This window comes from Patiria miniata, unplaced genomic scaffold (genome assembly GCF_015706575.1).
Source record: "Patiria miniata isolate m_02_andy unplaced genomic scaffold, ASM1570657v1 HiC_scaffold_3, whole genome shotgun sequence".
NCBI classification, from domain to species: Eukaryota; Metazoa; Echinodermata; class Asteroidea; order Valvatida; family Asterinidae; genus Patiria; species Patiria miniata.
In genome coordinates, this window is record NW_024037069.1 from 42,981,357 (window position 1) to 43,250,754 (window position 269,398).

The 269,398-nt window shown below is 39.3% G+C and overlaps 10 protein-coding genes across 23 annotated transcripts; 5 read left to right on the top strand and 5 right to left on the bottom strand.

The window, feature by feature from the left end:
- The first annotated feature begins 3,673 nt into the window (after positions 1 to 3,673).
- LOC119736839 lies at positions 3,674 to 8,637 on the top strand. The gene is made up of 7 exons (XM_038210848.1): positions 3,674 to 3,831; positions 4,372 to 4,449; positions 5,613 to 5,789; positions 5,905 to 5,929; positions 6,372 to 6,565; positions 6,754 to 6,918; positions 7,183 to 8,637. The coding sequence occupies exons 2-7, from the start codon at positions 4,383 to 4,385 to the stop codon at positions 8,208 to 8,210; spliced, it is 1,656 nt and encodes a 551-aa protein (XP_038066776.1). The 5' UTR covers positions 3,674 to 3,831; positions 4,372 to 4,382; the 3' UTR covers positions 8,211 to 8,637.
- A 1,126-nt stretch (positions 8,638 to 9,763) lies between these two features.
- Positions 9,764 to 37,971, top strand: LOC119737746 (N-alpha-acetyltransferase 60-like). Of its 2 annotated transcripts, none has more exons than XM_038212308.1 (6): positions 9,764 to 10,016; positions 12,684 to 12,954; positions 14,559 to 14,688; positions 20,951 to 21,047; positions 35,851 to 36,085; positions 36,746 to 37,971. In XM_038212308.1, exons 2-6 carry the CDS (start codon positions 12,791 to 12,793, stop codon positions 37,287 to 37,289), a joined length of 1,170 nt encoding a protein of 389 aa, XP_038068236.1. In that variant the 5' UTR covers positions 9,764 to 10,016; positions 12,684 to 12,790; the 3' UTR covers positions 37,290 to 37,971. The 2 variants fall into 2 exon arrangements, with proteins under 2 accessions (XP_038068236.1, XP_038068237.1); XM_038212309.1 differs by having other exon boundaries at positions 12,738 to 12,954.
- A 5,740-nt stretch (positions 37,972 to 43,711) lies between these two features.
- LOC119738338 (uncharacterized exonuclease C637.09-like) lies at positions 43,712 to 63,520 on the bottom strand. Its single transcript, XM_038213188.1, has 21 exons — positions 63,341 to 63,520; positions 62,266 to 62,343; positions 62,019 to 62,117; positions 61,648 to 61,743; positions 60,741 to 60,833; positions 60,029 to 60,109; positions 58,982 to 59,077; positions 58,645 to 58,743; positions 57,491 to 57,597; positions 56,595 to 56,793; positions 55,918 to 56,060; positions 55,020 to 55,146; positions 54,210 to 54,354; positions 53,053 to 53,270; positions 51,634 to 51,749; positions 49,738 to 49,876; positions 49,430 to 49,518; positions 48,752 to 48,910; positions 46,859 to 46,976; positions 46,154 to 46,264; positions 43,712 to 45,393 (listed from the first exon to the last, which is right to left on the bottom strand). The coding sequence occupies exons 1-21, from the start codon at positions 63,401 to 63,403 to the stop codon at positions 45,217 to 45,219; spliced, it is 2,553 nt and encodes an 850-aa protein (XP_038069116.1). The 5' UTR covers positions 63,404 to 63,520; the 3' UTR covers positions 43,712 to 45,216.
- A 128-nt stretch (positions 63,521 to 63,648) lies between these two features.
- LOC119738337 (ERI1 exoribonuclease 2-like) lies at positions 63,649 to 71,825 on the top strand. The gene is made up of 9 exons (XM_038213187.1): positions 63,649 to 63,906; positions 65,038 to 65,114; positions 65,290 to 65,370; positions 66,359 to 66,486; positions 67,051 to 67,192; positions 67,705 to 67,805; positions 68,150 to 68,231; positions 69,338 to 69,426; positions 70,366 to 71,825. The coding sequence occupies exons 1-9, from the start codon at positions 63,881 to 63,883 to the stop codon at positions 71,704 to 71,706; spliced, it is 2,067 nt and encodes a 688-aa protein (XP_038069115.1). The 5' UTR covers positions 63,649 to 63,880; the 3' UTR covers positions 71,707 to 71,825.
- Positions 71,826 to 73,003: 1,178 nt separating this feature from the next.
- LOC119738339 (kinetochore protein Nuf2-like) lies at positions 73,004 to 85,803 on the bottom strand. Its single transcript, XM_038213189.1, has 12 exons — positions 85,751 to 85,803; positions 84,785 to 84,941; positions 84,135 to 84,292; positions 83,117 to 83,178; positions 81,918 to 82,015; positions 80,751 to 80,861; positions 80,133 to 80,252; positions 78,586 to 78,848; positions 77,589 to 77,780; positions 76,010 to 76,097; positions 75,107 to 75,181; positions 73,004 to 74,514 (listed from the first exon to the last, which is right to left on the bottom strand). Exons 2-12 carry the CDS (start codon positions 84,899 to 84,901, stop codon positions 74,440 to 74,442), a joined length of 1,359 nt encoding a protein of 452 aa, XP_038069117.1. The 5' UTR covers positions 84,902 to 84,941; positions 85,751 to 85,803; the 3' UTR covers positions 73,004 to 74,439.
- Positions 85,804 to 90,242: 4,439 nt separating this feature from the next.
- Positions 90,243 to 97,667, bottom strand: LOC119736840 (muscarinic acetylcholine receptor M2-like). The gene is made up of 2 exons (XM_038210850.1): positions 96,158 to 97,667; positions 90,243 to 90,383 (listed from the first exon to the last, which is right to left on the bottom strand). Exons 1-2 carry the CDS (start codon positions 97,550 to 97,552, stop codon positions 90,243 to 90,245), a joined length of 1,536 nt encoding a protein of 511 aa, XP_038066778.1. The 5' UTR covers positions 97,553 to 97,667.
- A 5,423-nt stretch (positions 97,668 to 103,090) lies between these two features.
- On the bottom strand, positions 103,091 to 186,293 carry LOC119738270 (LLGL scribble cell polarity complex component 2-like). 9 transcript variants are annotated; one of them, XM_038213100.1, is made up of 27 exons: positions 186,036 to 186,293; positions 182,679 to 182,814; positions 179,897 to 179,994; positions 154,136 to 154,217; positions 151,372 to 151,481; positions 150,373 to 150,516; positions 136,623 to 136,722; positions 135,819 to 136,029; positions 134,697 to 134,738; positions 133,163 to 133,214; positions 130,812 to 130,969; positions 130,311 to 130,383; positions 129,406 to 129,553; positions 128,998 to 129,219; positions 128,218 to 128,370; positions 127,524 to 127,985; positions 126,647 to 126,791; positions 125,986 to 126,102; positions 124,430 to 124,593; positions 123,341 to 123,446; positions 122,453 to 122,645; positions 121,657 to 121,982; positions 121,019 to 121,180; positions 119,465 to 119,579; positions 118,952 to 118,965; positions 113,562 to 113,617; positions 103,091 to 105,900 (listed from the first exon to the last, which is right to left on the bottom strand). In XM_038213100.1, the coding sequence occupies exons 2-27, from the start codon at positions 182,772 to 182,774 to the stop codon at positions 105,847 to 105,849; spliced, it is 3,603 nt and encodes a 1,200-aa protein (XP_038069028.1). In that variant the 5' UTR covers positions 182,775 to 182,814; positions 186,036 to 186,293; the 3' UTR covers positions 103,091 to 105,846. The 9 variants fall into 9 exon arrangements, with proteins under 9 accessions (XP_038069028.1, XP_038069031.1, XP_038069030.1 ...); XM_038213103.1 differs by lacking the exon at positions 186,036 to 186,293 and adding an exon at positions 183,630 to 183,793 and having other exon boundaries at positions 136,623 to 136,695; XM_038213102.1 differs by lacking the exon at positions 186,036 to 186,293 and adding an exon at positions 183,630 to 183,793 and having other exon boundaries at positions 113,583 to 113,617.
- Positions 186,294 to 189,466: 3,173 nt separating this feature from the next.
- On the bottom strand, positions 189,467 to 240,669 carry LOC119737276 (rab11 family-interacting protein 4B-like). 5 transcript variants are annotated; one of them, XM_038211486.1, is made up of 17 exons: positions 240,237 to 240,669; positions 235,811 to 235,919; positions 233,210 to 233,298; positions 218,745 to 218,926; positions 217,857 to 218,042; positions 214,504 to 214,584; positions 209,309 to 209,338; positions 205,643 to 205,678; positions 203,174 to 203,285; positions 201,634 to 201,737; positions 198,964 to 199,054; positions 197,802 to 197,851; positions 197,207 to 197,288; positions 196,823 to 196,960; positions 195,887 to 196,039; positions 195,231 to 195,377; positions 189,467 to 193,813 (listed from the first exon to the last, which is right to left on the bottom strand). In XM_038211486.1, the coding sequence occupies exons 1-17, from the start codon at positions 240,354 to 240,356 to the stop codon at positions 193,649 to 193,651; spliced, it is 1,875 nt and encodes a 624-aa protein (XP_038067414.1). In that variant the 5' UTR covers positions 240,357 to 240,669; the 3' UTR covers positions 189,467 to 193,648. The 5 variants fall into 5 exon arrangements, with proteins under 5 accessions (XP_038067414.1, XP_038067415.1, XP_038067416.1 ...); XM_038211487.1 differs by lacking the exon at positions 209,309 to 209,338 and having other exon boundaries at positions 240,237 to 240,662; XM_038211488.1 differs by lacking the exons at positions 209,309 to 209,338; positions 214,504 to 214,584 and having other exon boundaries at positions 240,237 to 240,658.
- A 1,033-nt stretch (positions 240,670 to 241,702) lies between these two features.
- LOC119738288 (CDP-diacylglycerol--glycerol-3-phosphate 3-phosphatidyltransferase, mitochondrial-like) lies at positions 241,703 to 250,274 on the top strand. Its single transcript, XM_038213128.1, is given in 11 exon segments — positions 241,703 to 241,799; positions 242,656 to 242,911; positions 243,990 to 244,067; positions 244,646 to 244,694; positions 244,697 to 244,934; positions 245,619 to 245,800; positions 246,242 to 246,888; positions 247,923 to 248,082; positions 248,660 to 248,725; positions 249,123 to 249,205; positions 249,507 to 250,274. Coding segments are annotated over 11 exon segments (1,938 nt in total). The 5' UTR covers positions 241,703 to 241,740; the 3' UTR covers positions 249,627 to 250,274.
- Positions 250,275 to 259,958: 9,684 nt separating this feature from the next.
- LOC119736841 (histone H3, embryonic-like) lies at positions 259,959 to 266,705 on the top strand. The gene is made up of 2 exons (XM_038210851.1): positions 259,959 to 260,296; positions 265,920 to 266,705. Exons 1-2 carry the CDS (start codon positions 259,987 to 259,989, stop codon positions 266,423 to 266,425), a joined length of 816 nt encoding a protein of 271 aa, XP_038066779.1. The 5' UTR covers positions 259,959 to 259,986; the 3' UTR covers positions 266,426 to 266,705.
- Positions 266,706 to 269,398: the final 2,693 nt, after the last annotated feature.

A 269,398-nucleotide genomic window follows, 5' to 3' on the forward strand; every position in this document is an offset into this window, starting at 1 on the left:
GAAGAAAATACACGTTTGTTGTAATTGGCTGTACCTTAAGGCCCTAATTTAAATCTTTGGGTTTTTTGCTCAAAGGTGATTCAAATCTCCATATTTAGTGCAGGTTTGATGTCATCGAGGGAATGGCTACTTTTCGCATCAAAGCTTAGAACACCTTTACAATTTGTAATGGCACTTATATTAATAACCACTTTCAAATTGTTGTGACTTATTTGGCAAGATATCTGAAAATCTTGATTCCGATGGGTTTACTGTGGTAACGATATCAAAGACGTACTTTTATTTCACGCCACTTCCAAAAAAATATCGTAACATCGCAATGTTTTTTCACCACACAGCAAACGTTTTCACTGACATGAAATTCACGACATGTGTTGTGATCTTTCCACCTCACAGGGTCTTAAGATGACCTTGCACGTATACTGGATACATATGTTACAGCACTGACGAATCATATTTCATGTACAAAACGAATGGGCTATCACGCGGAAGTAAAATCCAACCGTCTGGCTGTTCGGGCTGGACAGCATGCAGTTGACGTCTAATTATGCCTAACTAAAGTCGCCGAACTACAGGAAATGCGAGCGACTGATACTACGGCAGATAGGTGATGGGAGTGTGCCTTTGATGATACCAGCATATGGCATTTGGCACAATTAGAGTATGTCATGAAAGAGATATTTGGCTAAAGGGCAATTGAAGATTTACCCTTTGAAAAAAAATATATAGAATATGTCAAGCAATATGGCACCATTTTGAGAATTTTGAAAATTGCTTGTAATTTTATATATTTTTTTCAAAGGACAAATCTACGATGCCCTATAGCCGTCACGGTGTGCCAAATGCCATGCTTGGATCATGGTGAAGCCGCGCGTTCCCCCAAATAATTCCCCCGTACCGTCTGCCCCATATGAAGGGTCGGAGTGATTTACTCACACGATCCGTCAGTTGTACACGAGGGGAAATAAAGGTATGCTTTGAAACAATATATTGAGTACGTGCAAGGTCATTTAAAGACACTCTAAAGTCTAAGGTGGTGGGAAAATATTCGCGACCAAAAACAAAATCAGAGAACAAAATTAATGTAAATTTTATGTCGCGAAAAGCATTTTTGCAATGTCTTGAACTAATTTGTGATATCGAAGAAAAAAATGCTTTTCCGTGAAATAAATTATTTACGTGCTTGAAGTCTCTTCAGTTACACCATAGTTTACCCCCATCATTTCCCTGCCACAATTCATGTCAATATCTTGGCATCATAGTTATCAAGTTGCATCTGCAACGACTTGGATTACATAAAAATCATCTTCGTAGAATAACATGAGAACAGGGCCGGTTAATGGATGAAACGACATAGATGGACGAAAGGAAAACAGGCTGGATGCATGATGATGACATAATGATCTGAGAATACACTGACTTCAATGGCGTATGGCATACAGTGAATAGGAGCTCGAATTAAACCCACGTCACAACAATGCGGAAATTAGTCTGCCATGATATAGTGAACGTCGCGACGTGATTGCGCAGCGTATGTTTAGCTAGTGTTCAGTGCTCATCATAAGCACTGAAATATGAGAATTTCAATTTGGTAGGTCATGTGGTTTAGCGATAAGGGTTGCATATAGCATATAACGTTTATTTAATCCAACAATCCAAAAATTACAGATTGTAAAAAAATGTTTCTTTTTTTTTAATATATTTCTTTTTTTTTAATATAGTGACTTGTAATCTACGTAATGGGCTAAGTAATCTGGGATTAACGTATATAGTCTGTTTGCAATGGCGGATCCAGAACACAATTTTGGGGGCCCCAAAAAAAACTTGGTCCCCCAAAAAGTGGGTCCACAAAATTACGGCGTCGGGTTCGTGGGCCCGCTAGGCCACAGGGCTCCGAAGTTTTATTCTAAATGCTTTGTGGAAATTGTGGTGCGATCTGAGGCAATTTCTGACCACTTTGACAATTTTTTTCCTGAAGGAAAAGATGGTGGTGTACGCAGTGCCTGCCTTTATAAACCTATCATGCTTCCACCATTTTAGTCATGTTCCCGGTACCCAATAACAGTACTGAATAATAATGTTTTTGTGCAAAAAGGAACCAGACTAATTTTCCTTCAAGCCTCGCTTAGGTTAAATTGCAACCTCGTCCCCAGGGAGTCGAGCAGTACGCGCCCACCACTACCTGCTCTCTCACCCTGGTATTGGATCATTTGCATGTGCAAGATTTTTGCACACGTATGCAAATGAGGAACAGTCTGGTGCCTGGATATGCGTTACACATTAGCGTTTGTTTTTGTATGCGGTGTCTGGGGTAAAAACAGAGTCAATTATTCGTAGCAGCGCGAGCACGGCGTGAGTTACGAAAACACGATTTTTGAAATCAAACTGTTACGATCTTATCGAGACAACATGCAGTATCATATTTCATATTAATATGAGCAAATTGGAAATGAAATTAGTATTTTCGAGAAGGCGTGGACGAATGATCGCGAAAACACGTACTGCACGTTGTGAATATATAGCACCAAGTACACGATAAAAATCCATTACTAGCCAATCGCGGTATCCGGTTGGAAATAAAGTAAGCACTGGGGACGAGGTTGGTTAAATTGATTTTAATGGGGAAAAATCAAATGGCTGCAACATGATAATGGTCCGTCTATAGCGACGTCATTAAAAGAAAATTGGGTTCGTGGTGGGTTTTTTGTGGGGGGGGGGGGGGGATGGCCCCCGTTGCCCCCTCCTCCGATCCGCCCTTGTCTGTTTGTAGCCTCAAAATGGTGTTAATAGAGCGCCCTCATTTGGTCGAAAATGTTGTCGGGGGAGAGGAGATAATGCCGATTTTGACAGGAGTACGTTATTGCACAGGACACCTGTGGTAAATGGATCATGGAGGATGGGCTCAACTGAGATGGCGATGTACAAAACCCCTGTCATAGTTGGTGTGAGGAAAGACAAATGACACTAGTGTTATTGTTATGGCTACAATCATATAATTATTTCAAACAAAAACAATCAGTCCACCGTCTAAATATTTTGATAGATAGCTGTCTAGGCTTGCAACATTGCAAAAGTTATTTTAGTTGGCTTGTGTTTTATTTATTTGTTATTCAAAATAATCATGACTAGCATAGACTAGACCCTAAATAAATAAACTTCAACCTTAATCTTCTGCCGTTGTAATCTTCACTTGTTCTAGGCTTATTATTTCGCCGTACCAAGAATTGGACACATTTTTATGGTGCTACCACATTTTGCGGGTCATGATTTTGTTGCAGCTTCAAGGGCGGATCCAGAACACAATTGTTTTTTTTTGGGGGGGGGCAAAAAAAAAAATTGTGTCCCCCCAAAATTTTTTGGATTCTCGATGCTCTGTGGTGCGATCTGAGGCAATTTCTGACCACTTTAGCCAATGTTTTTTTGAGGAAAAGATAGTGGTGAACTCATTGCCTGCCTTTATTGCGACGTCACATAAAAAAAACATCAATTGGTTTCGTTTGGGGGGCATGGCCCCCTTTGGCCCCCCCCCCCGGATCCGCCCTTGTGCAGCTTCAGCACGTGACGGGGTGTGCGTGCGCGCGTGTGTTATGCGCGCGCCAAATTTAACGCTACAAAAGTAGCCTGTGTTAATTTGCCATAAAAGACTGCATGTTTATTCCATACGCGTGCGTGAGATCGCGGAAATCGTTAATTTCGACCGCTCCCCATCCCGATAAGTATGTATATGCGGGATTAATTTGCACAGCTGTGGATTTCTTGTTTTTAACCAGTTTTGTCAAGTTAATTGTCAAGTATTGGCGTCGGCAGTTCCTTCCATCACTGAAGATACAGGTAAAACTAAAAGGCTTAGGCCCAAAACTGCTTTTTCTTTACAAAAAGTTTATTCCCTGCAATAATTGTTTTATCTTACTCTTTGAATTCCAAAGAGTGAAAATTCACTCCATTCGAGTGAAGATTCACTCCCACAGTCGGAAACTAGCGGCTAGACGTTTTAGAGTGCAATTCCTTCAATCGTAAAGCGTATTTTTACTCGAGCTTCGACTGAAGTGGTTCTTTTTTTTCCAGACTTTTTCAGTCTAAAATGAAGGTGATTTTCACTCTAAAACGTCTCGTCCCTCATTTCACTCTTTGGAATTTAGAGAGTATGCATGAGTGATTTGCTATCTTTCAGAAGTCAATGAAACGAAACAGTCAAAAGGCCAAAGCTAAACGGCAGTCATTAGATGCTTAGGTTTAACTTTCGTATAGTCCTAGTAGTATTTGCCATTTATAAGAAAAGTATAACGAAAGTGAAAACTTCAACTATAGGTCTTGGCCCTTAGTACGCCCGTTCATATTTTAACATGTTATTTTTTTTCCCCCATTTTCAAGGCTCAGGTTTCATGTTGGATGAGGCTATGGCGGTACAGATTGTTGACTTGTTCGCCCCTGGCTGGATTTCTACCAAAGGTATCAATTTAAAATACTTTCAGGGACAGAACAAAATGGGTTTTTTATTGTCTATAATCGATCGACGTAACCAGAAGTTTGGTATAATCATAATCGGCCCTTACGGAGGTCATCATACACATGCGGTTTTCAGAACTACGATAGATTTACGTGTAGTACCCGGTTCCTAATCTACGGGGAGGGGGGCCTAACACCCCCTCCCCCTTGCACCGCCATGATCATGAAGAAAACACCGCGAGTAAATACCTAATATACCCCCCCCCCCTTGGCAGTATAAGCCAAGAGGGGGGGGGGGGGGTATCCTCTTGATCCTAGCCTGAATCCGCGTCGGCCCGTAATTCAGGTTGAACTATTTTCTAAGTTTAGTTATTGGCTTCCCGGAGGAGACTCTTTAAGGGGAATCATCGGCCCCAGCGTGGTTCACAAAATATTTTGTTTGCCGAAGTATGGATTTGAATTGTCGTCGGTCCGGACGTTAGTTCTGAATGCCCATAGGCGAAGCCAGCGGGGGCCGGGGGTAATTTACGCCCCCCCCCAATATTTTGTAAAGACTGTCCTTTTCCATTCAAATGCCTTTTGTTCAACAGCGCTTATCTCCCCCCCCCCCCCCCCAATCCAATATTTTGTAAAGAGTGCGCTTTTTGGTAACAAGTGCCATGATCATGATGTGGCCTTTTTCTGAACATGTGCCCCCCCCCACCCCCCCCCCCCCCCCCCCCCACACACACACACACACTATTTGATGTTACGTAGGCCAAGTGTCCGGAGAAAAAAAAACGTGTCTAGTAGATACATTTCAGCATGGATGTGCTTTTTCAAAACAAAACAAAACCATAAAAATGACCTTTGGTACGCCACTGAAGCCAATAGCACGAACAAATTTCTGCCATAGACAGACCCTGTTCGCAAAATACAAAATGTTGGTAAAAATAGTGAAATTGTCTTTCAAAAATACAGTTTTGTACGATTATGTTGTGACTGCAGAGGAAACTTGGGTTGTTTTTTCTGAAGGCATATAATATAGATAATATTCCTTTAAATGATATAGTTTAACCGAGTCTAAGTTTGATTAGAAGTAATAATTTTCCAAAATTTCTCAGCTCTTTAGCCTAGAGTTGACCCTGATTTCGCAATGAACTTACTGAGAGTTTTGTTAATCTTAGAAGCAACGTCTACCCCGATGTCCTCATCCTCATACGCCGGTCGCCTCGTTGGGAGGCCAGAAGGAAGCACCAACAACAACGCTCAGACGGCCCAAGACAGAGACGAGAAACTACTCAAGAGAACCTCGCTCAAGTACGCGCGAAACGCCACCAAAAAGACTCGACCGTACTGCAGAGGTATTAACAGGACAAATTTTGTTTGAAAATTCCTCACATTCGTCTGTTATCGGCGATAACTAAAGGAAATGAATACATCATAAATGACAACAAGTTTTTATTTTGCGTCGGGAAGATGTACAACTCGGTATTGGGTTTAGGTAGGAGGTCGTGGGTTCGGGTCCTACCCGAGTACGAGTATTAAAGCTGTGGGTTTTTGCAAGCCCCCGGACAACACTGAGTATAAACAGCGTGTATGAAAGAAGGGCAAAACCCTATACTTGAACCTCTTAATCGCTTATGGCAAAGAGCAGTGGCGTAGAGGGGGGGGGGGGGGGGGGCCGTGGGGGCGACAGCCCCCACATGAAACCTTGTCGCCCCCAGTCGCCCCCCCCCACCCCCACTGAGATTTTGAGTTTCTACAAAAATTATCATTGATCTACATGACGCCCCCCCCCCATGAAATGTTCCAGCCCCCCAGCGCCCCCCCCCCCCCCATGAAATGTTCCAGCCCCCCCCCCCCCCAGCCCCCCCCCCCCCCCCCCCCCCTAAAAAATTCCTGGCTACGCCACTGGCAAAGAGTGCAACTGCATTTCAACTAAGATGCTTATTTTTGCGGCAACATTATCCGACAGACCCCGCCGAGAGAGGACCACGTGATACCGACGTCGATGTCATGAGTTTCTATGACGACCACGGCGAGTTTTCTATCCGATTTGAGGGTGAGCCCCCTGGTGATGAGTCTCAGCCATCGTGGATAAGACAAGAGGACCTGCTGATGAAAAATACTGGAAAAGGTTGGTTTCTATTTTCTATTGTAGATATCTTTTGAAAACCCTGGCTGGTATCATTCGTCTGGAGTTACAAATCTGACTAAAGTTTAACTCTGTTCTCAAGTACAAGACGATTATAAGTTTGTGTAAATCCTGAGAACGACATTGGCTGACTACACGCGAACAGATGGGTGTTTTTTTGCATCGAACAGAGGTTGAAAGTGACAAGACGCCAGTGTCTGTGGGAAGGAACAAGACGAAGTCCAAAGCAGTGAAGACTTGGAGGAGGCAAGTAAAGGGCCTCCAAGATAAAGATGATGACTCGGCAGCACAGAAGTTTGCACCGATATGGATGAAGAAGAAAGCGTTGCATTCATGTAAGCTCTTTCTGCTCAAATTTTAACTACACGTGCGAAACACGTAGCAGTGGTATATTTTTCATTCTTCCCTGGTGTCTTCCATTCTTGCCTAGTATTATTTCTGACAGGCTGACACTCCGAGAAAGACTTTTAACATGACATCTTTGACAAAGAATTATTTTGTTAGGAAGGAGCGAAACGCCCAGCCTTTATTCTTGGCTTTATGTGATTAAAAAAGAAAGAGTTAAATTCGTCAATTGTCACTTTCTGTGTCCAAAATAGCTTCTGGTGAGAATGTCGACGAACTGCAGACGTCTGTCCCTGTGCCACAGTCCCTGCTTGATACTGATGCATGTCATGTCGCCAGGACTCCAGAAAGATCTGAATCTTCCAACGTGACAGCAAACCCTTTGGTCGCCATTCCGCCTGACGAAGAACCCGAGCAGGCACGGTCGAAGTCCAAAGACAGATTCGAAGAGACGGGACGGCCCAATACGGAGGCACACAAGTCTAGCAGTACCAAAAGTCTCGAGGTGGGGAACATAAATGTCTCGGACAACGATTCAAGAGAAGCTGGCTGCATGCAGGACAAGGGCAGCTCTTCTAACAAGATCGAAAGTCAAGACAGCTATGGACGGTCAGATTTTACAAGTTCGTCCTCAGATTTTGGTTCGTGTGATTCGCAGCCAAAGTCCCCAGTCCTCACCAATGGGCCGGAGTGCGTAAATGTTCCTCCTGAGGGGCAGGTAAACGGGCTCATCTTCCGTGTTTTGCTAACTGCTGTCGTCACACTGTTGGTGGAAGATGTCATCGAGGACAGCATCAGAGAAATTGAGGATGAAATTCTAGAGGAATTAGAAACTTTGGATCTGTTGGACCTTTCAAACCTTTCAACTGACGAGAGCTGCTTTCAGAGCGATGGTTTGAATTATCAGGACCAGACTTGGTCGGACTTTGAGGTGTACGAGTCACCAAGTGGCTCCAAGCGACCCGTGGAAGCGCTGATGACTGATGAGACGCCGCCCTGGGACTCAGAGAATGCCTTTCTTGGGGAGGAGTCATTCATTAACGCTTGCCTTGAGGAGGACGCCCAGGAGAATGGCTACGCAGCCTCTGTTGCCGTCATGGACGGCGGGGAGGCAGAGGGGTTCATGACTGATGTCGTATTGCTGTGGACTTTGGAAGGGGATAGCTTCAATACCTCCGGGGACAGTAGTGTGCCATCTCCAGGGTTTGATGAGGATGTGAGTGATTTTGGCGATCGTGGTGAGAGGTCTTGCATTGATAAAGTTCGAGCTTGTCGCGCCTAGACCTTTGATGTGTCTTGTGGGGTGGCTGAGTGATGTGGCTGGGATGGGACATGGGAATCAAACAGGAGATATATTCACGGAGTGGCGAATCAAATGAAACAGGTTACCATGAGCCTAGAATGCCAATTATGCTGCCATTATGTACCACACATTGCTCGTCACTGGCGCTCAGCCAATTTTGCAGCGGCAGGTATGGCCTAGTCGAGCCGGGATAGGAACGTCTGCGGCCGCTCTCGCACGGGAAACTGATATTTAGATAATGCACTTCTTTTCTTCCGAAAATGTTTAACTGTACGGTAAGGTTGAAATTTTACTAGCTTTCGTAAATTCGTTGTGGGAGATTTTGTTTGTCTTAATTTAGTACTAATTGTATCTTCTTGTCATAAACTGTATGTTGAAAATAAACTTTGAAATTGTGAATTATGAACAGGCTTTGTCAGTTTCTCTTACTGTAAGAAAAGGTGTTAATTTTCAATTTTGCCAAACTTTAAACTTATTGTGGTCTAAAAATAGTGCTTTATCGAGAACAGTGGCGTAAGAGTCCAAATAGTACAGGGGTACTTGGGGGCGGCTCCGTTTCTGAAGGGGCACTCAACTTGTCTTTTATATTTTTTCATAAATGGTCAGTTTTGCCTTCCCCAAATTCTGAGCAGGGGTGGGGGAATTACAAAGAGTTGGGCACGCAGGCCTTGTGGGGGGGGGGGGGCGTACCCACAACCCCAGGGGACTCACTGCACCTTGAACCGGGGGGGGGGGGGGTCATATCGACAAACCATGGTTCAGTATAACCAGCACATAAAATGCAAAACGAGTTGTGGGACTCCTCATATTCCGCCCTCCTCCCGCGGTCAGTCCGCTACGCGCCGTGCCAACTGAACATTCCCATTTACGTCGTGTACACAGAGCACAATTACCATTCGTACATATGAATAATTAATTAATCATAATGCCAACACCCTTTGACCTATAGTCGTGAAACGTCTTGGGTCTGTTCATGATGAGTTGCTCTATGCATGTAGGCCTACCGAGTTTCAAAATCTTTCGTCACTCGATGGCCGAATTCTTGGGGGGGGGGGGGGGCGGAATCCGCCCCGCCTCCCCCCCCCCCCCCCCCCCCCTTCCCCGGGCTGAGAGATGGTCAAAACCACCCGGGTTAAACAAGGGTGTGGGAAGATATCTCGGATTAATCAGGCACGGCAATCCGCGTTTTCGAACTACAATCGTTAATCTATCTTGTACATTCGTATCAAAACATTAAAAAACTCGTCGAGTGAGCCACCAAAATAATCAGTCAATACAGATAATCATCCCTGGACCTACGTACTGATCAGTGATAGAGCTTTCATAATGTACCATTTAAACAAACTGTGCTTTCGCTTAAAAAAAGAAGATTTGATTTGATTTGATTTTGATTTGATTTTGACCTTATGGACCGCCGCGCCCGGCCGCAATCTCTTCGATAAAAGCACTGGCTCTAATAAAACAAACAAATTTAGTAGAGGGCGCCATCACGTTGAATCGTACGACGATTGTTTATCTTTCGCATTTGCAGTCTAGTTCCTGCATTCTGCTGACCTTTAGCTGTATGATAAACGCGGCAGGGCATTGAGGGTATCCGACCTTCCACCCCAAATATGCCAAAATTCACAAAAGCAACCTCGTCGAGCTGAAGTCCGTCTCATTCTGCTTATCGGGAAGTAATTGCTGAAAACGGTGGTGTTTTCAATGAAAACATGATGCACTGATGTGCTTGGCTGTTCCAGAGCTTTGACGAAAGATTGTGCATGGGGAGATTAATTCTAAATGGTAAGTATGGTACACGTTTCGTGCATGGTGTTATTTATTCTCGTTGTTTGCATTGTTACTTTTTTTTCGGCCCGAGTTCTTTTTCGGTCTGTGAGTGTGATGTGAAGTCCACAATTGTGGACTTCACACTCACAGTGCAAAATCTCCACTACCAACATGCAAGCCAGATGTTGGGAAAATGTCCATACTCAATCGCCACTTACCTGCCGCCAAACGAATCAATTTTCAGTTCACCTTGTGATTTCAACCAAGAGGAATCCAGGAAGCTGTGTAAATACGAAAAAAAATTAAGCAAAATGTGTTTTTAGAGCACATTTTGGACCCACACGTCGTGCAGAACTAAGTTGAAGCAGCCGGTCAAAACTGCGGTACGTTATACGCATGACATCGACAACCATGACGTCACATGAGCCGGCCAATGATAGTGCAATACGTCATTATGAATATTTATTTTCTCATGAATATTTAGTTTATTTCAATGGCTACTTCAAATACGTCCAAAGATTGATTATTGCAACAGCGATCGTGCGCGGCCTAGCGGTTAAGAGTCTCGTGTTACAAGCAAGAGTCTGAGGTTCGAATCTCGATGAAGTAAGTGACTGATTAATAAATAGGAATAAAGGAAAGGAGAGGGTGAGAGTAGAGGAGGGAAAGTGGAGGGAATAACCATAAAGGATGCAACTTTTGGCGCTTGAAAATTAATTGAAAAAAAGTGGTGATCGAGTATGGAATTTTTTCCCCATGCCAACATTATCGTTGTAACTTCGTATTCACAAGATGGGAATCAGTCATTTTACAATTTCGGACTTTATTTCCCTTTAAAAAAAATCCTCCAGAGCAACAAATCTGAAAAAGAAAATGTAATACTCTGCAATAAAATGTTTTAGACCCCCACTTTTAATACTGGTAAACAGATGGGATAGGGGAGAATTCGACCGGATAAGGAAAACCAGCACTGTCTAGTGTAGTCCGAAAATTTGGGACTCTCAATACTGTGTATGAGAGTCCCAAAACGTAAGGTATTGAAAACATGCAAAACAAGAAAATAGACTGGCACCTAAAACAACCAGTCCAACACAGCTTCAGTACTGCATCAATCAACCATGCCAAAAGAATTTAAGAAACATGTGGCATGAAGCGGGAACTAGTCTCAATTTACTACACATTTCTCCATAGTCAAGCCACCAGACTATTGACACTGAATGAAGAGGTCAGTCTTTTTAAATAGTTGGACCATGGTTGGACATGTACAAGTCTAGTATTTAGCCCCATTTTGAAATCACTTGACTTCCCTCTCATGTGCAAAATATTGGAGAAAAGTCTCCTTTAAAAATTGAATTGAGTATGCAAACTTGGTTGGTGAAATACTGAAGACATTTTCTTTGCCCCAGTGGCATTTTTGGAGAAATTTGCTGGCTAAACTGTGAGTAAAGTGGGCCTGATTTAGTTTTGCACGTTTCAGAGCACTCCAGAGCCCTGTCTGTGTCTAGTGTAACTGAGCATACTGAGAGAGTGAGATCTTAACTGTTACTACATGTACTTATAACATGACCATGTACTTACTTTGTTTGCAGCATATTATAATCAACCCTAGTCAGACCCATGGTTTGTGATAGCAAGTGGTCGAATTCTCCCCCTGGTCGAAAATACACCCTCTTATTCGGGAATCAGCGATAAACTTCGTGTGTGAAATTCAGGGTATTCACTTCAATCGGCCATTTTGTAGATGTGTGTGATATCAACATCGATGTTGTGATGAAAATACAGTACAGTGGGAAAGAGATTGTGTATCTAGCTGAATGTCAGTTTTGAATATCCGAATATTCGGTCACACGCAGTTTCGAGTAATTGAATACTAAATTATTTGAAACTGGACAGCCCTATAAAAGTATAAACATGGTTTGTAATCTGTTTTGGTTGCAAAGCGCAAAACGACAATGATGTCTTGTACTGTACAAGACAACAATGTCTTGTACTGTAGTAAATGTACTTGTTTTGATGTTTGGACATAAACTTAGTAAAATTTGCATTAAAATTTTGCAGTGAGGTCAGTGCAGCTTAAAGGGAATATACAACATTTGCAAACATCGAAAAATAAAACTACCAAGTTTTTGCGAAATACCTTAATAGGATGTTGGTAAATGACAGTCTAAAGCATCTTGTAAAATTATGGCACCTGGTAGGGCCTATACTGTCATTTTCAAGAAAAGTGGTATTTTTGTATCAATTTCCAACGCTGATCGGCCGATCAGCGTTGGAAACAACTGGCTTTTTTTTCAAAAACTGGCCCCAATTGACCATCGCACTTGTTTGCAATCGATTACAAACCTATGAACGGGTACGAGCCAGCTAGACTGGTTCCCTGACTTTACGATTCCCCAATGTATGTAAACTGCTCTGTTTCTTCTAATATGGAGTCAGGGAACCAGACTACAGGAAAATGATCGTTTTTCTTGGTTTTTATAGCATTTTCGAACCCAAAACCTCAAAAAAGTCAGTGTAGCTATATTTGCTATATATTTCCAACCCCCCAATTCCATCCATTTCTGAAAATTACAGCAAAAGCAAATGATGTATATTCCCTTTAAATAATGCCTTATTTTGATATCAATGTGTCTGAATTTTGCTTATTAGTCTGTATTTTTCCTTGGCTTTTTGTTTTGTCAGGTTGACCTTTCTTTAGCTTACCCAAATCCTCTACATGTTCATGTAATTCTTCAGAAGACGAGGGCATGCGAAGGGCATACCTGTAGCAACCGCCTCCCACCGCATGCATGACTACAAGTGCTGGTAAAGACCACGCCCCCAGCGGGGTCAAGGAAGGGGAGGGGCAGGGTCATGGAGGAGGAGGAAAGAACCAACTGCTCAAGTTGAGGTTTCTGTGTCCAGACGATGTGTCGGAGGTCAAGAGATTGTGCGGGGAATGGTTTCCAGTAGAGTGAGTATAGGTTCCGATCCTTTAAGTTTTGATCGTATAACGTCAGATTACCATGTGACCATTCGGTTTTTCCCGTGATCAGCCATCATTGCAGTAGGCAAACGTTTGTTTAGCAAGCACATCGTGCGTTGTAAACTAGACAGTAGGGCTAATTTTCATGTAAAATAACTGTGAATTCTTTATCAGGCCATCCTAAAAAAAAAGGTGTTTCCTGTCCAGCGGGCGGGGGAAAAAAATCCAGTCGGGAAGGAAAATTTTTAATTTGTTTTCCCCCCTGCAGTCTCAGTGGTAAGCTCTGAACTTCAGCCTTTGCTTGTTATTTATGAGGTTATGTTTAAGTCAAATACTGTTTTCTATTCTCGTATGTAACAGAAGGTACAAATAATAAACAAAGATAGAAAAATTACAGGTTATAAAAAAAATCCGGTACCCGGATGCGGGTCAATAGACTTGGTGATGCTTACTTGTTTTGTTCAAATACTGTTTATGATACCTGCACTATATGGTACCGGTAGCTTATCTTTTAGTTTCACACCAGAATTGTTTTACCAAAGGCTTCCTGTATTTCTACTACAGCAGAGTTCAATTTCATTGAGCTGGTAAGGACACAATAATGCTAAGCACGGGAAATACGGTTGTGCAATGCATCTTACATGCGACTGGTTCTCATCTAAATTCTGCTCACATGCAAAGCAGTGTTTTCTGCTTGGGATCTCTGTGCAATTTAGACCCTGGATGACCAGGTCCAAAATTTAAAGACACTCCTAAGTGGATAATATTGCGTATCAAAGTTTTGTGCTGTTATTAAAATAAGCAGAGAACTTGTCCCAAGCAACATGCATTCCATTTGGGTGGCTCCAGAAATTTACAATCAATTAAGTGAAAGGGTGTAAATTGGCCCATAAACATGATAAAGTTATTGATACATCATATACAGCAGTGTTGTATTTTAGTACATTTCTATGAGTACATGTATGAGTACTTTGCCGTTAGTACAAGGTAATTTTTTTTCTGTGAGTGCAATCTGTGTATGTTTCCACGATACGAGTACTTTCCAAGACAATTAGCTCGTTTCTGTGGTAAGCATGTTCTCAAGGGCTTTTTGCTGTCAAACCTAGGCATGAGACGAATGTGAAAGCCTCCCAAACAGTAGAAAACTGGTTCTTTTCATGCTTGTACATGTACATATGTAGCTCAGTAGCTCTTAATTTTTTTTTAAATTCCAACAGGAAAACATTTGCATGAGTACGAGTACAGGTATTATTTTCTTGTGAGTACGAGTACATTTTCATGAGTACTAATACAAATGTACTTGAGTATGAGTACTAACACTGATCCATAGATCATAAACATACATTGTAAACCTTCTAATATCAAGAAATATACATTGTACATGTAGAAAAATGGTGTTTGCACTGTTGGAGACCCAGTGTGCAAGTGTTGTAAACAACTACATGTATGCCTTGATACATTGTACTGTCACCGGTTACTATTTTCCAAAGCAAATTGTTCCGGTTTAGTCAAAATTCCCTGCAGATTCCATACATTATGTTTATGATGAGTTAACCATATGTCTTAACGCTGTACCTTTCATTACCAAACAGGTATCCGGATTCGTGGTATCGTGACATTACAAGCGACCAGAAGTTCTACTCGCTAGCTGCCGAGTCGGCCGGCAAGATTGTGGGTCTGATTGTTGCTGAGGTCAAGACCAGGTCACGATGTCACAGAGAGGTACGTTGGTATCCAATTTTTTTTGGGGGGGGGGGGTTACTCCTAGAGATTTCTTAGAATTGAGAATCATATTATGAGTGTTTTGGTCAAGTTTTGAATTGAAGTCTGGTGTAGTGTGATATTTGGCTCTATGAAATATGGACCTCTTGGTTGTGTTGTGCATGCCTAAGTGAAGATACTTGTAATTAAGACAGTGACAGGTGATGTAAGAGGGTTAGAGACCAGATTTTATAGTAGTCCAAATTTCATATGATACCGGACCTCAGATACTGTTGTTGCAAAATTTGGAGATTTAAAGTTTGAAATGTTTTTCAGTCCCAGATTCATGTCTTTTCAGTACATTTTTGGCAATGACTGACCTTTCGTGATTTATTATTTTTTATATCAGGCTTCCGGCGGTAAAAAAATATCAGCATATTGTATGCTTTCGCAAAAAGTACCCGGATGACAGCAAAATCATGCAGTAAAAGTACAATATTACTTTTGATACTGCCCTCATCTGGGCATTTTCACTGGTTCCCACACAATCAAGTGCGTAGGAACTCACAGTTGTAAACAGAACGTAGCGCGCAGTACCGTCGCATGCGGACGCGCGCGCAGCACGCAGCAGGGTATATGCGTACTGTTGTCAATAACCACAACGGCAGCTTCAGGTGACGCGAAAGTGGTTTCGGTAAGTGAAGAATAGTTCGACGAAATAGGAGAAATGGAGACGGTGTCCGGAAACATATTTCTTGTGAATCAAGTCAGCCTGATATAAATAATGATAATATTGGATGGCTTTTTTCGGGGATACAAGAACATATTGCACTCGCTATGGTATATCTCATGCGATATATTCTTGTATCTCCCTCAAAGCCATCCAATCTTATAAATGTATGATGAAAAAAACTGGCATCAGGATGCAATATTCTTCCCCGTTTTGAAAAATACTGTACAGACATAAACATCATTGAGAAAAAGTGCAGTCACTAATAAATAACTGAAAAAGTACCAGTACCCCACTAGATTTCACATCCACTAGTCTACAACCGAGTCATTGTTGAGTTCACACTCTATTAGTCACGATTCAACGTTGTGTATTGTACCCACTATTTAATTTACTCTCAACTTGAATAGAGACTAATTTAATTTGAGAGTCCACACTTGTACTGTGCATTATACTTGGAAATAATAAAACTTATTAGTTTTGGTAATACTGGAAAAGGTCAGGAAAGGGTACAATAAAAAAATGGTCCCGTCCCAGACCCTAGTATTTTGTGGAAATCGTCCTGCATTTTTAAAAAGATTTTATTCTATGTTGGTGGGTCTTGCTGCACCGTACAACGAAGCGTATACACAGCGCAGCGAACACAGAATGAACAGTTGATTCACATGCTGAAGTAATGGAACATCATCCGAGCATATTTTTTCTGGTTATATAAATTTAGAGCTAAAAAAAAATTGTACCTACCCACGGGCCCCATTGTAATGGGAAACACAATATTTTTCTTGGCCTAATTTATGCAAATGAGCGTATTCATTCTTGACAAAACATCTGCCACGTTTCCATTAATGAATGCAGGGTTTTTTTGTTTTCCTAATGGGCTTGGTTTCCGTTTAACGGTTGAGCAAAATCTCATTGATAATTCGGTACTTGGCGTAATGGTTTCTGAAATGATGCAAAGTCATAGTACTCACGTCTCATTGCATAATAAGCAGAGTGCACGTGTGATGAAATAATCTTAACTCTTAGCGGACAGTAAGCCAATTTATTAACTCAAAATGGTGCCCACATTTGATGGAAAACTGGCATTAGCTTTAACATCCTTGTGCATAGTTTTAGTCTGTCTCAAATAATTCTGTACTCAAAATGTTACATTAGTACCAGTAGTTGTGTCCGTGATGTACCGTAACTTCCATCATATTCAAAACATGTTTGAGACAACCTCAAACGTGATGGATTTTCTTATCTGATGATAGTAATTTCACCCTCCCTGCCTGCAATTTCACAAAGACACCTCAGCAGTCGTAATCAATTGACTGTTTTTAACAGTGGAATGCTCCCTGCCTACAGTACATAAAGCAGGATTGACTGGCTATAATGGCCAAATTATACACATGAACACGACTTTGATGCATCACTTTTTCGTACGTTCTTATAAATACGCAAAAATAAATAAGTGACAAAATGCATTGCTTTGTCATGTAAAGTATAAACGTGTTCATTGATCTGTGCTTAACTTTAAAAGATGGGCAGCATTGTTGTGCGACAATGTCGCGTACATATATACATGTACATGTATATTTGTACAATGTGAATGGGCATTCACTGTTGTAACTTGATACAGCTTTGTAGTAAATTGATAAGCCAGCTAAATTGATAAGCCACCTAGCGATAACCTACCAGTTACGTGCTGTTTGTTGATTGAATTTAATAGTCACAATGTTTTAATACTAGAAATAATTATCTGACTAGTGGTGACAAGCCTGTCTATTAAGGCATGGCAGGGGAAGAGGATTGATTTTTTTGACTGTTCGCGACTGTTTATACAGCAGAAGGGTTTTAACCAATTAACCCTTACTCTCTGAGGGTAGTTTACTGCATGTCAGTTGGTTATGCCAATGCCCTCCAGCTGCAGTTTATTGGAGGATACTTTGATGTAGCAGTGAAGGCTCCAATTGGCAGGAGTTGGAGGCCCTGGAGGGTGCCTGATACTGACCAGCTGGGGGCACTTGATTGTTATCAGAGGACTCTCATTGTTCTCTGTGGCATGTATTGGAGTGCCTGTCCAGTTACCCTTGAAATGACATGGCAGATATTGGAGGGCCATGCAAAAAACATAGGAGATTTTCTTGAGGCACATATTGGCATGCGTTGGAGGGTCTAGTAGGGTAAGGGTTAATTATCCTGAATCTGTGAATATCTAACAACTGATTTTGTAGTATTTGGAAGAACTTTGTTTAAATTTACTTTGGTGCACATATAACCATTCCTGGCCAGTGCAGATGGCGCCCATGGTAAATTGCAATTTTTTTTTACTTATTGTTTAGAAAAATTATAGGCCCCTACATACTTTTTCATCCCGTAGATTTTCATACATGGTATCAATGCGCTGTTACTCTTTGCTGCTAATGCATCAATTTCTTTGGGTAGAAATTTGTCTACCTTTTTAACTCTATTTTTATTTTTTTAATAATCTGATTAGTTGTTTGACCTTTTTACTGACGTATTTTTAAGAATACAAAGTTCATTTAGATCTCAAATTGATAAAACAATGCGCTGTTACTATTTGCTGCTAATGCATCCATTTCCTAGGGTAGAAACCTTGTTATCCTTTTTAGCTCTTTTTATTTTTTAATAATCTGATTGACCTTTTGACTGATATATTTATAAGAATACAAAGTTTATTTAGATTTCAAATTGATAAAACTTTATGCTAGATAGTTGCGTTAATCCTTGACTCTTAAACAAATTAACAGACGGTCAGTGAGATATTTAAAACCCTGCACTTTAACCTTACCCTACTTGACCCTCCAACGCATGCCAATATGTGCCTCAAGAAAATCTCCTATGTTTTTTGCATGGCCCTCCAATATCTGCCATGTCATTTCAAGGGTAACTGGACAGGCACTCCAATACATGCCACAGAGAACAATGAGAGTCCTCTGATAACAAAGTGAGTGCCCCCAGCTGGTCAGTATCAGGCACCCTCCAGGGCCTCCAACTCCTGCCAATTGGAGCCTTCACTGTCAAGATAGTTTATCTGCCAATATACTGCAGCTGGAGGGCATTGGCATAACCAACTGACATGCAGTAAACTACCCTCAGAGAGTAAGGGTTAATGACAACGTCAGATGACAGTGTGAACATAACTATTTTCACAATGCCAAAAAAAGTATGGCCTGACAGGAGTAATGTTGCTTCTAAAATGTGGGGGAAAAAAATGCTAAATATACAGAGGGAAAAAACCTTCAATTTTGTCAGTCGACCAAACAACAAACATTGGTTTCATTGTGAGGGTACCAGCTTAATATTTTGTTGATGCCATCAATCAGATCAGAAGATATTTTCTTGTTTTGTAACAATTTTGATGGAAAAGCTAGTTCATTTCATTTGAACTTTTATATGTCCTGTAAGACACCAGTACCGGTAGGACAGGTCATGACGAGGAGGAAATGAATGGAAGCATTTTTGGAACATGGTCATTTCTTTCAGTGTCCAAACTGCACAGATATTCAGTTCCGTTTCCTAGCATTCTGTACTGATTTTACAAAAATAAAGTGACTGCACAGTGCACATTAGTCCAAAAAAAGAAGGAATATACATTGTATACATTTCCAGTAACCCGACCGACCCCAAATGGGTGTGCATAGGGTCGGCAATTTAATTTATTTTTTTGTCTTTTTTATAATTTTGTTAAATTTTATTCATGCATGCAAATGTTCTTGGAATTGATAAAATGCCCCACAATTCTGAAATACTTGTAGACCGAAGTAAAGTAGATTCTTTCAAGTATGTTTACTTGTCCAGTTGTCCTCCTATATACATTGTGCATGTTGATGTATACTGTGTACGGACGTAGGCCCAATACATTGTAAATGTAAAACGATGTGAACAAATTTATACTTACCCTTTTTTTTGGGGGGGGGGGGGGGAGATAATGTTAGTTTTGACAATGAAGTTATCATGGGGATGATGCTAATTAAAAAAAAAATGGTTTTAGCCCTTGTACAATGTATCAGATTCAAACAGGCCAACTGATTTGATTAAACCAAATACTACAACTGTAAGGCCAACAAAACAAAAAATTCGGTCTCTGGTCAGACCAAAGTTCCGGAATTGACGCGGCGACGCGGCTTTTTTTTTTGGGGGGGGGGCGCTTTTTTTTTCTTCAAGCTTGGATTGTACAGACAAGGTGGGGTACTATTTTGCTTTTTTGGTGTCCTCATGTACATTGGTGTCCTCCATAAGTTGCCTTGGTGCCCTCGATCATTTGCCTTGGTGCAATTTCCCATTCCCTGGTGCTCCTTGGTACAAACATTTGAGGAGGTGCGGCAATAGAGATTTCTGTTGGAGCTACCGCAGAAAATTTCGGGAAAAAAAAGGATTGACGCGCATGATTAGAATCGACGCGCGCGCTGACCAGAGACCGACTATTTTTTTTTTTGGTCTAATGTTTAAATTCACATACTCAGCATCATTTTATAGGCCATGATCATGATGATTACAGAATGTCTGTGGTTGTGTACAGCAAGGTTTAACCTGTGAGCTTGTTTCACTTGTATTTCTCAGGCTCAACTGACAAGTGTCAGGGTTTATGCTGTATACCATTATTCAACTTTCTCATTTGTAGCACATGCATTGTACAACATGTGCATGTAAACTGTCTACTTTAAATACACCAGGAACTAATGTGTATTAGAAGTACATATTGCATTACATGTACATGTGTTTCCTTAAGAAATATGCCCCTTCCTGGAAAGAAAAGCCCCACCTTTTAAAAAAGTTACATCATTGAAATTGTCGGAATTCTTTCAAAGGCATGTACATGTACATATGTACAAAAATGTATTATGAAATCAACTTGCATTTAGATGCCTCAAGAAAATAAATATACATGTAGCAGTATTCACAGGATAACTGTTATCTTAAAAACGGGTGCATACCTACCGGTACATTTTCCCTAACCCTAACCCTAAGGATTTTGAAAAACATAGGTATTTGGGAACATAAATGTACATTGTAGATATTGGGGAACATCTGGTAGACCTCCATAAAAACATACTCTACACAGAGTTTATGTCATCTGAAATTTCATCTAAATTTTCAAACGGCTTTTTTTTGCTACCAGGTAGAGCTACCGTACCTGTTTGCCTTTTTGGGGCTGTTGCTGGTGCTGACATGGAAACTCAGAACTTTAGGTGTTACAAGTATACTTGTCAAACATGAAAGCTAGGTGCATGTGTTTTTATTTCTTACCAAGAATAAACTATTAAACCTCTCCTTCTGTGTACCGTTTGGGCAGGGTTTGAAATTACATGTACATGTACATGTAGGTCTCTCACGAAAACTTCAAAAATACTTTGATTGGGAAGATGAGTTAACCCTTGCCCTCCCAGACTTTGAACATATCTCTCAGGAGTTGTTGTTGCAGGAGGAAAGAACATCCCAGCTCAAATTCAAAGTGTGTGCTTTTTAGTTCCTCTCTGCACAGTAGAAGATTGTGGAGAAGTCGGGGTTAATGACGAAATGAATTTCTGTTTTCTTTTAATTTCGTAGGACTTCAACATCTTGTCGGCTACATTCCCAAACTCAACCCAAGTGGCCTACATCCTCAGTCTGGGGGTGGTGAAGGAGTACAGGAGAAGAGGCATCGGTAAGTCAGGGTTTCATACTTGTATTACAAGTCATACGGGTCTGTGGGTGTTTCCCAAATGTAGGCTCTCTGTCTCTAGATTTGGCTTCAGACTGGAGCAGCCGATTTCACAAAACTTTACATAATGTCCAACTCCACTTGCACCACAGTTTATTGCGTATGTACCCTGAGTTGTTCAACATTTTAGACTGCCGAACATTAAAGTTATGACAATTTCATTTCAGAAAGTTGTTCAAAACTAATTTTCAAAATGGCTGGGCGGAGGTGATTCAACGACTGTTCCACGAATGAACAAAACCGTGTACACAAACATCTGTCGTAAACGCTTATTATCCTTGTCCAAGATGTTTGGATTATTTAAAATGTTGCACATCTACATGTACACCAAGTTTCATGAAAGCGATCTTGAGTATATATTGCGCAGCTGCGCACTAGATTTGTTGCGCAAGTCCTATGAATGACGTAAGTTATGCACTGTTTCGTAAAATTGAATGCTGCTGCATGATTTCAGGTCCCTACCAGTACATGTAACTTTGGGGGCTGTGGATCAATGAAGTCCCCCTTAACCTTCTACCAAAGGCAAGTTGTACAATTGTCTACTTTGATGTAGTCCCTGGTGTTTCGTGCAAATGGTATCCCTAGGCCAAGCAATTGGGTTGATTTTGGATAATTTAGGGATTTAGATCACAAGTTTTGAAATGAATTTGTAGCCAGTGAGGAAGCTGAATGCAGACAAATACTGAGCTGCGATAACTCATCAAAACAGGACTTGATATGAACCCCAAATGGTCTTTCTCAGAAATTGCACTCTTCACTGGAGTGCAATAATTGTTCTACACTGTATGAAGCGTAGCGCCCATGAACACTCGGAAACCATTTGCTCAATGCATAATTCAGGACTTTGAAGGTTTCCCCCGTTGATAGTGTTATTTTATTTTTCCGGTTGAATCCTCTTGGACACATCAGACTCAGACACTATTGAATTTAGCTTTTTGACATTGAGAGGAGTTTAGTCAATACCGGTACCTGTGGTTTCTGCGGTGAAAATGAGTGACTACAGTAGATTGACACAGTACATGTTGTCAATACATGTTAGAACATCTGTTGAAATAGGATAATTTCTGACTTGTGCTCTGGTTTTTACCATTGGTGTTGGACAGTGAATGATTATGGCAGTAAACAGTAATGACTGGTTGAGAAATGCACCTAAATTCACGGTTCTGCTAACCACCGAATTCCGTGCTTATGATCACCATTCTGTGCTAACCACACTAGCAAAACAATTAATCCCTACCGGTAGTTGTGGGATATACATGCACGCCTGCACATGTATACAAGTGTAAGCCAAAAGTCCGTCCTAAATCTTTGCTAACCTTACATGTAAGCACGGAATTTTCTATAACACTTTTAGCGGGGATTTTTCGTTAACGGTAAGCAGCGCCATGAAATTTGGTAAAATTCTTGAGAAACGTAAATTATCACAACAACCGCAGTATATAATGTATGGAGTATGCCAGCATATGTATTGAACCTGGAGGTACATGTACATGTATGTATTTAAAATTCTAATGGCACTGGTATTTAAATTTCTGGCAAAAATGATTGAATTACAGAGTGCGTTTGCAAACTTCAATTTCTATTCGGTACACATAGTTTCTTTACACAATTTTCTTATTCATGAATTTGTTGCATTTCTGTAGGTTTATTGTAAAGTTCCTCACATTGAAACAAGTCTGCATCCTTTGAAGATTTCCCTGTAGAGACGGCGGCCAAAAAAAATAAAAAAATAAAAAACGCCTTCTAAAATTGCTTTCTCATTTTCCGGTGGACTGATTAAATTTCCAGCAAGCAATAGCTGCATCGTGCCTTCCTCAGAAAAATCCAATAATATTTTGGGAAAAACATCAGGCAATATGAATATCAAAAAATACTGTCATTTTGTAGAGTGCATGCTGATTTTTTTCTTGCAAGCTATTGTTCCATCACAGACAGAAAGATTGGTTCATATTTTTCTTTAAAAAAAAAGTGAGGCGTTCTGGCAAAATGAGACAGAACTGGACACAGGCCGTAGTGGAGAAAAATGGAATGGGTGTGATTTTTCCCTCCGATTTTCAGATTTACTCAATACTGGTATTTTTAATCTTTGATACCAGTATGTCTACTTAAGTTTTGAAAAAAATACCGGTACAATGAAGTGGAATAAAAGTGTTTTTAAGGAAAAACAATTGGCTAAATGGCATTTTCACGACAACAAAACTCAAAACTTTAAAGGCCTTTCTCACAGTACGTTGCTTTTTTTATTTGACATGTCAATAAATTTATGCAAACTGTTGTACCCTAATAGGCCTATATTATTACATAACACAGTGTTGCGTGATTCATGCTTTTAAAACATGCAACGAGTGCAAATATGCCCTTTCTACTGGTCACAACAGAACTTTAAACAGCCATAACTTATCCGATTGAAGTGCAACAAACAGTATTCTAAGGAGAGTGTTACTGTCTCATTGCTGGAACGCCTCACAAATAAGAAATTTGATCAATATGATCTTGAAAAGAATGCAGCAATTGAAGTGAGATAGCCCCTTCTGGGAGCATTAAATACTCCTCTTTCCCCGAAAACCATGACAAAACGTGCCTTTTGAGTTCCCGATGCCTTCACGATCGCGTGGGAGGATGGATGTCTTGCATCACCTGCCTAAGTCAAGAGATACATTTCGGGGTATTCTTCGTTTCCCCCTCCCCCTTGGGACACGGCGTGAGAACGCACTTGAAAATGAGAACTCCTTGTGATTTGTCCTGCTGTTTCCTGCTAATTCCTGTTGCGCGGTGCATTCAAGGTATCTCGTGTCAGGTTGAGTCTTTTAGCTCCGGTTGTTTATGCAGACGTTGCCTGTAGAGTATCAATTTCTGAGCCCTTTCAGAATTTTTTTGATTTTTTTTCCCCTTCTGAAACTAAAGTCGATATTTAAAAAAATTTTTTAGATCCTGCACGTTAGGATAATGGGTCTTTGCATTGCAAAGTTTTAAATAAATTTGGGGTTTTTTTTTAGAGTTGATGTATGCTTGCTCTATGATACATGTATCCGAACCTGTAGCTCATCCTAATAGTTTGCGCATAAATTGTGATTGAGCAAATTTATGGTATGAGATACATTTTATTAAGCAAACCGTTCATCCGTGGGCAAAGCTGAACGAAATGTCAATTAGTGAATTCTTTACCAGTTTACATGTACATGGATTCCATTTTATGCATAAATTTTGAGCAAACAAATGTATGTAACTTATTCAGCTTAACAGGTAGATGCATGCCTTACAAATTCATGTACCGGATGTACCTGTGTCAATTGTACAAAACTAAAGAAAGTCTGAATCAAAAGTCATGACCATTTTGTAAATTAACTTCAAATATAATTTATGGACAGACCACGTACCCGGTAGGTCTACATAATAGAAATTCCATAATAAATTTTTATCTGTTTTCCTTATTTTCCTACATGCCCATGTACCATAAGGTCTAGCAAGTACCGGTAGGTAATAATAATTTAGCGCTACTGTAGATAGGCTTGATGTAAACTTAAGAATTGTGTAGACGTGAAAACAACAAAACACAGACATGAGGAAAATTCCTCTATAGATTGATTTTATTGGCGTTTTTATAATTTGTAAAACTATCTGCGAGTCAGGTATTTCAACAGAATTAAAGCAGTTAATTTGTTGTTTTTTCGCCCAGGGGTGTTCCATGAACATACATTTGTACGTTGACATAATTTACACCCTACGTGTATGTACCAGTACATGTTCTTTATTAAATATGAAATAAAAAAAAAATCAATTTTATCGAGGAACTGTACGGTACGTGTTTGCTGCAGAAAATATCTGGTGATTTGCCCTATAATTGTCAACAAACAATATGTCAGGTTTATACAGGTACATTGTAGACCGTACACACTGGGGTCCTGCATCACTGCATCCACACACTCAAATTTCTAAAAGGTCAAATGGGCAATTCTTTGGTAACGGAATTACGGAATTTTGTCACTTTGTCAAGGATTATTCTTTCCCAAGAAAATATGTTCAATGCTAGGCAACTAATCTAAACATGGAAAGGGAGCCAAGACCCAGTAGAATTGATTGACCGCTAAAACAAAAAAAATCCCACAAGATTACCCTTTCAGGGGCGGAGCTTAATATCGGTAACGGAATTACGGACGGAGGACAAGCATATTTGAGTTCTCGCATAAATTAATAAAACTCTCTGAAGTTTTGAAATTTTAAAATTGGACACTACCTGTTATTTGTAGAGTTCAGGGGTGTTGTTAACTACAATGCAGAACAAAGTTGAAAAAATAATCACTCTTTTCATAATTAGCATTTTAATCACGGTAACGGAATTACGCCTGGGCGGTAACGGAATTACGCCATAGGTTTACATGTAATAGGTAAATGCAATACATTAACATTGAATTCAACATAAACTCATCACAATACAAATTTTAGAAGTATGTAAAATGCCACAAGGGGATAGCTCAGTGAAAATAAGCAGATCAAAATGTAAATGTAGGCCTAAACATGTCTGGGCTTCATTTTTTAGGTCAAAGGTCAAGGTCAAATGAAAGCAGTCTGGTGATGGCTGCATTGCCTGTTAGCAATGTATATTTATTTTTTAACGAAAATCAAATTTTACTATGAACAATTGTATTATCGTATTTCACTAGTTGATCGTGGAAAATACAATAAAACTGTACTGGTTGGCATCTCTGAGCAAGGGAAGATGTTAAGTTATGCCAAGTAGAAGTACAAGTACAGTCTGGTACTCAACTTTCATATACTTGTTGTGGAATATATTTTCTCTGGGTACCAGACAACGGCTTTGGCAACATATTTAAAGGGAATGTACATCATTGGCTTTTGCTAAATTTTCAGAAATGAACTATTTGAGGGGTTAGTATACATGTAATAGATCAGATATTGTTACACTGACATGTTTGAAGTTTTGCGTTCGAAAATGCTGGAAAACCAAGAAAAACAAAACTGTTCAAGTAGTCTGGTTCCTTGACTCCACTAAAGGTAAAATGGATCAATTTATAGATGCTGGAAAAGCGGAAGGTAAGGGAACCAGACTAGCTGGCCTGCACCCGTTCATGAACATGTAACAAATGGGTGTAGCAAACAAAATTTGGACTGGAAAGAGTGTAAAGTTGGAGCAGTAGTTGAAAAATAGGTTTTTCCAACGGTGGTCGGCCGACCACCGTTGGAAATGTATACAAAAATATCATTTTTTTGAAAATTACTTCACACCAGGTACCATAATTTTACAGGATGCTTTAGACTGTCATTTACCAACATCCTAGTAAGGTATTTCGTAAAAACTTGGTAGTTTTATTTTCTGATGTTTGCAAATGTTGTATATTCCCTTTAAGCATCCAAACAATTAGCATTTTTTAAATAGTAAAAAAGAAATAGTAAAAGTAAAAAATATCAATGGAACACCTGATTATTTTTAATTGTATAATAGCAATTAAAGAGGGAAATGATTTAACAAGTAATTTAGTATTTAAAGTTATTGTCCAAGGTTTACATGCAAATCTCCTATTTAATATGTCATGTACATGTACATAATCTGGGGGAAGTGTGCATACTTTGTGCATGCGTAATTCCGTTACCGTAATTCCGTTACCGTTTCGTAATTCCGTTACCACTTGGAAAAATGCCAAGAAATTACTATTTTAAAGTTTTTATTTTTCATTTATGTTTATAGTAGGGTCTTTTCTCAACATAAATGATTTGTAGAAAAAAAACAAGAAAATTTGTGAAATAAGTAACTTTTGCCATTTTTTCGGTAACGGAATTACGTGCTAATTTTGACATTTTTAAATGAAGGCCTACACTATATATATATATATATTTAGCTTTTAGATTTTTTTTTAATGACCCCGAGTAATGTTAGTAACTTGTAACATCATAAAATAAATCAAATCTTTTCCCTATAATTCAGAAAGTAATACATACACAAAATTTTATTTTTTTACCAAATCTGAACGTTTTTAATCATAAAATGCAAAAATCACTGTTTTTACCAAAAATATGTATTTTTTTTTAATTTCGTTTTTTGAACTGAATTCCCCATTTAATTGAGGTCTGAAAAAAGTACAAAAAAGGTTTAATATGTAAATATTTATTTTTGACATTTTTTGCTCTCCCATGGAGAATTGCCCAAATCTTTAGAATTATGTGGCATTCCTCAGAATTGAATGGCAAATCATTTTATTTCCAGTGACTGGAGTTAAAATACTTGTATTTGCTTAAATGGCGTCAGCTGAAAAGGGTATTGAACAATGGACATGTGTAGGCCTACAGTATGCACACGTGTGTGTATTTTATACTTATATGGGTGTACAGTACATAGTTATGTATGGCTTCTACAGTGTACAATGTACAATATACATGTACATGTACATGGTTTTTGGCTGACACGAATGTACTTTGAGTTTGTGATATTTGCATGTTTGTTTGTTTGTTTGTTTTTTGGGGGGTTTCATTCATTGATAAACACAAAAGCCTTGTTATAAAATTCGATTAGAAGTATGTTTATCGGATATTTGGCATAAAATAAAATGACTAAAAAAGCTGTCATAATTTTCTTTCTTTCAATTTTCATATAAAATTTCCCTAGTATTCATGAATGTATAATTCTGATTCTTATGGTGTTTGAATCTTTGTTTACAAGCTAGCTCAGGTTCAATTCACGTTATGAATGTGATAGTGCGAACCATCTGTTCGTCCAGTGGTACATGAACAGTGCCATTGTGATGCCTCGTTATTCAGGAGTTAATCACCCCAGGTAATTAACAACAGAGGAGAATTCATAGCGAAGGGATTTGTCCTTCATGGACGTAATTTTATGAGCTCTTCATCGTAAAAGCCGTTTGTGAGCCAGTGAGAACAATCGTCTCAGATTATTGCTGAAAGTTAATGAAACTTACCAAAACAGTGCATAATAATAATAATATCGGAGTCTTACCCGGTATATAGCGCACGTATCTACCAACAATTAGGTAGAAGGCACTGGTAGTTACCGGTATGTCTATTTTTAAAGACAGGTACATGTAAATGAAGTTTATGAGAAATATGAAAGGGGTAATATTTCCTGAATAAATAAAACCTTGGCCAATGTTTTTCAAAATTCTGAACTATATCTGAAAATGAGGCAATGTAAATATATTTCCTTGCACAAATAACAAGAAATACCAATGTGTGCCTTCATTAATTCTATCCTTCAAATGTTTAATCTCAGGGAAGAACTAGACACTAGGCCCATAATTTAAAAAAAAAAGGCAATTCATCGCAAAAGTGAATGTGGCTGGAAAGTGGAAAATCTATGAAATTTCCAGAACTACAAGCATCACAACCTTAAATGTGGTATCAAATAAAAGACGACAACAAGACCTTTTAATCTGAGTGGTGTACCAGTGAGATGGAATATGATGGTCAAATGCAGTATTCCCCCCCCCCAAAAAAAAAAACTTTGGGGGCTAAAATTATGGATTTTCAGTAGTCATTTTGGCATCTTGTTTTCACAAGGAAAATTGAAGTGTTATTGTAAGTTTTTGTTTTTAAGACAGAGACTAAGGTTCATAATCCATGCCAAAAGTTTTTTTGTTAATGTTTTAACCTACATTTTGTGCTTTGACTTCATAGAATAACAGCACAGAGATTTCTTTATAAAAAAAATATAAAAATCCAGGTTTTCCAAAAAATCAAGTCCCCAAAAATGAAAATAGTACAAAAATATTGCAGCCTCTCAAATATTTAGACACCAGAACTCCATGTAATACAAATACATTGTTGTCAAAATCGGAATATTGGTTAGTTGAATATTAATAATGTGAGTATCCCTGAAGTCCCTTGATGCTACTGTTTTGGCTGCACAGATGTTTGTGATTATTTTGGTTCCGCAATTCTGACTGGTGTTGTCCTACATTGAAGCAGAACCTGTTATCGTGTGCAAACATTGTTTTGTTTAATATCTATGCTAATGAAGCAACCAGTTGATTACATTACAACAGTGGTTATGTAACGACTCTTCAAACAGTTCAGAACATGTAATTAAAAGGCCTTGTATTAACTTCTTTAATTTCTTTTGTAAACATTTTACACATATTGTAAATATGCACACTAGATAATAATGCAGCACTAAAGGCCAAAACAAAATGTGTTGATGGTAACGCCCTAAAAATTACCCAGGTACATGTAAACTTGTACATGTACATTTACATGTAGGTTGGGAAATGATTTTATGTTTGTAATTTATTTTGAAGCTGGCACTTTGGCCGCAATCCAGGTAGGCTGCTTTAAAGAGACTTTTTTTCCTTGGCCTAACATACATGTACATGTACAGTGCTGTCAGTATTTTTAGGCCTAAAAAGGTTCCAGTTTTTGGCTTATAATGTACCGGTTGGTTAGCTTTGGATATTACATACCGGTACGTGTATGTATGAATTTATGTAAAATATTTTTTAAATCCAGTACTTCTTTTTCCACAAGCAAAGAAGTCTGTCCATGCGCAGAATACAGAACAGAGGATTGGGGAGGCCCGTTAAATGGTCAAGCATTCAAACCCATCTTGAAAAATTCCAAAATTATTTAAGCCATTATTAGACATTGTTTCATAGTGCAAACAAGCAAAACACAACGAAGAAAAACAGAAATAAAAGTGGTGTAAAGCGTCAGAATATTGGGTACAGAGACATTTGGGGGAAATTTTGCATTTTAGTAAAAAAAATTGTTTCTAAATCACTTATCCGCGGAACTTTACAATAGGCCTACAGTTTTACTGTAACACCAAAGTGAAGCTACAGGTCTGATGCCGTACAATGCTTACAACCATGTACATGTACATGTTGCAGTGCATGTACACGTACATGTACGTGCACGCCAACGTAATTTTCAAAGAGCTACAGAAATTTCTAATCATTTTCCTAATTGTTTAATGGATCGTTCTGACACGTTTGGCTGAAGACTCTTCATACTTTTTAAATTTTACATTATTTTTTTTTTTGGGGGGGGGGGTGGGAGGGGGAAATTATCAGTAACTGTCGGGTTTCAATGTTCATATATTATTTTTCCGTCAGAAAATATGCTCACTAGATTCCCAGATACTCTTGCTATCGTAATGGATGATTGTTTGGTGAAAGTCCAAGGGCTTTATCTATACATCATTACATGGGTGGTTTGTAAAAAAAATGGAGACTAGTTGTTTACATATGTGTATTTGATGTCACTTTTGATATCAACCCTCGCCTGTGAGTTTGTGGTTACACTTTTCTATTTTTAGAGTTTTATGTTTGCTTTTTCATTAAGCACGTTACACACCACACGGCTCTGGAAGCATGTTTGGTTTGAGTATTTATAGCTCCATGGTTGCAAATTAATCTTTCATTCTCAAATAAATGTAATGTGTTACTTGCCGCTCATTTCCCTTTTTGCGAATTGAGCTGAAATTCATTCTTGAAAATAAACATTTGGTACCGGTACATACCGGTATGTATATAGTCACCGAGGCCGTTTGTCACATGGTAATTGGATATGTACGGTACCATGCTAATAATAATTTGCATAAAGGTAGGGCCAAAAAAAAAATAGTTCTGCTTCCGTTTACATGGCATTCGAAAATAAGGTAGGTAGGTATGGAATTTTTTTTTTTTTTTTGGCCAATTTTTGTGTGTGTATATATACATGATCATATGGAGCCATCTGCGTGAAGTCAAGGGTAAAAGGTAGAAATTGATGTTTTTTTGTGCTTTTTTCTCATTTTTTCACGTAAAAAAATTAGGGTAGGGGCTGTCAGAAGAGAGTAGGTAGGGAAACTGGAAGCAGAACTAATTTTTTTTTGGCCTAATGGATACCATTTGCAAAAATTCAAAAAAGATACTGTTAAAAATGTTAAATCATGAAATATCCTACTTGATTGTAACATTGAACAATATGATCATGCATCCTGTGAAATCGTTGCGCCTAGAATGCTGTCATTTGCGAGAAAAGAGGAATAACCGTCATTTCCTCTCGATGGTTAGGACCAAACCATCTCGCTTTCACTGGAAACTCTATGCTTTGCATCCAGAAAAATGAAGATCTATGCATTTTCACGGTTTTCTCAAACAGTGTGAGAACGTTCAACAGGTTATTTCATTAAAACCCTAACCCACCTCACTCCCCCAAAATCCTCCTGGCGGTTTTGGAGGATTCTAGAGGATTGAGGATGAATGGTGATTGAATCAAATAAGTATTCTGGAGGATTGAGGATGAATGGTGATTGAAGCACATGAGGATTCTGGAGGATTGAGGCTGAATGGTGATTGAAGCACAAGAGGATTTTGGAGGATTTTGGAGGATTGAGGATGAATGCATTTTGAGGCAGGACTGTCTGATGATTTTGAAGGATTTGGCGTTGGTTATCCTTCATTTAAACACGAGTGCAAAATTTTGGGTTGAGGAGGATTTTGGAGGATTGACGATGAATGCATTTTGAGGCAGGACTGTCTGACAATTTTGAAAAATTTAGGCGGAGTTAAAAAATTTTGGAGGATTTTGGAGGACTGAGGATGGTTCTTAGCAAAAAGGGCCTAGGGGGTTAGGGTTTTAATGACCTGCAGTGATTGCTGCAGGATTTTGCAGTATTGCGGCAGTGGTGATCACCCCTCCAAGGACCACATTCAAGAAAAACAGAGGATTTTGCAGGATTGAGGCTGCATGCAATTTTTACATGGAGGCAGCTGTGAGGATTTTGCAGGATTAAAGTTGCATCCTAGAAAAAAAATGCCTCCAGAGGGAGTTGGGGTTAACATGCCTAGGCCCTTAAACTTGGAATGTCTTTAACCTCCCCCACGCTGTTTGCAGCACATATTGAAGAAATAAATTTTAATTTATGGAAGTGAACCAGTCCATCAGATATAACGCACGGCCAGTCCAGCATGTAAGCTGGCCTGCGCTTGTTAAACCAGGAACTTCTGATTTCATTAAGATGATAAGATGCCAGCAATCTTGTAAACTGATGAGACCTCAACCGATACAATATTTGCTTTACTGTCCAGTCAAGGTCAGATTATTCCGCTGCAAGAGGTAACCGCTGTGGCGTGACCTGCAGACTTAAGTCCTAGAAATGAAGGTGAAACCAAGCGATGAGACAGAGTCACAAAGCCCTCACATGTACATGTTGTTTACCATTAGCGTCCGTCCAATTTTTAAAATATGCAAACTGAATTCATGTCAGACGTTTAAGCACATCTTGATTGTTAACACATGTTTGTGACAATATGGTCTGAGCGGTCCATCTCTTTCCAACACTACATGTATGCTTGACAGGGACAGTTGGGCCCAACTTATCAAGTCATCACGAAAGTGAATGAATATTACAATATGCCAGGTACATCTGTGGGATTGAACACACAGTTGAGAATTTCTATTCGCCCGAGGACAATGATTTGTGTTTCCCTTTGTCCCTTTAATACTCTTCCCATAGACTATGGAGGAATAAAAACACAAACACATAACCGTACGATCGAGGACCGTTAGAAAAAAAACCTGTTCAACTCTGCCGAATCTTAGCAAATATTTCCCGACGTCAAATCCACTTCGAGTTTGCATTCGTGTGCAGTATGAACCGGCGAAAACTTAATGTAAACGGACACAGTCTACAAAACCTACGAGAGAAATTGTTATCATACATGTATGCCCTTGTGACCAGAAACCATTAGGTTTCATCTTTGCATGATATTTTAAGCCTTCAGTTTTTTCCCCGTCATACTCAATTACATGGTCACTGGATGTGTTGCTCAGATAACACCTTGGTTGCCATGACAATGGGGCTGTATCCCTGGGTGCACTCTGTAGTGTAACTTTATACTGGGGGGGGGGGGGAGATGAGGGGGGGGGCATTTGTATCATCCGGTGAAACGCAGTGTAGGACGAAAGTGGCGACGAAGAACACTGAACAATTTTCTGCCCTATGAGGATTGAATATTCTTTCTCCCGCTGGCTGTGAAATAAATCTTCGATCTGGGAGCCAATAGTGTCGGCTAAGTACTTTAGACTACCGGTAGCACACAGCTTTTGGGAAAGTGTTCATGTTGTGCTGTGAATTGCTATGAAATCGTTGAAATAGTCAAAATCGATCGCCTTTTGGAAATTTTCTGTGATCGGTTTTTACCATGCCCACTCAATAGGTTTCCAGTGGTGTTCGGGTTTACCCTCACAATCATGACAATACCCATTTTACTAATGTACATCATGCATGTACATGTATTGTATGTACAGTACGTAGTTGGACATTTACATAGATCAGAGTTAACTGCAGTTTTCAAGGATAGCCATGCTCACACATGTACAAGATTTTTTATAAACTTGAAGCACAGGCATGCCAACATGCACTGGGATTACCTGGTGCAAAAATAACAACTTCCGTGTAACCTGCAAAAGGAAACATCACCCTTGATTTGCAGGACATTCATTCATGTAACTCTTCCTGAATCTTCCAAAACGCATGAGGGTCGTATTCCATAAATTTGGGTGTTTGGTTTTTTCTTGTCCCTGTGATATCTGAAACGTATATATGTACCGGTATAAGATTTTGTAAATTCAGTACACGTTCAGGAGTGATTATGTAACAAAAAAAGGATCTGCCAAACAAATACAAAATAGTTCGAAATTAATTTTAATGGTACTTGCATGGCACATTATGGGTCAAAATGTCACACTGTGGACCCCACACTTATAATGGAATGACCCATGTGCTAACATGGACAGGCACAGGTCGTATACAAATCTAGCTAAAAGTTTATAGCATCCATGGAGATATTTTATGTTGCCAGGGATACATGTATTTTCGGCCTAACTTCTCCCAGGAAACTTATTGTTAAGTAGGCGTCTAGCCCATTATCGTTTATCGCCTTTGGCCATTGGCAAATTGTAATAGATGGTACCCATTAAAATGCATGTGGGATTCAGTGCACTTGCCTGCCCCATTGTAGCATAGGGATTACTTATAGCTTAAAGGGAACATACATCATTTGCTTTTGCTGTAATTTTCAGAAATGGATGGAATTGGGGGGTTGGAAATATATAGCAAATATAGTTACACTGACTTTTTTGAGGTTTTGGGTTCGAAAATGCTATAAAAACCAAGAAAAACAATCATTTTCCTGTAGTCTGGTTCCCTGACTCCATATAAGAAGAAACAGAGCAGTTTACATACATTGGGGAATTGTAAGGTCAGGGAACCAGTCTACATGTAGCTGGCATGTACCCGTTCATAGGTGTGTAATCGATTGCAAACAAGTGCTATGGTCAATTGGGGCCAGTATTTGAAAAAAAGCCAGTTGATACAAAAATACCGCTTTTCTTGAAAATGACCAAGTATACCAGGTGCCATGATATTACATGATGCTTCACACTGTCATTCACTAACAGTCCAGCAAGGTATTTCAAAATGATTTGGTAGTTTTATTTTTTGATGTTTGCAAATTTTGTATTTTCCCTTAAAGACATATCAGTCAAGATTGATGCACACCCAGTGTTTTCCTTTCTCTATAGTGTGAGCCCAAAATGACCACATTTTGAAGAAAATTACAAAGATAAAATTGTACGGGTCATTCTGTAAATTTTACTTTTCCCAAATACATTTGTACACGTATATCTGACATCTATGATTTTATAATTCTGATGCACTTCTTAATGCAGTCATCCTCCAAGCGTGATTATGAATAGCAAACTACCTACCCAGCAAAAACGAAATTGATTGAAGTCATTCTGAATGTTACTTGAAGGATTAATTACAAAGTACCGAGGTACCGGTACATGACATGTACATGTATGTAACAGGGACAGAAAAAATGTCACAATTTGAATGACACCATTAATTTGAATGACCCATATCTATTTGACATGCTTTTCAAAAACTATTATACTGTAGTCATGATTTAATCCAAATTTTTAAGTCTTGTTTTTATTTCATTTTGAAGGTTTTATACTGTTGATTACATACATGTACATGTGCATACAGTGTACCGTACTTAAACCATGTACCTGAAAAGAATGTTTGTGGAAGACTGATTCAAATTGTTTTTGTGTTTGTCTTGTTCAGTTGCAGTGTGTGTGCTACATGTACTTGTTTTTTCAAAGCCTGTTTTCTCCATTAAGGCTTTTCTAGTTTACTGAACACTGGATGGAATGACGTACCGGTACATAATGTGCATGTACCATACAAAATGCACAACAAGGAGATCCTTAACAAAATTATATCTCATGCTCTTTGGAACTGTCCTTGACCCAGGTTCAAATCCCACGCAGGGTTGGGTTTTTCAGTCCCTAATTCCATAAATTTTCCCTGGAATGTCATTCTGGGAACGTGTGTTTTTCCTTCCACCCCTATTCCCTTTCTCACCTTCTACCGGTACAAGGGATCCCACTAAAAATATTGTTGGAAAAGTTTCAGTGGTTATATCACGATCAAATGCCAAAGAGGTTGTGTCACACAAAATACTCTACTTTACAGACAACTTGTTCCAGGCTATGCCGGTGAAGACTGTGAGAAGCAGATTTTGTAAACTCGTGTGTCAGTTTCCGAGATATTTCCATAAACCGTCGCAAAACTGTACTTTGTCTTTCCGAGGGTTTCTTTACTTTCTAGTGCATTTGGTTGCCTCCAGGTTGCCTGTGAAAAGATTGTCTTGTGTGATTTTGCCATAAATTCAAAAGACAATAATCCAATCTTTTTTCTTTTTTTCCCCTTTTCTTTAATCTACAGCAACTGCTCTCCTGGATCGTCTCATCTCCTACCTGACCACCAATGAACGTTCCAACTGCAAAGCTGCCTACCTCCACGTACTAGCCACTAACACCACTGCCATCAAATTCTACGAGAAGCATAACTTCAGGAAGCATGAGTACCTGCCGTATTACTACGCCATCCGAGGCCAGCCCAAAGACGGGCTGTCCTACGTCTTGTACATCAACGGCGGACAACCACCATGGACGCTCATATATCCTTTGCTTAAACGAATTCTAACTCTAAAACTTGACCTCTAGGGCTGTGCATCAGAACTGGGTATCCGAGTACCCGACCACTGATGTCAGGAACTGGTTCCAGATTATGGGATCTGGTACCCGTAACTTTACAAATTACTTAGTAACTTCTCAGACAATGAACAATAAAGGTTTCAAATGTCATAAATGGAGAAATTTCAAAATGAAAACCAGGCTACATGGAAGAACAAGACCGATTTCACGTTCATGGGCGCGCGAAAGTTGCAGGTTTCACCATAAAGCTCACTGTACATACTTGAATCTTGCCATATTGATGCACCGATGTGGTAGTATTATTGTGCGGACTTTATGAACAATCTCAACAGCAACTTCCGAGATTTGAAATTTTGGGTTGGGTTTCCATAACGGGTACCCGGGTACACTTGGTGTTTTTTTGTATCGGTTACCGGGTTACCGTACTACCTATAGATACACAACCCTGTTGGCCTCTGACCCTTAAATTTGACCTTAACTTCTAATTTTAACCTCATCAAACATTTTTGGACATTTCTATACTGTATTTCATTTCTTGTAACTGGTATTTTAAACTTGCTGAACTTCATTTTTTGACACTGCTCACCTATTCTGATTGTTGTCCTTAATGGTTTTGTGATTACGGACTATATGAAGCAGTTTGGCTTGTACCTATCCAAGATCCAACCATGCAAGCTACCCAGCGCCATGGCTAGCCACACCAGGAGCTGGTTTGCTGGTCGTCGCAACTGGCTCCCTAGCGTCAACATGAACATTGTGTCGCGCATCCGAGGTCAGATGTCCAGCGATCCAGAGTCAGGGTCTGGGTCTGGGACAGAGAGCGGGGAGGAATCAGGGGAAGAGACGGGCGGCGTCCCGACGCAGCCCGCACTGCCAGGAGCATCGGGCGACGCGGCAGGGGCAGCAGCAGCAGCAGCAAGCGCGATGAACGTCGAGACGGCATCCATGGCGGAATCCATCACGGATCTGGGCTGCGTGGGTCGCGGACGCGGTTGGCTACCGGGCATGCCCAGGCTACCCAGCGTGCCCAAAATGCCCAACGTACCCAAGATGCCCAATGTCAACATGCCGAACTTGTTCTCCCGGTTCCGGGGCCAGTGCGCGGAAGGTACGGCCAACGACCCCGAGAAAGACGAACGCCCGAACAAGAGGGATCACGTCCTATAAGCCACAACTCATCCAAGTGTGTAAAAAATATGCAATATACTTCAAGGATAAAACCAAACGCTAGTCACTGAACACAATGTCTTCAGTTCAATGAGGGTTGTACACAATCATGAATCCACCCAGAGCTAAAGTGAGAGAAAATGCGACTTATTTTCAACATTGTACTATTTCACGTACACTCTTGTTTGTGAACAAGACAACTTGAGGAATACATGCAACTTATTCCTTGCAGTGTGGAGACCATGTAAGTCTGTAACACTGCACAGCTGCCAATGAGCAGACTGATGGTCTGGTACCCGAACCTCTTGGACAAGCACGCTGCAATATGGAGTGGAACGTTGGAGCAAGGCGGTTTTAGTCAGGTCCCAATGAGTCGTCAACCTTATGCAGTAAGTCTGTAGAGTGTGTTTGGTACCCAGACTCGATTTTTTTTAACGTTCATGGAGCCATCTTCGACCGATTGTGTAAAGGCACTTGACAAGGTCTATCGGATATTTGGCCAGTTTGTATAAATCAAAATTGGTGACTTTGGTCACTAAATTGTGTGATAGTGTGAATACAATGGGAAAAGACGCAAATAAATCTTCACTTTTCATCAGCATTAGTGCAGTAAAATAGTATGCGATAACTTGCTTATGTTCAACAAGCAAATAAAATGAAGTCTAAAACCGAAGGAAAAAAACCAACAGTAATTGAAAAATGACTTCACTTGATTTGTCCTGTACATACTTAACCCATCCAAAAACAATGTGTGCTAAATGTTCACGTTTAACAACTAACAAGACACAATACGCACATTCAATGCGCCCCTAATTTTCCAATTTTATTTAATCAGATTGTTTAGATGGTTATGTTTTTATCGTGTTAAGGCGTATGTACATGTATTTGGTAGGTGTACATGTGTATACATGTACATTTGTGTTGTAATTAATCCTTAATTTGGTACCATAGGTTCATGTGTATTCTTTGTCTCAGTTAGACTGTACATAAATACTAAATAGCTTACAAATCTCTTGGAAAGCTCTCAAAAATTTGGGCAAAAATGTGTCATAATCTTCCGTTTGCTTTACTTCCATTTGTTTGACTTTATTTTGAGAATGTGAATCGAATGATCATGTTTTTTGTGAGAAGCTTTGTTGCATTTGTTTTCTTCCGGGGCAAGTAAATTCTTGCAGAGATCTTTATTATTTTTTTGAGTGGCATTTACTTTTTATCCTGGGTTCATTAACAGTATGTGTAGTTATTTGTATGCATTGTCAGTTTTTTTATTGAAATGCTTGGGTACTTGTCCCTGTTGTATTGTTGGTTTGGGCATTTCTGAAACATTAACCCTCCTGCTGTCTGAACAGTCACAGACAGTCAAAAAATCAATCCTCTTCCCCTGCCACGCCTTTTACACAGGCTAGTCACCAACAGTCAGATCATATTTCAAGCAAGCACCGTGACTAGTCAAATTCAGTCAACCGACAAAAGCAGGCAAGTGGTAGGCACAGCTGGCTTATCAATCACATACAGTCAAAGCATAGCTGTATCAAGTTGCACAAACCGTCACAGCCAGTCAATCCTGCTTTATGTACAATGTAGGCTGGGAGCTCTTAACTGTTAAAAACAGTCACTTGACTGATTTTGACTGAAAGGACAACTTTGCACAGAGTGTATGGTTGCATGGGAGGGTTAAAAATGAAATAATGTAAAGAAATCTGCAATGATCGAAAGGCGGTGTGTACTGCACATGTGTTGCATGACATATTTGAGTTAGCATTGGTTGCAGTTTTTGGGAAAAGGGCATGAGCCATACATGTACATTGTACCTGTATGTGACCTTGGTAATAGGCATCACAGAAATAAATGTTGGTTGTTCCTGTTCTGTTGATTGTTGTAAGTATAGTTCAAGCTTCCTCTGATGTGTTAAAAGCGGTAGTCTAGTGATAAAAAGGTTTGGCAGGTTAAAAAGGGCAATCAGGAAGTTATATAATGGTATTTGCTTTTTGGAAATTTTGTAAATTGAAAGAAGTAAAAACAAAATAGTTTGGTCTGGACTGATCGAAATTTGTCAGGATTCTAAGAAAAGAAGACATTGCTTAAACAGGCTATCAGATTTCCCCCGATATTGTGTAAATCTAACCCTACAAAATCCTACAAAAATCCATCAACTGGTGTTGAAAGATTTTGAAGGATTTAAGGAATCAGACACCGTTACATACACGTAGCACAAGGAAATTGATGGCCAATTCCTCCCAGATCACTCAAAAACCATGCCAGGAGGTTTTGCGGGAATTTAATGGATTGAAAAATATGACCTAAACCACTTTATAATTTAATATAACAGCATTTTCCATGATGGAAGTATCATTACAAAAAAAATGTGCCGTTGGATTTTGGAGGATCTAGGAACCTTTTTTGCAAAAATGTCTCAGTAGTTAGGTCAAACCCAAAGGGCTATGTTTGCTTAATACATGTACCTATCAAGTTTCAACAATCAAATGTTTTTAACACCTGTTTCTAAATCCTGTTTGAATACAATGTACATGTACATGGGAAGTTTGTTTGTGTAATTTATGATGTAACAATCTGAAGCAAGGACGATAGAACCAGTCACCTGATGTATCAGCCAGCATAAAGCCACTTTTACAAGGCTTTGAAGAAAACAGCCATGCACTTTAATCTTTAGCAATATCTTCCAGCTCAAATTTGGTTTTTGCTTTTTAAAATATGATGTAGTTGATTTTATTTTTTACGGTTTAAAAGAAAGTTAGATCTTTACTTAAATTAACACTAAATAGAAGGGAAAGGGAGGTTAAGTTGAAATTTTCTGTACTTTGGAAGTAAAAGTTTGGAAGTAAAAGTTAAGGTTGTGGGGAAAAAAACATATCAAAACCTAGTTTGCAAGAAAATATACAAAAAATCCCCCACAAGATTTGTTGTAAGGATTTTTAGCAAACCTTTTTTTTTCTTCAAAACTTGTTTTACGAAAACATGACTGCTTTTGTGGCATTTAAGCACAGCTGTTGTTTTGTGGTCACTCCCAAGTTGTTTTTTTTTAATCCATTGAAAGAAAGCTTGGCCAAAGTGCAGCTCGGGTCCAGACTGTACAATGTGTTACACAATAGAATGGCCGGTCGTGTGGTGATGAGGTCAAACGAACAAAGATAGCTTAGATAATAAGCTAGCTGGAAAACCTTGGCGATACAATATCAGCATTTTAATACGTGAAGCTCCATAATGCCCATCAGACATGGCTCATCTTTGTGTTGTACGAAGTGCAGATTTTTTTTATCAGTAGAAAAAGTCAAATATTTGACTGTGCAGCACCTTAGAAAACCTTATAAAGGTGCTACATCATGGGTCTCATATTTCTCATAAACTTCATGTACCTTTCTTTAAAAATAGACATCATTACCAGCGCCTTGAGTACCTAAATGTTGGTAGATAGGTGCGCTGTATAAGACTCGGGCATTATTATTATTGCATCATCTACAGAATTGTTGATTTTTGTAGTGTTCACTTAAATTTAAAAGTTGGGGGGCTTTTTCTTGAAGGAAATCACACATGCCTCGGCTTGCTTGTGCATGGAGATTTATATCGCTGTGTTGCTATTTATAACTCAATCTAGATTCTTGTAAGCTCTTTATAATGCTTAGGATTTATTGGCAGAAAAGACCACGATAATGTATTTTAAAATATTACACATGGACATCCATCATTTATTAATGGTCTAGGAGATTACAGGCTAGGAGTTTGGGATCATTTCTCTGAATCAATAATTAGATACCGTGGTAAATTGGCTCTGTCAAGACATTACACTTCCTTTCATAACGCTGGATTGCCCATGTGCCCTGGATTAAATTACCTATCAGATGCATTTACAATAACATATCTTTGGAGATTTCCAAAAATAACTGTTGTGCCTACACTTTTTTATGGTTTTCGTTATGAAACTGCTCATGGTCTAAAAATGGACACACTCAATCAGCAGAGAGTTAATAGCGAAAGCTTTCAAAAATTGATGATGTTGTGCTTGAGCCAGGGCAAAAAAAAACCCCAAAGGAAACGACGCAGCAACATATGCAGGCATTGTTTGTTCTAGAGTGCCCATACAGTTATATCAACATTTGTTTAGGTATAAATAGAGGGAAATTATTTGATTGACTTATTTGGTAACTTTTCATTGTGTGTTGCCTGACTCTAGGTCGGAGTCCGACGTCGCTAGAGCTACTTTTGAATTACAGGTTCGTAAAGGCGTAAAGGATCATTTAAATGATTTTGAGTGGTGGTGTTAAGAAAAGAACAAAATGCATGAAAAAACAAATGATCCTATATGTCTTTAAACAAATCTCTCTCAACGTAAGTCGGAAGGAAATGTCAACATTTTCATCCACCTAACATGCAAATTGATCAGAATCCCAAATTCTATAACATATCGAAGTGAAAAAGCTGAGTATTTTTTATCTTGTAGTGAAATGAATCTGTGAAATAAGTCTGTACATATAGACATGTATGTAATTTCATACAGTTGGTCCATACATTACATTAAACTGATCTAAAAAAAAATCTCAATCTCTAGAAATTTTGCACAATTTGTAGATTGTTTGGTTAAAGTACAAGGTGCATGAGCATAATTGAGATCCAGTGACCTGAAAAATATTTCTGATTCCAATTTTCTGCCTTGTATTGCCAACACCTGGGTAGTAGTTTATCACTGGACGAGTTATTGCGATGAGCAAAGTCCAGGGCTTTTTCCGTACAACTGGATCGATGGACTTCATATGTTGGGGGTGATTGTAATTATGGGTTGTCCTTGATCAAATCCCGCAAGATGGATTAATTCCGTGGGCTCAAAATGAGGGGAAAAAGAAGGGATAGGCTTGGGTTGATTTTATACATGTTAATGTAGACCACACGTGTGCATGTTACTGATAGTTTGCTATAGTTTGCTAAATTATGATTGTACAGTAAAAAACAATGATGTAAATGTACAGAAACGGTGAATTTTAACCCAAACCCTTTCAGATCATTCAAAATCTCGGAGGTTTTTGTAGGATTGAGGAAGATTCAGCCCAGACACTCTTACATGTACTTAGCATAGGGCTTGATGCTTTTTAAAAGAAGTACCGTACATGTACAAGGAATGTGGTTTTGGTTATTTTTTTGGTTTCTGCATAATGGAAGATTTCTGTAGATTGTAAAGAAAAGATGAAGTTCAACCCTAACCCTCCCAAACCCTTGAAAATGCTCCCGGTGGATTGCGAAGGGTTTTGAAAGATCCTGTAGGATTGAGGAAGGTTCAGCCCAGACACTATTACTTTACGCGGGGATTGATGTTGATGCTCTTTGTATGAAGTATTAAAGAATGTGATGCTGCATAGAGGTTTTTGTTGGGTTCTGATGGATTTTGGTGGATTCAGGAAAGTTCCCCACACAAAACAAACTGCACTTTTTGAGAATGCTTCCTCCAGAACTGACAAATAGAGATTAACGTTTAAGGAGCAAAACGTTGTATTATATGTAAACAATCAACTCAAAGACAAATTATTCAGATACAAAAAAAAGTACTTTTATACCTAAATGTAAAGTGTTACTAGTACATAACTTGAAGAGCGTTTGTTGGAGGAAAAAGCATTGGAATGTTGTTGACTGTATCTTGCGTAAAATACAGATTAGCTAGTTAATTAGGAGTAGTTAAACCTAGAAGCAATATTTGGGTACGTGGATAATTTTTGGAAAAAGCTTATAGTTATTCGTCAAGACTTTGACTTTTGGGATGTTAACGTAGGCAGTTCGATTTGAAAAAAGGTCTTTGTTAAAGTGTTGTACAAAAGAATCTTTATTGTTTTAACACCTCCCCCCTGCCCGCCCACTCCGCCAATTTCTACTTTTGCAATGCATCACAATTTTTTAAACTTCCTGTACAAACATGGAACCAATACAGTTGACTCTCAGTACATGTTATACAAGTTTGGTTACGACGGAATTCTGGTTGCATTGAATGTACAGTCGACTCTCGTTAGTACAAACTCTGTTAATACAAAATTCTGGTTATAACAAACATAAAGGCTTGGTCCCGAATGTGCATTTATGTGCACAATGAATGGGACTGATGTTCCTCTTAATACAAAATTCTGATATACACGTAACAAACAATTTGGCTAGGTCCGAACGAGTTTGTTATAACGAGACTCGACTGTAATTCCTTGGCTCAGCTCCACTTCTTTGCAAAATTACGACATGGGTATACATTTTTAGATCAAGCTGCATTTGTTTAAACATGAGTCAACTGCCTATAACCTGTTCAGACTGTTGCTGTTTGATAATTGTTCACATGTTAAGTTACTCTAGTGATACACTTGACTGTGAAACATGAAAGGGGAAATACAATGTGGGATAGAAAAACGTCCATGATAAAGCTTGAAATTTTAAACAGATTTGAAGATAGCAATATTGTTTTTTAATTATTCACAGAGAAATAGCTGGTTATTGTATGATTTTTAAAGTTCAATATTTGCACCTTAAAATGTTTTTTCTTTTGTTCATCATCTCTTGGTGATGTATAGTCAAGTTTTCAAACAAGGCAATTTTCTTTCACAAATTTGAAGAAAAAGTCTCACAGATACATCTTGATGGCAATTAGGCTGGCGCCCGAGCCATGGTGATCACTGCTTGTGGATTTTTGCTACTAACCATGGGAATCGAACAAAGATGGCAGCTCATCAGCAACAAAATGTCATGCCTGTAGATTTCAGAGAAAAGTCAAACAAACTACAAGAAAGAAATTTTAGCACCCTTCATCACAAAATTAACAATTATTGAAGCTGACATCTGCTCAATCCATGTTGTCAGAAAAGAACAACACCTGTAATGATTTTCTGTGGAAATATCTTTAAAAATGTAAAAGCAAGTCCAACAAATGAAAACCGACTTAAACATTCCTCTTGAAAAAAAAAAAGGATTTTGAACTCTGGATGAGAAACCTTCTTAATTTTTCCAACTGTATAGCTTCCCTTCATCATGGAAATTCACAATAATTTGTGCTAGTCTTTTTAGTTTAAGCAATAATTAATAGCACCACTCAAATTTACACAGAAATAAAATCGTTCTTGTTTTGTCTCAAATTCTCCCAAAGTAGATTGTACAGTATGTAACTTTTCAACTCACAGCTTTTCGTATGTAATGTGGTAATCAATTTTGTACATGCATAAGTATGGAGAATTTAGAGTACATTCAGAAGTGGTGATATTCTAAGGAGGGTGTACTGTTTTTATTACTAATAAAGAATTAAAAACGTGATAAAATGGATAAAAAGATGTTGTTTTCCTTTGTTTGCAACTTAAAAGAAAGGATCCCCAAGTCCTGTTAATGGAATTGACTCACTTTTTATTTTTTTTTCTCTCTTGGAAATGTGATCATGGTAAGATTTGAAACATTTTTGGGTGTCCCCCCCCCCCCCCCAGTTTCGCCGCCTCTGTGTGCATGTATAACAATGTATACCGGGAAGGTAGGACAAAGATGTTTTGTGATGATGTTCAAACATGATGAGAGATGTTCGCACTACAATAGTGCAAAGGGGCACATAACGTTGCAAAACAGGTCAACAAGTATTAAGCAATGGTCCCTGATCCTACTTGCTCAAACTTAGAAGCTGGTCTGAATTCTGACTTGATCTTGAATATAAAGTCAGAGATCGTCCATAATTTAAAACCAGCTTTTTGCTCTTATGAACTTTCAATATTAGCACTCACACACAAAGGTACAGGTTGCTGCACTTGTGTGTTTTTGTAGGGTAGGCGAACCAGTCTACAGTGAAGGAAGAATCAACGCAGCGTACACCAACCAATGAAATCTCTGAAGCTGAGAGGCTGATACCTGTCCTCAGAACAGGTCTCCAGTCTTCCGCAGAACTTCGGCCATTTTTAATTCCAAGTCTGAATCCTCAATATTTGACCTTTAACCCCGTGAAGAACCTTCCATGGGCCAGCAATTCCTTGACGACACTCCCTTTTTTGCTGGAATTGTTTTGATCCGTTGCCATGATGACAAGGAAGAAACTATTTAAGGGCAGCGTCTTGTAGATCTTCTTGATTCTTTGGTCCAGTTGTTTGAGTGTTTCCTAGAAAGAAAAAAACACAGAAGAGGAGAAATTGCTCCCGAGTAAAATCGATGCGACTTGAAACAAAAATCAAACTTGAAAAGTTGAGCAAGTTGATCTTATTAAGTCTTACTCTACAAAACTGCTTCCCTTTTGAAACAAAATCACTTCTTGGGGGTTAATACATCTCACAGACAAGATAGCCTAATTAGGAAAATGAAGTAAATGTTAGCACCTCTCATTATTAACTGGTTCACGCCGGGATTATTTTAACTCGATGCCAGACGGTTCAGGCCGTCAGCTGCGAGTGGGCCGCTGACAGATATTTCCGGCCTCTATCAATGCGTGTTTATTATCCGTCATTCGTTCCGAATACCGCAAAACCTTTGCGTGTATACACGTCATCTGATGTGAACTGGCTAAATTTCGCATTTGTGAGGAGAAGTACTCATATGGGGCATTCTATTAATTTTGGGTCCATTGTGATATATTTATGTGTCCCTGTTATACCCGACCTGTTTAATTTGTCATGCAAGTATCATTAAAACTGACTTCAAACTATTTTTTAAGTGTTTGGCAGGTATTTTGCTTTACATAATCACTCTTGGAAATACAATGCATTAAAGAATGTGTCCTGAATTTACAAAATCTTTTATCAGATGTAAAACGGAACACGAAAAAAAAAAAAATTGGAACCCAAGTTTATGGAATGAGCTACTTGCTTGCCAGTCAGAAATTATAACACACACACACAATATCTCTTATTCTGGTTGTTGATTACCTTGACGACATCTCCCTCCAGTGAAATCCCTTGCATCAGTTTGGAGAAGTTGTAAAACTGAACACAGACGAAGTCCGAATACGGAACTGACTGGACTGTTTTCTTTAACGCCTACGTAAATATGAAACAAAGGAATGATGCACTTTCAATGCTTTTGCAACACTGATAAATTCCATGTATCAAATCTCAGCTCAATTTGATCAATATTTTTTTTTCAGCTTTAGGGTAAACTTTATTGGACCAAATCCGTTTTAGGAACCCCTGTACACTGTCCAGTGAAGAAATTTATACAGCGTGTGGAATTTTTTTCAATTCAAATTCATGAATAATGAGGAATAAACACTATTATTACAAGAAGACCTGATACCAAAGATCGAGTTTTGACCAAGCAATGCACATTTTGCAATATGAACAATGCAAACTTTGAGTTCCCAACTTGCCATGTTATTCAAATTTGTAGCATTGCTCTCTGGGAAAACATCTAAAAAGCAAAAGAGCAAGTGAGGCCGTGTCCGAAATGGGCTTCCAGAGCTACGGCTACGTCTATTGTCAGCGCGTCCCCGCGTATTTTCAATGGGCCCAGACCTAGACCTAGCTCTAGACAGTTGATTCGGATGCAGCCTAATTCATGTAGATACAGACGGACATTCTTCAAGGTTCCTTTTTCTTTGTTGGATTGAGAATTACATGAAGGGAATGTCATACCTCTGAATCATTCTGACATGGTATGGCGCCCACTGGATCCTTCATGAACTGTTTGGCCACAGACAGGCTGTCTATTAACATGCTGACTCTACCTAAGGACTGGGCGCACCTGAACATGCTGCAATCACAAGGAACAATCAGCGGTGGAAAATATAAACAATGACATTAATGATAATAATAATAATAGTGGGTATTTATAAGGCGCACGTATCCACCAGGACTGGTGCTCACAACGCTACATCATTATTGCCCCTGCTCATTGGGCACATGAAACATTCCAAATACCATCTCAGCTCCCTGGGAGTATACAGCTCGATGCAGCCTGTTAAATGCAAGGAAGCTAAATCAACCACAATAACCATCTCTGCCCTCACAGGTACCCATTTACTCCTGGGTGGAGAGAGGCAATGAGTGACAAAGCGCCTTGCCCAAGGGCACACGCACCATGACCCCAGGCTTTTAGGCGTACGATGGTGTGGGGGTGTGATCGCACGCCTCAAATCAGAAGGACTGATAGTGGAAATTTATAAAGCGCACGTATCCACCAGGACTGGTGCTCAAGGCACTACATCATTATTACCCCTGCTCATTGGGCACATGAAACATTCCAAATACCATCTCAGCTCCCTGGGAGTATACAGCTCGATGCAGCCTGTTAGGTGCAAGGAAGCTAAATCAACCACAATAACCATCTCTGCCCTCACAGGTACCCATTTACTCCTGGGTGGAGAGTAGCAATGACTGACAAAGTGCCTTGCCCAAGGGCACACGCACCATGACCCCAGGCTGGACTCGAACCCACAACCTGCAGCTTTACCCGCAGACCACAAATCCAATGCCAATAACCACGAGTCCACAGCACTCCACATTCGATGAAGTCTTTGTTTGTTGTGATCATCAAAAGTCAAATCACAGCTGTGGAGCACAACTCAAATCACAACTACCAAGGGCGTGCCTTTGTCCCATTTGAAAAGCTTGCGACTTGAACTGAGACCGGAAGACATGTGATTGAATTGTAACTGAATTGTGATTGACTTTTTTTTTGGACTTGTGACGACTTCCGTTTGATTTGTATTGACTTGTGGCAGTTGTGAGGACTTGACTAAAACACTGGCAGGGCCCTCTAAATCTCATCTAGTAGCAACAAAAATATTATACATTAGTGAGATATGGGAAAATGAACATGCACAAAATGACAGCAGAGACTTTTGGGGCGTCTGAGGGCCCAGATCAATGTAGCGTCTATGACATACAGTATGTTTGCATTCTAACGGTAAAACATCATGAATTCCAGATTCAAAAGGGATACTTTGAAAATTGTGAAATCAGGAAAAATCCTGACAAATATCACCCCTGATTGTAAATGTTGGGACACAATTGCAAAATACCCTGCCACTCCATCTATGCACCTCGTAGCCGGCTACGGAGTCACGGTTGATTGCCCTCAACAAACCCTCTCAGTGCAACCTGTACGTACTAGGCCTACACATGTCATGCTCCACTGCACGTCCCACTCCGTATCCGCATAGCCGGCAACAGGGTAGTTGGTTTGGACTTAGAATTTTTTCAGCAACTCCCATTCCTTTTGTGTTGCTTCGTTCTCAAGCATTATCAAGGGGACTCCCACTTCGTAGCCGCGTAGCCGGCAACATGATAGTTTGTTTAAACTTAACATTTTTTTCAGCAACCCCCATTCCTTTTGCGTTGCTTCGTTCTCATCAAGGGGACCCCCACTAAGTATCCGCGTAGCTGGCAATGGACTTGAATTGTTTATTTCCAGTGATTCCATCCGCGTAGCCAGATGATTTTAGGGGTGTATTTCCGAGTGGCGGGGTACTCTGCAATTTCTCCAAATGTTGTTATGTTCATTTCTGCTACAGTTCAAACATTTACCTTTCTGTAGGGATAATCTCTGTGCCTTGCTTTTTGCTTCCATTGCTTGTGTACTTCTCTAAGCTACTCCATTTCTCCATCTTCAGTTGCAGGAGTTTCAGTGCCACTATGGCGTCTTCTACCGAGTCATGGCCAGTTTCTTGCTCCTGGATTGTTACGCTGAAACAAGACGGAAAATATTTGCATACTGAGCACAAAAACCATCAGTGAAGCAGCATTGAAGTTGAGTCCACTACAAGGCTTCACAAGTCCATCTCAAGTCAGTCACAAGTCCTCCAGTCCCAATTCACCTTTGACAAAGGCATTCCTTTGTTATTGATCATCAATCATCCCCTGTTACGTGCGACCGGACTTGTGAATGGACTTGAGATTTACTTGATAATGGACTGATGACCAGACTCATGATAGACTGAACTACAACACTGGAATATTCGTGTTGGAGAGGCAAAGCTTTGCAGGGAGAGGCCAAGCATTTGATGCCAACTAAAGGCGGCTTAGTGGATACTGAAAGATTTGCTTCTCCATTATTTTTTTCAGTTTATACCTTGGTATCTTTGAAAAGGAAACTTAGTGGAATGCATTTGACAGCAAAGCTTACCAATAAATGATTAAACGGTCCGTTTTAAGTTAATAATAAATTGAAAGAAATAGAAAGAAAATTGTATTTGTTTGTCTTACCCTAGGTATTTCCATGCCAGTTTGCGTAGTGCTACTCTGTAGCTGCCTGTGAACAGGTTACTAGTGTCTATAACGTGAGGATGATACAACTGGAAAACAAAATACACAAACATGTCAGATAAGTCTTGATTTGTTTTCATTATCTCCTACATGTCAAAACAAAGCCACATTCTTGAAACCTTCAGTAACGCAAATTGCTGTCTTTAGGGCATAAAAGATCTCAGCCATCACATCAGCAATTCTTGCTACATCCTTTATTAAATATTACAATTTATAAAAACGAAACTATATCTGGCCTCGTTTCTTACCTTTAATGCCCTGAGGTCATTTTCCAGAGACTGTCCTACCAAGATGGCATCTGATGGAAGAAGGGCTATGATATCTCTCTGTACGTCTTCAAGTCTGACTGTGACTGGATCTAGTAGTTGCTTGGTGATGCCACTATACCTGTAGGCATCAACATGACACAGAGATGAAACTGGCATATGGCCAAAAAATATGCCGAAGAAAAATACGTGTCCGAAATCTGGGCCGCGCTGCATTACACACAATCGTACATGCATGTACAATACACTACATGCCCAATTTCCGGACACCTACTCCTGCTTTATTTTCGATTCAAACACAATTTTACGATGAAAAAAATGGTCAGTGTTTTCATTGCATAAAATGCCCGAATTACGATTAGAGTAATGGAGTCATCAATAAAGAAGTTCACTTCTTACTTGAGAAAGTCTAGGGAAAAGTCCAAAAGACAAGGCACCGTTCATGGTGCTTCAATCATGTCCATTCAACCACACAACTCCACTTGCATTCATACATGTCATACGTGGGGAAAAATCAGGCATTATCGTCTTTCTCTTCTAACAAATGCCAGTGAAATGTTTCGCTAATGCTCTCTTCGCTATCCTCGAGATAATCATCACGATTTTTAAGGCATTGTATTTTGTTTAACTAAATTTGAAACCTCCGAAAATCGCACAACATAATGATTTTATCCACTGGATCGTTCACAAGGCTACCCGTTCCCGACTGGCCATGTGCTAGCAGACGGTACGGTGCGGTACGTACGCTGGTATCATTGCGTACAGTACATGCACGCATGTGCGACACAGAGTGATTTTTCCTTGTCGCCTGTCAATGTTTAACCTTTTGTCCAGCCGGAGAAGGCTCCGATCAGTGTTATGCCCTGTGTTTCTACCGTTGAAACACTCCAATAACGACTGGTGAAAAAGATTAAAACTACGTTCGCGATGATTTTAACGTGCCATTTCCATCGACTTTTCTTCGAAATTATGATTGAAATAAAATGACATTTTGTGAGAAAAATCCTTACTAAATCAAATTTTGTGGGACATACTGTAAAAAAATTGGAAATTTCGTTGGAAAATTCAAAAAGTCGGTTTTCCGATTAAAATCGGAAAAGTTTCATCTCTGATGACAAAGAGAGAGAAGAAACTATGCAGAAACAAAAGCTGGGCTTTTTTTAAAGTGGGGCAGTACAATACTGGCACCAGTGTGGTAGTCGAATCACTCACAATCCATCAAAATCTATCATATGTCCATCACAAGTCCTCCTGTCCCAAATCAAAGACATGCATAAATCCTGTGTAACTTGTGATGGACTTGTGATGAAGGTGAATTCAAATACAGAACCGCTAAAAAAGGCCTCTAAATTTGTGAAATTCCACTGCACAAGCAATTGTTCATTGTCCATATCTGTGAAAGTTTGCTCACACAAAACGGTATTCTGATTGATTTCCAACCTTGTACAAAAACAAAATCTGACAGAGGTACAAATATTTCAGAAAGCAAAATTACCTGTTTTAAGTCTCTTTTCTTGAGGGTGGGGGTTAAAAAATTAAGAAAAGGCCAAAAAATTTTTTTTAGTAGGTCTCTGGTAGGCTCGCGTGTCGATTTTGATCATCAATGGTTTTTTTCATTGCCGCACTGCCTCAAATTTTCGTACCGAGCACCAATGAATGCAGAAGGGCACCAAGGCAAATGATGGAGGACACCAAGGTTAATGAGGACACAAAAAAGCAAAATAGTACCCACCTTGTCTGTACAACCCAAGCTTGAATAAAAAAAAAACGCATCACCACATCAATTCCAAAACTTTGATCTGACCAGACACCAACTTTTTTTTGGCCTAAATAAAAAGGTTGCTAGCTTGTACCAATGGCCTGCCATGTTGGACCTACCTTGTGACATAGTCAATGATTGGGTTGTGTGGCTTGACCAGGCTATTGTACAATACATGGTGTTTCTCATCCACCAACGATACTCGAGTTAGCTCACTGCCTTTCTTCGTCACACACTGCAGGAAAAACACAAGTTAGCAGAAAAATATTAAACCAGAAGTGGGATTGTATTTGAAAATGTGATTCGGCTGCTTTTCATTTTGTGCAAACTGACAAACAGTGCATCTACCTATGCTCCTGTTATGTTCAAAGGACAAATGTGATTGAAAAGCATTTTCAGGTTTTGTGGCATCATTGTTTTTCAAAGTTTCTAACAGCATTTTTTATTCAAGTAAAATTGGATATTATTCTCCACAGCTTTTCAAATAAAACAGAGCCCGATTGTCTGAATTTGTTATTTATTTTTTTCATTAATTTATTAGTTTGTGAGTGGAGATTCCAGACAGGGTCAGCGGTAATATAAAGGTTTTATTTTTCTTGGGTCGGGAACCTATAATAGAGTCGGTCGGAAATGAAAACCAAAGAATAAAACAGGGACACCCATAAATCAATATTAGGTTTTGCCCTTCACTGACGTATAAACACTGCATTCTCAGAGTGTTACCTCCCGAGTGAAAATTGGAAAAAATCACTCGGATGGGACTCGACCCCACGGCCCCCTGCTTTCTAGAGCAGTTGTCTTACCACTCGACCACCGAGCTTGCAGGATCAGTTGGCTGGTTCAAATCTGATGTACATTTAGCAGCGGGAATCACAATGAAAGTATTCATAACTTGCATCGGGGTGATGTAAATCACATTATGTTTGCCCTTCACCGACGTATAAACACTGTATACTCGGTGTGTTACCTCCCGAGTGAAAGTTGGAAAAAAATCACTCGGGTGGGACTCGAACCCACGACCTCCTGCTTTCTACCATCCACCGAGCATGCGGGATCGGTTGGCTGGTTCAAATCTGATGTACATTTAGCAGCGGGTACCGCAATGAAAGTATTCATAAGATGGGATGTCCGTATTGATATTCAGGCCATTTTGCATAAAAAAAATCCAGATTTTGAGATGTGATACAAAAACAGAAACCAGAATGATTTGACTGATGTTACTGAATAAATGATTCAATCGATTCTGTTCATTAAAACAGTGTTCAACAAACTTGAAAGTGAATCTCGTCACGTGAGTGCAACAAGGTCGTAACTCCATTCTGCAACAAAGTCGTATCTCGCGCAAATAACCTCCTTGCAACAAGGTCGCATCTCGGCGTCCTTTGACTTTGTGTGTACATCCACGTTATTTTAAGTGAGATACGACCTTTTGACATTTTGAAACTCGCGTTTTGCGTTTATGTCATTTTAAGATATACGACCTTGCTGCACTGATGCGACGATCTGTCAAAATGAACATGACGTGTTTCATATCTTACCATTTCGCAATCCACACTGATGATGGGGCTCTTATCACCCACTGTATCACTGTGTTTGGTGTGGGTATACCCTGGGTCATCTGCCTGGGGGTACCTCCACATATCCTTCTCATCATCACTTAGTAGGTAGTGGGTGCGGCGGGGTGTGGCAGAGGGTGGGGTCCTAGCTCGTAAGGGCGCGGTCCTGGCTGGTAAAGGCGTGGTCTTGGGTGGGCCACCTGCAAATGTGGAAAACATTAATATTCGAACTGAATCCATGACAAGTTTTGCCTATCCCCATAAATCACGGCTGTGATTGGTCAGAACACCATGGGTCGGGGCATAATGGATTGCTTTATTTGCTGGCCAGTTCCAATGCAACACAGCAGCATGCAGAGTTGTAATGACTCGAGTCAATGACTCGACTCAAGTCCGACTTGAGTCACAAGTTTTAGTGACTCGACTCGAGTCCCTAATGGTAAATGACTTGACTTGACTCAAGTCACTGCGAGCAAATGACTCGACTCGACTCGAGTCCCTCATCAAAAGACTCGACTCGAGCGAAGGCTAATAAGACTTGAGTCCCAAAAATAAAAGCAAAACTTAGTGAAAAATATTTGCAATGACTTAAGTCAATGCCGGATTGTGTTCACGTCACGTTAGAATGTTCGCAAATAATGTACAAATTATACATACGTAGTTTGATTAGTGTCCCCATTAGTTGAATGGCGATCAGCTGGCACCCCCTTTTTATTTTCATTGAGTCAAATGTGGTGTCACCACATGTAGTAGCCCGAATGTAAAATTTTAAAAAGCCAAAAAATGACTTTCTCTCTTCAAATTTCTTCAAATATTTGTGACCCGAATTGACTCGAGTTAAATTCTGGACTCGACTCGACTCGACTACACACTGTGACTCGACTCGACTCGACCTTCTTGACCTAATGACTGGACTCGACTCGAGTCACTTCTTTAAAATGACTCGACTCGACTCAAGTCAATTCTTTAAAATGACTCGAATTGACTCAAGTCACAAAAAGCAGTGACTCGTTACAACTCTGGCAGCATGTGCTTCAATAATGAGCTTTACAAGTCATCAAAGTCATTGATTGCAATGACCAGCCAGAGATTTAAAGGCAGCCAGAGACAAATATCCAAATAATAAAAAGTTAAATAACCTGTGCTTGACTGCCCAGACGGAACGCCTTGAATTCTAGCAAAGTAGGCTCTTTTCTTCAGCTGCTTTTTACTGATTTCGATGTTGAGAATTTGATTAAGAAATGACTCCTGCTGCTGGGATGGGAGGCGGAGAATCTGTCCAGTCTGAAGTAGAGAAAAAATACAAAAACAAACAAATTAGTAACAGAGCAAATTATACGGCAGTCAGGATCAATTCCAAAAGAGCATCTATTAAAGAAGTTGTTGAATGCCGAACAAAAATTTATGAAATATTTTTAAAATGTCAAGTAGATCAATACGTAACCCAATGACATGGTTCCATTTTTGGGTTTGGTAATGCATGCCTAAATATTTCAATATACAATTTCATTTTGTAATTTATTAAAACAACAGTTATCGGTTCTTTCAGGCTAACTTTGGAAAAATCAAAAGATTTAATGCCAGAAATATTTGACATTTTAATTTTAACATGCCTTAAAATAATGAAACAGATGTCTTCAAACAATCAACAATCTTTTTTTAAATGATTGAAAAATAGTGCCATTTTCATGATGCCTAACATTGCAGAAATTGGTACAAATTTCCCACTAAGCACACATCAGCTGGAAACCAGTTAACAACATGCAGCATATTACATTTTAACTGGTAACCTGTTTTTGCTTAGTTAAAACCTTTAGCAAAGCAAGATAAATAATGAGCGACTCCAAAAAAATGGGCAAAGAACTAAAGATGGTATTTTTGGGAAAGTGATGGAGTCTGATCAGAACATGAATGAAAAATAAGAAAATGTGACATATCGGTTTTCTTACCACGTCGTAGTTTTCATTGAGATGGGAGAAGCATTCTCTGTTCTTCTGGAAGTGTTCATCTGTGACTCCATTCAAGAAAATGACAGCTACTTTGGATATTAGTACTGGTCTCACCAACTTGCAGAACCTACAAAAAAAAAATCAAAAATGAGATTTGAAGTCTGTTGTCCCAATTCAAAGAAACATACCTTGATAACAAATCACAGCGATGTCAAAATCCTTTTAGAAAGCAAATTCTAGGACTTGTGATATCTGCTGAATGTGACAGTGAATAGACAAGATAAAAATTGTTCTTATTTTAGGGAAGCGTGTCCTAAAGTATTTATTTTTCATACATCCCTTATGCTGAATCTTACATTGTTTTCAGTGTTAAAAATTAAAATTCCTTGCGCATATTTACTATGTTAGTTTTGTTCTCTATTCTTTGTGTTTATACCTACATGTATGTAAACAAAACTGTAAATAAAACTCACGAATGATATGTCTTAAACGTCAGGGTCATTTCATATGTGATTGTTCTCCAAAGAGGAAATTTTGTTGGCTATTAAACAAAACCCTAACCCGCTATGGTGTTTAGACTAGAAACCCAACAAACACAGCTACATGCAACATCTGCCAAAATGACAAGCCTGCTCAGTGTAGCAAGATCCATCAGGTCAAACGCCTCAAGGCCAAACTGCCTCAGAGTCTGCGGTCACCAAATGCAGAAGGATACAACTATGACATTGTTCAATGGGACTAGCTCTCATTATTTCAGAATCGGTCATTTATACACTGGTGTTGATGGCTCAATGCAGTAAGGTCCCAAGGATTTCTACACCTGATGCACTGTGTTGCGTCTGGCAGGCTTAGGTTAAATCGGTTTATCTGGCTTCATTTCTTTCTGGTATCTACTAACCTGACTTTGTTGGTGTTGGCAGCATTGCCCATCACTGAATACTGAATCAGATCTTGTAGGTCTTGTACTTCAACTGGTTTGAACGTCATCTTTGGGTCTTCATCATTGGTGAAGTTGTCGATGAGAAACATCTTGGGCTGTTGCTGGATAGGAAAAAACACAACACCACTTGTGTTTAAGAGAGAGATACTGCAAGAATGTAAACATAATGCCCCCTTACTAGTATGTGTTGCGTAATTCATGGAAGTTATCAGGGAATAGTTTTGGAAGTATTATCTCAGAAATCTCTCGGGAGCGGCATTCACTTTTTGTTAATGTGAGGCGTCTCCAAGCTCCTGCCCCTGCAAATCTTGCTTTGGATATTGCCGTCCAGTTTCATCATGGTCATCGGCCCGATAACAGGAAAAGACCTCGTGGTTGTCCCCCGGCTGACCAGGCTAAAGCAGGTAGCTGATACTGTCAAGTTGTCCTCAAGTGATTGTTGGTCCCTCGTTCTGATCAGGGAGGTTGGAGGTCATTATGACCCTCTGATGGTCTTGTGCAGCAGTAGTTATTTCAGATCAGTCCAGTCACTACTTGTATTTATAAAATGTGTCTTTTTAAGGATTTTCATGTCAGGGAGAAGTACTGGTAAACTTTAATCTTGCTGTCTATAAATGTTCTCAGATCTTCCTTACCATTCTGAGTTTCTTCAGCGATGTCTTGTCCTGCCAGTCTTGTTTCAGCGTCTGTCTGGTTTCATCATCGACTTCTACCTTTGCCTCCTTGCCATCTTTGCTCCTCTCTTCAGGCATATCGATAGCATCTTCATCTCCAGACAACTTCTCCACTGTCACATTTTCATTTTTCTCATCTAATGGGCTGTCATCCTGCATCGAAAATTGTTTTAAAAGATACAGTGAAATCTCTATAAGTCAAACTCTGATAACTCAAAACAACTGTTAATTTGCCATTGCCTTCAGCAGTATAACAATGATATACAACCCTGCTTAACTCAAAACTCTGCTGAAGTCAAATGTTGAACCTAATCCCTTAAGGTATGACTTACCAAGATTTCACTGTAGTTATATTTGGAGGAAGTATTTCGTTGAGCAACAATTATTTAGGTTTTGGGTTAGATGGGTTGACAAAATTCAGTAACTTTTTTGGAATTTTTATGAATATTCTTAAAATTGTTATTGCTTGGAAAAACTGAGTGAGAGGGGCTGAAGCACTTTCCACCTCCTTTGAGAAAACTTGGGTCAAATTTGAAAGGCTAATATGAAATATGCAATGACAAAAAAACACTCAAATTAGGAAGTTGAAAGAGAGACTAGACTAACAAGATTGGTAAAAAAAAAATTACAATATCAAAATTCAATCGATGAAATAAGTTGTAATTTGTACCAATTTTAAACCTTTTCAGTCAGAATTCAGTTTTAAATGGATTTAAAGTGTTTAACTTTTACTGCATCAAAAACGAAAATTTCTTAATACACAAAATGTGGAGTGCTGTGAAAGTAACATAACTCAGGTTTTCTGATAAAAAGGAGCACATAATGTACAAAAAAATAGTGAAAACAAAAGAGAAAAAAAAAATCTCGCCTTATTGTGTTTCCTCTTCTTTTTCTTTTTTGGAACCGCCACCTTTTCTTCATGTTGAAGTTGGTCTGCATCTTCGTTAGCAGTCGTTTCCTCAGTCTAAATAAATACAATATCACTAAACAGATCAACTAAAAAAAAAATGGACATCAGGAGGCTTTGTAATTTGCAAAATATTGGTAAATTTGGGAGATGGATGTAGTATGGAGTTTAAGTAGAGGGAAAAATGAAGTCCTGTGATTATAATTGCTTGACCCAAAGCGCCTCTATATTTCAGTGAAACAAACACACTTGTTATACCGTGTCTTTGATGCTGTAATTTCATTGGTCTAGAACGGCCACGTGACCAGTCTGTAAAAGCAACCATTTACTTCATATTCACTGCGTTGCATATACATTACCTCATAACTGCGCTGCATGTCAATTACCTTGCATAACTACCCCTGTGTTGCGCACACATGACGGCCAGCCCGCAACCCTCTCGCAACTGAGAAATGCAACTGCTCAGTGTCATGTTCTGCAGGAAGGCTTGCAGTTATCAAAGGTTACACTTCAGCGATTGAGTTTACTTATTGCACAACAAATTACAACCATTTATCTTTTTGACTTATTGGCATGATATAACAAAACAATTGTTGACTGCTGTGATATAGGATATGTTCTTTTTAACCCCTTCACCTCACACTCTCTGGGTTTAAAAACGCCATATCCCACATCACAGCAATCAACAGTTGTTAACATCGCAATAATTTCCCAAATGCACAAAAACTAAAGTTCCTACCTTATCATGTTTCCTCTTCTTTTTCTTCTTAGGGACGACCGCTGTGTCTTCAAACTCAACTTTATCTATGTTGTCATCGGAAGCCACTTTTTCAGTCTACATAAAAAAATCAGTTCAATAGAAAAACTTATACAACTTTAGTAATCCTTGTGGGGAGATTAAAATGGTCTTGATGACAGAGACAAACGAGTAAATTGTGACGTCAATAAAATGTTAATTAGTAACCTCTGACTGTCAAACGCTTTGTGTATGCGAGTGAAGGACATCGCATACAGTGCTCGCAACATATGTCATAAGTAAAGTATCTATTTATATGAAATCACAATAATTACTCGCAATTCGCAAAAAAAACACTAAATTCTAACCTTATCATGTTTCCTCTTTTTCTTTTTCTTCTTTGGAATGACTATTGTTTCTCCAAGCTGAACTTCCTCTATGTCTTCACTGAGTGTGATTTCCTCAATCTAATTAAAACAAGACCACTTAACACGTCAAATACAATTTTCACATCACTAGGCTTTGCAATGTAAAATCTGTTGGATATAGTATGAGGGCAAGGAATGAGATATAAAGAGTGCTGTGAACAAAACAATATGCTTATCTTAAATTTGAAAAACCACATACATGTACATACAATGATATAAAACTCATCCGAACAAATGAAAGGAAACCTTAAAATCGCACAAATTCCTCATACAATACCTTTTCGTGTTTCCTCTTCTTTTTCTTCTTTGGAGTGACCACCATTTCTTGAAACTGAACTTTGTCTATGTCTTTATTGAAAGTGGATTCCTCAGTCTAAATAAAAACCAAACCACTAAACACATTAATTTTACAAAATCTACGTTTATGGGTCATTCTGCATTAAAATGTAGGGTCCAAAAGTGTGACATTTTTTCCTGTCCCTGTTACCTTGGTACTTTGTAATTTGCCGTTCAAGTATCATTAAGGCGAATGACTTCAAACTTTTTTTTTTATTTCTTGGGTAGGTAGTTTGTTATTCAGAAGCACTCTTGAAGGTGAATGCATTAACTCTAACAATCCCCATCCAGTCAAACTCCAACACCAGGGTTTGTTGGAATCTGTTGGAGTGAGGACTGTACTAGTAAAGTGATTATGTTTTACATAGGGTCAGGCATACATGTACCACCATAATCAGAGTCCAACAGTTTATGTGTAGAGTTCACCAGGAGCGAGGAAGGCTCCACACACAAGTAACGATGGAACACGCACGCTGTACACACATTTTACAGCAGTTATCCTATCACACATGCTTGCAGCAGGAATGGTGCGTGCATCCTGGAACAGCGGGATACACAGAGTGCGATATAGACCGTGGTAATAGGTATAATATCATACTGTTGTTGCCATGGATCGACCAATCAGGACCAAGGATTTAAGTTTGCTTGAAGATATCAAATGCTATATGTTCTTTCAGTTTCTTGTGGTTTAAGCAATACCAATATAAGTTTGAACAAAGAAATTGACTGGGGCTGGGTTTGACCCTGCAACCACCGGAACACCGCATCAGTGGTCTACCAACTGAGCTATCCAGCCCACTGCTCAGACGTTTGTCTTTAAAGATATTTACATTGAGAAATTGGGAGACTACCAACGAGGGGTTGGATAGTTACTGGCACAGTGATCCAGTGGTCGCAGGTTCGAGTCTCACTCAGTCAATCAAATTTGGATAACAAAATTGAACTTAGTCTGGTTTATTTGATGAATTTTGAACTGAAATTGTATTACCTTTTCTCTATGTTTCCGCTTCTTCTTTTTGGAACCTTTACTGTCTTCAGAATTTACGTCAGGTACTTCCTCTTGTGTTAACTGAATAAATTAACAAAACATTTGTGAGGTATATAACTGAGAAACAGCAAGCGCAAATATTCAGAAGTGGAAATTGATAAAACAAATTTGACACAAACATACCTCTTTATTATGTTTGTGTTTTGTCTTTGTCTGTAAGTGGTTTCCTTGCTTCTCAGACGGATCATGCTCAATTTTGAGATATGATTCAGAGCTCTCAATGTGAAGGAAAAATAACCCAGCTAATTTTGGGATTGTGTCACGAGAAGGCACAATTCAAAATATGGCTCGGCAACTTTTGAACTGAAATCAAGATCCAAAATATTGTGTTTTCTCGAAATATACAGCATTCACAGAGCTAACGATTCATCAGGTTAGTTGTTAAACACCCGTCTTTAGATTTTGGCATTTTTGTTGCTTCAAAAAACAATGCACAAATGACAAATGGTCCATTAAAATAAGGGAAGGTTGCTCATACGCTATGAAATTTTTGACATAAACTTTCCGGAATTCGTAAAAATCCATTTTTTTGCAGGAACCGAAACGGAAGATTTTTTGTACTACATGTACTTGTACTTTACAAGAAAACATTCAGTAGCACAATTCCCGAAAGGCAAACGTCTGCTTACCAATTTAAAGACTTGCACCTTACCTCTGTTTTATGTTTTTTCTTTGTCTTCCTGTGACATTCTTCATTATCCAGAGAGTGGTCATTGTTTTGGATAGCCGGCTCTGGTGTTTCAACCTTCATGATAGAAAAATTTGACTCAGAAAAGATAACACCACAAAAGTTATATGCGAAGATGATAAAACTTAGACACATTAGCACAATTACATTGTATTTATTCCCTAATGAACACATAAGACCATACAGTGCTGTGACAGTTTAGGATGGTATGACATTAACAGATTAATCCAGAATGACACTGGACAAGCCTAGACAAAATAAATTTTCCGAGAAAGCATGGAGTTTAAATATTGAGATGCCACGTAAGAGCCAATTAAGATCATTACCATGATTATTAAAGGGAAAATACAACATTTGCAAACATCAAAAAATAAAACTACCAAATCATGTTGAAATACCTTGCTGGACTGTTAGTGAATGACAGTGTAAAGCATCCTGTAAAATCATGGCACCTGGTATACTGTCGTTTTCAAGAAAAGTGGTATTTTTGTATCAATTTCCAACGCTGATCGGCCGACCAGCGTTGGAAAAAACTGACTTTTTTTCAAATACTGGCCCCAATTGACCATCGCACTTGTTTGCAATCGATTACACACCTATGAACGGGTACGTGCCAGCTAGACTGGTTCCCTGACCTTACAATTCCCCAATGTATGTAAACTGCTCTGTTTCTTCTTAAATGGAGTCAGGGAACCAGACTACAGGAAAGTGATTGTTTTTCTTGGTTTTTATAGCATTTTTGAACCCAAAACCTCAAAAAAGTCAGTGTAACTATATTTACTATATATTTCCAACCCCCCAATTCCATCCATTTCTGAAAATTACAGCAAAAGCAAATGATGTATATTCCCTTTAAGTATTTTAATCTCACCTTATCTCTGTACTTATGTTTCTTCTTCTTCTTGGCATTTTTGACATCTTCAACTTTGCTTTCCAGAATTTCTGCACTAGCATCCTCTCCATTCAGCTGAAATTATGTAAAAACTCATTTGATGGAGGGTTTAGCCTTTCAACATTCAAACAGTTACACTAAATCTAATGAAGTTCATACATATTTGTTTATAAAGTAACAAATTCAGGAATAAATATTTTCAAAGTTTTTCTTGAGCTACTTAAAGGTTGACACTAAAATAAGAAACTGAATTTGACTAAAAAAAATTTGTCCTGTTTTCAAAAAGAACTGACTACAGTGTTCCAATAAAAAAATTCTTTAATAAAAATGTATTAAAATTATTAGCCAACCTTATCATGTGACCTCTTATGTTTCTTTTTTGGGCTTTCTACCATTTTCAGAACACAGCCTGTTGCGTCCACATATCCGTGAGAAGCATTTTTATCAACCTAAGGAAGAAAAAAAAAAAAAATCATGACGTTCGATAATATATCGTTGAAGAACATAATTTGGGCCTTTTGTGGTAAGTGCAACTGCAAAGGTGAAACTTAATTTTTGTCATCCAATAAAAAATTACTTTCACAATTTTGCTCTTACTTTATCACGCTTTTTCTTTTTCTTTTTATGATTTTGCTTTGCCACCTCGTCATTCATGACTTCACTGGGTTCGTCAATCTGAGGAAAGAAATACAAAGTGAAATTTTAAACATTAAATATGCTACATATAAAACCAAATGCATCAATAAATGAGTGATTTGGATAATGTTAATTCTTAATTTTAGGGCCTACATGTAAAATGGACAATATTTTGGATGAAACTTGACTTGACAAATTTACTTTTGTTAAGTTCCTGAAGACAGTCAGAGAATACTAACCGGAATGTCAAGTTTCTTTTCAGAACAATTCTCTTAGTTTTAGAAATTGGCGATCGTGTAGTGTAGGGCCCAGTTCATATAAGGGAACAAAATCCACTTTAAAATTATTGGACCTACCAAACTAGTTGGCGACATTCTAGATAGAGGGCAGGGTTTTGATTTTTTGAGGAAAATTTGAGGGTAAAATGACGATGACAGCGCGGCGACAACACGCGACCCGAAAATAAAGATGGCGATCACTGCGCAGTGAAGTGAGCACGCACGGCGCGCTGAATCGCAAGGCACAAACCGTGCAGGAAAATCGTGATTTCTACCCCAAGAATCTGTTCAAAATTGCAAAAAGGGTGTCATTAGAATTGAGAACAGTCTGCTTTTGTTTATAAAGGTGATTTTTGAGCAATAAAAAACATTTTTGACTCTAAAGTCTAATTTGATCAAAACAAAACAGGGGCCCTACACTTCATGATCGCCGAGAAATTATTTAAAGAATTTAGAAATTATAAGAAGTCAAACTCAAAGTCAAAACGACAATGTTGGCGCAGAACCAGACAAATATTTGTCACGGGAAAAATGTGCAAGTCCCCAAAAACCAGTCACTGCATATGTTCAGTGCCTATCCGGCAAAATATCGTTTACTAAAAAAAAAGCCGGATCCGGCTAAATATCCACTGCCAAACTTTTACGCGCCGCATACCGTACCGTACCCTGGTACCGCATGCGAAATGTGATTGCGAAGACAGTCGACAGTGCAGTGGAACTGGAAGTGAGACGTTTTATACTAGCCTACATATCATTACCTTCTGCCCCTGAACAGCACTATTTTCGTCTGCAACATGTCGTTTTCTCTTGCCCATACTCATAAAAACAAGAAAACTTCTCCTCTTTAATTAAACAAAATAAGTTACGATCGACACGTGCGACCTCACGGTAAATAAATACGTTTGGTACCCTGTCCTCGTTTCCTTTACTATGACAAAATCAATGGATTTCTTGACGCCTTGAAAGAAAAGGGTAGGGCCCAGACTTTTGTACGGCAACCTCTTCCCCAGTGCCGATAGATGGATAACAATGTATTTTGATCAGACTTTGATTTAAACCGAAAAAGTGAGTACAAGTTTGTAAATATAGAGGGGGTTTTAAACTGACACAGTGACAGCTGAGCCGACGATTTGCTGACTCTAAACGGATTTTTTTTTCATCATTGAGTGAAAATGAATCTTCAAAATTGTGATCGGCAGTTACCTCTGCTACTATAGTATTAGTAGGCCTACTATGCTAGAAAACAATGTGTAGATTCCATTTCGTAAAACTAGCAGGAGTCTGGAGACGCTGAGTCAATGAAATCCACAAAAGAACTCGCAAGGTGAATTTATATTTGGCAGTGGATATTTTGCCGGAGACGGCAAACCTTTAGTAAACGTTAGTTTGCCGGATATGCACTGAACATGCGCAGTTACTGTTTTTTTGTACTTAAACATTTTCCGGTGACAAATTTTAGTCTGGCTCCATGCCAATATTAATTATTATCGTTGTATTTTTGTATTAACAAGATGGGAATCAGACCATTTTATAATTTCGGACTTTATTTCCCTTTAAAAAAAATCCTCCAGAGCCACAAATCTGAAAAAGAAAAAGTAATACTCTGCAATAAAATGTTTGAGACATATTAAAATAATAAAAGAAGAATATTCTTATTTATTTGGGGATTGGAAAAAAAAACCTTAACATTGTGGCGGGGGTCAGGATTCGAACTCGGGACATCCCACTCACTAGAGCTAGTGCTTAACCACTGCACCAACTGTGCTGGCTACACAACTTTGGTGGGAATTTAATACATGTTATAATTCAGCCCTATCTTAAAGAGTACAGCGCCCTCTGTTGATATGGATTGCCGCCGGCAAACCTTTAGTAAACGTTAGTTTGCCGGCGTTACCTCCGGCAAAATATACACTACCTTTATATTTTAAAGTTGCGCTGGCAATTGTATTTTTTTTGTAGGCAGAGAAGCTAAACAAAATATCGACTTGGATTTTTGGACGATTTGAATAATAAAAAGCAGATATCTACATTATCTTTATCACTCAGTTTATTGCTGACGATGTTGGGAATGTTTGGGGTTTTTTTTCTCTTGTTATTTTTCCCTTTTGGAACTAAGTTTTGTTTGTTTTCTTTTGTGTTTTAATATTACGCCTAACGTTGGGCGGCGCCGTCGCCAGCTCATTAGTGGGGGGGGGGGGGCCACAATACAAACTAGGGGGGCACACCATTAGCTGGAGTTACCTCGGCCCTATATTTTATCATTCGGTTGTCATATATGACAACCCATAGGGCCGAGGTACTCCAGCTAATTATATATAATTTTTACTTGGGGGGGGGGGGGCTCAGGCCTAAGCAACTACTAAAGAACAGCTTGGTGAACCAATACATGCTGTTTTAATGGTTGAACTGAGTTTATTATTGCCATGACTAACATCTTTCCACTTTATATTTTTAGGCAACTGGGCCTACTCAGACGACGGTCAACGACATCAAATCAACAATCCCGTGATGCCAGAAGAGTCAAGAAAACAAGTAAGTCAACAGAAATAGAAAACAGTGTCCAGAATGGTTTTACATGTTAAATGAGTATTAGGTTGAACATTGGGGCAAAATACTTGGAACTGGGAGTGAGAAGGAAGAAAGCAACTGTAAAAAGTCTCATACTCACAGCAAGAAACATTTAACTGTACTAGTTTTTTCCCCACAGACCAGATTTTCTCCTACTTGATTGTAATTGACTTTGAATCAACTTGCTGGAAGGACAAGAAAAATGTCAGCCAAGAAGTCAGTAAGTAGCCTAGAGTAACATACAGTTGCGGACAATGTTTGAAACTGTCTCTTTTTTTGATAACATATTTAAACATGCAAGTAAACAGAAACCAGTATGACAAAAACCGCAGCAAAAGCAGAAACAGGAACAGCATCACAAGAAACACAATTGCAACAACAGGAGAAACAATCACGGCTATAGAAGCGATTACCACAATACAGACATAAATTACAGAAACAGTAGCAACAACAATGGCAAAAATCTGCAACAGCCCAAAACAAACAGCAGCAGCTAAATAGCAGCATAAAGCAACAACAACAAAATCGCAGCAACTGGAAAACGGTAGGAACAGCAGAAGTATTCTGAAAATGTGGGACTCTCAATACTGTGCAAGAGAGTCCCAAAACTTAAGATAGTGAAAACATACAATACAAGGAAATAGACTGGCACATGAAACAACCAATCCAACACCCCTTTAGTACTGCATTAATCAACTGTGTCAAAAGAAACACCTGGTACCTAGCTCTATTTCTACACATTCTCTATAGTCATGCTACAAGACCACTGAAGGGTCAATCTTTTCAAAAAGTTGGACATGTACCAGTCTAGTCTAAGGCTTCAAATTGAAATCACTTGGCTTGACTCTCAGGTGCAAAATGTTGAAGAAAAGTCTCCTTTAAAAATTGAATTGAGACCTCAAACTTGGCTGGTGAAATACTGAGGACGTTGTCTGTGCCTCATTAAAATTTTGGAGATTTTTGTCTGCCAAAGACTGAGTAAAGTTGGCCTGATTTTGTTTTGCATGTTTTTCTGCACTCAAGGTCCCAGTTTGCAATAGAAGCAGAAGTAAAAAAAACGTGAACAGCAATAACAGTGACAACATTTGCAATAACGGCGGATTTTATGGTCATTAGAAATTCCTTTTGGAGCTTTTTCACTGCTTCTGTAATAATAAATTTAAGCTGACTGATCATTTGATAAAAGATTAATCCTATTTCTTTGACAGTTGAGTTTCCTGCAGTGCTGCTCAACACATCCACCGGTTCCATCGAGGCTGAGTTTCACACCTACGTGCTGCCTGAAGAGAACCCACAACTCAGCGCATTCTGTACAGAACTGACTGGGATAACTCAGGCAAGCATTTCTAAAGAAACTAAACAAATTTGGCTTGCAAAAAATAGAACTTGTTACTTCCAAATTCATTTTCTCAATTACAACTCTTCTTATTTTAAAACAGGAATGTAGGCCTAGATATCAACAAATTTGAAGTCATTAAACATTTGGGGTGTCCTGTGCAATTTTTCATAAAAATAGTTTTAAAAAGTTGCATTTGAGTTCATAGATCGATTGGAACTTCCCATCTTTAGCGTTATCCATGCTGAATATCTTGTGATAGACATGTATGAGCTACCATTGAATTTACCGCACTTTATTTCAAGCGTGTCCGAATGTTGGTTTTCATTCATGTTTGCTTGTCACTTAGCGATTTGACCGAAAGTTCCAAAGATAATTTTATTTAACATCTAGGGAATTTGAAATCACTGTACATTTAAAATATGATATCAAGCAAGTTCATTTCAGATAAAGATTTGAAGTTGGTCTGTTGTGACAAAAATGGTTCAGTAAATATGATTTTTAGTGTACTGTTGACTCTATACCTTTAAAACAAACCAGAACTTTATTTTTGTCTTTTTGCAGGATCAAGTTGAGTCAGGCGTTCCACTGCGTTTCTGCCTCAGCAAGTTCTCCCGATGGCTCACAAAGCAGGAAAATGAGAAGAGTATTGCTTATAACTCTGGAGACGAAGGGAAGAAACTCTGCACATTTGTCACTTGGTCAGGTCAGTTACACTTTCATCTTGTTAAGTTTTGTCAAATTTTCTGTTTCAAAATCCTGACAGATTTAAAAAGGAAAATAGAAATTTATCAAGTCCCACTAAAATTTGAATTATTTCTAGTGTTTTTAAACAGTTTCCAAATTTTTTTCCATGAATTTCTCGCTTTTTGCCAATTAATTTTCGAGCAGAAGCTTTGGTTATGTGCTTGTGAAAATCTCCTCAATTAACCAAGTATCCAACTTTTGTCCAGAGCTCAGCAAACTGAGAGAGAAAAGTTGCGAATGTCATGTTTGGATATTTTAACGTTACATTTTTACAGTGCTAGTATCAATTGACTGTAGCACTCAAAGTTGACAATTTCTGACTAAGAGAATTTTTTTTACAGTTTTTGGAGTTGCCTCTTAAAAAAAATTACAATCAAACAAACAATTGTACTCTTATCTGTTTGGGTTCAAATAGTGTACAGTTTATTTCCACATTATAAGTCCTCCAACCTTTTTCTCCCAATATATCAGATTGGGATCTGAGTGTCTGCCTACACTATGAATGTCGACGCAAGCAACTCCTCAAACCCTCAGCTCTCAATAGCTGGATTGATCTCAGGGCAACGTACAAGGTTGGTGTCGCCCTCTCCACGGACAGGGCATTCTGCCTATTCCATTTTTGATTTTTTATCAGCTACATACTTATTTCTTAGTACGTAACTTAGAAATAAAAATTTAAAAATGACAGAAATACTGTGATGTTCAAAATATTAGGTTCTGTAACATTTTTTTTTTTTGTATTTAGAAAAGAAGTTGCCAATTGTCTTTGATTGTAATTATTTTTTTTAAATGCGCATTTGGTATTTTTTGCAATAATTCAAATCTCTTTTAACTGATATTGATGCAAAAATAAAATCAATAGGCCTATGCGGGGCAAAATAACTACAATTGTGAAATCTAATTTTGTTTGTGTTAGAATTTCTACGAGCGTAAACCCAATGGATTGCACGGTGCTCTGCAGGACGTGGGCATTGAGTTCCGTGGACGCCAACATTCAGGTGACTGCCAATATCCAAATGTTCCCAGTTTTAGTACTTCGCACAGTTTGAAAAATCTGCAGAAATAGAAATGCATTCATAATGTGGATAGTTTTCACATTCATTTGTTTCACACCGGATCAAGGTTTTGTAAACTATTGAACTTTCAGTCATAGTGAGGAATTGAACCATAGATCTCATGCCACGATGACAACATATTCCTCATCAAATACTGATGTTTGATACATATTTTTTTTAATGGGCCTTTTTGGCTCAGTTACAAAAAAAAGTGGCAAAAGTCTTTGAATCTGAACTGGAACATGAATTCTAATGTCAAGTTACAATGGCATGGCTGTACAATCCTGACCCCATGCAAATACTGCTAAACCATTTTGGTAATAAGTGAAGCGTTCTGGCAAAATAAGACAGAACTGGGCAGAGGTAGGTGTTTGCAGGCATTATGAAAAAATAAAATTCTCCTCACAATACTGGTTGTTGCACTTCAATTGGACATTTCATTTATGGCTGTTTACATTTCACATTAATTGACATGTCAAAAACTAAAATACTGAGAAAGAGGCCTTTAAAGTATTGAGTTTTGTATTTGTGAAAAGGAAAGATGCCAACTGTTTCCTTTAAAAAAAAAACCTTTTCTTCCACTCTTTTTATACTATTTCTTTAAAATATGTGTAGTAGCCATATCAAAGATTACAAAATATATCAATAAATCTGAAAATCAAGTAAAAATATCACCCCCATTTGATTTTTTGCATTTTTCTCCACTAAAGCCTGTGCCCAGTTCCATCTCATTTTTGCCAAAACGCCTTACATATGAGTAACACAATTATTTCACTTGCCAAACTTTCACTGTGATGCTGTTAGATCTTTATGCTCAGTGCCTTTCAAGAGCTTGTTAGCAAAACACTTTCACAGCATAGGTGAAATTCGAACCCACAACCTCCTGCTTACTAGTGCAGATGTCTTACCACTCGATCTATGAGCTTGCTGAGATTGCTTGCATCCAGAACATCAGAACACTATGCAATAACAACAAACTCATAAATATGTCTTGCTGTTACATTAATTCACTTGTCACCAATGTCCTTGTGTGTCGTTTGTTTTGATAGGTCTTGATGATGCGAGGAACACGGCCCACCTAGCATGGCGCATGATGTGCGATGGATGCCTCATGAAAATCACACGCACCATGCCAGGGGTAGGCCAACAGAAAGTTTATTCAAGAGCATAATTGCTTATTTTTGTATATATGAGGATTTCTGTCAAACTGATAACTGGGCTTAGGTCCTGATGAGGTTTTGCAGGTAGTAGGAAAGAGAATAACATTTTCCTGACAATACTGTTTGTCGCAGTTCATTAGCAATTTCTCCTTCCGTAATCTTTAAATTTGCAACTTTGAAAACTGCATCATTGTTCATAAGCCGTTGTCAGTGTTGGAAGATTTACAGTCTTTGGTAGCAAACGGGGTATCAAAATGTAGCTAACAAAATTCCCCAAATATCTACACAAATGACGTCATCGTAAGGCGATCAGATTCAAAATTATGACCCCTCCAGTGAGTGTGGACTTTTTTCTTTTTTTTTGCGGTGTTTATTTGTTACTAGTGAAGTGACTGAACAATAGGGAGTAGCCACAACAACCAACCACATGATTTTGCTGCACCCTAGCGGTCTTTGCCTTTATTTAAGTTAATTTGCTGGTTGTGTGTTTTGTACAGTCGAACCCTGATAAGAAGAGCACTGTTTAATACAAGACACTGCTTATTACAAGCAAAAATTTTGGTCCCAAGTCTTTTTCTTTTTCTTACTTTGTTTTCCATTACTGTTAATACAAGGTACCTGTTATGTTTTCACTTGTTTTTGTGTGGTGCTGTGTGTTGTCAATGAGGTAGGTGTTGAGAAAAATATATCACAACTATTTTTGTATTATTATAAATGGTGATATATCAAGTTTCTTCATGGTGCAGCAATAAACATTTTTGAAATATATATCAGGCAATTAACCTATGTTTGAGATTCGTTGTCCATTTGTGGTAGTGTTGTCTGTGTGTCATGCTGTTTGTGTGTCTTTTCTCTGCTGTCAAATATTTTTGTCAAGATACACAAGGCAAAATTGTTTTCACTTAATTATATTACAGACGCAGCAGCTGAAACGAAAACAGACAGCCCAACTTCCAGAACAACCAACAAAAGTACAAGTCAAACAAAACACAGGCAAAGAGAGGCAGGAGCCAGACAGCCTATGTGTGAACACACATAGGGGCATAGAGTCGGAGGACAGACTGATCAGTCACACACAGGGTATCTGTGATGAGTTTTCGCAAAGCGGCAAAATCCGAAACACGTCTTTGTCATCTTCTATTCATTTCAAAATTTGGGAAGATGCCACACAACCGGCGACTGTTCACAGTGTTATCAGACCAGAAACATCTCTCCCCAGCCTTAAAGACAATGAAATTGGCTTAAACTCCAGTAAAAATGAGGGAACAGAGTTCTTCCCGGTGCAGACAAGCCTAGGAGCTAAAATTCAGAGTGAAAACAGAGGCATGAACAAAGGCAAAACGCATGATGCAAAGCTGCAAAGTTTGAACAAAGGAAAACAGGCTTTGTTTGTTAGGAACACCTTCAATTCTAGGAGTAGCAATTGCAACGGTAATATCTGCGGAAATAAAGATGCGTGTAGCAAAAGCGATGTAGGTGAAAATGCACTCCAACATACAGCTTCACATAACTTGGTGAACAAAATTCCAACACGGGTAAAAAGTTTAGTAAACACCACCACCAATGCTGTACCAACAAGGAAGAACAATAAGCAGTTTGCTGGCTCGGCAAGAACAGGCCTGCAATCGACAGTGACTTCTCCTGCATCTTTGCACGGGAGTTCAACAAGTCCTCCTACACCCGTTGTCTTCAAAACTCCATTGAGCACACCCTTACATAAGCAGTCAGTCAAGCCGTCCCCTTCCGATGGGTTCAAAACTCCCTACGCGCCCAGGACTTGTACCACCCCTGGGTCGGGAAGTTTCAAAACACCCACGCAGCCGAGCAACACTTGCACCACACCCTCGCTCATGGGCGGCAAAATCACCCCTCCTATGTGCCAGTGCGGTCGGAGGGCAAAGAGACGCACTGCCCAGTCGCCAGGGCCGAACGTGAATCGGGTTTTCTACTCATGCGCTTCGGGGCGCAGGAGCAGCGAGGCTGGACTTAAAGACGTCACCAACTCCAAAAAAGGGTGCGGCTATTTTAAGTGGGAGTCGATGGTTTTGGCAGAGAAACAACGGTTAGTGGCAACCTCACCAGTTAATCAAGTCAGTCCCTGGTCAGCACAGAGACAGTCGGCAGTGACATCTACTTCGCAACTTAAGAAATCTGCGGCCAAATTTTCTACTTCCAAGACAGTCACTCCAGTTGGCTTTACAGGAAAGAGACTTGGCATAGCCATGAGAGCTGTGCTACGACAGCAGAACCAAGTTTAGCTGTAGATCAGGGTTATAGACTTTAATGAAATAGTCCCTTGTTGATGCAACTACATGTACCATATTGTCACTTTTCGGGACAGGCAGCGCGCATGCTGTATTCATGAAGGGCAGCCATCGGGAAAAAATGTTGCAACCTGACGCCACTTTTTTCTTCATATATCATCTCAATGAAGGTCAGTCATTGCAAAAATGATGATAAGACATGAATCTGGGACTGAGAAACATGTCCAATTTTGTTAGGAAATACCTAGAAAATGTTCTTGACTCTCCATAGACTTTGTACACAACCGCCGAAGTGGCGTCAGGTTGCAACATCTTTTCCCAGCCATCTTTCAGCTTCAGAGTAGAAAAATGCTTGAGAATACTTTTTCTTCATTTTTTGTTGCTGCATTAAAATATGGCTGTTATGCAAAAAACAGCACGTATGATGCCTTTTCCAAAACATGGCAGTAAAACTACATTCGGAAAAAAATGTTCCAACCTGACGCCACTTTTTTCTTCAATGAAGGTCAGTAATTGCAAAAATGGTGATAAGACATGAATCTAGGACCGAGAAACATTTCCAATTTTGTTAGGAAATACTCTCCATAGACTTTGTACACAACCGCTGAAGTGGCGTCAGGTTGCAACATTTTTTCCCTACATTCTTCCAAACCATTGACAGGCATGCAACTGGGAAGTCACAAAAAAAGAGGAAATTCAAATCTTTCCCAGACTTTGTACAGTGTTTTTCTATTTTCAATGGCACACATTGGAAGTCAAAAAAGAGGAAATCAGCTGATCCGAGGAAAAGTTGCATGCCTGCATTGAGGAATAAGGTGTGCAAGTAAAATTAGACTTTGCATTGGAATTGAACTGAAGGGAGCACGAGGCAAGTGAAAGGTGTATGTACTTACGTTTTGCTGATCCACATCTACAGTTGTTCATCCATTTCTTTTTTGTACTTCTCTTGAATGCCATCAAAGATTGAAAAACACAGCAGTGGCTCTGGTAAAAGCGTAGAATTTCCTCGTTTGTGACTTCACAGATAATGATATCTGCATTTACCTTTGCGAATGGTTTAATTTATACCATGGAAGGAGAGTTTTTGACTCACAGGCTGGTCTCAAAAGCTCTCTGTTGTGTTCTCAAGGGAGGGTTTGGGAACCAGTCCAGGGCTCATACCATGCTGGTTCCCATACACTGCTGTCTTAATACATTAACAATCACTGCATACCAGGGAAGTGACCAATAGATCCTTTGCTAATTTTATTTCAGCGACGAAAAAGCAAATTCTATTTCATCGACACAAATGTTGTATTAAACTCAATGCTATTCCAAGCATTCTTTATTTACAACACACTAACTGTACATGCACATGTACGTTACTACCATTTGTACTACCACAAAGAATATTTACATTGTTTTCCCTGTGAAGGTTTGAGTTATCCAGAGAATTTGAAAATTGGAACAGACAAATTAAACTTTTGCCATTTCTATTTAAAAGTGACACTGTTTCAGCAAAACTTATAATCCTCACGCAGGATTTTGGTTAATTGGGACAAGTTTTCCACCAAATTTTGCTTTCCTTACAAGATAGTTATATACAGTACATAATAATCGTCCCTATTTTTTATCAAGTCATGTAAATAATTGATAATAATTTGTAGCATGCAAAAAGTAACAAACTTTTTCAGAAGAACAGCCCATATTCCAATGTCACTTATCAACCAATTTATACAATGTATGTAAGACTTCTAACAAAAGCCAAGGCGTGTAAAAATTATTTCCAAGCAAACTTGAATCCTCTGTCCTGATTGGGCGATCCATGGCAACCAACTGTGCTACATTATACCACAGTCCATACCGTACTCCACGTATCGTGCTAGTCCAATATGCGCGCACCATTCCTGCTGCAACTGTGAACAGTTGGTGTACAGCTTGCTTGGCCCAACTTTACTGTGCATCAAGTTTGCTTGAAGTAAAATGTCAGTTATAATATGATTTAGTTTTCATTGCTGATGGGACACAACTAAGAAAGTAAGTATTTTCATATATTTGTTTCAACCCAATGTAAAAAGAACACAGTTTTTTCCAAAACTGAATTTACTTGAGGTAATAAGATTTAAGAATATATTTATTGTATTGAAATATGACGCTGTGTAGAAACACCATAAACATGTGCTGGGTAAATAAGATTTACTTTTTGAAATTCTAACGATTTCATCACATGAAGATCAAGGATCATATTTCAAAGATCCACATTTGAAATAAAACTAACCTGAAACATGTCTGAATAGATCTATTTTTTAAAATATTTTGAAACGATATTACTGTCTGACATTAAATGGCATGCATTTGTCCATTACAGTCAACTTGTACAGTTGTGTCATTTTTCATTCGTGTTGGTACGGTAAAGAAACAAGTTTACTAGTAACTTCCTTGGCATCATCCATTATCTCTGCTGTATGCTAGCAAAATACATCAATTAATACAAAATAATAACAATCAATCACTGTGCTACACCAATGCCATATATCTTGGGCAAATTGTTGGCAATTAAGCTTCCTGTATACAGTAATAGCGGTTTGGATGTATGGTCTGAAGAACATATTAAACTATGGCAATATTAGGTGTTCAATTTTAGAGTTAGGGTTTGAAATGACCAGTTGTTTACAAAAAAAACCCAGGAAGTACTTGAAACTTGGGATTTATTGGAATGAGCTCATCAGCTCCCTGTGTGTTGCAGGCCTAGTGGTCACCGAGTATTGTGATGGGATTAGCCGCCTCAAACGCTTCTATCAAATCCTTGTGGTATACATCAATCTAAAGGAGAAAAGAAGTCTTTATTTTGTAGAAATCAAAAACAGTTTGATGGGAAAACGCAACTGTCCAAGCATTTATTATTTGAGTTGTTTGCAAGCAAAATTGAAAGGAACTACCCATTTTTACATTTATCAAAAAACTGAGTATCGAAGGGGAAAAATCATTAATGAGGACCTAGTGAGGACTACATTTTTCTACTGAAGTCTGATCTGTGGTAAGCATCATCTATACAGAAAACACTTCTTAATTCAAAGTTTTCTTGGAAATTCCCAATATATATAATATTCACAATCCACAAAATTCACAGGAGAGACGGAGGGACAGATTCTTTTTTTTTCTTTTTTTATACATATGCTGGCTAGTCTCCAGTCCACTGTTTTTGTTATCTTCAAATTTCCAATTATTTTTGCGAGTTATGGCACTGTCTCTAACTCAAAGTATATGAGTTGTGTGGGACACAATTTTCGTTAAATCTGAGGCCTAAATAACATGGGTTGTCTGTTAAAACAACCACCAACGCTGCTGAATATTGGCTGCAACTTGCCCCACTCCTATGCAAATAAGTCATGGAAGAGTGAGTGTTTGTACTTACACTTTGTAGCATCTCTGAGTAGTTGGCTCTGGCAGTGTTCATCTTATCGTCGTGAACATTCTTAGCTTCGGCCAACTGTTGAATGGACACAAATTAGCCAAGTCATCAAATTAATTCTGTGCCTTCAGTCCAAACTGAAGTTTTTGTTTTTACTTGGGCCAAAATTAATATATGTGGGGAGTAGAAGGACCCTTAACGTAAGATAGTTGCAGGACATTAAGGTGACATTTTCATGCAATTTCATTTAAATATGAAGTGATACTGCAGTGTCATTCAACAACATGCATTCAATTTGTTTAATTAGTTATTCTTTTTGGGGGTGTATTGCGTAGGGTAAGCATATTTACAATGGTTATAGATGCTTTAACCCAGAGGTCGTTCTCAAAACTCTGCTTGACATACTGCATTCAACTTTAGTCTATATTATCTTCTAAGAATCTCAAAGTTGCGTTCTTTGTGCTCTTCAGCAAATTCAATTATTTTCTATAAATAAATTTTCCACTTGTATGTTTTATTCCGACCGAACCCCCAGCCCCCCCCCCCCCCTCAATTTTCTCCCCTTATTTTGACGTCTGCAACACTCTGAAAACAAGTTTTGTTTTTGGCACAAATTGATCCGCTTTGCGAGCAGACTGGCTCCTGGGCCGTAAATTATTGATACTGAATGCGGGGCGGGAACCAGCCTATCCCTCGAGAATGTCTCCTTGTCAATGTCTCATTGAAAAGTGAATAACTTTTGTATTGCTAGAAAAAATAGCAAATATAGAAACTGAATCGGGATGAAACTCGAAAGATTTTTCGGGATGAAACTTGAGGATAGTACGGGAACGCAGCTGTGTAAGTGTGGGTGGATAATGGATGTCACTGGGAAATCCACGTATGACAGGACAAGCAATGCCTTACCTGTTGTCTGACTTGGGTTTTCTTGTCTTCTATAGCAGAGATCTGATCCATCTTCTTCTGCTGCTTCTGTGAACAACTTGCAAGATTACTGCGCAAAGGAAACACGAGTGGAAAACATTGAGGTTCTCTTGTTAAAAGAAGGTTTCTCAGAATGTTAGAAGGTTTCTCAGAATGACACAAAAATGCTGTGGATATCACACGCAGATGCAGATTAAGTCAATCTCGCTGCTGAAAATAGAAGCAATCCCTCAGCAGAGACAATGAAAGCATTGTCTTGATACTTAAGTTTGTAAAACACTGATACAAAGTATTGATTGTGATACGCGCTGTATTAAATACAATCAAGCCAGCCAACCCCGGCAATCTTGTTGGTCGCGAAGTAAGACGTCTGCACTAGTAAGCAGGAGGTCGTGGGTTCCCAGTCAAGCAAATTTGTGAATTGTTCTCACTAGCTCTCAGACAGCACTGAGTTTATAAAAAAATTGGTGACGGGCAAAACCCAATATTGGAATCCCTTTCCAGTCAATAAATATTTGTTAAAAAATAACACAGGTTTCCCTTAAAGGTATAGTCCATCATTTGTAATTTGAAGCAACAAAAGTGCTCAATATCTGAAGAAAGATGCTGAACAACCAATTTGATAAATTTTCAGCTCAGCTTCAGCTGCATTTTTCAAGAAAAACAACATTCTAGGATCTCGATTTCAAATCAAAAGTTGCTGAATCATGTTTTGAATTGGGCCTGAATCCAGCGTCCGAGACACGTTCTCACTAGCCGATTGCAGCTACGCGATGTCGTGCACTGATCCGACGAATTATAGCAACCGCGCACACGTGTGCGTCGTGCCAATGCTTGCGCGCGCTTCGCCGAATAACAAAACGAACTACAAATTTGAATTTCCTACGGTGCTTCTTAAGACGCACCGTTGGAAAGGCCTTCTTTTGTTGATTTCTTCAAAATGACAGCTTGCCAGAAAGGGAGTTTAGTCCCCTTACTATCTTTCAACCAAGTATGTTTTTTAACAATAATTACGCCAGTAATACTTTTTGGATAGCTGCAAATGATGGACTCTGGCTTTAAGCTGGCCTCAGGTCGACGGAACCGTCGGTATCAAGCACAAAAGTTATGCTCACGTCACATAACTGAGAAATCGGGTTATTGTCATGGAACAAGCGGCATCTTGACACAGAATAATCGCAACCATGCTCACGTAACTCACGACGTGACAATGATGCACAATAAAGAAGATCCATAAATACACACAATCATAACTTCACACATGTGGACTACGATTGATTCCTGCCCGTCAGGCACACGTTCCATCGCTGTGTCGAAGTTGAAATTTTTCAACCACTCCGACTGTTGATTGTTTTTTAGTGTACACTGATGACAATCATCTAAATATTCGCCAAAAAAAAATTGGCGACTTCAAAGGTTCTTGACGGTCACAGCTCAGGCGTAGCTTGATCCTGAAAAGTCAGTGGCTGACTGTTTTGTGTCGTTGCAAGGTCAACGTAGGGGCAGCTTTAATTATTGATACAAATAAAATCGCAAGACACAGTTTGAAATTTTTGGTTACCTTTCCATGGCTGTGATGGCTTCTCGGATGTCTTCCTTGCTCCGTTGATGCTGGAGCTGAACCTTAGCCACCTTGTCTTGTTTAGATTCCAGCTGTCTGTTCAGCTGAGCCTCTTTAGCGGTCAGGTCTCTCAGGGCGTCCTTCTGGCTCAGGATGTGATCGCGGACCTTCTCAACTTCACCCTTGGCATCCCTGTAGAACAAGAGAACAAAATGAAAACAGGTCTTAATTTGCAGAAAATTATCAACTAGATTTCAGTAAGGGCCCGTTTCAATTCATATCCAGGATGAGTTCCGGACAAGTTGTGGGTGGAATCATTCACTTTGTCCAGAAGAAGCTCTGTATCTGTCCCAGACGTGTTTCGGGGAAATTTTCATTAGCAACTGCTTGACTCATCAATACTGATAACTTCATTGCAGGAAGATTGCGGGGAAGTTGTTCAGAATCCTGCAACTTATACCCGATACAACGTCCGCAACTTGTCCAGAACTCGTCTCGGATATGATTTGAGATGGGCCCTGAAATATCTAGTAGACTACGGGGCTGTAATTTAACTGGATCGGAAGTCTTATTACTAAACGAGCAGGGTGAGATTTGTCAGTATTTTTCCTGTTTTCAGGTTTTCTTTTGAAAATCCCTTTGAAATCTTCTATTTGTGAGATTTTACCATACAGGTCTCTATACCTATAAAGGTTTACATAGGACCAAAAATTGGTATTTTAAGGGGTGACTTTAGCAAATTATACAAAATTAAAGAAATCGTCTTGTTCTAAAGTAAGCTCGAAAAGTCAGAAAGTTTGGACTGGTATTTTGTATACCCTGACTTTTGTGCGAATGAAAGTTTGCTTCGTCACCGGGTCCCCCATAGACTAATGTGCATTTATCTGCCGTTGTTATCCTTAAGTAAATATCTTTGAATGTTGTTAAGCACATTCGTAATTGGAATAATAATTTGGCTTATGATTCTGAAATTTCAAAATAGATAACTTCTTCCTACTTTTGTTTTTCCAGTTCCGTGTTAATGGCCGTCAGCAGCTTGACTCCTTGCTCCCCTGCCTCACAACGCTCCAACATATTCTCCTTCTGGCTGCTCAGCTCCCGTAACCTCTGACCTTTCTCCTCTGTAGCCTTCTTCCCAGCCGCGATGGCATTGTGCATGCGGGCCATGTCCGTCTTGATCCGCTCGGGGGACTGGATGATTTGGGGGCGGAGCTTGTTGCAGGCTTCCCGGGCCTTGAGGGCATTGAGCTTCAGTTGCTCCTTTAAAAAAGGAATCAAGTTGAAGTGTTTTATTACAAACCAAGGCTGTGATGGAGGCAAAGCTGAGATGATAGCCACGGTTTCAGAAGTAGGTTAGACGGCTTGTTAAAGTTAAGCTGTGCCCAAATCACTTGGCTACGGCCAGCAATATTACACGAGTCTATGGGAAGTGGCTTCAGCCGCTAGCCAGTGGCTTCCATTCGAGAGAGAGTTATTCCCATTCGTAGCCAATAGACCTTTATCGTGCTGCCACCATTTCAGTCATGTTCCCTGTATCCAATAACAGTACTGAATGATAATGTTTTTTGTGCAAAAAGGAACCAGACTGTTTTTCCTTCCAGTCTCGCTTTGGTTGCGTTGATTTGAATGGGAAAAATCAAGATGGCCTCAACATGATAATGGTCTATTGATTCGAACACAGCCTCACCATTGGCTAACACTTGCCAGGAAACGTTTTAGAAATGTGACCCCTTGTTACTACATGAGATGGTTTGCTACGTCCACAGCTAAATAAGCTGTTTTGTTGCTACAACTTTAGTTTTGACTTTGAAACACTACAGTATAAAATATTCAAAAGCTATATAGCCAAAATCTTGGATATAACTCTGTCCACTGTGACTTTCGACCTAGCTAATTATTGAGTTATGGCCAATTCAAAAAAGTGCTGATATTGTCATTTTGTCCACGGTCTTAATTGTCATTTATTAGGAATGTAATGGATTTGGGGTAAGGGTAGTTTTGCTTTCTATTATTATTTAATCTATCTTTCTTTATTACATGGTTCTTGTTATATTTTTAATTTTTTTGAACAATGGTCATTTCTCCTTTTGGAAGAAATGGTAGTCCTGAAAATGACTGTTTGGTAACATCTTAGATGTTGTTCTGTTCTGCTCTGCCCTCAACTTGGTAGCCGCTTTCACGGATGCACGTTTCACCCCATGTTCTTCTTGCGGCAGTTAATATCAGTCGACGTGGACAAAATGAAAATGTGGCACTTTGTTTTTCCATTGGCCAGTACACACTAAATATGTACCAGATTGGAAAGATTTTTTTCGTTGTTGAAAGCTCATGAACTATACTCTCTAAATATGTAGAGATATTTGCAATGTACATTTTAAAAACTGTGAAGAAGAGGGTGCTTTAGGGGTTCGGGGGCTTTTTTTGGGGGGGGGGGAGGGGTTAGACACCCTGTAGATGAAAATGGCACTGAATGACATTAATCTTCATAAATTCAAGCCCTCACAAGATTTTGATTCAACCCGAACCTTACACGGTTGAACGTACCAATCTTGCCGTTTTCTCTGAGCAGCTGGTCTTGATCTGATGGATGCCCTGCTGTAGCGAGGCCTGTTCCGCTTTGTAGCCATTCATTGTCGTCCCAAGCTCGTCAACCTTGGCAGACATCTACAACGATTCCAATATCAGACAACAAACAGCTTTATGAACATAACAGTTTTGAAATAATGACTTCAATAAAATAAATTTATTGCAATGAAAACTGATCACACAAATTTGAAAATTTGAAATGTTAAACTTATATACGCCTTGAGGTAAATTAATATGGAGTTTGTTGATGATGACTGATTGAATGAATGAAAGGAAACACCATGTGGGAATACATTTCTCAAACTAAAGAGAATGGTTCTTAAAAGAACCAGAGGTATAAACTCGACGTTCCTGTCAGTATGCTCTGACCGTCTTCAGGAGAGTGCCTAAACTCTAAGAAAGTAAACAAAGTACCAAATGCGAAATTGAGGAAGTGGTACTTATGTGTTTACTTTCTTAGTTTAGGCACTCTGAGCAAGACTGGTCATGTGACGAGAGCCCATTTGGGGACATTTCCTCACATTTCCAAGATTTTTTTCGAGATGTGTCTTAGTTTATCGCCTGCGACTATCCTACCTCTTTGACGAACACTTCTTTCTCGGCTTGGTTAGCCTTGATGGTGTTTATTTGGGATTTCAGCTCATCGATGCGTCTCAGGTAGTGATCATGCTGCTCCTTCACGCTATCCTGTAGATGATCAAACTAGGGATTAATGTCTGATATGCTTAGCCAAAATCAGCTAAGAAGTAGCTACTGGACTTGTGCGTTCCAAGCCTCACTTTTAATTTTGTTTAAAATGTGGCTAACAACATTTGAGTATGTTTAAAAGGAATGTACAACATTTGCTTTTTGCTGCAAGTTTCAGAAATGAATGGATTTGGAGGATTAGTATGTTATAGAAAATATTGTTAAACTGACTTGTTTCACGGTTTGGGCTTGTAGATGCTGGAAAAACCAAGAAATCTTGTTCTTGTAGTCTGGTTCCCTGACCCCACTTAAGATGAAACGGAGCAATTAATACACTTTGGGGAATTGTAAGGTCGGAGAATCAGTCTAGCAGGCTTGTACACCTTCAAAGGTGTGTAATCATTTGCAAAGAAAATCAGAATAACTAAATATGAAAAATTAGGAACAGTTTTTAAAAAAGGCCAGTTTTCTCTAACGCTGGTCGGCGACCAGCGTTGGAAAAATACACTTTTTCTTGAAAATGTCAGCACACCAGGAGCCACGATTTTAAAGGATGTTTTAGACTATCAGTCCCTAACAATTCAGTGGGGTATTTCATGATAATTTGATCATTTCGTTTTTTGATGTTTGCAAATGTTGTATCTTCCCTTTAATTAAAATTTCTTAATTATTCTTCAGAGCAGACTGGTGTGATGAGCTTCAATTTCATTGCTTTCATTTCCATCGCAAATTCCAAAAAAAAATGAAGAGTTTATCATGCTTTCAATTTAATATGGCGGACTCGTAAATAATTAAAGTCTGTGTCTAGGTATTTTAAATACCATTTGTAACATACACTAGAGAGTTAAGTTTGGAAATCAAAATTTAGATTTTTAAAAGTTTCGTTTGCCCCAAAATATAGGTATTAAAATTCCCTCCACAATGATTGGGCATAGTTTGGCCTTCAAAATACATTCCAGAGCTTTAATGGTGAAAAAGAATGGATGGGAAGTCTCTGATGGGTAGTTGAATGGGTAGGCTATTCATGAACCATGCAAGAAGACTGCTAGAACATACCACATCAGCTCGGATTCTCTCGTAGGTCTCCAGACGTGCCGTCTTGAACCGGCAGAAGTTAGCTACTGCGCTCACCATGCGCATGGTACGCTTGGGCTCTGAAGAGAAATTAGATGTTTAATTAAATAATTACCCCCAAAAAATGCTACCGAAAAACAAACTCAGGCAAAACATTTGATCATCTTGTTTTGAAATATGGAGAGCAGAAAACTTGGTTTTCAGTAAAGTTATAGCTGTGATTATTGAACAGAGACAAAATGTGCTGTTGGGGGAAAGAAAGATGAAACCAAGTCCTTTTTTGGGGGCAGGATTGAGGTAGCTTAGGGGCTATACAATCCACTTTACAAAGTACAAAAAAGCGTGCCAAAAATGGGTTTTGTGGAAGATTGAGTTTAGAAAGGTTAAGGAAAGCTTGATTCAAAATGTCAAGGCGTTGAGGCTTACAAACCTTTCTTTTGTTTGTAAACATTGAGTGCCATTTTGCATGGACTGCCAAAAGGGCATAATTTTAAGCCTAGCTGGCGACAAAATTTGCCCAAAACAATGCATATTAATTAACACCCTCATAATGTAAGACAGAGACATTTTTTTACTAAGTCTCGATTTTAATCATGCGCGTCGATCTTTTTTTTTTCCAAAATGTTCCGCGGTAGCTCCAACAGCGCCCTCTATTTCCGCAACTCCTCAATTTTTTTTACCAAAGAGCACCAAGGAATGGGAAATTGCACCAAGCAAATGATCGAAAGCACCAAGGCAAATTATGGAGGACACCAATGTACATGAGGACACCAAAAAAGCAAAATAGTACCCCACCTTGTCTGTACAATCCAAGCTTGAAAAAAAAAAAAAGGCCCCCCCCCCCCAAAAAAAAAGCCGCGTGGCCGCGTCAATTCCGGAACTTTGGTCTGACCAGAGACCGAATATTTTTTTGGGGGGGCCTAACATTCAGAGATATGTTTGGAAATATTAATAACTATTCTCCAATTTTGCAACATTGGCCTTCCATAGTTTTGGCAACCAGTGGTAAGCGAAAAATCACCACGGGTTGACAAAGAAAGATGTACACAACACTAGGTTACCAGAATGCCAGCTAAACATCTAGCTTAAGAATATGCTTACTGGGTTTGAGAAATTGAGGGGACATGGTGAGCATTTGAAGTCAATGAAAATTTGAAGGTTTTTTTGGTAAATATACTCACTTGGACAGGTGAGATCCTTCAACTTGAAGTCGTGTACATCACATGCTGTCATGAAACGAGCCCTGCACGGACATTAAGATTAATGATCAAAATGTTAATGATTACATCAAAATTGAACAAAGTGTCCTATCCGCTCCGTTCACAAGTACCCCTCACCGGCAAAGGAAGTACAGTTGGGGGTGACCGACCAACGCCATCTTGCCCGACTGCAATTCATTTACCGTAAAGCGCGGCCACTGCGTGTACATAGTACAAATCCCCTGGTCACACACAAGGAACGGTGCGCGTCAACCAGCGAAATGTCCCGACATGGGACATCGTTGCTAGGTAAAAGGGCGCCCTCTTTCATCGGCACACGGAAATAAACGTTTAAAATGTCCTTATTCTAGTGGCGCCAGTACAATTTACTTCAATTGGTGCCTGATTTTATGAACTCTTTTGAGTACATCGCAAAAATATAAAATCAACATCCATGCTATTTATACAGAAGCAGCATTCTTCAATTAAAGAAAAAATATTTATTTGAAAAGTTTGGTGTGCATTGTGCACCCGTTCACGGATGTGAAACTGATTGCAAACAAAATTTGGACAAACTATATTCAAATAGGGGCAGTATTTGAAAACGATGATCAGCCAACCATTGTTGGAAATTCATACCAAACATTCCACTTTTCTTGAAAATGACAGCACACCAGGTGCCATGATTTCACAAGACACTTGAGACTATTATGTCTTTTAATGTTTATATGTTGTTTTTTATTGTAAAAAAATTGATGTAATTTAGCCATTGGCTACAAGTTCAATTTCAATAAACCAACAATAATAAAATAATAATATTAAAGTAAGGTATGTCATAACAATTTGGTAGTTTTGTTTTTGTGATGTTTGCAAATGTTGTATATTAACTTCAAGACTAGACGATATGCAAATGACTTTTGATCACTTTTGATAAACTGCATGACAATACTGATTACTGAAATGTCTTTTTGTTTTTCAAATTAAAAAAAGTGTCACTTACATGACCATGGCCAAGTTGATGAGCGAGATATTTTCATCGAAAAATTCTGGGTAAGAAATCTGCTGGACGGCTTCAAAGTGAGGCTGAATGATCTTCTCCTGACGAATGTTCATTTCTGACTCCAGAATTCTGCGATAGAGAATCTGCACTCGATGCGGCTGGGGGAAAAAAGTCATCAATATCAAAAATGTAATCCAAATATAAGACACAATGATGGAAAATGTGAAATGATCATCCTTAATTATAAAGATGGTGGATAATTAGGATGAGGATGATAATTATTGATTGAGGATGGGCAACTGCATCACATATTCTAAGATTTTATTGGTCACTTTTGTGTTGCGATGAATAATTCTTTTCATGGAAATTTGAATGGCTAACTCAAAGTGAACAGTACATGCAGAATTGTTCAACTTCCGGAGTGTGCCAGCATTTCCAGAGATACCTCATTGGCAACGCATGCAAACTCCAGAGACTTCCAGAGTTTCCCAAACGAATGGTAATACGAAATTTGATCAGCTAACTCACAGTGAACAGATGCAGAATTTTTCAACTTCCGGAGTGTGCCAGCATATCCGGAATACCTCATTGGCAAAGCATGCAAACTCCAGAGACTTCCGGAGTTTCCCGAACGAATGGTAACTCTTTACCTGTGGGTTCTTGAAGTCCTCCTCAGTGAGGTTCAGATCTTCAAGCTGCAGCTCCACACGCAGCCAGGCTATCAGCTCATCGATGGGAAGAATCGGGAAGCGGAAGTTGGATGCCATCTCGAGTCTCGACCGAGTCCGTTTATTCTGATTTCATCAACTAATATTAATAGTTAATGAATAGTTAAGAAATAAATGTCATTAATTCAAACATACATGGAAAGCGGTTTGCAATCAGGGAAGAGGTTGAAGTTTGATGCCATCTTATCTGCTACGTTTTATTCAGCATGACATTCAGTCAAATTACATTAACGGAAAGATTTCCATATAAAAATCTCCAAAGCCTCAGGTTAGAAAAGGAAAAAAATTTGAGTGCAAAACTGAGAGGCGAACCCGCAACCTCGCGGTGCAAAATCCTACGCTCTATTGACTGAGCTGTCGCACTGCTCGCTTAAACGTGGGGAAACAAATAATTTTATACCTGCGTGCATATCAAAAAAGTATCGTAGAGAGCGCTAAACAACGGCTGCCGTAACGATAGCCACTTCGTTGTTTTTTATTTAGAAAATTATTAGTACTTAGGCCTACAATATTTAGAACTTGAAACATATTTTTATAAACAATGATACATGTATGTTATTAACTTGTATTGCATGCACTGCAAATGGCATATAAATTGTAACAACCTCAGATTTGATGAGTGTTGCACTGCATACAGTGCAGAATTACCGCACTGCACATAATGCAATGTGGCCATTGTTGGAATGGAAGGATTGCAAATTTCGAGCATTTTGAGCAACGATAAATTTGGCAAGAGAATGTCAAAGATTTATGCACACACTGCTTTAGAAACTATTCCAACTGTTACTAGAATTTCAATGTTTACCAACCCTACCTAACTACCCTGCTTGTGGTTTGCTTATGTCACACAATAAAGCAGTATTTGTGATTTCAAACGGGGCTACTTACGTTAGCAGCTTAGCGTTTCTCTCCCCCTTTCGTATTTACCGGTCGTTCACTCTTCGGCCCTTGAGGGCGCTCTTTCTTTTTAAGGGGAGATAATAATAACACTTGTATCAGCTGAACGCGGACGAGGTTTACTACACCGCGCAGTTCTTCTATGATTAGTTTTTTACGAAGGGGGGGGGACGATGATAAACGAAATATTAAAGAGAGGTAATAGCAACAATCGTTGCAGAGAATGATCTCTACAACAACTTTCGTGCAGGCAATTATGATATGAATTATCGAGGTTTTCTGATCCGTACTTTGTCAGTCGCTAATGAATTATGGCGGGGGGCGATCTTCAACTGTACATGGTTTCAACAACCGTTTTACGTTGTAGAAGCCGCTGTTCGTATTGTAAATAATGTTACCTTGATCATACCACTCCTTTATTTGTTAAACCTAACATTCTTGAAACTGAATGATCTCTACCACCACCGACTAGGTCATGTTTAAATATACTCACAAATATGCTCCCTCAAATTTTTGATCATCATTCTCATTTACTTAATTCTTCTCAGTATAGCGTATCCAGCTTTGGATGTCGAGGGGGGGGGGGGGGCAACCGCACATCCGCGCCGAAATGTAGACTTTTTTATCCGGACACTTTGCCTCCGTAAAATCAAAAAGCGGGGGGGGGGGGGGGGGGGGGGCTGTTGAAAATAGGGGCGCTCTTCAAAACTTACCATTATTATGCAAACTGCAAATTATATACCCATTTTCACGGCGCATTGTAATGGTTTTTGAGCGGGTTTTCTTTTTGGGGATTGATGTCAGAACTCTCTAACCATTTATTGAAATAATTGCTGAACAACAAATGTTGCGAAGAAAATCCGCCAGGGGGGCAGAGTGCTCCCTCTGCCTCCCCTCTGGATACGCCACTGCTTCTTCTGTTCATTCATACGTAGGTCAATCGAAATTTATGAGACAAAACAGAGTTTCTTTTTTTAGAAACAGACCATTTCAACTAGGTGTCATATCCTGGAATGAATTCAACATCGGATTAATAGATTCGGTACTTCTCAGTGTGGTTTCATTTGTCAACAACAACAATTGGAAAAAAAATCGATCATCAATATACTTATACACCTACTTAAAACATTTTCTTTTCTGATTTGCTTAGTCAGTATTTTACATAATTGTACCGGGTCTCGCTCTTAAACCTATTGTCCTATCTTAGTCCGTGTGTAGTTAGCTGTTTAAGTTTTGTCCTGTCCCAGGGAAAGGTACAAAAGCAGTGTTTCATCTTTTTCCTTTATGTTGACATCATTTAATATTTACACTCAATTACATACTGCCTGTGAAGAATGTTTTGTTCATATATATATAATTTTCTCTGTATGAATTGTCACTGAGGATGTCAATGTGAAAATAAATGTCGAATTGATGATTCAATTTGATGGCCGTGTTTTAAGTTTGTTCCCCCACGGGCGTAACCCTTCAAAATAGCAACCCATAAAAATAACAGAATTTTTAACAGCGTGGTAGAATTTCGAAATTGTACATGTGTAGAACGATAAGTGTAGAACCTTTTATCTCACAAAACCGTCGAGTACAGTCGCTCTCCCTTTGATTTGTTTTGAGTTTCACCCCTAATTATTTTGGGTTTTTTTAATTGCTATTTTGTTCAGCAATATAAAGTTTATTCACCTTGAAATGAGACATCGAGCAAAAAACCAAAACTTTCCCATGCACGTTATGGGATTATTACTTCTTCGAATAATTAGCGGCACGAACAAAATATATTTCACACATGAAACTTTGTGCATTATGAGCGCACATGGGCGGAGAAACCGGGAAGGGGGTACCCCCCCTCCCCCCGATTTACCCAAGTGTCCCTCTTGTGGCCATAAATGTGCCCCCTCGAGATAAAAACAAAACTTGCCCTAAAATTTGGGATATTTGTTTTCAGCAACCATTTCCCAACATGGTATAGGCCTTGAGAGTTCTGATATGAACGAGGAATATGAAAACCGTACCCCAAAACCCTTACAATGCGCTCTGGAAATGGGCACATAATAGGTATAGTTTGCATAATGGTCGGTTTTGAAGAGCGCCCCCTATATTGGAAGACGGTACCAGCACCCCCCCCCCCAAAAAAAAAACAATTGAGAAAATGGGTTGGAATTTTACCCAATTGTTCGTCAGCAAACCAACTGCCGACACTCTTGGGCAAATTCTTCCCAATAGTTGGTAAATTTTTACTCAAGTAACCCACGATGAGGTAACTTCATTACTTCACACCAAAATTGTGCAAATAACATTGCGGAAATGGGCATGCCAAACTTTTTTTTTTACAGTGGACGCAAAATAAGGAGCATATTTTCTGACGGTTGAAAAATATATATTAAAAATATATTTTACAAAGTAGTATTGTTTAGATTTCCATTTAAATAAAACATGCAAACTGAAGCTTCGTTGGGACAAAAACCCCAGAAATGATTTGAGACGTCCTTAGAAAGGTCCACCTTAAATCTCTCGAATGGAATGCGAAGCATGGCTGGGCGGCTGCGGAATTGTTTGCAGGATCAACAAACTGAATAATGTCAGAACTCGCCATAGACCTACAATTATTATACACCTACGAATCCAGGTGCTTTTATTAAATATTAACCAAAGTAATTGTGATCAGATATTTGACGTATTTAATAAGTTCACCTTGAATATTTCGAATGGAATGCGAAAGCATGGCTGGGCGACTGCAGAATTATGCACAGAATTCACAAACTGAATAATGTCTGAACTCGCAATAGGCCTACAATTATTATACACCTACGAATCCAGGTGATTTTATTAAATATTAACCAAATTAATTGTGATGAAATATTTGACGTATTTAATCAAAAACGAAGAATAATTCAATTACGTTGTATATAACTTAAGTAGGGCCTACGTGCATACGTATGTCTACAACATACATTTTTTGTATTTCAGTGCATCTAAAATTGAATAGACTCAGCAAATTTTCAACTAATTTAAAATTCAGTTACATACCTTTGAATACAATATTGAAAGCAATGTTCAGGACTGAATTATCTTTGGGGAAACAACACAGAAAGTGAGAATGCCGGTCCATCATTTTATTTTCCTTTGGAGGAAAAATGTGCCTCAAACACTGGCAGGTGCAAAAGTCATATTTAATATGAAATAAACAAAAGTTGTAAGGACAATGCTGTGAATTACACTTGTAACAACCAATACTATATCTATAGAAATGTGTTCACTATTCAGTTGTTATACCTATCATAATACAAGCCTGTGATATTTAGTTTGCCATGAAGTGCAATCAATGGACTCGTCACAAATTGTGTGGACATTAAAATGTACCATAATTATATACTCATCAATCAGTAATTATTTGCAAATATAAAAAGGACGTTATCAGATGATTGAGATAACTGAAGTTAAACCCTGGCTGGATAATACCTCCTTCGCACACTCCATTTCATCAGTAAGAATGTAATCTACATCCAGACAGGCTGCATCATCAGTGCGATAGTTCAATTCAGTCAACAAAATGGAAAACTTCCACAGGCCGGTAAGCTAAGAGTATGTGATCGTGAGCAACGTACGTTCAATGATTAATAAGATGGATTTTCCGTCGAGCTGCGTCTACGTCGATAATTGACAGTGCGTCCTGTTGGATATCTCGTCAATTTGCTTGGCGTGCACCAGTGTAGACTTAACACATTTACAAAGTGTACGTGTAGGTGCAGAACAAAACAAAAACAAAAAAATTACGGTGAGATATTTACAGTGAAGTCTGAACTTTGTTTTAGAAAGCCACGGTGAGCAATCCAGTCCGAAATGCATCAAGACTGGGTGCAGCATGTGGCTGGGATGGAGTTCCAAAGTGGGATTGTTCTGGGCATCAATGAATACCTGATGTAACTTCAACATTGGTTTTGCCCTCAAGTTGGTTTTGCCCTCCATCGATGTATTTTATAAACACTGTATACCCAGTGTTGCCCCGAGTGACTGTGAGAAAGAAATCCACTCGGTGGGACTCGATCCCACGACCTCCTGCTTACTAGCGTAGACGTCTTGCTTACTAGCTAGCGCAGACGTCTTACCACACGACCACCGAACTATTGCCAGGGTGGAATTTAGAGGATCATAGATCTGGATCTGGATCCGGATAATTAATTGGCAACGCCTCCTCTGGAGTCATCAAGCAATGGGGGTAAGGGTCCGTTCTTAGACGTGCTGGCTCATGTGCCTTTTCAGTCTTTCTTTGAAGGATGGTATGCTTCGATGACAGCGGAGCTTCGAAGGACCACAAGGTACTATTGATAAAATGAAATTTGCGTCGGGTGATGTAAATTCAATAATGGATTTTGCCCTTCACCGACATTTTTTTTTATAACACTGCATACTTGACTCAAGTCTGACAGAATACCAATCTACAACTCTACACATCTACTCTGTTTTCTTTTTATTACTCTGTGTCTTTTTATTAGCGTCGACTGCTTCCTCGCCTGGTCCGCCTACCCCAGCAGCAGGCTAGCTTCTTGACTGCCTCTAGGTAGAGGGGGTTGGCTATGGCGTAGCAGAACGGGTTCACGGTGCTGTTCACGTGAGCGATGTACACACTGGACTGGAGGTTGAAAGATAGTAAATAAAAAAGATCGATGACTTAATAAATCAATCCATAAGTACAGGTGACGACAAAATGTGTAATCAAGCCCTCAAAAGTCAATCATCAGTCAATCGTAACCAATCACAAGTCGACCGTAAGTCAATCACGAGTCGATCGCAAGTCAATCACGAGTCACTGCAAGTAATTACCACAGTCAATTAGTCAATCACAATTCAATCACAAGACATATCCATGCATCACAAGTTCTGTGATTAATGTCATCACAGGTTGATGACAAGTCAATCGTAAGTCAATCACAATTCGTAACAATTTACCATAAGTCCCCTCGAGACAACGCAACAATTCAATCATAATTCAATGCCAATTATCGATGTTCCCCTCGAGTCATATCGCACGTTCTTTCAAGTCATCACAGGCCGATGACAATCAATCACAATTTCATCACAGGCCATCACAATTTACCACAAGGCCCCTCAAGTTATTGCAAGTCAGTCACAATTAGGCAATCACAAATGAACTTCAATTATCGATTTTCTACTTCAGTCATCGCAAGTCAATGGCAGGTAATTCAAAAGTCACTGGCAGGTCATTGGCAATTATCACAAGTCACTTCACGTCATCCCAAGTCAATCCCAAGTCAATCCCAAGTCAATAATCCCGGGACATACCGTTATTTCGTTTTACCGTTTTGCATTTCCTCAAAACAAAAACAGTAAACAAACCATTGACCGTTTTGTCGTTTTACAGTTTTGTAAAACGGTCAAACGGTATTAAGATATTTACGGTTTCTTTGTTTTATAAGTTTGATAAAATTCATTACAGCATATCGGTCAATGATTTTTGTTTTAAAGATTTACACAAATAACTTTGAAAAACAGCAAAACGGTCAGTATTGAATACAGACTGTTTTTTTTATTTCAGTGTCATAGTGAGCAGTCCGTAGTGCATTTTGTGGTGCTGGGCAAGGGGGATGGAATCCCGGGACATACCGTTATTTCGTTTTACCGTTTTGCATTTCTTCAAAAACAAAAACAGTAAACGCACCGTTGACCGTTTTTTTCGTTTTACAGTTTTGTAAAACGGTCAAACGGTATTAGGTCACAAAAAACAATGACCTTTTTGTTGTTTTTCTTGATTGTTGAAAGCGATAAACGGTTAGTTGCTTCATTTTCAGAGTGTTGTTTTACAAGAACATGACAATGAAAAACGGTCAATAGTCCTGTCGACCATTTTTTGATTTAGGTTCGGCAATTAAGCAATGCACCCAGGAATGTTAATGCGTCCTCATGGGATCGAGTCATTGCCTGGGACCCAAATTACCCTCCTCACATTTCGTTCTCACGACATAGTTTTCGAACTGGCTAGCCGCGCCGAACTCCAATTTCCTTCAAATATCTGCAACTTCTTCAAACGTATTACCATCCTGTATCCATTGTAAAAATTAATGTCCCCCCTTGAAGTTTTCCAGCGCCATTTTTGCTTGCAACTCTTACTAAAACTAAAAGCCCCACCAACTGAATCGCGTGAGAAGGGGGTCAGGGTCACGCCAGGAATCACACCACGCATTATGCCGAGGTAACACTTTTTCATGTAAAGCATGGTCCCCCTCCATCCCCCTTGCCCAGCACCACAAAATGCACCACTGACTGTTCACTATGACACTGAAATAAAAAAATAAACAGTCTGTATTCAATACTGACCGTTTTGCTGTTTTTCAAAGTTATTTGTGTAAAACTGTAAAACAAAAATCATTGATCGTTATGCTGTAATGAATTTTATTAAACTTATAAAACAGAGAAACCGTATATTTATCTTAATACCGTTTGACCGTTTTACAAAACTGTAAAACGACAAAACGGTCAATGGTTTGTTTACTGTTTTTGTTTTGAGGAAATGCAAAACGGTAAAACGAAATAACGGTATGTCCCGGGATTGGATGGAGGGGGACCATGCTTTACATGAAAAAGTGTTACCTCGGCATAATGCGTGGTACCACGTGACCCTGACCCCCCTTCTCACGCGATTCAGTTGGTGGGGCTTAAGCGTTGCAAGCAAAAATGGTGCTGGAAATCTTCAAGGGGGGACATTACTTTTTACAATGGATACAGGATGGTAATACGTTTGAAGAAGTTGCAGATACTGAGGAAATTGGAGTTCGGCGCGGCTCTTAATTCACTATAGGCAGTTCGAAAACTATGTCGTGAGAACGAAATGTGAGGAGGGTAATTTGGGTCCCAGGCAATGACTCGATCCCATGAGGACTCATTAACATTCCTAGGTGCATTGCTTAATTGCCTAACCTAAATCAAAAAATGGTCGACAGGCCTATTGACCTTTTTTCATTGTCATGTTCTCGTAAAACAACACTCTGAAATGAAGCAACTAACCGTTTATCGCTTACAACAATTAAGAAAAACAACAAAAAGGTCATTGTTTTTTGTGACCTAATACCGTTTGACCGTTTTACAAAACTGTAAAACGAAAAAACGGTCAACGGTGCGTTTACTATTTTTGTTTTTGAGTAAATCCAAAACGGTAAAACGAAATAACGGTATGTCCCGGGATTGACAATCCCAAGTCATTCACAAGTCATTCACAAGTCATTCACAGTAATCATAAATCAATACAAGCGCTCTCGAGTCACATCCAGTCTTAGTGACAATACTAACCTATTCGCAAGAGGCATTTATTTTTTATTCCTTGGCAGATCTATTATGACTTAATTTTTGACTTGTGATTTGAAATTGTGATTTAATTTGTGATTGAATGATGGACACGCCTTCAACTACGACTCTAGACCAGTGTTGTAGGTCTCGAGACCTGTCTCGGTCTCGGTCTCGAGACCACTTTTTGCTGGTCTCGGTCTCGGTCTCGGTCTCGGTCTCGGGAGCTGTGGTCTCGGTCTTGGTCTCGGTCTCGGTCCCCTTTGGTCTCGATATTTTGGCTGGTCTCGAGTCGAGACCAGCCAAAAAGTGAGGGGGCGGATTTCGTTCCGGCCCCAGTTTAGGATTAAGTAGGGAATCAGTTGAGGGCAAATGTGACTGCAGTGTAATGATGATAGACATGTCTCTCTTCACTTTCTAGTGAGTGAGGCATAGTCAAACAACCATTGCTCCTTTTCTACTTGTAAATTACTAAAATATTCAAGTATTATCGCCCGGCATAGTAGCCGATGCGGGTGATACGCTGGTACAAAACACAGAGAGGTGTGCGCACTGAACCATGAATCCTAAAAGTACATCTCGCCCACCACATTCAGTTTGTGACAGCGCCCTTTTATTGTGTCGGCCTCATTCTCAAATAGGCTAATGGCGATGATGACGGCTGGCAGATTAACAGAAGATAGATCAGGCAAATATGGTTCATCAATCTTCTATAGTGTATGTAATGGTATTGACATTATACACAAATAAAGTGGCATTACATTTCAGCCTAAGCCAGGCCTCTCTGGCGACCACCTCTCAATTTTTGGGTCTACATGTACAAGTTATATTCCATGACTGAAATTTTAAAAATAAATCAATATTTTCTTGCTCCAAATTATTTTTTCATCAGGTTTACAAGGAGGTCCAATGTAAAATTAAAGCTGCTTTTAAATATCTGTTAGTAGTCATTGCTGAAACCAAGGGGTGGCTGTGGAGTTTTGGGTCCTGTAACAGTTTAGTTTAGTTCCTATAACAGATGAAACATCCACCTTTAAATTTTTACTTTTGTCAAGTTTCAACATCGCAAAAAACTAGTACAAATTGCCGTACTCCTAAGTTAGAGTTTCTTCATCATATTGACACTTTATAGTAGTTAAACAATATCATATTTAAAAAAATATGCTTTTAAAAAAGCATATTATAAAAAAAATATATCGAGTTCATCAAATTAGGTTTTCCCCTTCTTTAAATTAGGTTGGTTCCCTTTTTTTAATTGATTGTGACAATAACAAAATATGTTGCCATGTTGTAATTTATGGTATGAAGCAAACATGACGAGCACTCGCATGACACAATTAAGCAGGTACAAGTGATACCTAGCTTTCAATCACTTCCTTCACATCCCCATCAACATCAACATCTCAAGGACAGACTGTTCAGCTGTAATTAGTGACTTGTTTTTTTATTTAGATTATTGTTATTTATTATCCGCGGTCTCGGTCTCGGTCTCGGTCTCGGACCATTTCGGTCTCGGTCTCGGTCCGCCTTGAAGGGGTTGGTCTCGGTCTCGCAACTTAAGGTCTCGGTCTTGGTCTCGGTCTCGGACTATCCGGTCTCGACTACAACACTGCTCTAGACACAACTAAATCACGGGAAAATCGAGGAACTAACACCACCCCCCCCAAAAAAAACCCCCAACAACAACAAAATCGATATCTATAACATGAAATCAATTGAAATATGGACCTCCACCAATCCACAAAATATAATCAATACCAACTCAAAGATTAAGAAGTGTTTCCACCTCTTTTTTTGGGGGGGGGGGGGGGGGGGTGCGTATAACAGGCTACATAATACGCCTGAAACGGGCCTTGTGAAAGACGTTCTTAACCCTAAAGGGGCCGGGGGCGGAATCCGCCCCCCCCCCCCCTCAACGAGCTGTTATGACTTTTTAGCCTCGAGCTTTGCGCATCTTTTGATACCAAAAACATAAAAATCGGACCACGGGTCGCCGCGAAGCGAAAAATTTTCCGGCGCTACGCGCCGTGAAAACTGAATTTTTGCATATACGTCGTGTACACAGAGCAGAATTGCCATTCGTACATATGAATAATTAATTAGCCGTAATTCCAAAACCCTTTGACCTATAGTCATGAAATTTCTTGGGTATGTTTAGGAAGAGTTGCTCTATGCATGTGCCGAGTTTCAAAATTTTTCGTCACTCCATGGCCGAGATCTTAGGAGGGTTGGAATCCGCCCCCCCCCCCCCCCCGGCCGAGAGATGGTCAAAATAACCCGGCCCCTTTAGGGTTAAACAATTTGGACTCTGTTCATTTCTGTGAGTTAAACATTAAAAAAGTGCATGCCTGGTCAAAAGAGCAAATATAGGGCCTACGGTAGTTTTAGCGTTGACTTGATTTGGTAAACAAAAAGTCATGTCCCAGCGAGTCGAGTAATGAGTAAACGCATTAGGCCTATATAGATGGTAAAATAAATTGACAGGATAAATAACTTGATGAGACATCGCGCAATGGCCATTTAACGAGAGTCATCGTTCAGTTATTAGGCCTAAGGGGGCACGGTGCAAGCATTGTCTTGTATATGCATTTCTTAACAAGTTGTATTTTTGTTGGTATATAATATAGAGAGTTCATTGTGTTCAAATGGGCGGTGCACTGTAATTGTGTGAAGTTCTGTCCAATGGTGTATTGAATCACGTGTACTTTTGCTTCTGCACGTTATGAAGTAGAAGAAGTAAACTGGTATTTTATTGTAATCTTGTCTGCACAATGCTCGAATAATTGTCGAGAATCAAAGGACAAGAAACTGGCAAAATACAAATCCTTGCACCTTAATGTTCCTTATACTCAAACATAAAAAAGCACGGCAAATTATAATTATAGCTGCAGTTTTGTTTTATTTAGGGAAAATAGCAACAGCAGAAAATTACCGTTGCCTGCATACTAAGCTTAGAGTGCACAAAAAAAATCTAGACCGCCAAATTGTAAATCTAGATTTGACAACTGATTACTGATAAAAGTTTGTCCTTGCATGCCCAGGAGAAGATGACCCAAGACCAAAATCTAAATTTTTAGACAAATTTTGAAATGATAACTTTGGACTTACCTGATAGAGGACAAGAGGTATGCATGTTGGGCAAAGTGCATAAATAATGACGAGAATAGACCACGGTATAGAAGAGACGATAAGTACGATAAAGATGAGTGTCAGGGTGCGAGTCGCACGGGTACTCTCCCGTCGGCTCTCCCGTCCCTGCCCAATGACGCTCGGTGGAGGACTCCGGGAATTGGTACTCCCGTGTTCTGCTTCGAGTGCATCTCCTTGAGCTGTCATCTGCTTGTCGATAGAGTCCAGGATCGGCAATTGGCTTTTGTTTGTGGAGTGAAGGTGAGATGTGTTAAGAGGGACCGGGGTGTTTTGGTTTCGCTCTGTCGTGTCATTTTTGAAGGTGTTTTCGTGGGTTGTCTCTTCTTGGTTTGGCTCGAAGCCGGGGTTTTCATGATCAAATGTGGGCCCTGCGCTGGTCGGAGCTGGGTAGTCTTCTTCTTGTTGATTTTTGGATGCTTGCAGGCTGTTGTTTGGGACTTTTTCCGTTTGATACCTGGTCTTGTATGACACGGTACTACTTTCCAACTCCTGCATCATGACAGGACCTTTCTTGTGCGACGACTTTCTCTTGATGACCAAGTAGATGCGCAAGTAGAGCACCGCGATTATGGGTGTGGGGATCCAGAAGAAACAGACCGGGGCCAGGATGGTGAAGACCAGACTGTCCACTACGTACTGCGGGTAGCAGAATCCGGGTCTGATGCGACGGACGCCAACGATGTAAGGCCAGAGAAGGCACCAGGGGAGCCAGAGGAGAAAGGGAATGATGTAGGAGATTGAGATCATGAAGATGGCGTGACGCAAGGTGCGCCTGCGGAGATGCTTCAAGGGATGGTAGACGGCCTGGTACCGATCGGCAGCCAAGACCAGGATGGCCAGAAGAGAGATATGAATGAACACATGGTTGAGGTACAGATAGATGTCACACAGAGCTGAGCTGAAAGGCCAGTAGCCCAGCACCCAGTAGACGGTATACAGAGGCATGGTGAAGACCCCAGCTATTAGATCAGCCAGGGAGAGCCCCACGATGAAATAATTGATGTAGGTGCGCAAACGACGCTCTACGCAAAACGCAAAGAGCACGAGGAGGTTACCTAAGATTGTTACGAGGCAACAGAGGCTACTGAGCACAGCGATGATGATCTGGCCCGAGTTTAGAGACATTCCTCCCGCGGGCTCAGTGGGGAGAGTCGCGGTGATGTTCACGAAGTCGTACTCCGTGCCGTAAAAAGTAGAAATCTTGAGTGTTCCTGACGCTTGTTCCATAATGTCGGTCGTGTACCAGGAATCGATACCCAGTATCGGATCCGTTGACGGAGAGACCTCAGTCGTCAACGGTGAAACCACGGTGAAATTCAGATTCTCGTGAAGGATATCTGTGGTGTTGTCCATGTTGTGCGATGTCAACCCTCAAAACAGGAGAAATTACCCGACGGTCTTAAGCCGACGATAATGTCAAGTCTTCAGTCGTGATTAAAATTGTCGTTTGTACTTTCTTCGGTGGCCGCTTTGCGACAATTCTATTTATAAATGACTCTCGTCACTGATGACACGACGCCGAGCTCCCACCTCACATGAATTGCCTTTCAAACTGAACGGTCTGAGATAGTACATACGCTCCTTGTGAAACATACAACCAAATGCTATGGCATCCACTTCATCACTGTCGAGCGAGGGCCATTTTAACCGCTAGCCAGTTTCTGGGAAGTCACATACGATGTTGTGGATTCGAGACAATGATTCGAGCATTGTGCAGACAGAATCACTGCAGAAGCAAAAGAACACTTAATTCAAATACACCATTGGACAGCACTTCACACACAGTTCACCGCCCATTTGAATGCAATGAACCTTCTGTATAATGCCAGCAGGAGTTGTCACCGTTTAGTGCAACGATGTCTCCATCATTATAAAATAAAACCCTTGTTTTGTGCGAAAAAAATCCACAGAAACTGCCTCAACCGTCACCGCGACCCCCTTATTTATGCTAAATGATGACTCTCGTCAAGCCGTTATCGCGCGTTGTCTCATCAAGTTATTTATCCAGTCAATTTATTTTACCGTCGATGCGTATGATCATAACTCGCTCTTATACCAAACCAAGTCAATAATCAAACAGCCGTATATGCTCTTTTGGCCAGGCAAACTGTATTTTGTTGATTTTAAACTCACTGAAATGAAATAGTCAAAGTCAATGAAACGTCTTTTTACCAGGCCTGTATCAGGCGTAAGATAATAGCCTGTTGTATACGCACGCCCCCTTCCTCCAAGAGTGAAAACTATTCATAGGTGTTTTGCGAGTTGGTAGTGATTCAACCTCGTCCCCAGTGCTTACTTTATTTCCAACGTTGTTTCCAATAGTAAACCCTGGATAGGAAACTTCCTTCCTGCATCCTGATTCGATACCGCAATTGGCTAGAAATGGATTTACATCGTGTACTTGGTGTTGTTGTTCACAACGTGCAGGACGTGTTTTCGCGATCATTCGTCCACGCCTTCTCGAAAATATTCATTTCCTTTCCTGTTTGTTAATATTAATATGAAATGTGATACTGCATGTTGTCTCGTTAAGATCGTAACAGTTTAATTAAAATAAAATCATGTTTTCGTAACTCACGCCATGCTCGCGCTGCGACGAATTGATTCTGTTTTTACCCCAGACACCGCATACAAAAATACACGCAAATGTAACGCACAGGCAGGCACAAGACTACTCCTAATTTGCCTCCTTGTCAAAAAATCTAGCACATGCAAATGATCCAATACCAGGGTGAGAGAGCAGGTAGTGGTGGGCACGTACTGCTCGACACCCTGGGGACGAGGTTGGTAGTGATTTTATTTTGTGGGGGGGGGTCCATTTTCTTTAGATGACATGCGATTTGACTTTTGAATTACCTGCCATTGTCTTGCGAGGGGAACATCGATAATTGGCAATGACTTGTGATTGAATTGTGAAGTTACTGGAAGGAACTTGTGGTAAATTGTTACGACTTGTGATTGACCTGCCATGAGCTTGTGATTGGATTGTAATCGACTTGAATGTTGTTGACTTTTGCAGTGACTCGTGAACCAATTTGGGTCTTTACTACGTTCTCATAATTTCCCAGTTACTTATATGCTTTAGAAAATGTAACTATAGGATCCCCAAAATATGTTTTTGAAAAAAAAAAATGTATATATATACCCATACAAATATGGGAACAAATATATAACACGGCAAATATTTACAATTCATGCAAATTAAGCACCCTTCTCAACAGAGAATTTCATGTGTCACCCCTCCTAAATATCTTCTCCATTGGGCTACAAGAAATTACCTGAAAAGTTTGGTGCTTTGGACCGGTCGGTCACGATCTTGTCAAAAATTGAATTAATCCACCCGACTTGAAGGCGTCCATGACAAATAAGTGCGATTGGCGTTGTTGAATCGAACTATTCACAAACCGTTACTAATTTGAAGAGAACTCCATTCCGCCGGCCAGTCCTCTCCATCCACCTGAATTAACTTCTCAAATCAAGCATGCTTTTTCTCTTCCGATCAGGGCCAGATTTTATAGCGCTGCTAACCTCAGCTGAGCTTGTTCCGCGCTCACTTTCACCATTTTGTGATAACCGCGCTAGCAGAAAAATTCTGCGCTAACCCTGTGATGATAGAATCCTTATGGATGTACGCATGACATAAGCTAAGATCCTCGCCAAGCGTGGGATTTTCTGCCACAGTAAGCAGGGATTGTTCGCAATAACAGTAAGCCGAGCCATGAAATTGGGCACAGGAGAACCAAATTCCACAGAGCAACAAAGCCGATTTTAACTAAATTAAGTGCATGTTCAGCAGAAATCACCCGGGTATACCGGTCAAAAGCACATCGCATGATACTTTGGCTTTACAGTTTTTCAGGAACTGATAATTTCAATTAACTGCATCCGACGTGAAAAACTACTTTACCCAGACTGTCATGCATATTTTACGAACAGTGGTGCTTGTCCATTTTGGCTGTTGATTTTTACCGAGTGATTTCATCCATTCAATATCGACGTCCATTTGGGCCAATCAATCTTCACTTTCCGCACATTAGTGGTGTGTGTTCAATTAGGTGTGATGCACGAGGCGCAGTTCTTTCTCGTGCCACTTCAGCTTTTACAGGCATTTTGTTTTTCTTCACGAGACAAGATGCATTTTGCTATGCCGTTGCGAAAGACCAAAACCGAATTCTCTGCTTGGATAAATCTGTTTTGACCCTGGAGCATGTATAATCAATAAGTGGCAAGTTTTGTTTTATTCAGCGTGAGCCTTTTAACGGAGAGAAAATTCCTGTGATGGGAATTGTCAATGATTGGAATTTTACTCCTTTAAAAAGAAAGATCTAAACTCAAGGCCAAATTTCGAAGAAGTGTTCAAGTAAAGGAGTATTTCGATTTTGTAAAAACATCAGCTAACCATAGTGTGCATACTTTGATTTGTTTTCTTTTTGTAAGACTTTCCTTTGGAAAAGTAAGAATAGATTTGAAATGGATTTATGGAATGACAGATTTGTACTTCTGTAGGGACAACATCACATGGGTGAAGTAAAGAAAGAAGGACAAATGAACCGATTCTAGCCGAGATTCTGCCCAAAGAATGCCTCATAGTTTCTGCCCACTAGAGGAAACTCTACTACACTTTGGACATCTGGCCAGGGGAAGTGCTGGGGAGTTAAGAGCAACAATTCTAGAAGGGTATAGTGGACTGAGGGGAAACGATCAAGAGGCCGAACCAAAGCATGAGCAGTGCGAGCGGAAAAGTTCTGTCCAGTCAGCAACCTCGTCGGACAGAGACATCGTCGTGGTACGGTGTTGCAAGACTAGTCAAAGTAGCCCGTCAGCTATTGGCTAAAGTTGTAGCATGTGGACGCTAACTTAGAAAAGGCTGCCTCATTTAAAGAGTAACTTTAGAGGCCCTTTTGGGGGATGGAGCGGTCCAAATCAGGAAAATGACGTACAAAAGAATGTCGGTAATAGTCCAAGCAAGTTGTGATTTCTTGTTGGTGGAGGCTTGTTGTTAAATTGAACCTAAGAGGCGATTGCCGCTATTTAGGATGTGGCCGGACTGAGTAAGATTATGGGACAACCCCGAAACATAACGGTTCAAAATTCCATATTTCTTGGAAGCACTTTCTGTTTGAAGCCTTTCGTTAAGAGCAAACGAATAGGCCTACTAGCGAAAATTTCATTTTACCAAAATTAAAATAATATAAAGCTCTTCATTTTACCAGGGCAGTGGAAATTGACCCGTTTGAATTTTGGGGCCGATATGCCCTATAAAAGCGATCCGATTCATGCCAATCAGATTCCGTTTTACCCGATTTTTAAAACTTACCTAAATCAGACGAAAACACTTTTTGGCTTTAGAGGCCACGACACAGTTTTGTGCAGATATCCATCGACGCCCGTGGTTGGCAAATTTTTGCATTAAAAGAAAAACGTGTGCCCTCAGTACTACAAAGGCGGGGGGGGGGGGGTCTTGGTCTTCGTTTATTAGCAGTTGTTGTTGTTAATTTAGTAATTTCACATTTTCCATGCAGCTTGTTTGCATTGTGCGTTTAAAACGCTGTGAACCTATTTCACGTTTTGTTTTTAAGCAAGATAGCTTAGGAAATTATTTGATGTTTAGCACGACGACCTTAATAAATAGGCTCTAGAATTCACCATGTTACTGCCATATTATACGAACCCTTCCCGCCCCAACAGGCATATTGACACTGCTCAAAGCAGTGGGTGACACAGAAATTAGAATTTGGATTTCTCGATAAACATTCGGAATTAGTCCTTGCACTTTGTATTAGCAATTTCGGTGTTATATAGGGATGAATTTTATATTTGTTTTTGGGACCTAGAACGGGGCTTCAGCCAGCTGAATCGTGGTAATCAAATACACATAAGTTTACTAACGGTTCATATGAACTTTGCTTGTACGAGTTCGTCATAGGCATGTTAGGCGGGAAGTTTGCAAGCTTATTCTTCTGATATGTGAAAAGTGGAATGGTCAGTGGCTAATTGATGGGAATCGTTATATAAATCGAGCCAAAGTTTGACAGTTTTCCTGTACCTGTTACCTTGGTACTTTGTAATTCACCACTCTCATTAAGTATCATTAAGAGTGACTTCAGACAATATTTTATTTGTTGGGTATGTAGTTTGCTGTTCATTAGGGCCTATCACTCTTCGAGGATGATTGCATTCGAATTATAAATGTCAAATGTAACGGGGACAGGAAAACAATGTAACGGGGACAGGAAAACAAGTGGAACCCAAATGTATAGAATGACCCATAGAAATGTGGATTGTGGAGACTCTGTAAGAGCAGAGAACAGCATTCAATGAGGCCGGGCAAGAACTCGCGATTTCGACGAGCCAAGTTTAACTTGGCAAAAATCTTCGACAATCCCAACTGTGATGCCAGAACTTTCTTCTTAGTGGTTACACACCTATATTCCGACACCCCTGTTTCGACTGCTCATATTCCTATCCCTAACCGGGGGTAACACAATGTTACTCATGATAGGGATGTCGGAACATAGGGGTGTCGGAACATAGAGCAGGCACCCTCCTTAATTAAGTCAAGTCCTCAGAATCCCTCCCAAGTCAGTCTTAGGTCGTCAAGTCCAAGGTCAAGTAACAAGACTATCCAAAATGAACTTATGAAGGACATTTTGTCATCACTTTGTACCGTTTCGATGTCACGAGTGACTTCACTTATTAACTTGGACAGATCTGTGTTTTCCTCATAGTTTTCATCATAAACCTTTTGGTAAGCAAAACTTATAGCTCTTCATAAGCTTCACGAAGAAGCTCGACGAAATTAAGCCAAGAGTGGTCAAGAAAAATGAAGGCAGTCCACACGAGGTTCAAACAAAACACAATTCAACAGCAATGGACTATCAGAAATAAAGATTTCAGCAACACACATCTGGGTTTACACGCCCATTTTAGTGTCTGGTTTTAATGGGACACTCCATAGTAACATGACAGAAAGGGAATGTTAGACCATTATACTGATGCACAACACAGCCAAATATGCTTCTACTTTAAAGGCTAAAAACTAAGGGCCCACTGAAGTACTTAATCAAGGTGTTTTCCTCCGCAGAAAAACCCTCCTAGCTCTGAGAAATTAATCCATCCAGCAGACAGCATGTGAAGCCGTGTGAAACTCTGCAATTTTATCTTTGTTTTACTTTTTCGGCTCAAAACAGCTCAAAATTATTGTGTAAAAGTGCATAAACTAAAAATTACATTACTATTATTTGTATTATTACTCTTCCTCGTAGGAAAAAATGTATTTGCTAATTTGGACTAGTAGTAGTAATACAAGATTATGTCAAGAGTAACTGATTACTGTGCAAAATAATGAGAACTAGCAAATTAATAATCGAGCGTGATTACAAGATATGTATGCATAAATTGCACGGCGCTTTAAATATAGGGCATGGCAGTCCACATATCTCAAAAATTGAGACAAAACCAACAAAACATGTTTGTCTCTGAAGACTCAAGCAGCTCAAACAGCTTAAAAATGTGGACTCAACATTCACTAGTAGAATAGAATACAACTGTAAAATTACAATTATTAATCCAGAAAAAAAAACAGAAGAAAAATTGTTTCTCGTACATGTTTACATAACCTACTGCACATAATGAATTTATATGCTTAGCCTGTCATGAATTACACTTTTAATTCATTAGGAATATCCCCTTTTTGAACATCTGCGATCTAAGTTTCAAACGTACAATTCGCAAAGACTACGCGACATCAAAGACCACTCGATAGTACAATGTAATTTTAATTACAGTATTTTTTTTCCAGTGCTTTTTATCACCAATAAGCCAAATATGAACACCAAACATGTATGTATGAGAATACAAATTGCTCTAGATTCTTGCTTTCAGTTTTAAAACCTAACCAACTACCATTAACTACCTACTCGTACGCTGTTGTTGTTTTTGGTACTGAACGACTTTTAAAGACAAATTTTCTTACAAATGGTTTCTTTAATAAGGCAACAGAAACGGGTGAGATTAAAAACTCGTGGCACTTTAAGACATGAAAAAAAAAAACCACTGGAAAAAGAAACGGAAGTGATTGAATTGAACAACAATGAATGAAAAACTGACAATGCCAGAATTCAAAATCCACAGTACCCTTCGGCTTCAACGTTTTGCGTTTAGTCTGCCACAAATATACCTACGTTTTTAAAGCTACGATGTCATCTAAGCTTGCCTATTACTGATGTGTTTCACACGAAAACCTCGCACATACACCCCATTACACGCAATATTTCACACTATAAACAATCGAGGGCCTTGTGACGGTGCACAAACGATTTAGTTTGACAACACCCTCACAAAGCTTCCTTTTCTTAAACAGAATCGCATTTCATAGTTTCCTTCCAACATCACAGCTAGCTTTTCATCAGCCTGGTACATTTTTAGATCTGGAGTAGAAATCTGGGGATCGGTTCAAAGTCTCGCAAAATGGTAAATTAAACACAAATATCGTTATCTCGCTTTACAGATATTCAGGAAGTCAGGTTTCAAAACTTTTGTATCTCAAGTGTGTCCACAAATAATTCACAAAAAAAAAAAAAAAAATTAAATGTGCAGTCCTCCAAATATTCAAAACATCTGCACAGTCACGTTAGGGAAAGTGGCCTGGATATTGACAAGGTTGTAAGGAAAAACATTTGGCCCCTCAGTTTCCTGACTTAATTGTAAGAAATTTGTTAAAAGTTCATGACTTGACGGCAAAAGCTTTTACTAGTAGTACTAAAGCTAACTTGGGAGTCACAATGAAATTTCAGACAAATGCACACTCCCACGATCTCTCATGTTATTTATTTAATTTTTTTTTTACACACAACAAGCACAACAGTAATTGAAATAGCAAATGTTACAAGTACTACGATTTTTCTTGTATCAAGGGAATACAATTTCTTTAAATTCACAATTTTGTTTTTAAACAGGTTCATCAAATTCTGACCTTTTACAATTCAATTTAAATGCTTCAAGTAATTGTATTATCACGTATGTGATTTTCTCTTTCCCCACAGAAGTACAAATCTGTCATTCCATAAATCCATTTCAAATCTGTTCTTACTTTTCCAAAGAAACTTCTAACAAAAAACAAACAAAACAAAAAAAAGCAAATTTCATCTAGTACTACAACTTGGCAAATGCAGTTGTCCCAAAAATTCTCAGTTCGCAACCATTTTCAGCTCTGAATCACGCAGTGCAATTTTTCGGAAAATGGATAAAATCCAACCTCAATATATCCTTCAGCTTGGAGCTATTTTAGTACTATCACAGAATGCTTTTTAAAAAAGCTTGTCAAAATTCCCTCACATTTTGTAACACTACACAGTTCTTTTTTTCATGCTGATTAACAACTATTACTGCAGCCATTTACCTGAAGTCTTTACTTGCTCACTTCTCTGCGTAAAATCTGATTTTTTTCTGGTTTGAATTTGAAATATGACAACGGGCATTCACAAAGCCGCACGCGTATGAAGAGATTTGAACGTCCAATAAGTTGAACAAAAAAAAGAAGAAAACCACAAAAAAAGTTAATTTGTAAACCGTTACTTGATGATGCTAGTTCTACGAGAAAGGTCGTCCCACGATGCTCGGCGAACAAACTAAAACCAACGTGGTCCTCAGTCAGTGTCTTCTCTGATTTGAAGCTCTACGACCCCCTTTCTTTCATGCCTCTGAAACGACAAACGCAACATGGGAACAACTAATTAGTGGTTTGTCAAACAAATACTTTCACAGACAAAGAATTTAAATAGACAACCAATCTGCAAGTAGGTCCTTTTCTTAAAAACAACACCACCATTTTGGAGTATAAATAGAAGTGTATGCACGATCTGGTACACGGTACCCTGTGGAGACATGTGCATAATAGGGAACAAAAGATTGTATACGTCTCCACAGGGCAATTTCTATAGATGAATACGTCTCCACAAGGTTATCACGAAAAAGATAAATGGATTTTACTCAAAAACTAGGAATTTCCAAGGTGTGTTGATCTGCCGCAAATTGAAGTATTTCATGTAAGGGATATTAAGTCCAAATTTCAGCCAAGGAAATAAATTCTGGTTAAAATAGGAGCATTTTGAATCTACACTTTCAAAGTCGAAAACTTTAGTACACGAGAACAAAGAAATGACTCCACAAGGATACAAGTACCAGTTTGCATGTTATGGACGTACGTTTCCATGTTGCTATACTATTCAAAACTTTTATAATCTTTCATTTTCAGATTGAAGTCAAAGTCCTCAACTGCTGTTATGAATGGAAATTTTCCAGTGTTTGTACCAAGAAATGTCATTGCTACAGTGGCTTCTTTTGCTGAAAAAAAATGTGGCCAATTGACATCTTGCATTTGGCAGCCATATTTGAGGTGCCCAAAAGAGGTCTTCTCATGCTTATCCCTGTGGAATAAAAGCACACACCTCCAAGATGGCTGCAATGCAAACAATCTTTTCCTGATGATTTTACAAAATCAAACACTTCTATGCTGGGACACTTCTTCAAACTTTGACCTTGAGCTTAGATCTTCCTTAAATGCCAATTGATGACAATTCCCATAGGAGTTTTCTTTCTGTTAAAAGGCTCATGCTTAGTAAAAAAAACAACTTGACAATTATTGATTATGTATGATGCTCCAGGGTCAAAAAAGATTTATCCAAGCAGAGAATTTGGTTTTTGATCTAGCACAATGGTGTAACAAAATCGATCTTGTTTTGTGAAGCAAAATGCCTGAAAATGCCTGTAAATGCTGAAGTGGCACAAGAAAGAAGTACATTGGGCCCATTTCATGGTAGCGAAAAATGCCTTACTGTAGCTGAAAAGTACACGCTTTAGCATATGTCATGAGTTAGTGAGGAATTTGGCTATTGTGCGTGCGTACATCCCATATGGGATTCTGTGCTGCCAAGGTTAGCACAAAATTGTTCTGCTAGCGCTGTTAGCGCAAAATGGTGATCCTGAGCGTGGAATTCTTTGGATAGCAGGGCTACGAAATTGAGCCCCGATCTGAATAGAGAGTGTAATGGCCGGCAAGTAGGGGAATGGCCGGCCAGAAGGGGAATGGCCAGCAAGTAGGGCAATGGCTGGCTAGTAGGGGAATGGCCGGCCAGTAGGGGAATGGCCGGCCAGTAGGGGAATGGCCAGCAAGTAGGGGAATGGCCAGCTACTAGGGGAATGGCCGGCCAGTAGGGGAATGGCCGGCTAGTAGGGCAATAGCCAGCTAGTAGGGCAATGGCTGGCTTGTAGGGCAATGGCCGCTAGTAGGGCAATGGCCGGCTAGTAGGGGAATGGCCGGCTAGTAGGGGAATGGCCGGCTAGTAGGGGAATGGCCGGCCAGTAGGGGAATGGCCAGCTAGTAGGGGAATATGGCTGGTCAGTAGGGGAATGGCCAGCCAGTAGGGGAATGGCCGGCTAGTAGGGGACTCGCTGGCTAGTAGGGGAATGGCCGGCTAGTAGGGGAATGGCAGGCTAGTAGGAAAACGGCCGGCAAAATGGTGTTAAAAATAGTCAGGGAAAAAGGCTTCAAATTAGTAAGAGTTTGTGAGATAGTTAGATTCAGAAATGTCAATTGGTTATCTGTCACGGATGCATTAGTCAGTAAACAAGCCAGCACGATGTACTACTCTGCTCTGCAATTGGTTCCTACTAAGATCCTATAAAGTTAAAGGACAAGTCTTTAGGGACCAGCCAGTGACATATTTCAATTGAGTATTAAAAGGTGTATAACGCTGAAAATGTATTATGTTCATCTTGAAAAAAAAAAAACTTTCCTGGTTTTAACTGAGGCATGCTACAGTCAAGGGCGGATCCAGGGGGGGGGGGGCCAAAGGGGGCCATGGCCCCCGCCAAAACAAAACCAATTTTTTTTTTTTTTTGTATGTGACATCGCAATAAAGGCAGGCAATGAGTACACCACCATCTTTTCCTCAAAAAAAATTGGTTAAAGTGGTCAAAAATTGCCTCAGATCGCACCACAGAGCACCTAGAATCCAAAAATTTTCGGGGCCCTTAAGCGGCCCCAAACCCCACGCCGTAATTTTTTTACCCACTTTTTTGGGGGACCAAAATTTTTTTTGGCCCCCCCCCAAATTGTGTTCTGGATCCGCCCTTGGCTACAGTTTGCTTGTAATAGGGCTCTCTCATTGACTTTTGTGACCCAACTTACATCCGGGTATCAGAAAGTCAGCGTCACCGTTTGTAGAAGACAAAGATCGTATAGTGCCACGCGCAGAAAGCATTAGGCAAGCCTTCCAAGCTGCGATGGATGGCAAAAACTGTGACAAAAATGCGGAGCCAATGCTTGGTAAAAAAGCACAGGTAGTGGCCATTACGCAATTTGACAAAGAATGTGTGGTAATTTCTCAACTAAACGTTTGCCTTCTGCAATGGTTTCAAGGGGAAATCGGATGGTCACTTGGTATTTGTTGCTATGGATATCAATGTCAATTAACCTTCCCTAAGATTAAAGTATGCATGAAATTAAATATTTAGGCCTAAAAGAGGGGGTTTCAAATTTCTAACCACACGCCTAACAAAATATTTGCTGCTCTGCGAGATACGTATACTGTCTTCCATAAAAAAGGATTTTCTAAATTTTAGACCAAACAGTCACAAGTTTTGGGGTCTTTAATTATGATAAGAACATATCTTTAAAAGGGGAAAAAATTCATACAAGGGTACAGATATGTAGGTCTAAAATTTTGACCCCAAAAATATTGTAACAAAATAAGCAAACCAGCTGATTAATTCTACATTTCAATGGTCAATTAAGTTTTCTAGTCTCGTTTTCAAACCTATTCATGATCCAAGGAGCTATGGGAACACACTGGACGACCTTTCACCCTATCTATGTACAACACAGGGATTAAATTGACACTAGCAAGAACTCTGCACTTCCACGCGAGTCTGTCGCTCTAACCGGGTAAACTCTCACCCTGGATGGGACCAGGATTTAGCCCAGGGCTGAGAGACTGTACCTGTGTACAATCTGGTGCCACTTGCCCATCCTTGATCGGAACTGGTGTCGGTTTTTGAAATTTAGAAAAGAAAAAAAAATATGTGGATAAAAAATGCAAATCTGTTGGTGCTGGCCGAACGCCCCGGCACAACAGTTGTGTTTCTTTCTTTTTCAGGCAATTTTTGTTTTGTTGTCGCTGGATTTACATCCAGATATATTTGGTCTGCGAACTCTAAACTTGTTGGAGAATGTACCACGCTATGCAGCTCGCTGTTCATGTAAAATATGAGCCTCCACAACCAAGTACTGAATCATAATCATCTCTATTCGCATTTGGGGTCATCACTGAAAATCCAACGACAAAACAAAGAAAAACATAAGCCAAGGCGAACGGTCAAGCCAAGACAATCGATTCTTCCAAGGCATTCGACCAGCACAAACTGATTGGCATATTGTAGCTTAGCTGCATGAGGTGGCTGTTCGGGCTTCAAACAGTACGTGATAGTGCATCGAATGCGGATAAAGTTTGTTAGCAGCTGAGCATCGATCATCGGACACTAATGTCGAACCCTTGACAAAAACTAAAGAAACCCATTTAGTTAAAAAAGTGGCCATAATAACCAGGTTTCATTCATCTAAGTGGTTACCTGTCAGCAATTTTGGACCAATTTAGTGGCAAACTTTTTGGGTTAATACTGGCATTTTTTTTCTTTTCTTTTTTAAATCTTAGCTGGAATAGCGGGCAGGACTGTATTTGAAACTGTATGTTAATGTTAGACTTACGTTGTTACAGTGTCACAGGCACACACAACAGCAAACAAGATAAAAATTAAATCAGATTAATTAGTAGGATTAATTCACTACAGGACAAATGAGCATGTTAAATATTCACAAGGCATGCAAGTAATTAGAATATTAAATAGCATAATCAGCATTAAAAATCAGAAGCCTTCCACTCAAAAAACAAACACTGCATGAAGAAAAGAAACCAGAAAATCTGCTTAGCAATCATTCCCATATATTTTTCACAGACATTTTGAAAAACTTATTTATACTCTATTCCTTTATGTTTCAATAAAAAAAAATATGAAATGAAAAACTTTCTAATCAATCAATAATGGATCATACACCAAATTTGTGCTGATTTTGCAAAGTCTACTTTCTTAATCTACTTGAGGGTTGTACTATAGGGAATTTTTTTATCAATTGCAAAGTACTTCATTAGTGAAATTGGGAAAGATGATTGCCACACAACAATGCAACAATGTCATGTGTACTAAACCACGAAATTTATTAATAGCATTTGGGAAAGATGCTCTTGCACTTATTTGAAGGTTAATGTTGAGTATCCCTACAATGTCCAGATTGATTAAAGTTCTCATCCATGTTTACGGTTCATTCAATTATTTTTCTCACGAGAGAAATCTATCTCCAGAGGTTGGTGGCAGGGGGACTGGCAATTTTGTCTGTTAGGATTCAAGGTCTCATTTGGATAATTGATGTAACCATTTCTGAGCTTTTGGAACGGAAAGGGAATTAATGTAATTTCTGTGTAGTCCGTTATTGCTGATAATCATGGCAGAACTGGTAAGTGAATTGCCGAGTTTCATAGGCAGATTGGGTCAAAACAAAAACTTGATGTAAAAAAGAAAAGAAACAGTTTTGAAATTCAGTTGTAAAACGAAAGTCTACAAGAGGCTATAATTTAAAGAAAGATAATTTAGCTAAAAAATAGCGATTATGCATGGATTCCAAGGAAATAATCGGATTTTCGTAATATAACTTAGAAAGTAACGTAAAAAACCCAACGGTATCTATAAATTTGTGTTTTTTTTAAGTATCATGCTTCAATCTTAAACTAGTCTTCACAAGGCCCAAGATCTTTCTACGATACGAGCCGAGTATGTTACCGTGATGTCACATACAGATAAAGATATTTAAGCATTCAGGGTTTAACAATTTTTCTAAATGTCAAATTCCCTAACAAAAATGCAGCTTATGAAAACAGTTGTGTCTTTATCTCTTTGATAACAGAATTAATTGTCTAAATAAGATGTACTATCGATTAAAAATACATGTATATAAACTAAGATACCCCTCCCCAAAAAGGTCAGTGCTAGTGCTACATACTACCAAGTGCAAATGATGCAGCTGTAGTTAATGTTATTCAACCCATAAGCAACTGTACTACATTGTATCACATTGTATAACACTGTTCTACATTGTATCACATTGTATTACATTGTATCACATTGTACTACATTGTATCACATTGTATTACAATGTGTTTATTATCACTAATCAATCCATAAAACCACTGAGCGCCCAGGAAGTTTTGGGCAGCACAGGGGGTAACAGGAACAGCGGTTAGTGGCCGTACAGTGTCTTATGGGTTTCAAGACGCGCTTGAAACGAGATAGTCAGGTTTTTGAAAACGTAAAATGGGACTCAACACTCATGCCAAGCAAGCTGGACTAAAGGTCATTTCTACCGTTCTCAATCACACCATGCTGAAAAGCTAAGTCTTCAATGGACACCCCCGCAATTCTTTGCCATTTTTTTGATACTAAAAATTAGTCCTCGTTATCCGAGTCCTTCAAAAATTGATTTTTTTCCTCATGCTCTCAAGTTCAGAATAATTGAGACATTGAAATGCATATATCGCGCTGAACACGAACACGAACACAAAAATCCATCATTCATGGGTAAGTGGATATGCCAAAAACTGCAAGGTTTCACTTTTTCCACCACCGTGATTGTCATAATTATGATGGCCAAGGGCAAAGACTTGATAGTAAGGTACCAGTATGCAATATGACAAGCCGAGCAGTTGATGTCTATTGTGACATTTTATCAGAGACACAAAAGCTTTTGATGTGCGCAAGGACACAAAGAGACGTGACTTTATTAGACTGAAACTCCATCAGTTCAGCAGACTGGCAAAAAGAATGACAGAATACAGACCATTTACCCCCGGAAGGCCAATATAATTAGCCTCAAACATTACGCGAAAGAACCGGCTAGTTATTGATGGTGATATTTATAGTTAAAAAAACAATGAAAAAGGATTGCAGTTGTCCATGAAGACTACCTAGCCTGCTGCCCCAAACCAAGCAGAATACAAACAAATGCACATACACATTCCCTGGATGAACTTCAGCATACAAGCGGGAACAATGGGTCTGGCATCTAGGCTATTTCCATCTGATTTCTGTTTCTCACTTTTTTGTATTCTTGCAGTCATTTATAATTTACCCGGTTTTTATTGAGAAAAGGTATTCACAGAAATATCTGCCTTGATAGAACACTAAATTCTTCAATAATCTTTCATCTGCTTTGAAGTACAATGAGAGTTGCATTTGCTACTTCAGCTTATAAGAGAAGTTTTGAAATCAGATGTCAATTTTGCTAGACGATGAGGAAAACTACTCAAGTATTTATACTTAAGTTTGAATGACGCGGAATGGAACGCCAACTACAAAAGCAGTGCTAGGCAAATGTTAGGCTACTAGTACAAACACAGCATGATGGGCTTAACCAGTCAGAGAAGAAAATGAATCCCCAAAAGCTACAAAATGACCAATTACGACAAAAGTGTCAGACGTTCATGACACAAAGTACAATTTGAAAATTTTGAGCAACTTTTACTTTCATAATAGCCATCAGACATTACTTTATATTCTAACATTGCAATGAAAAAGAAATGTGGAAAACTCTTTCGTTTTCTCTGTAAATTTTTTCCCACCTTTTCAACTTTTGAACCTTTGTGATTTAGTGGTGCACTTAAACCAGTTCCTGCCGGAGGCCGTGTTAACGTGCTCAACTTTAGCGGTATTCGGAATAGATGACAGATAAAACACACAGGGAGCGAGGCCGGAAATATCTGTCAGCGACCCGCTCGCATTGAGCAAGGCAGGATATATGAGTGTGCTGCCTGAGGGTGATGGCTTCAACCCGCCCGGCATTGAGGTCGAGTGAACAATAATCCCGCGCCTCGTTCCGTTCTTGTCAACATAATCCCGGCGTGAACTGGTTAATGAACAATCGGTAGGTGGAAAACAGGATTAAATTTTAGCACATTTTAGCATAGTCTCTGACTGGTTTTTAGCAAGCCCTCTGCGCTACTGTTAACTACTTTTATTCATTAAGACTACAATTGCACTCTTCGTCTACATTTTAAATTTCGCTCTATTGCATTCACTACACTTTTCACTCGGCTACTGCTCTCTGATTGGCTGCGTCAAGAAACTTAAGTATAAACAAACAAAAACAAATCACCCTTTGAGTGTCCTCCTCCCCCCAGACCCGGAGAAGGAAAAAAAAAGGGGGAGGAGATAGGAAGAAGGGGGCGGAAGCCTGGAGGAGAGACTAGAGGCTAACCTCATCAGCAGTGTGGTTTACCTCGGCCGTCGCGTCCCCAGAATGCACCTCACCGGCTGCTGACACAAACACGGGATAATAAACAACAACAACAACAACCAAGGCTACGCATCATGTCAAAAATAAAAACGATAAGCAGAAAAACAGACAGCGAGAGGGACAGACAGTTTTGCAGCATGTTTGACAAATTATGGTCTGTAGTTTGATTTTGTAGTGTTTTGACCGACTGGGATGTTTTCATAGAGAATAAATCATTCTGAAGAACACCGAGTACCATGTCAGGTACCGGTTCCAGATGCCAGGTACCGGTTCCAGATGTCAGGAACTGGTTCCACATGTCAGGAACCACTTCCACATGCCAGGAACCACTTCCAGATGTCAGGAACCGGTTCCACATGTCAGGAACCGGTTCCACATGTCAGGAACTGGTTCCACATGTCAGGAACCGGTTCCACATGTCAGGAACTGGTTCCACATGCCAGGAACCACTTCCATATGTCAGGAACCACTTCCACATGCCAGGAACCGGTTCCACATGTCAGGAACCGGTTCCACATGTCAGGAACTGGTTCCACATGCCAGGAACCACTTCCACATGTCAGGAACCAGTTCCACATGTCAGGAACCGGCTCCAGATTGTGGGATCGGGTACCCGTAACCAACTTTATAAATTACTTAGTAACTTCTCAGATAGCTATAAAGAAAGCTTTTGAATGCTATTTGTATGGAATTTTCAAAACGAAAATCAGGCTCCATTCAAAACCAAAAACAGATTTCAGGTTTACCAAAGCTTACCAAAGTTGCAAAGTAAACATGAAAGCTTTAAATATTAACTACATGTACAGTACTTCCGACAACTTATGGGATTTCAATTTTGGGGTTGGTTTACTTTTACGGGTACCCATGTTTTTACTTCAATAAGGTACCCGATTCACGTACTACCCGTAAATTCACACCACCACTACACAGGCTTGTTAGTACGGAGTGTCATTGTCCCCCGTGTGCCCACCCTCAGGTACATACATTTCAACTCTAGGTTTATCCCCCACTTGACTGGGCTTTAAGAATCCATTTTACAACAATTGTTACCGTGTCAGCACCACTACCAGGACGACCGTAATTTGTCAAACTGAAGTTTAGACAAAGAGACATGCATACAGACATATCCAAACTGCATCCCATGGCCAACATACAGTATATAATCCCAGCAAAACACTGTTGCAATGAAACAATGAACGCTGGCAGCTAGGCAACTAGCAGGAACAACACTCAACAACATCACATCACTTTCATTCAAATCAAACCCTCACAACCTTTAAAACAAAACAAAATTGGATTAAAGGCCCAAATACTGAGATCTAAGCATCTGCAGACAAATTACATCTTTGTGTGTATATCTCTCTACCATTCCTTAGATGATGAGATTTGAAGGTTTGCATGGTGGAAAGATACTAAGACAAGATAGTTTGCGGTAGCACCATGTGAATAAATCTCTGAAAAGAGATTTATTCACATGGTGCTACCACAAACTTATCTTGTCTTAATTCCTCAGATGATTTTTGATAAACACTTATTGTAAGCATGAACTTGATTGACAGACATCCCAACTGATAACAAACTTTCAGGTTGAAAGCTCTCCGCCTATTAAGGCGTTATTTTGGGGCGACATTGTACAATAATACGGCATATGACTCATCACCACAAAATGAGCATAAAATTGGATTCTGCTGACCAAGAGCTTCCCAATGATATAATATTTGGGGGTACTGAGTTCAGTAACAGATACTGCCAACTTAATTGAAGTTGAAAAAGTGGCTTTTGACTTGAGGAAATGGCATTCAAAAATCCTGCTTTTGAAGATGAAAATAGATGTTAAAGATGTTCGGTAGAACCAAAAATTAAATAAAAATTAAGGTAGAATGGATTGAGGTTCTTAAAAAGAAAAGAAAAAAAGACCATTTAACTCTTGCAACTTTTCGCTTTGTCCCACTGTACTGAAAAAAAAAGGCAATTTCTGACTTAATACTCATTTTCGTGGTGACGGGTCTCATACATGTATTTTTGCATCCCACCATACATGTATATCAAGAGATGTCCCATGAGTGTGAAATACAATGTACATTTACGGTAGATCGTTTTTTTTTCCCCTTTTTCTGTTGTATAATCAATGTCACATGATCACAGCATGCAATGTTTTGGTGGGTTCATCTACACAGACTGAATGAGTTAACTAACATGATAGCTAAGATAAAGTGCAAGTTAAATTTAACTCTTATGCAGTACATGTATATCTTTGATGGACCTACAAGCTACTGGATTCATTGCTTTACTATAATCTTGATGTACCAGTAATGTTATGGTTCAATATCAAAATCCACTTGAGTTTAATTTTTAAGTTAAAACAAAGAATTTGACTGGAGTGGGTGTGAACCTAATTGCTGCTCCGGTCCTCTATCATTAACTACTGATAAAACTATCCAGCCCTATGTCGGCCGTTCCCCAATTTTTGTCAATTGTCTTTGCTCCATTTCAGTTTATTCAGAAAAAACAGTGAATGTTTTGTGCACTAATTTCTGCAACTCTTAATAGGCTAAATCTTTGTGGAACTGTACATCGTTCACGGTCACCAGTACCAATACTCTGTTCATATTGATGACATACTGGTACGTGTAATGGTCTGTCCTGAATAAGATATTATGTCATCAAAAAATGTGCATCTCCAGACAATGCAGTATTCTTCCAATCTACTAAACTATGAGAAAGTAAAAAGCTCTTGACTACACAGATGCATGTGACGTCACATGAATTATGTTTCAACCAAAACACAGTATTTCGGCTTCTAATGTTACATGACTAACAACCAAACCAACCCCCCCCCCCCCCCCCCCAAAAAAAAAACCAAACAAACAAACAAACACATATTCTTGATCAATATTAGCTTTTGCCCTTCACATATTCTTGAGGTAACTATCAGCAACACATCTGGCATTTCAGTAATTCTGCATTACACACTGCAGGGTAGTTTTGTGAATAAAATGAATAAAAAAATGACGTATTACCTGAATAAAATAGCCGAGTTTACCCGAGACACGCGTTAATCCAACAGACCAAAAAAATCCGTCCCACAGAATTTTGGTCAACATACCCTCCCCATTTATCCCCCTATTTATCCCCCTCTCCTTGGGTTGACCCCTATTAATTGTAGCGGTCTTTGGCACGTTGCTTCAAAGTCCCCCCCCCCCCTTTGCAAAAAGAACAAAACATGACTGGAGCAAATATTAAAAAAAACAAATTGTAAATAGGGTGTATTCACATCAATATGAGCATGTACTCAGACTAATCAAGAATACCATTGAGACAGCAACATCCACTACCGGTACAATGTTAGAGAAAAACACGGTGTCGTCCCTATGGTGCTTTCAATCTTTGTGTGCGTTTCAAAAGCGTAGCTAGGCCTTCAACAGTAATTGCCTCAAATCTTTTGTGTTATTTTTTATTGTCAATATAAGTCGGTCAACAAAAAACTCCCTCCCGCCTCCAAGATTAATTTCCTGCTGTCCTAGGGAGTCCATTGTTTGGGACTTTCCAGTCAATGTCAGCATGACAGAACAAACACAGAAGATAGGAACGTAACAAAGAAGACTTATTACAAATTACAGAACATCAGCAGACATTTGAAAGACATTTAATTACGCCCAAGTACAAGGTCTTGCCAAATTGCCTAGATTCTCTTGCGAGGGTATCCTGTTTTTCCCTGTTTTTTTCACAGACCCGTGACACTGATGCAACGGAGAGAAATATGAGGAACTTTTAAAATTATCAAACTGCCAGTATTATACGCATTTTGCAAATGCGATTATAATTAAACTTTTTCTCAAGGGTGGTTGTCTCCTTAATCAAGAACGACAGATTAAAAGAAAGTTTGCCACGGAAGTCAGGGGAATATGTTTCAGACAAGAATATATTTTAAAAAAAAGAATAATTTAAAATTTGAAGATATGGTTTAGATTTATATAATCTATATGCAATATTCTAGTTCCAACTTGACTTTCTGGATAATGTCAGAAAGAGGGGAAAAGTTTCAAATAAAAAAAAATTGGCACAGAAGTCTGGGAAATATGATTCAGACAAGAATAACTAAATATTAGAAAAAGATTAAATCTAATTTTCAAGATATGATTTCTATTTTACATATGATTGGTATACGGCACTATATTAAAATAGTAATGTCTTAGTTCTAACCTGACTTTCTGGATCATGTCAGAAAAAGAATTTAAGAAAACACATGTAGGGACTTTTCACAAATGATCTGACAAACTTATGAAACAAACTGTTTCGCCTGAATGTTTGTGTGTTGAAAATTTTTCACCCAAGAGACATTTTAGATTTCAGCATCTGCAGCGCCATGTACTTGTATTCAACCCCTACAATATTTGTCTGGAATTTCTTCCCACCAGTTGGAAGCATCCGACATACATCAAAATTCAAAATTCAGCAGGAAACCAATGGTTTATCCTAACTCTTAGGTATTTGTGCTAGGATGTACATGTAACCCCGATCCTGCAAAATCCTCCAACTGCTTTTATGTAAAAATTGCATACAGCCTCAATCCTCCAAAATCTTCTAGTATTTCTTGAATATGGTCCTTTGACTTTCGAGGGGTGGCCACTGCCTCAATCCTGAAAAAACTTCACCAATCACTGTCAATATAGTGAGACAGAGCCAGTAATATCCTGGAGCAGTGCGGAGAATTTCAAGTATAATCTAGGCCTACATTTATGCACGGTTGAGCATAAACAACACAAGGTCTGGCCTAAGACCTTGACACAGTGCATCCTCCAAAATCAGCCACACATTTTTGCCATATAGCCTCAATCCTGCAAAATCCTCCATTTGCAAAGAGGATTTTGGAGGATTTGGGAAGGTTAGGGTTACAGCTTTACAAAACCAAGCCATTAAATCCCTTACCGGTATTAATAGGTAATAGAGCCTAAAGTCAATTCCAGTCCCAAATTCATCAAATATCCAGAAAATTATAAGATGTTGGATTTTTACTGATTAGGGAAGGTTAATTCAATCAATCTGGATCCGTGCTACAGTCAAAAGTAGTTTTCTATGATCATCATTTGCCTTTGGAAAAAGATTCGGTCGGGATCAATACTTCTGGGCCTCCTTACTTCTATGGTTTTAAAACTAAAACAGAAAAAAGATTCACGTCTGACTTTCACTACAAGGCAATTCACTTGCCCTGCTCAGAGTTGGGAAAACACAAGATGAAAAACAAAACAGGACTAAGACTAGTAGGGACTTTGGAACTGGTGAAACTGTTAGCCGTATTAGTAGATTAACGCTGGTGGGATGAATGGAATGAGAGGTGTAATATTTCTTACCTTGATCATCTTTGCTGTAAACATAAAAATTAAAAAGAAAGAGAAAAGAAAGACAATGTTACTGACATGAAACAAGATTTATTATAGTGTTATAAGATCAGATGGGAATACAAAAGCACCCCCCCCCCAAAAAAAGAAGAAAACTGCTAAATTTCATATGTCTCCTACAATTTACCTGGAATTTTGATGGCATCAGCTTATAAAATTGTGATTTCAAGGTTTTATGACATATTCCAATTTTTCCCGACCACAATGGGGTTTTACAAACTTCAGCCTCATCTCCAACGTCAGCTTCTATTCCAAGATTTTTGATAGACTTGATAGACGCGGGATAAATAGGCTCAAAATCTGGTCCATTTTCTGCTACATGCATGTGGGTATCAAATCATAGTAAGAGGCCAAATGTTACAAGTGTGTTCATTGGGTTCAAGCTTTCGAGGCTTCTAAAGTATTCTGGGGCTAGAGATGAAGCTGAAACTGGAGACAAGTTTTGGTAAATGGGCACGGACTCACCCATATTCCCTGACCTCATCCAAGGTGATGTCTGGGTTCTCCTCGGTGTCTCCCTCCAAGTTGACGCTGATGTTGGGAATCTTGGCCAAGAGCTCGTCCACTTCGTTGTGAAGCTCTGTTTGGTAGAGCGAAGGGAGTGGGATAGGGTGTGAGGTGGGGTTGGGAAAGGGTGGGTGATAGGGTGGGGAAAGGGTGGGGGATAGGGTGGGGAAAGGGTGGGGGATAGGGTGGGGAAGGAGTGGGGATAGGGTGGGCATGGGGTGGGAGATAGGGTAGGGGTATGATGTGGGATAGGATGGAGTTAGGGTGGGAGTTGGGATGTAGGGAAAGGAAGGAGGCGGGGTAGGGGAAGGCATGGAGGACGGGTGGGGTTAAGAATTGGATATATGGATAAAGGAATTAGGGTAGGAGAGGAGATTGCAGTTGAGTTGATGAGGGTTTAGGAATTGGGGGGGGGGGGGAGTTGAGGGAGGGAGAGAGGTGGGCAAGGGGTAGGAAAGGTTAAGGTTAAGACTCAGAATTAGTATGGTGGTTACGTCTACATATTTACCCAAGATGGCCACAGATGAACGGTTTGGTGGGCATTTTTTCCCTTTGCCCAAATCATTTTTCTGATGGCTTGTACATCTAACAGTATGTAAATAACATGGTTCAGTACTTTCTATCACCGAGTGAGTGTGAGACTATGCTGTTTGGCTACATGCTGAATTTAGTTTGACACCGACCAACGTGATTACAATGTATTAAACTAAAGGTTAAATTCCCTGACAAGCTACGAGGGTCTCACCGGGTTAAAACATGCACTGTCAACACGACTTTTGGAAGAATGTTTGAATGGACGATCACGCAGAAAACATTCAATGGGAGAAAAAAAATGTACACAAAAAAACAATGTGTACAAAAGTGCCGCTTGATATCTGTCAAAAAGACCAAAGTTCCGAGGACTGATCGACCTTCGAAGCTGTAACGTATAGTTGTAGTATGCTAAAAACAATACTTAAACTTATAATTTTTCTGAAAATATATACTTCCATGCTAACTTCTCGCTCCAGCTAACCTAATACAGTATATACCTCAATTACTCAATTGATGTTCCCTTCTCTGATTTCCTGACCACTACATGTACCTAGCTAAATTGTTTTGAAGTGATTAAATAGTTGTCTACAACAAGCTATTGGTGGTATGGTTCCCCACTCTATTGCTACTGCCAGTGGACATCAGGGGTTACGGCAGGGGTGCTGACATTTTCAAAGAATGTGGCCTAGTGGTTAAGGTCCGTGACTCATGATCAGAGGTTCAATCTAGCTGCTGGTCATATGTTGTGTCCTTGGGAAAGCCACTTTACCCCATTTGCCTCTCTCCACCAAGGAGTACAAATGGGTACCGGAATTATCTGGGGATAACCTGCGATGGACTGGCGTCCCATCCAGGGGGCATAGAGACATTCTCAATTTTTATTCATGCCTATGAAACCGGAGATAAAGGCCAGCCTGATGGGCCACATCGGCTTGTGACAGTCTTTACTTTACTAGCAACAGACATTTATATTCTTACCGTCAGCAGTCTGGGCGTCGCCACTGCTTTTGACCATAGTTTCCTCGGTCGTGACCACCCTCTGACCGCCAGAGCTAGAGGAGGAGATGATCGTCCTCTCTGTCTTGATGACCGTGGTGCTAGAGGTGACCCTGGAGGATGAGGACTGCACTGTGGTGCCACCTGGTCAAGAGAGGGTCAGGGGAACATTTTGTCAAGTTGGAAGTCATCGTTAAAAATCTGTTCAACCTATTTTGAATCCAATTCACTGCTGTCAACTTGATGCCAAGTCAAGTTTTCACAGTCAACCACCTGTCCTTCGGTCTCAAGTTAATCAACAGCTTTCTAAATGACCTGAAACAAATACACTCCTCTTTCATGCTTCATCTACAGGTTACTGACTTGTGGTTTGACTTACGATTGACTTGACTCAACTACATCACTGGTCTGCATTAAGGTCAGTTCATACTCGGTGCGTAAGCGAATCCAAAACGTGAATTTGTGACATCAGCGCAAGTTTTTGAGCTGCGAATTTGCAAAAAGTGAACACATTTCAACTCCGGCGAATTTCGCAGTGAATGCTTCGTGACGTCAAATTCGCATCGCATTCGCATGAAGTACGAACCGGCTTTTACTCTGAATTGGACGAGGCTACTCACCCTGTGCCATGGGATCATCCATATCAGTCTCCTGTACCACCACCGTTGTTGTAGTTGTCGCTGCCCCTGCCGCTGGTTCGGTCTCGGCATCCCCACCAGCACCAGGTGCTGCAGACTCAGCCGTGGGTGCCTCCTCTGCCGCGGCAGCCGGCTCTTCTGCTGCCGGGGCCTCCTCGGCGATTGGGTGACCGTCTACGGGAACTTCGGGCTCCTGGGCTGGTTCGGGTTCTGGTTCCGGTTCGGGTTCTGGGGGCGGCGGGCGCATGCCCTCGGCGAGCTCCAGCATGCACATGGGCTCGGTGAAGTACCGGGCAGACAGAGAGAACCTTGAGGAAGAAACGTTTGATTCATGATTCAGTCACAGTGAGATTCAGAACAGCCTGATTTGGAGTTCCATTGTTATACTGTTCTGCCTAGTTTGTATCATTTCACTTGCGCATTGAAATCTGAGGTGCGTGTGTAATTTGAAACCTTATTGGTGGATGAGCAACCGACCCACGGACACAGGAGGCAAGGAAGACAGAAGGACACCGTGTAGAATCGACAGACCAACTGGCCTCCCTCATGCAGGACCGATTTACTTGGAAAAGCCATACTCAAACCCACCTGTGGGCGAACGAGTGGGTGACTGATTGCTGAACTTAGGACTTGATGCTATATACTACTTGCATGTTTTAAGTAAAAATAATGTCCCATAAAGTTGCTGTTCAGTGGTGACTTGTTAAGATTCTGAAGATTCCTAACAAAATGCCCAAGGTGTAAGGGTTTAAAAACAACCCAAATACTCTCAGCTAACCTTTCAAGCTCGGATGGTGAGAGCAGGTAGAATCCCTCGCCGCGAGACGTGAAGATGAGAGACTGGACTCCCGAGACGTTCTCCTTACGCAGAGCAGAGAAGCCCAGCTGCTTCTTGAGGGCTGGAATGCTGTAGATGGCTAGCTCTCCCAGGTTGGTCAGGCAACTGATGCAGTTCTCAGAGTGGTTGTCATCTTCAAGAAGAAAAGAAAAAAAAGAAGAGGTGGCGTATCTTTACAAAGCTCTTCAACTATTAAGCAACTGTAGATGTCACTATGTGGGCTACTCATTGCAGCCACTTCCACAGGTGATGTATAAGTTCAAGCCGTAGTTAATAAATAATTCAAATCTGGCCTTAGTGTCACAAGGCAGCTTCACTTGATGGTACCAAAGGTTGAAAAAAAACCCTCAATTTTTAGTGACTGCATCTTTCTCAAAGCGATATACAGTATCTCTTGACAGCTTTATCCCTGAAGTGTTTAAATAGATATCAAAACCTTCAACTTTCCAGTTTTTACTAAAACAAGAATATTGGAATTACTGGTTTATTAAGCTGCTATTGACATTTCAGTCCTGCATTAGCAGGCCATAAGGACTGCTAAAATCATTGCAGGGTTCAATTTGAATTGAGACCTGAACAGGTGACATATTCAGGGTTTCATCTGTGATTCATGGAGGTTTAATAAGATTCTTTGACGACAGGCAGAGATTATTTCTTTTTACTGAATTTACCGCGCAACCATTAATCTTATCTAGAGAATTTCAGCTGGCTAAAGACTGAGTGAAAATGGTTTCATCCTTCATACTGTCAATTATCATTTCCCAGGAATGTTTGGAGACTGTGAGTCACTTTCATCCGGTAACAACTGTGGGTGTTTTGTTAACTCACCACTTCGGCTTCTGAAGTTGATGGTGCTGACCTTGCGAACCTTGGAGCCATCGTGAGCAGTCAGTTTGGTCTTACGGGTTGGTTTCAAGCTGGGCAGGTGGAAAACCTGAGAAGAGGAGGAGTAAATGCGTCAATATCAAAAAGTCAACTTATGGTTTGTAAAAAAAAAAAACTGTTTAGGGACAAATTTTGGGACTTTTCATTGGGCTTGTGGTAAAATTCACTATGAATAACTCTTCAAAGTAGGACAGATCAGGGTTTCCAGCACGTTATGAAAACAAAAGTCCCTGAGTTTTCCCTGAGAAATTTCCGAAATTCCATGAAAAATATTTTCACTTTTAATACGGTTGCTGGGAAGTCGAAAGGTGGTTGCAGTAAAGCATATTCACACAGCATAAACACCAAAAAGCCACCATGGCCAGTCAGTCAATGGACACAACTTGGACACATGACACAAGACGAACACTCGCCAAATTGGTGAAAACATTTCCCTTCTGGGTCACTTTCAAATTGCCAGAGTTTTCCCCTGATTTTTGGTGCTTTTCCTGACTGGAAAAATTGGAACTCATTTTCGAGGTTTCTCCTGATTTCCAGAGAGGCTGGGAGCTCTGTAGAAGCTAGACAGCTGATTTAATCATACAAGGTAACTTAAGTTGTATTTATGAGTCTCTACAAGGATTGCGTTGTCTTGTGTTCCCACTTCAAAATGTCTTTCTTTGTAGTCAGTGAAAGATTACAAGAATTGAAAATCAAATGTGCAAATTTAAATCTTGAAATTAGGAGTGAGTTTCAGTTTCACATACTGGTTCATGCACTAGTTCATGTAAGCAAAACATTATGCACAGTGTTTTCCGTGAACTAGTTGTAGCGATTAGGCTATCCAACTAAGGAATGTAGTCAAGTCTATCAAAAGTCCATCACAAGTCCTCCAGTCCCAATTCAACTCACAAGCTCTTCAAATGAGCTTTGACAAAGGCATTCCTTTGTTATTATTCATCCACTATTACTTGTGACAGGACTTGGGATTTACTTGTGATGGACTCGACTACATCCCTGCATCCGCTGTTCCTACTTGGAGTTCAAACCCACCTTGAACTGTTCCTCGGAGCAGACGATGAGGCTGTGGCCGCTCATGTTGGGCGGCTTAGCGCGCTCATTCTGTACGTCAATGGGATCTGGCAAGGGGTAGGAATCGCTGTCCACGATGACTAGGGACACCACGGGAGCAGCGTGCTTCAACCTGATCTCCTTACCTGAGAAGAAGGAAGACAATTTTCAGACAAAGTAGTCAAAAATCAGACAATCTAAGGCTGGGTATGAGCAGAGAAACAACATCCTTAGACGTAAAAGTGCAAAACACACTTGAGTGTCACTCCTTTCATGATCCCGTACCCAGACATGTTCCTTGAACACCATGGAAAGGTGTAGAATAAATACATAATTCGGGAGGCTAATCATCCTTACTCGAAGCCGAGAAGCTGAATTGCGAAGGACGTGGCTACAACGTGGTCGAGCTGAAGGCATGTAAAGGTGCCTTAGGCAGCCGCCATTCGACCCATGTCTGACCACGGAGCGCAGTCAGATCAAAAGTGTTGATTTTTGCAGAGGGAGGAAAACTGGAGAGCCCGGAGAAAAACCCTTGTGGCGCAGGAGAGAATCAACGCACAACTCTACTCACATATGGTCCGAGTCGGGAATCGAACCCGGGCCACATAGGTATAAGGCACAACTTTACGTGCTAGCCACTCATGCCAGAAAGGGGTAGAACAAGGTGGCAGATTCAACTTTTTAAAGTACTGGTTTATCAACTCCTTACAGACTGGAAGACAGCATCTAGAGATCTCATTCATGCTAGGGTCTGTCCTTTAGAAGGTCATATCTCCACAGACGTAGATTTACTAAATGTATGGAGTATTTAAACGGTGTGTGAAACTGATCAGTTAAATTGGATTAAGAAATATTGTTAAACTGCTTTTCCTTGAGTGTGTTTGTGTCAGTCTGTTTCGGATCCATTGCATATCTGTAGTTCCAACAGACACGGCCAAACTAAAAATGCACTAATGGAAAGACTCTTTAAAGGGAATATACATCATTTGCTTTTGCTGTAATTTTCAGAAATGGATGGAATTGGGGGGTTGGAAATATATAGCAAATATAGTTACACTGACTTTTTTGAGGTTTTGGGTTCGAAAATGCTATAAAACCAAGAAAAACAATCATTTGCCTGTAGTATGGTTCCCTGACTCCATATAAGAAGAAACAGAGCAGTTTACATACATTGGGGAATTGTAAGGTCAGGGAACCAGTCTAGCTGGCTCGTACCCGTTTATAGGTTTGTAATCGATTGCAAACAAGTGCGATGGTCAATTGGGGCCAGTATTTGAAAAAAAGCCAGTTGTTTCCAACGCTGATCGGCCGATCAGCGTTGGAAATTGATACAAAAATACCACTTTTCTTGAAAATGACAGTATACCAGGTGCCATGATTTTACAGGATACTTTACACTGTCATTCACTAACAGTCCAGCAAGGTATTTTAAAATGATTTGGTAGTTTTATTTTTTGATGTTTGCAAATGTTGTATTTTCCCTTTAAGCCAGTCTCCAGTCTGTGGACCAACATGAAAGTCAAGACATGAAGACTTACTTATGATAGCATCCACAGCGTCCGTGTCTCTCTTGTCAGCTCCTGGGATGCTGAGGACGTAGATGATGACAGCACCGGCGTTGGTGCCACACCACAGAGATGGAGTCGCCACTTGACCTGGAAGAATAAAACAACAATCAAAATTATGAGTGTTATCTTGTCTTGCAGCTAACTTGACAAACAGTAAAGCAATGTGTAATGCTGTGCTCACTTTTCAACGGTCACTGTAGTTGCGTGCATTTCCTGCAGCAGAAACATTCATAAATGATAATTTGATGCTGACGTAGTGCTTTATTCGAAAGGTCTCAGAGTGCTTCACATTTATTACCCCTGTTCATCAGGCTGTGAGAACAGTTTTTGCAGCAACTCGAGATCATCGCATTCAGGTCTCTACCTTCACAGGTACCCATTTATACTCGTGGGCGGAGAGAGGCAATTGTAGTAAAGTGTATTGCCCAAGAACACAAGCACCATGTTCCCTGTCAGGGTTTGAACCCACGTACCTGAGCCGAACACCACAACCATTGGACCACAGTGCTCCATGCAGTTGGCTGGGCCTAATGGATCGGTCCATAATACTAGTTTGAGTCGATACCCGTCAACTAGCTCTATGCAGAAAATGACAAGATCAGATGACATCTGAGAGATGAGTGCGACTTACTGTCATTGACGAAGGTGTTGGCAAAGTAGAGATATCGGACCATGCTAGTCTTGGTGTCATCCCCCCTGGCTTCAATCTTACGCTCCACCTGGGCCATCTCACGGGTTGGGCTGGCCTTGGCACCACTGTCCTCCTTGCCCTCAGGCTGATGGACAAAGAGGAAAAACACAAAGATGTAGTCAAGACGTCACAAGTCCATCACAAGTCCTCACAGGTCCATCACAAGTCCTCACAGGTCCATCACAAGTCCCCCCAGTCCAAATTCAAATCACAAGCTATTAAAATAAGCTTTGACAAAGGCATTCCTTTGTTATTGTTCATCCACTGTTACTTGTGACTGGACTTGTTCATGGACTTGTGACTGGACTCATGATGGGCTTGTGATGGACTCGACCACATCCCAGGTCCTCACAAGTCAATCACTATTCATTCAGTCTCAAGGCCAGTGTCAAGCCATCCATCTGAACACTGTCAAAAACATTCCTTTGAAATTGTGAATTCACTGGTCTTGGTGAGCTGACTTGTACTTGTAATTTGACTTGTGATTGATTTTCCACCCTCATCAAAATTCGATGTTTTTTTAAAAAAACTTTTATCTACTGTATCCGCATCATTTTTGGTTTCAATTTGCTGTTTTTGCCTAGCTCTCTGCATAATCTACATTCAGTTATTTTCACTTCGAATATTTTTTCACCTTTTCCACTTATTTAATATCAACAATATCAACATCAGTGCCTGTGGTTATGTCTGTTTTTGTCTTAAGGTATATTATATGCGTTGTCATTTCCCTTCAAATATTCCACCCGTATCTGCGTCACTGTACAAATTTTCTCTCAATCTTTCAGTATTAATCTGTTATTGCCAAAGTGGTATCTACCTTATCAGCATCAATGTCTGTGGTTTGCACACCCTCTCCAGATGCACTAGCTCCGCCCTCAGCCTTCTCCTTCTTAGGCGATCCTCCGGCGGCGGGGCCGCTATGCTGTCGTCGCTTCCTCAACCTCCGGATGGACGCCCGCAGCGACTTGGCCATGGAGCGCTTACGAGTCATGGGCTGGCCGGTGGAGGACAGATCATTGGGGTTCAGGGTGCAGTGGGCCGTGATCAGCTTCTTCTGGGTGTTGTCAAACAGGGCGAAGCCGTGGCTGGTGCCCAGCGTGGTCAGCCCCCAGCTGCTCTGGAGCGCCAGGGCCGTGATGGAGGCCGGCGGCTGGGCCTGGACCACCATGAAGGGCTGGAAGCCGGGAGCAAACTTGAGAGGGTCTTCCTTGACGGCCAGGGACTCGTGGCCCTTCCAGACAAACTTGTCTTGCTCCCCGACAATCTGAATTGGGAAACTCTGTAAAGAAAAACATTAAAATGTTATTTGGTGGTTATTCTGTGGTGGTTTCCACAACTCAGTCTTTTTGGCAGTTTTTGGTGGGCCGGACATCATAGGTTTGCATGCGCAGTGGGTAGCAAGTTGCATATGACGTCACAAGACCGCACAAACTTATGACCCATCCATTCGCTTGTGAAATCTCTCTAATATGCTAGCTTGGTAAGTCAGAGTTCTTCATAAAGTTTCTTACCTCGACATTCTTCTCCACTTCCTCGGTTCCAATGTTGAGCACAATGACCTGGCCGGCGGTTCCACCCACCAACAGGGTGCCGCTGATGGGGCACAGGGCAATCTTCTGGACTCCTAGACGTGGGTCGTCACTGAAGGGATCAAAGTTGCCAACCTGGAGGAACAAAATAATTGCCCGATGAGTCTGATAGACTTGTAGGCACTTCTGTACAGGAGCTACATTTATGAGCCAAGTCAAAATCAAAACTGATTCCTCGAGGATTTGTGGTCAAATGTACTGGTCTGCACATGTATGGCACAAAGTGCACTCAACTAAGTTTATTCTGAATGTGCACAAAGTCATGGCGTGTTTCCGTGAGCGTCAGGCGTTGACGGAAATGCGTTCAAATATCTCTCCAGGTGGTCTCCCTAAATCTCCCTTTCTTACCAAGGGCAAACGCAGCTATGGTACATGTGCCCTTGGGCAAGTCACTTTGTCACTCATTGCTTCTCTCCACCCAGGAGTAAATGGGTACCTGTGAGGGTGGAGATGGTTATTGTGGTTGATTTAAGCTGCTTTGCCCCGAAATGGCAGCATCGAGCTGTATACTCCCCAGGGAGCTGAGATGGTATTTGGAATGTTTCAATGGCCCAAGGAGCAGGGGGGTAATAATGATGTAGCGCCTTCAGCACAAAAATGTGAATACATGCACTCTATAAATACCCATTATTATTATTGCTATTATTACCATTGAGGGTTCTTGTGCACGGAGCCCATTGGTATTAGGACTTATTTTCTTACCTTACGGAATGGAGGCCACTCTCCCTCAGTCTCCCCAGCCCCGGCATCAGCGTGTTCAGCGTCCGTCAGGAAGGCCTGGGCAGTGCTCAGCTTGTACAGGAACCTCAGGGAGACGGTGGAGGCATCCCAGAAGCGGACGGTGCCGTCCTCGTGACCCGTCATCAGGAGGTCGTGGGGCGTGGGCAGCTCGGCCAGGTTCTTACCGCCGTTCATTGGCCACTCCTGGAGGACAAGACAAAACAGGCGTCAATTTTATTACGGTACAATCATGTCCCTGGATTTTTTTCCTTGGCCACTTTTGTGGGCTAAGGATATTAGGACATCTTAAATTTGGTGAAATCGATCCCAAGATGCGTAGCAAGTTAAGACGAGTCACCCTTCTTAAGACGTGTCTTAGCCATTCCTTACCCTCTGGGAGGTGGTACTAGCCATCTGTTGCTCCCCTGCTGCAGTGATCTTGTCCCACAGCTCCGAGGGGACGTTGCTGACGTGTTGCTGACAGGTGATTGCCGAAGCATGCAAGGAGGACAGGTAGGGAAGGTTGAAGACTGGCCAACTGCAATGTAGGAATTTTAAGACAAATTGAAAAAATAGGCATGATACATGTACTTGTCATTTAAAAACAAATAGTCTGAAACTTAGATGAAAGGTCAAAAGACAAAAGTAAGGTATATTGTATATTTCCGTGGGAAATGACTTAGACTAAAGTCGTGTCTAAATTCGGGCGATTCACAATGCAGTGCGCCACCAAGAGTTTGCCAAGTAGTTCGGACACCGACTGAGATATGTTGAGTCGGATCTTACCAAGTGGGGGTCAACATTCGGCTGAAGCCTGGAGTGAATGTCATGTAATTGTTGAGCAAAAACACATTAGCAGCCACAACTTCAAAAGAGCTGTGGTTAAAACTGGACACAATTCCCTGGCTCTGCTAACCACAGAATTCCGCCCTTACAATCCAATTTGGTGCTAACATCTCTAGCAGTAAAACTCTATGCTAATACTGCAAGCACAGAATCCTTAGTGTCCATGTACAATATGAGTCCCCATGACCAAGTACTGAATCAAAAACTCCTCTTTGTCGTCACTGGAATTCTAGCGACAAGATAAAGAAAAACATAAGCCAAGACGCACGGTGTTCCAAGGCATTCCTTCAACACCAACTGATTTGCATATTGTAGCCTAGCAGCGTCAGGTCGTTGTTCTCACTTCGTACAGTACGTGTGAGCGCATAGTGCACAGCTACTGGCCGACCAACGATCATCAGACACTTTCATCAAACACCTTGACCAAGGCTACAAGTTCCTTGACTTACCCTTCTGTCTGCAGATCAATGAAGACAATCTCCTCCTCAGCCAGGACAACCAGAGTGTGGGGCTCATCAAACTCTGCAGAAAAATAAGAACAATCAATCATACAAGTCAATAACCCAACCAGGGATTGATGACTGGGATAGCTACGGTAATTGTCCGAGATATTCTATTGACGGTATTGGACACCATTAGCACAATTTTGGTCAGAAATTGCCTCAGATCGCACCAAAGAGCATCTAGAATCCAAAAATGTTTCGGGGCCCTTAAGCAGGCCCTGAACCCCACGTCGTAATTTTTGGGACCCACTTTAAGGGGGACCACATTTTTTTTGTTGGCCTCCCAAATATTGTGTTCTGGATCCACCCTTGCTCTCAATCCAACACCAATATAATAAATTGCACTCTACAACAATATTCCGCAAGTCCAGAATTGTCATAGCTTGTGCAATATATTCTTCTATCCCCCTCATAGCCATATTAAATATAAACGTTTGGCCCTCTTACCATAGACAGAGTCCACATCCGACATGGTGAAGAAGTCAATGACTTTAGAGGTGAAGTCCAAGACGACGTGCTTATTATTGCCCTGCATGACGGTCACGCAGTGGCGATCACCGTAGCTGGCCCGCGGCATACCGCCGGAGAAGATCATGAAGGGGTCGCTGTGGGTACAAACACAAATTTAGATCAGTTTTTAGCAAGATGGATGATATGAATCACTGTATTGTGCAATAATTCAGTGTTTTAATAAATGGTCCAACTAAACCCTGCTCCCAAATCCCCTCCAATCACATTAATATCACAACCCATCCCCTTTCTATACCCTCTCAACAAGCATGTCATCCTCCTTTCACCACCCTTTCCAGACAAGTGTGTATTTGCCTGCAATCGGGGACCCCCTATTGTCCCTCTTTTGTTTGTAATACTAACTTTTTAGGAAGACCTCACATGTTTTGTACACAAATCCAAATTGAGGACCTCTCGGGAATTCACTTTTGAGGAAGACATCCCATATGTTTAGTACACCAATCCACATTGAGGACCTCTCAGGAATTAACTTTTTAGGAGGACCTCCCATATGTTTTATGCACACCGCCAAATTGGGGACCTCTCGGGAATTAGGGACCCTATTGTCCTCTATTGAATGCAGAAACAAACTCAACAACCCTGTAACTCCTCCCTCCCCTGCTCAAATTTCACTCTTTTTTCTTCCTACGGTACCAACCCCGTTTTCAAAATGGTGGTTTTTTTTCTTGGCACGCATTTAGTTGAGTGTTGGTCTTTTTTTTTGATGTAGTAGATCAATTCGTTTGGAGTGTGGCTGTATTCTCTGTATGTGCTATTTATATCAGGTAATTTGGTTAGAGTTGGAAATGATTATTTCTACTCAACTTTTGCTTGATTTTATATAAATGTTTATTGTTTATTGTTAATTTTAACACCATTTATCCCGAGTCCTATTTCCCCCAGCCCCTCCCTTCTTATGTTAATCTACAATTCCACCGCTGGCGGCAAACCGGTAGAAATCAAATAAACCATTATCTACCCATCTATCTCAATACTTAAACTTCCGACGATTTGTACTCGAAACTTTCCTCAATCCTCTGAGGTGTTTTTCTCCACTTTTAACTAAGAAGAGCATCAAAAGCAATAGTTGCTGGGCTGTACTCCCAAACCCTCTAAACCTGCCCAGTGGATTTTGAAAAAAAAATCTGGAAGAGTTGCGCTAAATTTTGCTCCCAAACCCCCAAATCTCTTTGGCCATTTCAGTGGATGGGAACACTTTCCCACAGATTGCAAGCCGAGGATTAAAAATAAATCAAAAAATATAAACTGAAATCATGAAACCGTTTTATAAAAAAATTCTCCCATAAATTATCTAGTAATAATTACTAAATGAAAGAAAATGCTGATAAAGTTCCAAAAACCTTTTCACTTTCGATTGGTTTAAAACAACAATCCCTTTGTGCACATGTATGCAATTCAACATGTGAAAATGTGTGTAACAATAAGGAAATCATGACGATATGTGTTGCATTTTTATAAAAGGAATTATAAAATAGAAAACTTTCCATGCTTAGCTTTTAATAGCTCTGATTTCAGAAGAAAAAACAAACAACTCTAGCTTCGAAACATTATAAATTTGGTAATAAAATTGAGTAGTTTCAAAACAAAAAGAGAGAAGGCGCTAACACTAGTTTACAAAACCAGAGAATGAGGAAAGTGCCAGTAGCAATTCGACAGGAAATTCAATAACTCAACGACCACCAATACTTTGTTTCCCTGTTGGTCTCCCCAGGGTACTTGAAGTGCTTCCTGCTACTTGTTCTAAAGGGGTTTTCCCCTCGCCATAACACACATGTTCTTTGACACTTGGTAGGGCCCAAAAGTCAATTTTGCATTGATGGAACAGGGCCAGTTGGTTGCAGGTTTAAAATCATCTGGGAATGTAATTAGAGGCTATGCGTCCTTCATCTTCGTATGGGCTATTCTAGATTTGGTCATAAGCCTTCTCATGTTTGGTTTGAGAGCATTTGTTACAGTGATTGTGACGAAGTTTGACCGAACTATCATGGTCACCTGAGCAACAGTCGTGGTATAACTGGTCAATGTGCACGGTTGGATTGGCAGGCAGGAAGGCAGGGTCTAATGTCCATCTCTATTTTCAATGTTTAACAAACTGCCATCCACTTATGAAGGAAACTACAGGCACAGAACACTTGGATTTTCTTAAAAGTTAGTTTTGCACTCCAAGAGATAAAGATACTAGGCACGTTTTCGATCTGACTTTATTTGAGCATGTGGTGGAAACAGTGACCCCAGATGACCCCAGATGACCCCTTGTGACCTCTCACCTCTTGGTAGTCAGGTATTTCAGCTTGTTGATGGCCTTGCAAGGGAATGGTCCTGCAACAAGAGAAATGAGAACCAAACAAAAGTGCTTTTTAAAAATATATATACATTTTGAAGAATCTGAAAATATCAAGAATTTAGCAAGCATGTCATTTTGACTCAAAAATCAGACTGGAATTTTGTCTGTGTGGAATTTTGATAGGTAGAAAAATATCTCCGCTAAATTATCTGTGATATGTGCTAAAATCTCTCCGAATAGTAGGAAATATATAACGTTTGCTTTTGCTGTAATTTTCAGAAATGGATGAATTTGGGAGTTAGTGTTTTATAGCAAATATTGTTACACTGGACTTGGTTAAAGTTTTGTGTTCAAAGATGCTGGAAAAAGTACCAAAAAAAATACTGTTCTTGTAGTCTGGGTCCCTGACCCTACTTCAGATCAAACAAAGCAATCAATAGAGTTGGGAATTGTCAGGTCAGGGAACCAGACTAGCTGGCCTTCACCCGTTCATGGATATATATGTAACCGATTGCAAACAAAATGCGGACTAACTAAATTCAGCACTGTGGGGGCAGTATTTGAAAGTCAGTTTTGATACAAAAACTCCACTTTTCTTGAAAATGACAGCACACCAGGTGCCATGATTTCACAGGATGCTTGAGACTATTATTCACTTACAGTCAAGTAAGGTATTTCATAAAAATTGGGTCGTTTGTTTTTTGATGTTTGCAAATATTGCATATTACGGTACCTGGTACCTTCAATTATAGGCATACCGGTACATGTACTGCATACTGCATGTTGGCTTTCTCTGCACCATCAGGGAAAAGTGACATGGAAGCAGCTAAACTAAAAAATCTCTCACAAATTTCTGCCCGGTTAATATTAATAAATGAATACACTTGAGTTCCAGTTCTTACCAATGCTATCATCATGCTTGCAACATATGCACATTCAATTTGTACTAGAATAAACCGCAGCCTATTTCAAAATGGTAGGAATTGCCTTTTCCTTTCAATGTATTCCTTTCAATGCCAACTTTTGTTAACTCATGTTAATTGCTGCATGCAAACCATGTTAAATCTTTCTAATGCATTTAACATTCTACAAAATCTTTTCCAATTTTGCACAAGATGAAAGTTTTTTGCAGATTGATTGTTGTTACTTTCTTTTTAATTAAATGAAAGGATTGCTAAACAATGTCGATGCTTTGGTTAGTTTAATAGTGTACAGGCATGATTAAGTGAAGTTGGTGGGATTTCTGGATGAAAGTTATTTCTCAGCTAGCTTGGAAGACAACAGGTGCACATTATAGATGGGAGAGGAAATGGTGCTAAGTGCATGGAGGATCTGTCCAAAAAAAAACTTATGCAAAATACTTCTGAAATGTAGAAAAAAAATTTAAAATGTGACTATGGGGTCTTGCATGCAAACTGCCACCCTGTCTGTGTGCAAAAACAGTCAAAAGATTTATCTTTTCTTTTCGCTTTTTTTTATTTGATTTTTCTTTTGTTTTTGGAGGGTCATTGTCTTACCATTCAATTCTTCCCCATCTATAATTGGACTATTCTTGGTCCCTGATGGGCAGGTGGTGGGAGGAACATCAAATAGTGGGGAAAAGAAACACAAAGTGGTAACAAAAAAAGGGTGATTCGGGAGATTCAACTTGAAGACGAGGGGTGTGACAAAGAGAACATGGTTAAAACATGAGGTGGGGACAAATTAATGAACAGAATAAATGGTTTTGAAACAGAACGAAGAGTATAGCAGAATCCGGCGACCAGAATTAGAAGCCGCTACTGCGGTGGTGCCACGCTCACGCGCGCGTTCTTCAGGACAAGGCGCGCACATTTTGGTAACTCTTTTGGTCAAAGTAGCACGAAGAATGTGCGTACTACATGAGCACAACTCGCACGAGCCTGGTTCCACCTCAGAAAATGGCTGTCACCGGAGTAGTCTATAAGTTTTGTCACTACTGACACCGGCTTCAGATTGGCATGTCAGAAATCAAGCCGAACCAAATTATTCTGAAGATGTGAGCAAAGTAAAACTAAAGAACTCAATGTTAAAACAGTTAGTACAGTACGTGTTGAAAGCTGACTTTTGCAAATTTTTTTTAATGAATCTAGCCTTGTCAATGGAAAATGAAAGCTTTCCAGTTTGAAACTCAAATCTACTTGAATCGACCCGAGTCGCTCCAGATATTTTTCGGTACGTTGTGTCTCTGAGGTCAGTGTAACTTAGTGCAACAGTCTGAAACCAGCGTAAAGCCTGGTTCATACTTCACGCGACAGTGAAACAGCGAAAGCGTAGCCAATTTCATGACGTTAACAATTAAAGTTTTACTACGACGATCACCGTTACCCTAATGAATTCACTTTGCTAAAAATACAGAACTATGAACCAGCCATACATGTAAGTCAATTGTAACTCTCTGAATAAGCCTCTGTACTGATGACATCACACTTTGTTTCCTGTGCACTTTCCTATGGAGCCTGTGGGGGCCCAAGGTCCACTGAGCACCATAGGAAAGCACACACGTGAACAAAGCGTGACGTCATCAGTACAGAGGCTTATTTAGGCCCTCATGTTAAATTCACTGTGATCACCATTGAATCATCTGGATTAATAAGGATTAATGAATTAGCTCCGTGTACCATAGGTAATAACAGGCTCCTTCTCCGGCTGGGAGGACTCCGAGACATTCCAGACACAGTGACTGCCGTCGTTGTGAGCGCTGGTGAAGCGCAGGCCGTCGCGATGCCAACACAGCGACTCCAGCTGCTGGTTACTGACAAACGTCTTCTCGGCCGTCAGTTCCTTGGGGTGCCAGACCACGATCAGGCCCCGGTTGTAGCCAATCAGGAGCTGGTAAAGTGGAGAGTCATTTGCATATAGGGAAACAAATCGTTAATCAAGATTGTCAAACACTCTGGGAGTCTACACAGAAATTGACATTTGAGAATGTTTTAACCCCGACTCCCCAGGCACTTTTGCTAAGATGTAACCACAATACTGCAAAATCCTCCAACTGCCTCCATGTAAATGTGGTCCTTGGAGGGGTGACCACAACCTCAATCCTGCAAAATACTCCAGCAATCACTGTCAATATGTTGAGGCAGAGCCAGTGACATCCTGGAGAAGTGCGGAGGATTTCAAGTATAATCTAGGCCAAAAATCTAGGCACGGCTGAGCATAAACAACTCAAGGTGCGGCCCAAGACCCTGACACAGTGCATCCTCCAAAATCAGCAACACGTTTTTGCTATATTGTCTCAATCCTACCAAATCTCAATTTTGCAAAGAGGATTTAGGAGAATTTGGGAAGGTTAGGGTTAAAAAAGTAGGATGGTTTAACTTAGGACTTCTTTCCGAAGAAAGTCCTAAGTCAAAACGAAATTTGCTGTGAATGTTATACATTTGCTTGACTTAGGAAGCAGTATTATTTATTCAGTCTCTCACCTTTTCTTCATCGGTAGGGTGCTGAGCAATGGCCTCCACTGGGCCAGGGTTGACCTTGTAGTCATCGGGAACGCTGAAGGAGGAGGAGGAATCACGTAACCTGGTTAGAGACGGGGTTAGAAACCAAGCCAAGTAGTTGGTTGGAAAAAAATGTGAAGCGTGTGAGGAAGAACACACACAGACGACAGGAGACAAGACAGAAAACAAAGAAAGAAATCCACCGATTAAAAGAGTGTTTGTTAGATCATGGTATGAGTACATATGAGTTGTGGTTCATGAGCATTTGCAGCCTCAACAGCTAAGCAGGGCCTAATTTCATGGCTCTGCTTACCACAGAATTCCGTACTTACCATCACCATTTTAAGCCAACTGCGCTAGCCAAAAAATTCTGTGCTTACCCTGTAAGCACAGAATCATTAGTTACGGGATGTATGCATGCGTAGAAGCCAAAATTCCTTGCTAACTTGTGAAATACGCTTATTTTAAGCACGGAATTTTCTGTGACAGTAAGCAGGGATTTTTCGCAAATGGTAAGCAGAGCCACGAAATTGGGTCCTGGTTGGTCAGTTCCAAATAATTCAAAGCGCTGTTACTGATACCATGATGTAACAAAAACAATTATTGAGTGTCCTCATGAGGCTCATGGGATTTTGTACACCGCTTGTGTCATTTGCTTCCATACATGTAGCTCTTTGTTTCCCGTGGTACACAAAATACCATGAACAACTCAACCAACAGTCAACAACTGCTTAGTGCTACCAGCCATCTCCCCACCCTCGATGTGGCAAAGAGGGGTGCCATTTGCCCCTCCCATACTACTAGTGCACACAGGATGGGTTAATGCCACATTGACGTCATGGATAAGCCAATTTGTTAATTTGTTGCCAGGAAGAGAATTTCCCAATATTGATTAAAGTAATTCCTGTTAGCCTTTAAGGTGTAAAGTCAGGCCAGCATTGATGTTTTCTCCCAATTTCAGTTACCAAGAACTTGTTGTTAATCTTATTTGTGTAGTGCCATTTATATATCCTACCAACTGAAATTTAATTTAAAAATGCAGTCAGAATAAATGGTTGACTTGAAGGTGCTGGTATGTACGTGTATGTGTAAGTTTCTTGTCAGTTTTGACACTGAGGGAATGATGTTTAATTTGCATTGGAAAAGTGCGTGACATGCTGTAAACATGCTCAAAACTTAGTTGACAATGTACATCAGTATGTACGGTACCCGATAAGCCCATGCCAAAGAGTGTTTTGGGGCAAATCCAGCATTTTAGAAGAAAATGTAACGTCCGTGAAAGAGCTAGCTAATTATGATATCTAATTAATGATTAGATAGATATACATGTATGATCGAAACTCCTAGTCTGTAATCTCCTTGACCATTAGGCCTACTTGGTGAAGAATGTATAAGATTTGAAAAATACATTTTCAGGTTTATTCACTGAGCTCTTTAAGTACAAAAAAGTCTCATTTGTGATGTCCGTGATGGTGGAATAGCCCTTTAACACATAAACAAGTCGTATAACTTGTGTATATTATTTAAAATGGACCTACATTGTACATTAGCAAAGGGTATACATGTACTTATTTTTAAATTTATCTTCACATAAATTACTGTTTATTTGAAAACTGTTAGCCATTAAAAACTTCCTTTCTTTTGAAGTGTTTGCATCTTTACCACACAAATATGGGAAAATGCAGCTGTGTTGCTCATATTACCACACATATGAGTTGCTGTGTTTTGGCAAATGGTTAGATAAATATATTTTTTGGCAAGCGCTTCAGCATTAGTATCAAGTGTCGTAATACAGAAGGGGACTGAAATGTTAGACTTTTGCTTTGGCTTAAAGTCAGCACTTTAATAGAAAAAAATGCATTAAAATGATTTGCATATTATGATTTGTTGATGTTTCATGCATTTGAGTTTCAGTGTGGGTGGATGATGATGAGAATGAAATGCAAAAAAAAATAAAGAAAACCTGTGGAATGAAGAAACGAAGGAAAATTTAAGAAGCCTACAGGCAACAGGTATTTAGATAGGTCAGTGAAGATAAAATTTACTTATATGTAGAAGTCAATAGAATTCAGCGATTTTTTTTTTCTAACAGGCCTGTGTCAAGTTATTTCTCGAGCACAGTAAAAATGTTAACAATTGATGTTTATATTTTCCCTTAATCCATACATCTTGAGGATGGAAAAAAAAAAAACACCCAAAAAAATAGAATACGAAAAAAATTGAGAGACAAATTTGCATGGTAGGCCTACCGGTAGGTCTACTGATCTGAGTTAATATTGATATTTTTTTAATAATAAAAAGGGAGAAAAATATTACTTCAAGCAACAGCTCTGAAGGACTGCGCTGTAAAAATCCATGTGCAATTCACAAAACATGAACAACTGATGAACATGTTACATGTATCTATAATTGCCTTAGCACTATTCACATGCCCAGTATGCTGCATGACTCAGCCACACGACATCACCACTCGTGCGTGTCCCTCCCCACCCCGCATGTACCGAATTCCCTAGTCGACAAAAAGCTGGTAACCAGAGCAGGGTACCGAGTAAAATATACACTACTGCATGTGGCCCACGAGACTTTATGGTCAGATCGACACCACCCCTAATCTACATGCCGATTACATGTAGAGTGACTCGAGCTTGTTTGTTAATATGATGACGCTCGGTTTGAGAATGTCTGGCCCTTCAGACAAGGGATGAAAAAAGAGAGACTTCTGATCACCGTGGCAACCATGGCAGGTGCTCCTCCAGGGAGACAGACAATATTTGCTCCTGTTGCTGCGAGGACATTTTGTTACAAGACGTGTGAATTAAACACCAGATACATTCAATTATAAAAAAAGAAAGATCAGTTACCTACCGGTGCATGTACATTGTAAATATAAATGCGCCAAAATTGACAAATTAAATTTGGAAGTTAAAGATGCGTTGCCCGTGCTATTTTCGAGTTTCACCTCGGGGAAAAAAAAAAGAAGATTTTTTTCCAATGGCTGTTTTTCTATCCATATAAAAATTAATCACTTTTAAATGAGACATCGAAGGAGAAAATCCACCGTCGTGCAGTTATTGAATTATTTCTTCACGAAATTCAAATTATTGGTAGCTAGACATTAATTGGGCTCTCGCAGGGCAGGTTAATTTGTGCACAAAGTGAAAGCCCTTTCTCAGAGGGTTGGAGATGCCCATAATCTCAATACAGTAGATTTTTTCATTGAACCAAAACATACAACTTGACCATTTTTCAGGAGAAAAAATTAATCAATTTTTGGAAGAGCATGGGTATCATCTTAAAACAAGAAACAAGGGATATGGAGAGTTAAATAGAACAGCAATCACATTTTGAACTTAAGAGCCGTCAGATCAATAATTGTGATGCGATCAAGCTACATGAGTCGTTTGTCGACCCTTGTCAATTTTTTTTTTTATTACAGATTTCAAAAGAGCACAATCTCAGCATTACTGCTGTGAAAACCGCGTGCTGATACCATCTTTAGTTCCAAAATTATGGAAGTCGCAACACCAAGAGATGTGATGAAGTGATGTGATGAAGTGGCCCTATTTTGGCCTGCATCTCCACATAAAAATGCCCAACAAACAACTCATTTTAGCTTGATCACATCACAATTGTTTTCACACGACAGAAAAAATGAAAGGACATTGGTTTTAAATTTTTGCCAAGTAAATGTCGCAAAGACATCTTACATTCACAATCAAGCCTGGATGGTAAACCCACAACCCTAATAAGCCGTGACTAGGATTGCACATGTAGGCCTACATGTACCGGTACATGTACCATATTCACTAGCAAACACTTGTTTGCCAACACTTGATGCTCCCAATGACCAATAAGGTGTTTACAACTTGCGCAGGCATGGGGCCACCTAAGTAATGGCTTTTAATGGTGGTCACCAGATGAGCCTATACTTAGTCACAGTCTCAAGTCCATCCATCAGAGAACTGAGCGACAGGCCAATGCTTCGGTTTCTAGGATAAGTGCCCTCAGCCTCAAGCTGAACATACAAAAACTGGCCGTTCCAGTCTCCACAATTCCTTGGAAATGTTGTCCTTATTCCTGACAGAACCGCACGGGATGTATGAGAACATTACAAATGAAAAAAAAAATTCAGATTACATAAATTGAAGCTTTTAGTCAAGCACTCCCCAAATGCTTTGCCAATATGCCCAAGTCTGCATTAGGCAGGGCCTTGAGAGAAATGTCTCCTTCATGCTTTGAAAATCCAAACAGAATGACGAACAACTAGGGACATAATTTGGCTTCAAATGCACCATGGATGCTTTGGAAGGGCACAACAAGCTCAGACCAACATGGATACTCTTGTCCAAGAGAGAAAACAAACAGATCGCCGAATAACTCCTCGAAGAATGTCTCCAGCGTTCCCCTCTGAAATATTAATGATGCTGTTCGCAGGCAAACAAGTCTCGCAGGAGCGAGTGCCAGTTTCTTTTCTTTTTCCAACAGGGTTGGTGAGAGCTCCGTCTGAAGAAAGACAAATAAAGGGATCGATGCTCCAAGTGCAGTATCTGTCACCGGCATCAATTTCACCTGTTTTGTCTTGCCCAGAAAGACACTGCCTGTCCTGGCCAGCACATTGAGATGCAATTGCTTTTAGAAACTCAATCTCGGATAGCAAACACGGAAAGAAAATCGGCTTGTTTTTTTTAGCACTGGAGATGCCCCGCAGCTAAATGTAATTTTCAAAAAAATTACAAAAAGACCCCAAAGCCAGTGTATTTTGACAACCATTTATCCCATTTGTTTAATTAATCTTTCTTTAGTTAAGCTCATTAGAAAAAATAAGGATGATATTGACGTACAGAGTTGCCGTTAAAAATGCTAGTTCGTCTGAATTCAATATTTTTCAATTCATTCATTAGAGATCTGTTAAACACCTCCCCCCCCCCCCAACAATCGTGGTTCAATTAAAGATGCATTCGCTGTACAATTTTCAAATTTCATCCCAAAAAACAGATACCTTATCTAAATTGCTATTTTTCAAGCAATACAAAAATTATTCACTTTTGAATGAGACATCGACCGAAAAAAAAGTGGCCCAGGTTTAGTTATCAAATTATTACCTCGCCATTTCCAATCATTGGCTGCCAGACAAAAATACCCGTTATTGTGGGGTAGGCTGGTTCCTGCCCCAAAATCAGTATCGAAATTGTACGGACCGGGAACCAGTCTACTCGCAAATCGGTTCTGTTAGTGCCCACTGCCTAAAACAAAAACCCTCTTTTAGAGGTTTGCAGACGTCCAAAAAAGAAGGGAAAATATGACGTCCAAAAAACAGAAGGGGTTGGAATGAAACATACAAGTTGAAAATTTATTAATAAAAAAAAATTCAGATATTTTGAAGAGGACGAGGAATGCAACTTTCAGATTTGAATGTTACACATATAGGCAAGATACATACATTGCGAAAGTCTGATCACCTAGAAATCTTACAACACGTGTGGAGAGATGTCAGGGTGAATAAATTATATGAAAAGCAATTTGTGCCAGTCCCATACTGTACGGTGTGAAGTAATAGCAATTTTGACCATATGGTACCATTCATGAGAAACAACTCATGCAGAATGGCACAGGTTGTAATAGTACAGAATGATCTACACGTACATGTACATCTACATACATGTACATGCAGCGTAACTTGATAAAATAAGCATGCATAAAGTTTGTTTGTGTATGTTTCTTACACACATTCTCCCAGGTACGGTACATGTACATGAACAACTGTTGCATGGACATACATGTAAGCTTGAATGTTTAACAGTACCGGTTGTTAGTCATTACTTTCATGAAGAATCTCGAGTGTTTTTTTCCATTTGAAAAGGAAAGGTTGTCAGGCAAATGTGATTTACATGTTGTAGGCTTGCAATGCCAGAACCAACCTGAGATTAACTTTCACTTTTTGGGGTCAAATTGTGACAGCACGGGCCAATTACATGAAACTGCTAGTACACATATGATCATAAATGGTCAAAAACATGCAAAACTTGGACAAGTGCATGTCTGCTTCCAAGAGAGGACTGTTTCCTGTGGAAGCCCTCCTCATACAGATATTTCAAAGCGAGCTCTTTGGCCAACAACCAACCCCTCCGAAAAACAAGGAAGTACGCCTAGGACATCAAAAAGCACAAGGCCCTCAAGCGAAGCCCCAAGGAAAACATCTAAATGCTTGTCAAAAGGCTGCTTCTGCAGACTCAACGTCAACATGTTTGTTGGTTTGCCTGCGGAAAATGTCTATTTGTGGCTACTTCACCACTGACATTTATTTTAATTGATGACCTGTACGAAACAAAGCACGTTTTGTTTTCTTTTGCGATATTAAAACTAAACAATAATGAAACAAAAGTTTCTTAAAGTTTCTCCCCACGATTAAACAATGCTACTGATTGTGGTCATTCAAACAAACCTGACTGAACTAGGACTTGGAAAAAAACCTGACTGAACTAGGACTTGGAAAAAAACCTGACTGAACTAGGACTTGGACCCAGAACTCTGAACTATACATCATGTGCATGTACATTCCCATGTTCAACTATTGTGAATAATGGTTCTTATGAGCACATGTACAGCAATCAGCTAAATAAACTACAGAAAAGATACTCCAAATGCACTTGCCAAATAAGACTAAAGCCCTTGCATACATGTACATGTTGTGAAATTATATTATTACGAAGATAAACTTGTAGATCCATGTTCATGTGATAATATTTCCGTTATACATGTAAGTACCGGTACAGTTGGTCACGAGCCAATATGGCCACATCAGACCGGCATTTATCTCCGGTTTCCTTGGCATGAAACGACTGAGAATATTTTTATTCCCTCTGGATGAGATGCCAGTCCATCGCAGGTCACTCCCCAGCTAATAGCCAGTACCCATTGATACTCCTGGGTGGAGAGAGGCAAGTTGGGGTGAAGTGGCTTGCCAGGGGACACAACATACGGCCAGCAGCTGGATTCGAACCCCTGACCCTCTGATCATGAGTTATGAACCCTAAGCACTAGTTGTGGCAACCTAAACATTTAATTTCACGTGACTGACCATAATATAATAGCCAGCCCGGCGTGTCTCCATCATTTCCCCTGGCCCCTTTACAAGAATCAAAGCTTAGAGGCCACTCTTAAATGATAAGATAGATGCAGTGCTCTATTTTCTAATGGAAACTCTGAGAGATCTCCAATTACGGTTTAATTTTAACCAGCCCTATTGACATCTGAGCTCTGTTGATATCAAAAAGGGGACTTTGGCGCCCCGTCGCAACTGACAAATTAATGCACGCTCTCCTGGGCCAAAACATTTTTCTGAGTGTTCCTACAAGTATCACATTGCTTCTCTTTTTTTTCTCTGGATGTTGGACTCGCGACATGATCATGAAAGTTAATCATTTACTCTTGCGTCACCGTGACTTCAAGAGGGGATCGGAAGCACTTGGTGATTGTAGTTAAAAACGTAATCGTAATCTTTTTTAAAAGGAATTTGAAGAGGCACATCAGTGTTCAGAAAATGCCATAAAAAAGATCAAAATCGGAAACGGATAAAAGAGATTGTTTGCACATGTGTAATGAACAAACCAGCTACAATATCCCATAGAGAACAGGCTGATTTCAGGGACACGATAAACACATCTGTTTCAAGACTGAGCCAAATCGATGGACATTTTTTTCTCTCACCCCAGACACATGGCACATTTCATTCACAGCTTCATTGTAAAATCCCTGCCTTGCTACACCTTTCCCCCGACTAGTAAAAACGACCTTGGTCGCTTGGAAATTTCACTCCAGGATTTTTTTAATTCCCTTTTTTTATTCACTCCATCGGAGGGGTGGCTGAAGCACGATCCAATGAATAAGATTTGCGGCAGGGAAACTAGCGAAAGCCAGACAAGGCGTGTCTCCATTCATTCCTCACAGTTCAACAGCTCTTGAGTGAACAGATGATTAAAATAATAAACTGGTACATGGTGAGAGAACACAACTGTTAACATACAGTACATGTATAGTGCTGCTTGGTGCACATGTTGCATTTTTTTTTTTAAATATGGAAGATCCAGCGAAGAAATGTTTTTGTGAATGAACATTTTATGAACAAAGTCAACTATTTTTTTCTGCGAGGTTGGAGAAGTTTGATGATTATTGTTTTAGTTTTTGAAAATTACAATGGACACAGAAATATCTTTTTAAAATTGATTTATAATTTATTTTTTTTGTGGGAAAAAGTGAATGAAATATCTGTTAATTTCAAAGACTATTCTGGCATAAACGTGCATAATTTCTCTAATTTAACAGTGTTTATTATGGCATGAATATTCTAGAACTTTCCTGGTTTGTTTTATTTTGGGCTTTGTATGGTCATTTAGGATTAGTACCGGTATCAGTGTGTAGTAATGCAATGTATTAGCCTAAATCTTATAAAAAGATTGAATAGTTTTGTTCAGAAAACCAGATGGATCTCAATTTGTGACCAAAGAAACCTTTCAACACAAATGACACAACCCTTGTTCCTCGTTTTTGTCTCGGTCATAAGAACAATTAGACGGGGGCGTTGCCAGACCCAAGTTCAAGAGGGGTTGCAGAGTGACAATTAAGTTGGGGGTGGGAAGTTGGGTGGTGAGGGGGGGGGGGGGGGATTGCACACCATCTTACTAATGGAGGCGCTCTCCAAATCAGAATACCCTGGAGAATAAGCAACAATAGGTGGCACTGTTCATTGCATCATATTTCCATCAGAGACACGATTTAGCAGACTGAAGCTCTTAAAGCTGACAGCGAGAAATGATTGGGGGGGGGGGGGGGCAGGGGTGTTGGCATCCCCCCCCCAAGCGACTATCCCAGTCCAGTCCCAGGCCTGATCAGCCACCGAACAGCAATCAAGGAGCAATCACAGGAAGGGTCAATAAAAGAGTCGCATCCTAACCCCTCGACGACTTCCCTTCAATCTATCTATACAACCATCTCCTCAATCCTGAACATCGTCGGGTGATGTGGTTGCTATGGTGACTGATGACAGAGCCTCGAAAAACCCAGCAACACGATCAAGTGATGGGCAACGATTGAGCCATTAGGCGAAATGTGCAAGGATCGTCGATGCATGTTTTGATGACATTATTCAACTTCATGCATTCATGTCCCGTAAGGTTTATTTCTATTCAAGTGACCACGCCCATGAATTTCAGCCACATTAAGATGCACAACGATCTGTTTACAGGTAGACAATCATCTTTAGTCAGCCTGCTTTCAATATGAACTAATTTGGACACATTTGTTTTTGAGCGTTGACTATTATGGAAACACTCTTTTATTGGTTATTACCAAGTGAAGTTTTAGAAATGAACAATTTGAACCAATTTTGTTGATGAATATCTGACACCCGCTGGACACCATGTCACTTGTACCCTCATTTTAAATATGACCTCTGCCTGACTAAGAGAGGTCCAAGACGTTAAAACTTGTTTTCTTAAACTGTACGCATTATTAATAATTGTCTTTATCTTTTACTCTGTTTAATGATTTGTGGAGATCAAAACTCGGCTTAGTACTTGGGTACCCGGTTCCGATGCACGCCCCAACGTCAGACTCATTATTTTGCATCTAATGAAGCGGTAGTTATAAATGCAACTTTTGGCCTTTTACACATAGTTACATGTACACATCTACCGGTATGTGTAGACATTTCAAACTAAAGCCAAATTTTCCACGGTCAAATCTTGTATTTCAACTACCAATGTACAGCACTGCCTACATATGTTTTCACACTCTGAGCAAAAACAATTTTAGTAGCTCCTATTGAGGCACTAACTAATGCAATTAATAATCCTGGGAGTGCCAAGGGGTGTGCATGTACATGTACAGTTCAAATGAAACAGAAATGACTAAGTTAGGTTGAAAAGTTGGTCTACATATAAATCTTGGAACTCACACAGTAAGCTGGGATTTTGTTGGAAACCTACAAGCAGCATGTAGTTGATGCTGAGCAAATACACAAGAGCTTACAGTTGATGCTATTCTATGTGATACTTAGCCACCTTATTACAGATAAAGCTTAAAGCCAGAGTGCCCTAGATTTCAGGTCAACATTTATGCTGCTCACACCTGAAATGTAGTTTCTACGAAAATATCAAGCCCATTAATTTTAATGCAATTTGGACTACTCAAGCGTACTAGATTTATGTACATTCACAGCCGAGGAAAACAAATGACTATATTGTTGGCCCCGGGCATAACATTTTAATGGCCTTCTTGTGAACGTTAAGTCTTCTTAGATTTCTTTTTCTTTAAAAGCAGCAAGTAAAACATTTTTGGAACATTTCTTTGAATTTTGAAGTGTTCAAGTTTTGTTTATGACTGATTGCATACACATGTACATGTACATTGTACATGTAGGTATGTTTGCACATGTCAGAAGATCGGTTTGCTAAACATCTCTGTGATTAAATATTACATGGCGGGTTTAGAAATCACACATATTTTTTGGGATTACGTATACGTTGAAATCTGAATGTTGATTTTGTCAAAAAAAAAAAAAAGGAAGAACAGAATGCTTCTTGTGTGTTCGACATAACTGCACTTGTCCATAACAGCTCTTCACTTACAGGCCTTCAAACGAAAACTAATCGCGCGTGCATGACAGAACCTTAACTACGGTATGTGTACACAGAAAAGAAAATAAAGATTCTAATTCAAATTTGAACGTGGAAGGACTGCCAACAAGCTTAGCTTTGAAGGCTTCACGTGCGTGCTTGCCCCGTCCTAATGCCATTAGTCCAATCAGGCCTAAATGTCATTGGGGGGTGATGTTTCGGCTGATAGCCGTAGACCAAGGGACGCAATAACAACCGCTGACGTCAACGTCAGGGTAAGGGTGATAGTTTTGGGGGCCGTGGTTGGACGGGTTTTCGCCACTGTCCCCGACCCTTATAAGTAATGAGGCTTCTCTTAATGGTGGGGCCTGGCGCCCTAAACAGGCAAGTGATAGCCATTTGGGAACAAGATTTGGTAACAGTTTTCTTTCTTTATTTAAGGCTGGTTACTAGACCGTTATCATAATATCCTTTGATAAGTGTTTGGTGCACGTACCGGGGTACATGTTGTCAGCCTCAGCAATAAAGTGGGGATTAAGTTTTTCTTGTTATCAAAACTGCAAGGTCCTTAAATTCAAGATATTGCTATTTCTGCCAAGGTTTTATTTATTCTTTTCAAATGCCAAGTCTGCAAAATTAGAAAAAAAATCCCATGAGGATAACAGTTTAATTTCCCACAAGGATGAAACATTAAAAAGCATACAATCTACGTGTACGCAGAATTATTTCTGTGAGGGGACAAACAACAGTGGGGGATTTTTTAGCTGTAGGATTTCAACTGTACTACAATTTGCAAGCAAGTAAAAAAAAATGGTCTTTTTTTTAATGAGTTATTCTCTAACCACCAAACAAATAATATAATACTCGTGGCCATTCCAGGGCAGAAGTATCATAAACAATTATGTATCTTCTTTTTGACAGCGCAATATATAATAGCCTTAAATATCTTTATACTGGTTGATGACAAATTTACATTTTGAGTGCAGGTCACCATCAGTATCTACATGTACATGTAGTTGGTGCACACAATTTTAAGTCTGTACACAATGTACCATTTCTAACACATATCCAGTCCATGTTTCCACTTCAGATTTTCACACTTTCCCCCAAATTTTTCTTAGTCCCATTTTTTAAAAAGCAAATCGGCGTTAAAATTTTAAAACTTATGTTATGATACGTTTTTATTAATTACATGTAGAGTCATCAAACCCAATCTGTTGTTACATGTTGGATGTTAAGAAAAAAATATGTTCTTTTTGTGTGAGACATGTATACAGGTGGTTGGAACATAAATTCTCAAATTTTATGGGTTTTTTTTTCATCATCATTCGAGCGAAAAAGTAGTACCCTGAGTATTTCGTCTGTCTGGTTTTTCTCTGACACCTTAGCACACTGACATGACGCTTCTTGGGGGGGGGGGGGGGTTGACACAATGTCACAGTCAGCTAGCGACGGTGTAAGGCTCAATTATGGGGTGCTGGACGGGGCGCCTTTTGTGTTTGAATTATAAGCTCCCTTGTGCTCAATAAAATAAACTCAAACCCCCGAAGTGAATTCGCTGCTTTCGCTTTCCATTCATCTAGAGACTTGGTTTGAAAAGGGGGTGAAGTGCAAAAGGTTCTTTTCGAAGGTTGGAAATTTGAAAGAAAGGAAAACACTTTGTATGCCCTCAGTGTCACCTTTCCAAACTGGTTGCTGTTGAAGTTTGGATAGGAGAAAGACCGCGGTGCGTATTGGGTTTCATTAAACAGTCAACTGTGAGTAACGATCTTGAGACGTATTAATGCATTGGGGTTTCAATTTGTTCTCCCCGTTGGCCACCGTGCTATGCATACAATGGCAACGGCAATTTTGGGTTAATTTAATTTTCAAGTTCATACTTTTTCTAATAAACAACTGTTGGTGACTTTCCAAGGTTCATGCTTTAAATGTGTTTTTCTAATTTTTGTATTTTTATTTTATTTTAGTACTTTGTAATTTTTATGCATGCATCTTTGAACGAGAATATTTCTTTTAAAATTTAATTGTGTAAATTTGCTATGGATAATTTTAATCTGTGTAAATTTGCCAAAGATTATGAATAAACAAAATAAAAAAAAGAAGTGAATTTTTTTTTTAATAACCATGAGAAAGGTTGCTAAAACTCAGGAAAAATGAAAGTAATTCAGATTTTTTTTTAAATGGTTAGCATTTTAAATAAAAGTGTAGAAACGAACTCCACTACAACGTTCATACAGACTGTTAGAAGAGATTAAATTCACCCATAACCTATTAGCTAGGAGTTTAGTTGAGCGAGATTTTTTTCTTTAGATTCTTTGAAACTGGATGCAGTGAACAACATGTTGTTTGCTTCAATGATTGCTGCCGCAGTGGGCAATCTCCTTTGAGATTTCCGCCGGAATACAAGGCAAAAATGGAAAAAAATCTCAAGAAATGAAAGTGTTCACTAATGACTTTTGTTTAGACCAAGCAAGATTTGAAGCAACTAATGCTTAAGAATTTAGGCAGATATACGTTTGTGCATGTCGGGCACTGTCTATATCTTAACCCTTTCAGTCCCATATACATGTAACTTACAATGTATAGACCCCACTAGTTTATGGGATAGTTGGTGGGCAGGTGGGGTGCAGGATCTAAACATACGACGCATGACCTGGGATGCCCCAAGTAAATTGACTGAAAGGGTTTTAACAAAATGGGATAAAAAGAACTGAAAAGTGCCCATGACAGTGTAATGTGCAGATTTGGGCTGTGGATCTGAGTGGTGCAATGTACCGATTTTGAGCAAAAGTGCAGACAGCATGTTACAATGTTTCCCCCATCCCAGTTTGTGCATGTTTGTCTCTACACAAATGGCCAACATGTAGCACATTTGGAAAAAAAATACAAACTGTCATGATATTGTCCAGGTTCCCAAAACAAACTTACAAGATTTGAACTTAATCATGTTCAAGTGACTCGTATCAACCAAAGGTGCATGTCATGCACTCTGTCACGAACAGATAGATCCGTCACGATTTAGGAAAAGCTTTTGCTCGGCTTTTTATGACTATTTATCTCCTATCCTTTAACTGTGTTAGCTGACTGGTGCTAAAAGGGGCCAAACCTGCAGCACTTACTTCTGCATAACGACGTCTTGGTAGATGATGAGCTCATCCATGTCAAAGGTCGCCACATTCAGAAGGTAGATGTTGCCTCCTTCTGTGCCCATGTACAGGGTCTTGCAGTCGGCCGACAGGCAACAGACGGAGATCTTCTTGAGTCTGTGAGAGGGGAGGTAGGGATGAAGGAAAGATGGAAATAGGATGGAGGAACATTTGTGGAAAAATGAGATGACATTTTTTTAAAAGGAAAATAAAATGAAGGAAAGAGATGATGGGTAACAAAAGAGGCACAGAAAAAAATATTCTTAATATTAACAAACATTTTAATTTTAAACAAAAATTTAATGATAGAAATTATCATCAGCAAAAAACAAAGTGTCCTACTCATTTTGTGTATTTTATTTTGCCAAAATTCTTGGGATGCTGAAATTCTCTTGTCTGATCACTGTAAATTTGTTGAGACTTGAATTTGGTACCGGCAAGTGAGCATCGTACTTTAAAGCTACTGTTTTACAATGTAGTTCAAACTTTGGGATTTCTTGAGAATAAGAAGAGTACCAGTGTCATTTTCTCCCCCATGATGAACGTGTATAAGAAAGCATGACTAAAACCAGCCAAAAGATTTCAGGCCATACAAGTTTTTAAGGAAGTGAAGTTTGATATATCCATCCAACTAAGCAGGAAATCCTAAACCAGAGATAAGTTTCTTAAAAGTGCTATTATATGACTGGCAGGCAGTAACTTTACACAGTTGTAAAAAATAAACTGTTGAAGTGGCCTAACTTAATGTTCCCTGCAAAATGTGGTAACTTAATGACATACAAGGAATTAAAAAAAAGAAATTATAAACTGATTTGATTTCAACTGTGCTTATATTTTCTCAAAATTATCTTGCTGGTCTTTCTAGATCAATTTCTGTACTCTACCGGTATAATTTCTCATATGCCCCAGAGGTCAGTTATAGCGCCCTCTATCGCGTGTGCATAAGAGACTTTTTGAGTCTGCCTGACTGACCTTCCTTCCAGGGAGAAGGACTTGACCTCTTCAAGGACCGAGTTGCCATCCTTGATGTTGACCTCCCACAGATGCAGGCTGTTGTCCTGCAGCAAGCTGATGATGCGCCCCTGAAAAAAAAAAAAAAATACAAAAATTAAATAGAGCTTGACCAACTCCTCAGGCATTTCTTCAATGTACCACCTCACTCCTCCAAAACCCACTGCATTTCAAGAACCAAAAGGCACTTTCTTTGTACTTGAACTTTTCAAGAGCACCAAAGTATGTGCAGGGATGTAAGTGCAAGCGTTTGAGGTACAACGGAAAAGAAAAATCATGTATGGTACAAAGAAATACAATTTGCAAAAGAAACCTGAAATCGGGCAATTTCAGGAGGACTTCCTGTAAACTTGTGCAAATAGTGGCTCCTAATGCTCATCAGTTCTGCAAAATCCTCCAAAACCTCTTTGATAAATGTACCGTCTGAATGTTCTGGAAAGCTATTCTTGCTGTAGGGCCTAAACCTTCCTGATTTACAAGGGTGGTTTAAAAGTGTTGATCCTTTCTGAACATTAGCCCCAACAGTCCTGAATCCTCCAAATTCAATACAATTTTGCACACCCCCTAGGGAGTTAGGGTTAGGGTCATTAATATGAGAAACATGCTGGGTAGATGTGATCGTCTGTCGGCAACCAACAGGCATGATATCACATACATGTACATATTTCAAATCAGGACTGAAAACTGCCCAGATTTTTCCGTTAAACCACGGCTGTTCTTGAAGCACACAACTGCCCCTTTCACCGCCAGACAATGGTTTTTCTCTCTCTCTCATTGCTATCCTGGGTCCTGATCCTCAGCCTTGGCCTTAAATTGGCACTAAGTGCCACTCAGTGCAATATGTAACGCCCAAGCACCCCGCACTTAAGTTTCACAGCCACCAACACCCTCATAAAAAAATGTTACCCCTTTGGGAGTCCAAGGCTTAGCTCAACTTCGAACTTGGCTGGTGTGTGTGGTGTGTGTGTAAAGATTTGGTGCCTAGGGCAAGTGCATCTAGAGTGCAGATTTACATGTACTGTACAAGGTTTTATAGAGAGATTGGATGTATGCAATTGTTGTGTCTATATGAACGTTTGATTGATCATTGTTTTTCAGCCTTGTCCCAGACTGACTGTGAGAGATAAGCTGGTACCTTCTGGACAAGGGCATGCATGTTTCTGATGGTACGTACATGTACATGTGTATGACCAAGAAAATACCATTGAACTTCATAACCCAATCCAACTCCACTATCACTCATGACTGCCCCTTCAATGGCAAAAGCCACTGGCGGTAAAATGGCCAGCACAATGCTTTCACCATCAGGACCTGGTCTACATTGTAATGTACATGTATAAAGCCACATGAGACTATTGGCACTGTGCGTTAACAAAAGAGGGCGCTTTTTTTAAAACCACTTTTGAGAGCCTCTTTGACGGAACACACCGCGTGTGCACACTGGTTCGCATAGCACGAAATACGCATGTCTAACTTTGTTGTAATTGTGCACAAATTTAAAGCCATAGCATCTTAGCGGGAGTGTCAGGCATTGTCACATGTCAGCGATGCATTCGAATGTCTAACTATTATAAGATGGAATTTTGCGTTGGGGTGATATAAATAAAATTATTGGTTTTGCCCTTCCATCTTATAATAATTTATGCGGTACCCCCTGCTATGCATACATCTGATTCGAACCAGCCAACCAATCCCGTTAGCTCGGTGGTCGAGTGGTAAGACATATGCACTAGAAAGCAGGAGGTCGTGGGTTCGAGTCCCACCCGAGTGATTTTTTCCAACTTTCACTCGGGAGGTAACACACTGAGTATACAGTGTTTAAACGTCGGTGAAGGGCAAAACCAATAATTTGGTCTCTAACTATGGGCTCCGCCAACTCTCCCTTTCTTGCCGGTTAGGCGGTACTCGTGCACGGAGCCCATTGAACATTGAATACATCAGTAAAGTTGGTCATAAAGATCTTTGCATTTATGATTAGTACCGGTACATGTATGTGTACATGTAGCTATTCTTTAAGTGAATAATGAAACAACTACATGTACATGTACGTGTACATACATGTACATGTACATACATGTACATGTACATAATGTATCTAAATACATGTACATGTATTTCTGCTCTTTGTTTCTTGTGGCTGTTTTCTGCAGCTTAGCGAATGATAACCAAACATAAAGAGTAAATTTATAAGGATCAAACCTCAGGAATAAACCCTTTTAAAGAAAAATAGTATCGGGATGGAGTACACAGCTGCAGTGTTGATTGGATACCACACTCCCCATGAATGCTTCAGGCACATGCATCTAAATCTCACCATGTTATTGACCTTGCCCTTAGTTAGGACCATCAGCATCAACCTTGCCCTTCCATGATCAATAATTGAACGATAAAGACTGGGTCATGATGCGACTGTTATCAAATTAGCTGCTAATCACGTACCATTCTTCTCAAAATGTGTATTTCTGGGAGATGGACAAGGAGGGCAAAATTCTGTTAAAAGCTAGAGACTGATATTGAGTCATCAGAGGTTGTTAAAAATAGACAAACAATTATCAGAAATAAACTTCAACAAACTGGTCAACTGATTTTTAGCTGGCTTCTGCTTTGTTGCATCAATTTGCATAACATTAACAACATTTTCAGCACAGCAGCTCCATCAAGTTGGTGCCAGATTGCGGTAAGCTCCTTTAATGTCAAATCGATCCGAGTGTTGGTTTAAACTTACTTGCTCCGGGAGGAAGAAGAGCTGCCAGACTGCACTCTCGCCATCATGGACACCGATGAACTCCACGCCTGGGGCTCCGTATCTGTGTCAAGGCTCCGGTTAAGGAATAAAACCACTTTGGCTGTCCTAGAAGGAAGCTAACAGTTACAATATCAAGATGCATCGCTGATCAGAGAATCAGAGAACCACAGAGATTGCAAGTGTATTTTAGTTGTGCTTGAATCTGAAATAAGTTGTCATCAAATAGACATGGTGTCAACTGTTAATGAGCACAAAAATAAAATATATATACAGGAAGTGTCAGGGGTGTGAGTGACCACTGATAAAAATAGCTGAAAACAGCTGAAAAAAGGTGTAAACATGCTGAACTTTGGAAATCTCCTATACTTTTGTACACAGCAAGTGAGGGAAAAGAGCTGAAATCCAAAACAAAAAAAAGCTGAAATCAGTTTTAAAGCTGAGATTTCACACCCCTGAAGTGTGTATTAACCCTAACCTTAACAACTCCATCACAATCCATCCCCCAAATTTGGGGGATTTTGGCAGAAAGCCATGTGAACCGTCCATCAAACTCCACCAGCACCAGTGGTGGATTTCAATGGATTTGGTCCTGAAGCATTATGGGAAGCAGAGTGAGTGATGGATTTTGATGGACATGGTCTTCGGCTTAGTAAAGGAGGGAGTTGGGGTTAAGCCTTTACCCTAAGGCATATTTGCGAGGAACCATCTCGAATCCTTCAAATGTTTTTGAAAACTAAGGACCGGGACATGGAGCGATTGAGGTCTACAAGCCCATAATCAAATGAAATTGTTTTATATGGACAGCTGAAACAAAATCCTTTGGTTTTAATTAACAAGACTGTAGATCTAGAAGCATATTTCATACTCGTGTCAGGGCTCAAACTCTAATAAAGCAACAGTTTCATTTAAAAACAAACCTTTTCTTTTTAATATTCAACCTTGTATACGAGTGCACAAAGGTGGCATTTGAATTCACAACTGAACGCTTGATAATTTGTTAATTCTTTTCCTCAAAGACTACACTGTCCAACGACACGCCCTATCCTAATTCGGCAGAATACAGTATAATCCAATATAAATGATATCGCAAGGCTACGTGTGGTCAGCACAAAGCCAGACAGTTGGATAAAAACACATCAGTATTCACAGCCAATGTCTAAAGGATCAATACCGTAGCAAAACAAACGACAAGATGTGCAGAAAGCTCCTACGAATAATTCAGTGGCGCGTAGAGGGAGGTTCAGCATATTAGTTGCGTGCGGGCAAACAATACATAATTTTAATCTACGAAGATTTGAGACAAGTCTAGACTTGCTCTGGTGTAGCTGTTTTCTAAAGATGCTACGATCCGGACAGTGGAAACGAATGAATTTATCCTGGGGCATGTCTATTTAGAAGTACCTGACATATGTTTGTAAATAATATTTCCAAACCAAAAGGATGAACAATATAAATATTAAGTAAACTATGATAATATCAATGTTTCAGTTTTGTACTTTAGAAGAAAAAAAGTTCTTATGACATTTTTGATAAGAACTCATGCACCGGTAGATGCTTGTTTGTTGTTTGTTTCTTTGTTTTCCAGAATGAAAAAAAAAGGTACTTCCCTTGTCTACTATTTTTTTTTTTTTTTTTTTAATTTTTAACGAAGGTGAGTCAGGGTGGTGCTACGGTAGGTCCTTAGGATATTTGCATTCAAAAAGTAACATACAGAATTATTATCAAAAGGCTTACTTGGATTAAAGATCGTACTGGTACTGAACATCCCGTGGAATTATTCTGTCTGGCTTGCTGTCATTTAAAAGAAATCAAGAAATGTAGGTGATTTTCATGGATCAGTCAATTGACTGATCACTGAATTGACTGATCACTGAAAATAAAGAGTTCTTTAATTTACGAAATTGTGTTTCGTGATCAAAAGGTCGTGCATGGCTTTTCACTGTTTTCTCAAAAGTATTAAGACGGCCCGAAGTTGCGATCTTAACAAGATCATCTTCAGAGGCAAGTGACAGTGGTACAAGAAACTAACGTGAGGTGGACCCACAAGCATGTAGGGTTGGGAGAAACACAAAAGAGGGATGAATTAGGGAACAGACCAATGTGGGTGAAGATCACAGGGAATGGAGTAAAAGGACGAACAAAGGACATACATGTAGAAGTGTAATACCCACTGAGCTAAAACTTCAACAGGTTAGGTTTTGAACATTCTTTTTTGGATTTTCAGCGGTGTTATTATTAGAAACAAACAAGATGCATGAAGAGCAACTGATCCTATATGTCTTTAATTATAACTGCAGGAATGAAGCCTGTCACATCGTCCACTGACCGCTAATTGGCCGGCCTGAATGGACATGGACAGCCATGTGGAGAGCTCATTAGCACAGCCCACCAAGCCCACAGGGCTCTTGGCTAACCTAGTGTCTCCATTCTAGTTTCTGTCTCCATCCACCGCATGCAATAAAACTTCATTACCAAGTCTAATTGACTCCACTGGCAGCAGGGTACAAATCAACTCAATTTGCAGAGCCGAGGTTTGACCTCTCAAAAGGATGTGAGACCACAATGTGATCTACATAATAATCTCTGAGTACACTGAACAGTTAATATGTATTCCACTGATAAAAAACTCTTTGAGAAAAGTCCTGCCAGGATTTGAAACATGAGGCCCTTAAAAAAAAATAGTATTTTTGTTTTTATTTCGAATTTTTTTTCTTAGGTGAACACATTACCAATAATATTTCAAACAAGACAATAAACTGCAGCCTGTACTTTTTTTTACCAGAATATTATAATGTTATTATTTTAACAAAGAATGAAATTGTTGGCTTTATTGAGTTCATTTTATTTCAGCCATTCTGTCGGTTATTTTCTCCCCTTATTTTCTTCTTTCTACAGAATCAAACAATTAAGATTTTTTTAGTTCACTTGTCAGATAAAAATTTTCAAGAAATACCTTCTTCTGATAAATTTTGCTGGGTTCAGTATTTTGGGAGCCGTTTTTTCCCTCACTTTTCTCAACTCGATCAACACAACACTTGAAAAAAAAAATATGCACAGGTTTGCTAGACAGGCTGTTTACGCCATGAATGGTAAAAAAACACCTCACGCAAAAAACAAAATCCTGCCGTTTCTGGCACAATCACAGACAGAGAGATGCCAAGAATATCACACGACTGAAGGGTAGACATCAACAGACGAGTACGGGGCCTGAGGGCTCCAGACTACATGTCAGTACCTGCATATTAAATGCCCCAGGAAGGAGGCCGGGTTAAGACCCTGGACTCGAGGTCTCAGGTGGGGGTGGGGGGGGGGAGGGATGAACAAATATTGCATTCGTGAGACTTGTTTTTGTCCCTTTGACATTTTGAGCATTGTGCTTGTGTCAACCTTATGGGAGCAGACGTGTCTCTTAGGATGTTATCGGTTGGGACTATCGCAGTAAATCTCATCACACTGGGGAAACTATCAATGTGCAGAGATTGAATTCGTTTTGTGATATTGATGTGGGTTTGAGGTAATAGTGTAGATTATGATGGAGAAGGTTGGTGCAAGACAAGACTACTGGTGTACAGGGAGGGCTATTGTTGCCATGTTGGGATGTGGGATGTGGGATGTACTAAATTTTGGAATGCTCTCATTGGTTGATTGAATATGCATACATTTGAATATTGAATATCTAGTTACTTGGCACAAATACTACTGCTGAGAAGTGACCAGCCACATTGATCTCATAGTTATTCATTACATGTATTGTAAGAAGTTGTTCAATGTAGAAGGCACGCCCAGCCTATGGCATTATGAAATTGTGTTTGAGAGACTGCAACCCAATTTATAGTGGGTTGTAGAGGCACAGCGAGGTTGTAAGGTTAGAATTAAATGGGAACGAAAAAAGAGGCAAATTGGAACAAACTTTGAGGTACCGGTAGAGCTACATTGTAATTTGTGGATTTTTTGTTGATTTCAGATGCTTTTTGGTTATTTACGGTACTCATATGGACCCTTTTAACTGTCACCGTCTTAAAATAACAAGCAATACCTCCAAAATGGCTGCCAAATGCAAAGGATCTGTTGTTGGACCGAGCTATCCAAAATTTCAGAATCCTACACAATGTTGCTTTGGTTCAACAACCATCAACGCATAGTGTTACTGCGCATTCAAGCACATACTAATCACCCTTACTGGTGACAATGATTAATTTCTACATGCTGATCGCAGCGTGAAGTCTCTGACAATCCGAAAGCCTTGACAGTCATAATGGATCTCCATACATTAACTTCAAGTGCTGCCTGAGCGAGATCACATCATCCGGTGGATTTCATGTTTTATTCCCCCGAGGGATCTGCATCGATTGTCAGGTCTGATGAATGAGGTGTGGTCTTAATGGGAAATCTCAGCAATTTGAGGTCTTCCTATTTTTTTTCCTCTTTTGCTGGGAAAATGTGACAATGCTTGCTAAGATTGATGTAAAATCGAATTGTTTGTTCAATCTATTTCCATGGAATTTACTAAAATACCGTCTTGAATACCGGTACTTGCCTCTTGTGTATAAAAGTGAAAAAGTACTGACAAATTGACTACAAAAGATGACAGAAATTTTAAGAAATCTCCCGTGCAAAATTGGGGAGATAATTAATGCGCGAAATGGGGCCCGAGATACTGGTAAATAATGATAGAAGAAATATGTTTTTCAAAATATCTCATAAATCTGTACACAAATGTGCTGTTCTTAATCCAGAGGAGTGCACAGATTGTCCATGAATCAAACACACAATCAGTGCTACATGTAGTTTTTAACATCATGCTGTCCTCCTGACTAGACAGGAACAGCAAGAGCCAGTCACTCAAGCCACAGAGGGCCCAAATTGACATTGACAGAGAAGGAATTTGAGCCCAAGTGAAGCAGACTAGCCTAGAGGATGGACGTCCCACTGGGCCTATTACACGCCTTGTCAACGCCCTTCAGCTGAAAGAAAATAGTTCAGTGGATACTGTAACTGTTACAACTCTTACACTCTGTCACTTTTCAGGCAAAATGTATGCAATTAGTGCCACCGATTATCTGCTTCACCAGAAAAACGTAACGAACATGTACAAGTACATGTACCGGTACCTTTTGAAAAGGAATTCTGCTTTTTTGGAAAACCTTATTAAGTGTTCAAGAAAGAATTAAAGAGCGTGAAACAAATATTGCAAAAAACATGTATTTAATTTCTTCAAACATTTTAAAACATCAGGCATAATGCACAGTTTTGGGTAACTTTACATGTATTTGTTTAAAATTCTGTCGCGAATTAGGGTATTTGAACCCTTTTTTCCCCCCGAGTTTCCGGTGCATATCCACTACACGACATACATGATGAAGCAGGGAATGAGTATTTCATGAACAATTTTATTACAGAACAGACATGGAAAAAAAGACATTTGAGCAACAAGAAAGCAGTGGCCCAACACATCGTGCTGATCTTATTTTTCCCTTATAACTTAAAGGGGTATTTGTGCACGTGTGGGGCACGTGTGGTCTAGCGGTGGAGCACAGGATTCGTGACCAAGAGGTTGTGGGTTCGAGCCCCACCGTGGCCATGCGTGTTGTGCCCTTGAGTAAGGCGCTTTACCTCAATTACTCCTCTCAACCCAGGTGTTAAATGGGTACCGGCATTGTTTAATGCTGGGAAGGTAACAGACTCGCTGTGGAGGAGGTGTGGCGATCCCCCCACAGCAGCATATGAGTCTGGCCCAATTGCTAACGAAAGAGAGATGGGCACTCCGTTCCTGTGAATACAGGTTCGTCCCCTTTACCTTTTTTATTTGTGCCAGCTTAATATTGTCACAATTTGAGGTGGAATGCATCAGAAAAAGACGGTTACATGAAGTTTCTGACTGAATTACAGTATTTAATTACACTGTAATGCGACAGTCAAGTCACCCTGACCATGCCAACTTACATTATTTCTATGTCTCTGTATTAAGGTGTCAATCTATTTGTGTATAATTTATTGTAAATAAACATCCCAGAGGAATTTGACAGCAAATCGCTCATGAATGACAAGCAAATTCCATTTGTCACAAGTAAATCCCACAGGAATGCAGGCAAACCTAATGGCAGGAAAATGCATTGGATCTCATGGATACCCTAATTGTCTTTGTCAGGAATCTCGCATTGGAAATGAACCAGTAATTTGTGATTATTATGCACTTACGTATCTTAATGCCAAGATATGAAAATGAAATCCATGTTTTACTTATCCCTGGGTTCAAAGACAAAATGTGGGCATAATGGATGCCAAAAAAGTCAACAACTTCGGTAAGTTGATGGTTCCACAAAATTCCCGTCATCTCAAGAAAAAAATCTTAATGGGAAGAAATTCTTCAAAGTCTGAACCTTAGATGAAACATCGCCGACAGCAATAACATGTAAAGAGCCTCATCTAACAAAAAATGAGCATTTTTATGATAAAAAAACTACATAAATCACTGAAAAAGAAGCAGTGTGTAGATATTGTTTACATTGCACTGACAAATGGTTTGCCCTAAGGCAGTGCTAATGATCGCACTGCAAAGTGCATACAAAAGGAAATCAAGTAATTGACGACATCAAGTGCAGTTTCCATCAATAAATACAAAGTCGGCTCTGGTTACGGAATCCTCAGAAGGGGTGATATCATGGTTTAGAACACCGGCCTAATTGGGGATGCGGGAGATTGCTCCTTAGGTGGGCAAAGGTTAAAGAAGATGGTGTGGCATCCCTGCAGATAAATTGTCCCTGGCAATTTCGTCAGCAGATGCTGAGAAGCGAGAGCCGTCTGTGGATGGAATTCATTCCCCACTGGGGTACAAGGAAATCTTCCAGATTCTTTTCTGCATCTCTTAGAGCTTTTCTAAAGAATGACAGGTATTTAATGTGGGGTTTTTAATTTATATTTAACTGACAGAGCTCCCAGAATGAGCCTGCCCTGAATTCCCTAAGGTGATGAAGCAGAACAATCTAGATGAGGAATTCTTTTTCTTCCACAAATGGCGTTTTGCTCTATCATCAAGTGTAATGGTACAAGCAGGGTAGGCACTTACAGGAGAATTTTGAAATTCTGATGGGAGGGTTTGTAAATCTTATATACTGTACCGTGTACCATACAAAAACCAAAGAAGACTGAAATCCCAAACCGATTGACCTGTCTGTTTATGTGGACACACCCTACAGTAAAATTGTGTCTCAATTCGCAGGGGGCTCACATATTTGACAGCGTGATGTCTTCATATTTCACCTCAAGCTAGGACAAACAGTTTGCCCTCTGACTGACCTCCTTGAAATCAAGCCAAGTCCATTAGCTGCAAAATAGAAGACTCCGACACCGTGCTGTTTACTGGTCAAACACTCTGAGTGTTTGAGAATAATTTGAAGACGATGATCATCAAAAAGGCTACTTTACAGGGCAAATATGGTTTGATTGCGGAAATGGTAGAATTGTATTCATTCTTGCTTGATAGAAAATAAATCTCTGGAATCTTCAAAAAGTTGTCGAATTTTAAATCTGACCAAACTGAATGAGATAGATTTCACTGTAACCTAAGTTTCAGGAAAATGTGATTGGAGTGGCAACAAAATTGGTTCATTCTTCTGAGATGAAAAACAAAACAAAAAAACCAACACTGTACCCGGTATATATTGGCGACATACCCAACATGTTCTATGAGTTACTGTACCACAAAATCCAATCATTGTAAGTGCACACTCACATGACACCACCCCATCAGTGTACATGGATTTAAAACAAAGAACCAGTAAATGATGAAATAGCCACGTCAAAGTGATACTTCTCCCCCCCCCCCCCTCCCCCTCCAATAAATTGGATGTCTCACCACGTCTGGAAATCTTTCTCAGGCTAAAATGAGGCCAAGGAAGTTACTCCAGTGCAACATCTTCGGTGCTCAAGCACGCGACCAACCATGCGTGCCAGCCATAGGAAGGCAGAGAAAAAGAAAGGAAAAAATTAATATAAGCAAATTTTGCTGGAGGAAAAAAGTTGTCATCATAAATCATCTTTCTGTCCGGGTAAAATACACAGCCCACTGGCAGACGGCCGAGGGTTTCGATCATTCTGGACATTCTTGGGTAAGGATGAATTGCTTAGGGAGTTGGGGGAGAAGTCACGAAGGGTCATGTCTGTCCAAACCAGAACAGTCCAATTATGCGGGGTCATCTGCACTGCAAACGAGACGTCTATCTATCAAATCCGGGCACGGAAACCAGCGATGCTTTCCTCTTTTTCAGTCGGTAAAAGTGGCTCAAAGTCAAAGCACTATATGCATCAACAACTGTATGCTGTAGTACGGTAGCTTTGGAGAAAAAAAAATTGTGAGGGAGAATTGGTTTTATTTGTATAATGCCCAAAACAAATTTCATCAATCTTGCTTTTACCAATCTACGGTTAAGTACAAAGAAAACAAAAAGCTAAAAAAAAAACCAAAACAGGAAGCTATATAATGTAAATCTGTCTGCCGATTTGGTGATTCTAAGCAGCATACATGTACATGTACACTATGCAGAGAAATCCAATTTCCTGTCAGATTTCCTGAATTACCTTAAAAAGGCGCCATTTTTGATCACTTTAAATATTCATTACGAGGAATGTACAAATTAGCATAAGATAGAATTACGTATCTGATGTGGCTCAAACACAATTAATCATTTTTTGTGTGTGTCATGATAATTACAATCAAGTTTTGTTCAGATGTCAGCATCCAGCTAAAAATGAAATATGAAACTGGAGGAAAAAAATTAGTCAAGACTTACACATACTTAAGATTTTTCTATTTCATTTATTTTTTTCACAACATGTAACCCCAAAAGGTAGGGTCATTCACAAGAGCAATAGTTTTATTTTTGTTATTTTTTTTGGGGGGGGGGAGGAACTGGCTGGATCACTTTTTTTTCAAATAATTTTTTTTTTTTTAAACGATCGACACATTTGTGAAGTACATGTACAGTACCGGTACCATGGTTTACCTTCAATTTGAATTCAATTTGAAGTTGAATTTCAAGGGTGTAAAATTTTTGCTGGAAATGCTGTGGAGGAAAAATACTTTTACCTAGATTGCATTTCTTTCTAGATGCTTCCTCGTTATTCCTAAAGAAGTAATTAAAACGTCTCTCCTGTGCTAGACAACGACTACATGTAACTTGATTTGGGTTGGTCTCTAATAAGCCATCTCTAATGACAGCAACACCGGTCTGATGAGACATAATTACATTCATCACTTTACAGTCCGCGCTGGGAACCCATGATTATAATGTTACACGCTTCATTACTTTGTCTTCTACTTGTTCTCATGACATGAATGATTTTCTAACAAATCCTCCGTTGCACAAAGTGAGTGTGTGCCATATGGACTTTGCGTCCCGGCCACGGTCCGATTGCGGCCTGAATATTCCCCACTTGACCGTATCGCTGGGCTAGAGTATTTCTGGATCCACCCAGTCATTGATGAATCATGATTCTCAAATGCATAATGAGGTTGTTGAAAAATATTTTGAGTACGAGTGTTTTCTCTTATTTTATAGGAGGGAGGTTGGGGTGTGATAATGATGCAAAGAAATTATTAAACGGTAGGGATGTCTCACGGTTCAAATCAGGGGCGGGAAGGATGGGGCGGATGTATCAAGAAGTTGTGTGGGGCGGGGCATATGTTCGGGTGTATGAGGTTAATGGTGACAGAAGGTGTAACAAATCTCAGTCTTAATTTCTTGAGAGGTTTATGAATGATTGTACGAATACAAAATCTACAAAATAATCCACAGATGGTTTGAGGGTCGATAAGGGCCCCAGGGCATAGGGTCTATGGCATATGTTCGCATTTAACTTAAGGTATCCCTTAAAATACCCATTACTTTTGTTTTATAGTTTATAGGTAAAACATCCTTAATACAGGAAAACTTCAGGGATTCTAGAATTAAAAAGGCATTCTTTTAAAAAATCCTGAATCAGAAAAAATCCTGACAAATCTTGGCTTTGACTAGGATATGGGGTATAGATATGAAGACGAAACTGCTGAGCAAAACAGGGTTTGGGAAATGGCTGAAAAGTGCCTCTGGTAGAGGACTGGGACTATTTACTCAATATTCCAATGAACCTGCACTGTGCAAAGTATGGAATAAGTTACTGGTACATAATTTAACAAAAACAGACTCATCTACTAACAGTTTAAGAAAGATTCTAGCATGCAGAGGTTCAAAGATGAAAGCAAAACTGCAAATAAAAATGAGGTTTCGGACATGACTCAAACATTACTGCACGTAGAGGACTAAGTATTCAATGAAGTCATGTTTCAAGGAAATCATCAACACAGTGCTAACCCTCATTTGTGCATCACTCAGCAGTAGTCATCTTGAGGCATTGATGAGGATGAAGGCTGGGGGTGAATTCTCACACCTACGCGTAGCTCAGTAATTCATGCAAGTAAAACAAATAGTGCATGGGTGAGTGACATGAACTACGTGGTGGGAGTGGATCAGGCAGTCCTTAAAGCTCAAATTAAAAGTAGTAGCGTTGCTTTAGGCAACAGAATTGCAAAAAAAATGACAAATAAAAGAACTGAACTATGTCCTTTCAGCTAGATCCAAAATTCCACGTGGGTACTTTCTGACTCTGAAACTTTATCTTTAAAATTTCCTCTGCCTATTTTTCATATATCTAAAATCTAAATATCATTTTGATGACTTATTACCGGCATCAAGACATTTTATCAGGGAAAATATTGTTTCTATTGTTTAAGGGTCAGTTCCTCAAAGCTTCCGTCAATGACAATGCTTGGAAACAAGGTTGAAATGTATGTATTTGCGATTAACCCTATTAGGATTATGATAACAGAAGATATCATTGGACTCTATTCATGGTTAAGTAGATATCAAAATGTTAATTTCGTTTTAACCAAGTTGTAAATTGTAAGACAAAGAAAGTTGTCGGCTTTCAAAAGAATATTTCAAGAGGATAACAATCATTTAAGTTATCAACTTACATTTGGAATGTATTGTTTAACCTCAAACCACCCCCCCCCCCCTAAAAAAAAACTGGCAAGAATCCTACATATGTACATCTTTATAATTTGTACTGAGCAGTGCATAAGGTATGCATGCCAACTATTTGAGGTATGGGGAGAGACTTTAATAAACCACACCATTATGCATTAACAATGAGAAACTGGTATTCCTCGGGCTACCCAACTTGCAGACCAACAGCCTAGCATTCCATTCCAGACCCATTCAAAGTAATTCTTAAACAAGTCCATTGGACAAAACAAATGGCTCGAGGAGTCGAGTCCAAGTAAAAATCTAAGCTGCTGAATGCATGTTGTCCATGTACCAATATTTTCCAGTCAGTTTAGCGCAGGTTCAAGTTATCGCTGGCTGACTTCCCAGAATTTGATGCAAGCGTCACTTTGTGACTCATCACCTGTGATTCACCTGTGTACAGTCATGCCTTGAATATTCCTGGCCGTGGCTTATCACTGCCGTAATGAGTTTAATCAATACTGCCGTTTATTCCTGGGCTGACTTTTTGTTTTTATAGCGGTAACCCAAACACTAAAAGTCACAATATTAATGAGTATGCTAATTAGTGTCACAAAAGGTGAGCTGCATGTTTATTTCATGTATAGATTGTTACAAACTTGCAACTTAAATAAAAATAATGGTATTAATCGGTAATGGATAGAAAATTATAATTATAAAAAAAAAATCATGAATTTGCACCCCCCCCCCCCCCCCCCCCCCGTCCTTTTTCTGTCAGTTTCTGGTAAAAATGTTTAATAACGAATTTGTAAAAGAGCATCATAAGGACAGGTTTTCCTTTATTTTTTTTCTGATAAATTGATTCTGTAAATTAGTAGTTTTGGGAGCAAACCCTTCAAATTAATTAAATATCTACAGATAGTGAGGCAAAAATGGAACCATTTATCAAAATGGAAATGATAATGTACCACTCCAGATACTGGAACAATAGAAATGGCATGTGCGTACAGTATGCAATTGCATACCGGTACATGTACATGTACATGTACGGTAGGTCTACATTCTGATTTGGAATGAAAAGAATATTTTGTAATTGTGCTGTTGAATACACATGTACCGTACATGTATGCACATGTTGTAAATACATCATGTACATGTTACATGTGTACGTATACATGTATGTACCACATGGTTATGCACATTATATGTACATTTACATATACATACGTACATGTATGCACTTGTTCATGTGTTCTTCATGGTGAAATGTACACGTGCACTGTATGGTGCAATGTCTGACAATTGTATACTGTGCATGTGTACATTTGTACACATGTACATGTACACATACATGTACACGTATTCCCAGGGGCTTGCTATAAGGTCAAGCCACACCTTGTTTGAGAAGGCAAATGAATTTCCACATCAATGGCCACTGCAACAGCCCTGCTAACAAAGGCAGACGGCTCGTATGCAATTGTAGGCATTGTTCATCACACAGAATTTATGAGCTAGAAATCAAGCAAACGGCTATGTAGAGAATTAGGGGTACATTGTAGACCAGGTACCTATTCTAACAGGTTCACGTTTTTATCCTGGCATCTGGGCCTTACAAAAGTTACATGTATTTCAAGGAGATGCTAAAAATTGCAAAGCAAATTTATACATTCTAAGCATAAATAAACAGAGAGCCAGTCACTTGTATAAAGCATGACATTTTAGCTGGTAACCAGTTTTGACTTAGCGATTTTGTCCTATGCTTAGCCTCATTCTCTGCAAACAGCTCCATGAAAGTGGTCCCTGCTTCTTCACTAATATTTACTGCAGGACATTTTAGCTGGTAACCCGTTTTGACTAAGCAAATTTTTTTTGCACTTACAGTGTAGTGCCATATTGTGCTTAACAAAATTGGATATGATAACGTATAACTATAAAGGCTGTTGGGTCTATCCTAAGCTGCCCCTCTGTACTGCACAAGCGGGGGCAGCACATTTATAACTCTTGCTGTTTTGCTAATGACTCCTGCCACTTGTGTTTAAAACACTAGACCAGGATGATTTATGATCATAACATAGCCTGGGCATGTCTGTCAACATTGTTAACCTGTGGCACCTCATGTGACCTACCGTGTGAACCATCAGGGAAAGGGGTACCTTGAATATCAGGCCAAAAATATGACAGAATTGTTTCAAATCACATTATTTTATTGAAGCTGTACTGGACCTGGATGAAAGGATTTAAGGGAATATTAATATAAATTTCAGTACGTTGTTGTTCAGGAGCAGGCTTTTTTGGGGAAAAGAGTTGGTTTCCATATTTGTTAGGCCAGGTGGCTGACACGGCAGAGCTATCAACTACATGTATATGATCAACTTGGAAATTAATCGCACAATATAATGTTACATGTACCCTGGGAAAGAGGTCTTGCCTAAAATACGCGTGCATGTACATGTATTCCATGTGAGTGCGCTACTCAAAGCTTTGAGCTGACAAAGGAATTTAACAAATCAAACAACATTTTTAACAAGGGTACACTTTTTTTTAATTGAATGATTAGCAATTTACTTGTGTATTGTACATGTAGTGATATGGAATACCGTAAAGTGGGTGGCGACTTAAAGTAAACTGTGATGACTCACAGAATTCTTGGAACAATTTATGATATAAAGTGTGCCAACATGTAATTGATGACCTTTCACTTTGCACACCTACTGGCACATTGTATACAATGTAGCAACTGATATTAACTTTGGATACATAACAAGTGCCATAAATTGCAGTCAGGGGATTTCCAGCTTAAGATTTCAAAATGCGGATAAGGCCTACATGTTCGTGGCCTTTTGTGATATTGCATTAATAAAGAGGTTTTTTTTCTACAGTTTCCAAATGGTAGCTATGGGGGCGATAGTCAACAATGGCATTCGACACACGTACCGTACGCCATCATTACTGATAAAAGCCAAGCTGAGAGTTGACTTGCGGCCAAATGTACTAAAAAAACTGACTACATACACGTACATGTACATAAAAAAAGGTCAGGGCATAAACCTTTTGAAAGCTTGCAAAAATCCTTTGGTAAACAGGAACTGGTAATTCACTTCAATCTTTAGGAAATACAACTTGGGTGACCTATATTTCAATAGGTTTTTTTATGACCCTACATGTACAAGGAAGTACTCTTAAGGCGAAAATAGTTCCGATTACTGAGCGATGGGTTCGCTTGAATACTTACAACAAGCACGTAATCCTGGAAGGTATTTCAGTTCTTTCAACTGTAAATGACCTGAGAAATTGACCGCGTTCCCTTTGTTTTCTCAAAGTGGGTTTTGTTTGATGACGTTGTTTGAAGAGGTGCTGTGGGGGTTTTAAGAAAGTGGTGCCTTAGAAAAGCTGCTTGTATTTGTAAGTGGCATCCTTACACTGAAGATGTTTTCACTTTTTGGGGGGATAAGCCTGATCAACTGAAGCCAACAAATGCATTGACAACTAGCAGGTACATGCAGCAGTAGGCTTTAAATCTTTGCCAAGATATGCCGAGTGGCCAATAACATGGAGTTGATGAAGTACCGTAGGCCTATCACTGAATTTGCCCTGCATGGAGGGGATTTACTTGGTAAAAACTTGACGTGTAAATGTTAACCTTATTTTCAATCGATGATATACTGTATGCCTAGACATTTTTGCATTGCTGCTATGTACCGTACCAGTACTTTGTTATTTGAATTGTGAATGCAAGAAAGAAAGGTTTACAAATGCCTGTCCGAAAAATACAAAACAATTGCGCTCTAAATTCACCTTAAAGCATAAGTTGTATTGTGCAACTTATTGGGAGAACATGCCTTTAAACTACTTGAGAACATGTACTTTGTCATCAAGAAACACTGCCTTAGTGTCTAGAAGCAGGATTTGTTGCATACATGTACCGGTACAGTGACTTCTTTAAAAAGTGACAATCTCTAGGGGGTGTGCAAAATATTAAAATATCCAATATTAAAATTGGAGGATTCGGGACTGTTAGGGTTAGATAGACACCTGACATCTTGAAGTGTCTGTCAATTTATCATTTACTCCCTGTAATATTATCCTGACTACCTAATGTTCTTTGAAAAACCACAGAGCAGGTCTTTAAAAACCACAACTTGACAAATTTGTCCTGCAGGTGGAAACCCGAGACACTCAGGCAGACAGGGAGTAGTAACATGAATGCCTGATGCAGGAATGCCTACAAGGCCAAACCAGTGGGACTTTGTTATGGGGAAACACCCATCAAAGGTCACGCACCTTTGACCCCGGATGACCCGAGAGAGTTGGTAGCACTGCAGCACTGGCTTGTATGAACATGAGCATCTATAATAAGCTCATACCGTACATTATAATGTGAACATATGATTCTTACATGCACTGTCTTCATCTCTGCTGTTGCATACATGAATCAGTCCCAGGTTCTAAAATCCTGTACAAAACAACAAGGCAGATGTAATGATACAGACAAAGAATAACATACATACATGGTCCCGCATACATACCGGTACCAGTAATTTTCCTGCATTTATAACTCTCAAGATAAAGACATCCACTTTTTATCAGCTGAAAAGTTATGAAATATGGTATTTTTCAAAACATTTTTAAAAAGCATTTCTGCAAATTTCATAAAAACTGTTGGGAAAGGGCGAATTTACCCATTCGAAAAACAAGCGCATACATGTATGTGGAAAGTCTGGCGGTATGTAATACTAGAAGACACGCTAAGTAAACACTACATAATATGCAGTCAATTGAAGTTCAGGTCAGCATCTGATTACAGTGTGTAGAATCCCAGGCCATTAGATCAAGTAGTTGGACTGGGATGGGCCCGTCCCAGGCCGGTCCGTGATCAAACAATCCCGACCCAGGCAGAAATTGCGCAAAGATCGTATTAGTCGCCCCAGGGTCTGCAAAATTAATACCCCCAACAACACAGCAAGGCCTATAATTACTAACACCTAGCCTCCAGCCTTACATATGCAGTGGACAGGGGTCTGTATATTTCTCAAGAGAGGGAGCGCGCGAGCGAGGTCTTTCCCGAGACGAATCGATGTTGCCCCTCGGACTCGAACCTGACCACATGGTCTAAACCCCACCAGCATTAAATTTCTAGATCCTATCTTTTCTCGGCCTGTTCATTGGGGTGGAGGGGGGGGGTGGAGGGAGGGGTTACTGTTTCACCTTTTGCACAGGGGTTAGCTGTGGGTCTGTTATTTTCTCTCTGATCCTACCCTCAAGCTTCAGCTCTGCTGGGATATTTTCGATGTGGTCAAAAGTACCGTCTTGCCCCTGGGTCTAGGAACCACTGCTGTGATAAATTTGTTTTTAAAAGATGTGGATTTTCAACATAACTTAATGCAATTAAAAGTTGACATTCTTACCACAGGACTCACGTTAAGCAAGTTGTTTATATATAATTTTATTTGAAGTTTAAAAATTGGATCATACATAATTAAAATGAATTAACTAGTAAATTAATGATTTCAGATGAAAACTTGTCTACAATTATTCCCAAGTTGTAACAGATCTAGATGCATGTTAGTATCCAATTTTATATTGAAAATACACTAAAAAACCAGTTTTTAAAAATTAATAATCAATTCAAAACAGATGAAAGTATGTATTTGAAAGGCCTTAAAAACTGCACTAAAATGGGCTGAAAATTAAAAAAACATTCAATTTCAGCATATCAAAAATGCAAATGTTAAGCCACTGGTCCCAAGCCTGTAGTTTCAATCATTTGTGAAAAATCAAACAAAGGTTTTCATTATGCATGCACAATTTCCTCTCGTTATTTACGCTGACACAACATTTCCATGACAAGCGAAAAGCAAGTCACATCAGTTATGCCATAGCATACAACCCACGCACTCCTAGTATTCTACCTACAGTCATTGTGATGCAATCTCCTTCCTAATTAAGAGCTAAACTAATTGGCAGTCCGCTATTACATAACCGGCCAGTGTTGGTTGTCTACTCCTTGCCACATTGTTTCCTTTGTCCTGCAATCAGTGTGATGGACAATGAGGCGTCAGGTTTTATTTATTCATCGATTTGGGCAAATGGTCATTGGGCTTCATCACTGGTGACTAAGTATAATCGGAAATGCATCATCTGTGAGTGTATGGGCCGAGTGTAGCGTGTGACTGGGTGGAGACATTCTATTAGTCTGCCTTGTTATTGACTTTTTAGATAAATCTGTGGTTACAGAGTTTTAGTTAAAAAGTTTTTAAAAATTAGTGAGCATGCACTCCACTGTTCCTATGTTGTTTATTAAAGAAAAAAAAAGGATAGAAAAATTACTGTGAATACATGTACAAAGTACTCTGTATTTATTAGTACATTTCTGCATGCCAGGCCAAAAAAAAATTAAAATGTGTGATTACAGTAACGCCCTAAAAAAAAAACTATACATGTCCATTGTACCGGTAGGTAGGAAAGTTACTTAATTTTGTACCCTTTTTGTATTTGTCTGTTGGTCTTTTATAGGCCTACATGTACATGTTACTTTATTTACTCTTGGATACCTTTAACAGTATTCTGTTTACATTTAAATTAACCTGTTCCAATAAGACACACACGCACAAAAACATGCCTATAGATGGATTCGGGGAAGACTTTTTGTTATTTTCAAAATATAGTTGTTTTGGATTTTTGGCCAAATGTGGCAATACAAATTTTGAAGTCGGCATTTTGGCCCAAAAAATCCAGGTGGGTTGGGTTACCGTAAAGACACAATGTTCATTTTAATGTTTTTTTGGCCTCACAGATTTCTATGATTGTTCAGTATCACTAGCGTACACAGGTACACTATTGTGGAGTTCCCAGGTAAATCATAATGTAGAAATAAACGTACGCATAAATTTGTCCATCCACAATTTGCTGTATATACCGGTATTAAATTACATTGAACCAGTACATGCAGTACAGGTCTACCTGTATGTCATTTATTCATTCAAACACTGGATGCAAAAAGTTAAGTGCAAAAAGCACAAACCATACATTGTATGTATGTATCCAATCAAGCTGTACATGTACATGTTGTGATATCCCCCAGTCAGTTGCCCTGGTGGCAGTTGTGAGGGGTGGTCGCACTTTTTAAGGTCAAATTGATTTTCCAAAGCGGATTATTGTTAGTCTGGATGAACGCAAATTACACACATGCGGGCAGATCAGAGCCAGCAATGAATTAATAACAGGATTGACCGTAATTAATTTTGCCAATAGTACTATTCAGAGGTGACATTTTACAGACCACGTCCAGAATACTTTTTTGCATAACCGTGAATATTGTAATACTAGGCACAATTCGCATTTGTGCCGAAAATGCAGCGTCTCCCACAATCTTTCGATGGCACATAAAATTTTATGGAAAATGTGGACGTCATGCTTCACGGCAACTAGTAGTAGTGGCCAGGCTATTTAAAAGTATAATTCTGCATACTGTCTAAAGTAGTCACGGTTGTACCGGTAAGCTTTGAAGTCTGTGCAACTGAACTGAAGTATTAAAACCTGACAAACCAAGTCAACATTTTGAAGTGCACAACCACCGTAAAAACAAGTGCATTCAAATTTTATACCAGCATCTTGTGACAAGGGACAACAGGATGAAAAAGGGACGATGAACTTGAAACACCCGCAGGATTCATCACAAAGAACAAAAGGCACACAGAAATAGCCCCAGTCCCATAGGCTTCTGCACCCTGGCTATATCACTAAAACAGGTGTTCTGTGCATAAACATGGGCGAACTCGGTCTAGGGACTGAAAATAAATACACGTGGCATATGGCACAAACTCCCACGTGCACGCATGAGTAGTGCACCAACACAAAGAAAAAACCTAGATGATTGATCACACAAGACAAATTACCAGTACCTAACAACAAAGCTCATCAAAGGCCAAACAAAGAAAGTATACTACTAGTACATGTTTGTTCTGAAAAACCTACATGTTTTCATGTACATGTACATTACATAAATTTGCATATCATACATGTACATGTGGAAGCTAGTACTGTGTACATGTGCAATGTGCCAAAGCTACTGTGCAAGAGATCACACGCCAATCACAAAACTTGGGGTACCCTTGGGCCAGGGTTGAATAAATAACGAGTTCTATTGTTATGCTTCCCACAGCAGGTGTTTGATATCGCCTCACAAAGGAAACATGAGACAATCAGTGTATCGTTAACAGAGAAGATGCAGCCACTCAGATGAAACCAACCAGATCTGTACCGGTACCGGTAGTTATTGAAAGATGGTGTTGGGGAATGGGGGAAGGAAGTGTAAAGATGGTGCATATTAGGTCGGCGAATTTTAACGAGTTGCGAAACTCTTTGTTCAGACTTGTGCCAGCATGTGGCTGGAATTTTCTGACGACAAAACAGAGTCGGCACATCTCAAGATTTCATTTCAGGGATATGTGAACAGTAATTAGTGATTTCACAAAGGGTTGGGTTACAATACATGGAGAGTCGAGCCATGTGCATGTCATCAGTGATCACTGTGTATCGTACCTTGATGATTCTGTTCTAAATAACTAAGCTTTTCAGAAATGAATTTAATTTTAATTCACAAACCAAGTTTGCAAGAACTACCTCAAAACCACTCAGGCCTCAGGGTGGAATAATATTCTCAATATTGAAATGGAAAGCAGTCAAACTTATAATTATTAGAATTGCATTGTTAAATTTTCCTACAAACTTAAACTGAAAGACGTTACCTGAAAAATACAATATTATTTTAACTTAAGACTGGCATTTAAATTTCAACGCTTATTCGTCACAAAGACCGCACCTAGTCGGAAAACTTTTGCCTACAAGAAATCTGCCGTCAACAGCAGGTGCTGGACAGAGAGGACGCAACCAGACAATAGACTCAGGAGTGGTGACTCATCACAGGTGAACAAAGCACCTGACTGCGATACCGTCTCATGTATCGCAGTCTAGACCTTTGTGTCATTCACACATTCATGTTTAGCAATGGTGGTGACTCAGCAAGCAGATTTTGCAAGAGACTTTTCAAACAACCTGGGAGCATACGTGAACATGGTTTATTCAGTTTGGAATTTCTTTATCGTGTTCGGAATGAACTTGCGGATACATTGTACATGTTAAATGCATTTTAAAATTTGAACAAGATTTTGTTGCTGGTTGCTACGTACACACAAGTCTACATTTCTACACTGGTTTCACTAAGACGAATTTCAGGAACCCAAACACGTCAAGGTATATATACTGCAGTGCTGGGCTTGAATACAACACGTAAACAAACATCAATTGACTAATTATGTGTGCATATCATGCTGATGTCAAATGCCATGCCATCAATATTTTTTTCTACGCACAAGCCGCACATGCAAATTTCCACATAAAAATAACCAGGTTTACACAAACCCCTATCTCTGTCAAAACTCGACAGTTCACATACATGTGAGTACATGTACTTTTTGTTTTTCCATTTACATGTAAATTGAATTGATATTTTTATCATCAAATATCGACAAGTCTGAATATATTCATGAGAGGGAGTTTTGCATCGGGCTGATGTAAATTCAAACAGTCTACTCTTCACAAACAGGTTTTATATTGTAGCGGTATCAAAATATCAAATTGTAATTTTCTGTAATCCAAAGAGAGTCAAGCAGCCGCCTTGCGACTTTGGTAGCAGCCAGCATGTGACTACTTGTACTCGTGACTGTAACAATATAGCAAAGTCTGGCCAATTCATCAATTGTGCATTTTCAGCCCTCGGATATGATTTCGATTCAAAAACCAGATGCACATGTGACCTGTTAGAGCACAGACTGTGTGAAAACTCACTCGCTTTGTTAGGTACTGAATATCTGGGGCAGGTGGCAATTCCATGTTTCTCTTCATTTTTTAAGCAATATGATAACAGATATCACATGGACATTAAAATTTATGGCCTGGTTCTATTTTCTGTTCCTCCATAATATTTGATACATTGCACATGAAATATACCGGTACTCCGTGAACGGGCAAAAGTTCGGCAGAGTTTAATTGGGCCGTTGGAAGTTTATATTTTGGTCGCTTCCCAGGGTTCTAAAAATGACAGAAATATTCGGTACCTTGTCCAAAAACAGGTAAAAAGAACTGGAAATGGGAATGTGCATTAATTAATGGATAGTATGGAAACCAGGAAACAAATTGAAAAGCCCAAGAAGGCCAACCCCAAAATTCAAATCTCGACAGCTGCTGTTCAGATTTTTCATAAAGGTCCGCACGATAACACTACAACATTGGTGCATCAACACAGCAAGATACAAGTGTGTACAGTGAGCTCTATACGGTAGCTTGACAGCGAAAACTGCAATTTCATAAACGTGAAATATGTTCGTTTTCCCATGTAGCCTGGCGTTCAATTTTGAAAGTTCCCTGCAAATGGTATTCGAAACCTTTCTTTTTCACCGTCTGAGAAGTTACTAAGTTATTTGTAAAGTTGGTTACAGCACCCGATCCTATAATATGGAAACCGTTTCTAATATCAAGTCGGGTACTCGGGTGCGATGCACAGCCCTAGCTGGAACACATTATGTGCACCCAGAATAGGGATAACAAATTCACATGAGGGTCCACAGGTGAACAAACTTGTTTTCCAGTCGACAAATGGGAGCCAGATTTACAGTCATTTGTCAGCTAAAGTTTTGCCTAGGATGGTGTTTGGGAAAACTGTGGACCTAGTGTGGCCCTGGGAGGGGCTGGTGCATCATTTACTTCAGGGGTCTGCCAAGGGGATTAAAATCATGTGACCTTGTCCGAGGTCAATCCTTTCATCTATCAATGCCATCTAAAGCCCATGGCCCGTTGTCTGGAACTAAACACATACATGTATGTACATGGGCGCTGTTTTCTTTGCTCCATGTGTATTCTGTACATAGTCCACAAGTTCATTCAGAACATGTACATGTACCCGGTACGTGTTTAATTTGTATTCAGCTCGTGCATGGCTGTAGGCTTGCTGAAGTGGGGCTGCAAACGGCTATGAATGGGAAATTGGCGTGGGTTGGGGATCTAGACAGGTCTTTTATCATCGTCTGGGTCAAAGTGGAGAGCAAACTCCAACCTCGTACTTGTTAAATGTGGGTTGCTGAAAAAAAGGGCAGTTGGGAAATATCTTTAGCAGTATAAAACTTAGAGTGCTGGAAAGATGTTTTTCCTGTTTACATGAGTGTAAAATCAAATGTGTAGGCATTTCTACAAGGTCTTTTCGTCCATTGAAACCCGTCACATCCTTTTGTGGTTCCCAAATGCAAATGTTAGGAAATTGTAAAACCAAATGCTTCCTGCTTGGATGAAGGACAGTTTGAGTTGAACTTGCAACCGCATGACTGGCATCGTATTGTTTCAAATGAAATAGGGCCTATGTCTGGATGTCAGAAATGGTGGCTGAGGGGAGGGAATAGGGGGGGGGGGTTGGAGGAAGTGGAGGGTTGTTGGTAAAGTTACATTTTAAGCCAATGGGTACCATGCAACAGAAAGTGATATCTAAATGTACGGTAAAAGCTCGCCATTAAAAAAAGAAAACAAAAATTGTTCTTTGATAAGTAGCCTCTTTGGTTATTCGTTCTTCATTCTAAACTCTCATTCATTAAATTTCCCAACTACAGTTGTGCCACTATTTTTGGACCACTTCATCTATTGACCAATCCACTACTTTTCAGATAATCAGTAACACTGATACAATGCATACAGGCATGTACACGTGTATGATGAGTCACCCACTACACTAGCACACCCCTGAGTGAATGTCAAACAAGTCTAGAATCCATGCATTAGAATCTGTCCTATCCGCCCTGCTGTGCTGACAGTAAGGTATGCAGACTTGACAAGCAGCAAATGCATGTGATTTATAAAACGCTTCCCAGCCCCAGGGGATGCAGAAAAGAGCATGGGTGAGTGCAGTAGCGGACTAGTGCCTGGGGAGACAGGGGTCAAGACCAGGCTCAATGCATCACTGTGTGACAGACTGAAATATCTTCACCTGCTGCATGCTTACTACCAGGGCGTTATCATCACCAGATGATGTTTTGGGGGATCGCAGTCCTTCATGGCCAATTGTCCCTGCCTGATTTGATGGGGGCCAAAGGGTTTGTTCAGGCATAAAATTACCATGGTTTCGCTTTTCATCGTTTCAACTATGACTGCACATTACGTGTACATGTACACTGAACGTGTGTAGTTTGACATGACTGCACTAATCTTCAATTCACCATTGTTCACGGCAACAGGTGAATTCAATGCTTTCAATTTGAGTAAATGTGTGAATAATTTAGCAATGCAAACAAAAAAAACCTTGCCAGGCCAGTCATGAGATATAAGTACTCCTTCCTTTACATACCAGTACATGTAATAATATGGTATAAATTGCTTAGCTAGTAATGGCAAAACATTGTTGACAAACAAACAGCCCTGTATGCACGTTTCTTATGTTGAATCAAAAAGAGTTCCATATTTATATTAAACTAGGAACATTTGTTTAGTACATGGATCATTTTCATCAAGTTTACAAAAAAAAATGTTTTAAGAATTGTGTCACGTCTTTTGTGTTTATCCTAAAACCCAAACATGTGTAGCAATGACCTCAAGACTAGCCGAAATGTTAATACTCAAAGATCTACAATAAATACACTGTCAAAAGGAATGACTACCAGAGTTCAGTGAGATCGTGGTGAGACTGAGATGCTAGGCAGGGATTACACCTGCCTCAGTCTTAAGTAATCAATCAACAGTCCCTGTTTCCTAAATGAACAACTTCCGGGTTGGCCAATGTGGTTACTGAATAGTCTGCCTATCCACAGTCAACAAGATTGTCAAACAGAACTAAACAGATATGGCGAAGTGTCTGATTTTTATTGCAAACTTCCCGCATATTAACAATGCTCTTTTGTTCGTTTATTCCTGACTGCCAACTGCAAAACAAAAACCTCCACTGTGTTGATAAGGCATACTAGCCTTCATGATTTGCGTGTGACAATAAATAATACCAAATCACCTTGCCGCAAATGAAAAATGCGACGGGGAATTATAAATTATTCTGGTGTATGCACCAGAACAATGTCGGTTCCCTTTCATCCACGACAGAATATAATTAAACCATCAACTTTACACAAAAAGTAAAGCCAGCTGAATTATTTGACATTGGCAACATGTAGTTGGTGTGGAGTGCTTCGAGTGTGAACAAGCTGGAACTGTAACGCACAGTAATCAGGAATGCAACTGGGAAATCACCAAAAAAAGGAGGAAATTCAAATTTTTCCCAGACTTTGTACAGTGTTTTTCTATTTTCAATGGTACACATGGGAAGTAAAAAAACAGGAAATCAGCTGATCCGAGGACAAGTTGCATGCCTGAGTAATGTAAAACCAGCAAATACAAAAATGAGTTACAGTCAGAGAGTACACTTACATTAAAACATGTAAATATTCTTTGCAAATTCTCCCAACAAGTATTCCAATATGGTTTTCATGGATTCTCCGAAATTGCAAAGTGAGTACATGGATGTACATGTAATTTAGTGCTTCGAAAAATTTAACAATTTTATATTGTACTCTTGTTAAATTTAAAAGCTTGCAGGAATATATTTTAAGCAATCTACAGATGTGGGGGATTAAACTCAAGTTCCGCAGACATGACTAAGTAAACTATACCACAATGCACGTGTAGCCGGTAACCAGAGCACACAAAAGCATGGTGCAGCCATTGCAAAGTACCGGGGGATACACGCTACGTGCACCAACACATCGGCACTGAGACGGTGACCTTGGACCCGTAGACAACAATTGACTGTGAATCCAACAAAAGGACTTCATGTTTGTTCGGGTTCTTTGTCCCCGATTTCGGTCCTCCATTTCTTCTTTCTGTTTTTTTGGCGGGACAAACATTGCAACTTTAACTGACCCTTCAAACTTTTGAAGTGGCTTTTCAGTGCAGTGGCGGGAATTTTTTTTTATTGATCTATCGTGCATGTTCAGGTTGGGTGTGAGTGCAAGTACAAAGTTCGCTTGATATCGAAAGGATTGACAAATTAATTTTGCTGTTTCGAAAGAACTGACACAGATTGCATTATATGGTTGAAGATTTATTTATGCAGTGTAGGATTTGTACTATTCAATTTGTTAAGTATTATATGTTAAACCGTGCACGCTGTTCAATTTCATGTTACAAAATATATTGATGTGCGCCTTAAGCACAACATTGGTGGATACATGTGCTTAAATATACATTTATTTTATTATTATTATAAAATATAAAAATACTGGGTGGTTTCACATTTTGCAAAATCTCTTTCATTATCACAGGAAATTGAACAACTCATCACTTTTTCTTTAACTGATTCATTATCATATAATAACCCTTTTTTTTTAAAGGTTTGCATTTATGAAGTTTCCCCCGCAATTGGGGAAATGTTCCGTTCATGAAATGAAACCCAATGGAAGCGGGAAACCTCCGGGGGAAAAAATAGACAGAACAACCCTGACTCGTACAAATCGCTGATCGTGAATTTCTGCCTAAATATGGGCAAAAAGAAAAAGCCATCTTACATTTGACTGTTGTTACCTCAAGTCATGGTCCTCCAAATCCTGCCTAGAAAATCGATACCGTCTGGTGCCATTCATCAAATGCTCCGAGGCAAAAGAAGATGGGGGAGACGAACGAAATGAAAAACAGAAGAGCAAAAGAAAAAGGATACATCTTGATGACTCCGCTCTGAGTTCCGATGGCCAGAAGTTTCAGCTTGGGGTCATAGGCCAAGGCGCTGGGCTTGTGGGGAAATCCATGCTCCACAGTCTAAAATAAAAATCATAAATGAAGGGGATTAGAAAATGGGTGATATATCAAACAGAGTTAGGTATGCAGGGCATGTCGTTTTAGTTTGAAGGGGGGCCCGGGGGACAGATGGTCGTTAATCAAGCAGCGAATGTGTCATTGGGATTCTCCTGAAGAGGTGGCTAGGGAATTGAAGTGCGTGTTTGGCAGAAGGGCCTGGAAGTAATATTTCCTCCGATTATGGGCTCTGGACATTTGGCGAAAAAAAAGTGGATTTTTTTTTTCTTTTTCAAACTACAAGAGGGATGTGAAATATTCTTTGTATGATCACTGAGCAGATGTGGGATCAAATATAAAATGCTGCGCATTTCAAGCATAAAAGGTACAATTATACACTGCATTTTTCAACTTTAACCCAAAGCTTTTTTACTTGCAAGTTATGAGGACATGCACATGTACTTGTGCTGGAGTCCTCCCAGTCCATGGAATACTTTTGTCAGTTATTATGTATGACATTATGCCCCCTGTAAATTTATGTTGTCTTGCCCCTTCAGTATTATGATGATCGACAAGTTTATCAAGACTAAATCAGACTTGTCACTTGATTTTAATTTTGGTGAAATCCATCAAGCAATATGAAAAAAATATAATTTAGGGTGAAATGGACAGACTGATTGACATATCACAGACCCTAGAGCAAGGAACGGACAGTCAATAACCAGGTCAACGTCCCCATTCATTCATGATGACTGACTGTTGGCTGCACAGTAGCAATACCTAGGGCATGTTGTTGGCAATGTGCCCACTTCAAACTAGAGTGGTATTTGTACTCCATATGAGTGACTCAGTAATGTGTCATGGTAGTCGGTTTGCAGCCGACTATAGTATGAATGCAGACACTAATATATTTTAGAAGGGAGAAATATTAAACATAACCTAATCCAAACAAGTGTTTGTCAATAGATTTGAGGCATCTGCTCATGATACAACTCTTGCACGGAACCTTGCTGAATCCTACAAAATCCACCAGTGTGGAACCCATAGGCACATTTCTTGTAAGAAAAGGTCAAATTTTGAGTTCTACCTTCCTCAATCCTACAAATCCTCCAAAACATCTTTCAATTCTACAAAAGCCTCTAAAACATCCTTGTGCATTTTGGAAGACATGGCAGTTGGTAGGTTTGAACAAAACTCTAAAGAGCAAAAACTAAATTACTCCAATACAAAACCCAACCCCCTACACATTTCAGAGCTGAAAAATTCCTTTAGATATTTTCACGTAACGCGGATGAAAACCATGTTCGAACACTAAACTGAGCAACATTGGAGGGCAGATGTTAATCACGTCATTATCTAATGAAAACTGAAATACTTGAATATCAGTTGGAAAAAGCTACAACTCCATGTGTGGAACTTTGAACTTGAGGTCATTAACTAGGAATGCGATATTTGGTTTGGCACATGGATGTTTGAAGTGTAGTTAGCAAGGCTGCTGGCTGGGTACTTGGGTAGGCCAGACAATGTTTGCTTTCTTTTATGCTGATCATGAGGTACGTGTTACATGGACACAGTATCACTCAGGTGAGATGAGATAACTGAAAAATTATCAAACTAATGTATTGTTGATGTTAATAAGTTTTCACACATAGAAGTGTGGTTACTGGGGTAAGGCCAACAAAAAAAGTCTCCGGTTTCTGGTATGCGCGCGCGTCGCCGTAGCCATGCGCGTCGGCAAAATGAAAAAGGTTTTTTTCAATGAAAGATGATGTCTCAAAACCGCCAAACTCACTGGTTTGACTGGAATCCTGCTGCTGCACAATTTTAACGTGTTTTTAGATTGGGTTATGGTCGAGAATAAGCTTTATGTGGCCTCACTGGACTCCCATATATTTGCACTAAGTTTAGTCGGGCACCATTTGCAGTCATCAGCCGACATTTGAAGCAAAAAAAATCAGGTAAAAAAAAAAAAAAAGCCGCGTCGCCGCACCACTTTTTGGGCAAGCTCCATACCAGAAACCGGAGACTTTTTTTTTGGCCTAAGCTGTTTCAACATGAAGGCAAGGTCCTCAAGTTTAAAGCAAAGCGTTTTAATCAAGATGCTGTTCCAAAGTAAAAGTAGAATGAAAACTTTTAGGCAGAACAAATATTCAGGAAGTTTAATGCAGCCTTCTAGTTCTACTTCTAGTTCAATTTTAATTTTTTTGGAACCAAATGGTTTTGGAGTCTTAGATACTGCACGGTAACACATGGCAACCAACAAAACAATTGTGTTTGAAGAAATAAGATATTTTCCATTAGCCGGCATAATTTCTGTAAGACATTTTTTTTTCTTTTTCAAGTTCAAGTCCAGTTAATTAAATGTGATCCTGTTCAATACAACTCTTAAATTTCAGGGATCGGAGAGAATGTTGCATCCTGACGCCACTTTTTTCATCACCATCTCAATGGAGGTCGGTCATTGCAAAAATGTTCAAAACATAAATCTGGGACTGATAAACATAAATGACATACAAGTCCAAGTTTGTACTTTTGAAATTCGTCTTGACTCTCCATAGACTTTGTACACAACCGCTGAAGTGGTGTCTGGATACTGCATTCTTTCCCACGGATCTATAGGCCTACCACCATCTTACTTTGAAATAATTAAGATTACGACTACCAGTACCAGCACATTCAGACATTTGAATTCTAACACTCGGCCTCACCTTGTTGAATGCAAACAGCTCTTTCTGTAGCCTCTGCCGTTCAGCACTCGGTCCATGAGGCTTCCGATGGAAGATCCCCTTGATTTTACTTGCCATGGTTGCAAGAAAATATTATCCAATTGGTTATTCTCTACTCCTGCAATTTCAATTAGAAAAACAGACAATAAAGAATTGTTAACAAAAAAGGGAAGAAACGACTGCACCAGATGTCACTTGCTTGAATTGAAGAAATGGCAGCACTTTCACACAGCACCAGCACATGACATCAGTCCTGCCAAAAAAATCTTAACTTTTTAACTCAAATTGCCACGATCATGATAATAAACGTTACACAAAATTTGCACTGTTGTTGAACATGTTGTTGAAGTAACGTCAAGCAAAGAATAAAAAAAAACCCATAAAATAGGGCATAAATAACTATTAAAATGTTGTATAAATTTAAATCAATGGGGAACAATGTTTCCTGGCTCGATGCTCCAACACCGACATGACCGAAACAAAACGATAATCCATATCGCAACTGGTGAATACAAATTCCCGGTAAAATTCAAATTAGCCTCTTCCTTCATGTCCTTGTCATTCTCGTGTCATTTTCAATATCGTGATCTCCATTTAAAACGTATAATTTATGCAGTGAAATTCTTTTAAAATGGACATCATTTACATCAAACATTCAGATCGTAAGCAGCCTTTAGAATAGCGACAAAGCTGGTTTGAAAAATCTTGCCACATCTGCCGCGGACGAACGTTGGTAAGCACACGTGACATATGCGTGAAGTGGGTTGGGTCGGCTTCACAAACGGTTGCAAAAACCACTTGACACATGCACAGCATACTGGCAATGCAATACATTTCGTTAACGTGACTTACATGCGCCAAAACTGTCGCACAGACCCACAAAAAAACTCCCAACACCAGTATTTTAAATTGTTCTTACAGTGAACGACTTACCTGATTTTGCCACCAATTTACTAGATCCTAGGACATTTGCAAACTAGTGAAAATAAATGATTTTAATGAAGGCACATGGACACTCTCTATGCCCAATTCACAATAGGCGCAGCACGACAAATTTCACGTACACCATGCATACAGTACAACGCGCTAGCGGACTATACGTTTGATTTCATATTTTGGCCGCTCTACTGTCTAGTATACATCCGCGCGAAGATAAACCTTGAAAATGCAGACAGAAAGTATGTAAATTTTTCCTCTTAATTTTGCTAAAATATTATTTCAACTTATATATTTATTTCCCATGTTTCACTTATTTCTGTGTTTATTTATGATTCAAAGACGAAATTGGTCGAAACTATTTTTTTTTACAGTAACCCTCCGCATATGTAGTTAGTTGGAGAGTCACGTGACCTTTGACTTATTTGCATGAAATGGGCAAAATTTTGACAGTTTTACTGCCCTGTCGATGTCGTACAGAATCAAAAAGAATATTTATACAATATATATATTGATTGTAATAATTATGATTAGTCGAACTGCTAGTTATTTTACAAAAGAATGGCTTTAAATACAAAAAAAAGCTCTAATATTTTTTAAACTGTTTTTATGATTTAAAATCTTAATAAACACATGACATATGGTCCATAGTAATTGGGAAAAAAGGAAAGAAATTTAATGCAATTTATTATACATACCACAGATATTTTTAGTGTTCTTGTTCCTCGGATCATTTTACTTTGTGGAGGGTTTTGCGGTGTATGCTATGATGTACATGTACATTGTACATGTATAATGATTTTAGGCGCTTGCAGTCTGCGCTGCACAAACGGCAAACTTCATGATTATTCATGAGTCATTAAACAACTCCCGCGATGTGTCATTAAAATGCTGAAAACAACAACATGACTCACAGATGTAAAAATAACGGCTGATTCATGCATTATCCAGGGCCGAATGTATTAATCATCTGATGACTTCGCATGTACAATAAAATATCTCAAGTCAAAACAATACCTTGTAGATATGTACATTGTAATACATAATACATGTTACCAAAAGTATAAAATGAAAAGAAGTAGTCCCGGTTATGTTTTCTCATTGTTTTTAATCATTGCCCCAGCGCAGCATGTCTTTTGAATGAATCCGGATGTTACAAATACCACACCTATACACAAAGTCCATGCCTGTATTTTAATAATAAACTGCCGCTACAAATAATTTCGAAATTCGATAAGTTATCGAATTGGTAAATCCCTGGATGATGACATCATTTCGTTGGAATGTCAGGCATGCACGTGTACATGCATGTATTGTTATCTTTCTTTTTTTAACACTAAACAGATAAAATCATAGTACCATTTTAGCTTTTATAAACACATGTAACTTAAAATTTCAAGTTATTTTACTAGCCCCATAAATGTGGCCAATTTACTGGACTACAAAAACATGTCGAACTTTGTCAAATTTTGATTTTCACATTTAGGCTTTAGTTGTAGTTTATTTACGCTTTAGAAGCATACTCAGCCTCTTTATAGCGATAGATTCGTTTGGACACGTTTGCGTATCTAAATCCCAACACGAAATTACACGAAAAGTAGATGTCTGAAAAAGGGGGCATACATTTTATATCGCTATAAAGAGGGTGAGTATGCCTCTAAAGCGTTAATAAACTACAAATGAAGCCTAAATGTGAACATCCAAATTTTACAAAGTTCTACATGTTCAGGTACATGTTCCAAGTGTGGCCTTATTTACGGAAGTAATCCAGTAAATTGGCCACATTTATGGGGCTAATTATTTACTAATTTCTTTTTCAAACCAATTCTAAGTGGAATTAAGGAATAGTTAGTCCAATTTACAGTAACTTGGATTTAATGTTTCATGTTTCATTTCTTTTTAGAGTAAACGTACCTTTCAAAATAAATAAGACGAAAATGCAGACGTTATAATTTCATCTCATTTATAGCTTCAACGACTGTCAACTTATCATGAATGCTTAATATTTTCTTAAATGGCATTAATATCATAACTTTCGTTTCCTGTCACCATGAAACAAGGAATATTCGTTAAATGTTAATTTGTATGTTGTTGTTGCTGTTGTTGTTGTTTTCAAAATAAAATTGCAATATCACACAATTTGCCATAACCCTAACAGCACTGAAGCCTCCGATTTCAATATATATATTTTTCACACACCCTAATGAGTTGTGAAGGTGGCAAAATTATAAAAAAGAAAGGTCAACAAAATTGTTGTTTATGTGTATTTCGCCAACAACTTGAACAAGCATATATGGTAAGATAATTAAATATTTAACAAAATAACAATCAAGCAGAAGACAAAATATTTAAGTTCCAATTATTTTTCAATTGAAAATATCAGAGAAATATATTGTCACTTACCGTTTTGTATCTCGTATTCCGATCGAAATCTATGAGGCTGAAAATAATAATCCTTCAGAAAATCCCTTTAGGTTCGAATTCACACTGACAGTAATCTCTGAATATTCCCCGTAGCGACCACTGTTTCGACGAGCAATTATTTTAGTGTACCATTCGCATAAAGAGCTTTAAAAGTGTTGTTCTGCGAATTTATATTATTAATTTGCGTGTTAAACATAACAACGTACGCGGCACACGTTTCAGGGGACGCTAGGAACACCTGCCCCAAAGTGCTAGAGTACACAAACTTTGAAAAGAAGTGGTGATCAATGGACTAGTCCATTTTCTAGAAGGTGTTCCAAAATATTATGTCCATTGAAACTATTTGATTTGTCGTCCTATTAATCGGATTATAATGTTCAATTTGGTTTAAATAAAACATCATTATAATCATAATAGAATACAAATTTGATGAACTGTTCATTAGGGGTACCAACCTGTTGTCGTTTGACATGCAATATTCAGATGAACCAGTGCCACCCCTATTCAAATTAGGTGGTTTGATTTCGAACAGGCCATCTTCAATGCGCGAAGACCGTTTATTTTCATATGAATAATAGATACGTCTGGTTGCACCATTGTCACAGACAATGGTCACTTGACAGCCATTCGCGACCTGGAGATAAATACAGGGAATGCTCCGAGTTGCTATTGGTGAATTCGTTGCAGCAATGTTTATTTCAGTTGACTAAATGTCGGTCGATGTCTGTCTTTTTAGAACGTGAGGTTAGACCACAATGGTCAAGTGCACACACGTGGCCGAACAAAAGTACGACGCGAAAATAAATATTTTTTAAATATTTGAAATTCTGAAATGATTGATCATTGTGTAGAAAGGTCAACCCGGCGGCAGGAGTACAGTATGTCGTAAAAAATAATATGGAAGGCTTAATCAAATAGATTCACTAATTAAAAGTACGTTCATGAATAATTATAATTTATTATACAACACCTGAATAAATCCCCGTTATCTGATTGGTGGATCGTTGATCACATGTCATTGAATTATTCGTACCAACGCACGGCGCGCGCGTGGCGCGCAGAGCACAGTGCAATGGAAGTTCTATTGCACTGTGAATAAAACTTCCATTGCACTGTGTCACTGCTGCTGGTGGTTGTGCTGTTTTAAGTCGAGATAAATTGAATATGATTGTTCTCAACCTGTTGAACAGTTTGCATTAATATAAATATGATGAACTTGTTGAACTATTAAACAATTTTTAACCTGAATAAATTGGCTATTAAAAGTCAACCAATCAGATGACAAGGAATTATTCAGGTGTTATATAAAATAAATAATGAATGTTTCACGTTCGTGCAATGGAAAGAATAATTTCATTCATTTCATTCGGTGACAGATGAAATGTTCCATTCCACGAGGCGAACATTTCATCTGTCACCTCATGAAATTATTCTTACCATTGCACTCACAAACATTCATTATTTGTTTACTAACCTCTGGGCGCGCGGCCACACTCCCCCTATTTCAACGGAGGGCGCACTTTATTCATTTTGCTCATCAAACAAGTTCGAATGTAATCTATTTTCCCCCAGATGAGTAGCATACAACTCGGAGATCGAATTCACAAAATTTAAAAGGATGAAAACAAACTAGGTTTATGTAACTTTGACAATGTAATGTTGATACAATTTTCCCCAAACAAGGTGTAGATAAAGATACACAAAATCCCGAAGAACGATAATTAACACAAAAAGAACACAAACATTTTTAATATCACAAATCGTAAAAAATTTGGCGCCAAGTTGAACACCGAATTTCAAGGTGCACCTGGTAGCCAGTATGTTGTTTGTCCAGATTTCATATCGCGGTCGGCTTTGTTATAAAAAAATGTCAAGGCCAAAACGCGTGCTTTTGAAATTAATATCAAAAGATGATGATGGCCTTTAAAAGATAATTATGCATGCTGCAACCTCTCCAGAATTTGGCCTTGTATGTGGTTGTTGAACTGCTTTTGTCTATATTCACAAACAAAATGTTAGGCATTGCTAAGTCGTTCAAGGTTTAAAATTGTGTGGGTCTAATAAATGAATAAAAATGTGAATAGCCGTTATACATTTCAATATTTCTTCTCAACGGAATTGCCACGCGCATGCCAATCAAAATATTCAATGCGAACTTTTTGCAATAAATAGATTTCGTTTTGACGGCTATAATCAGACGAATCACAAAATACACCGACGTCAATAAAGACAGTTTTATCCGGATTAAGAAGATAAGCTTACCACGCGCTCTGTTGTGGCGGAGTGTGTGGTCGTTAAAAGGATTATCTTCATTGATTGAAAATAACGGTTTATGAATTAGGGATTAGTATAACGGGCAGTAGGGGACAAGCGGGACAAACAGGACAACGAACTTTTGTAGTGGAAACAGACAAAAGTACATGCAGCAGACTGAGTCGCAAGCGATATAAGCCATGGTTCAATGAGTACACGGTTACTTCGCAAAGCTAGCATATGGGATAACTCTGTTCGAAAACTTGGACAAATTATTGTAAAAATCCAAACTGAGGACAGTACAAAGTGTCAAAAACTCTCTCTAACACCCAGCTTGAACTTTGCAGATTCGCCAAGAAATGCTGTAGCTGGGGTGAGATTGGTAAATAAAAGCAACATTCTTTCTCACCAATATGACTTATTCGGCCGGGGTTATTGCCGGTTTCTAAATATGACATGGAATGCCTGAAAACAGTTCTATTCCCTTTGATGTGATGCCAGTGCATATCGCAGGAACTCCCTAATAAGAGCCTTGTTTGATTTATGGTGGACTGATCGGTATGGTTTGGGTAAATTTGGGTCAAGACATATTACAAAACAGCGCCCTATTGTAGTTTCCAACATGTCTATAAAAAAAGGCTAATGCGTCCAATTCTTAATTCTGGTTGGAAAGAAAGAATATTAGGGAAGGGTGGATGCAATTGCTTACCCAAGGACACAACACACTGAGCTGGATTCGAACTCCCGATCCTCAGATGATCACAAACCCAAACAACTAGGCCACACTCCCGAAATACAGTGCAAAACTACAAGAGATGCAATCCCCTAACTTTTCTGAACTGCGTGTCAAACTTTACTGTGTCAAAAATTGTAATTGGCATGAAGCTTGCTTGCCCCACCATTTTTGGTCAGCTACTTCAGCCGGACTCTTGCGTGGTGCATCAACACCGTGCACAACTTTTCCTAAAACATTCGAAATATACATACTAAATAGGGAGAATGGGAGGTAACTGTGATGGAACCCCCCCCCCTGCATTGTCGATATGCCCCTCCCACATGAGCTCTCTTGAGTTTAGACAAAGCGCCATCTTTACTATTCATGGTGCCAGTCGGCTAATGCTATATCACATCAAAGAAACAAGTCCTAGACAAATAGATAGTTCACTTTTAAAATTCTTTGTTCGTACTTTATTCTCTCATTCTCGCACTATGCGTGCTCTTCGTTTTCACAGATTTTCAAAGCCCCGCTAGAATTTCATCTCAAAAGTCGTAAGAACCGCAGACCTTATTTACAACGATTGCCTTGCATATAAATCTTCGTACAGGCATAACTACATTTGTACAATTGACATCCACAGATAAATATCAGACAATATAAAGGCACGTACATAATTATTTCCGATAATAATTACATCACACGATGGATTTACGTTGGAAAGTAAAGAACGAGGACGGCCTCTGTTGGAATGAAATAGAAATTAGCCTGTGCCATGCTGTTTATATCAGTATGTAGTTAAGTTTTGAACATGAGTGTGCGCGTTTACAATTGAGAAACTCTTTTGCAATTTTTTTTAGGAATATGTAACATTTTCACTTAATAACTCGAATTTCAACAGGGGTCAGCCCTCTATCCGTACATAAATGGGACAAATGTGTGCATTCGAATAATAATTAAGCCATTTGTATGAAATGGAATGACAAAACAAAATATGCTTAAATGCTTTATTTTAGAAAGTTTACAAACAGTTTGAGCCGACTACAAATCCTTGCTCAAGAATTTAAAAGGATTGGAATGTGAATAAGACGACGGAGAACTTTGTTTACATTCATATCACCAAGTTGATACAAATTTGATTGTCAATTTTTTTTTAATAACTGGAGTTTATGGGAATGTTTATATAACCAAATCTGCCAAGTATGCCCAGATAATCTACTTTTTTGCTTAACTAATTAGGCTTATGATTAAGCAAGTGTTTCAAAAAGCCAAGATCTGCCAATGTTAAGAAAATACGTACATTTGTAACCGCAATTGTTCATAAATTACTTTCAGTTGGAAAGTAGTCATTTCTGTAGTATGCGAATTAATGGAAGGCTTCTTTGTTTCTACAGCTAAAAATAATATTTTTAAGCTCACAGAAGCATCAATGTAAAAATTTGAATCAAAGAAAATAACAGAAAAAAACTTCTAAAAATATTACACTTTCCATTGAGCAAACTGTACAATTTGAACACATCTAAATAATTGCCTACATAACTCAACATTTTCATTTACAGCTAACACACACACACGCTTCAGAAAAAAATCAGGCAAGTATCAAGCAAATTAACAAAAAAAAAAGCACACAAAGCATAAGCTAATCTTGCACCAGATCTAAAAAAAAAATCCACGATTTTGAAAGAAGCGCTTGCAAACGTGTGTAAATTTTGGTCACTGTCATTGAAAAAGGTTCTAAAGAGACAAGAAAAGAACAATACTCCATGTTATCTCATGTGTTTACAGCACCAGCTGTATATGTACTACATTGTGTTACATTATATTTATCCTTTGATGACTGCAGATAATCATACAGTACTGGGCGGTTTTGGGCGGTACAGGGACGATTGGGTTAAACCAACTATTTTCTAGTACATGTAGTTTATGGTTTTGATATTGCGAGTTCATGCAAGATATCTTGAGAAATGTTGCTGCAAGGTACATTTTGTAACAGATGTAATTATTTAGTTGTAATTCATGAGCTACCAATAAAAAAAGAAACTTTTTCATGGGAATACAAGCCGTGAAGCACATATAACTATACTTCTCGCATCCGACATGCATTTAAGTTCTTGTGGAACTCCATTTAACTTATTTTAAACTTTCTTGCATATAGGTTCCTTAAACAATCCCTTTTAAATATGAAAATACGATCTTTTTTTTAAACTGATATTCATGATTGTCAATCTCTTTAATGTTGAGAAAAGTAAAATTCAGGCTTATTCCAAAAGTCAGGAACCAAACCTTTGAATGTATCTAGTTTCAAATAAACTTTTTTTTCAAATTCGTATTATTTTTCAAACTTCCTTTCAATTTGTTAATTCTTTACGCTCTCCAAATGCCACTCTGAAACATCATATTACACAAAGAAAAATATAATGAAAAACTGAACTCTATATATGACACACCTAAAGTTTGTTAATAACATTTTCAAGACTGAATTCACTGCACTGGAATTGTACATGTCCAGTACAATATTCTGTTAAAACCGTCAGCTTAAAATGAATTATGTTGAAATTTAGATATGTGGTGGAAATACATTTCACTATTAAAACGTCGATAATTGTGCAATGATATGGCTTCCTATAATTTGTTTTTCATGATTTTCAAATAACAATATCAATTCCAATAAAAAAGTTTTACAAATATGTACCTTTGTCAAGAGTACCATGAATAATAAAAAAAAATTACTAATCGCAGAATAAAAAACCTAAAATACAACTAAAACGGCTTTCAGGATTAACCTTTGGTTTGTCTGATTGGGTGGCCATTACTAATGAACCAATACTAAAAACAATAAAAGAATTTGGTTTTTTTTGGTTGTGTTTTACCTTTTTTAAATTTTTATTATCTTAAACTTTCAAAATTTCAAATTTTGTCAATATGGAAAAAGTGAGATGTTGAAAGATTGGTGCTATCAGACAAACAATTGTTTATCGTCATCTACACGAATTTGAAAAATTGTCAAGCAGATAAAAAACTGGTGAAAAAGATTTTACTATTCAATTGTATTTGCACATTCGGCGGCCATGTTGAGGGCCCCTGATGTCAGGGATGTTGATGTAGGAACCTCCAACATGGAGACACATGCAAACCCTCTATTTAGTACTAGGAGGACAGTACTGCAATACAAACACCCGATTAACCAGTTCGTGCTGGGATTATTTTGACATTGACCGGACCCTGGCGCGGGATTGTTTTTCACGAACCTCAATGCCAGACGGATTCAGGCCGTCATCTGCGGGTAGCACACCCTGATATTTCCGGCCTCGCTTGCTGCGAGCGGGTTGCAAACAGATATTTCCGGCCTCGTTTGTTGCGTGTTTATCCGTCATCTAATCCGAATACCGCAAAACCTTTGTATGCATACACGTCATCCAAAGAGAAATGGTTAACTGTTTTTTTTAACAAGGAGTACTCCATTAAAATAACCCAAAATTTTGTCCAGCTCATAGCATGTTTGTTCAAAAATTAATATTTCAAATCTATATCTTGTCAATTTTCTTTATCAACAATTTCATTTATAAAGCTCTGTATTTCATATAAAAATACTTTACACACTTGAATCAAATCATGTGATTTGTTTTGAAAGCCTGATGTTCATAACACATTGTCTAAGCAGAGGAATCTTTCCTGGAAGTGTTATAATGCGACTAGAAATCCTCCATGTAATTTGCATACTTAAAACAGTACAAATTATCATAATTTTTGTACTGTGGATAACAAAGTCGTACAATAGTAACTGTTTTGATCCCCCAAAAATTAGGAATTTTCAGTGTTAACACTGTGTACTCCACACACCAAAGAGACTGTGTGAAAAATACAAGAGTAGGATTCAAACCAAACCTATTTTGTTTAAACAGAATTTGACGTCATCCTTAGTAACCAAAAATAGTAAGTTTTGATGATTAAAGAAGTACATGGTTTGATTTTGCCTACAGGTACTCAAAAAGCACCATGCCTAAACCAGTTTAATCCTGTGTGAGTGTAGCATTCCCTTTATTTTCAAACTGTTTCAAAGTTACGGCTTTTTCCAGGGAAAAAAATCTGTAACCGCTATTTAATTTGGCATTGAACAAGTTTGTGCATGATCTGTTGACAATACTAACTTTTACAGAACATTTCTTCCCGATTGTTTTTCCGAAAAAGGGCCAACTTCACTCAGCTGCTTCACTATTTAGAGCAAAAATATTACATTAAGTCGAGTAGAAACATAGTGGCATTTGCATGGCCAAGATATGCTCAAGCTTGTGTGCGTATGGACATTTGTGCTACGCAAAGGATATTTGTTTTTTTTGCTGTGCTCACTGATTGCGGTCTCCATAAACCGGAGCTAAAACTGGCGGGTATGCTTGTAACAAAACCCACAAGATTGTTTTTCCTTCCAAAACATTTCATCACATTAGAATGCTGTTCCCGATTTATTGGTCCAGAATATTACAGTGAATGGAGTTTACTTCATGTTTTTTTCGCCATTCACCCACACTGACACTACCCACAAAGAGAAAACCTGGCACTATGCAAAACCTAGATAGAAATTCTGATATGAAAAATAAGATTTCTGTCTTCTTTGAGGGACCTATCGTCACGTGTTTGGATCCACGCTCATAAGCGACGCCATGCTGCCGTGCCGCTTGGGTCTGATCTCCAAGAGTCCCGGGTTACTGTCTAAGATTCTGGCAAGGATGCGGCCGATGTACTCCCGCAGGTCTCGATTGAGTTGCTCCTCCTCACGTAAGGCTTGCATGATCTGAAGGAAAAGGAAGATTTATTGTCAGGTGCTTTCTTTTCCTCTTATTTTACTACAACTATTTAAATATGAGAGTTGTAGTTTAGTCAATCAAAACTAATCACCAATCGATCACAAGTCAAATCACAAGTCAACAAAGGTCGGTCTAGTCAGGTCACAAGTAAACACAAGATGAAAACGGCAAAGATTTGGGTTTTTTTTCTCAGTGCATCAGTGAGTGTTAGGAAAAAAATGGAATTTATGTGAGGACACCGGTGTTGTAGTATTCATACTTGTACTAGTACTCATACTTGCAAAAAAAAATTACCTCCACTCAGTGTTCTCCAACTTAAAAAAGTTAAAGGTTGGTGCGCCTTCAAAAAGCGGAAGGGAGGGGGGCGCTACACATGTATGTTAGGGCGCTGTTTGCAGTCATACATTTCTTTATGCTAGGGGCGCTATTTGCAGATGAACATGTAATTTATGTATGGGTAACGGCTTCTAGGCCATTTCTAATACAGTAAAGTACAATAGTGGTTCAGCATCATCTTTTTTTAATACATCAGTGACCAGGGACTCTGAGGCAGTTTGGCCTTGAGACTTTTGACCTGATGGATTGCTACAATGGGCAGGCTTGTCACTGACAAGTGTTGCATGTTACTGCTTTTGGCAGAGTTTCTGGCCAAAATATACCCTGGAGGGTAAGGGTAGTCCCACTTGTTTGTCTTTTTTATTATTTTTTTCATTTAATTTTTAAAGCATGGCCGCAACTTATGAAGCTTGGCAGGTGTCTCAGAAAGCATGGCGGGGCACCGGGTTATTTTTACAGGTTGGAGAACACTGTCACTCATACTCGTAACAGTGTTGTAGTCGAGTCCATCACAAGTCCAGTCACAAGTCCTTTCATAATTCCAGTCACAAGAAACGGGATGAACAATAACAAAGGAATGCTTTTGTAATAGTCCTTCAGAGACTGAAGGCTTTATGATGGACTTGTGAAGGACTTGTGATGGACTTGCAGGGACTTGTGATGGACTCGACTACAACACTGACTCAAAAACCAGTTTTCTACTGCTCGGGAGGCTTCTGCATTTGTCTAATGCCTAGCTTGACAGCAGAAAGCCTTTGAGAACACGTGACACATTGAAATTTGCTCCTACTTGTAAAAAGCACTCGTAATACTTGTACTCACACTGGTACTTGGGTACACTTTTCGGTACTCGTACTCATACTCGCACCAATGGACAAAAATTTGCTTTGTAATCGTACTCATACACATGACAAATTACTCGTACTCATGTCAAAGTACTCAAAGTCACAGAAATGTACTCAACAACAACACCGGAGATCACCCAGAATGGACTCGAGATATAAATATTGGCAATGTTACCAAGGTGAAAAGGGGAAAAGGGCAGCGAACTCTGGTTTCAAGACTTACATCATCTTTGGATGATGTCTCCAGCTCTGATGCGAAGGATTCAGACCTGGTGGTCCCCCTGTGTAGCAGGCTGTGGCCGATATGGAAGCCGTCATTCAGCATCTGGGCACTCATCTCTTCATTGCTCTCTCGTAAGTTGGCGTTTTCCTGGTGAAGTAAAGACCAAAAGGTCCAATAATTGGAAATGAAAACAGACAGCCACTGCACTACACAACTGCTGTAATAACTCAGAAAATTTCCAAACGAAACTTGGTATAGCCTGTGAGGCATAATTAAATGGCACTCACACAGACATTGAGACCAAAGAGCTAATCTTGAAGTCTTTACCTTCTCGAGTCTCTGTAACTCACCACCGTGTCTGAGTAATCGACTGGGCAGGTCTGAGATGCTAGGGCTTCTAATCAAGCGGTCGCAAAGCTCGCAGAGGGACATATAACAGAATGACACACGAACAGACACAGAGACCGACAAACCCAATCTTGAAGTTTTGACCTTCTTAAGTCTCTGTAACTCATCACTGAGTTCCGAGTATCAACTGGGCAGGACTGAGATGCTGGGGCTTCTCAGGAGGTGAGCGACATACTCACAGAGGGACGTATAACAACATGACACACAAACAGACACAGAGACCAACAAACTAATATTGAAGTTTTTACCTTCTTGAGTCTCTGTAACTCCTCATTGAGTTCCGAGTATCGACTGGGCAGGTCTGAGATGCTGGGGCTTCTCATCAGGCGAGCGCCATACTCACGCTGCTCAAGATTCTCTCGTCTCAGTTCCTCAAGCTCCCGAGATAAATCTTCCACAAGCTGGAAATTTTCAGACAAAAAATATTAATAATAATGTAGAGCTAATATAGCATTTTATACTCACTTTTTTAAGCCTGTTTATCGCGGAATTAGATCAGTATTCATGCAGTTCAAGATCAGTACAATCTGTTTTCTACCCTCATAAGTACCCATTTATAATCTCGGGTGGAGAGAGGCCATCAAGTAAATTGTCTTGACCAACAACAAAAATTCATGACTCCTGATAAGCGAAGGAGAGTAACGTTGACAAATCTGTGATTCCAGGCTTTTTAGTGTATTAACCAGTTCACGCCGGGATTATTTTGACAAGAACGGAACGAGGCGCGGGATTACTTTTCATTCGACCTCAAGCCAGGCGGGTTGAAGCCATCACCCTCGGGCAGCACACTCATATTTCCGGCCTCGCTCGCTGCGAGCGGGTCACTGACAGATAGATATTTCCGGCCTCTCTCCCTGCGTGTAGCTGTCATCTGTTCCGAATACCGCAAAAGTTTTGAAGTGTATACACAGCCTCCGGCGCGAACTGGTTAAACTCTTATCCTTCAAAATTGACCAGAGTTTTTGGAGGATTTTGCATGACTAAGGAAGGCTATGTCCACTCAATCTTACTTTACATAAGCATGGATATCCCTTGAAACCCAGCACAGAAAGAATGTGCAAGAAGGATCCTGCAGAATTGCTGGTTTGGGCGGATTTAAGGAAGTCATGTTGCAAAAACGTAAAGAGTGCAATAAATGTGGGAAAGTTACAGCGAATTTACATGTACAATTTCAAGTGACTTACCACATTATTGGCTTTCAGAGTTTCTTTCATTTCCGTTCGTTCTCGTCTGTGACCGTCTTCCTTCTGTTGGTACTCCATGGACAGAGCCAGCCACTTATTGTCCAAGTCTAGCACCTGGGCTTCTAGCCTGCTGTTCTCCTACAAGAAAAGGGGCAGAAGGGTTAGATGAGGGATCTGACTATTTCACCATGGCAATCATGGCCATTTTCCAAATCTTGGCCTTTTTTCATCTCTGGCTGCAGAATAAGTAGAAGCTCTTTGCACAACTTCCACACAGGCCAAGCTCGCTACCCCCACTGACCGATAAGCTTATTTGGTTCCAATGTGGTAGACATTTTGGGGAAAATAAGGAAGCATTCTGCCTGATCAGATTTATTAAAGTACCTGTTTAAGGTGTTCTATTTGTGTCTTTAATCGCGACGTTTCTGTCACATGCTGGTTCTTCTCGTCTTCAAGGACTGCTATTCTGTTGGCACAAACAAAAAATAATAATTATCAAAAATTAATATAATTCATACCCCAAATGTCGATAGCATTTCATATTAACTGGTGATAATTTTAAGAAAAATGGAAACTCATTTTGAAAATATGATATCAGCCAATGTAAAATTAATAAATAAAATGTGACACATGTGTAAACTGCTATTTTATTTGCACTTGGGTTAAAAAACCCTAAATTTGTTCCCCGATTTCACCAAACTGTACGCAATGGCCAAACTCCACTTGTGCCACATTTTATTGCATAAATTACGCAACATTTCACACTGTGCAACATTTCACGCTGCGCAACATTTTTAAAATGTTGCACAGCCACACTGAGTTTTTTAAAAATCTATCATGAATGTACTGCACAGCAGCGCAACAAATTTGTTGCGTAAATCCTACAAGAAATCAGCTGCAGGCTTGACGAAATGAGTCATAGCTGACCTCTAGTTATCATTGCCATCTTACAAAGAAAAAAAGAAAGATTGTAGCTGACCTGTTTGTTAAGAACTCTATCTGTTCCTCCATCTCTTTTTCTTTCTTAGTCTGAGGAGATAAAAAGAGAGAAAAATAAGAAAGAAGCAAGGGTAAAATTGATGGACTTGAATGACGACTGCTAGTGAATGCTGGTGACATTGCACAATATCGGTATTCCAAAAGAGTATAGTGCACAGCAAGATTCGACGATTTTTTTCTTCTTTTCGGGATAATCCGCGGCAGATAAATGCACACAAGGCCATGGGGGACATGATAACCAAATCTGCATTCTGTGAAATTTTTTGTGCAATTGGAAAAAAAATGGAACTTTCGTTCGCACACAAGTTTTGACACACAAGACACCTAGAAACACTTCGCTGTCCAAAGGTTTTTAGCAAAATGTTATACTTCAGAACATGATGATCTCTTCAACTTTACTGGTATCCCACTATGCTTCTGCACGCATACGATGACATTTTTATCCCGAAAGAAAAATCGGCAAATCTTGATGTGCGCATGCGCAGTTGGAATACCAAACTCGTTTATTGTGTTGACTGCTCTAAGAAAATAGTTTTTATGTCTCTGGATTCGTTCATCTTCTCGATCTAAGAAAATAGGACGACATGTTATAGGATCAGTGCACAAAGTACCCCCTCAATGGTAAGAAAAGGAGAGTTGGGGGAGATCACCGGGTGGGGCATTCCAACGCATTGTCAATGGCGCCTGCGTTTGACGCTCACGCTAAGTCACTATGGATTTGTGCACATTCAAAATAAAATTGGTTGTTTGTCCCTCGCTCTACAAGCATGCGGACCAGCATGCACAGACGTTGTGTCCTTTCCACTGGGATCTCAAAGTGGTTGAAAAGCGCCCTCTCTTGTTTATGAACGGAGCCAATACAATGTTTAATGTCAGCCTGCTCTCTCAGAGTGAGCCATCATGTTTGTGGGAGATTTCAGTAAAAAATTATGGTTTGTGGGGGAAATCAGTAAAAAATTATGGTGGGAGGGGATCCTGACTTCAACGACAAAACATTATCAATTCCAACCAAAAAGTGACTGCAAATATTTCAGATGTCAGAATAAATAAGACACAGCTTGGGTGACTTAAGATTCAACACGGACGACTGAAATGTGACCAGATTTGAAATGGGACCCAACTGAAGTGGTTGGATTTCTTACCATGGTGTCTTTATGTCTCTTGATTTGTTCATCTTCTCGCTCTTGATGCCTCATCTCTGCTTCCCGGATTTGTTCCTCTAGGCTCTGGACTCTGTGATGATAAAGACAAATAATCCAATATGACTAATTAACACAGGTATCTGAATACTGCCTGCCTGACAGACACCACACAAGTTCATGTACACACGTCAGTGTTGTAGTCCAATACATTTTCATGAGTACGAGTGTGAGTATGAGTACTTTGCCATGAGTACGAGTGTGAGTATGAGTACTTTGCCATGAGTACGAGTGTGAGTATAAGTACTTTGCCATGAGCACGAGTACGAGTACCGGTACTTTGCCACGAGTACGAGTGTGAGTATGAGTACTTTGCCACGAGTACGAGTGTGAGTATGAGTACTTTGCCACGAGTACGAGTGTGAGTATGAGTACTTTGCCACGAGTACGAGTGTGAGTATGAGTACTTTGCCACGAGTACGAGTGTGAGTATGAGTACTTTGCCATGAGTACGAGTGTGAGTATAAGTACTTTGCCATGAGTACGAGTACGAGTACCGGTACTTTGCCATGAGTACATGTGTGAGTACGAACTAGTACTTTGCCAAGAATATGAGAACAAGTACTTTGTCATGAGAACAAGTATGATCTGAGTACTTTGTCATGAGTACGAGTACAAGCAATTTTTCCAATGAGTACGAGTATGAGTACTTTGCCATGAGTACGAGTACGAGTACCCGTACTTTGCCATGAGTACATGTGTGAGTACGAACTAGTACTTTGCCAAGAGTACAAGTACTTTGTCATGAGTACAAGTATGATCTGAGTACTTTGTCATGAGTATGTGTACGAGTACAAGCAATTTTTCCAATGAGTACAAGTATGAGTACCAAAAAACTGTACTTTCCACAAGAAGGAGCAAATTTCAATGTGTCAAATGCTTGCAAGGGTTTTTGCTGTCAAACTAGGCATTAAACAAATGCAGAGGCCCACATTATCCATCCATTTTTGTTTTGACACCTGCTGCTTTATCAGATTTAAATAGCCGACCCCGGAAAGCTCACTGGTCGAGTGGTAAGACGTCTGCAGTAGCAAGCAGGTTGTGGGTTCGAGTCCCACCCGAGTGATTTTTTCTCACAATCACTTGAGACAACACTGAGTACACAGTGTTTATAAAATACGTCGGTGAAGGGCAAACCCCAATATTGAATTTACATCAACTCGATGTACATGTAAACTCCATCTTATGAATGGCATATGTTACATGTTCTTAGTATTTTTGGCTTCTAGGCCTAGCTATATAATTGGACACACAATTAGCATGTACACTCTTTTCCCCCTTGTTAATAATTGTTCTTTGACATCTCTGAAGCCACCTGCAAGCATTTATGACAGGTGGAAAGAACACTGTGTACTTAACTCCCACTCCAGCCCCTGGCTAGCTTATTGTTACTGGTTTATGATTGTGTGTACATGTATATGGGCGCTTGCACTGAAAGATTAGACTTGTCACTGCAGAATGAAAACTGTCTGGTCAAGTGTATTGTTAATATATGGCCACACTTGACTTTTGACCCACTACATGTTGCAATTCCATCCATCTGTTTGTAGTCTGTCTGTCCTTGAACTCGAGGGTTGGACTCCATGATGATCATGTCTACTACAGGGTGAGTCAAAAATAACGAAACCCAAATGTCGGGACCATTGTTTTAGTGAAGTTCTGCTTGTAGCATTTTGAAAATCTAGGATATGAAAGCCCAACTCATAAGCTTTCTTTTAGAAAAAGAAACATTCAAATCAATTACGTACTTTTCAAGTTGCGGTATTTTAAACACAACCACCGTTTTAAAGTTCTGTCCAAGGATCACAAGAAGGTAAGTGTTCTTTCAGCAAAACGATAACAAATCTCATAGGGATGTGTGTGAATTGTTTTCGTTTTTGCTAAAAGAACGCACACCTTGTTTGTGATCCGTGGACAGAACTTTAAAATGGTGGTTGTGTTTAAAATTCCGTAACTTGAAAAGCACACGAGTGATTTGAATGATTCTTGTACTAAAAGAAAGCTTATGAATTGGGCTTTCATATCCTAGATTTTGAAAGTGCTACATGCAGAACTTCACTAAAACGATAGTCCCGACATTTGGGTTTTGCTTTTTTTGACTCACGATGTAGACCAGATTGCTTTCTTAAGCCATAACCACCTGGGTATTGGGTCAGGAATCATTCCTCCATTATCCACCACTGGATTTAGGAATCCAATGGCACATTCTTTTATACTTTGAAGTTTTAAGAGAGATCAAGGCCAGTGTAAGGGAGGAATGCAAAATTCAACAAGCGCTTACTCGAGGATGAACCTCGAGGTGCGCCGTAAAACCTCCTTAAACCTTGTGAAACCTCACAGTAAACCTCAAGTTACATGTACCACATGCTACATTTTGCTGCTAGTTCTACCCTACAAAATATCCTCACAAACCATCAGGAGGATTTTGAAGCATCTGGGAGGATTTATATGGATGCTTCTACAACCAACTGGAGGGTGGAAACAACAGAAAATAATCTCTGGAAAAAACTACTACATGCAACAGTGGATTCTTCCATCTGTAGAAGCTTTCGATACAAATAATGATGATTGATTGATTTGACTACTTTGTGAGGATATGTTGTCGGGACTTACTGATGCATGAGCATGATTTTGTCGCTTTTGAGTTTTCCCTGGTGTCCTGCCCGTGACGCCTGGTCCTGTTCCAACACCGTGACTTGTGTTTCCAATTCTAGCACCTATCAAAAGAGGGTGAAAACAATTTGATCATTAGGGCAATTCCACGGTTACTCACGTTACATTTTTGATGTACTTTTGAGTTTCCTTGGGCTGTAATTACCTTACTGAAAAGGTTTAATAACTGTTATCCCCATGGTAGATAGAGTAGACCTAGACCTACCTAAGCACCAAAGATGACATCCAGAAAAATGTGTTATGTATGATAAACAAGACGCACAAAATCGGTTAGGCGAGGCGTCATAAATAAATTAACCGTTCGCACGCGTGCGCACGCGTTCCTTCCCGTTCTGAATGGCCCCCGTTCCTTCCCGTGCCGAACGGCTTTTAGAACGCGTTCCGTAGATTGTGCTTGGGCAAGCTTCACTGAGGGGGTATTGTTATGTTAATCAACCGTTCCTTTGCGTGCGAGAACGGGAGCAGCACAACAAAGATGCGAAGAACAACTATGTGTATATACTTGTACAGAAAAAAAAATCCGTTTTGGTTTGGAATTTAAATCAGATTTGGAATTTGAAAACCCGATATCGGAGCAAGCATTAAATAAAAAAAAACATTTCAGAGTTTAGACAGCACGAGCAGGTATGAGGAGTTTGATAAGATTTATGCCTTTTTATCCTTAAATATCGTTGTCTGCCGCTGGGCGGGGCGAAAAAATATGTATGGTCTAGGTTATATTAAAAATGCGGAGATTGGAAGGGTTAAAAAAATATTGCAAAGGACTGCTTTCCCCGTTCAAGGTGCCCGTATTTTTATACGTCCCCCCTGTACTGTATGGGCTAGCCTGTAGCGACGAGAAAGTTTGTCGGATACTTTTAGTGCCGATGAGCTCTTTGTGTGTGCACAGACCGTGACTGGCCTTTTGTTGTATAAGAACGCGTTCGGAACGGGATGCCGTGAGCACGCGTGCAAACGGGAGGTAGATGTAACAAAAGGCCCCGTTCCTAGCGTGCGCACGCGTTCGAACGGTTAATTTATTTATGACGCCTCGCCTTACTCACTCAAGTAACGTGAGTAACCGTGTAATTGCCCATTAGAACAATTCTGTCAATTTTATTGGCTCTGCGTGCAAACAAGACAGGGTGCTATTTTTTTTACCACTTTCGATAGTCCTGTGGCTGGGACACACCGCTTGCGTGTACTGGTTTGCAAGTTTAGCGCTGAGCGTACACGACTCAGTTTCATTCTGAATATGCACAAAGGCTACAGTATCTCCGCATGAGCGTTAGGCGCCATTGGCAGTGCATTCAAATATCTCTCCCAGTGGTCTCCCCTAAAACATTCATTATGTTGGCACAGAGCCCATACACAATAGTTGGTCGAGGTAAAAAAAAACAAGCCTAGCCACAAAAAGTGACGAAGTACCAGATTTGAACATGGTCTTTCTTGGCTATAAATTACCACATCTGATTATAAGCAGAAGAACAAAGCCCGATACCTTGTCATTGAGTTCCATGACATCTGTGTCCGACGCGGCATATTCACCGTACGTGTCGTCTATAGCACCTTTGTGGGGCAGGTTGTTGGACGATGATGACCTGTACAAATGGCTGTCAACAGAAAAGAGTGCAAATTGATCATGTAATGCGCAAGGATACAAATTATCAAGGGAGACAGCAACACGTACACAACTCTCTTGTTCTGTTTCTAATCTTTGCATATATACACACAATCTGAAGATACTCTCAATTTTCAGATTTAATGTTGATTTCTTTCATTATCATCAGCTATTTTCAAACTGTTTATTCAAATCAGACAATTATACTCTTTCATTGAAGCAATTTCTGATGTGTTAATTTATTTTTCTTTGTTAAGCTTTAATATCTTTTTCTCTTGATTTACACATGTATTTTCTGGGATCTGCAACATTTTTCCCAGTCAGACATAATCTTGGACTTTCATTGTCGTTATTGTTATTAACTTCCAAGCTCTTAAATTGTTAAAATAAAATTTTATGACTATTCTTCAGGCAGGAAGAACAAATTTCATGTTTGTATCTTGACAAACGATTGACATGTCTGCCCCCTTTATTGAATGAACTACAGGACTGGAAATAGTCTGTACAAAACTGGAGAACAATGAGGGATAATAACTTCCAGATCAGTGTGGTATTTTTGTCTTACTTGATATGCTTGTGGTGGGATGGGACAATGTGGGGTGAGGCAGGGGGCAAGGGTGGGGAGGGAAGGAAGGGGGAAGGAGTCCAAGGAAGGAAAGATCCACGGAGGGGTATGAGAATTAATGCTTGATTCTACTGCCAAAATTGTTGAGTGAAGAATTATGGACTTGGACATGGATGAACAATGCCATTATGGCAGTAACAGCACCGATCACAACTGATTGCAAAATGGCAGAGTACCACAGCCCCACTATGCCCATGCTCAGGTGATTTTCTTGTTTGCAGATGGAACCTTCTTCTTTGTACCCATTAATTTGAAAATATTATAAGCCACATGAGCCATATTAGCAAGAAGGCTTTCAGTTGTAACTCTCAAGAGCAGGCTACACAAAGCTACATGTAAGGTCAATTCTTGTGTGCGGCCCATTTTGAAACTTGGTTTATAAAAGATTCTTCATAGGCATCAATATGACTCAGCGCCCAGGGTTCAACTTGACAAAGGAATTTGTTGATTATTAATTGATAGCACATGTTTGTTTACACAGCAAGGGAGTCGACAGTTACTACATGTACAAAATGCCAAAAAGGGTCAAGTTCGACTATAAGGGTTTCAGCCATGTTTCAGCACATGTAAACCTGAATTCAAAAAGTATTTTAACATCTTGAATTCTGAATTGTGGGGTACTGAAGCAAGGAAGATTTAGTGTCAGGCAGACTAAAATATGTTGGATGTAACATTTATTTTAACGGAACTGGAAATTTGATGAAATGACGCATTGGGTTTTTATGTAAACATTTTCTTTATCAGACATTCGATTAACAAAACAGGCCTTTGAAAAAAGGCTTGATTGGTATATTTTCTATAGCAGTTTCATACCCTTAAAACAGCATTTTTCTCAAAAATAAGAAATGATTATGTCTATACCATGTTTACCTTGATTTACGACACACTTACATGTACATGTACATGTTATTGACCTAATTCACCATTTTAATAGATTTCTGATTAATACATTCACAGAATGTGGTATTGTACTACCAAATGAAAGAATATGTGAAAATGATGAAATATGTCTGGCAGTTTTGAGGTAAATTTGTCTATGAATGTTTGCAGAGTGGCAGATGTATTTCCACGCCATATGTTAGAGGGTGCAAAGGTCTCCTGAGTATCTGCCAGTGACATAATCAGGTGAGGATAAAATAAATCCTTAATGATGTCAAGCCAGGTTGATAACATTGTTCATAATAATTTACAACCTACATGCATTCTTGTGTATTTCTAAATGAATCCATGAAATCAACCTTTTCAAAATCCGGACTTTTTTGTAGAAGGGCGATTGTGTAGTAAAGGGCCCCTCTTTAGTTTTGATCAAATCAGAGTCAAGGGTAATTTTTTTATCATTCCAAAATGACTTTTTGAACCTACAGCAAGCTTCTTTTGATTCTACTGATATAATTTTTTGGGGGTAATTTTGAACAGTTTCTTGCGGTACAAAATTTGATTTTCTTACACGTTTTTAACAGTTGGTGTCATGCGAATCAATGCCATTTTGCGTGTGCGACATGGTGATCGCCATCTTAGTTTTTGTGTTGTGTTTGGTCGTCCTCATTGATGCAAAATTTCCAGGACGTAGTGTCCCTTTAAGGACCTTCAATTCAAAACCAACTTTCACACTTTTTGCACCAGAAGGAACTTTCAATTAAAAATAGCTTCAGCATTATAAACTATAAACTTTGTCAGACTGACGTTAGACTGAAAATTTCCCTTCCTTTTTTTTTTATACTCACTTTGCAAACTCCTTGGATGAGATTCTTCTGACGGGACTGCATGGAAATGAAAGACAAACAACAACTTGTCATGCACAAACATGGCTAATAATGGAAAGAAAATATGACGATAACCAATTTGGGATAAACAAATCTTACAAACCGCAGGCAAATGTGGCACGTGTTAACCAATAGGAGAACGATTCCTTGGTAGCAAGCGAGGGGCCGTATTATAAGTCCGACGCCTCATAGGTCTGACACCTTATAGGTCCAAAATTTTGGATTTATGAGGCATCGGACTATGAGGCATAAATTCCGCCTCATAGGTCTGATGCCTCATAAGCCCGACTCTTCATAAGTTCGACAATGGACAAATGCTGTTTCGGACTTTATGAGGCGTCGGAGCTATGAGGCGTCAGACTTATGCGGCTTAGGAGCTATGAGGCGGAATAATAAATTGTATGCCTCATAAGTCCGACACCTCATAAGTCCGACCCCTCATAAGTCCGACACCTCATTAGTCAAAAATTTCGGACTTATGCGGCGTCGGACCTATGAGGCGTCGGACTTATAAGCGGACCCCGCAAGCGATGGGGATATTTTGATTAAATAGTGTAAATCAAATCAAATCAATTCAATAAACAAATTAAACAATAAAAAATGTGTTCACACATCTGCAGGAAGAGAGACTGTCTCCCCTTAGGATGACAATCAGAGGATTGTGGCCCACTCTAATTCAATCACAAGATGATTGTCAAAGATTTAATGTTAACTCTATCTGTGATTTTAAGCCAACGTTGAGTAAAAAAGATTACTTGTATTGGCAGCCAATACAAAAAATACAGTTGACGACAGAAAGCAAACATGCACTGCACATCATGCGACAATCATCAGCAAGATTTAACATGTTACGGTCACATGTCACACCATGATTTCATACACAAATTATTGCGTCAAAGCTGTGAGTGTGCATGCAAATACAATACCTTGAAAAGAGTTCTGCCGAACTTATCAGAGGAGTTGTGGCTATCTTAGACTTATCAAGGAGTTGTGATGTTGAATAGGGTGTAGACCCAATCAAAGTTCTCTGATAACAAGATGATTTTCTGTTAAGTCTAAGACATGAAAGTTTGGCAAAAGCTCATGATGCACTGAAAATCAGTACCACTGAAAATACGAGCATGTCCATGGAACGCTAACATCATTGTGTGACTACTCATAGCTGCAGTAACAACCAGCTTTATGGAAAGGTGCAGACTTCTTAAGGTGATGGAATTTGTCCTAACAGCCAATGACGTGGATGCCTTCTTGATGAGCAAAAAATATGTGCTTAAGAGTACAGACATGCTAAGTAGACTCGTGTGTGACGGTATGCAGTAAGCAATTTTGAGCTTGGTGTTGCTGACTAAGATCGGTAAATGGTTGTCAAATTGCACACACACACACACAAATGTTATTTTTGTAATTATGAAAATGGAAAATTCTTCGTTGACAGCTTAAATGCCGGTAAAATGCAATTAAATGGAAATATTAATTGGATATAACACTTGTATGTTGCTTTCTTGTGAATGGAATTTAAACCATGCAGTGACCACTATCCTTTCATATTTGAAAAACAAGATGTTTGGAAATTAAAAAATTGGTCATGGAGTTTCAAGAAACCTCTTCTCATTTCTATTATAATTGGAAGCTTTCTGTTAGCATAATTTTAATTATTAATCAGGCACCATATGTACTCAAGTGGTACAGAGTCAATATGAAATGAGTTTCCAGCACTGATGTGAAATATTAATTGTTTGACAGTAAAGACAAGGCCAGATATAGAAAATAGTGTTGCATTTGTACGTGGAAAAGAATTACGTTATTATGATACATTAATTATCTTTCCAATGGTAAAAGACATGAGTTCAAAATAGACATTATCTGCCAAAAGAAATTCATGTTCATAGAGTTAGTAGTTACTGAAAACTTGGCCTTACTGATGCTTTGGAAATAGTGAGTAATTTCCAATTAAACATTAACATTTCAAAGCCAGAACATCAAAATGAATAAGCGCTAAACTTTGCCAAAGTATAATTGATAGTTTGGTTATTGATGAGTTTCCAAATCTAGCTTCACCTGATGTAAATGACCCAGCCCCCCCCCCCTTCCCACTATCACCCACCCTAACTCCGCCCCCAAAGCAACGTTCTCCACCCTACCCTACATGTACGCGCACGTTTGTTTATGGTGTAAATCTTTCTTTTGTTCCTCTTCCCATTTCCTTTGTTTGTACTAGAACTTTTTCACAACAGCTCTCATTGGTTTTGTGCACGTTTTCCAACCGAGGAGTCCTCGATTCAGTTTGTTTCATCGATGATGTTGCACGTGTGTGTCCTCGATTTACACCACAAAAACGCCCAAATTCAAATGCAGACTGCAAATTCATGTCAAAACACAGCTGAAAATTACAAGACATCTAAAACAATCGGCACAATTTAAGAGCACATCAACTGCAACAATCCTGTAATTATAATCCCAAATACAGGAAATGAAAAAACTCTGCCTACAAGAGACTAGCCTTTGTCCCAAGCTGTTTGAACAGCTGAAACTAAAACAGAAACTATCAAGCACTATAAACATGCACAAACATCAAAAGCATAAACTACAATGTACATGTAGGCACTAAACCCCAGTGTACGTGTAGATGAATGTAAGTCAAATTGACATGATTATGAAATGATTTTTTTTCTTCAAATGCACTCAATTCATGGAAGTCTGTGAGGCAGACTCAATATTTGTGAGTTGTTTTGTTGACTGTGGTTTTGTTGATGTTGCATATGCTTAGTGCAATGCTAATGCCTTTTATAATTGTTATGCTACTGTGCAATGTATTGTCCGTTCATATTTTCCATGAGTTTGAAAGCTGTCATTATTTGACATGTTTGACAGTGAATGGTAGGGTTGAATTTATGTATAAAATCCACAAATTTGTAACAATTGCTTCCATTGAAAGTATGTGTTTCTCTGGGCAGAACAAAGGTATCGTGAATCGGGTACGTTGTTGACAGCACGCATACCCGCCCCTGGCTATTCACAATGTAAAAATTAACGAAGACCGTAAAAATGTCAATGACTGTTTAACAATATGAGCACAATGGCCAGGGAATGAGTGTAAGAACTACCAGATGTATCTGATGTCTCACGCTGGTAAAAAAAAAATCAAACAAAAATTACAATTCGTGATACAACTGGGAATCAACTGAAGCAGAAATTAAAGAATCTGTGTATTACATTGTATGTTGCCATGGAAACTGGAAATTGATTTCAATATGGCATGAAAGGAATCTGTATGAAATACTTCTCGCAATATTACAAAACATGTATGGTTGCACAACGCATGCAATTCAAAGCAAAAATAAATGAAATTCTCTTGTCTGTAAAACTCGCATGTCACAATATCTGACCACAAACACACACGCTCACAACGTAAACGAACAACAAATCAATGGCTAATATCAGAATCCATTAGCACTAATGCGTTTCACGTGAACACACATTGCTCACACAGCCAGATGATGCATTAAATGTGTACACGCCTAAGCCATGCTCCATTCATCATGCGAAATGAAAACTTGACAGAAACTGTTTCGTTTTGACAACACGCAGGCTGGGATGGATAATACACAAATGGAAGGTGTAGTTTACCTAAGATACAGTCTGTTGTTGCAGAGGGAACTTTTGACAAGAAGAAAAACAAAGACATTGATAGAAACAGTTTTAGTCTGTGATATGCTATTTTTAACCAACATGAATATTGCCTTTGTAAGTGATACATTTTAACTTATTAACCAATGTTTCTTTTTTTCACAATTTGAACAAATGCGCATTACATGTACCGGTACATTAACATAAATCCATAGTCTCGTCATTGTGGGTTCTTCAACCAGGGCAAAAATAGTCACATCTGTCAATATTACATGAAGCATGCAAATAAACACAATCACTTTTCATTTTCACAAACAAACACCAATATCTACTGCAGAGATGCCAAGATCACACAGAAGCTGGGAGTGTGACAGTGCGAGCGGCAAAGGCCATCGTAATATAAGCTGGGCTGGCTCTTGGGATGAGGGTGTCTCTTTTGGTCGATGGTGTTGGGGGTTATTTTTGTGGCCGTAACCAGAAACATGTTTGATTGAACCACCAATTCATTCATGCAGAACAACACTGTGCAGCGTTTATAATCTTTTTGGCAGAACCGAAGTCGCTAAAATGCTTAACCCCCAAACCAGGCATGCAACTAGGAATTTAGAAAAAATGAGAAAATTCCAAACCACACAAGACTCTGTACAGTGTTTTTCAATTTGTAATGGCATTCATGAGAACTAAAAACGAGGAAATCAGCGGATCCGAGGAAAAGTTGCATGCCTACAAAACCAAAAATTACCGTTGCCCCACAAATTTATTTTTTAGAACAATTTAGCGTGAGGTGTGTGATTTCAATTGCCCAGCATGTGAGCATGTGAACTGACTCCGAGGCGTGCGACAAGCGCCGGAGGCACGACACTTGGTAGATCTGCTAATGATGAACTACTCAAATTGTCACAAAACAACAACATGCATACAACTTTGTTAACGACAAGCCGAAAATTCACAAAATGATAAAAACAAAATTCCCACCAAATTTCTTGAAAACTTTTTTTTTTTTTAACTTGTGATCCATATCAATTGATAATACTTAACATACATTGTAGCAGAGGAACATCATGTCCAGATTTAAAAAAAATTTTTGATTATGATTTATTTTGATAAATATTTAAGAAAAACATGCAGATGCTATCAAAACAGATGTAATTTTTTTGGGGGGGGGGGGGGGGGAGGAAGGGACAGGGAAAACGAAGATGACAATTTTACAGCACATTTCAGATACGTGTACATGTATATGAATCCATCGTACACAACTCTAAGGCTCACACGAAATTCAATAAATTTGACCAGGAAGTCGGTAATCCTAGACTGCACAAATCGCATGTTGTTCATTTTACTGAGTACCGGGCAGTGGCCCCAAGCTCTAAATCAAATCAACATCAAGTAGAACAGAATAGTTCAAACTTCGGAAGGATGCAAATTTGGGATAACATGGAATTTCTGATTTCAACAAAAATCTGCAGCTTTGCCATACTGTTCAAATGCTTCTCAGGAAAATATTTTTTTTCACAAATAGGCAATTCCAACATCAAGGACAACACAAATCAGACAAATGGTTGGGTTTTTTTTTTTGGGGGGGGGGGAAGCAATGTCCGCAACAGAGCCAATTAACCAAGATATCCAATTAATGATTCAGAGAAATGATCCAAAAATTTGTAGTGCACACTATCCTTGACTATTACTAGATGATGGATGTATAGGATTTGAAACATATATTTTTAGGTTTATTCACTGAGTTCGTAAAGTAAAAAAACAATCATATTTGTAATGTAGCTGTGACGTTGGAATTGCCCAAATAAAATGTTGCTGGAAGAAGTCAGCTTACTTTCTCATATTTGCAACCCAAGAACTCTAATATCAACAAGTGCTACTGCCCACAACACCAACGAGACAAAATAAATCATAACAAAGACACTCACACATAATGCCAGACGTTACCGAATCCGCACAACCAATGCAATACTTAATCATCTCAGGCTACACCTGACACCTCCACCGCCCAATATCAATCGACACCTTCGCGTCTTTCACACAGAGGCATAATTTCAGTGCATATCTGCCAGTATCTTGTCCCCGAGCATCAGGTTACCGTGGCGATACCCAACGTCTTCCCACACCTCCATTCCTCAATCGCCGTCTTCGCCACACCATCGACAATTGACTTCCTCTTCAATTTATTACGTCTAGCCTCCACCAATTCAGCAACCACTCTTTTCCATCGCTTAGGTATTATCGCGGCATGTTCTGCACTCGATTAGATCTTGCTTTTCATTCCCCTAACGTAACTTTTACAGGCTCTATGGGTCATTCTTTAAATTTAGGGTCCAAAGTGTGACATTTTTCCTGTCCCTGTTACCTTGGTACTTTGTAATTTACCATTCAAGTATCATTAAGAACGACTTCAGGTGATTTTTATCTGTTGGGTAGGTAGTTTTCTATTCACAATCACTCTTGGAGGATGACCGCATGAAAAGTGCATCAGAATGATAACATTTATGTCTGATGTAAGTGACAGGAAAAAAAGTGGACTCCAAATTTATAAAATATAATTTCCTACTACCTCTCATGCACAATGTTTTAACTCCTGTGGCAGATACAGCAAAGTATTCCTCAAGTTTTTTTCTCTCACACTGCTTCATTTTGTTCTTCCTTCCAGAGTCTTGCTTTCCCCTTTCTTATAAATTATCTCAGCTGAACAAAACATCAATAGGCACTTTCTTTTCCTGGCTTGTTTTCTTGTTTTCTTGAAGACACCACCAATTGAGTGACCTTTGGGCTTTGTGATTGGCATTTCAATTAAAAAAAGGAAAGGCACAACCTATGCCATTTCTTGTTGTTCACCAAAGTAAAATGAGTAATGACCCATCACAAGCAGATGCCCCATCTTAAATTCTACCCCAATGTTAAATACACCCTGGGTGTACATGTATACTACATCTGCTCTACTGTGCATCTATGAGTACTAATCGATTCCTACCCATTCTTGCAACAGGGTTCAACTTTGTGAAACCACTTGGTAGAAAATATTTTTCTTGGTAAATTATCTCACAAAGCAGAAGTAGGCCAGGAGCCAGCTACAAGCAATATACCCTGTGCATCACATAGCATTTTAGCCGGTGACCCGTTTTCTATGCTAAGCAAATTTGAATGTCTAGCAGAACGTGAAAGAGGCCCCAGAGCATTTATGGTATTTCAGCCAATCCAGTCAGTCAATCCAGTCAATCTGTGTTTGTTTATCTTTTTGATGATTTGTGTCAGCCATTGTGTTCAATAATCAGTGCAGCCCTGTTTATTATGAGTACAGATCTGATTATTTAAACATGCAGGTCTGTTTGTTATACATGTGCTTGCTTGTCCTAACAAAAGTCATGAAGTGCACAAGATCAATCGGCCTAACTACAAGATGGAATTTGCACTGGGAAGATGTCAATTGTAGGCTTTGCCAGGTTTGTCTCACAGAGGGGGCCCAGAGGGGCCGGGCCCCCCTAGCTTGAACTGTGCCCCCTCTAGCTGGTATTGTGCCCCCTCTAGCTGGTAGTGTGCCCCCCCCCCCCTCCTAATGACCACACCTGGCGATGGTGCTGGGTTTCGCCGAGGTTCCGAGTCACCGATTTGGTTTAAATGGTTTTCGGGTTTTTGTCTTCTGGCTGATTTATCTAATTTTTGGTTTTGTCCTTCACTGACGTATATGTACTCTATAGCATAAATGCTGAGTGTTGGCCGAGGGCTTGCGAGCTCAGTGGTAGAGTGGTAAGACGTCTGCACTAGTAAGTAGGAGGTCATGGGTTCAAGTCCCAATGGAGTGATCTTGTGATTGTTTTTTCTGGCAAGTAGTGGACAGTGTTTATAGAGTACACACACTTTGGGAAGGGAAAAACCTAAGATGGAATGAATCTGCTTGAAAAAACAAAAACTTGAAAACCATTTTTTCCCTCAAAAATCCAATACATTTATATTTTAAACACGGGTTATTTGAGTTCAACTAATTTTCCAGCTCATTGGGTTTAAAGATTCTTCAGCTCTTCTCATAACAAAATCTCCAGCAAAGTTCAGATAAAAAGAGAAATCTGTCGCCGAATAAATGAATGTTTCATTTTCACAGTAACCAAAGTTAGAATCAGTTTAAAATGAATGAAAGGGGATAATCCTAGAGTCTGTGGGTTTGTTTAGTGGATTTAATTAAACCTTCTGTCTACCCATACAAACAAGTAATTTAGTTCAATTGTAAGTCTGTTAAATTAGTCGATTAAATTCGACCTGTCAATAAACACATCATGAGTTTTCCATCTGGGTCATTCTATAAACTTGGGGTCCACTTGTTTTCCTGTCCCTGTTACATCTGACATCTACATGTATGATTTTATAATTCTGATGCACTCCTAAATGCAGTCGTCCTCCAAGAGTGATTATAAATAGCAAACAACCTACCCAACAAATAACATAATTTGAAGTCAGAGGGGCCTTGTAGCGGAGCGGTTAGAGCCTGGAGCTACTGAGTGGAAGGTTGGCGGTTCGAATCCCATTCGGACCAAAAACTGGAAAACTCTCTCTGACGACCCAGCAGTAAAATGGGTACCTGATTCGTTCAGGGAAGGTAAGACGGCGAGAGGAGAGGACTGGGCACCGCCACTCATATGCCGCGCCCAAGACACAGTGGACCCCTACCATGGCTATGGGACCTTTACCTTACCTTATTTGAAGTCATTCTTAATGATACTTGAATGGTAAATTATGAAACGCCAAGGTAACAGGGACAGGAAACGGGTCAAACTTTGGACCCTCAATTAATAGAATGACCCATCTTCCTCTGCCTACTCTACACATTCTCCCCTCACATCTTCTGTCCATCTCACTGTAATTTATCCTCACCAACATTATTTTATGGAAATAATTTGGCAGAAAACCACATTCATTTTTAATAATCACAAGATGGAAAGGGCAGAAAACCACATACACTTTTAATAATCACAAGATGGAAAGGACGATCTATGGTGAACAAGACTTGACACTAAATCTACCAAATGCGAGGGTTTCGGAGGAAAGGTGTTACATACATGTACATGGGTGAGTGGGAAAGGAGTGTACAGTGTACAGTGAACGAATACATGTACAGCACAGCATGCATGATGCTAGTGTTACAATGTGTTAACATTTAAACATGGGTTACGTGTTTATTTTTCTCGTTTCGGTACCATTTCATCCGGCGAACGTGAGACCACACGTCCCTCTTCATCATGATTGGCCGGGACCGGCTATCGTGTGGCAGCAATGAACTATGGGAAGGAACGGGGACAAAGGTCAAGGGAGGCTGATGAATCATGGGTAATCGTTAACATAAGGATCGGGGCTAACATGGGTTTGATGTGCATGTACTATACAACTTGAAGTCGGAGCTGGGGAAAAATGATGGTTAGTTATTAAACTTCATACATGTACATGTAAAAAACTAATAAGTGCATGCAAAATTGTGTACTAACATTGAATGCAATCTGCTATTACTATACCTCATGAATATTCATCAGAAAACAGCGGCATTTCATTGGTCAATTCCAGCAACTCAACTGTGTAAAAGTTTTTACTATTTCCCCGCGTCTTCGTATGCGGGCATGACGTGCAAAAACCAGGGAGGCACCGGTACTATCACACACCTGGGTCGCAGCCTTAGATTTGTTCCAGTGCTGTGTTATCTCTTTACCAACGACGCATGAACTTTACGTGCGTACCATGCAGATCCCCAGTGAGGGCAGTAGTGCCAGTCTATTACGGAATACATCAAAATGGCGACCAGTGGTGCTCGCTTTGCGATTTTATCCGTGGAGGAAGTGGGTGAAATTTTACACAATAAATCCAGTGTTTTGTGTGAATGTTAAAGTTATTAAACGACACAACATTAACTTTCTATTCTGTTTGTCTCCTCAAATTAGAAAACGTTGACTTTATCCAAATACTGCATTATCAAAAACATGGTGGAATGGACCAATGAAATGCCGCAGCTGCCTGATGAATATTTATGAGGTAGAGTAAAAACAAATACAATATGTTGTTTTTTTTTATGCGGGGAAAAAGTGAAAACAAATGATCCCTCGGTGTTGGATGACGGGACTATCTCCCAAGGCGAATCATCCAACACCTCGGGGTCAATAGTTTTCACTATTTCCCCACAAACCATGTTGTATTTGTATATTATCACATGTAACCACACTGCGTATTAAGCATTATCCTTGCTGATTGTTTTTGTTCACTGCGCTACTCAATATGCAGGCTGCATTGCAGTCTTTATTGATCACTGTAGACAGTCTTCGAGGGTGCACTTGAACAATTTGTCTGCAAAGGGAAATTAGGGCTTGCATTGGGCGAGCCACATGGGAAAAAACAGTGGATTTTGTCATCCATGCTGCGAAGCACAGAGTCAAAGGATATAAAACGTTGCAGTTTTGTGTGAACATTTTGCTCACTGTGACAAAAAATTGCTATAGCTTTCAGCTGTACCCAGTACCTGCTGAAAATTTTATTATAGAATTTTATTATCGAATATGAAAACTAGGTAAGGACAAGTAGGTTGATCAATATTTACACATACATGTATATGCATGTTTTTTTTGTAGCAACTTGCTTGTGATGTTGAAGAGTTTATTGTGCTGCATGCAGTAAAAATATTTTAAATTAGTCAGTTTTGCTTCCTGGTTGATAATTGCACGAAATAAAACCACTTCTTTTTTTTAAAAGAAGTTACATGCAACTAATGCTTTAATTCACAAACAAAACAATTAAACGAGGGTCGAAGTAATTCGCAAGACCCTTGCTAATTAATCGTGAATATTCTTTTCCAGAAAAGTGTGAACGTTCAATGATTGTCCGCCACACCCCCCCCCCCATCCAAAAACAACCTCATCACTGTATTTTGTTTTGTTTGACTGAGAAGGGACATTAAAAGCTGTTGCAGAGCATTATTTAATACAGAAAAATGTACCCGTTTCATAACAGATGTGAAGAGTGGCCAAAAGCGTGATCTTGGCCTAACCACGACGTACGTACAGCGAAGGAATATCGACTTGTTCCGGACGCAATTACATGAACCAGACAAAAACGCCCACAGGTCCGTTTTCGTCTGGCATTACGATCACATATATTTTAATGCTGCCCTTAAGAAATAGACGGCGACAACATTGTGATGCACTCGTCGAAAATTATTAGAATGCGAAACGCTTCGCATGAGGCTAAGAATGAAAAGCATATGCCGGAAAATCACTGTTTTCCTTCACTGCGAAAGTTAATTTCTAATGGATTTTGCTCCTCAAGGCGTGCTGTTTAATTCAATTGGTGAAATGGGACTTTTGCATGTACTTTTTAGTGTTTGAGAAATTTAGGGCAATTTCAAATGTGATAATGTGATGAAGTTTAAGATCAAAAATAAACAAACTGAAATAAAACGGTTTGTGCATTGTTATTTATACTTGACCCATCAACTAGAGTTAATGTATGCATGTGTTACAAAATCTAAATTTCAAATACAAGTTTTTTTCTGACCAATGCATGTTTTTTATCGTACATGTACCGGTATGTCTGGCAACTGATTCTGCAATTGTCAAATAGAATCACCATGACATTAAAGTTGCATTCCCTGCGCTCTTCAACAAATGCAGGTTTTTTTTTGTCCATGAATAAACTGTCAACTTAAAATTTGAAATCTTAAATGAATAATTCAATATCGAATCGTGGGCCGATGTTTTCGGTAGATGTCTCATTCAAAAGTGAATAATATTTGTATTGCTAGAATAACAGTACATTTTGAAAAGGAATCTGTTTTCCAGGATGAAACTTAAAGCTATAGTCCATCATTTGCAGCTATCCGTAAAGTAATTGGCGTAATTATTGTTGAAAAACCTACTTGGTTGAAAGATAGTAAGTGGACTAAACTCCCTGTGAAATTATTCTTTCTGGCAAGCTGTCATTTTGAAGTAATCAACAAAACGGCCTTTCCAACGGTGCGTCTTAAGACGCACCGTTGGAAATTTCCATTAGTAGCTCATTTTTTTATTCGGCGAAGCGCGCGAGGGCGTTGACACGATGCACAAGCACGCGCGGTTGCTATAATTCGTCGGATCAGTGCGCGACATCGCGTAGCTGCAATCGGCTTAGTGAGAACATGTCTCGGTCGCTGAATTCAGGCCCAATTCAGCATACTTCATATTTCTTATATCTTTTTTTTTTACATTAGACATTTATTTAATCCTTCCATTTTCCATTTTTAATTTGTTTTTGAGCCACTGTATAGATTGACTTATCCTTGCTTTAATAATTAAAAACCAACAAGGATGGGCCCTTGACATTTTGACTTAGGCAGACGCCGTTATTTTCTTTGCATTAGGATTTCATTTTCTTGAAAAAAATTAAATAACAAAATACTCCAGGCAATTCCATCGCAGTTAATTTTTTTTCAAGGCTAGGTTATCAAGAGCATTGAACGTACACATTCAAATGTGTTAGCCGCATTAGTAGTGTATATGACCTTTGACACGCACATCTCTTGACCTTTGACACCTACCCATTGAGCAAGCTGGACGGCGTCTCCCTCTCGATGGTATCCACCGAATCACTCAGACTGGAGGCCTCCTGTATCTCGATGTCGATTCCGCTGGCATTTACGTTCTGCCCAAAGTCTTCAAATCTTTGTTCGTCATCGCTGGGTAGCGACGAGGCATGGCTACTGTCCTCTGCAATTTGTTGAACTCTGGGGGAAGAAAATTCATGGAAAATTCATGGAAAATTGAGGAAACTTAATTCAGCATGCCAAATTGAACACTGAACTGCCATGCACTCTTGGATAGAAAAGCAATTTTGAGTATTTTGAAAGACTATTCCTATTTTTACATACATGCATTCAGCTAAAGAGTGAGATTACAGTTTGAGATTAGACATCTATACTGACCAATTTAAATACTATTACATTGTATACATGTATACCATTTACTGTACATGTATATTTACCCCCCCCCCCAAAAAAAAACCCACCCAAACTGATATGCTGAGGCAAATTTTACACTGTGTGCTCTATAAACTTAGTGACACTTTGCATGCACAGCTCAAAATTTATTGCTATTTTAGCGGAACAGTTTTTGTTTGTAATTTCACCTTCTACTGCCACGAATAGCAACACATTGTGTGATAGTGTTCAAAATTGTCCGCTTTGAACAGCACCCCCACCCCCATAGTTGGAGGGTGTCTCCCCCCTCCCCCAATTCCCCCGATTGTGCAGCTGCCCAGAGACTTCAAAAATTCCTTGTTATCTTCCACTTTTTTCAGAAAAATTACCGCTGCACTGTAACAGTGATTTGGATCTATGTTTTCTTCTTCAAAATCCTCCAAAACCTACACCTGAATTTTGAGGGTCATGGTCAGGGATTTCTTGAATATACCGGTACAAAAGACGAACCTTAATGGATCTGGCGATGAGAAGAAACCATTCATGTTGATTGTTGGTCCGGCAATGGCGCTATCCGTGTCGTCACCGTCTACCGCCGGGCTGAAACCATCGTAGAGTAACGGAGATGTGTTATCTTCACTCATGTCCGTTAAGGCACTGTCGTCATACTCGTTGTAGGTGCTTTCTGAGGTCTGAAAGAAACACATAAAAAATTGATTTCTGAGTGATTTTTTATTTAAATTGTAAGCTAGCATATGGGCAAGTCGGCAAGAATCTGCAAGTCCACTCAGCTACATGTATCAAGGTCGGTGGTTGGTATTTTTTGTACCTATTCTTGCCAAAAAAAGAAAGATTTTTAAAGGTCAACTTGCAACATGTTCTTTGGATAAATCATTACAGCATAAGCATGGATGTTTGTGAACTCTGACATTTTTACCTGAAGTTTGAGCAATATTAAAAAAAGTACTGATAGTCGTGTTTTACTATATTCCAGAGGACAATGCTTTGTGTTTCCCTTTGTCCCTGTAACATAACTCTTTCCCATAGACTAAGCACACAAACTTACTACAGATCAGGACAGTTTTGAACAAAAGACCCAACTCCCGAGGACTGAAAGGATCTGTTGTTCTCCCTTTGTGTGTCTGTCCTTGGGGATTAAGTAGAACACGGACATATGCATATTTTGAGAAAACACAATATTTTGGATCTTGAGTTCAGTTCAAAAGTCACCAAGTCATATATTGTATTAATTGCGTCCTCTCGTGACACAATCCCAAAATCAACATTAAGAACATGATTCTCATTCAGCCGATTGTAGCTACATGTACGTGATGTCATACACTGAACTGACGAATAATAACAGCCGTGTGCACATCCATCATGTCAACGCGATGCACCCATTCATGGATGCGCCCAATTACAAACCAAAAACATATAGAAATTTCAAAAATATGTGTCATTTGACTCATCTTTAGAAATGACCTTTTTCTATTGTTTCTTCCAAATGACAGCATTTCAGAAGGACTTATTTTAATAACAAGGAGTTTACTGTCATTACTATCAAACCAAGTATGCTTTTTCACAATAATTTGGTCAGATACTATTTTTTCGACAGCTGCAAATAATCTACCGGTACTCTACCTTTAAACCTCCTTCCTATGGCATTATTTAGGAACAAATACATTAATCTACAATATTATTTCAAGACTGTGGGCCTGATAGCGTGCTCAGCACTGGAAGCATATAAACGGGCGGCTTAATTCTAAATGACAGTAATACCAGGATTTTAATTTAGATGTCGCGTCCATCCTTGAGAATTAATTGCAACCGGTATTTACACGACTGATAAATTGCATTTGGGTTCTTGATGGCCGGGGAAGCACCGGTAAGTGACAGTGTTCATTAATTCTGTTATCAGAAATAAAAATGGCTTTTTTTTTGCATTTGAGAAAGATCCCAAAAGGATGAAAGTAAGGATGTGTCATTTGCATGTTTAGCATACACATTTAAACAAAAAATTCCAAATACCTTTACAAATTTTCCAAAATGTTGAAACAAAATTTGACAATAAAAAGGGCTACGCTCATCGGATCTTCCTTTGCCAAAAAAATTAATGATGTTTTCAAATTTAATTTGCAAAACCTTAGAAGCACGGCAGTACTTGATTACATTATGGGTCCATAGTTTACTTTTTACCTTTTCAATGGCTGCCTGCTATTTATTATGGATAATTAGGCGAAGCATTGTCGATTTATCATGTCTTAATTAATTAACCATGCCGATCTGCATAATGGGCGTGTGTCAGCCTTTGTAAAATGGCTCATGTTTATAAACAGTTCTTAACATATTTGATGAACGTTTACAAAATTAAACGCAGTCACATCCTTAAATTGAAGAGTCACACTCTCTGTATTTCAAGTCGATCCAGTCAGCAAACAGTTTGCAGCAGTTTAAGTCATCAGAAAAAAAGTTATATCCTCATGATACGGTGGCCCGAGGAGGGTCATCGTCACAGCTGTTAATTTCCTTCATCACTGCAACAAAATTTATGACAAAAAGTATTTTTCTTGTGAGTTGTGATTTTCCCTTTAATGTAGGTTTTTATTTGGTCATCACTCATCAGTAAAATGTTCGCTAAATCTGCAGCAATCAAACACCTAATTTCTGGGTACCCGTACTTGGGACTCCAAGTATACATGCATCATGGTTCATGTTACAGGTGTCCTACCATATCACCTCATTCACAGAGTTGCCAGTACATCAATAATAACAGGATTTATGTTGTTCCTGTATGTTTAGTAATTTGATATAGTACCAATCAAAATTTATGAGGTTTCTTGTTGCATGCAATGGATGTCATATCAATCACACCACATTGTATGTATATTACAGTGTAACAATGATTAACCCTTACCCTACTTGACCCTCCAACGCATGCCAATATGTGCCTCAAGAAAATCTCCTATGTTTTTTGCATGGCCCTCCAATATCTGCCATGTCATTTCAAGGGTAACTGGACAGGCACTCCAATACATGCCACAGAGAACAATGAGAGTCCTCTGATAACAAAGTGAGTGCCCCCAGCTGGTCAGTATCAGGCACCCTCCAGGGCCTCCAACTCCTGCCAATTGGAGCCTTCACTGTCAAGATAGTTTATCTGCCAATATACTGCAGCTGGAGGGCATTGGCATAACCAACTGACATGCAGTAAACTACCCTCAGAGAGTAAGGGATAATTATAGGGAAGATACAAAATTCGAAAACATCACAAAACGAAATGATGAGATTGTCACAAAATAGAAATACCAAAATGGATTGTTAGGGAATGACAGTCTAAAGCATCCTGCAAAATCGTGGCTCCTGGTGTGCTGACATTTTCAAGAAAAATTGTATTTTTCCAACGCTGGTCGGCCAACCAGCCTTGGAGAAAACTGGCTTTTTTCAAGAACTGCTTGCAAGCTCTTTGGTGCAAAAACTGCAAAAACTCTTGCAATTGATTACACACCTGTGAAGGGGTACAAGCCTGCTAAGCTGATTCTCTGACCTTACAATTCCCCAAAGTCTGTAAACTGCTCCGTTTCATCTTAAGTGGGGTCAGGGAGCCAGACTGCAAGAACAAAATTGGTTTTCTTACTTTTCCCAGCATTTACATGTACAAGCCATAAAGATGAAACAAGTCAGTTTAACAATATTTTCTATAGCATACTAATCCTCCAAATCCATTTATTTCTGAAAATTAGAGCAAAACCAAATGTTGTACAAATGTATATTCCCTTTAAGCTTTTCAAAAATCAGGCTCGACAAGAAGAATACCGGGTATTTTGTTGAAACAGTGCGAAGGGAGGGACAACTTGTCTCAAATCTTGTGTGAATACCAATAAACATCTGTTCCTTGCTCTATGCACAAACGTACATGTACTACTATGTATGTACCGGTACATACATGTACATTTATATGAATGTATTCACATGTACATGTACTGGTATTTGAATGTATTTTGTTCATGTACTTGTAATACAATGTACAATAATTACAATCTGCCGAAAACTTGAGAAGTGGTTGAGATGACACCTACCGTACCGTGCTTGCTATGGTTCACAGAGATGGATTTCTGGCACAAGTGGCAGTGAAAATGATCAGCCCCGAACTGCTGACAATACTGCAAGCACTCAAATCATGCTCAAAATCAAACGACCATCTAAATCATTGTTGTAAATGTACACATGTACATGTGTGTACAGCCTACACAATATTGAACAAGTACTGCTCTATACCGTAACACTACAGTGCACTTTCCAATACAGTACACTGACAGTGTACACAAAGGATACCTCCTGATCTGGAAGCTGATAGAGCGTGATAATATACTTAAAACTTTTTTACAGAGTCACCATACCATAGCTACTAAAACTTAACCATGTTTACTTTACATTACGCATAATCCTGTTATGACATTATAGTGATCTGTGAAATTTACATCTGATGATCTGACACGAAATGCCAAAATTTAACATTTTTCAAAAGCAAAGTACAACCCACATGACTTACAAGAAAGAACAACAAACAACAGCCAATACATTTCCATACCAGTAAAGAAAAGTCCTACCGCCAAAATATTTACAAGTGATATTCTCAACTAAAAATCCAAATGTAAAATCTCTTAACTGTGATGTTACTTGTCAGTGGAGCTTGGCAGTCAAAGCACGAGATAAGAATCATCACTTCACAATGAAGATACGGCACATGTACTACCGTACATGTATGTTTTACCAGTATACAAGATTAAAACATTAACGCCACATTGAATATTATGATGGAAAAAGCTGTTAACTTCGTACGAAACATGAACAGAAATTTCCTACTCTACTTACCATTAAAATCTGTTAGGAAAAATTACTTGCCAGTCTGCCCGGTGCACACTTTTGATGATGACGAAAACAGACTGCTATAATCCACTGTGGCACCACTAACACTGATTGATCAAACTTGCAAACCACATGTACAATACAATCCACGCGATGCCCTCACTATCAAATGGCTGATCCTCAATACGCAGAACTAGAAATGCACACTCTTTCCTGAATGAGTTTCCTGTGCATTTAATATGCCATCACTTCCTTTATTTCACAGAGTATGTCACGTCGTTGAAAAAAACTAACAACAGTCACAACAGATTGCTCTCTCACTCTCATAGTTTGAACTTTGACCTATAGTTTGACAACACACTCTTGCTCCGCCCTCAATAGCAAACAAGGTTACAATACAAGGTTATGGCACACCTGTCCTTTGGTTGGTGCTTGAATGGGTTAATTTGCATAACAAAACAATGACTTGACTGCATGGGTTGTCATCAGGTGAGATTTGTTTCTGTTGCAATTTGACTGCAGTTTTTCTGCCAGACAATTGGAACTTTGTGGAAGTGACTTTTGCTTTTTGAAGGTCGCAAAACAGGGTTGATGTTTTCGCTGTCGTAGACAACAATGGTCTAAATTTAGTTATGGTTATAAATTGTCTCATCAAATAAAAAAGTGAATATTCCAAACATTGGTACAAGTTTTAAGTCAAAAAGTATTTTATAAAGTGTAAATTATCCACAAATAAACCTAACCCTGATTGTATGATTTTCATTTTTTTATATCCAATATATAGGCTGCACTTTCACTGATAAATTTGCTTCAATCAACATAAATAGATTCTTTTTTTTTTACCAAAAATGCCAAAAGATCATTTATTTTAGTTCTACTTTTCTGAATAAGGCAGCAGGAACATTTTTAAACTGTTTTCAAGAGCTATCTGGTTTTTGGCATCAGGTACATATGTAATTTTTTTTTTTATTAAATGCTTTTGATAATATATTGATTTGAACAAGACTTGTTTATAAATCAAGATGACAGACACAACACAGGTGATTTGCATTCTTTTAACAACATTTCTATCATCCCTGCTTTCATCAACATGACAATTAGTTTGGAAAAAAAGGTCAAACTCTTCAACTTTTTTTTATACTAAACTAATAAACAGGTGCTTGCAATAATGCTGAAGTCTCTAGACCAGTTTAATCTCAAGTGTAAACAACATCAGCATTAGTCACTTCCTTTCTCACTTATTATTACTTTCTGTCTGACAGAAATGTTTCTGTTATCATAACAAGGCTTGGGGAATGAAATGGCCACAAATAAGCAAACAAGTCCCCCCCCAAAAAAAAAACCCCAACTGGCGACACCTTTTGTTAATTTGTGGAAGGTTCCATTTTCACACTGGGGATAAACTCCTGAGAACCGATCAACCATTGTTGCATCTAATTACTGCATATCAACATTTGTGATATTTTTCAGGCCTCACAAAGGACTTAAAGACCACATGTAGTTTACAATATTTGCAAACATCTAAAAACAAAATCTACCAAATTATTATGAAATACCTACTTGTCTGTATAAAAAGTGAATAATATATAGTCTCATGTTTACTGTGAAATCATGGCATCTGGTGTGCTGTCATTTTCAAGAAAAGTGTAATTTTTGGAATTCGTGGAATTCTACAAAAACAGTATTAAATTTGCCTTGGTTTTAATTCCATCATCCATGAACATAAAGCTTTGAACAGGTCAGTATATTTGCTATCAAATACTAACCCCCAATTCCATCAATTTCTGAAAACCACAGCAAAAGCAAATGTACCGGTGGGCCTACTGGATACCTAAAATCCTCAAAAGATTATTATGGACATCTCTAAAAAATAAAAGAAAGCAAAGTTACTGAAAGTTTCCTTTATTTTGTGAACCACCCCAAAGTTGGAAGTCAGCTGGATGCTGAGGTTCTTTCCTCGCCTTCCACCGCTACGGCCTGGGTTCGATTCCTGTCCTGGTCCACATGTGGATTTGGTTTTTCAGTCCCTACCTGATTCCATGGTTTTCTCAAGAAAAGTCTGCAAGGGTTTCCTCCCACCTCTAAAACTGTAAGTTCTTCTCGTTGTTTTCTCTTTACAGGTTTCTTCAGACTTGCAAGCTACAGTACATCTTAGGACATTTTTGAGGCATCCTTGGTTTTATTATTACCAAAAGAAAAATGCTTTTAAGTTCTAAAACTAATCAAAACTTAAATCAATCACCTACAAATATCCTTTTCATCAACATGTCAAACAGAATGATGAGCAAATTATGAGCTACATGTAAATATGGTCTCTTTTGTTGCATATGCATGAAATAAAAAGCCTTTAACTTTTTTTTACCCATTTTATAAGAGTGGACACATTGTGTTTGCAAACAAATGATGTTAAAACAATAACCTTTCCTGACAAAAGCACATTGAATCAAACCAAAGATCTTCAGACCATCCCTGTGCACTCTACATCAACACTTCTAAAAATATGCACAGGCCATGCAGGTACACCCCTATAGCTACAATCAATACACCGATGCATACACTGTCATCCAATGAAGACATCCAATTCATTAACAAGCAAAGGGGTGTTTTCAAAACTCGTTTATTTTCCCCAGAATTGCCTACATCTCCGGCTCAAGAATTTTTTCAAAAGCTATCATAAACCGTCTTTAACCAACCGGATATAATCTAAACTGTGTCCTATCATATGAGTGGATGTAATCGCTAAAGCAGAATATGAAACTATTGAGCTGTACAGTTCTCATGTTGGGGGCCTAAAAATGTCTTGAAGCCAAAGACAAATTGGATCCGAGGTTTGAAAAAGACCTCCGGTAATGATGAAATGGTGTCCCATACCTTAGACCCCATGTACCGGTACAAGTTCATAAGGTTTTAGACAGTGAACTGTGTCTGTATAGATGGCTGCTACAGGTGTAACAAGAATGGGAATGTTTATAACGGGAGGATCTGATTATTAAAGGCATATATTCCAAACATTAAACCTACACGTATGGTACCAAATTATTATCAAGAAGCTTACTTGCATTAAAGATTGTACTGGTACCAAACACCCCATGAAATTATTCCGTCTGGCTTGCTGTCATTTAGAAGAAATATCAAGCAATGTAGGTGATAATTTCCAACGATCAGTCAATTGACTGATTTTTTTTTTTAATAAAGAGTGCTATGCAAGTAGATGAAATTGTGTTTCGTGGTCAAAAGGTTGTGCATGGTTTTTCACTGTTTTCTCGAAAAGTGTACTCCACTGTGCTAAAACTTTCCTCTTTGGATTTTGAGTGGTATTATTATTGGAAAGGGCAAAATGCGCGGAATGCAAATTTATGACTGTAAGCCTACGCCTTTAATTAATTGAAAGCAGATTTTGTTATCCTTTATGGCATTTATGGCAATATAAATTAATGAAATGTAAAGAAAAAGTCTGCCAGGGTTGTTGAAGCATTACATTTTTCTTCGTTGTGAGTGTTGTTAACACTGATATTAGCAAAATATCAAGTTACATGAAAAGGGACAAGGGTGTCAATTTTTAAAAAGATTTGAAGTTGGATGAAAGATCTGAAAGATGCATTCCTTTCTAGATTGATTTAATGTCTTTCTTTCAGATTAAGGTCTGATTTTGTACAAAAGTCTGAAAAAGTCTTAAGTTATAAATAAAGAGTAGGCCTATTGTTGATTCCCCCAATTTTGTGAAAATCTCTAGAAAAAAAAAACGATAAGGGCAGTAAGAAAAATCTAAGAAAAAAAAAACAGTAAGAAAGATCAGAGAAGAAATCTAATAAAGAAAATTATATACACGTCTAAAGAACACACATTAACGGCTTACAACTTATTTATAGACTCCATAATTATAGAGATTTTTAACGAAACTCTCAAAGTTTAACTTTTTTTGTTTACCTATTTCTAAGTTCTAGATCATGCTAATCTCTTGTACACTATGGACATTCCTGTACTGTATTATTAGTAAAGCAATGATAACAATTCATATTCATGTTCCCTTTAAGTTGATATTTGCACATGTACCCCTATAACTTGGAAGTGTTTTCCAACTGCCAACAGAGGGCAGCATTTACAGTTAGCCAGGATTCATTTTCTGTCAACTGCAGCTGTGCAGACAATGTCATGAATGGACTTTGATATTGATCCGTTATTATAACCTTACTTGGGTGTGTGGTGTCAGTTTTCTGTGAAATATGATCTAAATCTGTGGTTCACATTGAAAATCTATCATTGTATTTTTGTGAGAGAAGGTTACTTTATACCTCGCAATAAACAATTGGTAAAAACCGAAGCTGAAATGCTGTTGTCTCGTGAAAAACAGCATATTTGCCATGGTGAAACCACCTTGTTGAGTAAAAAAAAACACAAGAAAAGAAATGCATGGCAAATATGAATTGTTGCAACAAAGAAACAAAAATGCTGTGTAGCTAAAGTGTGTCCATTCTCAGCAGCTCATCTTAAGAGGTTTATATGATGGATTATCGATTACCTCTAATAACATCATACAAGTACATGTATGTAAATTTTGACCGTCCCAAAATATTGTTTTCATTTTCTTTTTTACAAAAGGAGGACGCATTGCTTAGATGGAATGAGACAATGTACCATGCATGATGTTGGAGCCAACATGCAATTCATGACAAGTGGTACCGAAAAAAAAATTGCACTTTTGTAGACTTGCAAGGTGAGTGTGAACCGCTACATACAAAAGTGCAACTGTTTTCCGTATCATTTGTCATAAAATGCATAAATTCATACACATTATTACTGTTAAAGAGTATGGCTGGATTGCTAAGGAATTTCTATACAGATCAGTCGTAATTTGAGCAAGATGTGCCCAGTAGTTTTTGAGTTAGACAAAAAAGTACTGGAAGGGGGGACTTTCTTTTTTGGTTGAGTGTATACGGTATCTTCTCCTTGCCCGCAGCAAATATATCAGCCGATATTTGGCTCAACGAATGTACACACACGTAAAGATTTTATTCAAAAATTATTTATTTTTACATTGTAAAATAGGAAACAAATTCCACAGATACTGTGGGCCGACTTCAGGCCTGACGCTAAGGCCTCTCCCCCCCCCCCCCCCGGCAAGCAACGCCCCCCCAATCAGCACAAAACCTAAAGCATAAAAATTATCTACATGTACAATGGTGTTTTATCTTGTGGTGTGCCCCCCTAGCTGGTAAGGGCCCCCCTCGCCCTAATGCCCTGGGCGGGCAACGGTGCTAGCTGGCTGACTAAAAAGTCTCTGATCAACTGCATACATGTATGACATCAAAATTTACACATATACGTGTATTTGTATTCTTAAATTTTCATTGTACCAGTAGATCTGTGGAATTGCTGTCTTTTTTCAAAAAAAATCCCAAACACTTCTTTCACAGTCTGTCATAAATTTTGTGCACTAATGTGTGTCCACCCGCAGACTAAAATAGCCATATTGAGAACATGCTCTTTTTAAAAATGCAAGACACTTGCTGATCGGAAACATACAATGAACTCTTCATATTCTCTCACACACAATTACGCTTTTAATGAGTGCACTCAATTTCCGGAAAACGACAAGCATCCTTTTAAAGACTGCCGCTATGGCAACCGTGCATCCAATATTCAATTGGTGTATCCTTGAGTGCACGCAGTTGCTATGGTTACAACAACACCCACCTCTCTATAAATACATCACTAGCATTGCACGCAGTACGGTGAATTGTGCTTATGTCATGGGCGTTGATAACGCGTACGTGCAGACATGCTGTGCATGTATGAATGGTGAATATTGTAATATTGACAAAAACTAGATCAAGGTTTGGAACATTTCCTGTGCATCCGAGTTGCAATGAGAATGGCAAATTATCACTTCTAGACCAAATTTAATAGTATTCATGGAAGAGAAAAATGTGAGGCTTTAAATTTTACTCAAAAAAGAGTAAGAAACATCTTACACTCTACTGTACACAATCAAATTCCATTGATCATACAAATATATTGTAATTTTATCTTAAATTTATATTGTAATACCGGTACATGTATTTGTTTAAAGTTTTTACTCGGCCTGTAAGTGGCCGTTATTCGCTGTTGGCTGAGAGAAAAAAATAAATAAAATAAATAAATAAATAAATTGGCTAAATATCCATCTTGCATCAAAAAGAGGAAAATTATTAAAGAAAACTGAGTACATACAGCAGGACTAAAATCCTAGACCCTTTATAAAGACAGCTATTCTTGTATTCTATTTAAACAAAATATAAAAAATTTAAGGATGGTAATTACTGTATCTTTAGTTGGCTGTATTATTTTGCAACAGCAATTACATTTTGTGTTTTAGCAGCCAGTTAATTGCACTCAGAATGAAAAAATGTAATGGAAAGTTTATGCACAAGTTTGTGTTTCAAATTTGTACTAAGATGGTTAAGTTTACCTCTGGAAATTTTACTGTGAATATTTTGTCCAATCAAAGTCACTCCAGCAACTTTTAAATATAGAACTACATCACTTACTTGTCAGAGTAAACCATCTATATTTCATTTAGATGACATTATACTTATTTCTTTTTTTCTGGTCATTACTTGTGTAATAATAATAATGAGCATTCTTGTCTTTGTGTATGTTGATGAGTATGCAGGTGCACAAAAGCTACTAATGAAGACCCAAATGAGATAAGAACCATCTAATATTGAGATAAGATCCAATGCACAAGATGGTGAGATGATTGGCCACTGTATGTAATGCACTCACGTCTGCACTAGTCTACGCTCGAATTCAGGGGAACGAAAACATCCAAGCACTTATGAAAATGTCATTTTCTTCTCTCAAATCGATACCGTCTCCTCCAGGGTTGCATTTATCATAAACAATGTGCAATAAAGAGTTATTAAAATTGGTGAGCAGCTATTCATAAAAGCAAATCGACTACCAAAAAATATTATCACGAACCGTGAAGCTTTGTCTCTATCAGAGACTAAAAAATATAAGATGAGATAGAAAGTCTTTCACTTCTTTGAACTTTTTCAAAAAAAGTGAAAAGAGACTTCTTTTGACTGTACATGTAGCACAACTTATAAGTTTGTAATATAGAAGGAACTGCTGATTTAAGTTGCATTTCCCGTGCATTTGCGAGTTTCACCCCCCCCCCAAAAAAACCTGCCTTTTCAAATTGCTATTTAGTTATTTTAGTTATTCACTTTTGAATGAGACACTGATCGTAAAATATAAGCCCATGCTTCGTCACTTTCGAATTATTGGCTGCCAGACATACATGTAATTCCCTTCTCAGTTTGTTTCTTCCCCAAAATCAGTACCGATACCATACGGATCAAGAGCCTGTCTGCTCGCAAAGCATATTTTTGTGCAAAACAATAAAATAAAATTCAAAAAAAAAAAATCAGAGGGCTGCAGCCATCACAAAAAAAGAGGGGAAAAATGAGTTTTTTTGGTCAGAACGAAACATATAAGTTGAAAATATATTAATAGAAAAAATATATTTTTGTTAAAGAACACGAGGACGCAACTTAAATGAAATCAATATTCTAAAATTTACTTGTCTTTTTCACATGTTTTTTCTTCACAGAACAATCTTACATCATCAACAAAGATACTGACAAACTACATAGGCAACTGCCAAAATAGGGCATGATAGGCATGATAGCTCAGTTGGTAGAGCAATTGTACAAATATTCCTGAGGTTGCAGGTTCAAACCCCACTCCAGTCAAGCTTTTTTTTTCCCAACTTTATACGTGATCATCCATACTGGTACATTTACAGGGTGAGTCAAAAAAAGCGGAACCCAAACTCCAAAAATTATATTTCATATTTAAAAAAGAATTGTAGCACCAAAACAATAATGACTGGAAAGCCAATTTCATAAGGTACTTTTAGATAAAAAGATGACTAAAATTGGTCCATCTGTTCAGAAAATATCACCATTTAAACACAATGACCCTAAAACCTGTCTCGTCCAAAAAAATGCGATTTCAAGAATCATCGTCTCAATTGTCTTCAAACATCACCAGCGATAAAATCTCAGTTTAAATGTTAAAAACATTGAACAGAATCCGTTTGAAGACCCGTCCTTTAAAAAAGTAGATTTTATAAATCATATTGTTTGCCTAACCGGGGTTGTTAATAAACATATTGTGTACTACAGTTGGTGACAGTTGTTGAAACAAGTATTCTGTGTCATTTTCTTTGTTGTTTCAAAGACAGGTTTTAGAGTCATTGTGTTTAAAAGGTGATATTCTTTGAACGGATGAGCAATTTCAATAATTCTTTCATCTAAAAGTAGCTTATGAAATTGGCTTTCCAGTCATTATTTTTTTTGGTGCTACATATTTTTTAAAATATGGAATATATTTTATGGGGTTTGGGTTCCGCTTTTTTTGACTCACCCTGTATGTATGTATGTTGAAATTTATTATGCACACATGACAAAGTCTGAGTGCACAAGGGGAAAAAGAAAGGATACCAGTTTGATTGGGCCATAAATTTCCTTTTATTTTTGAGAGTATCAGTTGTATTCTGTGCATCCATCATCATTTGGGAGCGCAGTTCTCTTTTCCCTTGAGAAATTAAACAGTGCTAGTACTGCTACATGGTTTACAGCCTGAATTTAGCGACGCCTGTGCGATTTATCAATATGTGCAAATGACAAATGGGAAGATAGTTTATTTTTATGGCCGCTTATTAAAACAGGTAGCTGGTGAATTTTCTATGAACACACAATGTGGATCTACATGTAGACAGGTTTAGTGCTTGGCTGCTGCTTGCATAAATACATACGTGTACAGCGAGAAACCTTAAATAAAATTACCGGTATTTGTAAGGAATACAATTTTGTAATATTTTGCAGTGGATTTTGTGCAAAAAATCTGAATATGCCACACTAATTTAAATTTCCAATGTGCCAAGTCTAAATTGTATACATGTACCGGTACATGTACCTAAACTGTAGAGTTTTTGTTACAATCAACAGGTTTTGGAAAAAGTTTATAAAAATATATAGGTTTTAAAGCTTTTCTTTGCATTTTTATACAGAACCGACCAACGTGACTCGGCCTGCATACATTTCATGACCATTATGTCATTTGATAAAGAATTTGCGGTCATTTTGGGTGAAAATATATAGTATGCACATCACGTAAGCCCAACCGTCTAGTTAAATGATGCACGATTCAGTTACCAACTAGATACGCTCGCCAACTGCAATGATAACCAATCACAGGGAAACCGGATGGTCACATGTCATACGGTCGGAACCTACACAAATGTGTGCATAGATAGTATCTACACTGTCAATCAAACTTTTTACAGTTCTAAGCTTTTTCACTATTTGAAAAATTACCAATCAAATTGTTGCATATCAAAAATCTCAATGAAACCTTACCCTTGCTCAAGTAGACAACGTTTCACATAGCTTCCTCTTCACATTACACTTAAGCGGTGTGTGCACTGGACTCAAGATTACAAGACGATGGTACAATCCAAATGGGTAAAATCTTACCAGTGTCCACACCTGAGACCCAGTCTAAGGTAAATAATCTGGGCATGTAAACAGGTATCTGGGCTATCTATGCTCCTAGGCTATCTATGCTCCTATGGCAAAAGTAATCATCATCTCTCACTTTCGGTGAGTTTTACCAAAAACGTCCAATTTTATGCAGATTTGTAAGGCATTGCAGGCAAAAAAAAATAGTCTGAGTATCACCCGTTATCCACGGAACCAAGTCTCCTGTATAACGTCTGATCTAAGCATGCGTCACATCATTTCATTCCGAAATCAGGACTAAGATTGTGATTGGTCAATTTCGATGCTGCGTTTTTGTAATACAACAACCTGTACAAAAGTGCTACTCATCGGGGGCGTGATGTTTACGCACGCGGGGAGCTAAAATTACGTGCATTTAGAAGGCGCCTGCTGATTGGTCAGGTCCTTGAGGTCATATGCAGTCTAGTTGCATAATCAATCGCCAAATCTGTTTACATATATCATAGACCATGGTCCGCTTCACCAGGGCCAGGGTCAATTACAGACTAGCAAAAAATGAGCCTCGAATGGCCATTTTTACAATGTACCGGTACTTACTCCAATACTATGAGTGTCATCATCTTCCGTCGTTGTCTTGCTGACTATCCACTGATCCTGGGGGTAAATCTGACTTTCGCTCAGTTGTGCTGAGAACAATACAGAAATATGAAATACATGTATTAGACTAATTTTGATTACATATTGCATGATTATTCCACCTCAAAAAGTTTTGCCCCCCCCCCCCCCAATAAAACCTTACAATTGTAAGACCAGGAAAAAAATCAATTGAATTTGATTAAATAAAGAAAAAGTACCCCCCCCCAAAAAAAAGGGTTTTAAAGAGAAAACACACATATAAAAGTAAAAAAAAAATCACATCAACACTCATCTTCCGTTTGAAACCTTTTGCCGTGATAAATTAACTCACCAAATCTAACAACTCAACTGGAATAATTAGACTTTTCCCCCCGATTTCAGTCTGAAAATTAAACTAATTGAAATTTATTTAATAGAAACTTTCAAAGCTTTAATTATACAACATGTACCGGTATGAATACATGTACGCACTTTCTTTGTTTTATTTAGACCCACAATTTTTACTTAAAGACTGCTCTCCCAAGTTAAATTCACCTGCAAACTATCTGAACCATGGAAAAAAGTGTCAACAAGTTTGAACTGACCACAGTACTTTACAAGGTCAGGGGCAAGAATGCAAGGGTCATCTGGCAGTACATACTTGACCTGTGCATAGTTAAGCCAGGTCAAAGGTCAAAGACCTGCGGTGGGGGGGGGGGGAGCACAATTCAGTGACTGTCAAGATTGACAATATCCATGCACTAAAAATGGGCTAAGATAAAGAAGTGTTGGAATGGAAGGGGAGAGTTGAGTGGTTTGCAGGAAACATGTGAACAGAGAATTTGTCCATTTCTTAACTTAAGTTATTATAATGACAGATAAGGAGCTGTCAGGATACCGTCAATAACATCTTTCAAGCACCAAAATAAGATATATGGAAGTTCTTACATAAAAATTGGTTATTAAATGCTAAACTGTTTAGTTTGTAGCATCTCTATACCCCAGTAAATGTCCATCGAGAAAATGGGTCAAAGATACATTTGGGTTGCACCTTTTTCTTGTCCCTGTTCTAAATCTGACAAATATGATTTTTTTAAATTCTAGCTTCCTCCTTTTTACTGTACTTCTCCAACAACTTAAAAATACTTTGAATTTATTTTTAAAAATGCTTGGTAGCAAGTTACAATTTATCAAGGAACAGATAAAATTTACGGAATGACCAAAATCAATTTCCCTTTAGTTTTTGGTCTTGGGAAACACACAAATAAAAATGGCCTTACTTCTGAATTGTCTTCAATTTCCCTGCACCGAGGAAGAATAATTCTGTTGTAATTTTAGAATACAATAGTGTATATTTCCTCTCCTCCTTAAGGGAAAACAAATAAGCTCAATTTCCTATACGTGTAAATTCAGGACTATGGGAAAAGTGCCTGTTTGTTCCCTTGTTCTATGGTTCAATACAGTTCAAACTAGAAGACTCTGGACTACGGTACATACAAGCAAACCGGTGAAAAAGCAACTGAAGTTTGAAGGAATGTTTTGTAAGACAATACATCTTAGCACTCCCAGGGGGTCAACCAACTTGAATTTGAGACACCCTCTTTGTTAGACTGTTTATGAAGTCAAGTTCAAATTTATTTTTCCTTGCAATGAAAACGAACGGTGCTCTGAAATCCTGAAAAACCGTTGGTTCACACAATCAGCAAAGGACTGAAATTCAAAGGGATCGACTTTGAGGAAAAGAAAACGCTTGGGTGAAAAAAAAAATTAAAGCTTGGTCTAGAGAACTTAACAAAATTGACACAAAGAATTTGAAAGAAGCAAAAGTGGATTTTCTACAAATTTGATTCAAAGGCAACATTGTTTCTTGAAAAAAATTTGACCTTCCGTGAAAGTCTTCTTCACTTACATTTGCACAGTACCCATTTAAAAAAAAAAAAATAAACACACAGGGATAAAACACTAGTATCTCATAAAAAACTTTCATCTCCAAAATGCTAACAGTATACTGAATTTTTCCTTCAAAACACAGGTTCTGTATTTGGGCGATTCCAGCTTTATGTCATGTCCATTAAAGAGCTCTTAAGACCTCAGTGAATAAACCTGAAAATGTATTTTTCAAATTTTATACATAGGATCATTTCTCTGAATCATTACTTTAATTGCCCTCTTTTCATCATTGTTCATTATAAATAGTACTTGTAGTCTTCATTTACATTACGGGAGTACAAAACTTGTTTTGAGAACAGAGCGATCAGGGGTTCAAACATGTTGTGCAGGGGTGGTTTGGAAAAGTTCAAGTAAATTTTCAACTAATTTCGTACTGAAATAGAAATTTGCATTGTAATTGTATTTAGATTAAAATAATCAGAAATCTCTTGAAATCAAGCAGAATCTGTAGCTGAGGTGTTATAAAACAACTATTGACTGCTTTTTCTCATGGTATAGTAAAACTAGTCTCCCTCTGTGATCCATGGATCACTCTATTTTCCCGAGGTGAACGGATCACCTCCGGAGGCTATAGTTTTACTAGATACTGTACCTCTCGAAGCAGACAATTTTGTTTAGTACATATATTTTTACCTTTTTCAGTTGTATTTGTGACGACGGCTTGAATCCCTTGACAGAAAGATTCAAAGCTTATTTTCCCCGTACCTTGCGGATCCAACAGTGTTATTAGACGATGACGCTCCTAAAATTGAAAGAAAACAACAAAATCAAAACGAATCAATCGAAGTAATCTACAAATCTTTTAATCCTTTTTCTTTTCTATTTTACCCTTGGGCCCAGTACATTTTGAAATCCCTCACTTATGGGTAAAATAAATTTATGTCTTGAGCGTCGCGTAGGCGATGGATGTATCTGCTTGATTCAATCTGTTTTCTGCAATCAAATATTCCCCTCTACTTCTAGAGACATTATAATTTTCTGAGAAAGGTGCCCTTGAGTTAAAGAAAGCTGCCTCTTCCCGTGAAAGGGAATTTAGCAGGCTGCAGACATTCTTACTTAATTAAATTCATTAGGCTAATAAACTGACTCGGACAAATTTGCAGTTAGATGGAAAGATTCTAGTTCAATATTTTATACAGATATGTAAAATATTTTTAATGTTTTAGTTTCAAATATTGGGCTTAAGTGCCCTCCACCAACATAATTTTTTTTGATAAACACCGTATACTCAGTGTTGTCCTGTGCAATTGTAAGGAAGAATTTACAAACTACTCGGGTGGGACTCGAACCCGGCCACGACCTCAGACCTCCTGCTTACTAGTGCAGACGTCTTACTAGACCACCCAGCTTGCCGGGTCTGCTAGCCGGTTCGAATCAGATATAGCAGCATGTACTACAACCAAACTATTCATAAAATGGAATATGCGTTGGGGTGATGTAATTCAATTTTGTGTTTTGCCCTTCACCGACAAATCTTTTGTTTGGGTAAAACCCACTATTTAATTTACATCACCTTAAGCTTTACACAAATTCCATCTTGTGGATATTTTATTGGTACAGTGTTACAGTCATAAAAATAATACAGATAGGGCATATTGCTCTTTAGACACAGTTAGAAATGCTCACTATCTGGAGTGGGTAAACATCTTTGTATTTACCCAAATGTTACCATTTTAAATAGTGGCTTCCTTATGTGCCTGACATATAACTTATAAATCTAAAAAAGGAAAAAAAGGAAACTAATTTCAACCAATTCAAAATTTGCACATCAGCATAAACAGCATTGCCATTGAAATTGTGACATTTCTTTAAAAAAAACCCGTCAAATTGAGTTTTGACATTATTACTGAGGTAGATATCATTCTCTTAACAACATTATTTTGTTTGGGGCCTACTTGAATTAAATTTTGCATAGAAAAGTGTTCTTTTTTAATAAGTGTTCTTTTTTAAAATATTTTTTAACAGCACAAGAGAACAAAAAATCACAACAGCACTCAGCAATGTATTATAATTAGTAGCATCATAAATTTTCAACCAATTTGCAAATTTTCACAAGCGGGAAAAAATTTCCAAGCATGGCTTTTTGGGTGGGCAGTGTGGTTCTTCCTTTGACATTCTGCACAGCTCTGCCATGACATTTACCACACCCAATTGATGTGAGAAACCAAGGTTTCAGATACAGTGTAAGTACTTTGTAGTTTTGGTTCATTTATGCACAATACCAATAAAAAGCAAAAGGACTACTACACACAGTATATAAAATTTGTGCATATTTAGCAACCAGCATTTTCAAAAGGTCATGTGTATTAATGCACTCATGCATATTAATTTTTTATAGGCATTTTGTAACATACAAACAAACATGTACATATGTTCCTATTCTGATTTCTTTTAAATTGCCAAAACAAGTACCGGTAGGACCTATACATGTATGGTACAGTGTACGTGTACTCGCATCTAGAATACAAGACACAAAACTATGGAATTGGAAATTGCAGTTATGATTTTTTTTCTGATATTTATTGAGTGAATGTGTTTTTAATGCAAACCTCAAGTCAAATAGGGCCTAATAGAAGTAAAAAGCTAAAGCTTTAAGAAAAGGAAATTAGGAAATATATATAAAAATAAATTTATGGCCAATACAAATTTAAAAATATATATACTTTAATTAACTTATTCCAAATTTGAACCGAAAAAAAATATTATAAAAAAAGGAATACAGAAAAATAAAATTGAAATCGCTGTTCAAAAATTACTGCCAATTAAAATGTACATCTCTGAACCAATTTGGAATTTGAACCAAAAAAAACCAACATATTTCACACTTGTTTTGAATTTTTAAGCAATTAAATTAAACTTAGTCAACGCAGTCCAATACTACAAAGAAACTCAGACATCCTTACAACAATAGAATTACGCTGGTGTTGCTGTGTAACATGTAAACACTGCCAATTTAATACCAGCGACCGTTAACATGCTATTGTGTGGCTATTTTGTGTTCTCAACAACTTGGGGCCTCTCCTACCATTGAGTGATTTTCAACAAAAGAAACGCTTTTAACATCACAATGGAGGCGCAAGAACGCGCTCACATTTAAACCATCTGTGTACAGCTGTCGATCCGTTTGGGTTTATTGTGGTTTTTGGAGGCTTCCAAATCAAAGATAAAATTCCTTTTAAATTTTAAATTGTGTTGTCTTTATAGGGTTCATGCAATTGTTTTGTAGTGGGGGAAAGCCTCTACAATGTAAATGTACAGTGTAATTGATATTCTGTTGAGTGTACTACATGTATGTGTATAGTTTTAATTTTTTTGTAGCCTTTTATTAAAAATTGTGAGTCTGCAGTTTTCTGTGGTTCTTTAGACACTTGGTCTGCACTGTTCTTACTTTGTTTTATTTATTTCGCTTTGCATTATTTTACTTTCTTGTTATATAATGATTATGGTCTTTGAGAAAAAGAATACTAATATACCGGTACATGTAAATTTAATAAAAAAAATTAACATGAAACACTTACATATATTTGAATGTTGTCAACCAGCCTCAATATTTCAAAACCTTCAAATTTATCAGAACCATGTGCATTAAAAAAATATGACATCTGCGGACATCATGTTTGAAAAACAATGTAAAATGGACACATTACCCCAAAAATGTTTCACTTTAAAGTTTACTATCCCATAAAGAAACCCACAAAGACATTTTTAATTACTGAAATGTTGAGGCTGTCTACAATTATGACACAATTCTGCGGACTGCCTAAAAAAAAATACCCTAATTTATTTAAAACTCCACACCAGGAAGAAATTTGAAATGACAAAAGAATCAACTGCTGTTTTGTTAAATCATTAACCAGATAGAAACCTGTTGCTGGTCTCTTTACTTATCAATTATTTACGATCCTGTATAGTTCCAATGACCCAAGCGATAAAAGTTCACACACATCACAATACGCATGAATAGAATATTATGTACAAACCTCTCAACAGCATTGGGCAAACACAGTGCTGTCATATTTGAACAGTAGGACTACATGTACATTTTACATGCAAGACAATAATCAATATAGTTTCCATGATAATTTTTTAAAAGGTGGGGGGCATTTAATTGTGAGTCATCCATTACAGCTGTACAAGTTACAACTGGTACAAACCACCCTTATGGTCAGTGTGTCTATGGACTATTGGACACACAGTCAATATCACACCAAATATACAATCCAATAATTTTTTGAACTTTCGGATTGCCTTTACAATAAATTTAGAACTATAGCAATTGTAATGTGCAAGCAATCATATAGACTTTGAACACTGAGTAGGTGATAACACAATTTATTTTTCAAAATGCCAAACGGTACAACTACAAGCACCATTTAATTTTACAAAGTGACCCAGGAACTGAAAAGATAAAAACAAAAGATTATACAAAATCAGCAGTGTTTCTGCTACATATTAATACCGGCACCAAATATAGCTTAAGACAGACAAATTATAATTTCTTTTACCATTTTACTAAACATATTTCTTAAAATAAATCAACTTTAACCCGATTAAAGTGTTCACCTTTTCATCCTGGTGGACATTTAAATTTATGGTGTTTTATAATTCGTAAAATTTTCAATTCAACATTTCAGTGCATGACAGTGTCTTAAAAGATATCACAATTTGTTTTTACATCATTTTGTTTGATGACAACAGATTTGAGGTTTAGCAACTTGAAAACTTGACTGACATTTTTATTAACTTTATTTTTCATTCTCTGCATCAAACTACCCTAATTTTTTAAGGAACTTTATATCATATGAGTCTTTTGGAAAATTGTATAACACATGGAAAACACGCTAAACATTGAACTTTTCTGCGTGAACACTTTCCAAGTTTAGTTGCAGTGGCCTTTAAAATTCTAAAATTTTGTGTTGGCAAACGTGAACTGTTACACACTAATATATTATTTAAGTTGGCATGGTTGATCATCACGACTGAACTGTGTGCAAGGTGTTCATACGTATGGTAAAGACAATAGAAGCTGAGAAACGTGGAAGAAAATCAAGTTACTTACGTCTGGGTTATCAATCCCGAAATCCTTGGCCAGTTCGGAAAATCTCTCGTCGGTGATGTACCCAAGATCGTCTTCATCAAGAGCCTCAAAAACTGTCCGAAGACTGGGATCTGTGGCCATGGCCTACAGCTCAAACACTCTGTTCTCCATTAGAGGGGGTTTCGTTCGCTTATGGGGCATTTTTCGAGGAAACTCACGCTGTGAAAGTCGACCTTGAAATCCGAGTCGAGGGCCAACATTGCGCGTAGCGACGTCAGCTGTTGTTTATGTTGGATCTCGCGTGCGCTGTTTGCTATCGATTATGTGCAACTCCTATTAACTGTACTAGACTCGCCTCCAGTCACTGATTTATCCTCATGCATCCGAGGAATGGGCGGGGCAAGATGTAGGGATGATTGTAAGGCGTAACATCTGACGAAAGTTTGTAGATTGTAAGAACTGATCGAGGATGACGTGGTCCTTCAGACTTCCATGACCTTTCTTTTTAGGATAAAAGTCACACGCGCTCTCATTGCAGATTCATGGAATTTTTAAGGGGCGGGGGGGGGGGGGGGGGGTCGTTAAGTTACTTTGTTTTCAACTCTAAATTATTAAGATTACACATACAAAGTACAAGGTTACTCATCATAGGGAAACATAGAAAATCACTCAAGGCGCAGCTCTTACATTACAAGACAAAGCCTTGTGAGGACATGACTCACACCAATAATCACACAATACACAACGACCTTGAACAAAGCTTGAACCTAATGATGCAAACAGATCATGGGTGTGGCATCTTTGGTGAGGCATCTTTGGTGCCGCATCTTTTAACTGGGATCAGTCAGAGCGATTTTTGAAGTGACTTGATTTTTTTTCTATTTTTCCCTTCATAAAATCTTTTACTGTATTGGCTCCTTTATTAATCAGGCATGCAACTTTTCCTCGGATCAGCTGATTTCCTCTTTTTTCACTTCCAATGTGTGCCACTGAAAATAGAAAAACACTGTACAAAGTCTTGGAATAATGTGAATTTCCTCTTTTTTTGTGACTTCCCAGTTCAGTTTATATTAGTGGCCGCGTAATAACTTGGCTCCCAAGTTCAGGTGGTGGGCCTATGGGGAGGGGAGTCAGAAAATTAAGGTAATTGAGGAAGGGGGAGAGGGAGGGGGAGGGGGATACTGTAGCTAGCACTCAGTTAACAATAACAGAAATCTAAGTTTTTTTGCCTATGCCGAATTCTTAGCGCGAGGGGCCGGGGGAGAGGGTTCCGGGGGGGGGGGGGGGAATGGTCGGAATACACAGCTCCCCCCCCCCCCCAGGCCCCTCGTTACGTAAAGGTTCCAATATTCGTACATTTACCCGAGATGTACACATCCTTTTTTCTCTAAGCCGCGTTTTTTTCCCCACAGTACTGGCCTTTGTCGAACCCGATCTGCCTCTCATCTTCGATCGAGTGCCGCGACTGAGAATGAGATCAGTGGTGATCATAATTAGCGCCCTCTTGTGACAGAATAAATTCAAGATGGCAGCCTCCATGCACATTGCTCGTGTTGCTGCGCCGGTTTTACGGTCGCACTCAAGGTAGTTTTTCGTTAGAATTACGTTTTTTGTGTGCAATATCGAATCTAATCTAACTACATCTAATGTCAACATTAGAACTTTATTTGTGAACTCTGTAGCATATTCTGCCTTGAAGTTAGTGACCGTTTCATTTTTATGTACTGTTACGAATACGGATTACGGAAAAGTGACACTGTCACCATGGTCACTGACACTACAGGTGACACTGTGACAGTGACAAGGCCAAAAAAACCAAAAAAATTGTACCTAGGAAAACTGTTGCAACCTGACATTACACTTTTTTTTCTCAAAAGCCTATATCATCTCAATGAATTGAACTAAAAGGCCAGTCTGAGTCATTGCAAAACTGATGACAAGACATGAATCTGGGACTGGTGACAGGTTGCAACATTTTTTCTGTCACTTTATGTGTTTGGAATCATCTAAATACTTATTGTCAATTTAGTTCGAGCGAGCGTGCTGCCTAGTGGATAGCACGCCTGTACATGTATCGCGCAAGTGCTCCGCTTGCGTTCGAAACCCATCTAGGCCTACATTGTTGTTTTGAAACTTCATTTTTTTGTGTCCAAAAAAGTTAGAATTGTCTACTTTGATTGTTTTAAATCCAATCCCACATTTCATTTCCTTTTTCTGTTTCATCGCTCTGGAGGGAAATCAAGTCCGAAATTGCATTGAGTCTGATTCCCATGTTGTGAATACAAAGTCACAATGACAATAAAAGCATGGAACCAGACGAAGATTCGTCAAAGTAAAAATGTCTAAGTCCCAGTAAAAAAGCTAAAAAATTGAAGACCGGGTCACGGTAAAATATCCGCTGCCTTATATTTCATAATTTTTTTCCTGAAAACAAATTCAGTTTCTGTCATCATGCCCGCGGGAAAATAACGCATGGTGTTCGATTCGCTCGAAGGAGAAATTATTGTTCCGGTCATCGCATTCCCAATCCCTCGTCATCACACTCCTCATCACACCCAGCTGGACAACCAAGGGAAGGTCCCCCGGGAGTCTTTGAACAGTTTGACTGGATCGCAGACAAGGCTCCAAGATTCTCTGTTTGTGGCGACCGGATTACAATCCTGAAAGGACCTGCCGAATATTTTGAAACACTGAAGGTGTGTGAAAGTCTCTCATGGATATTTGGCCGGTGCCGTAAATTGTTGTTTTCGTGTAGGCTTTCTCTGATTGGCTTATTTATATTTACCTCGTATTGGCTGCGCCATCTACTTGTAGTAAACACTATTTTCCCTCCAGGGTTTGCTGGAGGAATCAGTGATGACTAACGTTTACTGAAAGAAAGTCGGCACTTAGTATACATGTATATCCACTCCCAAGGTCTGAAGCTTGTAAAATGAGTTGGTTCATTTGATCATGTTGGTCAATTTTCAATTTTGCTTTGTCCCTTAATTGTTTTCATATTAACTCATAGTTTAGCTGGGCACTGGGTATTAAAATTGCAATGTCATTTGACTTGATTTTGTTAAGCCCTAACCTTACCATGGTCCCAACTTTGGCTGGGACCGTCCCAACTTATGTGTTCCAGTCAGAACACTTTTGTTAGGATGGACCCAGCTTAAGTTGAGGCTGTCCCAACTAAAGTTGGGACCAATGGTCAAGTTGGGGCGTAAAAATATCACAAACAATGTGTTTATTTTGACCATCACTCATTTATGATTTTAATCTACATCTCTGCCAAGATGAAATGAAATGTTCTTCCAAGATGAATTTTGAACAATTAGGAACATTTCTACTCTGCATTTGGAGTAATTGCTCATTTGACATCCTTGAATATGAAAATAGTAGGTGTGTAAGATATAGGTCGTCAATAATTATTTCCATTGTTGAAGACTTGAAGACTTTCCAGGAGACCCTTCACTGTTACTTTGATTTACTCAATTATAGATCTTCGGACTTCCGACTCATTTTGTTGGATTGGGGCACAATTACATTTGTAAAGTATGTATTATTACCATGATTGCCATAATTATTAATCATTGTTAATATACTGGAACTTCATTAAAATGCCTTTGCAGTTCTTGCCTTTTTTTTTTCCTTCTCATTTTACTTCAGTTTGGTTTTAAAAGAACTATCATCTCAGTGAGTTAAACCCCAACAAGTTTGAAGAGAACATTGATAAGCTTTTGGGTTATGGGTTGTTTTTACAATTTTTGTATTTTCTGTGTTCATTTCTAGGAACGGATGGAAACCTGCAAGCGACGAGTGGTACTCGCTGCTCTTTATCTGGGCACAGGACCTCAGGAAGATGAACTTGTGAGTATATGAGGCGTATAAGTTCAGTAAAGATGATTTGGCATTGAAACCTCCCAAACCATTTGTTTGAAAGATTTCCTCACAAGGAAAATGTTTTAAAATCTTCCAACTCATCGGTTTCATTATATTGTCAAAGTTGCTGTATGCATTTTGTGTATTCAGCCCTTTCCTTACAAAAGCATCAGGACACCTGTGCTATTTCTGTTATGTTTCATCATGCTGTGCAATACCTATGAGGTGCAATACCTATGAGGTGCAATACCTATGAGGCTCAATCTCAAAAACTCCTTAGACCTCACGAGGTTCAATGAAAACCTCATTTAAAAAAATAAATACCCCTTATTTAAAAAAAAAAATCAAACTTTTCATTTTTCCTCATTAGGTGTTCAATAGACTATACAATGCCTTCAAAATTCAGCCTCATCAAACCTCACATACTAAAGACCTCATTTTAAGATACTTGATTACATGCATATCACCACTTACCTCATACCTCTACTCCCTCTTGTTCCCTTGAAAAGGCGAATCATCACTTTTCTGTCTGTCCTTAGCACGTCCTTTTTCAATTTCTCTGTCAGGTCGCCTCACTTTATGAGGCATGTAGGAGGAGCCGCCTCGCCAACCCCTCATCCCCCTCGAGGTTCAGATTCTCCTGGACTGTACGCGAGGTTCCCGAGGGAGGCACAACTCTCGGACCATGCTACTGCCTCTGCTTCAAGACTTTGAGTCTGAGGTACGGGTGTCTCTGTACCACACCCCGGACCTCAGAGGAACCTTAAAGAAATTGATTCCCGAGAGATATAACGAGGTTATCGGATTGTCCCATCTTAAAGTTTGTATCTTTGACGACACGCTGATTATTAGTGGGTAAGTCCTTCGAATGTTTGAGACTTAGCAAACTGTGAGAAAGAAAGGCTTCAACCTTCCCACGAATTCCTATAAACCCATTCCCTTGTCGCATGTAATGAATTTGTTCCTAAACTTAATGAGATATTCTAAAATTACAACCACCTTATGAAAAATTCACACAAAAATAACCTGGTCTTGAACATAAATTATGTTTTGAAAAAATTCTGATCCTAATGATCAATTAAGGTCATTGCCCATCCAAAGCAACTCTTGGACTTGACTGTCAACAGTTTGAAATGTTCAGTTGCCATAGATCTGAGTTCTCCAAAATACAGGGTGTCCCCAAAACCCGAACCCTCAAAGCGCCCTGCTTTTTCAGCTTTTTTTAACAATTACATCACAAAGATTGATACATATTTTACAAGTATACCAGTTTGAACATTAGATTACCAACAATGAAAAAGTCTTTCAAATCGGAAAAAAATATTGATTGAGTAATGGCCAATTGAAAACAAGTGCCACTTTTTCCATTTTGTCCACGGTGACTGATATTTGAATCTTGCAGATCTGTGAAAGAGGCTACCAAGTAGAGGGCAGCACAGTAAACATGTAAAGAAGTTTTTCTGTATTTCCATCAGCTATGACGTTTTCATCATCATCATTGCCTTTCATCTTTACTCTTTCTTTTAACTTATTTTACAGAGCTAATTTGAGTGATTCCTACTTCACCAATCGCCAGGACCGTTACGTAATGCTTGAAGACTGCCCTCACGTGGCAGACTTCTTCCATGAGCTTGTGTCCGCAGTCAGTTCGTTCTCCTTCCAGCTGAACCCTGATGACACTTTGACCCTTGACCCAGAGGTCAACATCCACCCTTACGAAGGTATGATCAGGTTACGTCTTCTGAACAGAAATCTGTATACGATCTAATATTTCTGGTCTAAACTTTTTAAAACAGGAGGATGTCGGCACTTTTTGCACTTTGAGAAAAAAAGACTGATGTGGTTTGAGTTTGGAATAATTTGCCCTTGAGCATTAAACTGAGGTCTTGCCATGATGACTGAGGTCTTGCCAGGCAAATTGAAAATTGACCTCCTGGTTTTGTAGATATTTTAAAAATAGTCAGACCGACACTTTTTTGGGGACATACTTTATTGCACTATTGATCTGCTATTTCGCGTGAAAGAAAACAAGCATTTGCAGAGTGTAAAGCTTCTCCTTAGAAAAAAAATTGCAATCAGTGATTAAAATTGTATTAAAAAAAAGCAGTATTGTTTATGTTTTTGTAAAAACTGTAAATGGAAAATATTGAATTTTTTTTCAGGGGATGAAAACAAATTTAAAGAGATTGCGAGAGACAGGATACAGCAGGTCCTAGATCCATCCAGATGGAACCAGACTAGTGGTCATGTGACCCAATCCAGACTGACCAATCAGAGCCAAGATGCCAGACACAGCCACAGGAAATCCAAGCGTAGGAAACACAGGAATCCTGGTGATGAAATCGTTGCACGGGAAAACTTGAGAGGAATGCACAAAGATGTCACTTTCTCTGTGGATGAAAGGAACGGTTTAGACCACACTCCGCTTTCTCAATCAAGCACTCCAAGATTCTCGTGGGACGAACAAAAGGACGACGCACAAATGATTTCCAGTGGTAAAATGTTAGCTTCCGAGTCCGCAATTCCGAGCATCAAAATGCAAAATCAACACCAGAGTAGAACTGAATCAACTAGCTCTAATGGCAATGCAAGCCGAACTGAAGTCAGTGACACCCTGATATATCCTCTTGTCCAAATGGGGTCATTTGGGGTCAGAGTTGACCAGGAGGTCACGTGTCAGCTCCTCCAGTCTGCTGAGACGGACTCGCATTGCGCCTTGGCGTCGGGATACTTTAATCTGACCAAGGAGTACATGGATTTGGTGCTGGGGTCCAAGGCTTCCTACAGTATCCTGATGGCATCTCCAGAGGTATAGTTCGGTTCAAGGATTTGTAGAGATGTGTGACTTGAGTCCAGGACTCAAGACTTGAGTCGGTCCCAAATTGCAACATGACTCAAGTCAAGTCAAAAGCACCAATCCAATGGAAGACAAAATGGCGACTTTGACTTAAATCGAGTCGCATTGACAAAATGCTCAGATTTGGACACTTGAATATCATGACTTGAACTTGACATCGAGGACTAGTGTCTTGCAAGTTACCAACAATATCTTCTTTAAAACTTTTGGTAACAAAAATTCTGATTTATGCTTACCATTGCAAGGAAAAACATCCGAGACACATACATGTACATGTATGTAAGTACTCAGGCATGCAACTTTTCCTGGGATCCGCTGTTTTCCTCTTTTTTTTTTGCTTCTCAGGAATTCCATTACAAATTGAAAAATACTGTACAAAGTCATGTGTCGTTTGGAATTTCCTCGTTTTATCTCAGTTCCCAGTTGCATGCCTGAGTACTTCATTTACATAAATTGCTATCCTATGGAATGGTAAGAACAGAGTTACCGTTTATTGTACTGTCCTCAAGTATTTTTGTCAACTAAAGGAAGGGGATTAACCCTAACCCTGCCAGACGCAACACAGTGCATCAGGTGCAAAAGTCTGGTGCTCTTTGGTGCATTCAGCTACCAACACCAGTGCATAAACGGCCGCTTCTGAGTCAATGAGATCTAGTCCCATTGAACAATGCCTCAGTTGTATCCTGCTGCATTTGGTGACCACAGACTCTGAGGCACTTTGGCTTGAAGACTTTTGGCCAGATGGATCTTGCTGCACTGGGCAGGCTTGTCACTTATTAGACAAATGTTGCATGTTGCTGCGTTTGGCAGGGCTCTAGCAAACATACCCTGAAGGGTTAGGGTTAAGTTTATGTTATCTAGTGATATTTCCACATTATAGTATTTAAACTAATAGGTACATGTACGTGTGGCTGATGATTTGTGAGGGAAGTTCGCAGTGCTTTCAATCAATATTATGTGACGGTTTTCTTTCTCCAAATTTATAGGCCAATGGTTTCTTTGGTGCCCGAGGTATCTCTGGCTATGTACCCACGGCGTACACCTTCATTGCAAGGAATTTCTTGAGGAAAGTCGGATGGCGAAAAGTTGCACACAGAATCTCCATGTATGAATACTATCGACAGGGATGGACATTTCATGTCAAAGGTACAAAATCACAAAACTCGTCGGTGAAGGGCAAAACCTAATTTGATCTACATCACCCTGACGCAAAATTCCATCTTATGAAAACTTGGAATTGGAATCGTCTGTCCAGTTTTTGAGAACTCGATTCCCTGTAGTATTTCCTGTCCTTGTGACATCTGACACCTACTATATAATTCTGATGCACTCTTTAACCCTAACTCCCTAGCATGATTTACTAGGAACCATTCTAAGCCTGGAAAATTCCATCACCATATGGGAAACTTTGCACACACATATTTCTGACTTAGTTTCTGGAGGTGTGCCAACCCAATGTAAAAAGACTGTCAGTTTAGGGGTACTGTACCCATCCTGACAGATTCCAACAAAACATGCAGTTGGGGTTAGGTGGGTTGAGTTCTGTTTAAGGCAATTGTGAATAGCAAACTACCTACCCAACAAATAAAAAAAAAAATGTTTTTGAAGTCACTTTGAAAGATACTTGAATGGCAAATTACAAAGTACCATGGTAACAGGACAGGAATATTGTCGTAGTTTGGACCCTAAATTTAAAGAATGACCCGTACACTTTATATTTCAGGCCTGTGGTACTACCTTCGAGATGAATCACTACCTTCCCTCACCCTGATTGGCTCTCCGAATTTCGGTAAGTGATTAGCAATTAAAACGAATATTACAAAAACCTCCAAGAAAGTGTTGTTTTAGAAGGTGGTCAACTTTCGAGGCCGTTTTCTTTGATCGCTAGTTTTTACTGGTATGTACATGGGTGACACTTCGTGGTGGTGCTGACGATATGCACGCAAAGCAATATGCACATGCTGTGTCTTGTCAGGAGGGCTTTTGAAACTGGTTAAAAACTGCCCTTTCTTGTTTTTGCACAGAACCCATACCCTGAAATATCAGACATTCACAAATTTACAAATGACCAGCACTCTAATCAGACTTTTGAAAAAGCATCAAAATTGATATATCATATCTTTAAGACTCAGTGTAGTTTATGCTTTTATTTACTTCATTTACCTTATTTTACCTTATTGCATTAGGTCATAGGTCAGTGCATCGTGATCTAGAGGCCCAGCTGGCAATTGTAACGACCAATCATCAGCTTCGAAATCAACTCCATCAGGTGATTATTCTTAATTGGGCGTGGGAGGGGGGGGGGGGGGGGGGGAGAGGAACAGGGTAAATTAGGCTTTTTCTTTTTATTGATTTTTCATATTGATATGTGCAAAAATATAATATGCCCTTTGTTCTATGTTGAACATATTTTAATTGTACTGAATTTTGGTGCCAATTTTTGTGACGTTAAATTTGCTTCTCATTGCAGTCCGATGATTATTAAACGGCCTTTAGAAAACATTTCGGTTTTTGTTATAATTTATGAAAAGAAATTGCAGTAGTTCAGATTCAGTGATTCTTCCCTCTAGGAGAGGCAAGATTTCTTCAATCAGTCCGAGGTTGTGACCCCGTCGACGTTCAGAAGAAAGGAGCGTAGAGTCCCCCTCTGGGCCAAGATATTCACCATCGTTGCCAGGAACTTCTTCTGAGCGGCAGGGTCTTCTTTTGGGGACGTCCGTGTTGTATAATTCCCCACTTGTCGAATCCCAAGTCATCCAATCTCAAGTCAAAAAGTTAGTTATCACGTTATCAAAGATTTCTGGCTTGGATGCATGCTGAAATCATATAACAAAAGACTCGATGGAGGAATAGCACCACAATGGGGGGAGGAGTTTGTTTAGGCGGTTTAACCCCCCCCCCCCCCCTCGGGCCCCAAAGGGTGCGTTCGAGCGTGTTACTCTTGCTATGACGGGGAGCATACTCTTGCTAACCCGTGGGTCGTACTTCTGCCGTTCGTGCGCTCAGGGCTATACTCGTGTTAATGTGAGTAGCACGCTCGAACGCACCCAGAAAGTGGACCATAATGCAGATAAAGTAGCACATGCCTGCTTATTCCCCCCCCCCCCCTGACAGCTACCCCCCCCCCCCATTGTGCCATAGCTGGATCCGCCCATCATCAGAAGTGAAATCAAGCCACAATGTCATAGAAACTCAGTCACAAATCAATCACAAGTCACTCAGTGTCAAGTCCAGTGACCGGCTATGAAAATGCACTGTCATAAAGGTATTCCTGCAAAGCTGCTGTTACATTAGTGTTTACAAAAATAGCACTCAAGATTTTATTTATTTAGACTTAGACCCCCCAAAAAATAAGTCGGTCTCTGGTCAGCGCGCGCGTCGATTTTAATCATGCGCGTCAATCTTTTTTTTTTCCAAAATGTTCCGCGGTAGCTCCAACAGTAGCTCCTCTATTTCCGCACCTCAATTTTTTTTTACCAAAGAGCACCAAGGAATGGGAAATTGCACCAAGGCAAATGATCGAAAGCACCAAGGCAAATTATGGAGGACACCAATGTACATGAGGACACCAAAAAGCAAAATAGTACCCACCTTGTCTGTACAATCCAAGCTTGAAGAAAAAGAAAAAAAAAAAGCCGCGTGGCCGCGTCAATTCCGGAACTTTGGTCTGACCAGAGACCGAATATTTTTTTTTGGGCCTTATCACAATATTGTGTCCGCAGAAGTTTTGTGTAGATCTGATGGATGGTAGGGTTGGCTAACTAGCCCCCCCCCCCTCCTTATCCAGAATGACCAATGTAATTATTTGCATAACATATATTTATCTTGTCCTAGTAATAAATCCAAAAAGAAATCTGAATTCTTCATCTGAATTGAGATTGATGAAATGCATTGATTCCTTTTGTGAACTATCAATCACTATTTAATAAAATCACTATTTAACTATTTAACAAAACCTCTTTCATCCAAAAATACGATTTCAAGAATCGTCACAATTCCCTTCAAACATCACCAACGATAAAACCTCAGTTTAAAAGTAAAAATAGTCAACCAAGTCCTTTTGAAGGCCCATCTTTAAAAAAACCGTGGATTTTATAAATCATATCGTTTGCCTGTCCGGGGTTGTTAATAAAGATATTGTTATTGACAGTTATTGAAACAAGTATTGTGTCATTTTTGTTGTTGTTCCTAACAGTCAGCATACACAATAAATTGCTGTTTTGGGGACAAAGCAGGTTTTTGGGTCATTGCGTCTAAATGGTAATATTCTTCGAATGGATTGATCAATTTCAGTAAAAAATGTTTCATTTGAAAGTAGCTTATGAAATTGGCTTTCCAGTCATTGTTTTTGGTGCTACATATTTTTTAAAATATGAAGTACAATTTTTGGGGTTTGGGTTCCACTTTTTTGACTCGCCTCTATCTTGCAGAGTAGTTAATAAACTGACATAATTGACACAATAGACCTTACGCAAAGTGGCTGACCGTCTTGGCGAGCATCAGTTGTTATTTTAATTCAGCAACAGTGAATGCACAAAAGGTCCACTTGTGCATGTTCCAGCAAAACAACGGCGAAGATGGCAACTTGGTCTACTTCAAATCCAACAAATTAGGAAATATACTCGGATTTCTCTTGGGTAGTCAAGAAACATTGATTTTTATTAAAGGGAATATACAAAATTTGCAAACATTGGAAAACAAAACTACCTATTTTTTACGAAATAACTTAGTAGGATGTTGGTAAATGAAAGTCTAAAGCATCCTGCAAAATTATGGCACCTGGTGTGAAGTCATTTTCAAGAAAAGTGGTATTTTGTATAAATTTCCAACGGTGGTCGTCCGACCACCATAGGAAAAACCTAACTATTTTTCAACTACTGCTCCAAATTTACCATTTGTTTTTTCAATCCAAATTTTGTTTGCTATTGATTACATGTTCATGAACGGATGCTAGACTGGTTTCCTTACCTTACAATTTTCCGGCACTACTTGAACATTTTTGTTTTTCTTGGTTTTTCCAGCATTTTCGAACACAAAACTTCAAACTTGTCAGTGTAACAATATTTGATATATTATACTAACCCCTCAAATAGTTCATTTCTGAAAATTACACAATGATTGTGGGTAATTTTTCCTCCAAAAGATTATCACTTCTAACAAGTAAACAAATTAAGCCCTGAAGCCTTCCACTTCATTGTAAACTCGATGATTTTGGGCGATTTTCGTAACCTCCAAAGTTGCGTTCCCGTGCTCAAAGTCAATTATTTTTTGCAGGAATAAATTTGTCAACTTGTGTGTTTTATTCCAACAAAAAAAAACCTCCTTTTCCTTGTTTGGATGTACTGGTCCAAATTTCAATCCGAATTTGTAAAAATATACACTTCAAAGTCACTCTGGTCCAACCTTTGAACACTTTCAATAAGAGAGTTTGAGGGTAAAGAAACTCATTTTCGTGTACAAATCGAGAGAGGGTCGAAAGCTATTTTCAAAATACGCCTATTTTTAACCAGAATTACTTTCCTGGGTTGAAATTCGGACCACATATCCCTTACATAAAACACTTTAATTTACGACTGATAGTTCACCTTGGAAATTCCTACTTTTTTTAAAGTAAAATCCATACTATTCACTAGTTAGAAATTGCCGCGTGGAGACCTTCACAAGACATTTTTTATTATGTACAGCAACGTACATGTACGTGGGATCCTCATCATCACGCGTGGTCACTGTGTGGTGAACCATATGAAGGTATACTTTTTTCTGGGTTGAATCCACGCATGCTTTGGTGCATAACGGCACCATTTGAAAATTCCCTCAAAAACGTGTTTCTGGAGCGGTAGTGAAAGAAGCGGCAGCGGCCCTCGCTATCAATAGGAATTGCACTATGGCCGGTTTTACGGCCCGACATTTCACTCCGTCAAAGAAAACACTAATCTGCGAGATTCTGTGGGCAGTTCGGTGTTTCCCTCAATGCACGAGAAACGGGCTAAAACGGACCGGTTGAAAATACAAAATGTCGCCCTAATGTACATCTCGGTGAAACATAGCTTTTCCATTGCAATAGCACTAAATGTGCTCGTAGTCCGGCGGCCCATAGGCAACCACGTAAATGCGGGATTCTGCAGAACCACGAGGGACATTCTTTTGTACACAGCGGCTGCGGTAGAAAATGGCGCTAAAATGCGATTTTCAATGAGGTGGTGCAATTGGGTAAGGAGTCGCTTATCCCATTGAAATCACGTAGTGAAGTGGGTTTCGCCAGTTGAATGCAATTGAACCGGGAGAACCCACACTTCGTGGACGTTAGCAGATCCTTCCGCTTGTCTAGTGTACATAAACTGCTTGGCTTGAAAATGCTCTGAAAACGTGTTTTCTGAACCGATTGTGTGCTGTTTTGTGCAGTCCCCCGTTTCAATATGAATTGCACTACGTTCGGGCTTTGCTTGTGGAAAATGTGACTCGTGAAAGAAAACACCAATCTGCGAGATTTTGTGGGAAGTTCGCCGTTTCCATCAATGCACGAGAACCCAGCACAAATGCAGCGGTTGAAACATAACTGTCCCATTGCAATGTGTGTTTTGATTTATATTCTACGGCCTTATTCACACTGTGTGATTACAGCGCGATCACAGTGTGTTAACCATATGAAAAGGCAATTTTTGTGGGCGATTCCACGCATTCCTTTGTGTATAAAGGCATCGTTAGAAAATTCCCTCAAAACGTGTTTCTGGAGTAGTGGCGCAAAAGGACCAGCAGGGATGTCACTCCATAGGAATTGCACTGTAACCGGCTTTCCTAGCGAAAATTTCTGTCCGTGAAAGAAAACGCCAATCTGCGAGATTATGTAGGCAGTTCGCTGTTTCTTACAATGCACGAGAAACGAGCACAAATTGACCGGTTGGGAAACACAGAAAGTCGCCCTAATGTTCATCTTCCAAACATATAACTTTTCCATTGCAAAAGCACTACGCGTGCTTGTAGTGTGTCGGCCGACAGGCAACCACGTAAATGCGGGATTCTGTGCAATCATCAGAGGCATTCTTTTGTACACGGCGGTTGCGGTAGAAAATGGCGCTAAAATGCGATTTTCAATGAGGCGGTGCAACTAGGTGACAACGAGCTCGCTCATGATTTGTCACCTTCGAGAGAGCTGGATCTGCCCGAGTGCCCGTGCACCAGATTTGAAATCCGGTGTAGCGAGAATATCCATCTCCATGAAACATGGATTCATTGGTAGTACTAGTATTGCGCACAAAATTCCTTAAAAGCTGATGTGACATTACTGTATGTTTTTTGTTCCAAAGAATAGCGCTCAAGTATTGCAATATTCCCAGATAATTTTGTTTTGACAAAAAAAGAGGGGAATCCACGGGGATGGTTTATGGAAATTGTAAAGGAAGAAAGAATTACAAGTATTTACAACAATGTCTCATTCAAAAGTGAATAACTTTTATATATATTGCTATAAAAATAGCAATTTAGAAAAGTAATGTTGGCATGTTATTTTTTCGGGATGAAAATCGAAAATAGCATGAGGAATGTCATTCCATTAGATTCCATTGGATTGATTTATCATTTATTGCTAAATATAGCAACATTTGGGTCAACAATTTCAATCCGAATTTGTAAGAAATACGGACACTTTGAACCCCAAAAGCGTGTTCTGATTTTGCGTAGTTATTCTACGGCCTTACTGTACCGTGCCACACACTACACTGTGTGATAACGGTGTGATCACTGTGTGGTGACCATTATGAAAAGGCAATTTTTTTCTGGTCGATTCCACGCATGCCTTTGTGTATATCGGCCCCGTTAGAAAATTTCCTCAAAACGTGTTTCTGGAGCGGTGGTGCAATAGGACCAGCAGCTATTTCTCTCCATAGGAATTGCACTGCAACTGGTTTTTCTGGGGGAAATTTCCGTCCCTCAAAGAAAACGCCAATCTGCCAGATTATGTGGGCAGTTCGCTATTTCTCTTTATGCACGAGATGGAGACGCTGAATGGCGCCCTAATGTGCATATATATCTGCAAAACATAAATTTTCCATTGCACTAGCACTACGCCCATACTGCCACACTATGTGATAACAGCGTGATCGCAGTGTGTTGACCATATGAAAAGGCAATTTTTGTGGGCGATTCCACGCATGCCTTTGTGCACAACGGCACCGTTTGAAAATTCCCTCAAAAACGTGTTTCTGGAGTAGCGGCGCAAAAGGACCAGCAGCGATTTCACTTCATAGGAATTGCACTGTAACCCGGCTAGAAGACGAAAATTTCCCTCCGTCAAAGAAAACGCCAATCTGCGAGATTATGTGGGCAGTTCGCAATTTATTTCAATGCACAAGAAACCGAGCACAAATTTACCGGTTGGAAACACAGACAGTCGCGACTTAACCACGTAAATGCAGGATCCTGTACAATCATCAGAGACATTCTTTTGTGCACGGCGGTTGCGGTAGAAAATGGCGCAAAAATGCGATTTTCAATGAGGTGGTGCAACTATGACGAGCTCCTCCATTCCATTGAAATCACGTAGTGAGGTCGCCCGTTGAATGAAGTTGAACCGCGAGAACCCCCACACTTCGTGGACGTTTGCAGATCCTTTCGCATGTCTTTGTATTTATCTGCATCGCTTGGAAATGCTCTGAAAACGTGTTTCCTGGACCGATTGTGGTTCGTCTCGTGTCAATATGATTATTCTTGGGGCCTTACAACATTTGCAAACATCAAAAAAAAAAATTACGAAATCATTTTGAAATACCTTGCTAGACTGTTAGTGAATGACAGTGAAAAGCATCCTGTAAAATCATGGCACCTGGTATGGAACCAGACTACAGAAAAATAATTGTTTTTCTTGGTTTTATAGCATTTTCGAACCCAAAACCTCGAAAAAGTCAGTGTAACTATATTTGCTGTATTCCCCCCCCCATTTCTGAAAATTACAGCAAAAGCAAATGATGTATATTCCCTTTAATACATTTTAATACCGGCTTGCAACCGTGAACATAACCGTGCCACACCGTGTGATCACTGTGTGGTGACCATATGAACATGCAATTTTTCTGGTCGACATACACGCATGCCTTTGTGTATAACAGTACCGTTTGAAAATTCCCTCAAACCGTGTTTCTGGAGCGGTGGTGCAACAGGACCAGCAGCGGTTTCTCTCCATTGGAATTGCACTGTAACTGGTTTTTCTGACAGAAATTTCCACGCGACAAAGAAAACGCCAATCTGCGAGATTCTGTGGGCAGTTCGCTATTTCTTTCAGTGCACGAGAAACGATCACGAATGGACCGGTTGGAACCACAGAATGTCGCCCTAATGTGCATCTCGGCAGAACATAACTTTTCCATTGCAATAGCACTAGGCGTACTGCAGCGGGCCGGCTCATAAGCAACCACGTTATTGCGGGATTATGTAGAACGCTAAGGGACATTCTTTTGTATACAGCGGCTGAGGTAGAAATGGCTCTAAAACGTGTTTCCTGGACCGATTGTGGTGCTTTTCTGGTGTACCCCTGTTTCAATATGAATTGCACTATGCCCGGGTTTTGCTTGTGAAATTCTCACTCCTCAAAGAAAACACCAATCTGCGAGATTTTGTGGGCAACAGCTCGCTGTTTCCCTCAATGCACAAACGGGCACAATGGACCCGTTGGAAACACAGAATGTCGCCCTTATGTGCATCTCGTCAAAACATAACTTTTCCATTGCAATAGCAGCAGGCAGTGCTGGCTCATACATATAGGTACCACGTAAATGCGGGATTCTGTACAGTCCGTCCGTGCCACATCACACTGTATGATCACTGTGTGCTGACCAGATGAAAAGGCAACTTTTCATGGTAGATTTTCACATATGCCTTTCTGTATAACGGCACCGTTGAAAACCCCCTCAAAACGCGTTTCCAGAGCGGTAGAGGAGCAACCGGCACAGCGGTCTCTCTCCATAGGAATCGCACCATGGCCGGTTTTACGGGCAGACTTTTCACTCCGTCGAAGAAAACACCAATCTGCGAGATTCTATGGACAGTTCGCTATTTCCCTCATCAATGCACGAGAAACCAGCACAAATGGATCTGTATGATACACAGAATGTCGCCCTAATGTGCATTTCGGTGAAACATAACTTTTCCATTGCAATAGCACTACGCGTCCTTCAGTGCGGCGGCTCATAGGCAACCACGTAAATGCGGGATTCTGTTGAGTCATAAGGGACATTCGTTTGTACACAGCGGCCGCGGTAGAAAATGACGCAAACACGCGAGCTCCCATTGAAATCACGTAGTGAGGTGGGTTACGCCAGTTGAATGAATTTTCACCTGGGAATCTGCCCGTGCCTAATGCATACAGTTGAAATCCAGCAATCAAAAGTCACTCAAAGTCAATCACAAATCATCTATGTGCAAGTTGCTCCGTCTCAAGTCAAACAACCAGCTTAAACAAATGTACTGTAAAAACAAAATGTCAAAAACATTACTGTTCTTTTGTTCCAAAGAATAGCACTCAAGATAATTATTGTTACAATAACATCCCTGAAATATGAAGCCCGGGAAGGGACAGGGTGGAAATTTTTTTTTGGAGTTTGCTAATTCGTTCGCACGAATTACTAATTCGTGGGAACGAATTAGTAATTCGTTCGCACGAATTAGTAATTCGTTCGAACGAATTACTAATACATGCGAACGAATTACCAATTCATTCGCACGAATCGATAATTCGTTTGCACGAACTACTAATTCGTTCCCACGAATAACGAATAGGAATTCGTGCGAACAAATTACTAATTCGTTCGAACGAATTACTAATTCGTTCGAACGAATTAGTAATTTGTTCGCACGAATTCCTATTCGAACGAATAAATAATTCGTGCGAACGAATTGGGAATTCGTGCCCACGAAATAGCAATTCGTGCGAACGAATGAGCAATTCGTGCGAAGGAATGAGCAATTCGTGCGAACGAATTATCGATTCGTGCGAATGAATTAGTAATTCGTGCAAACGAATTAGGAAATTCCAAAAAAATTTCCACCCTGTCCCTTCCCGGGCTTCATACTGAAAAGTATTTTGTGTTGAAAAATAAAAGATGGAATCGAAGTGGTTTTGGGATTATTACAAATTACCAGCCAGAAATTGTAAAGAAAAAAAATGTATTTGCAACGTAGGCCAACGTGGTCAATGTCTCATTCAACAGTGGTCACTTTCGTATTGCTAAAAAGATGGCAATTAATGTTTGCTTCATTGTTTTGGGATGAAACTAAAAAATAGCTTGAGCAATGGAATTTTGATAAAAGCATCCTTATTTCATTAGTTTCCATGGCGAAATATAAAGCAACAGTAGGGTCAACATTTCAATCCGAATACATGCACATGAGTTTTGGTTTGTGTGGGTATTCTTTTGGCACAGTGTGATCACTGTGTGGTGACTATAATAAATGCACAATTTTTTGGGCGATTGCGCGCATGCATTTGCGTGTAACGGTACGGTTTGAACATTCCCTCAAAACGTGTTTCTGGAGCGGTGGTGCAACAGGACCAGCAGCTCTTTCTCTCCATAGGAATTGCACTGTAACCGATTTTTCTTGCGGAAATTTCCGTCCGTCAAAGAAAACACCAATCTGCGAGAATCTGTGGGCAGTTGGGTATTTCATTCAGTGGACGAGAAACAGAGGTGGCAGCAAGTCATTTTTTGCAAGTCCAAGTCAAGTCACAAGTCGTTGTTTGCATGATGCTAAAAATGCGATTTTCACTGAGGATCCAATTGAAATCCAGTTGGAGTTAACTGGTTTCAACTGGAATTTTCTTTCCACTTGGGAAAGCTGGATCTGTCCCGTGTACGGTGCGTGCATCAGAGTTGAAATCAAATAGAAAGTGAAAGTCAATCTTCAATAGCAAGTTGTTCAGTCTCAAGTCAAACAACCAGCTATTCCAATGTAATGTAAAACAATGCATTTCTTTCCAAAGCTAATATTAATTGCAGCACAAGTTAATAAGCATTCAAGATGTCTCATTACAAAGTGAATATTTTTATGTTGCTAGAAAATGAACGAATAGAAAAGGAAGGTTAGCTGTTCAAGTCTTGGGATGAACTCGAAAATTGCACGAAAAATGTCATTTAAAAAGTATCCCTCCATTCCATTTTATTCCATTGCAAAAATTACAGCAACATTTGTTGGATCACAATTTCATTCCAAATTTGTAGGAAATACAGCTCAAACCATGTTCTAAAATTTGAACGTAATAAAAATATAAAGAGTAAGTTATATATACCCGTAGTGTTTGCAGTGGAAAAGTTATATTTCATTATTACTAGGGACATGTACATTGTCATTACGCGACATTGTGTATCAACCGGTCCATTGTACCCGTTTTCTTCGGCATTGAGTTAACAGAAATTATTTTTGGGCCTACACAAGTAGGAATTATATGACATACGCCATTATGTTTGGGCCTGCTAGAAAAGAATTATTTGAAATATGGTAGATATATGGGAAACATGCATTGTTGAAATGGGTAGCAATATACATGTACATTAATGTTATAAATGACATGTATAGCATATTTGTTTTTAAAAATTGGTTGAATACTGTAAATATAATGGTACTTAGTTCTTAAAGTGTTAATGAGCCAAGTTTGAGAAGAGCTCCATTTTCTTCTCGAGCAGAATATGTTGAGCGCCAAAATGTGTTATTGTGTATGCATGCACTGTTTATATTGTCTTTTCACACGTTGCACGTACCATAACTCCATGCACGTACAGATACTATAGAGAGGGGCATAGTTCTAGTACAGGGGGTCCAAGCTTTGTGTTTACATTGTATACAGTGTATACATACACAGTGTACACGTACATGTACATGTACGCGTACATGTACATTGTATACAGTGTACCATATTCAAGTAGCTTATGCACACGGCACACTTGGTCTCATGTGGATACGCCCACTAATAAATAATCTCTTCTACGTCCGCATTGTGGAGATAAATTTGAGCGGCAGTCGCAAATTCGGCATTTCGATTCAATCGTCAACCAAGAACACGCAATCATGTCTGGAAGAGGTAAAGGAGGAAAGGGACTCGGAAAGGGAGGCGCCAAGCGTCATCGCAAGGTCTTGCGTGACAACATCCAGGGTATCACCAAGCCCGCCATCCGCCGTCTGGCTCGCCGTGGTGGTGTCAAGCGTATCTCCGGTCTGATCTACGAAGAGACCCGTGGTGTCCTCAAGGTTTTCCTTGAGAACGTCATCCGTGATGCCGTCACCTACTGCGAGCACGCCAAGAGAAAGACGGTCACCGCCATGGATGTCGTCTACGCTCTGAAACGTCAGGGCCGTACTCTGTACGGATTCGGCGGTTAAGCAGTCAACTACCATCATTCAAACCAACCGGCTCTTTTCAGAGCCACACAATTTCAAAAAAGAGAGAGAAATTCATGTCTGTCTTTTTGTGCTCATTTAGTCATTTATTGAAATAAAGAATAAGTTATAATATAAGAACGAGTAGTTTATAGGCCTAGGCCTAGTACTAGTACTACTAGGCAAGATTTTTTTAAAAGTTATTTTACAGTAGGAATTTGGATCATGATGGCATGGTACGATCCTCGAGAATTTTCCTATTGTAATCTTATTGAGATGGCAAACATTCAGTTATCCCATTTGTACTTAATCGGGTAGGCAATTTCCAGCCACCTTTTGAAAATGAAAGACAACCGACACATCAGTACACATGTAGTACAAGACTTTATGGACATGATGTACATGTACTATTCTGTTAAGTAATACATGTACACTTTCAGTCACTTCATACAATTTTCAGACCCTTTTTAAAATTTAATTTCATCCTTATGTCCCTATAGTTATAATTATTGTAACTGATTATAGAAAGTGCTTCGGGCTAAGTTGCAGATAAATTTGAGGTAAGGCAAAAAACAAATAGTCGGTCTCTGGTCAGATACCTTGGTGTCCTCCATCATTTACGTTGATGCTGCCCTCCATCATTTCCTCTGTGCCCTTCCCCATTCCCTGGTGCCTCTCAGCTCAGCTGATCCTTTCAACATGTTCAAATTATCCGTTCCCCACTGCAATTCTGAATCTCATAAAGCTTTTTATTTTCAGCGCATAGTTAGTACACATCGAACCCGGCAGCTCCCACTTGCAGCCAGATCAGATTCCTCATTTTCATCGTTCAAGACTCAAGTTCTGAAGTTTTTCAAAACAAAATTCAACTGCAGCTTTGAATCCGATGATGTTTGTACATGTACCTGGGTGTCGGCACTGTCGTTGTGCTGGCTGTAGATTTTAATAAATTCCAATTTCTTTTTATTCCGCTCGCCAGTCTTCCATCGGAAATTAACACTCTTCAGTTCTAGTATCGCATACCGCCCCCCTTCTTCCTTCTTTTTTCCCTTGTTTTTTACCCTTTGGCAGTTGTTACTTCCTATCATACGCCCCCCCCCTTTTTGATAAAAAAAATAAATAATAATAATAGGATCTCGTTTTCCTGCGATATAGAGGTGGGTGGTAGTCACCTGGTCCATCTTGCCAGTCACTGGCTTAATCCGTATTCTGGCATAAACTCTTTTTTAATAATTTATTGAAATTGTAAATTCTCTGTTTTTTAATCTGTTAATTATTCTGTATATATTGCAATATTTTTCATATCAACCAGCGGAGAAGTGTAATAAAATAAATAAAATAAATATATAAATAAATACAATTTTCCAAATAGATCATAGGCAGGCGCGTACGCGGGGGGGGGGGGGGGGGGTGTTTTGGCTGTTAAACACCCCCCTTTGCCATGTAAAAATATGGAGGGAAAAGAGAGTTATGTGACCGAGCGCGGAACAATTACAAATTATGTGCATGTTCTCAACTTTAAGCTTTGAATACAGAAGACACTTTATAAGAGCAAGAATACATAGGCCTATATGTATTTGAAACAAATGAAACAAAATATCCCCTCAATTTTAAAAACTTCTGCTAAAAAAATCAGGGGAAAAGTGGCCAGGAAACGCCTCAGATTGCACCACGGAGCATCTACGATCCAAAATTTCCCGGGGCCCTTAACCCTAAAGGGGCCGGGGGGCGGAATCCGCCCGCCCCCCCCTCAACATTTTCCGTGATAGCCTCTAAAAAAAAAATTCGCGACCCGAGCTGTTATGACTTTTTAGCCTCGAGCTTTGCGCATCTTTTGATACCAAATGCATTGCATTACCAAATCGGACCACGGGTTGCCGCGTAGCGAAAAAAATTTCCGGCGCTACGCGCCGTGAAAACTGAATTTTCGCATAAACGTCGTGTACACAGAGCAGAATTGCCATTCGTACATATGAATAATTAATTAGCCATAATTCCAAAACCCTTTGGCCTATAGTCATGAAATTTCTTGGGTATGTTAAGGAAGAGTTGCTCTATGCATGTGCCGAGTTTCAAAAAATTTCGTCACTCGATGGCCGAGATCTTAGGGGGGCGGAATCCGCCCCCCCCCCGGCTGAGAAATGGTCAAAATAACCCGGCCCCTTTAGGGTTAAGCGGGCCCCGGACCCCACGCCGTAAGTGCTTCGCGCTCCGCGCTCGCATTAGTCCTCCGGCCAAATTCCCTCTATGCTAATTTCACCCTAGCGGTGCCCCCACCTTATTTGTACCTCATTCAGCGAATGGCTGAGGCTCGGACTACAAGGGGCCTAAATCCCTTTCCAAAATAGAAAATTGTGAAAAAATACGGAGATGGAACATGGTTCTCAACTTTGAGTACATAACAAACTTAATGAAGAACAAAAAAAAATAACAAATTTTAATGGAATTTTCGATGTTTAAAACGTTTTCTAAACGGTGGAAGTGGCCAGGAATCGCCTCAGATTGCACCACAGAGCATCTAAAATCCAATTTTTTCCCGGGCCCTTAAGCGGGCCCCGGACCCCACGCCGTAGGGGCTTCGCGCTGCGCGCTCGCAGGTCCTGGACCCTTCACTACAATTCTAGGCCCCCCCCCCGGCAAATGGCAGTCTGAATCCGCCCCTGTGACCAGAGCGCGTATGTATCCTGTATCTGGAGTTTGGCCTTAGGGGTGGGGGCGGTTTACACAAAGAATTAGATTCCCAACGGATGAGAATCATGAGATCCAGGGGACGAAGCTGAGTAAATTTAGCCAATTACAAGAACAGATCCTAGCACTTCCGCAGCCTGTGTCACTTTTTTTCTTGAATTTCTTCTTTTTTTTGTTTAAATGCTGTTTGTTGAGGGAGGGGACTGCCCACATTGACCCCTTTACTCATATGTTCATCATAAGACACAGAACATGTTTTGTTTTTTTCGATTTACTATGTTTGGCGCCAACACAAACTCCCGACTTTTATTTTAGCGTTAGGTTTAGCCCACTGATACTATTTTTATTTCGGGCGCCAACACAATTTACCATTTTCATTACGGTCATAAATGATGACATCCAATTTTGAAACACCCCCCTTGAAAAAATCCTGCGTACGCCACTGATCATAGGCCTACCTTAAGTGTCCTCCACATCTGCTTGGTGCCCCTGATTAGTTCCCTCTTCGAAATTCTTCGTGTGCTGCTTTCCTTCACATTTTCCTAAAGCATGGTATACATTACAGCCAAGGCAACTTTTAATGACTTGTTGGACGTTGCCTCCAAGTTTTAAAAACAAGCCCTGCTACACATTCAAAACAGCAGAACTTGTTTTTAACCGATACCGGCAGCTATGTCGGATACGGAGGGGTATCCCCCCCCCCCCAATCTCCATGTGCCCTATGCAAATCCTAGACTATTGTTACCTCACACATCCCTATCCCCCTATAAAAAAATTCCTAAGGTTCTGGTAATTATACAATGACCAACACAAAGGAGGGGGAGGGGGCTCCCTCCGTCTCATATCGTGCACACGTGCGATTTATACAAAGTTAGAGGGGTTTCACATACACAAATGCACGTAACTTTGGCCATGTGCATGTAAAATATTTCCTGTGCATTATAATAATTAATATTTTTTTTTTACTATTTAGCCCATTTTCAAGAAAATCTATCTCAGTTGTGCATCATGTTACTTTTATTTTCTAACTTGACCCCTGCAGTACAGTGTTCGGCTCATGTGCCAAACAAGAGTCTATATTTTAGTATTAATGATATTTTCGAGGTAGGTAGGGGGTACACACATGATCTCATCTGTTAACAAACTGTCTTTGCACTATGGTTGGAACCCCCCCCCCCCACACACACACACACTGGATTCGCATAATACGATATATTTATTTCAACGAAAAATTCTTCAACCTTTGTTTTTTAAAGGGAAAATACAACATTTGCAAACATCAAAAAATAAAACTACCAAATCATTTTGAAATAACTTGCTGGACTGTTAGTGATTGACAGTGTAAAGCATCCTGTAAAATCATGGCACCTGGTATACTTTAATTTTCAAGAAAAGTGGTATTTTTGTATCAATTTCCAACGCTGATCAGCCGACCAGCGTTGGAAAAAAAACTGGCTTTTTTTCAAATACTGGCCCCAGTTGACCATCGCACTTGTTTGCAATCGATTACACACCTATGAACGGGTACAAGCCAGCTAGACTGGTTCCCTGACCTCACAATTCCCAAACGGTATGTAAACTGCTTTGTTTCTTCTTAAATGGAGTCAGGGAACCAGACTACAGGAAAATGATTGATTTTCTTGGTTTTTATAGCATTTTCGAACCCAAAACCTCAAAAAAGTCAGTGTAACTATATTTGCTATATACATTTGTATTTCCAACCCCCCAATTCCATCCATTTCTGAAAATTACAGCACAAGCAAATGATGTATATTCCCTTTAATATATATTTTCTTATACATCTGCAACGCTCTGAAAAAAAAATTGTTTTGGGGTACGTGCTAACGGACCCGCTTTGCGAGCAGACTGGTTCCCGGTCCATAAATTATTGATACAGATTGTTGGACGGGAACCAGCCTACCCCGCGAGAACGAAATTATTAAATTTATTTTCTGGTGCCCAAGTTTGAAATTTGTTTAGTATATGAAATTCAATATGGGCTGATCTCATTTAAAAGCGAATAACGTTTGAATAATTATTGCTAGAAACATTTATAGCAAATTTTATTTTTTTGGGGACGAAACGTCGAAAATAGCAAGGGAATGCCACTTCAATAGCAAGCCAAGGGATAAAATCGAAGACCACAAAATGAGTGCAGATATTGGGATTACATCTCCTTTCTTTAACCGTAGTGGAATGGAAATTGCAAATTTAAAAATAATTGCAATATTGTCTTTTAATTTATACACGTGTATGTACGTTAAACACGTATTTTATTATACACCTGTAGTTTTGAAATATAGATTGGCATATACAGTCCCCTTTTAAAAATACAGGTATAATTTATGAATAGAAAAGTGAAAAGAAAAAAATTAGAATGTATACACAATTGTAATTCTATACCCGACATGTATATTATGTATCTGGTTTTCCATAATTAATTCCATATACACGTACATGTATTATTTCCCCCACATCTCCGGCCCCCTCCATCCAACCTAAACATGCCGCGCACATGCACAAAATTAACACAATGTAAATGTACACAATGTACATGTACATGTACATGTAAACCACACTGGCTGCATGCACAACAAAAGCCATTCACACATGTACTTAGCCAATGAAACCGCCACGCGCAAACCGCCTGCTGATGAATATTCATTATCAAATGCATGCAAACCTCAATTCCGCATTTACGTGGCAAATTTCTTCGATTTCACACTGTAACGAACAGTTTTCACCAAATTATTTCACATGTTTGGTTGTTAAATGTGTTAGTAATTTTCTGATTACCGTTCGATTGTTATTTGAGTGTAACTTTGTCCGAAATAATAAGGTTTTCATCAGCGATAACTGTAAGTTGGGATCCTACGTGGGTTCCTTCCAGGTCTGTTGTGTCTGTGATTGGTGCAACTGTGACCAATGACAGTAAGGCAGTATTGACCAATCAGAGGGCCCGTGCAAAGGGTATATATTGCGAGGCGGTTTCTTCAAATTCCATATTCTGTTCTACAGCAAAACAAGCAAGATGGCACGTACCAAGCAAACCGCACGCAAATCTACTGGAGGCAAAGCCCCACGAAAGCAGTTGGCCACCAAGGCTGCCCGCAAGAGCGCCCCAGCCACCGGCGGAGTCAAGAAGCCTCATCGTTACAGGCCCGGTACCGTGGCTCTCCGTGAGATCCGTCGCTACCAGAAGAGCACCGAGCTGCTGATCCGCAAGCTGCCCTTCCAGCGTCTGGTCCGTGAGATCGCTCAGGACTTCAAGACCGAGCTGCGTTTCCAGAGCTCTGCCGTCATGGCCCTGCAAGAAGCCAGCGAAGCCTACCTGGTCGGCCTCTTCGAGGACACCAACCTGTGCGCCATCCACGCCAAGCGTGTGACCATCATGCCCAAGGACATCCAGCTGGCCCGTCGTATCCGTGGCGAACGTGCTTAAACAGGGACTTGTCCCCATCAACCAACCGGCTCTTTTCAGAGCCACCACAAAGTCAAAAAAGAGATTTGAATTCATGTCTGTTATTTTAAGTGTGTTACTAACTGGCCCACTCGTATGAAATAAACTTTTTAATTACAAGTAGGCCCTACACGTAAGAATTTTCCCACTCGCCCCGGTAGGCCTCGACCGTCAGCTTCTGAACTCGAGGGCGGATCCAACCCCCCCAAAAAGGACCCTTTTAACTTGATTTAAGTGACGTCGAAGTAAAGGCAGGTACAACGTACACCACCATCCCCCCCCCCCTAAAAAAAAGTGGTAAAAGCCGTCAGAAATTTCCCCACATCGAACCAAAGAGCATCTAGAATTAAAAAAAAAAACCCATAAAAACTCGAACCCCACGCCGTAATTTGGGACCCACTTTTTGGTCACCGACATTGTTTTTGCTCCCCCCCCCCAATATTTAGTTTGATCATCAACATTATGAATTTTTGGATTACATGTACCTGTACTCTGGGGTTTCTACTGATTGCATCTTGTACCAGTTCGTTTTTCTTTTATAACAGCTTCCTCCTTTAAAGTTTACCCAAATGTTTCGTTTCTTCTCATGAACTTGTTTGTATTTCTAAATTCTAGTTTATTTGTTTAGTAAATAGTGGTTTCCTTGAGAAAAAGGTTTCAGTTAAAAAAAGTCAATGCCTTTCTTTCTCTGGACAATTATTCTCCGCGGGTTTTGAACTTGGAACTCTTGGAACTTTACAAATTACCTTGAAATAACAGGCATACCCTGTAAGTTGTATTATAAGTAATGGAAAACAAAGAAACACAACGACTTGGGGCCTAATATTTTCCTTTTTATAAGCAGGATGTTGTATGCTATTAAGGCCAAAAAAAAAATAAGTCGGTCTCTGGTCAGCGCGCGCGTCGATTTTAATCATGCGCGTCAATCTTTTTTTTCCAAAATGATCCGTGGTAGCATCAACAGCGCCCTCTATTGCCGCACCTCCTCAATTTTGTTTTTACCAAAGAGCACCAAGGAATGGGAAATTGCACCAAGGCAAATGATCGAGAGCACCAAGGCAAATTATGGAGGACACCAATGTACATGAGGACACCAAAAAAGCAACACAGTACCCCACCTTGTCTGTACAATCCAAGCTTGAAGAAAAAAGAAAAGAAAAAAAAAGCCGTGTCCCCGCGTCAATTCCGGAACTTTGGTCTGACCAGAGACCGAACATTTTTTTTTAGGCCTAACGGTGCTCTTATCAGGATTCCACTGTGCATGTATATCGATCCTGGTCCCGAGTGGTGCATACTCTGACGCATGATTTGGTCATCAGGTGACAAATAACAACCGAATGTAGTTCAAAAATGATCATCTTCTTTCACTTACATCTTTTGAATAAAATTATCAATCATATTCACACTATATAATCAGATAGACTATAATTTGATTTGTTTGGGTCGTGTACGTGAACTCTACTTGAAGGTCAACGCTTGGTGCATTTAAATTACAGACTCAAAATCAAAATGAACCAAATTTCTTCCAAAGGGTTTCCATTCCAATGATGATAAAAACCTGGGCCCAATTTCATAGAGCTGCTTAAGCACAAAATTTGCTTAAGCACGAAAAAACATTGCTTAGTAAAATAAGGTTACCGGCTAAAACTCCATGCGATGTACATTGCTTGTGACTGGTATTTAGCGGTTGTTTACTTAGCATTACAATCGCATGGAGTTTTTGCCGGTAACCTGATTATATTAAGCAAAACGTTTTTGTGCTCACGCAAATTTTGTACTTAAGCAAATCTATGAAATTGGCCCCTGGTGTTAACTTGACCCCCCGTACCCCGTAAGTTAAAAATGCTGACGCTATCATGACGTCATCATGTATCATACATGTATTACAAGCGATTTAAGGTAAAAATTTAAAAACATAGTTGAGCTATATTTGGAACAAAAGAAACTTCTTGTTCGTTTTTCGTGAGGTTGAACCTGATGCCTTTATTGAGCAATATTACTTATTTCCTGGGACAAAACTGTCTGACCTTCACTTCCGTTGTTAAAAGTACAATAACAATTGAATACTGATACATGTACATGTAACTCGAAAGCGGAAGTATTTTTCTATAGACAAATACATAATGGAAGTGTTTAGTGAGGAATGCCAGACAAAACAAGGCGTGGTGACGTCATCATCTGAAAGGGCATCCTCTAGCGGCACATCAAACAGAGTTTGCTTTTTATAATTTTAAAAATAGCCGTCAAAATTTTACCGAATCCAAAGAGCATGAAATTCAGCGTGCAGATCCAAAACAGTATGAGATCATTTTAAGAGGTGGTCCCACCTTGAGACCTGCCGATTTGGGGGCGGAGCTTGATTTTTTTAAAGGGGGTATTAGGAATAAAAAAAACTCAGAAGTGTATTAAACTTTAATTTTCCTTCTTTTTCCATGCCTTGAAATAAATTTGGACATGATAAAACATTCTAGCTTTTTTAAAGTCATACTTTCCACCCAATTTGTGGGCGTGGCCTAAATGTGTAAATGGGTGGTGTTTACGAGTGGTTTCCGATCCAATTGTGACAAATATAGTGGTGTAGACGGAACTGACGTCACACTTACAAACCGGATGGAGCTACCAACCATCAGACCCCACCAGGCTCTGATAGAAAAGCTTACATACTGTAAACACCATCTGACATCATTTGCACAGCTTATTAAACTATTAAACAAGTCCGTTTCAGACCAACTTGGGCCCAGGGCCTGGTCACCAATAATATTCCTTGCCTTCAGCTCCCCTGCCTATCTTAAACGGTCTTGTTTAAAACCGGCAAATCACATATCTATTCCCCTATTATCTTTATTTTTAATGTTTTTTTTTAGCTTGAAAAATCTCATGTGGGTGTGAGAGCATGAGAATAACCTGAAATGTGCGAGTTTCATGATCAATGCATGAGAGTTGGCAGGCCTGCAG

What these genes read in the sequence shown, in the direction of transcription:
- LOC119737276 (XM_038211486.1), bottom strand. Translation starts at nt 240,356, where the DNA reads ATGGCCACAGATCCCAGTCTTCGGACAGTTTTTGAGGCTCTTGATGAA. An exon ending in TCATCCAAGGAGTTTGCAAA is followed by an intron (nt 203,286 to 205,642) that starts GTGAGTATAAAA and finishes TTCTGTTGACAG; the next exon opens with CCATTTGTACAGGTCATCAT. An exon ending in AAATAGAACACCTTAAACAG is followed by an intron (nt 196,961 to 197,206) that starts GTACTTTAATAA and finishes CTTTTCTTGTAG; the next exon opens with GAGAACAGCAGGCTAGAAGC.
- LOC119738338 (XM_038213188.1), bottom strand. Translation starts at nt 63,403, where the DNA reads ATGAGTATGGGCAAGAGAAAACGACATGTTGCAGACGAAAATAGTGCT. An exon ending in CACAATAAGGCGAGATTTTT is followed by an intron (nt 56,794 to 57,490) that starts TTTTTCTCTTTT and finishes AAAACAATTTTC; the next exon opens with GATGCAGGATGACAGCCCAT. An exon ending in GAGATTATCCCTACAGAAAG is followed by an intron (nt 46,977 to 48,751) that starts GTAAATGTTTGA and finishes TTGTGATTGCAG; the next exon opens with CATGTTCAGGTGCGCCCAGT.
- LOC119737746 (XM_038212308.1), top strand. Translation starts at nt 12,791, where the DNA reads ATGACTACAAGTGCTGGTAAAGACCACGCCCCCAGCGGGGTCAAGGAA. An exon ending in GGGGAATGGTTTCCAGTAGA is followed by an intron (nt 12,955 to 14,558) that starts GTGAGTATAGGT and finishes ATTACCAAACAG; the next exon opens with GTATCCGGATTCGTGGTATC. An exon ending in CAACCACCATGGACGCTCAT is followed by an intron (nt 36,086 to 36,745) that starts ATATCCTTTGCT and finishes TTTTGTGATTAC; the next exon opens with GGACTATATGAAGCAGTTTG.
- LOC119738339 (XM_038213189.1), bottom strand. Translation starts at nt 84,901, where the DNA reads ATGGCATCCAACTTCCGCTTCCCGATTCTTCCCATCGATGAGCTGATA. An exon ending in ACGGAACTGGAAAAACAAAA is followed by an intron (nt 77,781 to 78,585) that starts GTAGGAAGAAGT and finishes CTTGTTCTACAG; the next exon opens with GGATGCCAAGGGTGAAGTTG. An exon ending in GCCATCACAGCCATGGAAAG is followed by an intron (nt 76,098 to 77,588) that starts GTAACCAAAAAT and finishes TCCTTTGCGCAG; the next exon opens with TAATCTTGCAAGTTGTTCAC.
- LOC119738270 (XM_038213100.1), bottom strand. Translation starts at nt 182,774, where the DNA reads ATGGCAAGTAAAATCAAGGGGATCTTCCATCGGAAGCCTCATGGACCG. An exon ending in CAGAGCGGAGTCATCAAGAT is followed by an intron (nt 154,218 to 179,896) that starts GTATCCTTTTTC and finishes GCCTTGACACAG; the next exon opens with ATACGGAGCCCCAGGCGTGG. An exon ending in CGACGCCCAGACTGCTGACG is followed by an intron (nt 119,580 to 121,018) that starts GTAAGAATATAA and finishes TCTACCAAACAG; the next exon opens with AGCTTCACAACGAAGTGGAC.
- LOC119736839 (XM_038210848.1), top strand. Translation starts at nt 4,383, where the DNA reads ATGTTGGATGAGGCTATGGCGGTACAGATTGTTGACTTGTTCGCCCCT. An exon ending in TGGCTGGATTTCTACCAAAG is followed by an intron (nt 4,450 to 5,612) that starts GTATCAATTTAA and finishes TGTTAATCTTAG; the next exon opens with AAGCAACGTCTACCCCGATG. An exon ending in GAAGAAAGCGTTGCATTCAT is followed by an intron (nt 6,919 to 7,182) that starts GTAAGCTCTTTC and finishes TGTCCAAAATAG; the next exon opens with CTTCTGGTGAGAATGTCGAC.
- LOC119736840 (XM_038210850.1), bottom strand. Translation starts at nt 97,552, where the DNA reads ATGGACAACACCACAGATATCCTTCACGAGAATCTGAATTTCACCGTG. An exon ending in TACCTCTTGTCCTCTATCAG is followed by an intron (nt 90,384 to 96,157) that starts GTAAGTCCAAAG and finishes TTCAACCTCCAG; the next exon opens with TCCAGTGTGTACATCGCTCA.
- LOC119736841 (XM_038210851.1), top strand. Translation starts at nt 259,987, where the DNA reads ATGTCTGGAAGAGGTAAAGGAGGAAAGGGACTCGGAAAGGGAGGCGCC. An exon ending in TCTGTACGGATTCGGCGGTT is followed by an intron (nt 260,297 to 265,919) that starts AAGCAGTCAACT and finishes AATGACAGTAAG; the next exon opens with GCAGTATTGACCAATCAGAG.
- LOC119738337 (XM_038213187.1), top strand. Translation starts at nt 63,881, where the DNA reads ATGAAATCCACAAAAGAACTCGCAAG. An exon ending in TCCACAAAAGAACTCGCAAG is followed by an intron (nt 63,907 to 65,037) that starts GTGAATTTATAT and finishes TTATATTTTTAG; the next exon opens with GCAACTGGGCCTACTCAGAC. An exon ending in CCGTGGACGCCAACATTCAG is followed by an intron (nt 68,232 to 69,337) that starts GTGACTGCCAAT and finishes TTGTTTTGATAG; the next exon opens with GTCTTGATGATGCGAGGAAC.